The sequence below is a fragment of the Schistocerca cancellata genome, chromosome 6 (assembly GCF_023864275.1).
Source record: "Schistocerca cancellata isolate TAMUIC-IGC-003103 chromosome 6, iqSchCanc2.1, whole genome shotgun sequence".
Classification (NCBI taxonomy): domain Eukaryota; kingdom Metazoa; phylum Arthropoda; class Insecta; order Orthoptera; family Acrididae; genus Schistocerca; species Schistocerca cancellata.
The window spans coordinates 530,331,135-530,619,492 of NC_064631.1; the positions used below are offsets into that span (position 1 = coordinate 530,331,135).

Sequence of the window (288,358 nt, forward strand, 5' to 3'; positions counted from 1 at the left end):
ATTTAATCTAAATGCAGAAACTAATTAATAGATTCCTGGCCAGAATAGCATAGTGTTATGAGAGGTATTTTTGACATTTGGTAAAGGTTTAAAATTAGGCTATAGTCACAACACCAAAATTTATTTATTTGTGAGCAATTGTCCTACAGCATCCACTGTATGTTCCTGATTTAGCATCTGTAGACTTAAATCTCTTTGAGTTTATGAAAGATGGATTACACAGCCAATATTTTCCAGGCTCAGATGCTACTGTGAAAGCTGTAACACAGTGGCTAGCCTCAGCTGGTACAAGATTTTATGAGTATATCATGCAGGACTTTGTTCATATTTGGCAAAAGTGCATTACAAGCGGTGGTGGCAATGTGGAAAAAGTGAGAGTATTTTGCTTTACAAATGGTGGTTCCTACATAGAAAAAGTGACAATATTTTACATTACAAGTGTTGGTACCTATGTGGAAAAAGTGAGAGTATGTAATAGAAATATTATCTATTTAAGAATGTTACTATGCCTTTTGTATCTGTTCTAGTTTCCATGAAAATAAATTAGAGGCATTAGTTTCAGAGTGACTTCCAAAGTTTCTGCTTGCACTAAGGAGGAGAATATTTAGAAAAAGTTATAGCAAAAGATACAGATTCTGGTGGTTGTGTGAATATAATGTGGAAGTATTTAGAAAGGTGGCCTTAAAATACTTGCTAGCTACCATAAAGAGAGCATCTCACAAATCAGAGGAGAATCAAGAAAATCTTGCTGAGGAAAGCAAATTAGGTATGGCAGGAAACTTTGAGAGTGCAGATGTGTCACACATACAAGTATCAACAATATTATTAAATGGATACACTGTTACTCACCATAAACATGAGATTGAGCTGCTGTCCAGCACAGTGAAAAGACTGTTACACAGTGACCTTTTGGTCAAAGCCTTCTTCAGAAAAGAAAACACATTCACTCAAGCAAGCAAGTCTCATGGACACATGACTGCTGTCTCAGCCACTCTGGAGTGGACAGAGACAGCAGTCAAGTTTGTGTGAGGTGTTTTTATTTGCGTGAATGTTTGTACATTGTCTTTTTACTATGCTTTTCTGCAACTCAACAAGCCACCTTTATGGTGAATAGCGATCTATCCTTTTCATAATGTTGCTGATACACATACAACTAAGTCGTCAATAAGTTGAATTATATTATTTGTGCTGGAACTCCACAGAAGCTCTATTCCAGTGACCTATGAAGTGGCTGATTTATAAGTCAACAGTTCTAGTTTCCACGACTTCAGGCTTATGTGTCTATATGTGCTTTCAGAAAGGGAAATAATTGTGAACCACGATGAAATTGTACCAGCTGGTATGAGATCAGATCTTTTGTTTTCTTCATTTTATCACCATCAAAATTTTGAGATGCAGGTTGAAATATCAAATTATCCCCATATGCTATTTTTTCAGAAATGCTGTACCCTTGACCTAAATGAAATACATATGCAATAGCTCTGGCAAGTACAATACACGTTAGTTAAATTTGGGCTCCTGATCGGGTTCTTTTGCTAACAATTTTCTATTTACATCATAGTATGAATGAAGATTTCATCACCATATCATAACTGTCAGTTTGCACAAGCCTTAAAATAAGGAAATACATGAATAATATTTCTCCTCATCATTTCTTTGCTGTTAGTTACAGTCACCTACCTTAATATATTGCTTCAAGGTACAATAAGGAGTTAATGAATAAAAAATAACTCTTTTCAATTCAAATAATTTATATATTGAATAAAAATTAACATAATTTTTATTATAGTATGACTAGAATAATATCTTTGGACAAGCAGTTGTTTGAAAATTGGCATTTCTGCCAGCTTACATAGACTTTATTCACATTCTTTAGTGTAACTGGAAAAACTTCTTTAGAATAACTGAAATCAACTGTCCTATGATGCAAAATGACTATTGCCATAAGGCTAATGCTCTATTTGAAATTGCGGGAGTGATGGTTTATTTCAACTGTAGGACATCACTACAGTGTCATGATGTTTGCAAATACATATGTAAACAGAAAGGTGCAAAATATTTTGTATTATACATGACAATGAAGTATCCAAAGGATGTTCATGTTTCACTCATTCTTACATTATAATAATTAGGAATACATTTAGACTAGTTTGTTCTAAATACCACAATATTTATGTGTAATTCCACCAAAATTTCACTTTCTCATTTAAAACTTGAAGTTTATCACATTTCAAACACTTAAAGTTGTTACTGTAGTTCAACATGGTTCATAACTTTAAAACACACTGTAATTTAGCCAGTTCTTTGTGTCAAATATAAACCAAGTGTCATTGGAGGAGCACTTTCTACCTGTAGTAATAATGTTTCCTCTCTACTATTCACACATCATACTTTGTTATTTCACTCAGTGATTACAATTATGTTTAATGAACATTAACTGCATAATTTCTTTCACAGATGCCAAAATATTTTAAATTTGTAACAGCTGTTTATACTATTGCTGTAAATTCTTTTGGGAGTTAGTGACAATTCTTGTGGATTGTTAACAATTTTCTGCCTATAAACTTCATCTTTGAGTTCTCTGGAAGATTAAATGTAAAACTAGATCAATGTTTCTCTATACATGATGTGTTTTGTTTGTTCCTGGAAAAGGAAAATTAAATCATCTGCCACACAAAAACTTGACATATTTTCTTTTTGATAATGTTGAACATGTAAAGTCAGGAAACACAAGATGTACTATAACTGTGGTCACAAGATATATTTCCCATACTGTCAACTTGTTAGGGAGACATGGATGATAAAAGATATTGCTGCTTTGTCCACTCACTTCAGTAATAAAATATTTCATTGATTATATCTTCATTAATGATTTTGACAAGATAATACCTCTGGCCTCTAGCTTAATGGCTCACAAATTTAAGACTAACTTAGAAATTTTAGTCAGAGTTATCAGTAGTTCAAGTATATAATGATTTTTGTATTGGTGTAATTTTGTTTAGCTTCATTTCTGATTTAATATGTAACTTGATTGTGAGGTTTTTATTGTATTGTAATCAATTTCAGAATAGTGAGCAATAAAATGTTTAAACAGAATGTGATTAATCATGTTAGTCATGCGTCTGTATAGAAAAATATGGAATAAAGGAAACAGTGCAAAAAAGGGACATTCCGAGAAGAGGTTGTTAGGAGACAAATCTGTATACATGAGGAAAGGATGTCATCAAAGAGAATGATGTCTCTACCATGTACAACATCTGGATAATCAGAATAGAAATCAAATTTGGTGTTGTAACAGTAATATATGGTACATAGTTACTCTTAAAGGAGATGAAAAGAACTCTGTATGTTTGTATAGGTAGAAAGTCTGCAGCTAGACAAAAACTAAACTGTATGCAGAATGAAGGATGTAGGATAAACAAAGGACTGTTACAAATATACAGATGTGTTTTTCTGTAATTTTGAATTGTATTGTGTTGCTTTGCCATCAATGATGTTAGTCTATGACTTTCTTGCTGAACTTTGTCTTTTTTACATTTGTCATTAGCTAGGTAACTGTTCTGTTTTTTTGACAAAGCACTTCCTCTTCGATGGTGATAATTTCAGTTTTGTTGAGAAATATATCCATTATTCACATTCAGATTTGTTCTTTAATTTTTGGTACTAAATCAAATCCCCATGGTAGTTAACTAACTTGCTATTTTCTCTGAAATGTTTCTGTCTGCTTCTTTAACCTTCCCTGGAAGTACTCATTAGTAATCAACACCAAGACTGGAATTCATTCTAAAACCTGTCAATAAATTTAGTTTTCTGTTTAGCAGTGTTTACAAAAATTTATTTCTTGTCAGATAAGCTTTGTGTACTGGATTTGAAATGAATAGTTTTATAACACATTGTATGAACAAGCACACAACTAAAAACAGACAAACAGTGGAAATTCATGGCCTCATTTAAGGCATTTTGGGATAGAGTTGTGTGGAATAATTGTTTTAATACACTTCCAATAAAATGTCTATTGTACTATTGTGAAGAGCACCAAGAACTAAGCAAAACAAGTCAGTTGAAATGAAACTTCTTCTTACTGAAAAATATCTAAATCTTTTGATGAATAATGGAACAGTATTAGGACAAAGTCACATCAAAATTTAGAGCCATTGTTGCTATTGACACCAAAACTATGTTGTTTCGAAAAATTGTTACAACAAATATGGCATCTGATAAAGTGGAGATATGCAGTGAATTGTGTGCCAGATGTGGTATTCACGAAATTAGTTATTTGCTGCATGGTGCACCACAGCCAAAGGAAATAAATAAAAATTCTTAGTGTTCCATCCACACGAATTTTAGGGTACAGTGTCTATTATACAGAAGTGTACACCACTTTCCACAACCCAGAGATAGTAGCTGAAATATTCCTGCAATCTTAGCCCAATAGACAACTTAATGAAATTTAATAACAGTCTGTGCAGGAATCAACTGTGCAGCTTTCCACTCTCATTAGACAGTCACTAGGAAGCAGGCCGATGCCTGGCAGTAGGGTGGCGGGGTCAGTACGGCTGCGGTGCAGGTGGCCCCGGTGGACCTGGTGGGGGTGCTGATCCGACTTCGCCCAGCCAGGAGTCAGGACTCGGTGGAAAATCGGGGTATCCGTGAGTGCTGCTGCTGTTGCTGAGATCAGAGGCTGGACCGCTAGCCAGGCCAGGGTGGCCTGGTGGGAGGTGCCCCGGAGGTGGTCCTTGACCTAAAATATTAAAAAGAGAATGGATCAGATGATTGATTTAAAAGTTATACTGTACAACCACAGATCACATTAAGCTCTCTTTATGCATTACTAAGCAGTTTTTTTGCTCCCTATAATCTCAACATTCTTTGCCTAGATGCCTGTCTGATTTGTTGTCCAACCTTGTCTGCTTGTCTTTTTTGTATCACAGTTGTTGGTGTATTAATATTGCTCCAGTCTTCTTTCTGTTCATAATCTAACTTTGTCAAAGTCTTTTCTAAAGTAATGGAACAATTTATCGTTTATGTCTGTTGCCCAGAACTTACATTTTGCTCATAAGGTAAAGATATCCTCAGAATTGAATCCTTCATTTCAGATTTTAATACATCAAGTTTTCATCATTCTGGCAGAAGTCATTGTTTTCCTCTTACAAGAAACCCATTGAGTGCAAGGTCATAAAAGGCAAATGATGTTTACGGCATTCTACTCTCTACATATTGTCTATCATGCAACCACAATATTAGCTGCTAATTGCTAAGGGGGTGGAGCTGGAGGTATCCAATTTTGAGCACAGCATGAGGCTACGGAGCATAGTTGAACTCATTAGTCAATGAGTACCTAACAACAGGGGTAAAGTGCTAGTGGTGTAGGCACAAAGCAGACCAATGACAATGATAACCAAAGCTAACATTGCATTACATATACAAGAATAGTCGCCAAAGGTCGCCAGAAAGGAATCCAAAGAATTTTGCACATGGAGAAAGAAGTGGCAGGTAAAATATTAGAATTTCTGCAAGATGAGTCAGTGGAATGTGTAGTGTCATATGTGTTCAACTTGTAGATGATGTACATGAGGAGTACAATGATGACATTACATGCCTAACGAGCTAAAGTGATACTGAACATGTGTTGAGCCACATAGTTCATCATCCTTTTTACACACAGAGCTACAAATCTTGTTTCCAATGAAATGTAATAAATCATTGTTCAAGGAGCAGGAGCTAAACATAACTACACACATGGAAGATCATCCACAGCATACTCAAAAGTCTATTACTATTAGATTTTGAATAAGTCTACAGCTATGTGACTGGGGGGGGGGGGGGGGGGTGCATGAGAAAAACTACAGATATTCAAGAGGACAAGGCACACTGTTACAAAAACTAGTGTTTGCATGTTTCAAGGATGTTTGATACAATTTACATGATATGATTATACACATCAAATTGCACATGATATGGATTACAGTGATTTCAAGGGAAGCAATGGATGGCTGTATAACTCCAAACAGTGCTACAGAACTTTAAACAAAGTATCAACTTGATGATGCACAGCAAACTGCAGTATCAACCCAAAAATTAGTAGCTGAGATAAACAAACTTATCTCACTGTTCAGTAAGGAGTTTGTGTTCAGTTCCAACCAGTCATTATTTGAAGAGGAAATGCATTTGAAAAGAACTCTGGAAATTAGAGGTACCTAGAGAGTTGTATCAATATCAGCTAATATCAATTACTTAACGCATTGATATAAAATTATGTTGATTATTAATGTGGATAGTAAATCAGTTGGAAAGTTATTTATTGTGCTGCAAGAACTTGGAGGTGCTCTGCCCCAGCAATTCTTTCTTGTGTGTGTGATATTCCAAGGGCAGTATGGAATATTTAGATCACAGCAGACAAGAGTGGGGAAAAGGGGATAAGAGAACTGCACCTATGGTATGAGCACTACTTTTGGCCAATATTTGGTTAAAATAACTGGCTTTTGCTTGATCCCTGATCTGTGTATAAAAATCATACTCCATTAGAGCAAATTATCACTCTTGGAAACTGTATGACACTGCAATTCGTACCACATGGAACCATTGGAGAAATTCAGCTTTTGATGTTTGTTTTGTTCTGTGCCTGTAAAATATATTATGCCACTATCTGAAGCTAAGCCTCAGAGGGCAGCCAGTTTCACAATAAGCTGCATGACAGACTGTTTCATGTTCAGTTGCATGCCATCACATTCCATCAGTACTCATTGCCCCATTATGGCAGTACAATTCTACAAGCTTTCTTTAAGAGTGGATACCTAGCTGAATGTCCTGCATGGTTTGTAACTCACAAGAAGTTCACCTTCAGTCTTGATGGTGTGAACCTTCATGATCACTGTGGGGCACCATTTATCATTCAGTGATAATGGTGCAAGTTTTGAACATTTATTGATATTCGACACTGTCCATTATGTGACATGTAATACATACATCCCATAGAAGGTTGATCTCTGCACGTCCTGGACACTCATTTTTTTGTTGCTCTCCTGATGCACATGGTGAGTCATCAGCAGCTAATATTTTTCCTATCATAACAGTTAACACAACACTTTCAAATGAGCCTTGCTAGAGATTGAACTTGCAACCTCGCACTCAAGGGGTTCCTTCTTGGTCTTTATTGGCCATACAATCTTTGGATCAATTATTTTATGAAGGATTTTTGTGATAGGAGTTACAATGTAATCATTCTGCATCTTACAACAGCAAATGACTGTAAATTAAATACGCTGAGAAAAATAAAAAAAATAATGACAATTGTTCTTGTAAAAAATGATGGTTAGGGTTTGATTTAAAACACTGTGTGAAATGTAATCATGAACAGAAAAGAGGTGTCTTACTGCAATGTTCACAAATTTAACATCGTGTAGTTCTGAGTGAACTGATCACTTACGAGCTACATCATGACATCATCACTACCTTGGCCAATTTTTATTTATGATGTGAGAAATATAATCCCCCTTAATTCTATGTCTAAATCTTTACTCGTCAAACCTCTGTGAAGCATCTGGCACAAGACACTTCACATTTTACCATTTAGGGCTTCATCCTGTTCCATTCACATATGAAATGCAGGAAGAATGACAGTCTGAATGCCTCTGTGCACACTGTAATTAATCTAATTTTGTCCTCACAATCACTATGGGAGCAATGTATTGGGGGCTGTAGTATATCTCTGGAGTTACCATTTAAAATTGGTACTTAAAACTTCATAAGAAGGCTTTCTGGAGATAGTTTGCATCTACCTTTAAGTGTTTGTGAGTTTGCTGTATGCATATTTGTACATGTAGGTGACACTGTGTTTATATATTTTTTAGTTTGGCAGTCTCCTATTGTATGAAAGTTTGCTTTGTAAGTTTTGGTCATAATTTTGGTTCAGAACACAATACTGAGTTATTTGTATGTTCTTGTAACATTAGGTGCACGTCACTTGAAAACAGACATTTAACAAGTTCCTCATTCATGTCTTGAAGCCAAGGGATGTCAACCAGGTGCTGTGGCATTCTCTGCCGTGAGGCGTCATGCAGATGCTTGGACTAATGAGGCATGCTGAACATACACAGAGAAGGGCAGCACAAATGGTCACAGGTTTGTTTGACCCATGGGAGAATGTTACAGTGATGCTGAATAAACCAAACCAGCAGCTCTTGAAGATAGCCTACTAACAAAGTTTCAAGAATCAGCCTTAAATTATGACTCTAGGAACATACTACAGCCCCCTATGTATTAGACATATGGGGATTGTGGGGACAAGATTACAATAATTATAGCATGCACAGAGGCCTTCAACAATCATTCTTCCTGTGCTCCATATATGAATGGAATGGAAAGAAACCCTAATAACTGGTGCAGAGGGACATACCCTCTGCCATGCACTTCACAATGCTTTGCAGAGTGTGGATGGAGGAGCATATGTTCAGCACACCACTCTCCCAGCCATTGTGCTGACTTTCCAGTTCTTGGAGCCACTACTTGTCAATCAAGTAACTCCTCAATTAGCACCATGGGCTGATTACACCTCATACCAGTTCTCCCACCAAGGAAAAATTCTTGGTAGTATCTCTACATGAGAGCCATCTGTGCTGACCACTCAGCTACAGAGGATCCAAACTGACATTTTCCCCAGACCAATCATTATTTGAAATAAAATCAAATTTACTTGTTAAATCCATTAGTGATTGTCTGTAATCATGTGAGGTGTTATTCCATATTTCAGCTGCTAGATCCGAAATGGACAAATTATTACTATGGGAATCTAATTTTGTCTCGATAGCTGAAAGGTCAGTGCAAGTGGCTATCATGGATTTTTTCTTGGCACAGGGTGCACTCAGCCTTGTGATGCCAATTAAGGAGCTAACTGAGTAAGAAGTAGTGACTCCAAGATGCAGTAAGTCGACAAAATGTCTGGAAGGGCAGTATGCTGAGCACATGCCCCTCCACAGCGTGACAACATGATGCCAAATGGCATAGTATGACATGGCAGCTAGCTGACGTCCCTTGAGCCTTCATGGCCTGTAAAAGGAGATCAATTTCATTATTAATTGAAGGCTCTGTGTTTGAAAATCATAAGAAGTAGGCAAGTAACTGGAAAGTCCAGATGCGTTTTTGGAGAAGAAATAAAAGAAAAATAAATGCAAGAAGAAGAATGGAGAAGGATTTTTAAAGGTTGGGGGTGTGAATTGGTTGAGAGGGATAAGGCTAGGGGTGCATGAAGAAGAAGTGCATCTGGATGTAAAGGTATGTGACTTGTACAATGAGGCTGAATGGGGACTGCCCTGCACCCTGGCTGCTGCCTGAGGCTGGGTTCGATCCCTTGGCATCCGTATCCATATTGAGCCATTGTAACATGTGTGATCCTTCGATGGGATGGTTATTTTGGTCCAGACAGCCTTCCACTGCCATGTAAATCTGCTCGACTGCCCTAAACCATGTTGTATTTGCACGAGTGCAACAATGGGAGCAGGCCGATACTAACCGAGCGTGGTGTAGACAGCGAGACCGTCACCGGCATACGGGAAGGCAGGTCCCAGTGCTGTGGGGGAGTGGCTGGCCGACAGGTAGGGTGGTGTGCCGGGGCCAGTGCCGCCCCCATGCAGGAAGTGCCCTGCAGGCCGGCTGCTGCCTGATTGCGGGCTCGATCCCTCACCGTCCATGCCCATATTCACCACCGTGCTGTAGCTGTCGTTGCTATTCAGGTCTGCAAGTAAACACACATCTACATCAATATTCAGAAACTTTTGTTTACAGGGATCAGATGATATCTGTTTACCAAACTATTAAGTCAAACCAACTATAGTCTTCAGTTCATCTCTTACTTCTGATCAAGAGTCTAGCTTCTGCAACTTACAGTTTCTCACACTTCTCAGTTTATTTAGGCCTTTGTTTTTCAGTTAACATCACAGTGGCAGTAATAGTGATTGTTGAAAAGCAGAGGACACATTGTTCCAGTAGAGGGCTTGAAGAGTATATTGGAGTGGAGTGAGGGTAATCAGACTAAAGCAAGATACAGCAATAGACAACACAGCTTACATTAATGGTAGGAACAAGACCAATAATTGTTTTCTAGAGATAGAAGAGTGGTTACTTTCCATGCAGCTTTGGAGCAGAGCATTCTTAAGTTAGGCTTCAGATAGGGAAAGAGATTTTCAAAATATATCTTTCTTATGAAGGGGTCTATGGAGGATTTTGTTGTGTCGAAAATGAGTGTTAACTGCCATGCTTCTCATAAGCAAGTGTTGGAGTCAGAGACAAATAATACAGTCTGCTTCACTGACAAATTCAGCTGCCAAGTGCTCTCTGTGCAGTCATCCTTGAAGCACTGTTCCCATAAGAGGAAGAATTAGATACTGTGAAAACTATGTATTTAATCACAATTTACAGGATGAATAAACAAATAAATACAAGTTTCAAAGTTAAATTTTCACAAGTGACACAGATAAATAAACCACTTGTTGTTTCACCATTGCCACTTGATAGCTTAGAAACATATGGTGTTTACAAAGTGAAAATTTCACTCTGTCTATTAAAATCATTTGGCCAGAATGAAACTACAATGCTTGCCATTCACATCCCATGATCTTATTAATTGAGATACCCACAAATAATCTGCCAAATAACTTCTAATACCTCATGAACTTGACAGAATGTTTTCTGTGTATATTGCTCTGTGTATGTTTGGTTGTGAACCACACCGTTTTAAACCGCCAAAAGAATATCAAATGATGAGTGCATGTTAGAGCATAGGAATAAGACTAAGGCAGTATGGTTTGTTATTAAATTGGAGTTAAGTGTGTTAGTTAAAACCAGGAAATTTCAAAAATTTAACAAAGCAACAACACTATTGTTAATCCTGTTCAAAAATCTAAATGCATCAATAAATTACTCATAAATGTAGCAAAATCTATAGTAGATTTGATTACTTATCAAAACAGTATAAATTTCTTTGCTTTGGCATGGACCATAAACGTGACCCCATTGTGGCACTTAGTAAAGTTCCTACTGAAGCTGTAAAAAATATTATTTTGTTTTAAAATTGGTATCAAATACCCATAAAAGTAATTAAATTTATTTGTGGTAAAATGGCACACCGTCTGTCATTTAAACAAGCTGATTTCCATGATGTGCCTGAGTATGCAGAGGTAAAACCACTACACAAAAAGGCATACTTTATCACAAAACATGATGTCATTCTCAAAAACCAATATGGATTCAAAAAAGGGAAAACCACCATGAACACAATTAATGACTTCACTGAGAAAAAATCAGTCCATCACTGGATAAAGTGGTAGGTATCCTCTCTGACCTTACAAAAGCATTAAAATCAGTGAATAATACCATGCTGCTTCATTAACAAGACAAATACAGCATCAGACAAAGTATTCTCTGCAGTGGCTCAGGTCTTATCTGACTAACAGCAAAGGGTAATCATGATATCTAATACCATAAATTATGGCTCTCAGTGGGATGCAATTTCCTAAGGAGTCCCAAAAGGCTCAATCTTAGGGCCAATCTTGTTTCTCTTTTTTTAAAAAAGGATTTGCTTCTCATGTTTGCTAATTACATTGCAGTACTCATTGAAAAAGAAAATGTGAACCAAATTCCAAATGCTGTCATAAATGAACTAAACAAGCTAGATACATGGTTTCAACAAAATAGTCTTAACATCCTAAAGAGTCTGTTTGCAGAATTTAAAACCAAATAATCAAAAATGAGTGATATCAGCACCATAGTAATATAAAGCAGTCAATGTAATTCCCTTGACAGGACATAACATTTTGCATTTTCATAAAGATTATCTGCTCCTCTGAGTAGCCTAAAATTTGTCTGGAACTTGAGAATGAGTGGTACTTGTGATGTGGGAAGTGGTCTTTCCCAGTAAAACATCTTATCTGCCTTACAGGATGACCAAGAACCATTTTCCCATCTAATAGTGCAGTGAAGTGTGAGTCCATTTGCATAATGGTTGTTGATGTGTATTTCTTATGTTAGTTGCTAATCAATAACCAAACACTCATGTATAAAACAGTTTCAGATACAGTGAGGGGATAAAAATATGGAAGCACTGTGAGAGATGCATGTTTGAACACAAGTACAGAGCCTGCAGCTTCCATTGTTGTATCTGACCACAAATGGCTCCTGTGCAATGATTTCAATATATTGCAAGTATCAGTAGCAGTCAAACAGTGTTCTGTGTACTTGCGATTGAATTATGTCGGACCTAAAGAAATTCAAACATGGGCCAACTGTTGTTACTTGTGTGATGGGTACGTCCATAATCAAGGAAGCCCAAGTGTTAGGTGTTTCAAAGGCAGCATATTGAAAATGCAGGGAAAGCATCTGGTAAGTCACAAAGTGGATGGAGGTCTGTGTTGAATGATCATGACAGGCGGTCATAGGAAAGGATTATGACCGAAAACTAAGAGGACGACAAGTGAAAAACCCACTTCAGAACTGCGTGTCTCACTTGCAAACCATATCAGCACTAAGATAACACAAAGAGAGCTCCATAAGCAAGGGAAGACAGGATGAACTGGAATTCCAAAACCACTCATCAGTGATGCAAATGCCCATAACATGAAAACACAGAGCCGAAGCCATAAAAGAGGAACTATGAAGAATGGAAAAAAGTCATTTAGTTGGATGAGCCTTTTTCATACTGTTATAAATCTGCATCTATATAGATATCCTGCAAGCCACAGAACGGTGCTTGGCAGAGGGTAACCTGTACTACTACTTATTATTTCCTTCCCTGTTCCACATGGAAATAGAGCGAGGGAAAAACGACTGTCTATATGGCTCTGTAGGAGCCCTAATTTCTCGTCATCTCTTCTTCATGGTCCTTACACGCAATGTATGTTGGCGGCAGAAGACTCGTTCGGCAGTCAGCTTCAGATGCCAGTTCTCTAAATGTTCTCGATAGTGTTTCTTGAAACGAACGTCGCCTTCCCGCCAGGGATTCCTATTTGACTTCCCGAAGCATCTCTGTAACACTTACGTATTGTTCGAACCTACCGGTAACAAATCTAGCAGCCCACCTCTCAACTCTTCGATCTCTTCCTTCAGTCTGACCTGACACGGATCCCAAACATTCAAGCAGTATTCAAGATGAGGTTGCACCAGCGTCCTATATGAGCTCTCATTTACAGGTGAACCACTCTTCCCCAAAATTCTCCCAGTAAACCAAAGTTGGCCATTCGCCTTTCCTACCCCAGTTCTCACATGCTCGTTCCATCTCATATCTAAACTGAAGTCGACAATTCACCTTCCCTACCACAGTTCTCATATTCTCGTTCCGTCTCATATCGCTTCGCAATGTTACGCCCAGATACTAGCTGTCTGGTCTATGTAATAAAAAAAAAATAAAAAAATAAAAAAAAGACTGAGTGAAGGGATCAACAACAAACTTTAACGGATTTCGTGTGACGTCCCCTACAGTCCCCAGAACAAATGCAACGAACAATAACGAATAAACCGAGAAACATTACAGGTTTGATCTTCCTACTCATCCGCATTAACTTACATTTTCCCACATTTAGCGCTGGCTGCCATTCATCACATGAAATGGAAATTTTATTTAAGTTGTTTTGTATCTTCCTACAGTCATTCAACTTCTACACCTTACCGTACACCACGGCATCATCAGCAAACAACTGGAGATTGCTGCCCGCCCTGTCTGACAAATCATTTTTGTATATAGAGAACAACACCACTCCTGTCAGACTTCCATGGGGCACCCCTGACGACACGCTTGTCTCTGATGAACACTCGCCGTCGAGGACAGCAAACTGGGTTCTATTATTTAAAGTCTTCGAGCTACTAAGATATCTGTGAACTATTCCATATACTCGTACCTTCGTTAACATCCTGCAATTAGCACCGTATCAAATGGTTTCTGGAAATCTAGAAATATGGAATCTTTTCGTTGCCCTCATCCACAGTTCTCAGTGTATAATGTGAGAAAAGGGCAAGATGAGTTCCACAGACCGATGCTATATAAAATCATGCTGATTCGTGGACATAAGCTTCTCAGTCTCAAGAAAGATTATTATATTCAAACTGAGAATATGTTCAAGAATTCTGCAGAAAACAGACGTTAGTGATACTGGTTCTTTTACTCTTCTTATACATTGGAGTCATCTGCGCTTCTTTCCAGTCGCTTGGGACTGTTTCCTGCTTTGGGGTTGGTTGAAATCCCAAAAGTGAAACGTGTCGGGGGTTCAGTGATTATTTGGGCAGCCATATCGTGATATTCCATGAGCCTTCTGGTTACTCTGCGAAGTCACCTTACCGCCAACGATTGTGTGACGAATTTGGCTGACAGGCCAATCCCTTGGCAGAACGTTTGTTCCCAATGGTGTGCTGTGTTCCAAGGCGACATGGCCACCGTCCACGCAACTCACTTCGCCCACTACTGGTTCTGTGAGGACGTGGATGAACTGTCGCATCTTGCCTGGCTACGACAGTCGTCAGATCTCAGTATTACTGACCACTGTGGCCTATTTTGGAGAGAAACGTATCTGATTCTCTACTTATCTCCATCATCGTTGCCTGAACTTGACACTATTTTGTAGGAAGAATTGTATGAGATCCTTTTTCAAACCATGTGGGATCTGTATTTATCCATTCTGAGACTAGAATCTGTTACGGAATTCAAGGGGCTACCTCCACTGTATTATGCATTATAATATGTTACGTTTCCGGTGATTCCCCTTTTTTTTGTCCTACGCCTGTATCAAATGCTGAATTTTCACTGCATGAACAACGAACATTTAGAAAGTAATAAAATATTTGCCCTTCATTAGAAGGGGCGTTCAATGAGCAATGCAATACATTTTTTTTCTGAAAGTAGGTTGGTTTTTTTTTTCGGGATCCCAATAGACAATATTATTCCACACTCTTTTGGTTAAAAACCCTATTTTTCAACATAATCTCTGCTCAATGTGACGGCCTTGCGCCACCTTACTGGGAGGACCTGTATGCCCGCCCAGTACCGTTCTTTTTGTCGTCATCGGAGCCAACGCCTTGCTGCAACAGTAACCTTCCCACAATCCACTTACTGCTTACCACGGAGTGCATCCTACTCGGAGCCAGACAGACAGAAATCGTACGTTGTGAGATCTGGGCTGTAGGATGGATGAGGAAGAAGAGTCCAATGAAGTTCTGAAAGCTCCTCTCCGGTGGGCAGGCTTGTGTGAGGCCTTGCCAGAGGGATAAGTAGGAGTTCGTTTGCATTTTTGTGGCGACGAACGGGCTAAAGTGGTTTCTTCATTCCTGAGAGCAGTACAATATCGTTGCACCATCAGGGAGGACATAAAACGGAATAACCTCTTCAGAGTCCCAGAAGGCTGTCGCCATGGTTTTACGGGCTGAGAGTGCGTCTTTGAACTTTTTCTTCGCAGGAGAGACGGTGTGGAGCTACTTAGTGGATTGCCGTTTTGTCCGGTACGAAATTATGAAACCATGTTTCATAGTCTGTGGTGATGTACGATAAAAACTTGTCGCGGTCAGACTTGTAACGAGCAAGCAATGCCGGGGCACACACCTTTGAGTACCCCAGCTGGTGAACAAGTGTGTTAACACTACCAACACAGACCTCTGTTTGAGCAGAGAGGCGTTTGATTGCGATCCGTTGACCACTTAAAAATGAGAGTGTCCGCACGTTCCAACAGTGCAGGAGTCACAGCTGTGTGCGGCCGGCCGGCTCACGGGAGACCAGACGGATTAGTACGCCCTTGTTGTGATGATGATAGATGCCTTGTCCAAACGACTCACTGTGCTTTTGTTCACTGCCAGGTATCTGTAGACATTTTCCAAACGCCTACGAATATCTGCGATGCTCTGATGTTCCGCTAAGAGGAGGTCAATGACAGCTCTCTGATTGGAACGCACCTCCGTTACAGGTGCCATTTTGAAGGCTAGGTATAGTGCTGCCACCTATCAGAAATTCGTGACAGTATAGGGGATGCAGGAATATTCCACAAAAGAATGATGCAGGTGACAAGAATCTGAGTACGCTAAAGTTATATGCTCGGAGACCAGATGACGACGACAGTCATTAAATTTAAATGCAACCAGCTGCCGTTCACGAATCATGGCATGGTGACAGCTAACAAGTTAAAGTCGGAGTGTACAGTACTCTATTGCTCCCGTTTCTAGCGGCTGTAACATGACATCAAAGAGAAAGAAGGTGGTATTTTCTGTGGAGGAAACGCCAGATGCACCGCATAGGACGGATAAAGCAGAATAATTGTTGTAAAATATTTTTACTGAACAAAGAATTGGAACTCAGCGGTGTCAGATTGGAAGAATAACTGGAAAGAAATTGAATAGTTCTGTTTCGGAAGGCTGGCTCGTGATCTGCAGGCAATGACGACGGTGATAGTGGATTAGCTGACAATGTTGAGGCCCTATCTGAAGACATTATGACACGTACAGTGGCGATCTTGCTGCTGGACAAAACACTGTTTTATTTGGACCGCCAGAAGGAAACAACTTGGCGAAACTAATGCTGGTGAAACGCCTGAGTGATTGTGCTGCCAGGGCAGGTTGAGAACGTTTTGCCGCACAAGCGACTTATCATTATGCACCCCCAGTCTCCTTCCTCTTTTCGCTCGCACATTTTCACCTCTGTCAGTTTTCGTTGCTAATCGTGACACGTACTGTACACAAGTCTTGCACCTGGTCGACCCTCTCAGTGTGGCGCCCCAAGAGACGACTTGGGTCTCCCAAATCTTAAACCGGCCCTGCTTGCAGCACATAAATTACATATGAATTTTGCTCAAAAGGAACTTAACTGATAGTTTCAATATCTGGTCAAGACTTGTGTGAAAACAATGAATAATTTGTGTATTTATATGGAAAATTGGAAATTTGTGTTAAGGTCTTATGGGACCAAACTGCAGAGGTCATCGGTCCCTAAGCCTACACACTACTTAATCTAACTTAAACTAACTTACACTATGGATAACACACACACACACACACACACACACACACACACACACACACACACACACACACACACACCCATGGCCGAGGGAGCACTCGAACCTCCGTCGTGGGGAGCTCCACGGACCGTGACTAGCCGCCTTTTAAGACCGCGCGGCTACCCCGCATGTAGACCGAGCGGTTCTAGGCGCTTCAGTCTGGAACTGCGCGACCGCTATGGTTGCAGGTTCGAATCCTGCCTCGGGCATGGATGTGTGTGATGTGATGTCCTTAGGTTAGTTGGGTTTAAGTAGATCTAAGCTCTAGGGGACTGACGACCTCAGATGTTAAGTCCCATAGTGCTCAGAGCCAAAAAATGGTTCAAATGGCTCTGAGCACTATGGGACTCAACATCTTAGGTCATAAGTCCCCTAGAACTTAGAACTACTTAAACCTAACTAACCTAAGGACATCACACACACCCATGCCCGAGGCAGGATTCGAACCTGCGACCGTAGCAGTCCCGCGGTTCCGGACTGCAGCGCCAGAACCGCTAGACCACCGCGGCCGGCTGCTCAGAGCCATTTGAACCATTTGAACCCCACGCGGTTATATTTATATGTTTATACGAATTTTTCCCTGAATATCCGGAAGAAGTTCTCGTGCACAGCTGACAAGTCAGAACAACAACTATGACGTGTAAAACGTGGTGAGGGGAAACAGTCTCTCTTTTCACTCCATTCCGCCCTTAGTCTGTTTTACAGGCTGTCCGGAAAATATTGCAAACCTTGTGTTTCGTTATTCACCGTTCATGTCCTGAAATTTTCTTTTGTCTCTTATATACAGCACAGGTTTCCGCGAAGGATACCCTAACGAAACATGTATTTAGGCATCACATCCGCGTGGCAAGCGAGAAAAGGGTCACAAAATTTACCATTGACAATGTTTTTACGTAGTAATCAAACCGCATATCGTTAAGAAAAAATGCATTTCAGTAGTTGCACGCACAATATCAGCGTTCATAACTGATCTGTACAGCAGTAACTGGTACCGTGTACACTCTAATGAAGAATTTGACCGATGTTATTTCAGAAATACCAGCATGCTAAGAGGTGAGACGCGAGAATATGTTTAAGTCACGCTTACACTTTTGACGAAACTGCATTCATTAACCGGTTTTTGAACCGCACATTCTAGTCTAGTCCAGCACACATCACAGTTCAGGTCAGACATGCTGTGACATGCCCGTTGTCCAATTTTTCTCGCAAAGGAACTGTAAGAACTTAATCTCACCGATTTGATTCATACTGGCGGGGTCCGTAGGACGCGGCTAGGACTTCAAGATATGTAAACGCAACTCTCAACCGTTTCCGAGAAAACAGAGTCTGAACGTTTCAGGGGTACTTACATACTTTGCATGCTCGCAAACATCCAGGGAGCCAGCTACTGAGCCAGTAAGCGGTTAGTTTCATAAGCCTTAGGTCCATAGATCGAATGTGTTAACCGAGAACCGTTTACGAATGTAAAGCTAGCACACTGAAAAATAGTGCACATGCAAAAATTCGGCGTTCATCACACATCACACTTGGTGTACGTCGCAATAATTATTGTTTTCCATCTTTCTACGATCGCTGTCCCCCTTATTCGTGCAGTCTTTCATATTATACTTGTGACAAATGTAGATACAATAATATAAATGAAATGACTATACTGATTTGATTGAAAGTTCTCGTGTATCTTCTTTTTTTATTTCCGAACTGCTGAGGAAACAAAATATTTTTCTCCTTTTTCAGGGTAAATACTATGTAAATAATAAATGAATAATTTAATATTGATAATCTGGACAATCAAAATATAGCTTTTGTCAGAATTGTGTGGGAATGACGAAAAAGTATCGGCAGCGAGATTCAGTCCAGAGATCTCGCTCTTATAAAACTACGCTCTTGCTCGCTCGGCTGCGGACTGCTTGCATGTTTGCGCCCATGCAAAATACATAAGCCCGCCAAAATTTTTCGAAGTCGATCTTTTTTCGGAAACGGTTGGGAGTTGCGTCTTCTTGTTAGCATATGTTGAAGTCTTAATCGTGCCCTGCATACCCTGTCAATATGATACTGATGGGTGAGTGTTAAGTTGGTATGATCCCTTGTCAGCGGCCGACAGCTGTGTCAACACTTGGTGTCGGTAGTACATATATCGTATGCTACTCTCCCGGGACAGGCAGCGTATAAAACCACACATGTACCTATGTTTCTGGGAAAGCATAGGTGACATATGGAGCTAATGATGTCTTGAATGATTTTATACGATCTAATCTGATTACGAAATAATGAAATACTACCATACAGTGGACCTGTTTGCCAATTAAAATTGGAAACAAATCAACGCCGGCAGACTGCCGCTAATTACCTCGCGAGAAGTGTCCTTTAAGTACTCATTCAGGCAACGAGTGACAGCATACGTACAGTAGTTCACAGGATATCATTAAAAAAGAGGCTCGATATTAGAGAAAGTACTGTATCATGAGGCGACGTTTCAACTCAGATTACAAAAACGCCAGCGTGCTAGTATGGTCTTAGTATACAACAGTGAGCTGATAGTTCCACTACGACAGGTTACTCTGCAACTACGACATACGGTATGTCATAGAAATTTTATATTATACTTAGATTACAATTTTTAAGCTTTGTAAGAATAGGAGTAGAATCTAACTGTAATTTGTTTTGTTCTTTAATAGGTCTGAAGATGGGCGACAGTGGCCGAAACTGGTAACCCACTGATATAATAAAAGTGTATGTATGTATATGGCTCACGTCGCTCACATAGGCAGACTTTATTCATCCAATATTTGAGAATAATGGCATTTATTGACTTGCAACCAACTTCACACATAATTTCAAGCTCTTACGAGACTTTTTCTCGCTGACATTTCCCACAGAATTATGACAGGAAAAATGTTTATCGCTGACTAAATTTTCGCTGTTCACGCAGTAAAACTGCCGTATCAGCCCTGACCTCTTTTACTTCCTTACTACCAACTCCATTTGCAACACGTTTTGCAGGCAGTATCCACATATACCACTGAATGTACATGCAAAAATATATCATTCTACAACACGTAGTACAGGAGATTTGACGCCGTAAACACTGTGGTGCGTGATAAAACAGCCGCATATTGCATGGAGTTTTAATTTATTACTTCTTTACCGCTAATGATATTCATAACACATTTCACAGACGGTATTCACATATTCCGTTGAACGTACGTCCAAAATTACGTCATTGTATGACGCATAATTCAGAATATGACGTCATAAACATTGAGCTGTGTGAAAACGAAACTGCAGGTCTATATTCGCTAGAGATACAGATGAAATTAGTGTACAAATATGTGGGTTAAATACGTGTGACATGTGAGTACATGGGAAAAGATGCAGGTAAAAATCTCCTACTAAACTGTTGGATCGATTTCAACCAAATTTTGTACTCATACTAGTTACTCTCTGGAAAGAGAGGGGGTAGAGGTAAGAACCAGCAATCTCCTGTTCGAGTGAATGTGATAACGTGGAGAGAGAGGGGTTGGAGGAGATGGATAGAGAGAGGGGAAGGGGGAAATGGACAGAAAGGGAAGAAGAGGAGATGGACAGAGAGAGGGGGAGAAGGAGGAGGACTGTGGAGGGTGGGGGGGGTTGAGGTTGACATAGAGGGGGGAGGGAGAAGATAGACTTAGAAGAGGTTGGTTGGTTGATTCGGGGGAGGGAACCAAACTGCGAGGTCATCGGTCCCATCGGATTAAATAAGGATGGGGAAGGAAGTCGGCCGTGCCCTTTCAAAGGAACCATTCCGGCATTTGCCTGAAGCGATTACGGAAATCACGGAAAACGTAAATCAGGGTTTGAACCGACGTCCTCCCGAATGCGAGTCCCAGTGTGCTAACCACCTGCGCCACTTCGCTCGTTCTTAGAAGAGGGTCGAAGGGATGGACAGATGGGGAAGGAGCAGAGGGACAAAGAGGGGAGGAGCAGATTAACAGAGAAAGTAAAGAGGTGGAGGTGGTCAGAGACGGGGGGAGGAGGTAGTCGGCAGAGAGGACAAATCAATGGCGGTGTGTGTTGAATACCTGCGAGGAGACAATGTTGCTGCGATTCGACATGCATTTAGCTCTTTCCCTTCTTGGATTTATGAAGAAGTTTTATTTCAGACCACAATAAGGGTTATAACGCTACACTCCTCTTTTGAGGGGCTATCGAATGCCGTTTTCCAAAAGTACAGAGATACCTATTGAAAAAACAGATTCGTAAGATATTAGTAAACATAGCGTTAACCAATCCTCCCTTTGCGCACTATCATTTGTCAAATTTGTTTTCTGATATCGTTAATTAGTTAAGAAAAGTCTGACGGTACGGCGTAGCTGGTGATTCACCTTAGGGAAATGCGGTGATCACAGATATTTGCAAAATATCGATGTGGGGAGTTGTAACATCGAAGTTTCAAGTCCGTGAAATAGCATTTGGAAGAAAAAGACATATATCGTGTTTTGCCCACACGCTCTGTTTTGTGTTAGAAAACTTCTGTGTAAGGCTGACAAAGTGCCTGTATTGATTTCTGCTGCGAAAAAGATTGTAATGTTGTTTAAACGAAGTATAATAGCAATTGATGAGATAAGGAAGAAACTAATTCAAGAAGAATCCAGTAGGTGGAACTTAGCGTTCTATGTGGTTGAAAGATTTTTGCTGCCAGGGCACGCAAGTGTAACATCCATGCAGATAGCCAGATACTATAGATTTGACAGGGGGTTGTGACATTCAGCGGCCTATTGAAGTGCTTACTTGTGGAATGTGCGTTGAAAAGTACGTTGCAAGCCATACAGTAATTCGTATAATAGGTACGTAGAATATCAATATAAATGGCAAGTAAGCATTACAGACCATCGGAGAGAATCTGAAGAGTGACATGATAACAGAATTCAAAGAGGATTTACTACCAACTGAATATGTTAACTTATTAGCCACATCAACGTTGCTCGCTTCTTGGTTGAAAAACACATGCCTTAGCATGTTTGAAGGCAATGAAAACCATAAAGGATTTGTTGGTAGCTGTTGAAAAGACTGTCAGTGAGGTCTGGCGACTCGTTGATACATTACGGGATAACAGAGATATCAAATAATATTTATGGAGTGAACATTATAAAACAGCACAATATATATAAAACAATAATCATTAGAAGTGTGGAAACACATCATCGGTACTACCTATCCAAAGTTACAAGAAACTGCTCTTAAATATCTGAGTTGTATAGCCACATCGTAAGCGTTTGAAGAACAATTTGCAAACTGGAACAGAAGCGGATCTACCGTCACAGTTCAAATATTTTCTGAAAAATATATATAAAACAATAATCATTAGAAGTGTGGAAACACATCATCGGTACTACCTATCCAAAGTTACAAGAAACGGCTCTTAAATATCTGAGTTGTATAGCCACATCGTAAGCGTTTGAATGGCTCTTCTCAGAAGCAGGAAATACTCTCGTTCAACAACGAAATACTCTGAAAGGGACACTTCTTGCAAAATTGTTATTTTTGCTGTCTGTGGACATAAATTTGTGGGGGTATACAATGTTATTTATTGCTGTATTTAAAGGTTAATATTTACGACATTAGATGTATTTGCGTGTTGCTTTTTACGCTGTTCTATAAATTCATCATTTAAAATCGGTGTTTTGGGGTCGATTATTATCTGACTTTAAGGTTTACCCGTTTATGATGAAATCTAAACCAACGCTGATGATCTGCCAAGATCGCCCATCCCTAACTCTACGTGTATATTTCAGTAATTTGCATTACTTACACACGTATAGAAAACACTTAACGTTGCCTACATCTTTCTGGGATGGAGAATCCACATACGTCACGTCATTGGTATCAACGCCATCTTTGTGCAAGAACAGAAATTTTCACCTTCCCATTATACTGTAGATGCTTATTAGTACTTGGCGCGGGAGATACTGGGTGCGGATATAAGCGACTCCTGCTTTTTCAAGTACACTAGTATCATATGGCAAGCAACGTATAAAACGAACACGCATCCCTGTTTTTGTGACAGCAGAGCACGCGCAATCGCAACAACCGTCTGAATGATTTTAGACAGTCTAAACTGACACAAAGAGACAGGAAAATGCAAGCAGTGATAACAACAGCACAACATCAATATTAACAGTGTCACGGAACGAGAGTGAAAGTGAAGAGAGTGAATGACAGCGCATTGACTAAGATGCTGACATCACCAGTACCACACATGACATATGATTAATACAGACGCACATGCATACGCGCGCCAAGTAAAAACATGCATGGACACGTTAAAAATGTATGTAGTAGTGGACAGAATATTTCGTGCCCGGCTATTGTTGTCTAACGTACACGTAAAAAGTGTGAACTGATATAGCGTTACCATATAACGCCTCGACAATGCTGGACGCATCGTCGTATGCCGAGAGGTGGGAACACGTAATCTAGCCAGGAACACTGTAGGACGTGATCGTTCTGCTGGTCAAGTTGTTAAGGTGTGGGGAGGCGTTATGTTGCATGAGCGCACTGACTTCGAAATATTTTAATACTGTGCGCACACCGATCAACGTTAACGGCGACACTATGCATCTTTTTAGGGATGCATTCAGCCCTGACTTCATTTTTATGGATGACAATACGTGACCGCATCGAACAGTGTCGGTGAAGCAGCTCTCGGAACGAGAGGATATTCGGCGAATGAACTGACCTGCCCGTTCCTTCTACTTAAATCCCATCGAGCACGTGTGGAATGCGTTGGGGACACGTGTTGCAGCACGTCCACATGCAGTAGCGACTATACACATGTTCTCAGCCGCACTGACCGAGTAATGGAACACCATACCGTAAGGACTCCGTGCCAGCATAGGAGCACGCTATGGAGCATGCATAGGCCTCCGTGGTGTCCACACAACCATGTCCCGCCTTCTGTAACGTCAGGGGACCGCCACGATTCGCGGTGACTTCAGTGTAATTATTGTCTTTGAACGAAAGTCTTTTTTCCGTTCGTTTCACTGCGTACCGTATTTTACGGGCCATTAAGACGCAACGGACTATGAAACGCCCCTTAATTTTTAAGCAATTTTTGTTAAAAAAAATAACATGTTAATTGAATCGCCGACCGGAGTGGCCGAGCGGTTCTAGGCGCTACAGTCTGGAACCGCGCGACCGCTATGGTCGCAGGTTCGAATCCTGCCTCGGGCATGGATGTGTGTGATGTCCTTAGGTTAGTTAGGTTTAAGTAGTTCTAAGTTTTAGGGGACTGATGACCTGAGAAGTTAAGTTCCATAGTGCTCAGAGCCATTTGAACCATTTAACTGAATCTTCCGTCGGTTCTTGATAGAACAACATTATACAGGGTGTGGTAGATAAGTAATGAGACTCAGTCTAGAAAAACAAATTTATTGGTCCAATTTGTACAAAACGTTAATATTCTTCAAAGTACTCGCCTTGGGCGTCGACACAACGTTGCCAGCGCGTTTTCCAAGCTTCATAGGCCCCACTGTAGTCCGTTTGAGTTATCCCAGTTAGTGCCTTCGTGACAGCACGTTGGATGTTCGGAATATCGTCGAAACGATGACCCTTCAGGCATCTTTTGACCTTCGGAAATAGGAAGAAATCAGGAGGACTCAAGTCAGGGCTGTATGGTGGCTGTGGCAAAACTTCAACTCCAATTCGAGTCAAGTAGGAGGTCACGAGGAAAGCTGTGTGCGCCGGAGCGTTGTTGTGGTGGAGACGCCAGCGTTGAGCAAGGTCCTGTCGCTTCCGTTTGACGGCTCTGTGCAATCGCTGAACGACTTCTTTGTAGAATTCGGCATTGACAGTCTTCCCCTGAGGGACAAACTCTTTGTGAATTAACCCCCGCTTGTCGAAAAACACAATCAGCATTGTCTTAATGCGGGACTTTGACATTCTTGCTTTCTTCGGCCGCGGGGATGTCGGTGTGTGCCACTCCGAGCTCTGGGCTTTCGTCTCCGGGTCGTACTGGAATGTCCACGATTCGTCGCCTGTTACTACGTTGTCTAAAAAGTGTGGATTATTTTTCAAATCATTCAACATCTCACGGCAAACGTCCACTCGTTGTTACTTTTGTTCGGCGGTGAGCACTCGGGGAACCAATTTTGCGCAAACTTTCCTCATCATCAAATCTTGCGTAACAATTTGGTGAACCCTAAATTTATTCACGGAGACCTCATCGGCGACCATTTTGAGACTTAAACGACGGTCGGAGTCCAGGAGTTCTTTCACTTTGGCCACCGTTTCATCCACACGACTCGTTGAAGGGCGTCCAGATCGTTCCATGTCTTCAACGGATCCCTCCCGTTTTTCAATTCATTAAACCACCGGAACACTTGAGCTCTTGATAGGGAGTCTTCTTTGTAGGCCTCCGTAATCATAGCAAAAGTTTCCGAAGCAGTTTTGCCCAATTGAATGCAAAATTTGATTGCATACCGCTGTTCTATCGAGCGATCCATCTTCAGCGTTTTCACAAGTGTCACGGGCACACAAACAACGTAATACGCGAAGCTCGACCCTCACTGCACCAGAGCTCCGACGCGACTGCGAACCGGTTCTATTGTTAGCTCAGATCCCCCACCACGTGACGTGCAGGTGGAGACCGCCCTGCGAGCGACTGGGGCGCCGCGCGGCGGCCAGTCTCATTACTTATCTACCACACCCTGTAATAAACGAAAAGCACCAGTTTGCTTTTGTTCTAAAGTATTTATGGTTGTTTACATCTTTGGGCGGGTTCAGTGACAGCTCTAAACAGTCAAAGAGACTGTGTCTGTGCTACAATATCCACAGTCAACTTCTATCTTCAGGAGTTCTGGAAACCGAGGTGATGAAAAACTTTTTTTTGATGTGTGTATATAAGATGGTCTTCACAGCCATCGAGAAAGTTAGTTACGTCGCACTTCTTGAAATATTTAACAATAATATCTTCTCTCACTCTAGACCACGACTGTTTTATCCACAGACACACTTGTTTGATTGTAGGTCCCTTCGGCGTGAATTCATGTTGGATTTCATCCATCATCCAGTTGTTCCATTCCTCTCCCATACACACTTTAAATGGTTCATTTATCGAGACATAAAGAAGTTACGGTTGTGAAGTAAGTCCTTCCGGAATAGCAGCAAGCTCTGTATTTCCGTGTCTCAGTTTCTCTTTCACAGAATTTTTCAAATGACTACTAAACTGATCTGGCATAGCAAGGGAATACTTCTTCAATGAAGCACATTTCCTTTTCTCCCACACTCTGTTAATCTGTCATTTCATACCAGCATCGTCCATCCTACCCTTGTCATGTACGTGGACAACAACGCCTGGCGGCATGTAAGAAGGTGTTGGCATTGTTTTGTGCCTGAAAATGATCATTGGATTAATTTTCTTCGTGTCCACTTGTTTTTGTAGTTGCAGTTTTAGCACCTTTCAAGACAACAGTTCTGTTACTCAGCACATCAAATGTCAGAGGAGTTTCGTCCATTGTGCGGTTCTAGGCGCTTCAGTCTGGAACCGCGTGACCGCTACGGTCGCAGGTTCGAATCCTGCCTCGGGCATGGATGTGTGTGGTGTCCTTAGGTTAGTTAGGTTTAAGTAGTTCTAAGTTTTAGGGGACTGATGACCACAGATGTTAAGTCCCATAGTGCTCAGAGCCAGTTTCGTCCATATTCCCTACTTGGCTTAGTTCCACACGGGTTTCCTCACGATGTTGAATAAGAAAGCGATGGAAAGATAACATTTTCGCTTCAAACTCTTGCGGCATTTTCTGAGATATTTCGATTTTGATTCGCTTACTAAGTCCATGATACTCCATAAACCTGAACCTCCAGCCGACTCCACACTTAAAGTACATGAAGTTTCACTGCAGCGCTAGCTTACGAGCGTGTATCTGAATAATTATTGCATTAATTCCAATGCCATTTTGACGGTATCCATGAATCCACTTCAATACGTCAGCTTCTAGTTTTGGCCATTTTACATTTAGTCCTCTGTTTCTACATTTAGTGTTCCTCATTTTTTGCAGTTCTTCTTTACTAGCCCGCCAATCACAAATAGATTTTTCTGTTGGTAGAGGGACGACATGCCACTCAGTTGCTCTGTTTCCATGTTCTTCTGCATAAGTTACTACTCACAATTTATAAACTCCATCGTGTGAATACCTTTTATTTTTTCCAAAATGGCTCTGAGTACTATGGAACTTAACATCTGAGGTCATCAGTCCCTTACAACTTAGAACTACTTAAAGCTAACTAACCTAAGGACAAGACACACATCCACACACGAGGCAGGATTCTAAGCTGCGACCGTAGCGGTCGAGATGTTCCAGACTGAAGCGCCTAGAAACGCTCGGCCACACAGCCGGCTTATGTTTTCCATTACGAAACTAGCTACTAACAAACATATTGTACTGTCACTGATAATAAAAGTCACTTTCAATACAGGTTCACTGGCACCGTAGACTGCTGAGACGCATCATAGGCTGCAATGTTGTGGATTTTTTATGGCGGGGCGGGAGGGAGACAGCGTTGAAAGCTTGTGAAAGCCCACAACTCACGTTCGTCGCATGGGTGCACTGCTGCTGCCAGTTCAATCCAATGTTGCCAGATAGAGATAGGTTTCCTGTGGCATCGAATAATGGCCATTTTTAAGACTGGCGGGAATTTTACATCAAACACTGGACATTTTTATATTAATTTCGAGTATAAGACGCTCCTGAATTTAAGAGGCAACTTTTCGAATGAAAATGTGCTTCTTATACTCTCTAAAATACGGTATTTCCTTCAGTTATATTCTGCAATATACATATGGTCCAAGTTTTATAGAGATATGTTACGTGGCAGTGAAACATCATGAGGGAGTTACTTTCGTCTTTGGAGACCAGCGTACTTCCTAGATCGAGGAAGTGATGTTCTTGTTCCAAATGTGTACTGGAAATAAGGATATCTAAATCCGGAAAGACAGTTGAAGGAGCTTGCTGTGCGAGTACCTTTGTTTCTGGGATGTTGACGGTCAAAAAAATGGTTCAAATGGCTCTATGGGACTTAACAGCTGAGATCATCAGTCCCCTAGAGCTTAGAACTAATTAAACCTAACTAACCTCAGGACATCACACACATCCATGCCCGAGGCAGGATTCGAACCTGCGATCGTAGCGGTCGCGCGGTTCCAGACTGTAGCGCCTAGAACCGCTCGGTCACTCCGGCCGGCTGTTGACGGTCGGGTCAAGCCGCTTGTAATACATGATCAACAAACAAGTATTATAATCTTTATCTTTACGTCATTCAGGGACACTCATAACTCTTTCGTACGCTTTAACGCGATACCGTTCACGCACTTATTTCCACTTATTATAATCTTTACGTCATTCTTTACAGCTCAGCACCCCCTCGTTTCTGCGATCCTATTCAGGCAATTATCCTTAAGTCATTCTGGAACGCTCAGCACCCTTTCGTATGGTTTAACGCGATCCTGTTCACGCAGTTACCTACTCTTGTTGTCGAGCTCGTATCTGTTGGCGCTTAAGTACGTTATTTACGACTACTGACATGTACCGTGGATTTGGTCTTGTGGTCGTCGTCTTCTGGCGAGGTCAGGCAGTAAAAAATCGAATCAGGTCGCTACTGCCGGAGTTATGAACAGTTTATCGAGGAGGTGTGGGGGTGGGGTGCGCGCTTTAACGCCCGCCATGGATGGCTCAGTAATCAATTTACGGGCGTCGCTACCCGGCGCGCTAACTCGCTTAAAACGGGCCTCTGCGGGCGGCCGGACGGCCGTCTTAATGCGAAGCGTGCGCGCGCAGCGGGCGCCGGGGGCGGTGGGGCCGGTGGGGGCGCTCCTGTTAATAGTTAACGCCGGAGCTGCCGCTCCCACGACGCCTGCCTCCGCTAGGCCGTTGTTTTAACCCCGGCGTACATCCCGCGGTCGGCTCCGGCGTTGAGAGATGCAAATTATGGCCGCTGGAGAAGCGAAAAATAAAAATAAAAGAAGCAATGAGAGGAAGCACGCGATGTTCCCCCTGCGAGCAGTAGCAGTAGCAACGGCGGGGAGAGCCGTACGCAAAAAGCGTCCGCACTTTTATAGCAGCGCCGGTGAAGGCCTTGTGGGAGGGGGGTCTTTATAACGGAGGGCGTGGGCACCTCCTTCGCGTCCACTCGCACCATCTCTATGGCTTGTGCAACCATAAAGCCACAAGGGCGCAATTTCATCGCTGTCGTTACACAGCCGGGGCATCGTCAACTGGCTATCGACTTTACTATTTTTACACACACACGCAATCAGATATTCGTATATAAACAGGCAAAAAAATCGCAACAACAAGAAATAATTAATATAGAGTAATGAAATTTCCGGAATATATTTGTCTAATTAACGTACACTACTGGCCATTAAAATTGCAACACCAAGAAGAAATGCAGATGACAAACGGGTATTCATTGGACAAATATATTATACTAGAACAGACATGTGATTACATTTTCACGCAATTTGGCTGCATAGATCCTGAGAAATCAGTACCGAGAACAACCACCTCTGGCCGTAATAACGGCGTTGATACGCCTTGGCATTGAGTCAAACAGAGCTTGGATGGCGTGTACAGGTGCAGCTTCAACACGATACCACAGTTCATCAAGAGTAGTGACTGGCGTATTGTGACGAGCCAGTTGCTCGGCCACCATTGACCAGACGTTTTCAGTTGGTGAGAGATCTGGAGAATGTGCTGGCCACGGCAGCAGGCGAACATTCGTGCATTATCTTGCTGAAATGTAGGGTTTCGCAGGGATCGAATGAAGGATAGAGCCACGGGTTGTAACACATCTGAAATGTAACGTCCACTGTTCAAAGTGCCGTCAATGCGAACAAGAGGTGACCGAGACGCGTAACCAATGGCACCCCATACCATCACACAGAGTGATACGCCAGTATGGCAATGACGAATACACGCTTCCAATGTGCGTTCACCGCGATGTCGCCAAACACGGATGCGACCATCATGATGCTGTAAACAGAACCTTGATTCATCCGAAAAAATGACGTTTTGCCATTCGTGCACCCAGGTTCGTCGTTGAGTACACCATCGCAGGCGCTCCTGTCTGTGATGCAGCGTCAAAGGTAACCGCAGCCATGGTCTCCGAGCTGATAGTCCATGCTGCTGCAAACGTCGTCGAACTGTTCGTGCAGATGTTTGTTGTCTTGCAAACGTCCCCCTCTGTTGACTCAGGGATCGAGACGTGGCTGCACGATCCGTTACAGCCATGCGGATAAGATGCCTGTCATCTCGACTGCTAGTGATACGCGGCCGTTGGGATCCAGAACGGCGTTCCGTATTACCCTCCTGAACCCACCGATTTCACATTCTGCTAACAGTCATTGGATTCGACCAACGCGAGCAGCAATGTCGCGATACGATAAACCGCAATCGCGATAGGCTATAATCTGACCATTATCAAAGTCGGAAACGTGATGGTATGCATTTCTCCTCCTTACACGAGGCGTCACAACAACGTTTCACCAGGCAACGCTGTTCAACTGCTGTTTGTGTATGAGAAATCGGTTGGAAACTTTCCTCATGTCAGCTCTGAAAAGCTAATCATTTGCATATCTCAGCATCTTCTTTCTGTCGGTTAAATTTCGCGTCTGTAGCACGTCATCTCCGTGGTGTAGCAATTTTAATGGCCAGTAGTGTATTCATGTGATTAACATCGCAAGGTCAGAGGTTAATGTCAGCGCGAGATAAGCCATCGCAAATGTGAAATGCCGGCGCATTAATAACGAGTGTAACCGCAGGAATGTTGAACGCAAGGATGCAAACGAGCATGCATTGTGTTCTACAGTTGGCGGATGTCAGTTTGCGGGATGGGGTTCCATGCCTGTTGCACTTGGTCGGCCAATATAAGGACGGTTAATGCTTGTTGTGGATGACGCTGGAGTTAGCGTCTCGAATGGGAACAGAGCTGGTCATCGAGCCAGGTCAGGGCAACATATCGACACTCTGTAGGGCATATTGGGTTACAACAGCGGTATGCGGGCGAGCGTTATCCTGTTGGAAAACACCCACTGGAATATTATTCATGAATGGCAGCACCATAGGTCGAATCACCAGACTGACGTACAAATTTGCAGTCGGGGTGTAGGTCCAGTGTTCTGGTTGCAGGCCTTGAAATGCCCTCCTAATCAACACACGGCCATCCCTGGCACCGAGGCAGAACCAGCTTTCATCGGAAAACACAACAGACCACTACCATGCCCTCCAATGAGCTTTCGCTTGACACCACTAAAGCCGAAAATGGCGATGGTTTGGTGTCAGTGGATGAACGCTACAGACCGTCTGCCACCGAGCTGTCCTTGAAGTAACCGATTTGTAATCGTTCGTTGTGTTACTGTGGTGCCAACTGTTGCTCAAAATGCTGCTGCAGATGCAGTACGGTGAGCTAAAGTCATAAGCCAAACACTATGTTCTTCCCTCTCTGTAGTGCCATGTGGCAGTACAGAGCCCGGTCTTCATGTATAGTGTGGCTTCATTCCTGCCAAGCCTTTCTGCATTATCACGGAGGGAACATCAAGCTTCTCGTAGGCCTTATTACACAATCTTATTCAAACTCAGTGAGGTGTTGATGGTTCAAAATGGTTCAAATGGCTCTGAGCACTATGGGACTTAACATCTATGGTCATCAGTCCCCTAGAACTTAGAACTACTTAAACCTAACTAACCTAAGGACATCACACAACACCCAGTCATCACGAGGCAGCGAAAATCCCTGACCCCGCCGGGAATCGAGCCCGGGAACGCGGGCGCGGGAAGCAAGAACGCTACCGCACGACCACGAGCTGCGGACAGTGAGGTGTTGATGGCGGTGTCTTTGTCCCATTAAGGGCATTCTTAACTAACATCAACTCACCACGTCCAATTTCCAAGGTAACTAACGCCCATAACCCTTACAGCGTGTACTTAAAGGAAACCTGATTTGCACCCTCATAGTGGCGCCACTGTTATGCGATTGGAATGAAATTTGAATGGACATCATATTTTAGATGTAGAAACACGCCTACCATCTTTCGCTTATGTCGCTTCACTCCTTCTAGGTGTTGTGATTTGTTTTTCCGTCATTGTATGAGGGGCGTTCAAAAGGAAAGGGTCGAAACAACACTGAGTGTATAACTGAAGTCTTTATTTAAAAGTAATAACCTGAAAATTGAGCACAATTATAGCACTCTTTTACGAGTCGAAGGATTCCCTTTTCCCAGAATAGTTATGGCTGTGACAGGAGCCACTCCACCACTGTGACCCTCAGTTCATAGTCTGAATTGAAGGACTTCCCTTCGAGATGTTGTTTTTAGTGACCACATGGATGGTAGTCGCAGGGTGACATGTCTGGGCTGTAGGCGGATGCTCAATCTGCTTCCACTTGAACTTGACCATTACACTCTGCGTGACCTTGCAGACGCGTGGATGTGTGTTATCATTGAGCAGAACCACTCTCTCCGTGAGCAGCCCAGGCCGTTTTCTCTCGATGGACTTGGTTAGGCTACAGGTTGCCTCTCAAAACACGTTACTGTTAATGGGGCCGAGCGGTTCTAGGCGCTTCAGTTTGAAACCGCGCTCCTGCTACGGTCGCAGGTTCGAATCCTGCTTCTGGCATGGATGTGTGTGATGTCCTTAGGTTAGTTAGGTTTAAGTTGTTGTAAGTCTAGGGGACTGATGGCCTCAGATGTCAAGTCCCATAGTGCGTTGAGCCATTTGAACCATTTGAGCTGTTAATGGGTTTTCCGTGCTCGAGGAACAGGATGAGTATCGGACCTCGTACGTCTTAAAAGACGATGAGCATCATCTTCCCGGCTTCATGGGGGAGGTGACGACGCATGCCTCCATTGCGTAGATGTCTCACTATGTTATCCTAAAGCAGTCCATGCAAATATCAATCGGTTTGTTGTTACGACGATTCGAACCTTTTCATTTGGACACTGCTTACACATTAACCCTAAGCACTGCTGCCTATAACAAGTGAAACACCAGCAAGGGTACTAAATAACGAAATTTTACTTACTGTGCATATGTGTAAGAAGAATAATTATTAAATCAATAGGCGATTTGGAGGTATTCTGATTGGGAAATTTAGTAGGGGAGAGTGTTGCATCTTGGAAAACATTTCAAACTTTCGCCTGTAATCAACGGCAATATGGCAATACCACGGCCAATGGGAGCCGGTGGCGCTAAGTTTCCGTTGTTTAAAAATGGTGCATTGTCGACCTCTACAACATTAGTTAAGTCTACTGGCATCGGCTATCCAGAGTTGAAATTTCGTGGCGCAATTTTTCTCCACCCAAGGTACAATATGGTCATCTACTCAGGAACAAATATTCTGTTGAAATTTACAAGCGTCGCAGTCGAGAAAATCTAGTCACTACCGTACTTAGTCGTCTATTTGTTGCATTGTTACTCTACTACACACCAATAATCAGTAAGTGAAATCAAATGAAGCCGAAGTTGCATGAAAAACTAGTTACAAGTTGAACATATTTTGAAACTGAAGCTACTGGAAACTAACACAAATTTCCAATTTCAAGAGAGGTAAAATTGTTTGGACTTTAATGAAACTCAGTTAATTTGCAAATAAAAAAATGGTTCAAATGGCTCTGAGCACTATGGGACTCAACTGCTGAGGTCATTAGTCCCCTAGAACTTAGAACTAGTTAAACCTAACTAACCTAAGGACATCACACACATCCATGCCCGAGGCAGGATTCGAACCTGCGACCGTAGCGGTCTCGCGGTTCCAGACTGTAGCGCCTTTAACCGCTCGGCCACGTCGGCCGGCTAATTTGCAAATATCACATGTTCCATGGTAAAAGACCGTCTTCTGTTTCAAGGTACCATATCGTGCACGACCGATGAAGTATAGTTTAACTGTCCATACATTATATAATTAGTTCGCACGATAACCCTGGGTTCGGTGTGGGGCGGCGGAGGGGTGAATTGGACTGCGGGAGTCGTCGTGGGGTTACGGACCACTGCGACTGCGACGGGGACGGAGCCTCTCCCTCGTTTCTAGGTCCCCGGTTAACATAACATAAGATAACATAACGTAACATATAATTAGTTTGAAAAATATATAGAATTTTACTTGCCGTAAGAATTTGTAGCTGAAGAATTAACAATATATACCAGATAGTTTTAATATTTTATACAGCATTTAAATGTGCAGAACTCGAAATATTTACAAACGCTTCGCAATACACAACCTCATGTGTAACAAGTACAGAAACTGTAGGAACTAGTGGAAACTGCTTGTATCGGTCTTTAGTTCGCATTCCTTCAAGTGATTCTAAAATCAGTCACTAGACTGAAGTATCGACCAAAAACCATCACGTGTTTCTAGGCACACTGTCCTCCAGGTACACTCTCGTTTACACGGAACTGCCAACTCTGGTAGCAACAATGGATCTTACCTGACTGAACACCAAAGCGAAATGAGCTTGGGATTACAGAGAGAGGGCCGGCCGCGGTGGTCTCGCGGTTCTAGGCGCGCAGTCCGGAACTGTGCGACTGCTACGGTCGCAGGTTAGAATCCTGCCTCGGGCATGGATGTGTGTGATGTCCTTAGGTTAGTTAGGTTTAAGTAGTTCTAAGTTCTAGGGGACTGATGACCACAGCAGTTAAGTCCCATAGTGCTCAGAGCCATTTTCGAACAGAGAGAGGTACAAGTATCCATGCTGATACACCTCTAAACAACATATTCAACTCCTTTCTGCGTATTCCGCTCCTTTCTGAGGCAATGTCAGCTTAAATAGTGGGTAATAAAGGCCAGTAAGTAGCATTCAAGACTATAAATCATGATGTCGCCAGTTTACTTTCGCTGGCACCAAACTGCACAGACGGAAAGAAATAGCATCACCAAGGAGTTGCGCGGCGTAAACGAAAGTTGGTAAGCGTGTTTCTTCATCTGAAAGATGATGTCTGTTCAGTTTTGGGGCCGGTAGCACAAGACTGGCGTTAGTAGCGCCTCTAAGTGGGTGAAAACAAGGTTTGATTTAAATATACACTGTAACATTAGTCAGCGTTAGTTACCTTTGAGATTGGACGTGGTAAGTTGATGTTAGTCAAGAATGCCTGTAAGGTGACAAAGACGCCATTATCAACACCTCACTCAGGTGAACGAGGTCATGTAATAGGGCTACGAGAAGTTGGAAGTTCTTTTTGCGATGCTGCAGAAAGACTTGGCAGGAGTGTTGCCACAGTATGTGAATGGGGGCATCAGTGGTCACGAGAAAGTTCGATCGCAAGAAGACCGGGCTCGGGACGGCCACGTGGCACGGTCGAGAGAGAAGACCATCGTGTTCAGCGTATGGCTCTGGCGCTTCGTACTGCATCTGCAGCAGCAATTTGGAGAGCAGTTGGCACTACAGTGACACAAGGATCTATTCAAACTGGTTACTTCAAGGTCAACTCCGAGTCAGATGGGCAGGGTGGAAGTCTGTTGGGGTTTCTGATTAAAGCTGGTTCTTCCTCGGTGCCAGTGATGGCGGTGTGCTGGTTAGAAGGAGGCCAGTTGAGGGTTTGCAACCAACCTGTGTGCATGCTAGAAAAAATGTTCAAATGTATGTGAAATCTTATGGGACTTAACTGCTAAGGTCACCAGTCCTTAAGCTTACACACTACTTAACTATCCTAAGGTCGAACGCACACACACAAACATGCCCGAGGGAGGAATCGAACCTCCGCCGGGACCAGCCGCACACTCCACGTCTGCAGCGCCTAGACCGCTCTGCTAATCCCGCGCGACTGCGTGCTAGACACAATGGACCTACATTTTTTGTTATGGTCTGGGTTGAGATTTCGTATTACAGCAGGATCACTCTAGTGATTACCCCACTTACCCTAACAGCAAATTTACACGCCAATATGGTGATTTGACTTGTTGCGCTGCCATTCATGAGCAACATTCGATGGGGTGTTTTCCAACAGGATAACGCTCGCCCACATACCCAACATGCTCTACGGAGTGTTGACATGTTTCCCTGGCCTGCTCGTTGATCAGATCTCCCTCCAATCGAGCACGTATTGGATATCATCGGACAACAACCCAAGCCTCATCCGCAACCAGCATTAACCGTCGCTGTATTGGCCGACCAAGTGCAACAGACATGGAACAAACTGACATCCGCCACCTGTACAACACAATGCATGCACGTTTGCATCCTTGCATTCAATATTCTGGCGGTTACATCGGTTATTACCATACCAGCATTTCACATTTGTAATGGCTTATCTCGCTTTACATTGATCTGTGCTCTTGCAACGTTAAGCACTTAAATAGACAAATGTATTCCCGAAATTTCACTACTCTACATTAAATACTTTTTGGTGTTACATCTTCCGTTTCTGTATTTTCTTACTTTTATTTTAACTGCATTTATTCAACTGAAGTGTCAGTTAACAAATCCTGGATGATAATCTTATAATAGTTTATCTTCTACTATTCGCATGAAAATGTGAGTATCCGTAACAAATAAGTTACGTTTTCGTAAATCGGCTATTGTGGAATTGTTTTATCACGCTTTCATGGTTCAAATGGCTCTGAGCACTATGGGACTTAACATCTATGGTCATCAGTCCCCTAGAACTTAGAACTACTTAAACCTAACTAACCTAAGGACATCACACACATCCATGCCCGAGGCAGAATTCGAACCTGCGACCGTAGCAGTCGCGCGGCTCCGGACTGAGCGCATAGAACCGCTAGACCACCGCGGCCGGCATTCCTTAGCATTTCTAAACATTATTACAGTAGTATATCTTCTGGATTTTTCCGGTTTAAGTCATAGCTTCTATGTCTACAATGATCTCATCTAAAACATAATAAGCCGGGATGAAAAACAAGTACGAGTATATATAGGGTAGAGGCTACTATCTTCAACAATGAATATACAAACAGAGAACTCTGATATCGCTTCAGAACATCTAAAGCGATACAAGTGGAACCCTTTTTCCTGGTCGATTCTCATTCTTTCCGGTACGTTGTAATAAATGGGTAATGCGCTATACTACGCCACACTTGAACAAGTTGTGCAAGCGGCGGTTAATAATAAGTACTTCATAAGTTTCTTTACGGCTATTGCAACTTCTATAGCAAGCTGCGTACAACATCCTAACCTTTATCTAGCTATCAAGCAGTTGAATTTCTTACGTTCATAATTTTTAAAATAGGGTATTCATAACATCTCAGAGCCGTAAATAGTGACAGTACACACACCGCATTTGCACATCATCTCACTGAGCAAACCCACGACCTGAATGATAATGAAACTGATCTCAACGTCCCCAGAGAAAAGCATAGTGTTTACCAAGAACCTAGAATACAGGAGAAGTCCCTTATTCCCAAACACACACACACACACACACACACACATACACGCCGCAAATAAGTTTCTCCCAGAAAAGCGCCAGAAAAAGTCGCACTAAGTCTAGACTGTGCACTAGCGATTAAAAATTAGCAACACACTGGACAAAAACAAAACAATGAACAAATAAGCGGCGACAATAACGTAGCTTCTCTGGATGAACAAGGCGACAGAAGTTTTCCTTAAATATCGTCTATGTGTACGAAAACGTATGATACAAGGCGATAGTGAAATGAAGAAAGTGTGAAAAACGGTGTGTTTAATTATAACCAACAAAGATAGCTCACCGAAACTGTACAATATGATGGAAATCGTAAGTACAGATCTTGCACCATTGTTACTCTCGCAAAAAGTACTAAAAATAGTAGCTCTTTAAGCAAAGTCTTTCGATTGCTTTGCAGTTGGCGTGTTATTTTGCGCAAACGGCCTTAGTACACATGTAAACAGTGTTTTAGAACATTGATTTGTAGCAGTTTATTTAAAGGATGTTAACATTGTTAAAGGGCTTATTTTGCAAAATCTTTTGCAGTGCTACTTGAAAATGGCCCAAAGGCCACGTTGCAATTGTGAAATAAATAATGTCTACAGTCAATGGCGAACACAATATCCTTTTTTAAAAAAGAAAAAAGAAATGCGTTTTGTTTTGGTGAAGGCAGAGTTTAAAAAATTCCAAATTTTGTCTGTTCACGTCTGAAAGTACCACAAAGCCTTTAGGATTAATGAATAATCCGAATCCTAGGTTTTCAAACAGCTATGACGTTACGTTAAAAGACGCAGATAAAACGTGGTAATTAATTTATGCATCGCGCATGTGGTTGTTTAGTACTTGTGATGAAGTCGGTGTAAATATCTAACGCTAATATCCCTGGCGTATGTCGGATGATCAAGCAAACACATTCTATCTCTCGCTTGAAAAATTATGTGGATGCTTGTTTCGTATCATTTGTCCTTTCATTCTGTAAAGCGCGGTAACCAAATATTGTTGTAATGGCTACTGTATAAACTTAATTTTCTGTGTTTACTTATTTTACAGTAATTTTTTCGCTAATCAGTATACGTCATGTAATACTGCATCGTGAGCTATTCTATTTACACGTCTGATCAGTGATTACCTCCAGACCCAAATACTGTTTTGAATTGAGCGTTTACAAATGGAGAATTTGTTTGAAAATAATAACGAACTTTTTCACTGTTTAAATTTAAACTGGAACAATCGCATCGCTAGCTCAGTATGTACACAGTTCGTTGATTGCACTCGGCGGCTTATGCGAATAACTCGCACCAAATTAACGGAGATTTTAGAATGTTACTGCTGGTCACACCATTCCATATCATCGACTCTGAGTAGTGGGAAAATAATAATAATAGTAATAATAATAATAATAATAATAATAATAATAGCAATTGAGGGGTATAAACTATTATAAATGTTGAGCATATCATCGAATTTGCTACATAATACCCATTGTTACACATTGCCGTAAAAGACGTACATATTTTAATTTTTTGTTTATTTATTTGCGACGTACTTCAGTACAATATTTGAAATGTACTACATGTTTGTATTAGTGTTTGTGTTGTACGGTGATGATGATGATGAGTGAAGGGAGAAGGTGAAACCTTGTGTCGGCATACAGCCTACCCCTCGCGAATAGCACCAAGGGAACCGCCAAGTTTAACGTCACAATCAACAGTGCCACGTGCTCTCACATCATTTAAACCAGGACGTTGGCGCCAAGTCTGGTGATCAGAAACTTTCCTCCACCATCGCTCCTCCCTTGCCGGCCAAATACTGCCAATGAACATATTTTCCACCACCGGGATTCGAACCAGCTTGCCCCAGGTCGAGCACTAGCGCACAAGAGTGCCTTAGCGACTTCGGCCACTGAGGCGGGTCTGATATTCTTGTTGTCCCAGTAGCATATTAAAATAGTTCTTATGCCCCGGTTCTAACTACGGTTTCTGGGAAGTATCCCAGAAATACCGGAACTGGAAACCTGCGAATTGGCGTATCTCTGCCCCACTGCAATATTGCTGGGATTTGGCATAATAAAACCGAACTATGCACTGGGTCGGACCTCGAATAAACCGCCCTGATAAAATGGTCATGGAATCAATAACATTAAAAGAGAAACCAAGGAAATTTAAAAAGCTTCTGTTTCTAATTTTTTCATATTTTTTACTTAAAATGGGCCACAGACGGGCGACGTAAGTGGAAATGTAGTATGGACCTATGTCAACTTTGCACCAGGATAGTAATTTTAAAGGTCGATTACTTTAAATAGAGAATTGCGTAATTTATAAGAGATAATCATCCATTCGACATCTCTCGACGAATGTAGTGCCGTATGTACAGCTCCCAAAGCGCCATTCGGTGGCTTCAAAAAAATGGCTCTGAGCACTATGGGACTTAACTTCTGAGGTCATTAGTCCCCTGGAACTTAGAACTACTTAAACCTAACTAACCTAAGAACATCACACACATCCATGCCCGAGGCAGGATTCGAACCTGCGACCGTAGCAGTCGCTCGGCTCCAGACTGTAGCGCCTAGAACCGCACGGCCACTCCGGCCGGCTCGGTACCTTCTATGTGGTTCTCCGAACCTTTAATGGGAACGAAATTGAAGAAAGTGTTTTTATATGGGGTGAACCCCCGCTCCACTTACGAAATTTCGGAGGTTGTCAGACTGAACAGTTTTGGTCCCGGTGGCTTGCTACAGATTAATTGTACTTCGGTCGATTTCGTACCCTTATTGGGCTGAGAATATGTGCACGACAATGCTCATGCAGGCAGTATTGTCCGTGTGTCTTGTTTGGAAATAAACTTGTCCTATACAGTCACTGTACTTGCTGTTGACAACAGTAATGCATAATTTACTCTTCACCTATCTGCTTTCAGCACTACTTGGTTCGGTTTAGCGTGTTTGCTTTTCCCGGCAGTGTTAGCTACATTACTTGGCAACCGTAGAGCTGGCAGCAATGGTAACTAACTTAATAACACTGAAAGGGGTCTGTCCCAGCCCACTTTCATTTTTCTTATATTTTGTCTGGTAAACATGTGTATGTGCTTCACAGATGGCTTTTCTGTTTGGCCTATTGCATTGGGAAGAGAATACTTACTGTGCGACAATATTTATTTTGTGTAATGTCCAGCATCCCTTCCCTCATCCATTACATGTCCAAGAATAATCCCTGCAAGTATGCGTGTGTGGATGTGTGTGTTCAAATCTTACGGTGAGGAAAACAAACTTTTTTGTGTTTTCTCGTAGTGTAGTGCCAACCTCACTGGACTTCTCCAGAGAGGCCTAGTATAACTTTCGAGTTCGAATTGTTGGCAATGACATCACTTAAATTAAAAAAAAAATAGACATACTGGTCTTCGCGGCAGCCACCGTTGTTTGTTCCATTTGAACCGAGGGCAAAGTTGTTTCTTGCGAAGCGGAGCGTTTCCCGCTTTTCTTCTCCCCAGACCATTGGCTATAAAAAAGAAAAGGTCCTAATGCTGCAACAACGGCCACTGGCCGTAGTTTTGAAACTTCACTTTTGATCTAGTCACCAGTGGGGTAAGCATGCATTTTACTCTGTACATACGTCGGTATATTTTGTGTTTCTATTAGTGAGAGCAGATACTTTTCTTAGGAAGCTGGTTCACTGATTTCGCTACATGCCCGGGAGTGATCCTCATTTCGAACCGTGGAGATTTTTCAGTTAATTCTCTGAGTGGTTTCAATCTCAGTTCAAAATGTTCAGCCGGCCGGAGTGGCCGAGCGGTTCTAGGCGCTAGGGTCTGGAACCGCGCGACTGCTACGGTCGCAGGTTCGAATCCTGCCTCGGGCACGGATGTGTGTGATGTCCTTAGGTTAGTTAGGTTTAAGTAGTTCTAAGTTCTAGGGGACTGATGACCTCAGAAGTTAAGTCCCATAGTGCTCAGAGCCATTTGAACAAAATGTTCAAATCTGTGTCAATTCTTAAGGGACCAAATTACTGAGGTCATCGGTCCCTAGACTTACACACTACTTAAACTAACTTAAGCTAAGAACAACACACACACCCATGCCCGAAGGAGGACTCGCACCTCCGGCGGGAGGGTCCGCGCAGTCCGTGACATGGCGCCTTTTTTATTTTATTTTATTTTATTTGTGGGCAAGTGCTCTACCAACTTTTTTTATTTTTTTTGTACGTGGTAGGTAAGCAAGTTACCTTTTCTCCGCCGCTTTTTTCTATCTTGCCGACAACATTTTTTAATAAAAAATGTAAAATATAAATAAAAACGCCGTTCCTCCGCTTTATGGTCCAACAACGCGACCACAATTTTTTTCTTTTTTTTGTGGAACAGGAAGGCAGGGTAAACAATCTTTATTCGTACAGTTATGCTGTCCTTAGGGATAAGAAAAGTATCGAGACAGCAAAAACAATTTGGAAACCAGAAAATCAACGTAAAGGCCGCCCTCTTATTGTGTTTATTTATTTTAACATGAATAAAGTAAATGACAATCCTAGTCACGAGCGGGAGTGAAAATGAAGTTATCATCCGCATCTGCATCACAATCCCTGCAGCACGCGGTGTCGCATCATAAATCTGGCAGAAAGCCGTATGATCTTGACCATTTCTTCCATTGTGGGCGGCATGTATTTCTCCTGCGTCGACGATTCGAAGGACCATTATCTGAGGCGGGTTCGGTGTTTACCATCGTTGGATTTTTTTTTCACGTTAACATAATCCAGTCATAACTGGCGCCAACAGGTAGGGGCCAATTTTCTTCTCAGCATGCAATATGCCATTATATTTGAACCGCGCAGCACTGTCTCTAGTCGTTCTGCTTTAGGAGTCTTCTCATTTATGGGACACCCCAGCTGTCGGCGGATTGTGAAAAACACTTCCTAAAACATTGGAAAAGTAAGTCCTGTATTTCATATGACTCCGTATGAGCTCGTGTTGTTCTTGTAAATACATCCAATAATCCATCATGGACTTAATATTGCACCAATATAAATATTTAGTAGCATGTCCAGCGATCCATTTGACCGCATACGTCTTTTGTTTGGGAAAAAAGGTCTTGTCCGGTAGAAAAAGTACATACGATGTGATTTCTGTGTAGTTAGTGCGCCGAAGGAAGGCCAGTATTCGACGCGTCAGCATCCAGACGTCCCTCGCTGCGCCACACACTAAACCATGTTCTTCCGTTGCTAACAGTCCAAAGTTTGTGCAAAGAGGAGAATCGACCATATGCGCCTCAAACCGCGAGGCCACTCCGCGTCGCTTTCAATCTCAGTCCTCCCTTTGGTCACACCAATATGAATCACGTGCCGTCACTGCTGGTGGTTCTTAACGTGAGAACCCTCTTGCATTTATTTCAAAGCAGTGCTTTTGTCGATTTGCGAGCATAGCGGCAGTGATATAAATTGATTTCTTTGAACAATCAGACTGACGATTTCGAGGGATGACCCTCGTTCAGAAGCAAGCTTAAGTTTGCTACTGCACACTCAAAGATATCGCCTCCAGCGATTAACTCGTAGTGTTGAAGTGTGTGACCTTAATTTCGTAGCGCGGTTTGAAATTGTTCCTCTGTCACTGGCGTGGGGATCTTTGCGCTGCCCGACCTCCACGTGCACACGATGTAAAAATATTGCGTGCACAGGCTTTCCTGATGAGTAGGACTCCACGAGGAATGAACCCCAATTTGCATGGTAAATTTCCGGTGGAATGGTAATTAAGGAATTTTTTGGTGGAAAGGCTTTGACATCAACCTATGCTGCGTAGCTTCATGTCCCCCTTCTTTTCCTTTCCGATTACTATACTGCGTGCGTCAGTTCTAAAGTTAATGCAGGATTATTTTCTTCTTTGCACGGATTCCCATCTTTCATGTCTTTTGTCTCTCAAGTCATTCACGCTGGTTTTCCCCTGTAATTTTACTTAAGCCTGGCTGTCGTGAAAGTAAGGGACTGTATAAATTTTAACATCAGGTCATATGCTTCATGCAGGTTTATTGATCATTGTAATAAACGGCCAGTCTTAATCAGAGTAGCTTTTCAAATGATGATGAGGATGATTTTGGTTTGTGGTACGCTGAACGGAGTAGTTATCAGCGTCCACACAAATTCCCAATATTTTCACTATCCAGTTCCGCCATTTTCCTGAAGTGATTAGGACAACACAAATACACAGTCCCCGGGCGGAGGAAATCCCCGACTCGACTGCGAATCGAGCCCGAGACCCTGTGATCCAGAGGCAGCAACGCTAACCACTAGGCCACGAGTTGCGGGCGCTTTTCAAATGTTCATGCCCGCCGTGCACTCCCGCATTCTTTAGTTTTTTCCCCCGAAGGATGAAGAGATCGGCCAGAATTACATATAATCGTATTTTTTACGCATGGTGGGTTTCCTTTTTTCTTTTTTTAGTCATCACTCTTCTGACCTGTCTGAAGAGGCCCACCAGGAATTCCTCTCCTGCGCTAATCTCTTCATATTAGAGTAACATTTGCACCCTACGTCCTCAATTATTTGCTGGATGTAAGACAATCTCTGTCATCCCCTAGGGTTTTTGCCTTTTACGACTCCCTCTAATATCACGAAGGTTATTCCCTGGTGTCTTAACACACGTCCTTTCACCCTGTGCCTTCTTCTTGTCAGTGTTTTCCACATGTTATTTTCTTCACCGATTCTGTGGAGAAGAACATTATTATCATTATCTTATCAGTATGCCCGATTTTCAGCATTTTTCTGTAGCACCACATCTTAAAACCTTTCGATTCTCTTCTGTTCCGGTCTTCCCAGTGTTCATCATTCATTACAATACAGTGCTGTGCTTCAAAAGTTTCCTCCTCAAATTAAGGCCTATGTTTGATACTAGTAGACTTTTACTGACCAGAAATGCCCTCTTTTGCCTGTGATAGTCTGCTTTTTATGTCCTTCTTGCTTCGTGCGCCGTGGGTTATTTTACAGCATAAGTAGCAGAACTACGCAAGTTCATCTAATTCGTGATCAGTAACTTTGCTGTTAAGTTTTTCGCTATTTTCACTTCTGCTACTTCTCATTATTTTCGTCTTTCTTCGATTTACTCTCAATCTTTCTTCTGTACTCAATAGACTGTTGCGGGATAGCCGCGCCGTCAGGGGCGCCTTGCCACGGTTCGCGAGGCTCCCCCCTTCGGAGGTTCGAGTCCTGGGTATGTGTTGTCCTTAGCGTAAGTTAGTTTAAGTTAGATTAAGTAGAGTGAAATCCTAGGGACCGATGACCTCAGCTGTTTGGTCCTATAGGAACTTACCACAAATTTCCAAATACCATTAGACTGTTCATCCCATTCCACTGCTCCTGTAATTATTCTTCGCATTCACCGAGGATAGAAATCTCATACAAAACCTAATCATTGACATCCTTTCACCCTCAATTTTAATCCCACTCTTCAGCCTTTCTTTTATTTCCGTCATTGCTTCTTGGATGTACAGGCTCAGCAGTAGTGGCGAAAGACTGCATCACTGTCTTACAGTCCTTTTAATTCGAGCAGTTCGTTCCTGGTCATCCTATTTTATAATTCCCTCTTGCTTCTTGTACACATTGTATATTATTATTTCTTTATCCGTACCTTACTCCTATTTTCTCAGAATTTCGAACATCTGTATCTACGTCCCCATCTATATGGATATTCTTACAATCCCACTTAAGTGCCTGGCGGATGGTTCATCGAACCACTTTCACAGTAATTCTCTGTTATTCCAGTCCCCAACAGCGCGGAAGAAACGAACACCTATGTCTTTCCGGGTGAGCTCTGATATCCCTTATTTTATTATGATGATCGTTTCTCCCTATCTACGTCGGTTTCAACAAAACATTTTCGCATTCGGAGGAGAAAGTTGGTGACTGAAATTTTGTGAGAAGATCCCGACGAAACTGTCGATAATGCAAGACATGCAGCCCTTCTTTGAAATTTCTCGATGTACTCCGTTAACCCCAACTGATAAGAGTCCCACACCATGCAGCAGTAGTCCAAAAGCGTAGTGTAAGCAGTCTCTTTAATAGATCTGTCGCATCTTCTATGTGCTCTGCCAATAAAACGCATTCTTCAGATCTAGAGGAAAATCATATGCTGAAACAAAGAAAATTTATCCAGCGTGTTGTAAGGTTGCTACATCTACTAAAAACGTTTAGTTAAATCGAGGCAGGAGCCGCGAAGCGCAAGCTTGTATCTCTGTTTGTATTCGAATACGGCAGGAGAAATGAGATGCAAGCTTATTATTATTTCTGTAACAAGGCAATTTCGGCGTTGTGTTTGATAATGAAAGTAAGACTGAAGAAAAATCAAAACACGCTCATAGGATTTGTCGACGTGAAAAAATCGTCCGTCAGTGTAAAATGGTGCAAGACGTTCTCTTTGTTTGCACGAAGTGTCGAGTGCTATCGACAAGGGATTTCAAATTGATTCCGTATTTCTAGATTTCCAGAAGTCTTTTGACACCGTACCCCACAAGCGGTTTATGATCAAATCACGTGCTTATGGAATATCGTCTCAGTTATGCGACTGGATTCATGATTTCCTGTTATAGAGGACACAGTTCGTAGTAATTGTCGGAAAGACATCGAGTAAAACGGAAGTGATTTCTAGTGTTCCGCAAGCTAGCGTTGTAGGTCTTCTGCCGTTCCTTATATATATAAACGATTTAGAAGACAAACTGAGCAGCCGTCTGAGACTGTTTACAGATGGCGTTGTGGTTTATCGCCTAGTAATGTGATAAGCAAAAAAATTGAAAAAAGATTTACAAAAGATATCTGTATGTCGGACTTACCCACAACATTTTCTATGTGTTCTTTTCAGTTTAAGTTGTTCGTAATTGTAATACTTAGTTGAATTTACGCCCTTTAGAATTGATTGATTTATCTTATAATCAAAGTTTGACGGATTCCTTTTAGCACTCGTGTGGATGAACTCGCACTTCTCATTATTTAAGGTCAATTGACGATTTTCACAACATACTTCAGTCCGGACCCGCGCGACTGCTACGGTCGCAGGTTCGAATCCTGTCTCGGGCATGGATGTGCGTGATGTCCTTAGGTTAGTTAGGTTTAAGTAGTTCCAAGTTCTAAGGGACTGATGACCTCAGATGTTATGTCCCATAGTGCTCAGAGCCATTTTTGAGCAGACTTCGGTTTACAGGTAGAATACTAGGGAACGGCAATCAGTCTACAATGGATATTTCTTACAAATCATTCGTGCAGCGATCCTAGAATATATCTCAAGTGTGTAGGAACCATACCAGATAATGTCAAGGGGTATTGAACGTACGACGGGCGTTCAATATGTGAAGCAATAAATTCTTTTGTCGACCCATTTCGGTTGAATAATTCTTTTTTTTTTTCCGGACAACCAGAGCGTGGCAGATACAAACCTATCCTATCTCCGGCGTGCCGGCCAGCCACACACGACTGTGACTCCTGCAATGTTGGAACGTGCGGACACTCTCATTCGAGGTGATCGACAGATCACAATCAAACACCTCGATGCTCAGTTAGACGTCTCTGTTGTAGTTCTGACACAGTATCCACCAGTTGCGGTACTCAAATGTGTGTGCTCACTGGATTCACTCCATTGGACTGTTCTTCCTCATCCACCCTACTGTCCGAATCTCGAACCTTCCGATTTCCATCTGTTTGGCTCAGTGAAGGATGCACTGCGTGGGAAGCAGTACGTGGGTAATGGGGAGGTTATTGATGCATCAAGACGTTGCCGCCTACATCGACCAGTAGAGCAGTACCAGGTGAGCATACAAGCCCTCACAGTAAGGTGGGATAAGGCCGTCACACTGAAAGGAAATTATGTTGAAAAACAGCGTTTAGCAGCGAAAAGAGTGGGAAATAATATGGCTTATAGGAATGCTGAATAAAGCCAACCTGCTTTCAGAAAAAATGTCTTGTATTACTTAGAGAACGCTCCTCGTGTAAAGGGAAGCGCAGCACGAATAGTCACAAGTTTGTTGGAACCGGGAGAGTGTCACGAGACGTTGAAAGAGCTGAACTGTGTAATATTTCTGGCTCAGTCAGCCATCATATTAGTCTCCAAGAAGCTGTTCCCAGAGCAGTGGAAAAAATGGTTGAAATGGCCCTGAGCCCTATGGAACTTAACTTCTGAGGTCATCAGTCCCCTAGAACTTAGAACTACTTAAACGTAACTAACCAAAGGACATCACACACATATATGCCCGAGGCAGGATTCGAACCTGCGACCGTAGCGGTCTCGCGGTTCCAGACTGTAGCGCCTAGAACCAACCGCTCGGCCTCCCCGGCCGGCAGAGCAGTGGAGATGCAAGAAGTATATAGATGACGAAATGTGGTGTGAGGTACCTGTGACAGATGTTAGATTCGGTACCATTTCCGTGAGAAAGGCCGCCTGCATAATGCTACTGCTCTGTGATTGGCTGCTGTGTTCGGAGCAAGGGCGCCAAAACGTTAAAGTGTAGTTATTATTATTAGTTAAACTACTCGTTGAAATGACTTCACTTTTTAATATAAATATCTCTCAACAGCTGACTATCAATCAGTCATTTTAGAATTATTAAAAACAATTTAAATCAAAAACAAAAGACTGACGAAATTGCAGACGAAGCACTTCGTAAGCGTTCGGGTCACGCCTTTTCTGGTTTGGCGCGCGAAGTGTTTCGTGCTGTTTGTCACTCTGGATTAGGCAGTCGAGAAGAACAGACATGTTGTCTGTCGTAGGATGTGTTTCCAATTTTTGTTTAAGTTCCTGTTCGTCACTCTGGATTAGGCAGTCGAGATGTACAGTCATATTGTCTGTGGCAGGATGTGTTTGCCAGTATTCAGTATTAAAAGATTCATTCCGGTAGTCATGAGGCACAGACACGTGCCACAAATAGTGTAAAGATACATTTTCGTAAACATTATGTTTGATCATGTACTTTGCTATATCAGAATGTGTTGTATTAAGATCATGTAGTCTTCTCGTGTGGCTATATTAAAATACGCGAGTGGCATCCCAAAGAAGTGATACATTATTTCAGAACAGAACCTCACTAGAAGTCAGTTTCAGCATCAAGATACAGAACCTACGACTTGCGTGCTGTTTTCTGCGCTGTGGACATCAACTTGAAGACAGCAGGTTAGTGAACTATAACAGAACCTTCGTATTCCACACAGTGCAGTGGAAACAACTAGGCGCCTCACGTTGTAAGTAGGCTGTTTAGGTTTTTATGTTGGTAACGCCAAGTAGCGCTGTATATGAAAATCACTGACTGTGCTGTGTGCAGTCTGTGGCTGGTTTGCATTGTTAGAATTTGCTATTGTAGTGTTGGGCAGTTGGCTGTTAACAGCGTGTAGAGTTGCGCCAGCAGTGGTGGATGTGGGGAGTGAGGTGGCGGAGTTTTGAGAGCGGATGACCTGGACGTGTGTCCATCAGAGACAGTAAATTTGTAAGACTGGATGTCATGGACTGCTATATATATTATGACTTTTGAACACTATTAAGGTAAATATATTGTTTGTTCTCTATCAAAATCTTCTATTTGCTAACTATGCCTATCAGTAGTTAGTGCCTTCAGTAGTTAGAATCTTTTATTTAGCTGGCAGTAGTTTGAGTAACGAAGATTTTTGTGACGTAAGTGATTCATGAAAGGTATAGGTTATTGTTAGTCAGGGCCATTCTTTTGTAGGGATTTTTGAAAGTCAGATTGCGTTGCGCTAAAAAATATTGTGTGTCTGTTTAGTGTTGATCAGCTGTTTGCAAATCAAATAATGTAAGGGGTTTACCAGCACAGTAATCCAATAAATTTTCTAAGGGGACGTTTCATAACGTATACTGCATGCACAGAACAAATGTGCCCAGTGACACGTCATCTGAGGAGGTAAAGGAGGATGATCCTTATTAACACCAACAATCAATTCATTCTTCCTTTTTTGCCGTAACTGGCAGACTCTTGAAAATAGATGTAAAATATCCCGAGAAAGGTTACTTGCATGATTTCAGGAACCGGCTTCAAATGATGATTTTAGGAATATATTACAACCTCCTAACTCCTACATATCGCTCGCAAAGGGATCGTGAGGCTAATTACAGCACGTACAGAGGCATTTAAAAATCATTCTTCCCGCTCTCCATATGTGAATGGAACGGGAGTAAGCCCTAGTACTGGTACAATGGAACGTACCCTCTGCTGTGCGCTTCACAGCGGTCTGAAGAGTGTGGATGTAGATGTAGAGTTATATTGGGGAGGGGGGGAGGGCAGGGAAATAATAAATTGTGTCCGCCCCCCTACCCATAATCAAAGTTGAACCGTACCTGTCCTAGTTCTCAGGTATGTAGACGCTTTCAGCTCCGTACGTGTCCCAGTAGGACAGGATTAACAAACTGTGCCCCACCCCGCCTTCCCCATAATCGAAGTCGAACAGTGCATGTCCTAGTACGCAGGCGTATAGACGCTTTAAACTCCGTAGGTGGCACAGAGACACAGGCCTTAAACAACTGCCGGAGACGTGTCCCCTGCGTGTGACGGCGTAAGCCAGCGGGCGCGCGTAATTTCGCCGGCAGGCGCGCGGGATCTGGGCGCTCTCCACGGGTTTTACTGCCGCAGCGACCGAGCCTGCGTTGCCAGGCAACCGCCGCCGAATCCTCCTCCGCCTCCGATATTGCTCGTTCTGCCATCTTCATCCGACGCGACCGCCCGACGCCCGCGTCTGCCGAGCTCCGGCGTCGCCCCTCCACCTCCCCCACCGCCTTTCCTCCTTTTTACGATCTATTGCGCCGCATCGCTTTGCAGAGCATTTCCCTCTGCTCGCCCCTCCCCCCGACTCTTTTTATTTTTCCAGTCGCCTCCGGCATCCGCCCCCTGCGAGGGCTTTAGTGCTCGCGTCCTTTGCGCGCGGCCGCAGTTTTCAGACCGTGTACCGGCGATGTTTGCGCCCCGACGTAGTAGGACCGGGGATGGGGAACAGGGAGAGAGGAAGCAGCGAAGCGGGGGCGGGTATAAGATGGCGGCCGGCGGCGTCGCGTGTTCCGCAGCCGTGCGGCTGTGGCGTCGCCGCTACACGGCAAATCCATTTGGAGCGCGATTTTCCGGGCGCCGCCCCACGAGGCCGGCGCAACTGTACATTCGCTGCCCTCCGCCGGGGTCCGGGGCTTCTGTGACACGCACTGGCAACTTCCCCCTGCGCTGCGGGGTGGCTCTACCTGTCCCGCACGGTTTGCTTCCGAAATTCCGATAATGCCGCGTGTTATCGTCGTGTTCCTCCCACCCCGCCACACGTGTCCTTTTTTTTCCGCGCGTAGTTGTTCTCTCGAAAGCGCTCGCGGACACGCTAATTAGCGAAAGCACCGTGCTGCGTATGCTTGTTACGTTCTGCTCGGTGACAGCGGACGAGGTCAGGAGACTCCGTTTTTTACTTGGAGTTTTCAATGGAGAGCTCCATGCAGCAGAGAGTTTTGTAAGGGATACAGGATTAATTGTGTACTCAAGCAGGTCACTAATGCGTAATAACTATCGATTATTTATTTATCGTATGGCACACATTAAGAATGAGTAGCTATTCTTTTTTCAGATATTGCTGAACTACTTCGTACAACATTTCGACACAGCTATCCTGCATAATATAATACAAATGACAGTAGTTCCAGTTGAATATCAAGATCTTTTTCTTACGTTACTGTGCAAAACTTACGGACGAAAGTAACTTTCGCTTGACGTGTCATTGACAAAGAGCACAGCTTAATGATACTTCGACCATATATAGAAAGTTATATTAAATTTCAGCCTCTAGTTGCATAAGCAAAGAAACTTTACCTAGGTTTCGTCTATAATAATGTAAGAACCTTCAACATCGCAGCGCGTCAGCAATCGTTGGTTAATATATTAAAAAACTAAAAACCCGCCTCGATTGCGAAAAAAGCTCCTAGTGTTAACCCAGGTTTCGGCGTAGATAACTACACCTTCTTCAGAACAACAATAAAACCCACAAGTGCCTAAGAACAAAGGTTTTCTTAGGCACTTGTGGGTTTTATTGTTGTTCTGAAGAAGGTGTAGTTATCTACGCTGAAACCTGGGTTAACACTAGGTGCTTTTTTCGCAATCGAGGCGGGTTTTTAGTTTTTTAATATAATGATGTAGCCATCTTCAGAAATGTCACAATATAAAATTAAATTAAAACGTGCCAGATACTGGCCTTGTCGAACTTAAAATATTAGTACTACAGTAGATAGTCATAAGACTGCGTCACTTCTACTAATGTTTTGCCGATAGGTCAAACCAACGGGCCAGACAGGTGGGCTGCGGGCGCTGAGTCGTAACAAGGAGCCGCGGGTAGCGACGCAGCGAGCTCAGCTGGTCGTCGCGCGCATGCGCGTGCGGAGAAATACAACCTTAAAACCAGTACATGTTAACTGAGATTATTATGGAAAATAGCTTATTACAATAGTTCGGACTATTAATGACAATAAAACCATCAGTGACTGAAGTTACCGTTCCATAATAAGCAAAAGACGTATAAAAAGTGTATTGTACAAAAGTATGAAACATTAACTGATAACATTATTTGTTACAACAGCTAGAAATTTTACTGGAAAATAAACCATAATAAATGAAGTTACAGCTGTATGTGAAGCAAAAGACATTGTATGGCGTAAAGGAACCTTTTAATAAGAAAAGGCCATAAGTTAAGGTTAACAGTGCCTTTCAAATGGTTCAAATGGCTCTGAGCACTATGCGACTCAACTTCTGAGGTCATCAGTCGCCTAGAACTTAGAACTAATTAAACCTAACTAACCTAAGGACATCACACACATCCATGCCCGAGGCAGGATTCGAACCTGCGACCGTAGCGGTCACGCGGTTCCAGACTGAAGCGCCTTTAACCGCACGGCCACACCGGCCGGCTAACAGTGCCTGAAATGTGTGAAACTTAGCTAAGAATTAACGCCTGTGAATGATAATAAGGACAATTATCTCATACAGGTTAGCGGTTTAGTGAACGAGACTAGGTGTTATAGAAGTCAATGAACTATATTTGTTTCCTCGAAAATTTGAATTAGGTCGTTGTTGTGGCTTCCTATCGCGCGAAAGCAAAGATCCCAAGTTACAGTTGCGATCCGGCACAAGGTTTTAATCTGCCATGAAGTTTCATATCAGCGCACGCTCCGCTGCAGAGTGAAAATCTCATTCTGGAAACATCCCCAAGGCTGTGGCTAAGCCATGTCTCCGCAAGATCCTTTCTTGCAGGAGTGCTAGCTCTGCTAGGTTCGCAGGAGAGCTTCTGTGAATTTTGGAAGGTAGGAGACGAGGTACTGGCAGAATTGAAGCTGTGAGGACGGGTCGTGAGTCGTGCTTGGGTAGCTCAGTTGGTAGACCACTTGCCCGCGAAAGGCATAGGTCCCGAGTTCAAGTCGCGATCCGGCACACGGTTTTAATCTGCCAGGAAATTTCATATCAGCGCACACTCCGCTGCAGAGTGAAAATCTCATTCTGGAATACATCCATAATTTGTATCGAGCGCCAGTTATTGGTTAAGTCGTTGTGGATCCTGCGAGTGGTTAGTCGCTCGATGCTGCGGAACCTCCAGGTCATAGACAAGATTGTGTGTTTCATAGACAAGAAGAGAATGGGGTAGTGGCTGGCATATTCCCTACGCTCCGAAGTGCTTGTCTCATACGTTTTGGTGCAGAAATTGCGACAATGTCCCGTCTTACCGTTGTGTTCCTCCCACACAACCATACGTTTACTTTTTCCAAGCGTGGTCATTCCCTGAAAAACACTCACAGATCCGCTAATTAGCGAAAACACTGCGCTGCGTGTATTTCTTACGTCCTACTCGTCGACAGCGGACAACGTCCGAACGTTCCCATTTGGATTTTTTAAATAGAGAATTTATTTCAAAATAAAACTTGCACTGAAATACATCTATAGGGACGTCTTAATGTCCAATCTATACCGCAAATACAAACTTGAGATGTTGTTCTGGCACTTTACCAATGAGCCACACAGAATATGGGTACATAGATCTTGCCAGTCGTACGATTTTTATCTGTCACGTATTTCTTTCGCTTCTTAATGTGAAAAATGAAATGGTTGGGTAAATCATCTCAAACTCCGGGGAAAGGGAAAGGCATAACAACTCCATCCCGTAGAGCCCCACAAGCCGTCCACATGCGACGTTTGACGCTACTCTTGGAATCGCGGCAGTCGGAAGTGTAACTATATACTATGTAACATCGTCGCCACTCTTCGAGCCTGACTCCATATATGTAGCTCGAATGGTGGGATATCAGAGCGAGCTCCTCGGTCCAGACAACATCAATAAGGTTGTTATGCGAAGGATAAGGGATTCCATAGGAGTAGGCGCTACAGTCTGGAACCGCGCGACCGCTACGGTCGCAGGTTCGAATCCTGCCTCGGGCATGGATGTGTGATGTCCTTAGGTTAGTTAGGTTTAAGTAGTTCTAAGTTCTAGGGGACCGATGACCTCAGATGTTAAGTCCAATAGTGCTTAGAGCCATTTGAACCAATCCATCGGAAAACTTGTTGACACGGACCTATCTGGTGCAGTTGGAATCGCCTGAATGTTCTATGGATACATTTTGACTCTCTTTAACCTGTTTGTGTGTGGCCGGGTGTAACTCGGTAACAGCGGTCAGTGTGGGGTCGGGTGCGGTTACGAGAGCGGGCAGCGTGTCTGGTGAGGGCGCCTGAAACGGGACACCGACCTCAGGACGAGGAGCAGTGGCAGGCACGCGACCTCACAGCCGCCCGGCGGCAAAAAACTCCCCGCCGGAAGGTATCGGCACGACAGCTGTTCAGGGCTCCTCCCCCGAGTCAGACCTGCTGGTTTCTGTGTTACCGTACTGCAGCAGGGCCGGGCTCTGGTGGTATCGGCATAGAGGAAGGCAGGGGCTTGGTAACAATGCCCTTTTAATTCTACTTGTGACGGGTACTAGTCACAGGTTGCTTTTTTGCTGCGTTGCCTTACAAAAAAAGTGATACACCTTGAAGACACGGACGGATGTCAACGTGATTTCGGACACCGACAAACCATCTGTAGATATATAAATGACGAAAGTTGAATTCTACATCTATATATACAAAGGCACTCCGCAAGCCATCGTGCGGTGCCTGGCGGAGGGTACCCTGTACCACTACTTGTCATTACATTTCCTGTTGCAAATCGAGCGAGGGTAAAACGACTGTCTATATATCTCCGTATGAGCCCTAATCTCTCGTACACTACTGGCCATTCAAATTGCTACACCATGAAGATGACGTGCCACAGACGCGAAATTTAACCGACAGGAAGAAGATGCTGTGATATGCAAATGATTAGCATTCACACCTACAATGTGCTGACATGAGCAAAGTTTCCAACCGACTTCTCATACACAAACAGCAGTTGACCGGCGTTGCCTGGTAGAACGTTGTTGTGATGCCTTGTGTAAGGAGGAGAAATGCGTACCATCACGTTTCCAACTTTGATAAAGGTTGGATTGTAGCCTATCGCGATTTAGGTTTATCGTATCGCGACATTGCTGCTCGGGTTGGTCGAGATCCAATGACTGTTAGCAGAATATGGAATCGGTGGGTTCAGGAGGGTAATACGGAACGCCGTGATGGATCCCAACGGCATCGTATCACTAGCAGTCGAGATGACAGGCATCTTATCCGCATGGCTGTAACGGATCGTGCAGCCATGTCTCCATCCCTCAGTCAACAGATGGGGACGTTTGCAAGACAACAACCATGTGCACGAACAGTTCGACGACGTTTGCAGCAGTATGGACTATCAGCTCGGAGACCATGGCTGCGGTTACCCTTGACGCAGCATCACAGACAGGAGCGCCTGCGATGGTCTACTCAACGACGAACCTGGGTGCACGAATGGCAAAACGTCATTTTTTCGGATGAATCCAGGTTCTGTTTACAGCTTCATGATTGTCGCATCCGTGTTTGGCGACATCGTGATGAACAGACATTGGAAGCGCGTATTCGTCATCGCCATACTGGCGTATGACCCGGCGTGATGGTATGGGGTGCCATTGGTTACACGTCTCGGTCACCTCTTGTTCGCATTGACGGCACTTTTAACAGTGTACGTTACATTTCAGATGTGTAACGACCCGTGGCTCTATCCTTCATTCGATCCCTGCGAAACCCTACATTTCAGCAGGATAATGCACGATCGCATGTTGCAGGTCCTGTACGGGCCTTTCTGGATACAGAAGATGTTCGACTGCTTTCCTGGCCTGCATATTCTCCAGATATCTCACCAATTGAAAACGTCTGGTCAATGGCGGCCGAGCAACTGGCTCGTCACAATACGCCAGTCACTACTCTTGATGAACTGTGGTATCGTGTTGAAGCTGCATGGGCAGCTGTACCTGTACACGCCATCCAAGCTCTATTTGACTCAATGCCCAGGTGTATCAAGGCCGTTATTACTGCCAGAGGTGGTTTTTCTGGGTACTGATTTCCCCGGATCTATGCACCCAAATTGCGTGAAAATGTAATCACATGTCAGTTCTAGTATAACATATTTGTCTAATCTACCCGTTTGTCATCTGGATTTCTTCTTGGTGTAGCAATTTTAATGGCCAGTAGTGTATTTTGTCTTCGTGGTCCTTACTCGCATTGTATGTTGGCGGCAGTAGAATCGTTCGGCAGTCAGCTTCAAATGCTGGTTCTCAAAATGTGCTCATAGTGTTTTTTGAAAATAACGTCGCCTTCCCTCCAGGGATTCCCGAAGTATCTCCGTAAAACCTACTTATTGTTCGAACCTACCGGTGACAAATCTAGCCGCTCGCTTCTGAATTGCTTCGATGTCTAACTTCAATCCAACTTGGTACGGATCCGAAACACTCGAACGTTACTCAAGAGTAGGTAGCACCTATATGCTGTTTCCTTTCCAGGTGAACCATTCTTTCCTAAAGGGTACACAAGGGGCGCGAACAGCGGCAGTTTTTGAGTGATCACTGTGAATGACACGGAAATGCCAGCTACTCGTCTGACACAACGTCATCAACACCTGACAGAGTTTGAAAGAGACTCTACTGTGGGTCTCAATCTGGCCGTCTAGTCGGATCGTGCAATATCCAGATTTGTGGGACATTTGGATGTGACAGTGAACCCGATATTAGGCTGCACGGGAATGTAAAGGCAAGCGTAGTTATCGTGAAGGTTTCGGTAGACCACATCTGGCCACCACAAGGGAGGATCGGCGTATTGTGCACAGAGCACATCGTAACCCCTTCACATTTGCGTCTACCATCCGATAATAAGCATCGGTCTAACTGCAACATTCTGTGTCATCCTGAGCCATTGATCGGAAACCAGAAACAGACGTATTAGAGAATTATCTTCCCTCGCGTTGGCAGCCATTAACAAGACAAAACGAGCACCTGAGTTTGGGGTGACGCCGTGACGGGGAAGCATAGGCTGCTATGAATGGCGTTACACTGTGTTCAGCAGTGATTCATGGTTTTGCAGTATTCCGGACCATCATCAGTGAGCATGACGGCAACATAGGGAGAGGTCCTATTCTCCCAGTGTTTTGAAGAAGGACAGCAGTATAACTCCTGGCGATATGTGGTTGGGAGCCATAAGGTATGGTGTCCACATATGGCTGGTAGTGGCTGAGGGAACTCTGACGACACGGACATCTGGCGTCCTCATGTCTTATCTCTCATGCGGCCTTTCGTATTGCCATTTTTCAACAGGGACACGACTCGTGTGTGTACGATCTGTCTGTCGGATGTTGAGGTACTCCCATTGCCAGAAAGGTCCCCAAATAATCCACGGTGAAACTTACGTGGGGCCAGCTCGGATATCGCCTCCGTTCCAGTGTCAGTATCCCGAATATCAATGACGAGTTACTAGAGTCGTGAGTCCGCTTGCTTCAGGACAGAATACGACGGCTTTAAGACCTCTCCCAATAGAAACAGTGCGCTGATATAGCTGGAAGGACTGCAACATCAAACTGAAAAGTGGGCTTAAATTGCTAAATTCATTCTATAACGTACTCGATTTTGTAATCACTTGCCCTTTCAACCCTTGAGGTTCCATTTCGTTTCCTCCACACCTTGTGTATTCTTCACTTGATTTTGTCTGGCAGTGTATTTTATATTCCACCATCCTTTGAGTATGCATCCGGACCAACGACGTATATATGCATACATAATCCCCATATCACCACAAGGTGCATGGTGAAGGATGCCTTGTACGACTGCTAGTTATTCTCTTTCCTGTTTCACTCGCAAATGGAGCGAGAGTATACCGACTGTCAATATGCACCTATACGTACCCTGACTTCTCTCATCTTGTCTTCACAGTTCTTACACGATATCTATGTCAGTTTCTTTCTGCAGCCTGTGGCAAATTCCGGTTTCTAAACATTCTTAATAGTGTTTTGTGAAAAGTGTGTTTTCTTTCCTGCATTGAAATTCACGGAGTGTTACCGTATTACTCGAGTGTTGATCGTACTTATGTAGTGAGACGTGAAACTGAAGCGTCACCCATCCACCAGTGTCAGCCCAGTTTGCAGGTAAATATAAGTTTAATTTAGTGTTTTTATGTATTTTGTAATATTTGTAATGGTTGTGAATTATCTAAAGTTTTGTATTTATTTGTATGTTTCATGTACGGAGAGGGCGGCGCAACGAACGGAGACAGCATCTTCACTGTCGGGACCAGAGAGAAAATTGCTGGCCACTATACGTCGCGGGTCGACAGCCAAAGAGCAACAGAAGATCCTGAAACCGAGTTGTTGCGTCGTGCTTCTAAAAACTGAAAAAATAAGAATTTGTAATGTTTCTACAACAATGACGTCATAGAAAATTTAATCATGTTGTAAATGTTCAGTCCTATCTTGTCAAGGCTCAGGTTCACGTCTATATATAGTATATAGGAAGATAATAAACTAGTGTATACTACAAAAGTTTAAATACGTGTTCCGAGAATTTATTTATGAAGAATTATGTTAAGGAAGAAGTATTACTAATTTATTTGACAGGATTATTAATTTTTGACAACGTTCATCGCGAGTTTAAGTCTTGAAAGTTTATTCAACGTGGTTCTAATATTTATTAAAGCAGATAACTTGCATTAATATAATTTCAGAGAAGAAACAAACGACATCTAAATTGAAAAAGTTTGCGCAAACCAATTGGACTGAGTGACGTAATTCTGCGCATACGACTCAAATGATGATGTTTTAATTACAGTTTCGTTCAAGAACCATTCAGCGACCACTTTAAAAAGAGTTTAAATAATTTTGAAGTGTTATGTAACTGACGTTGGTGACGAAGTCTGCACATGGTCATATGTCAAAAGAAAATCATTTATACAAAACTTACGTCGTTACACTACACTTACCGGTGACAAATCTAACAGCACGCCTCTGAAACGCTTCGATGTCTTCCTGTAATCCGATTTGTTGGGGATCACAATCACTCGAGCACTACTCAGAAATGTATCACACTAGTGTTCTGTACCTGCTCTCCTTTACTAATTAGCTACACATTTCCAGAATTTTCCCAATGAACCGAAGTCGACCATTCACCTTCCGTACAACCAATCTCACGGGCTCGTTTCATTTCACGTCCGTTTGTATGGTTATGGCTGGAGATTTAATCGAAGTGACTGTGTCAAGCAGCGTGCCACTGACACTGATTCCGCACATTACACGACTGTTTTCCCCGTTAATCTGTGTTCACTTATGTTGTTCCACATTTAATACAAGAAGCCATTCATCACATCAAATATGAGTTCTATTTTAATCATACTGCGTCCTCCCCTCCTGCAGCCTGTCAGCGACGACTCTTCTCCGTACATCAAAACTTCATCAACAAAAAGTCGCAGATTGCTGCTCACCCTATCCGTCAGATCATTAATGTATATAAAAAAAACAATAACGGACCTATCACACTTCCGTGGGGCAGTCTTGACTATACCTTTGTCTCCAATGGACACACACTGAGAGAGGACAAGTTACTCTCTCAGCTATTTTCCGTATACGGAAAATTATTAAAGATTTCATTACAACCTTAGTAAAGGGACTCGCGTCCCACATTGACTACTGCGGCTCTTTTACGCAGTGCTGCTTGTCTATTAGCACTGACGCCTCTATGCAAACGCTACTGCTCTCGGTCGTTAAGTGAAGGTTGTCGGGCACTGCGTTGCTCATGGTGAGAGGCAATGCCTGAAATTTGGTATTCTCGGCAGACTCTTGACACTGTAGATCTCAGAATATTGAATTCCCTAACAGTTTCCGAAATGGAATGTCCCACGAATCTAGCTCCAGGTAGCATTCCGGGTTCAAACTCTAATTCCCGTAGTGCGGATTTAATCACAACGGAAATCTTTTGAGATGAGTCATCTGAGTACAAGTGACAGCTCCTTCAATGCACTGGCCTTTCGTACATTGTGTACGCGATACTACCGCCATCTGTACATGTACACGTCTCTATCCCATGACTTCTGTCATCTCAGTAATACTCAGTAATACCATTCACTTGGAGTACAGCGCATCTAGAGACGACCACCAACCTTATCTAACAAGAAAAATGATTCATCCGACCAGGTGACATTTCGATTGATCCACAGTTCAGTCTCAATGATTCTGTGGCCAATGCAATCGTAATTGACGATGTCGTTGGATCAACTTGGGAACACGCAGGTGTTGTCTGCTGCGGATCCATATGTTTAACGATGTTCGCTGAACGGTGTGCTCCGAAACACTTGTGTTTGCACCATCATTGTATTCTGTTGTCTAACCTGCCACAGATCGCCGTCTATCCCGCTTTACAGATCTCCACGTTCTGTCACGAGGTGTGGACGTCCAACACCTTCTCGCCGACGCGTGGTTTTAGCAACATAACGGCACAGGCGAGCCCCTGTTAATCAGACGCATTTACTGGATATCCAGCTGAAATACACTGCCGAATAACTGGCACCACACAGCCGTACCGTACACTGCATGCAAACAAGCTCCACACATCCCCCACACAGTGAGATGATCTATGGCCGATCTCCCACTACTGTATAACGATCTTGATTGTTCCAGGAAAGTAGCAGCCGCAGCAACTGGGACACATCGCCATCGCCTGTCACGGAAATGATGCATGATACCTATACTAACAAATCCAACCTTGCATGAGCTATCGCAGCTAGTAAGCTACTACTGCTCTTACTACCCATCCCACTGTCGCAGAGGTTTTTTTCCCACGGCACGAGCCATGGCACTTTTTTCCCTCTGCTCTTCAAATCGCTACCCTCACTCGCGTTTCGTCCACTATCTATCACCTGATGGACCGTGTTAATGCGTAGCCTTACCCAGACGCACGGACAACATCACAGCCCAGCATCCTGTGATCCACCTACTAGATAACTAACATGTTTGCGGAGGTGACAGTAGAACTTTTGGTTTGGTCACCACGTTGGTGCGGGCGTGGAGGGGCCCCATCTCTATTATGCGTGGTTTTAGCGTCCTCCGAGCACTATGCATTGATCCTCCCGACAGTAACACGCAGACAGCCGACCAGCTTCGCCGTTTCGGAAATGCACGCTCGCAGGCGCCGGGTCATAACGGTATGCCCTTTGTCAGAGTCCCTTATGTCAGTATGTCAGTAGATTTCCCCTATGCAGTCTGTAGCGTATTTGGAATTCTTATCATTAAAACGCTATCCCGGAACTCGGAACCCCGTTCAAGTTGCAGCGTAGAGACAACAAAACTTCTATTTTGAATATTTCACGTAATTATTGACAGAATTTAAAAATTTAAAATGGTGTCATAACATGTTCTTCAAAAGGTACTAGGGCTATTCGGAAAGTAGGTTCCGATTGATTGCGAAACGGAAACCACTGTGAAAATCAGAAACATTTTATCTGCAACAGTTAGTTGCAGCTTCCAGCCACTGTTCTACATAGTCATCACTCCGACTTAGACCTTTGTCTTAGCGTTGTACCAACTTTCCAATACCCTCGTCATAGAAAGCAGCCGCCTGTGCTTCCCGCCAATTCTCTACTCTCATCTATAGCTCGCTGTTTTTGCGAAAATGTTGTCTTCATAGCCAGTAGTTAATGTGAGCAGAGATGAAACACAGAGGGAGCCAATTACGGGCTGTAGTGCGGGTGATCAAACACTTCCCATCGAAAACGCTGCAGGAGCATTTTCATTGCCCCTGCAGATTGCGACCGAGAATTGTCACGAAACAGGAACCGTATGGCAGTTCTGTAACGTGGGCTGCATAACATCAGGCGAAATCTCTCACCAGGACCTCATACTTGGCGGGAGACACTATTTTCTACGCATCTTTATGTGCTCACCATGAGCTCAGAATTGAAAAGAGCGAAGTGATGAAACCGACAGGCATACTAGAGACACTGTCGAACACATTTTTGAAAAGCTTTATTAGATTTTCACAGTGGTTTCCATTTCTTGACCGATCGGAACTCACTTTCCGAACATCCCTCTTATAATCTTACATTTAAAGTATGACACAATAAGATAAGCATTACAGTTAGAAACTATGTGTTTGCCTTAAGGCAGTCTGCCTGACAGCGCGCATATACACGGATTTCAATAATCTAGTATTTCAGAATGAGAGCACTTAGCCGCTTCCATCAAATTTCACAAGTAATTTCATAACTTTACGAAACTTCTTCTGGCTGACACCCTCCTCACCCCCTCAAAATGATGAAAGGAAAAATGCTTATCGTTTACTACATTTTCTCTGTTCGTGGAGTAAAATTTGAGTATCAATCATGACGTTTTAATTTATTACTCCTTTACCACTAACTCTAGTCGCAACGCTCTTTTCAGACAGCATCCACATATGGCAGTGAATGTACCTGCGAAATTATGTCATTGAACGAGGACATATGTCGTCATCAACATTGAGATGGGTGAAAAACCAGCCTTTGCTTGAAATGGAGCGCAAATTTATTATATTCAACTACCGTTTCCTAATGAAATCACTTACGGACCTCCAGCAAACTTTAAGCGTAGTTCCGAATTTTTCCCAAACTTTTTCTCGCTTACATACTGAAAGGCAAATATTTAACACATGAACTCGTTTGTAAAGTAATCAAATACTTGAAGCTGTTTTATATACAGGAGCTCGAATCTTGAAGGAATTGGGGATTTACTGGTGATTCCCCATTCGCCTCTGCTGAGTCTATACAAGGCGTTTCTAAAACGAATGTAAAAACTGGGAAGACTGGTAGAGTGGGTCATAACAAACAACTTTCACTTGATAACCCTTATCCGCAACCCGTAGCGTTCAGCGCTAGGCGTCATTTAACAGCGTCGCGTGCCGCCGGAAAGGTGGGCGTACAACATGTCATCGGAGTCGACATGGTAGCAGGCCTACAGGGGAACATTTTTCAGTTTCTTTTGTGACATCAAGGTAAAAGAAAGGTGGGGCTGACGTTTCATGATCCTTATTTGCAAACGCAACGATGACTAAGTGATTGTCGCGTCCTTTCAAGCACTCCTGACAAAGTGGGGATTGCATCAGAGGCTGTCATAATTCGCGCTATCAGCTCTTCATCCGTCTTGATAGGTGTTTCGTAAACGACAGATTTCAGATGCCTCCCGACGAAAAACTTGCGGGGTGTCGAGTCGGGAAAGCGTGCAGGCCAAGCCACCGGCTACCATACGTTATACAGTTCGCACCAAAGGTCTCACCCAGATTATTTCGCACTGCATGAGTGAAGGGCGCTAATGCACCAACAGGCTGGTAACACATGCACTGTCGCACGCTGAGTGGGACATGTTCCAATAGCTATGGTACTATTCCCCTTAAGAAGATTAAGTATCTGTTTACATGCAGTGGTCTGGAGAGAACATATGGACCAATCAGAATATCGGCAATCAAACCGGCCCAGACGTTAACGGCGAAGCGCTCTTGGTGACCGTGAATAAAAGCGGTCTGAGAAATTTTTCCGTGTCCGCTTTTGTTGGGTGTGGCTGCTGCATATGTGAAAGCAGTTTTTTGCTCTAAAAGTTAGAGATGATCACGCGTGGAGGTCACGCTATCTGTTGTCAGAGTTACTAATTTCATGACCAATTTCCACTTGTACGACTGGTGTAAAGCAAGACTGACATTATGGCTGTTTTGATAAAGGGCAAATAGTCCGAAGCTGGTCATTAATAAATAAATGTTCTTCAAAATAGCTCCAAGCACTATGGGACTCAACATCTGAGGTCATCAGTCCCCTAGAACTATTTAAACCTAACTAACCTAAGGACATCACACACATCCAAGCCCGTGGCAGGATTCGAACCTGTGACCGGAGCAGCAGCGCTGTTCCGGACTGAAGCGCCTAGAACCGTTCGGCCACAGCGGCCGGCAAATGTTCTTCCTGTGCAGCTTAAGGTGGTTTTCATAACAGTTATTGGAGTCACAGAAAAGTTGCGGATCAATTCCAACCTCAGCACCCTGGAGGCACATAACAAAAATTTTGTGACCTCAGATGATAATACTTTAGATTTGTCTAGTGGTTTAAATTGTGAACTAGAAATTAAGGATCTGATGACAAAAGCAACCAGTTTAGAACATCCATCATGGTATTTTCTCTGGCAGAATTTCGCGGACACGTCTTTGGTTTGTAGTTATTGAGATGCCTTGGACAGTTGCTCGATTGATAGTGGTGTTCATTCGATGATGAGTGGACAATGAATCACTGCTTGATGAACCGAAGTAGGCATACGTTACCACTGAAAACTTTCTACTAACGCTTTCGCTGTATTCAGGCAATACTGTTTGAAAGGATCTACGCTACCACGGAATCCGCATGACAGAACCTGCACTGTAATGTCTGCGTGAAATTTAAATGTTTTTTTTTTGTCTTATTATAGAATAGTTTTTTCAGTTTTTCAACAATGTTTTAAAATCAAACTGCTTGTATTGAGTACCGAAGATTTCCCGCCGCCTGCACTGTTTTGTATTCGCTGAAATACCCAGATTTAACTTTTAGAAACTTATAAATTTAGTAATTTGAAACTGACAATGAGGCAAACGTAGTTGGTTTCACTTTACAATTACGCAATGAAACCAACTTAACAGTCCCAGCTCTATAGCGCGCCACTCTTAGTCGGACGCAGCGCATCTTAACGTTAGAAACGCTATAGTGCCTCGTGCTGAAAGATCTTGGAAAAAAAAATCAAAGGACTGTACGCTGAACGTCATGTTGAAACAAAGTAGATCATTAAACTGTATAAAACTCACATTTATAATGTTCAGTTTCAAAAATACGCAAGCCTAACAACAACAAAAACAGTCACTTCTGATGTCACTTGGAATAAAATTAATTACGATTTTAAACGCTGCTCCAATTTGCGCTGTAAATACGTAGCGAGAGCATCGCACAGCTAAGTTACTTTTACCAGTCATCACGCTTATGGTCTACTTGAAGGCAATCGTGGCTGAATCTTATGTAATGGAGCCATCTTTATCACTTTTTGGGGCATTATGTATGACATTAAAAACTTTGGTTTTCTGATTTTTTTCCTCATCTTTGGAAAATGGGCCAATGTGAATTGTCAGTTTTCGGTGCCACTGAAGATGTCAGGTTTCGTTTTGAAGATGTTTTGTGAATAGGGCACCACCTCCGGAAGCCGTTCCACAGCTGGAAATTATCCTCTCTGAAGAGGAACTTAAAAGTTTTTTAGGAGCTCATCAGTAATTTATAAAAGACATCAAATTTACGCCAGTGACTATAACACTTTCTTTATTTCACGATTGCAATTTCGGCCTCAGGCCATTATCAAGTGAAGATGTTATGGCTATTAGGCCATGTCAACCTAAAATGAGCTGACATTTGTATGTCGTTGTCATTACTATTAAATACATTGGTGACGCTGTTACGTAGTGCGAGAACACATATCCATATGTCATAAAGCAACATAGTCTGTAGACACTCATTTTCGTTGGCCCATCACTAGTCACAAAGCCGGCCGTGGTGGTCTAGCGGTTCTGGCGCTACAGTCCGGAACCGCGGGACTGCTACGGTCGCAGGTTCGAATCCTGCCTCGGGCATGGGTGTGTGTGATGTCCTTAGGTTAGTTAGGTTTAAGTAGTTCTATGTTCTAGGGGACTTATGACCTAAGATGTTGAGTCCCATAGTGCTCAGAGTCATTTTTGAACTAGTCACATATGCACTCATGACTGTCATATGCACTGCAATAGGTATTCATATTACCAGTGTAATTGTTTCGTGTTTTATAATTTCAGTAAAATATCAGTTTTTCGTGCGCGTAGAGGAAATGTTTGTAACGGTTTGTTTCTGAACGGACCACGTGTAAGTTGAAACGGTTGGGGGGGGGGGGGGAGGAGGTTCTGCCTTGCCGAATTAATTTTATTTAGTGGTGGCAAAATCATTCTGGTATTGCACCATTAAAATTTCTTACATTTGTGCTTGGTTTAATGTCTAATTTCTGATCAGTTAACTCGTAATCAAGTTTACCACGTGTTGAAGTTCGGCCGTTCGTAAGCGGCAGGCTTGGTTTCCATGTCGTATATCTACTCTACAAAACCTTGCGAATCGGATAAGCCTGTTTACAAGCTAGTGCATGAGCATAATGGAGATAGGTATATCTCTGAACTCTTTCTGTCGTGGGTATGTAGATGGAATGATTGAATTATTGTGTTCCACTTCCCTTTTGTGTGTTTTTTCCTTTTTAATTGCGGTATTCTACCATTTTTTGAGAATTATTTAGTTAAATTTTAGTATTCAGGCACCAGTCATGTGTATTCATAGGATGTGCATCAAATTCAGTCATGAAATAAATGTGCTACGTAAAAGATAAATTCTGCACCATTTATCTTTCACATTGATGCCACTTTTCAAATTAATATTCTATTCCTTGATTTTTTTAAAAAGTTAATCTGCTTGCTTGTGATGAACAAAAATGGGAGAAAAAAATCAATGTGAATGGGTTTAGTGTCTCAAAATTAAGGAATTCATATTTAATTAAACAAGCTCATTGATGTACGACACACAATGCTGTTCATCTTGTTAGTTTATTTAAAAAATTTGCATTCTTATAATTAAATTCTTAATTTAATTAAACTGATAATTTCCAGTTCGGTCTTTTCTTAATTGTCAGGCAGGGCTTGGGCTAGTGGCGACCCTGTAATTTTTAAATATAATTGTCCTTGTGAGGTGGCTTAACAAGAAATTGTGCACAAGGGTTACATCTCCATTATTCTTGGTACGTAACGTATGTCGAGCCTTGGCTAGGATCAGTTTGCAGTTCTACATACATACATCTTTACAACTAACCAATGGATAAAAACAGCACACATAAGAATTGCAGGTCCCAAATGATACACGAGAAAATTTTCAGTGAATATCTTGAAGATGGTTCTATCATTGTACCATTATGTTTTAAATTTTCATTCCTATGACTACAATCCGTAGGAGTTTGACGTATATTTGCTGATTCATTATATTTCATTTGATGCATTCCGTATCCTGTCTGCCGAAATTTAGTACTACAACCATTTTCCACACTATCGACAAATCTATGACGTATGATATTGAGTAAAGTATGCTTCCATAATATCTAACACCTTTGTACCCTTTCAAAGATAAAGGACCTTCTTTCCTAACATCTGCTATAACGTGGGAAATAAATATATTAGGCAAGTATTTTCTTATTAGCCTGTAACCTCTTAGGGAATCTATTATTTGGTTGAACCTGATATTAACAATGACTATATTTCTATCTAAGTCAAACTATTATTTCTTACCCTCCTTCATTTTTTACATGTCAGCATAGTTTGTCTACCACAAAAGGGTTGGCCTACAACAGTGCAATAAGCACAGGTATTTATATACAAGATTGTATATATTAATTGCTTTTCTCGTTGCTGTATTAAACAATGAGCTGTTCGAAGTTTCCTAGTCAACAGTCAAGCATTCTCATATGCAGAAACGAATATCGTCCAATGCTGAATAATTTAATATTTTACACTGCAGGCGAGATGGATATGAAACGCGCACATGCAAGTATACAGAGTGGTCGGAAACAGTCTGAAAAGCTGATAAGGGTGTTGTAGGGGAGGTTGTGCTATGAAATAATTGTTAAAAAAACGATACGTTGTTCCATTTCCGAGTTAACTTAGCATTGAAGTTAGCCCTTCAGGTAGCTGTGTCTGCAAATTCAAGCTGTCTGCCAGAGGCGGTGTCGACAAACTTGTTCTTCGTTTCGCTCCTCAGACCAAACAAACGTTGCTTTTACTCACTTAATTTAAATTTATCACTTCCGTAATTGTAACTGGTAATGAGCATTTCAATAAGTGGTACTTCACAGGTCCGCAGTAACTGTGCATTACCGCACTTTAATTCGTGCAAGTGCTTAAATTTGAGCGTGCAGCTACTTGATTGGCTAACTTCAATGCAAAATAACTCGGAAAAGGGGCAAGGTAACGAGTTTTTCTTTATTTCTCAGCACAACCTCCTCTGCGACACCCTTAAAAGCTTTTCAGACTGTTTCTGATCACTCTGATAATTTTATTTGTAGAGTGGGAAACGGACTTCACAGCCTAGAAATAAGCAGACACAGCACATATTCGGTGTGTCAGATAAGAGGCTGTACGCTCTGTCATAACTGTGGCCTATTTCGAATACTGAAGCTGATTTATCAAGTCGATCGACACGAGAGCGAAACGCCGGAGTCACTACCAGCCAGACAGATCCCAGTGGACTGTAACAAGGTTAGAGTGAGATTACTTTGTTGTAATTTCCCTAACGAGTTGATGCCCCCTTTACTGGCGCTTTATCTTCGCATGTGATCAGCGAGTGCCTCGACAACCGACAGTCGCTGGCCGGACTAAGATGGCGACCCAGCGGCGCGTGCCCGACATTAGCCACACCTGTCACGTGACTGCAGCAGCGCCGCGTAGCGCTGCTCCCCCGAGTCACATCTGACAAATGACCGGCGCGCCGCGCATGAAACTTGCAGCTGGGCTACTGGGGGCGCATCAATTGCGAGCTGTCCAGACGCCGCTGAGCCTCCCAAGGGCCCACCCACAATGAAGACAGCGCCCACTGATGGCGGACCAAACAACAGCGAACAAGTAAAACAGAGTGCTGAAGCTTTCCCGAGGTATTAAGTGCTAACCATTCGTCATTTCATTAGAAAAAAAGCAATAACTCAAACAAGATAGTGGATCTGTCACGCCTGCGCCAGATGTTGACGCATTAAAAATTTATCGAAACATTTGTATACGTCGCACATGTCTTTCAGCGTGCTCTCAGAGGAATTTCTGACCCATTTCTCCTCATCAGAATACCTAAGCAGTTTTTATTTATTTATTTAATTATTTTTTTATAGCAAGCTACAAGAAAGATATAGTTCTCATCAGAGAATTCAATTTGCGATATAAAATCCCTAAAATTGAATTTTTAACACAACTACTTAGTTTTTACTCACAGCAGATCTCTCCTACTGTCATGATGTAAGTACCTTACACACTACAATTGGGTCTTGAAGATACGATCCTATGTCGAAGCAGCCTTCATTCACTGGCACTTTATAAAACTTACAGAGTCAAAATTTCTCAGCAATATGAAAACTGTGTGTTGTACTGCAAGTCGAGCCCAGAACCTGTCTTTCGCATGCAGTGCTCTTACTGACGACAGTGCATTTTTTAATTAAAAAACAATTCGGAGAGAGATAGGGTGGGAGGGGGGGGGGGAAGGGGCACGGACTCCCTAAATATCTATAGCCAGTCCTTACGGTCACAAAGAAGAACATGTACAGTTTAAGTTGTAATGGGACATCCTTCTCTAGCATTATTTTTCCTCAACAGTAGGTGTCGGTACCAATATTATTTTTTGAATTTTATACAGGTCATTATTATCTCAGATGCTTTTCTGTAAAGTTTCATATAATTTTATACACAGTATGTTATATTTCAATATGAAATTTATGAAAAGGAATTACTTTATAAAATATTTTAGCCCCCTCGATAAGTACTAGTTCTGAATGTACGATTAAAATTATTTTTTTTGAGACATTTGAAATTACGAATTATTGGCACACTTAAAATTTCTATCATTAATTATGCAATCCTGTACTGTTTGTTATGTTTATTTCTGGATGCATTTATGAAGTAATACCGGTAATTGAAATTAACAATGTGACAGAAACTAGTACAAAATCATTTGTTAAGAAAAATTGTATATCCTTTGGAATATGATTATTTCCTCAGAATGTAAAACTCGTAGGCACGTCTCTGATGTGATCGGATGTATTTTTGTGCGAACAATGTAATTTCTGCTTTGTTAATGTGAAAAATCAAAATACTATATGATACATTAAAATGCGAGAAAATATATTTACGTGGAAAAAATCCCGCAACAACAATCTTAAGATGTATTTAGTTCAAACCAACCGTGAAAACCTGATGTGACATTTCCACTTTCAGGAATCAGACCTCTAGACGAGAAGAACTGCAGCCAACTCTACATGACAAGCTAAGTAAGCTAGAAAGAGTACTGTGATCTTCGCTCCTCTTAAATCTTTATAAAAGACTTTAATGTGGACAATAGATGGAAGTAGGAAGGCGGGGGGAGATTACAAAATTATGAACTTGTAATTCATTTTCCTCTTGGAATTTTGGTTCTTGCAGACTCAATCCAAATGATCACTTTTTGTAAATTGTAATGCTCCATGAAGTACATGTCTTCTGTGAAAGTAATCATTCTTGACCTTCTACATTTAATTAGAAATTCAAACTCTTTTATACATTTCCAATTTTTAGACTTATTTGCTGTTCTTGAAGTTCTGTTTCGAACTAAAATTTTGCAGTCATCTCAAATCTTTTGGTAATTTAAAAGCCTTTTGGTGAAATGAGATGTTCTGACGAAACGGGATTATCCAGCAAAATATTTTTTAAGGAAAATCTTCTGATAGCCTAACTTCTTCTATTACACTAAAATCTTTTGATAAAAGTTTTTTGTTTCACTGAATACTTCTGCTAAGGCCACAGACAACTCGTGCTCCTTAGGGTTTTATGCTGTCGAATACCTGTGGCCTTCCTTTGTGGGGTTTTATCCCATTAGGAATTAATTATGGTGCTTAGATCATTTTGAAAGATGGTTTTATGTGTATTTTTCAGATTCTGTTTGCAGTTCCCAATGTTGTTATACACGGCGATTCAAAAAGAAAGAACATATTTCATTTGTTTATTGCCGACAAACTATGAAATACAAAAACACATTGCGGATTTCACTGGATAGAGAAACGTGCTGAGTCTTACGTTCGCACACATAGAATACCATACATTCACCTGAGCACGATGCGCTGCTCGAGAAACATCGAAACGGTAGTTCAAATGGTTCAAATGGCTCTGAGCACTATGGGACTTAACACCTGAGGTCATCAGTCCCCTAGAACTTAGAACTGTTTGAACCTAACTAACCTAAGGACATCACACACGTCCATGCTCGAGGCAGGATTCGAGCCTGCGGCCGTAGCAGCAGCGCCGTTTCGGACTGAAGCGCCTACAACCGCTCGGTCACAGCGGCCGGCGAAACGGTAGTCCATTCCACTCTACACAGGAATCAACAGGACCCTGTCATTTGAAACGACAGCTTCAACAAATCAATTTTTCTTCTGTCACATTTTGTCTCTATCCTTTAGCAAAAATAATGTCCGATTAGTCAAGGTTGATGATTGTTCTGTCTGCTACCACCAGAAACACTTTCTCGTTGCAGTACGCAGTATGCAGCTGGTCTCTATTTGTTGTAGTTCCATTCTGTTTATCATAGGTTATTTACGTCTTATCCAGCTGAGTAGTTTTATTAGTTCTTTACGTAGGAATAAATCAGGAGAGCTATCACCTTGCAGATAGCGCAGAGCTCGTTCGGCGCCGTGTGCATTTTGATTTCTGCCCATGTCGTGGGAAGAAGTCTTTGTCTACGCCAAATCAATTGATCGAATGTCCGTTGTTACTTTGTAGTTCTTGTTTTTCTATATTTGAGATCAGTTGGTATTCGGATATTTGAATTTCGTAGGGTGCTAGGAACTGGTAACGCAGGTTGTCGACAATCTCACTGTTTCATCACAAATGGAACTTAATTCCACACAGAATCACCGTACAAAATATTACTCACACATTAAAAGACCAGAAAGATTGCTTTGGTGTGATGCAAATGGTGCAGAACTGGTACCAAGAGATCATCTAACCCCGAATGATGACGTAAGTCAGGGCAGGAAAGTGGTGTGCCTATGCCAGTCTGCCATATGGAATCAGGGTGGTATGAAGAGTCAATGTGGAGACGAAACAGAATGGTAGGAAACAGCTATCGTCTTTGGACGTGCCCATCGCAACACCACAGTGTACCACCGCGCACTGAACTACGTGGAACCGTGTAACACTCGCCACCATGTAATGAGGCTTAAGAGCAGTTCTCGTAAACAGAATGTAACGATAGGGACCGGAGACGACTGTCACGCTTTACCAGTGGCAGTCGGTCTCAAGTATGAAGCGCTGCCGTCAATGACTGCAGGTCCGTTTCAACTAGCCTGCTAGCGACTAATGCGAAGGAAACTGTATGCTGTGGATCTGGTATCTCACAAAAGGACATGCCTCTTCGTAGCACATAAAGCTACACGTCATCAATAGGCCAAACACAGAAACTGGAGAGTAGCTGTATGGAAGGAAACAAGGGAAAAAGAATAGTGTATATCGTCCTGTTCACAATGAGGTCACTAGAGACGGAGCGTAAGAAAGAATGAGGAAGGAAATCGGCGCTACCATTTAAAAGGAACCATCCCTCAAGAGGTCTAAACAAATCACGGAAAACATAAATCAGGATGGCCGGACAGGGATTTGAACCGCCGTCCTCCCAAATGCGAGTCCTGTGAGCTGACCATTGCTCGACTTCGCTCGGTAGCAAACCGTGTGTGTGTGTGTGTGTGTGTGTGTGTGTGTGTGTGTAGTGTGGTCCGACGAGTCGAGATTTTTCCTCTTTTCAGACGCCACAAGGTGTCAACTGCACAACCCGAACAGTCAGGCGTTTAACCAGCATTGTTCAGGCCAAGGGATTCTGTTTTGGCTTTGTTTTTCTTGGCTCGACTTGGGTCAAGTCATTCAAGTTTCTGTGAACATGAACCCGTTTGTTTATTTCAACATTCTCAGTGATCAACGGTTACCCTTTCTTCCACATTTTCATGATGAGTGTGCTCCCGTTTTCCAAGTGACAACAACAGTGTCCACAGGACGTTAGGTATACATTTCTTGGTGTGACGAACAGTCGATCAAATTATCGCACCCTCAGTGACCCGCTGAAGCGCTAGAGCTTAATACCATAGAGACTGTCCGCGACTGTTTGGTATTTCTACGGGATCTGGTCGTCAGTGAGAAGATTCAGCTGGGAAAACTTGTCGACTCTCTTCCTCCAGGAATTGAGACTATTATTAACGCCAAAAGCGGTATTGTACTGTGTTAGCCTGATTTCTCTCAGGGGTAACTAATTTTTTGTACGGTGTGCTTATAAGGGCCTGCTAACCAAACATTCTTCAATTTTTATCATTATATTCATTATGACACAGGTGTTACAGTACGTGTCATAGATATACAAGTTTTTATTTGTTTGTGGAGAACGGAATAATAGTAATAATAGTGATATCGGGCCAATTCTGTCATTTACTTTACTGTTTTGTTATGTACTGACTTTTCATTTAACTCTTTCCTGATAAAGTCATTTCGTTTCCTATACATCCCTGTGCATCCTGTAACACTCCTTACAAATCTCTTTTCTGCTGACTGTATTTTACTCAGCAGCTTTTCAGTAGGCACCCAAGCTTCGCTGCCATAAATCAGTGTAGTAAAGCCATTACTTTATATAACTTCATTTTTGTTTCCTTCCTAAGTTCATTTTTAAAAGTTCTTTGAATTGTCCCACTTACAGCTTGAAATTTGACAACTTTTTGCTCAAACCCTATCCTTCAAGTACGGGGTTGTTTAGAGTGCTTGTGTGCCTCCAACGTAAAACCAGTTACACTCGTTCCTTCAAAGTATACAGGCCTGCAGTAACTGAATATTAACTCCCAATTCTTGTGTAACTTAAGCAATTTAAGCAGCGCACGCCAAGAAAGTTTTCAGGACGCAGGACTTAGTCTGGAAACATCAACATAGTTCAGCCAATTTGCAGGAAATATTTGTGAATTGGATACACAATCATTGTGAATGAGTCTATCTATTAGTGAGTGTGTCGTGTGTGGTTTGCAGCTTACGGGCGTTCAACGGCAAAGTTATTAACGCTCTTACAAACGTTAATAGCAACGAATGTGGTTAATATGTCATAATACTATGAAGAGTAATTATTACGAACAAACACGCACTCTCTTTCATTCTCGCTCACAATCATCCGCACATTAAAACTAGCTCATATCCAGTAAGGCAGCGTAAAAGTAGGCAAGTAAAACAGAGGTAAGGTAAAAGGAAAGCTGAAATAATTACACAGGGAAATGTGAGGGGCTGATCACTTACGAGAAACAGGGATGAGCCTGCCATCCAAATAACACATTAAAAACATCTGTCTAAAATGGCAGCGAACAGTTCGGACATTTGACAGAAATTTAAAAGTCGTTTTATTCTAAGTTAAAATAGCTGGAAAACCTGTCGGTAAAGGAACTTCTGTCCTCCTGTCTTAATATGAAACGCACTCTACTAAAATGTGGCCCACCGTGATCTGTACGCCACATGCGCCACACGCTGGAAGGTCCTCTCGCTGGAACAAGAAGCCATACGTTATAGGGCTGTATCTATGCAAAGGCAAGCGAAGTGGATCTCATCCCGTCTGCGTGGCTGGAAGAAAGTGTGCCACGACCGTGTTGTTGACTCTACTAGGCGCACCTTATCGTCCTGCACCTGCAGTCATATACATACAGAAAAATATGGCGGGACTCTTTAATTTAAAATACAGTGACGAAAAAATCGCAACACCGAAAAATAATTCTTTCTTTCTTTCGCTTACGCCATAATCCCGCAGTGATCGCAGGGTCGGCGTGGTTACAACAGATTTGACAGTGTTAGTGTTAGGGATGGCCGGATGCCCTTCCTGCCGCCACGCCGTTTCCCCCAGGACGGAATCAGTGTACCCGAACTTTCTGCGTCGCGTGTAAATATTGAAATAGTGAGGACGTGTTTCAAATGTCTGCGACGCGTGTGACTTAGGCGGAAGGTGGGGACCATCCCGGTATTCACCTTGTGGGATGTGGAAAACCGCCTAAAAACCACATCAAGTCTGGCCGGCACACCGGCCATCATCGTTAATCCGCCGGGCGGATTCGATCCGGGACCGGCGCGCCTACCCGAGTCCAGGAAGCAGCGCGTTAGCACGTTCGGCTACCCTGGCGGGTAACACCGAAAAATAATTAATGTAGGATAATTTAATTTCGGGACTATATATGTCTAGGTAACATATTTGCAAACGTGCATGCATTGTGCTGCATAGGTGCCGGACTTCAGTTTGTGGGCTAGAGTTTCACACTTGTTGTACTTAGTAGGTCAATACAGAGACGGTTATCGCTGGTTGTGGATGACGCTGGAGTTGTCGTCCAATGATCTGCCATATGTGCTCGATTGGAGACAGTCTGGTGATCGAGCAGGTCAAGGCAACATGTCAACATTCGGCAGATCATTTTGCGTTGCAACAGCGTGACGAGGGCGAGCGTTATCCTGTTGGTAAACGCCTCCTGTAATGCTGTTCATGAATGGCAGCATGACAGGTCGTATCACCAGATTGACGTACAAATTTGCAGTCAGGGTGCGTGCGATAACAAAGAGAGTGCTCCTGCTTCTTAGGAAATCGCACTCCAGACCATAACTGCACGTGTAGGTCTAGTGTGTGACAGGTTGTGTGCAGGTCCTCAATGGGCCTCCTTAAGGCCATCACTGAGCACTGAAGCAGAACCATCTTTCATCCGAAAACACAACATACTTCCACTCTGCACTCCAATGAGCCCTCGCTTGACACTACTGCCGTTGCGAATGGTGGTGGTTTGGGAGTCAGTGGAATGCACATTATCGGGCGTCTGGCTTGGAGCTATCCTTGAAGTAACAGACTTATAACAGATCGTTACATCACTGTGGTGACAACTGGTGCTCAGATTTGTACAGCATACGCAGTACGATGCGACAGAGCCATACGCCGAACACGATGGTATTCCCTCTCGGTAGTGCCACGTGACCGTCCAACCGTCCAGAGTTCGGTCTTCTTGTGAACGTAGATTCTTGTGACCACTGCTGCCGGCAACCACTGACAGTGGCTACATTTCTGCCGAGTCTTTTTTCAACACCGCAGAAGGAACATCCACCTTCTCGTAGCCCTATTACATGACCTAGTTCAAACTAAGTGAGGTGTTGATAATGGCGTCTTTGTCGTCTAATGTCAACTCACCCAAAGTGTATGGGACAGGCGAAATACCCTCAGACTTCAAGAAGAATATAATAATCCCAATCCCAAAGATCTAAAACTGGTGACAGATGTGAAAATTACCGAACTATCAGTTTAATAAGCCACGGCTGCAAAATACTAACACGAATTCTTTACAGACGAATGGAAAAAATGGTAGAAGCCGACCTCGGGGATGATCAGTTTGGATTCCCGTAGAAATGTTGGAACACTCGAGGCAGTACTGACCCTACTACTTATCTTAGAAAATAGATTAAGGAAAGGCAAACCTACGTTTCTAGCATTTGTAGACTTAGAGAAAGCTTTTGACAATCTTGACTGGAATACTCTCTTTCAAATTCAGAAAGGTGGAAGGGGTAAAATACAGGGAGCGAAAGGCTATTTACAATTTGTACAGAAACCAGATGGCAGTTATGAGTCGACGGGCAGGAAAGGGAAGCAGTGATTGGGAAGGGAGTGAGACAGGGTTGTAGCCTATCCCAGACGATATTGATTCTGTATATTGAGCAAGCAGTAAAGGAAACAAAAGAAAAATTCGGATTAGGAATTAAAATCCATGGAGAAGAAATAAGAACTACGAGGTGCGCCGATGACATTGTAATTCTGTCAAAGACAGCAGAGGACCTGGAAGAGCAGCTGAACGGAATGGACAGTGTCTTGAAAGGAGGATATAAGATGAACATCAACAAAAGCAAAACGAGGATAAAGGAATGTTGTCGAATTAAATTGGGTGATACTGCGGGAATTAGGTTATGAAATGAGACGCTTAAAGTAGTAAATGATTTTTGCTATTTGGGTAGCAAAACAACTGATAATGGTCGAAGTAGAGAGGGTATAAAATATAGACTGGCAATGGTAAGGAAAGCGTTTCTGAAGAAGAGAAATTTGTTAACATAGAATGTAGATTTAAGTGTCAGGAAGTCGTTTCTGGAAGAATTTGTATGGAGTGTAGCCATGTACGGAAGTGAAACATGGGCGATAAATAGTTTGGACAAGAAGAGAATAGAAGCTTTCGAAATGTGGTGCTACAGAAGAATGCTGAAGATTAGATGGGTAGATCACATAACTAATGAGGAGGTATTGAACAGAATTGGTGAGAAGAGGAGTTTGTGGCACAACTTGACAAGAAGAAGGGACCGGTTGGTAGGACATGTTCTGAGGCATCAAGTTATCACAAATTTAGCATTGAAGGGCAGCGTGGAGGGTAAAAATCATAGAGGGAGACCAAAATATGAATACACTAAACAGATTCAGAAGGATGTAGGTTGCAGTAGGTACTGGGAGATGAAGAAGCTTGCACAGGATAGAGTAGCATGGAGACCTGCATCAAACCAGTCTCTGGACTGACGACCACAACAACAACAATCAACTCACCACGTCCAATCTCAAAGGTAACAAACGCTAACGACCGTTATAGTATGTATTTAAAGAAAACCTGATTTGCATCGTTGTCGTGGTGTTACTAGCGCTACTTTTATGCGACTGGTGAGAAATTTGGGTGGACATCATCTTTGAGATGTAGAAACACGCCTACCAACTTACATCTACGACGCAAATCTCCTTGATGCTGGAATCTTTTTCCTGTCAGTGTATGTACCGGGTGATCAAAAAGTCAGTACAAATTTGAAAACTGAATAAATCACGGAATAATGTAGATAGAGAGGTACAAATTGACACACATGCTTGGAACGACATGGGGTTTTATTGGAACCAAAAAAATACAAAAGATCAAAGAAAGTCCGACAGATGGCGCTTCACCTGATCAGAATAGCAATAATTAGCATAACAAAGTAAGACAAAGCAAAGATGATGTTCTTTACAGGAAATGCTCAATATGTCCACCATCATTCCTCAACAATAGCTGTAGTCGAGGAATAATGTTCTGAACAGCACTGTAAAGCATGTCCGGAGTTATGGTGAGGCATTGGCGTCGGATGTTGTCTTTCATCATCCCTAGAGATGTCGGGTCGATCACGATACACTTGCGACTTCAGGTAACCCCAAAGCCAATAATCGCACGGACTGAGGTCTGGCGACCTGGAAGGCCAAGCATGACGAAAGTGGTGGCTGAGCACACGATCATCACCAAACGACGCGCGCGAGAGATCTTTCACGCGTCTGATAATACAGCCCCACTAAAAGCGCCTTTTCAGGTAAGGTCAACATGCTGCGACTGCTGGCGCATCTGATTCTCATTACAGCTCCTTTTATACTCGATTGTCATGCGCAGTCACTGACGCTTTGCTGTCCAGCGCCATCTGTCGGACATTTGTGAACTTCGTGTTTTTTTTTTTTTTGTTCTAATAAAACCCCATGGCATTCCAAGCATGTGTGTCAATTTTTACCTCTTTATCTACAGTATTCCGTGGTTTATTAAGTTTTCAAATTTATACTGACTTTTTGATCACCCGGTATTGATGTTGCATGTGTCTCTGCGTTTAGAGCTGAGCAGACATCAAGAAGGGACGGGACCATGTCGCTTTATCACAGTTTGTGTGCAGTGGGTTCGAATTGTGGTGTAATCTTGCGAACGTGGAGGTAGTGCCGGTTCAGGCCACGTACAAATCTTACGCTCGCCGCCTGCAACACAGACGTGTCGGCACTGACACGCGCAGCGAATGGACAGTCGGTCACAGCTGTCGGCGGCGAGGAGGCGGCTCTGTACGGCCGTCAGAGCGCGCAGTCGGCTGATGTATGCAGGGAGCGGCCGGCGGACCTCGAAGTGCGTCATTTGCAGAGTGGGCCGGCCGCCGGTACAGGCGACACGCACCCGCGCACGCACGCACGCAACTGTTGCCGGCGAGTCATTACACACTTGATGCGGTTGTTACGCACCGTGGCGGCAGGGAGGACACGACAGCGACAGACGGGGCGCCGGCGCACCCCCGCCCTGCCTGGGGGTAAAAAGACAAAACGCGAGGTCCGCGCATTGCGAGCCGCCAGAGCGTGAAATGGCACCGGCCATTCGTTGTATTATAATGTAACAGATGGTTTAGCCGCATTACGCATTCATACGGCAGGATGCGGGCGGGGCCGCGCGGCGCCAGCTCGTCCGGAAGATCAGATTTGCCGCCGGAGGGCCGAAAAACGCCGCTGTTTGTGTGCGTGCGTCTGCGGGGCGCTTGCGCATTCCCTTGTGTGATGTCGCTGTTTATACGGAGAGCCGTGCGTGCGATACTCCCGCATATGTCGCCAGCGTCTCGTTCCCCACTTGCTACGTAATCCCCCCACCCGTCCACCTGCCTTCCCCCTCCGTCCCCCCGTCCACTTTTTGGTGGACTACTGACGTCGGGACCAATTATCGAGAGTAGTATCGATAGCAATAGTGATCGGGGATAGTTACGGGGGAAAACCCTCCCGCTCGGAGGGTGGCAGACGCGACTTCGGGGAAGGCCGGATTGCTTTCGGGTGCGGTGACGCGGATGACAACTTTTCACTCTAGCGACGTTTTAGCTCTCCCGTATCTGTGGCAGGGGGAAGAGTCTCCCGTTCCTACTGCCGAACCCTATATCTCGCACACGAGATTAATCGCGATTCCCTGTCGGTGGGGGATACGGGACTCGACGACAAGTACTAAAGATTTGTGTCTCGTGGTCATCAGCTTGAACCATTGACTCCATCTGTCGCCTCGATGTCCGTAAAACTACGACGCAGTCGTTGTAGCTATCCTTCATTACGTCAAGTACTCAGTAAGCAGCTTTTGTAACTTTCTATATATCCAACCGTAATTTTCGTAGCTGAAATTACCCGGGAATATCTGTTGGATTGATGCAGTAGTTTGTAGAAACTCCTAGCTGTATAACAGTTTTGCTTGAGAATGAGTAGCACACAGAAATTATTCGACAACATAGACCTATTATACTTTTGTTGAAATAACTGCTAATCTCCATGAATTTTAATGAAAGATGACACTTCCTGTAACAAGGCTATGAATGTAGGATATTTTCATATCTGATCACTCCGGCTATAACAGTTGGAAAATTTTTCTGAGCTTCTAATGATCACGATAATATTTGTTTATAGTTTTGTTTCTTTATTTTATTTAATGTTTCCTGTACGCCTCTTGCGCAGGCAGAGTATTTCAGAACATCGGTGGATCTTGGAAATCAGTTGCCACTGCTAACAATACGAGCTAGTGTAATTCGAAGAATATGGTTTGTGTCTACTTTGTGTACGTTTAGATTCGCTTTCGGGTTCGAGGAAGGAAGTTTTGAAATGTAACTCATTAAAGTACGATTTCATGTTGTATATTGGTCACGAAAAGTTCTAAATTATAGTTCCACACACGGTATTCTCATTTGTGTTGTTTTTATAAAACCAATTTTTTATCAAATTTCTTCTTTTAATGTACTGATGTGGCATTGCTAAAATTGTTTTAGCCATTTGAGTAGCTAATCTTTAATATTTTTCGCTCAGATCCATCAGCTTCAATTCATGCCGATTAGGACGCGGTCAGAAATTTTGTAATAAGCGACGGTAGCAGCGATTATTAGGGCGAAAGAAGAGGAAAGACAATTACACAAGGGAGAGTGCTACTAGTGACGTCGTAAACGTTTTGCCCGTTACTGCACTCTGTCTCAGATATTTACAATGAGCTTCGAACGTAGCGCCATTGGGTGTCACTCCTGCTTTGCGATTGCTCTTGAATTTTCATCGTGCCTCCAAGGGCGTTAGGTTTGCCAACTTGCAGATTAAGGCTATTAAGATCACAATGTCATTTCATTCATTTGATTTCGTACGTCCAGTTCCGTAACACAAAACTGAGGAGCGAATCAGAGGACTATCAGAAACGTCAGTAACTTAGAGAATAAAATGTACGCGAATCGTATGCAGATGACAAGTTTCTGAGTAAAAACTAGCATAAGCAACAACATAACACATGAATTTTCTTAATATTCATCCAGGAGCCCAGTCAGAATAGAAGGAGTAAGCTGTAAAGAAACTCTTCAATTTCAGCTTGAAAGTGCGTGGATTACTGCTAAGATTTTTGTAACTTGTGTGGTAGGTTACTCAAAACTGGACGCAGGAGAATACTGCACATATTTCTACACAAGCGTCAGAGAGGTTCAATACAAACGTAGATTCTATTCCTGTATTGTGTTAAATGAGTGAAAGCTGCTAATTCTGAGGAATAAGCTCTTGCTGCTAACAACAAACGATATTCAAGAAAATAAATATTGAGAGGCCAATGGCAGAATTTTCAGATCCTGAATACGGATCGACAAGAGGATTGCTCCAACTGCCCGTTTCTGAGCCAAATATACACTGGGTGTTAATAAGGTCATGGGATAGCGATAAGCATATACAGATATGGCGGTTCCATCACTTACGCAAGATATAAAAGGACAGTGCATTGGTGGAGCTGTCATTTGTACTCTACTGATTCATGTGATGAGGTTTCCGATGTTATTGTGGCTGCATGACGCGACTTAACAGACTCTGAACACGAAATGGTAGATGGAGCTAGATGCATGGGGTATTCCATTTCGAAAATCGTTAGCAAATTCAGTATTTAGAGAACCACAGTGTTAAGAGTGTGCCGAGACTACCAGATTTCATGCACTACCTCTCACCACGGGCAACGCAGTGACCGACGGCGTCACCGTTACGACCGAGAGCAGCGGCGTCTTCGTAGTGTTGTCAGTGCTTACAGACAAGTAATACTGCGTAAAATAACCACAGAAATCAATGTGGGACTTACGAGGAACGTATCCGTTAGGGCAGGGAGGTGGAAGTGTGCTTTTCCTAACAGGACGACGTTGCCTGCAGCGCCTCTCTTAGGCTCATAACCATATCAGTTGGACCCTAGACGACTGGGATACCGTGGCCTGGTCGGAGTCCAGATTTCAGTTGCTAAGAGCTGATCGCGCAGACCCCATGAAGCTGTGGACTCAGGTTGTCAACGAGGCACTGTGCAAGCTGGCTGTGGTTCCATAATGGTGTGGACTGTGTTTACACAAAATGGATTTCATCCTCTGGTCAAACTGGACCGATGATTGACTGGAAATGGTTATGTTCGGCTATGTGGATACCATCTGCAGCAATTCATGGGCTTCATGTTCCCAAACATCGATGGAATTTTTATGGAGGACAATGTGCCATGTCACTAGGCCACAATTGTTCGTGTTTAGTTTGAAGAACATTCTGGATAGTTCTAGCGAATGATTTGGCTATCCAGATCGCCCAACATTAATCACATCGAACATTTATTGGACATAATCAAGAGGTCAGTTCGTGCACAAAATCCTGCACCGGGAACACTTTCGCAATTATGGACTGCTATAGATGCAACATGGGCCAATATTTCTGCAGGGGATTTCCAACGACTTGTTGAGTCCATGCTACATCGAGCCACTGCATTACGCCGGGTAAAAGGAGGTCCGACACGATGTTAGGAGGTATCACAGGGCTTTTGTCATGTCAGTGTACAGTTTGTAAATGGGAAGAGTTGCCCTTAAATACCGTAGTGTATGTAATAAGCAAATGAATGAAAGCAAAGTAGAATAATTTTCATGTTGGACTATCATTTATTTCAGATACTGTTCTAATCGTAAATGTAGCGTCATTAATTTTTTGAACAACATCGTGGACCTGGGCTTTCCATGATAGCTTACCATGTATTTGAACACCTAGGAATTTGGGTTGTCCACACCCACTAATCGTACACCTATTCTGTGTAACCAAAATGTTAGTTTTATTTCAAATGTTTGTTAGAGAGTGTGAATAGTGAGTATGATTTAGTATCAGTTTATTTTCTACAAGCCATGAACACGTGTCATGAACTGCGGCATTTGGGACATTGCTTATATTTGATATAACATCCTTCACCACCAAGCTAGGGTCATCAGCAAACAGAATCACCTGTCATAGCAGAAAGAATACGATTTATGTATATAAGAAATAAGAATGGACCCATTTCTGACCCGTGAGGCACCTCCTCTCTACTGTGCCCCAGTCAGACTCCACGTAATAGCCTTTCTCATTACTATGGAGAATCACCTTTTGCTGTCTGTTCTTAAATTATGAGTGTAGTCATTTGTGAGCTACTCCTTTTATTGTACAAGGGTCCAACTCGTGAATTAGTTTCCAGAATGAGGAGTGTTAGTTCTGCAAGGTTCGCAGAAGAGCCTCTGTGCAGTTTGGAAGGTAGGAGACGAGGTACTGGCAGATTTGAAGCTATGAGTACGGGTCGCGAATCGTGCTAAAGTAGCTCAGTCGGTAGAGCACTTGCCCGCGAAAGGCAAAGATTCCGATTTCGAGTCTCGGTCCGGCACACAGTTTTAATCTGCCAGGAAGTTTCATTGTGAATTAGTATTTCGTGATCAACTCAATCAAACGCCTCAGCTAAATTCAATATTATTCTCTTTAATATAAGAGGCGCACAGCAACACCTTGTCATGCAGCTCATCTATGTTTTAATTCAAAACACCTGGTCCGGAAGAATAAGTTTTACTGTAACTATAAGTCACAGAAAATTGCCCAGCACGCAATATCCCTTAGAGGTTGCATTGCCAGAGGCTTTTCCAGATCTACAACACCTCGTTTCACTGAAGGAAAATGATGTATCTGAGTAGACAACAAGGGCTAGTCTGTACAGCATGCAACTCTGCCCCAGTGACAATGAAACACATTTCCTTTTTTGGTGTTTATTCAAAGATGTGTCAGGAAGGGCCAGCGTTGAAGATCTTCAGTAATTCCTGCCTCTCAACAAAACGATTACTGTTCCCAAGCCAACTTACTCTGTGGAAATCATAGCTATAAGTCTCTTTCAACTGCATCTCTGACGTTAATTCTTTGTGGACTAACGTTGTACCAATGCTGGTAGCCAGGCAGGATGGTACTAAATCCGGAACCTGTTTCACGTTATGAGATCGGGCATGTCAGAAGACAGGAATTAGTGTTTACCACTCCTTCACATCGAGCTAGCGTCTGCGCTACACGTGAGAAATGATACAGGCACTCAGTTGTCAACATAAGCGATTATTGAGACACGCACTCCCATTTTGTCTGAACTCCGAAACAAGCTAAGTGACTATTTATTTGTCTGATAAGTTTTCGTTTTTTCCTTTGACTCTGAATTACTTCCTACCGACTTCCCAACAGCCGCGACCCCACACGTGTAGAAGCAGAAGCGTCCTAGTTTGGGGGGAAGGGGTTCAAGAGGCAATCTAGTCTCATAACAACTTCATTATCGAATAAGTTTCTTCGAATACTGTTGGTAGGAGGATAGAAAGATACAGAAGATGTGGACAGACTGTCAAAGTGAGCTAATGTGCTGAATAGAGGCTTCGGCATGTCAGCGATATGGTAGATGCGTTAATCGTGTTCCAGCAAAGCTTTCTCTGTCTCCAGTTATGGACGAAAGTCGTCTGAATTGTGTTGAACAAAGAGCCTTGTTGCCGACATATCCAGTGCAGTGGTTCGAATGTCTTCAGAGCTTGTAGCGACTGTAGGCGAAACTGTCGACAACTGGATAGCATCCCGCTATCAACTATCAGGAACTGTAAGAAAGATAGATGAATCGCTTTGTAGCATTCCCAGAAATGGGCGATTAATCTCGTTACTGTTGAACTGTTCGGCACTGCGGCATCTGGATATGATCCACGAAATTTGTCTACCAAATGTGCTTGCGAACGACTGGCAAAATACTGTTCCACAATGCAGCCATTTTACTCTTTGGAAAAGATGTTTACCAGGCAATGAACTGCGCAATACTACAGGCGCCATGTGACCTGTAGCCATTACACTGACGTCTTCGTTTGTCAGCGGTAATACCTATGATGCTACCTTGTGGTGGTTGATGGTATAAATGCAACGGAACTCCAGTTTACAGACACATTTACACTATCTGATCAAAAGCATCTGGACGCCCATTAGTGGAGATGAATGTGGGGTTTTCCTTTACGATGGCTTGAACTCTGTTGTGGACACTATTATTGAGATGTATGAAGGGCTGTGGAGAAATGGCAGCTTATTCTTCCTCAAAAGCCGGAATCAGAGAAGATGGTGGTACTGGACGCTGGGGTCTAGAGCGAAGTCGATGTTCTAACTCATTACGAAGGTGTTCCACTGGGTTCAGGTTGGTGCACTGGGCAGGCCAGTCGATTTCAGGAACGTTACTGTTCACGAAGCACTGTCTCACAGGTGCTGCTTTATGATTAGGTGCTCTGTCCTATTGGTACAGACAGCCATCGTCTCCGAACTGCTCCTCTACTGTACGCCGGACTTAGTGTTGTAAAATGTGGTTACATCCTTCTGCATTTAACGTTTTTAAAGCGCAATGAAGGAACCGCACCCTATCCTCGAAAACCACTCCTATGCTGTAACACAGCCCCCTCCGTACTTTGCACTTGGCAACACACATGATGGCATCTAACGTTCTTCAGGTCTTCGCCAAACCGAAATCCTAACATAGGACTGCCACAGGGAATAGCATGAGTCATCACACCAAATCATTCGTTTAGAGACATCCACTGCCCAGTGGCGTTATACTTTATGCAGCCTCAGCCTTGCCTTATGAGAAGGTTCTCGGCCACTGTACTCTTTTAGAGTCCCCTACGCACAGTCATTTTGCTAGCTGATTGCTGGTGTCACTTTGTAGTGATTACTTCCGCTTTTTCTTTCGATTTTTGATAACCACCCCCGCAACGCTAGACTGCCTCTGCCCTTTCGGTGCAGGAGGTCTGGCTGGTCGCGGTTTACCTGTGGTTGTTCTTTCGGCTTTCTGCTTCACAGTCACATTACGAACAGTCGGCTCGTGCAGCTTTAGGAAGTTTAAAATGTCCTTGATGGATACGGTACACAGGTGGCATTCCGTTACTAGTGCACTTTCGAAGTCATTGATCTCTCCCGAGCGGTCCATTCTTCTGTTGCTACTTCTATTGACAATTGCTCCTTCCATACTGGGGTGTCCGGGTACTTTTGGTCGGACAGTGTACCGGGTGATCAAAAAGTCAGTATAAATTTGAAAACTTAATAAACCACGGAATAATGTAGATAGAGAGGTAAAAATTGACACACATGCTTGGAATGACATGGGGTGAGAGATACGCCGATATGTTACAGAATCGCATCATCCCCAGACTTGCTGATAAATGCCTGCTGGAACGTACGATGTTTATGCAGGATGGCGCTCCACCCGATATTGCTTGACGCGTGAAAGACCTCTTGCGCGTGTCGTTTGGTGATGATCGTGTGCTCAGCCGCCACTTTCGTCATGCTTGGCCCCCCAGGTCCCCAGACCTCAGTCCGTGCGATTATTGACTTTGGGGGTTACCTGAAGTCGCAAGTGTATCGTGATCGACCGACATCTCTAGGGATGCTGAAAGACAACATCCGACGCCAATGCCTCACCATAACTCCGGACATGCTTTACAGTGCTGTCCACAACATTATTTCTCGGCTACCGCTATTGTTGAGGAATGATGGTGGACATATTGAGCATTTCCTGTAAAGAACTTTGTTATGCTAATTATTCAGACGAAGCGCCATCTGTCGGACATTTTTTGAACTTTTGTATTTTTTGGTTCTAACAAAACTCCATGTCATTCCAAGCATGTGTGTCAATTTGTACCTCTCTATCTACATTATTCCGTGATTTATTCAGTTTTCAAATTTATACTGACTTTTTGATCACCCGGTATTTTCATGTCTGCGGCTTCTGGGCCGCACTGTGTTATAAGGTATCGGGCATCGACAGCGAGTGCTGGTACAGGGGTGACGTCCGCGGCCACAGCGGGTGCGCCTGAGCTGGTGGGCGTGCCGCGGGCGGCGTTGTGGCCCGCCGTGCGTGTCCCCGGCTGTCCGCAGGCGGGCAGCCACACCGCTCACACCCCAGCTGGCGTCTGCCGCTTCCTACATCCCTGCCCGCAACCTCTCGATCGCTCGTGCCAGACAAACGAAAAGGTACTTCACGAACATGAACGATTTATCAGACAGGATCAACAGCATTATACTCGTATGAATGTTCTCTGAGGGCGCTGTAGTTTACATCTACATCTACATACATACTCCGCAATCCACCATACGGTGCTGGGCGGAGGGTACCTCGTACCACAACTAGCATCTTCCTGTTCCAATCCCAAACAGAACGAGGGAAAAATGACTGCCTATATGCCTCTGTACGAGCCCTACTCTCTCTTATCTTTGTGGTCTTTCCGCGAAATGTAAGTTGGCGGCAGTAAAATTGTACTGCAGTCAGCCTCAAATGCTGGTTCTCTAAATTTCCTCAGTAGCGATTCACGAAAAGAACGCCTCCTTTTCTCTACAGACTCCCGCCCGAGTTCCTGAAGCATTTCCGTAACACTAGCGTGATGATCAAACCTACCAGTAACAAATCTAGCAGCCCGCCTCTGAATTGCTTCTATGTCCTCCCTCAATCCGACCTGACAGGGATCCCAAACGCTCCAGCAGTACTCAAGAATAGGTCGTATTAGTGTTTTATAAGTGGTCTCCTTTACAGATGAACCACATCTTCCCAAAATTCTACCAATGCACCGGAGACGACTATCCGCCTTCCCCACAACTGCCATTACATGCTTGTCCCACTTCATATCGCTCTGCAATGTTACGCCCAAATATATAATCGACGTGACTGTGTCAAGCGCTACACTACTAATGGAGTATTCAAACATTACGGGCTCCTTTTTCCTATTCATCTGCATTAATTTACATTTATCTATATTTAGAGTTAGCTGCCATTCTTTACACCAATCACAAATCCTGTTCAAGTCATCTTGTATCCTCCTACAGTGACTCAATGACGACACCTTCCCGTACACCACAGCATAATCAGCAAACAGCCGCACATTGCTATCCACCCTATCCAAAAGATCATTTATGTAGATAGAAAACAACAGCGGACCTACCACACTTCCCTGGGGCACTCCAGATGATACCCTCACCTCCGATGAACACTCACCGTCGTGGACAACGTATTGGGTTCTATTACTTAAGAAGTCTTCGAGTCACTCACATACTTGGGAACCAATCCCATATGCTCGTACCTTAGTTAGGAGTCTGCAGTGGGGCACCAAGTCAGACGCTTTCCGAAAGTCAAGAAATATGGCATCCGTCTGATACCCTTCATCCATGGTTCACAAGTTAGGAGAGTACCATCGTTAAAAGATCGTAAGGAGATACAGAAGGACTTGGACAAAATTTCCGCTTGGTGTAATGGACGGGTGTTCTGATTTAAATGTGGATAACTCCAATATAACGCCTATATCAATGAGAAAGGACATTGTAAAATCTGATTATAAGACTAGTGTGAATATCTTGTGCACGTCGCATCGTATGATTATTTAGGAGTATCTGATATTAAGATGCGATATGGAAAGGGATGACGAGTAAAATTCAGTATCAGGGAAGGCAAGTGGAAGACTTAATATTTCTTGGAAGGGAATATAATACAAGACGCGGCCGGGAGAGAAGTGTGCTGACCCCGTGACCCTCCAAATCCGCATCCAGTGACGCCTATCGGCTCAGGATGACATGGAGGACACTGGGTAACGTCGGGCATTCCGAGGCCTGTTCAGACGGACTTTAGTTTTAGTGTACTTGCAGTATTTTGAATCTTAATTCTATTTTGTCGAAAGCTGACATTTTGAGACCGTGGCTGTGTACAAAATACAGTCTGATTCTTACGGAGAAGAAATCAGCAGTCAGCGACGTTTACAATGCTGTGCATTCACATGAATAGCGCCGTTACCGGTTTCGCACCGACGGCTGTTCACGTTAAGATACAGATTTTTTGTTGTTTATATTATTTTTTTAAATTCCCCTTATGATGAAAATTCTGTGGGGTGGTCACGCCCTACGATCAAAACACGATGTGGGAAACGGCCTATTTAACTGTAACTGTACCCGATAATGATTGACAGCAATACAAATAAATCATCAAAGCAAAAAGCTTTTAGGTGGGACCGAGAATCGAACTTGGAATCTTTGTCTTTCGCTGGCAAGTGCTCTACCAACTGAGCTACCCAACCACGACTGACGATCTGTCCCCACAGCTTCAGTACTATCAGTACCTCGTCTCCTACCTTCCAAACTTCACAGAAGCTCTTCTGCGAACCGTGCAGAACTAAAACTCCTGGAAGAAAGGATATTGCCACAGTCTGGGGGACGTTTCCAGAATGAGATTTTCACTCTGCAGCGGAGTATTCGCAATATCCTTTCTTCCAGGAGTGCTAGTTCTGAAAGGTTCTCAGAAGAGCTTCTGTGAAGTTTGGATGGTAGGAACGAGGTACTGGCAGAATTGAAGCTGCGAGGAGGTGTCATGAGTCTTGGTTTGGTAGCTCAGTTGGTAGAGCACTTGCCCGCGAAGGGCAAAGGTCCCGAGTTCGAGTCTCGGTCCGGCACACAGTTTTAATCTGCTAGGAAGTTTCATATCAGCGCACACTCCGCTGCAGAGTGAAAATCTCATTCTGCCACCAAAATGTTTTGCCACATGGAAGAGAGCATACAAACATGGCAATATCTCAACTATCACAATATCAAAGAATTTCTTTCATAGAGATGTACACTGACGTGACGGTATAAAATTTAAAAAATACAAACTTTTCATTACATGCAACTTATATTCAGTGAGAACTGATTACAGTTCAGATAAAAGCATAAAGAGACTGGTTTGCCAGAAAATGTATCTGAAATGACATTAGATAAATAATAGCTGTCTCACAAATTACATCAAATGATTGCAACGTCAGCAGTTACTGCTAAAATCATTCATTCACCACAATTTTTGATCACACCTCGTATGTCACAGGAAACTCTGTCAGTTACAGCGTCATATGGGTTTGCCTGAGAAGAAGCGCCGCAAAGTGACTGAAAAACAGTAGAAAGAAAAAAATGCAGCCGCGGTTGTTTTAAGACTGTTGTCGCAATGATCAAAATAAGGTGGTGTTGATACCAAACAGAAACTTTAAAAGTTCAAGTCGATATTACTAGTCCCTATTTTCCTTTTTCAGTGCACAAACATTTACAACCGGGATGAAATACGTGGACAGTGTTGGTTACAAGGGAAGCTAGAGGGGCGGCAATGTTGACAGCGGTGTAGTGGAGGCTATTGGGAGCAGCTGAAGCACGAATCCGCGGCGGCACGAGCCACAAAGGGCAGAACAATGGCAGCCAGCCTTAAAGAGCACCAGCAGCAGCAGCGCACCACAAACAGCAGCAGCTGCACTCTGCGGGTGAACGGTCCTACCTCTGCTGCACAACTGACGACCTCGCTCTACTTGACGGCCGTGTCTAAAATATACTATAGCACTCAAGAGTCAAGAGCGAACCCAAGTGCCGGCCGGAGTGGCCGAGCGGTTCTAGGCGCTACAGTCTGGAACCGCACGGCAGCTACGGGCGCAGGTTCGAATCCTGCCTCGGGCATGGATGTGTGTAATGTCCTTAGGTTAGTTAGGTTTAAGTAGTTCTAAGTTCTAGGAGACTGATGACCTCAGAAGTTAAGTCCCATAGTGCTCAGAGCCATTTGAACCATTTTTTCGAACCCAAGTTCTGAGCTCAGGGGGGACGAAACTGATATTTGTTTCACTCTGAAGGGCGAAGTTTTAAGATTTCACGATAAATATTTCTATGTACCGGGTATCAAAAAGTCAGTATAAATTTGAAAACTGAACAAATCACGGAATAACGTAGATAGAGAGGTACAAATTGACACACATGCTTGGAATGACATGGAGTTTTATTAGAACCAAAAAATACAAAAGTTCAAAAAATGTCCGACAGATGGCGCTTCATCTGAATAATTAGCATAGCAAAGTAGGACAAAGCAAAGATGATGTTCTTTACAGGAAATGCTCCATATGTCCACCATCATTCCTCAACAATAGCGGTAGTCGAGGAATAATGTTGTGAACAGCACTGTAAAGTATGTCCGGAGTTATGGTGAGGCATTGGCGTCGGATGTTGTCTTTCAGCATCCCTAGAGATGTCGGTCGATTACGATACATTTGCGACTTCAGGTAACCCCAAAGCCAATAATCGCACGGACTGAGGTCTGGGGACCTAGGAGGCCAAGCATGACGAAAGTGTCGGTTGAGCACACGATCATCACCAAACGACGCGCGCAAGAGATCTTTCACGCGTCTAGCAATACTTTGTTGTTTTTTTTTCTTAATAAAACCCCATGTCATTCCAAGCATGTGTGTCAATTTTTACCTCTCTATCTACTTTATTCCGTGGTTTATTAAGTTTTCAAATTTTACTGACTTTTTGATCAGCTGGTATATTCGTTGCTGCTCACTATCCATTACGTGTTCCTCCTTTCCGCTAATCGACACTGAAATCATAATACCCCGCTGTGTTGCGGTGCACAGTTCTAGTTTGCTTTGAGAATTTTGTATTGGGTGGGGGTGGGATCTACGCCAATAACTGGTAGAACTGATTATGTCGCTCGGGACCAGACTTCATCAGAACCCATCATAAGATGCGATGTGCGTCAGATGAGTGTTAGAGGGCAGCTGTTCTGCGTAAATTACTCAGATGACATGACAAGCAATTTTAATTGCTCGCAGGGGTTTTCGCAGATGGAGCGTCCTCAGGGACCAAGTGAGCCTGAAGATTGACGGAAAACATTGTTTCATGCTGCAGTCCTAAATGTAAATTTATTATTTCCCTAGACTGATTCTGCGATCATCATGCATTTTCCACGAATAATACCGTTTAAATCACTTAATGCATTTTCATTTTGTAACTGCGTTTCTGCTACTATAATTATCAGATCTGTAGGTCACAACCAAACCTTCAGATGTCAGACACTCAGATTGGTACCAGACGTTGTAGGTCGATAAAGTGTCAACAAAAACATCGATTTAGTTGGTGCTATGTGCTGTCATGCGAAAAGGGTAATTAAAAGTAACACGGAACTGCATATCACAGGGCATGTGTATCTGTGAATGATAGCTTTGTATGCCTCTGGTGGGTGAGTCGATATAGCGTGGGATCGTCTTATGCGTTCAAACCCAACTGATGACTTATATTTTTATTTGTACTTTTTGCGTATGGAACTGTTATATGGGAGGACTTTTCCCTGACTTGTATAAGGAGTTTTCGGAGTTTGTAGCAATGTTTTTTTGACAGTCTGCTTTCACTTCGTTAGTTGAAAGTAGCAAACCAATAGAAAGGTTTGTATAGAGAGGAACAATTGCATCATACGTGCAGAAGCATTAGTAGTCCTATAAAACAATTTCGCGCATAATACAGTGAAAAAAATTGTCTTCATTAGGATTTTAACCCACGATCCTTAGTAGTTGATACGACGTTTTAAGACTCTACCAACTTCCCCATCGATGCTATGCATATTAATTGTTCACATTTATGCTTTTCCTGTGCTCCGTGGTTCTGACGCTACTTTTAATTAATTTTTACGCCCGGTCTGCTAGAGACGACAGCACACAGTACGAACTAATTCGGAGTTTTGGTTGTTACAACTTTTGGTACCGATCTGAGTGTCTGACATCTAGAAGTTTGGGTGTCAGCTCAGTGTAACCAAAACTTAGAACTCGTAAAACAAAATTCAGTGTCAGTAATAATAAAACCTATGTCAGTTCATTATCTTATTCCCCAACATTATGTATGAACTAACAAGAATGGAAATAAGATTTATTGCTCTAAAGGGTACGTTATTACGTTTAATCGCCATCAAGATTTAGAGTTATTAATTTATTGTACGTGCTCGACTGAATGCTGGCCTTTTTGTCTGATTATGTACACTCTCTGACAAAAGAAATGAAGCACGTGGAAGGCGTGGTCGGATACCAATGTAACTTCGTGTTCGTACGCACGATCGGCGGGTATGTAAATAATTGGGGTTGCAATTCACTTTGACGTGTAGAACGCCCACCAGAGTGCATTAGTGTCTTTCTTGTTTAGTGGCATTACCAGGCATGGTGGGGTTTATAAGGGATATGAACAGCATCAGATAGTGACTAATTACAGTCCAGGACACGGAGATGCCGCCTACTCGTCTGAGGCTGCATTATCAGCACTTGAATGTGTTTGAAAGGGGCGTCATTATGGGTCTCCATTTGGCATGCTGGTGAAATAGTGCAGTATCCAAGAGTTTTGGGGCATTCGAATGTGACAGTGGCACGATGTTGGACTGCATGGGAACGTGTGGGCAGCCATACTCGTCATGGTTCCTGTCACCCACGTTTGACCACTATAAGTGATGATCGTCGTAGTGTGCGCCAAGCTCATCGTAATCCCTTCACATCTGCGGCAGCCATCCGAGAAAAAGTAATGGACTTTCTACAGCATTCTGTCATCTCTCAACATTGGCTGGAGATTAGCAGCAGCTCCACTAGGCAACAGTCATCCCATGCGTAGGCTACCTTAACACAAAAGGACCGTGTTTGGAGTGATGACTTGACCGTGAAGCATGGGCTGATGAACGGCGTCGCGTTGTGTTCACCTTCGAACTGCGGTTCTCCACCACCCCGATCGACCACTGTCGACGAGTACGTCGGCGACCTGAAGAGAAGTCCCAGTTTTTCAATGTTTCTGAGGGTCATAGAGGTGTCAACTCTTGATATTGTGGTGTGCGGAGTCATCAGGTCACGGCTGGTAGTAACTGAATTAACTCAGACGGCACAATGGTACATCCTCGAGTGTTACCTCTCATGCGACAATGGTGCCATTTTTCAACAAGACAATGCCCGTCTTCAATGAGGGCTTTCTCTATGAACTGTCTGTACGATGTTGAGGAAATTCTGTGGCCAACAAGATCCCTAGAGCTCTCCCCGATAGGTCATGCATGGTACCAGATCAAACGTTAACTGCATCCCGGTGTCAGTATATAGGAGCCATCACATATACGTGATTACAGACTTTCTCGGCGTATTTCAATTGTGAAACCTTCTCGAGTTATTAGCGACAAGATGACGACGCCACTCGGCTGATAACTCGAGAAGATTTCTTAGAGGAACCATCCCAGTTGCTTTGTGAGCCAGTTTCCCTCAGAAGAAGATACACCAATTTTATGTCACCCTTCCCACCCTAAACAGTTTTACCCAGCTGTAAGAGTTGACTAATGTGCATCTGGAAACGGGAAAACTATGTTATCGGGTCTGGTTTGGATGGAATAAGGTATAAAAGAAATAGGCCTTCAGACGAATCTAAAACGCTTCAAACTGTCAAAATTCCGTTAACCATTCTTTTCAGTCTTAACGGTTATGCAAAATGAGTCGCCACGCATTTAACTGCCTACTGTTGGATATTAGCGTGCGAACCCGGGGTGTGAGACGTTTACACTGAAAAATTCGCTGGAATAAGGACGTATGAAATAATTATTTTTATTTCTTTTACGATTATAGGGGTGTCCGCACCATAGTATTGAAACAAAGTCATTTTCTTATCTTAAATGTTCGTGGTGGCGACCCCTGTCTGGGGGCCTCAATGCTGCAGCCTAGATAGCATGCACGTTAACAAGAGCGTGTTGCCAGTACAGATGGCTATACTGGCTTCTCAACGTTAATGGACGTCTGTGGTGCGGCCGCCAAAAGTCGTAAAATATACTACTGGTTCCCGGCGAAGCCACCCTTTCATGCCGTTTTCTACGCCCCACCGTTTGAGCTCAGGAGCACCTCTGCCTCTGAAATCGTTTGCCGTCAGATGCGAGGTGATACGAGTTCTATTATAGGAAACTGCGGCAAAGAAGGGACTGTTTCGAAGTGGAGTATCAAACAGCTGTCATAGTTTCAATCTGTGGTGAAACTCCGCTAACTGTAATGATGAACTAGTTTGGGTTCCGTGGAAATGTAGAAACACGCAAGACAATACTCACCCAATGACTTCGGTTAGAAGATAGGTTAAAGAAAGGCAGACGAAGTTTTATAACGTTTGCATACTTAGAGAAAGTTTTTGACATCAATGACTGCAATACGCTCTTCAAAATTCTGAAGGCAGCATGGGTGGAATACAGGGAGAGAAAATTATACACAGCTCGAACGGAAACCACGCTACAGTTATAAGAGTCGAATCACTTGACAGGGAAGCAATAGTTGAGAAGGGAACGAGACAGGGTTGTGTAGCTTACTGCTGATGTTAACCATGATGCATATTGCCCAGCTGTGAAGGAAACTGAGGAGACACTTGGAGAAGGAGTTAAAGTACAGGAAGACGAACTAAAAACTCTGAGGTTTGCGGATGACACTGTTAACTCTATCACTGGTGGCAAAGGAGATGTAAAAGCAATTGGCCGAAATGGATAGTGTCTTCAAATTAGGCTATAAAATAATACAGAATAAAAGTACAACAATGGTAATGGAATGTAATGGAATTAAATCAGGCGATGATGAGGGAGTTAGATTCGGAAATCGGACACTAGAAGCAGTAGATGTATTTTTTGTCACTTGAGGAGCGAAATAACTGAAATTGGCCAAAGAAGAGAGGATATAAATCGCAGACTGGCAGTAGTAAGAAAAGCATTTCTCAAAAAGAAGAAGGTCAACATGTAATATAAATTTAAATCTTACGAATTATTTTCTGAAAGTACACTAAGTGATCAAAAGTACCCGGATACCTGGCTGAAAATGACTTACAAGTTCGTGGCGCCCTCTATCGGTAATGCTGGAATTCAATATGGTGTTGGCCCATCCTTAGCCTTGATGACAGCTTCACTCTCGCAGGCATACGTTCAATCAGGTGCTGGTAGGTTTCTTGGGGAACGGCAGTTCATTCTTCACGGAATGCTGCACTGAGGAGAGATATCAATGTCGGTCGGTGAGGTCTGGCACGAAGTCGGCGTTCCAAAACATCCCAAAGGTGTTCTATAGGATTCAGGTCAGGACTCTGTGCAGGCCAGTCCATTACAGGGATGCTATTGCCGTGTAACCATCCGCCACAGTTCGTGCATCATGAACAGGTGCTCGATCGTGTTGAAAGATGCAATCGCCATCTCAGAATTGCTCTTCAACAGTTGGAAGCAAGAAAGTGCTTAAAACATCAATGTAGACCTGTGCTGTGATAGTGCCATGCAAAACAACAAGGGGTGCAAGCTCCCTCCATGAAAAACACGAACACGCCATAACGCCACCGCCCCGAATTTGACTGTTGGTACTACATACACTGGCAGATGACGTTCACCGGGCATTCGCCATACCCACACCCTGCCACCGGATCACCACATTGTGTACCGTGATTCGTCACTCCATACAACATTTTTCCACTGTTCAATTGTCCAATGTTTACGCTCCGTACACCAAGCGAGACGTCGGTTGTCGTTTACCTGCGTGATGTGTGTTTATGAACAGCCGCTCGACTATGAAATCCAAGTTTTCTCACCTCCCGCCTAACTGTCATACACTCCTGGAAATGGAAAAAAGAACACATTGACACCGGTGTGTCAGACCCACCATACTTGCTCCGGACACTGCGAGAGGGCTGTACAAGCAATGATCACACGCACGGCACAGCGGACACACCAGGAACCGCGGTGTTGGCCGTCGAATGGCGCTAGCTGCGCAGCATTTGTGCACCGCCGCCGTCAGTGTCAGCCAGTTTGCCGTGGCATACGGAGCTCCATCGCAGTCTTTAACACTGGTAGCATGCCGCGACAACGTGGACGTGAACCGTATGTGCAGTTGACGGACTTTGAGCGAGGGCGTATAGTGGGCATGCGGGAGGCCGGGTGGACGTACCGCCGAATTGCTCAACACGTGGGGCGTGAGGTCTCCACAGTACATCGATGTTGTCGCCAGTGGTCGGCGGAAGGTGCACGTGCCCGTCGACCTGGGACCGGACCGCAGCGACGCACGGATGCACGCCAAGACCGTAGGATCCTACGCAGTGCCGTAGGGGACCGCACCGCCACTTCCCAGCAAATTAGGGACACTGTTGCTCCTGGGGTATCGGCGAGGACCATTCGCAATCGTCTCCATGAAGCTGGGCTACGGTTCCGCACACCGTTAGGCCGTCTTCCGCTCACGCCCCAACATCGTGCAGCCCGCCTCCAGTGGTGTCGCGACAGGCGTGAATGGAGGGACGAATGGAGACGTCTTCAGCGATGAGAGTCGCTTCTGCCTTGGTGCCAATGATGGTCGTATGCGTGTGTGGCGCCGTGCAGGTGAGCGCCACAATCAGGACTGCATACGACCGAGGCACACAGGGGCAACACCCGGCATCATGGTGTGGGGAGCGATCTCCTACACTGGCCGTACACCACTGGTGATCGTCGAGGGGACACTGAATAGTGCACGGTACATCCAAACCGTCATCGAACCCATCGTTCTACCATTCCTAGACCGGCAAGGGAACTTGCTGTTCCAACAGGACAATGCACGTCCGCATGTATCCCGTGCCACCCAACGTGCTCTAGAAGGTGTAAGTCAACTACCCTGGCCAGCAAGATCTCCGGATCTGTCCCCCATTGAGCATCTTTGGGACTGGATGAAGCGTCGTCTCACGCGGTCTGCACGTCCAGCATGAACGCTGGTCCAACTGAGGCGCCAGGTGGAAATGGCATGGCAAGCCGTTCCACAGGACTACATCCAGCATCTCTACGATCGTCTCCATGGGAGAATAGCAGCCTGCATTGCTGCGAAAGGTGGATATACACTGTACTAGTGCCGACATTGTGCATGCTCTGTTGCCTGTGTCTATGTGCCTGTGGTTCTGTCAGTGTGATCATGTGATGTATCTGACCCCAGGAATGTGTCAATAAAGTTTCCCCTTCCTGGGACAATGAATTCACGGTGTTCTTATTTCAATTTCCAGGAGTGTAGTTCTTGCAGTGGATCCTGATGCAGTTTGGAATTCCTGTGCGATGGTCTGGATAGATGCCTGCCTATTACACATTACAACCCTCTTCAACTGTCGGCGGTCTGTGTCAGTCAACAGACGAGGTCGCGCTGTACGCTTTTGTGTCCCTTCACGTTTCCACTTCACTGTTTCGGAAACAGTAGACCTAGGGATGTTTAGGAGTGTGGAAATCTCGCGTACAGATGTATGATGCAAGTGACACCCGGTCACCTAATCACGTTCGAAGTCCGTGAGTCCCGCGGGGCGCCCCATTCTGCTCTCTTACGATATCTAATGACTACTGAGATCGCTGACATGGAGTATCATGGCAGTAGGTAGCAGCACAATGCACCGAATATGAAAAACGTGTGTTTCTGGGGGTGTCCTAATACTTTTGATCACATAGTGTATTCATTTGGGTGTAACTTTCTACGGAAGTGAACCGTGGACGATGTACACTCCTGGAAATTGAAATAAGAACACCGTGAATTCATTGTCCCAGGAAGGGGAAACTTTATTGACACATTCCTGGGGTCAGATACATCACATGAACACACTGACAGAACCACAGGCACATAGACACAGGCAACAGTGCATGCACAATGTCGGCACTAGTACAGTGTATATCCACCTTTCGCAGCAATGCAGGCTGCTATTCTCCCATGGAGACGATCGTAGAGATGCTGGATGTAGTCCTGTGGAACGGCTTGCCATGCCATTTCCACCTGGCGCCTCAGTTGGACCAGCGTTCATGCTGGACGTGCAGACCGCGTGAGACGACGCTTCATCCAGTCCCAAAGATGCTCAATGGGGGACAGATCCGGAGATCTTGCTGGCCAGGGTAGTTGACTTACACCTTCTAGAGCACGTTGGGTGGCACGGGATACATGCGGACGTGCATTGTCCTGTTGGAACAGCAAGTTCCCTTGCCGGTCTAGGAATGGTAGAACGATGGGTTCGATGACGGTTTGGATGTACCGTGCACTATTCAGTGTCCCCTCGACGATCACCAGTGGTGTACGGCCAGTGTAGGAGATCGCTCCCCACACCATGATGCCGGGTGTTGGCCCTGTGTGCCTCGGTCGTATGCAGTCCTGATTGTGGCGCTCACCTGCACGGCGCCAAACACGCATACGACCATCATTGGCACCAAGGCAGAAGCGACTCTCATCGCTGAAGACGTCTCCATTCGTCCCTCCATTCACGCCTGTCGCGACACCACTGGAGGCGGGCTGCACGATGTTGGGGCGTGAGCGGAAGACGGCCTAACGGTGTGCGGAACCGTAGCCCAGCTTCATGGAGACGATTGCGAATGGTCCTCGCCGATACCCCAGGAGCAACAGTGTCCCTAATTTGCTGGGAAGTGGCGGTGCGGTCCCCTACGGCACTGCGTAGGATCCTACGGTCTTGGCGTGCATCCGTGCGTCGCTGCGGTCCGGTCCCAGGTCGACGGGCACGTGCACCTTCCGCCGACCACTGGCGACAACATCGATGTACTGTGGAGACCTCACGCCCCACGTGTTGAGCAATTCGGCGGTACGTCCACCCGGCCTCCCGCATGCCCACTATACGCCCTCGCTCAAAGTCCGTCAACTGCACATACGGTTCACGTCCACGTTGTCGCGGCATGCTACCAGTGTTAAAGACTGCGATGGAGCTCCGTATGCCACGGCAAACTGGCTGACACTGACGGCGGCGGTGCACAAATGCTGCGCAGCTAGCGCCATTCGACGGCCAACACCGCGGTTCCTGGTGTGTCCGCTGTGCCGTGCGTGTGATCATTGCTTGTACAGCCCTCTCGCAGTGTCCGGAGCAAGTATGGTGGGTCTGACACACCGGTGTCAATGTGTTCTTTTTTCCATTTCCAGGAGTGTACAATGCAGAAAAAGAAAGAAAATTAGAGTGGTGCTACAGCAGAATGCTGAAGTTTAGATGCGTAGATAGGGTAAGAAATTAGGAGATATTGTATCAAGCTGGGAAGAAAAAATGTTTATGGCACAACTTGACTAGAATAAAGGATCGCTTGAAGTAATTACCAATTTAGTACTGGAGAGAAGTGTGTGTCTGTGCAATGCGGGGAGGGAGGGGGGGGGGACTTTTAGACGGCGACCAAGGATAAATATAGTAAGCAGCTTGATAGATGCAAGTCGCAGTAGTTATTAGGAAATGAACAGGCTTGCACAGAATGGATTGGCATGGAGAACTGCACCAGACTACTTAACGGGATGAACACACCACCACCGCAACAACAACAACATTAATAACGACGGTAAATCACGTTCCATACAAAACACTAGGGTCCCACTGACATCACTGCCTGTTTACGCTATCGGTGTGACGCTACCCTACTGAGTACGGCAGTCGGCATTCGCCGGCGGCGCCCTACCGTGCGTGTGGCTGAAGTTGGAGTCGAGGTCGAGCTTGTCGTCCTTGTCGTGCAGCTTGTCATGCCGCGGCGACGAGCCGCCCTTCATCGACCGGAAGTACTGGCTCCAGCGCGTCCGGCCCGCGTCCTTCTTCAGCCGCTTCTCCTTCGCTCTTCTGGAACAAGGATACAAAGTGTAACATGCCCACTCTGTCCTGCACAGGTATCGCCGAGATACTGCCGGCCTACAGGGTAATCAGTACAAAATACACCGAAGGAAAAACGTAGCAACACCAAGAAATAAAGAACAGTAATGAAATTTCGGGAATACATTTTTCTACGTAACATGTGTAAGTGATCACCATCGCAAGAACACAATTAATAGAAGCGGGAGATATGTGAACTGCTGGTGCATTAATAACAGGTTTAACCGCCAGAATGTTGAATGGAAGCATGCAAACGTACATGCACTGTGTCGTACAGGTGCCAGATGTCACTTTGTGAGGTGGAGTTCCACCCCTGTTGCTCTTGGTAGGTCAGTACAGGATGTTTGTGGATGGCGCTGGTGTTGTGGACCAATGACGTTCTATATGTGCTCGATTGAAGACAGATCTGGTGATTGAATAGGCCAAGGCCTATTGCCCTGTAGGGCAAGTTGGATTACAAAAGAGGCATGTGGGCGAGCGTTATACTCCCGAGACTGCTGCTCATGAGTGGCAGCACAACAGACTGAATCACTGTTGTGACAGTTGACGTTCGGGGAGAGGTAACATTTGCTTCGTTCACTGCTACTGCCTACCATCTGATTGGTTCAAATGGCTCTAAGCACTGTAGGACTTAAAATCTGAGTTCATCAGTCCCCTAGACTTAGAACTACTTAAACGTAACTAACCTAGCTCGGGCACAGCGGCCGGCTTATGAGGTCTGAAGATAGTTAAAAACTGACCGAAACCGGTAATCTTTTTTTTTTTTTTTTGCGGTTGAGACTGTTTGTGGCGCAAATGGCTCTGAGCACTACGCGACTTAACTTCTGAGGTCATCAGTCGCCTAGAATTTAGAACTAATTAAACCTAACTAACCTAAGGACATCACACACATCCATGCCCAAGGCAGGATTAGAACCTGCGACCGTAGCGGTCCGTCGACTCCAAACTGTAGCGCCTAGAACCGCACGGCCACTCAGGCCGGCTGAGACTTTGTGTTCATTTCAGGTTGCAGTTGTAGTTCTTCGTGATGGCTAGAACGGACACCAGAGTGCATTAGTGTTGTTAGAGCTTAGTAAGTGGGTTAATTACAAGGTGTGAACAGCGTCAGATGATGAATTATCACTGTAAAGGTCTTAGAGGTATCGCGTGCTCTTGTGAGACCGAGTTACCATCCCCTGACCGAGTCTGACAGGGGCCTCATTGTTGGTCTCCAGTTGGGTAGTATCCATATTTGTGGGGTATTCTGACGCGACAGTGGCTCGATGTTGGACTGCATGGGAACGTGACTCGCCGTCAAGATTTCAGTCGACCGCGACTCAACTCCACAAGGGAGAATCACCGCATCGTGCACTAAGCACATCATAACCCCTACACATCCGCACGGGCCATCCGAGAATAAGACTCCCTTCAATCCCTCACCATTGGTCAGAGGCTAGCAGCAGGGAATTATGCCCCACGCTTAGGCTGCCAGCACGGCAACACAACGGCTGCGTTAGACTGGTGCCGTGCCCGGAAGGCATGAACTATTGACGAATGGCGGCCCATTGTATTCAGCGCAGAATCGCAGTTCTGCGCTACCGTAGATCACTATCGTCGGTGACTATGGCGGCGACTTGGGGAGAGGTCCCACTCTTTCACGATCGTAGAAAGACAAAGATGCGTTACTCTTTGCGTCATGGCGTGTGGAGTTACCGAGTATATATTCTGGTGGGGGAATTATGACGACACAACGGTAAGTCACGTCCTGCGTCCTTACTTGTTACCTATCATGTGACAGTATCCTGGTGCCACTTCTCAACGAGACAGTCCTCGTTTGCACATGCCACATATTTTTATGAAATTATTGCATGACGTTAAAGCACTCCTGTGGCCAACAAGATCCCCACATCTCTCTCCAATAGAACACGTGTGGAGCCATCTCAGACAACTCTGTCCCATTACCAGTATCCAGTAGATCAAGGAAAACTTGCAACTGTTGTGAGCTACGTTGCCTGCGGCAGGGATACGCCAGCTTGATGACACCCTTCCCAACCATACTAGCACATGCGTCCAGGCCAGAAGGGGTGCAACGTCATGCTGCTACGTGAGCTCATACTGACAAGTTCTTTGTAAATCTGACTCCATTTTGCAATCACTGAAATAATGTCACATGCCTCTGATCACGGGAAGTTACATTGGCGTCTGAGTACTTCACCTTTTTGTCACTATAGTAATTGTATGTTAGTAACATGCACTGTGGGAAAACCGGAAAAGAAGAAACTCGCAGCATTGTGGTGCTACAGAAGACTGTTGAAAATTAGGTGGACTGGCAAGGTAAGGAATGGAGCCGTTCCCGCAGCATCGCTGAGGAAAGGAACATATGAAAAAGACTGATAAGAGTACCGGACAGGATTGTAGGACATCAGTTAAGACATACTTCCATCGCACTAGAAGGAGTTGTAGAGTAAAGGGATACAGTTATTGGAATACATTCAGCAAATAATCGATGACGTATGTTACAAGTGGTTCTCGGAGATGAAGAGGTTAGCACAGGAGAGGAATTCGTGGTGGGCCTCATCAAACCAGTCAGAAGACTGATGGTTCAAAAAAAAAAAAAAAAAAAAAAAAAAAAAAAAAAAAAAAAAAAAAAAAAAAAAAAAATCAGATACTATGCACGTCAGGTTAATTTTTTATAAAATCAGAATAATTAAGATGCTACCTCTCGTCACGTTTTCTCACTTTTCAGTTGTTATCAGTGTCTTATACTGCATCAATGTCTAACATTTATATTATGAATGCTTAGCAACTTCATTGCATTAATGAGTTGATCATGACAACGTTGCCCTTCTCTTAGATCGTATGCTGACTACAGTTGGATGTCTTGTTTAGTGTGGCATCCAATAATGTTGCATCTCAGCGTTAACACATTTAAAATACATGCTGGATGTCACTTTTGTCAATCTATACTGACTATAACAAACAATCACCGGCTGAGACAAGATAGCTCCATCTAAACTAGTAGACTGGCGTAGCAGCAAAGTATTGTAGTCAATTAACCTGAACATTTAAAGTTTTTTGGGTACTATACATTTTCTATTACAAAATGAAAAGCCAATGTGAGAAAATGTGAGGAAGTCGGAGGCAGGTTCTCATTGAAGAGGATGTTACCAGGAACATTTTTGGCTTTGAAACACGCGGGGAAGGTCGTCCATGAGAAAATAAAGCTTTAGTGTTTGTTAAAGTAGGACGCGTACGCTGAGGTGGTATAAGCAATCAGACACCTCCTAATGTGTAGGCGATGTCGTGCTGTTAGCAAAGGCATTCGCGTCGGTCGCCTGTGCCGTAGCCCATTAACCCCAAATTTTGCCAATCTATCCTAACGGATAAGTTCGTCGTATGTCCCACACTGATTTCTGCGGTTATTTCAGGCACTGTTTCTTGTCTGTTACCATTGACAGCTCTACGCAATCGCCGCCGTTCTCGGTCGTTAAGCGAAGACCGTCGGCCACTGCGTTGTCCGTGTTGAGAGGTAATGCCTGAAATCTGGCATTCTCTGCACACTCTTGACACTATCGTTCTCGGAATACTGAATTCCCTATCGATTTTCGGAATGGAAGTGGCTAAGTCCAACTACCATTCGGCTTTCAAAGTCTATTAATTCCCGTAGTGCCGCAGTCATCACCTAGGAAACCTTTTCACGCGAATCACCCGAGTACAAATGACAGTTCTGCCAATGCGCTGCTCTTGTATACCTTGTGCGTGCGATACTAGCGCCATTTGTATATGTGCGTATCGCTATCCCATTACCTCATTGCAATTGACTCAATGAAAGGTAGAAAATAAGTGACGCACTAACATCAAATAGTTCCTTGCTAACCCAAATAATCTCGTTTATTTTGTGCCGCTGTAGCACACATGAAATACTTTATTGTTAGTAGTGAGTGGCTTGTGAGCTAGACGTACTTCAAGAAGAGCGGTACGTTCTGAAACACTGGTCACATACACCAAACCGAAACAGTTTTTTCGGCTGTAGGTCATCGAATTTTCCCGCTTCTTGTTGTTGTGCATAACATTAATGCCTCACCATTCGTTTTTTGTGCAAATTCTTTTCTTGATCGTTTCTCATTTTTCTGTAAAAAATGCGTCCTGTATCGCGCAGAAAGCTATTCTTGGCGTAAACCGAAAACTATATGTTATTGTTATTACGAATTTGAGATACTTATTTCTGAGCAATCTCTTTCAACCTCCGGGTCTCTGTGATGTTCTTTTTCTTCTATTTTCAAAATATCGCCTTAGTAGTAAACTTACAGATGTTGCTGTCACTGACAGCATTCGATATGACTGCGTATCTGAGTGAGAGCATGCACAACTTCCGCACTGCTTAGTTGTTACGAGACAGTTGTGAATGATTTTTTTTATTAATAATGGTAAACTTAAATCTTTTTTCCACTCCATAATCGATCTAAGTTCATTATTAACTGAACACTACTATCCGAAGGATGAAAGCATGTGTATCGACTCTCCTCTATCAGATTTACCATTTTTCGCGAAGGTTTCGAATAGATATGACAATCACTTGGTTTCATACGTGATTTATGCTCGTGAGAATAGCACAGTACGGAATGAAACTCAGAATGGAAAGAAGCTCCTGTAGTTACTTTGTGCCCAAATGGGAATATCGTGATATAAAGAGAGTATCTTAACAGCAAAAACGACACAGGTAAATTTATACGAAAGTAGGAGCAAAAATATCCCAGTAAATATTGTTCCACTAACCAGCCGTTTGTGAGATACAACTACGAATCTGTGGTTACAAGCCGCCACTGATTTCAGTATGAAATATAGACCTATTGGTGCAAATGCATTTGAAATGCAGACTTTTCGATTGAGTCTCCATCTAACGGTGTCAGTTTCGCCCGTGGCCTACATGAACAAGAGTTGCAGTACTGCCTTAGCACATCACATGATGGAGTTTATTTTACACTCACACCTGTTGGTGTTCCACTTGACGTCCTCGCTTTTGGATGCAATGCTCTAGTGAGTAACTAATTCTTTAAAGCATGAGCGAATCGTCTCGCAAAGCTTGACAAGACTGTACAATTCGCTGCACCCGTTCTTCAACGGGAGTGGACTTTTGACGTGACCGTAGACAGAAACATCCATAGGACTGAGGTCAGGTGATCTTGGAGGTCAAAGTACAGCTGGCCCTCGTCGATGTATCCTTGTTGGAGAATATTGATACATTTGACGTCTCCTTATATTAGCAACCATATGTGCCGGTACGCCATTATGTTTGTGGTACATATTCCAACGTTACGCAAGGGGAAAATCTTCCATGAGTTCTGGAAGATCCCGCATAAGAAAGTGAATGTACTCTCGATCATATAGGATTTTTGGAACAAAATGTGTTGAGTGAAACGATTTCTCCTAGTACGATTCAATCAGAAATGTTGTTAGTAAGATCTGACAACATCAGATGACGGAGATAAACGATCTGAAGTACTTCTACAATTTTTTTTTAAATATATAAAATCTTTCACTTGTCTCGATCGAAATAATACATTACTTTACAACTGACTGGTGAAGGTGTGTCAACTCTGTGTACAGGTACGTTTCTGAATGAGCGTGATTCAGAATTTCACTCTAACTTTGTTCCTATAGCCAACGGTGTACTGAAAACTTGGCTCATGCGTCGCCCAAAGTGAGCGTATTCGGAGATGCACTATCAGACGATGGCATTATAGGCAACAGTGTACGTAGAGAGAGATTCTAAAGCTTGAGTGATCTGGAGATGGTTGTTTAGCAACTGTAACTAATACTCCACTGTAAAGTCATGTGTTCTTGCAGTCGAGACAGTTAAAAGATATTATATGAATTTTTCAAAAGTTAGAAAGAAACTTTGCTGATGTGGTGTTTCAACAACAGCGTTTAGGTCCACGTAAAATTTAAGACCAGTTAGTGGAAGACTGAACAGAAAAGTTTACATTTCAAATCAGTTTGTGCTAACCAGAACAATATTTCATTGACACACGTTGGCAATTACCTCGCAGATGACTCGTTTGCTGAACAGTGTTTAATATAACAGTTATTGCCTGTATTATAATATATACTTTCATCCGTGTCGGTTCTCACTATTAATTATGTTACACACTGTATAATAGTTCTGTAAATACGCCGTCCATGGCTGCTACAATTAATGTTCAAGAGGTGCAACGGGTTTCATTAATTAAAGGATTGCCGAAGTGCTATGAAGAGGAGAGATATATTGTCACAAAAATGTTCAGGTGACGTGGAGGTACTAGAGACATGTGGCCAAGAACATAAAACATAAAGGAAAGGAGGAAGGAGAAAGAAAAAGAGAAATAAAAACGGGCGCCCCGGTATCTCCGGCTACTGCTCATCCTTCTGCCGACGCCCATACATTTTTGCCCGTCATTTGTCTTCGGACTCTTTTATTCGCCACCGCCCTTCCCAGAGACTTCCCCGAGCTGTAGCCCTCCCCTCTCCTCTCCTTCCCTACCCGCAGAGCGGTTTCTTCCGTTACTTTTCTTTTCCCCTCTCCTCTTTTTTTCTTTTTGATGGAAGGGTCTTGGTTCAATTTGCTGATCATCCACTGCGCGTCGCTCCCTCTTGCTCCTCTTGCTCCTCCTCCTCCTCCTCCTGCTCGAAGACTTCTTCGCGTCCTCGCGTGGCTCTCCTTCGAGCCCGACCTCGATAGCGGTGCAGCCTTTTCTTCCAGGTCCTACTCGCGCTGCCTCCTCCCACGGCGACGACGCTCGGCGCCCGGATTTTTTCAAAAAGTCCCGGGGGAGACTGCGGAACGTGCAAAGCGCGAGGCGCCGTCAGGATGCTGCGGCAGTGGGGAGTTGGGTGGGAGGGAGGAGGGGGAGGCGCTGTGACGTATTGATAGGGAGGACCAATCAGGACGCGTGCCCGGACTTTTGTGCGGCCCGCCGTCGGAAGAAGCCATATTTCTCCCCCCCGGCGTCTTGACCGGACCGGCGACGCGGACAAAGAGCGCAGCATCCGCGGCTTCTCGAAGCCGTACGCGGCGCCGGCTGTTTGTCTCGATGCGTCACGGCAACAAGTGATGCGTGACAGCGGCGGTCCGAGCGAAGCCTTACCGCCGATAATGCGACTTATTTCTGGAACCTCCCCCCCCCTTAGCTCATACTGCTTACTGCTCGCCACTTATCACCTGCAATCTGAAAATCAATCTGCGGTATCCCCACCTCTCATCCCTTTTTCAGCCTAGGTCACTAATGAACGATAGGTTATTGGTAATCGACAAGCATGTACCTCATTTAAATTCCGGAGGAAGAAGTTGAAATAGTACAGTAGTTTCCGCTCTATAAGCAGCAGGTTTCGCTGCTCGCTCGCACCGGGAAATAGAAACAGAGGTGGCTCCGCAGCCAATTTTATTACACGACGCGGCCGCCCGCGGGTGCAACAGAACCCATGTGGACGGGTGGAAAGAAATGTGTCAGGCTTCATAATACGTATTTATATGTGCCGTGTATTATGCATTTCTTGTACGTGAATGTGAATCTGCACATGAACTTTCCTAATCCTCTTCACACCTTTCCGTAAAGCGTGGCCAAATCTTTGTTGGGAAGTAGTTCTGTAGTATAGTAGTGCCAACCTTACTCCTGGGTAGAGGATCAAAGAGACAGCACAGGCAGGTAAAAATCAAAGACTTTCCAGTGTCACAAGATTTGGGGTGGAGAGGTTGGTCACGGCCAAGTGGTACGACCACCACCTTCACCGGGGCCCAGGAAGACCTCCGGGTGTCCGCCATATTCTAGGAGGGTTACAGAAGACGGGTAAGTGAGACGTGCCCTCAGTGCGTCTGTCTCAATGTTCACGCATGGAAGAGAGGTATTTGAATATTTGTACTAATTCTTTTATTTCAGGTTCGGATTGTGTAAGGAAATGAATGATCTCGTTAATTTAGGAAATTTGACCCCTGTGTTAATGTATCTGGTCCCCAGTTTGCCCGTTATCCTCCTCACATAGTGGATGTCCTTGTAAAATATTGGGAGACTCTGGTGGTATACATTTGGCCAATGAAATTCCGTCTTACCCGTAGAAATGTGCGTGCAGATTAGTATATAATATACCTGAGCTATAAGTTGTAAAATTGTAACATCTGTAAACTGAAACAATTGCTGCAATCGCTGTAAAGTCGAGTGATAATGTTTAAAAGAAATAGGTAATCAACTGTCATCAATCTTTAACATACCTTAAAAATCACAAAGAAGTCAAGTTAAAGGAATTTATTTAAAATAAAAGCTATAGAATGCAGGGACCCACACATCAGCGTGTGAGCCCTCCAGCTCCTTGTCTAGTATCGTACAGAAAGGGCACGCTCTCTAGGTAGCGCTCTCAAGCTCCCCTCCCCAGTTATCCGTTGCACAATTTTGATTCAGGGCTTGACGACATCAACTTTCATCTGGCGTCCCTAGGTACTTTCAAAGTAACCTACAAAAACAGAAAACCTCGACCAGTTGGTATTAAACTAGAACGCTAATATACCACCAGCAATGGAGGGTGAAGCTTTGACAATGCCAGCCACTCGTGCTGGCGAAACGTCAGAAAAATCATTATATGAACGTCGGCCGAAGAACCCGAGACAGAAGCCAATAGGCAGTTTGTCAACAAGTGGCCACGAAAGCCTTAACAATTTTGTACTAAAATTTATATTCGATGTTAATAAATACTCTTTTTCAAGAACGGCTTTCTTGCCTTTGCAAGTCTACCTTTTCATATCCTGTCTACTTCGGCCATCAACAGTTATTTTGCTTCTCAAATAACAAAATTCATCTACTACTTTTAGTGTCTCACTTCATAATCTACTCCTGCAACATCTCCTGATTTAATTACACTATATTCCATTATTCTTATTTTGTTTTTGTTGATCTTGATCTTATGGCCTCTTTTTAAGACACTGTCAATCTTTTTCAACTGTTCTTCCAAGTCATTTGCTGCCTCGCAGAATTACAATGTAATTCGCAAACTTCAAACTTTTTTTCTCACCGAACGTTAATTGCTTCTCCAAATATTCCTTTGGTTTCCTTTACTGCTTACTGAATGTACAGCTTGAATAACGTATGAGGGACGGGCTACAAACCTGTCTCACTCCCTTCTCATGTCGTTTGACTCTGATAACTGCCGCTGGTTTCTGTACAAGTTGAGTATAACCTTTTGCTTCCTATATTTTACCCCTGATAACTTTAGAATTTCGAAGAGCTTGTTTCAGTCAACACTATCAAAAGCTTTCTCTGAGTCTAAAAATGCTAAAACGTAGGTCTGTCTTTCTTTAACCTATTTTCGAAGATAAGTCGTAGGGTTAGCACTGCCTGGCATGTTCCTACATTTCTTAGGAACTAAAATCGATCTTCTCATTCGACTTCTACCAGTTTTTCCATTCTTCTCTAAATAATTCGTGTTAGTAACTTGCAGTCATGCCTTATTAGACTGAATGTTCAGTAACATTGTCTGCCCCAGGTAGCTGAGTGGTCAGCGCGACGGACTGTCAATCCTAAGGGCCCTGGGTCGGAGATTTTCTCCGCTCAGGGACTGGGTGTTGTGTTGTCCTAATCATCATCATTTCATCCCCATCGACGCGCAAGTCGCCGAAGTGGCGTCAAATCGAAAGACTTGCACCAGGCGAGCGGTCTACCCGACGGGAGGCGCTAGTCACACGCAGTAACATTCATACCTATCACTTTATCCTCATGTGACCGTATGTTCAGTAGAGAGTAAAGCCACTCCTGTGGATGAAGAATGGTGCGAGAACATGATGGCTATCGAGTGTGAAAGCAAGTACCAGAAACGGACTCGAAACCAGATTTCAGCCGCGCGGAGTGACCGTGCGGTTCGATGCGCCATGCACTGATTGCGCGGCCTCTATCGTCGGAGGTTCGAGTCCTCCCTCGGGCATGAATGTGTGTGTTTTTCTTAGCATAAGTTAGTTTAAGTAGTGTGACCGATGACCTCAGCAGTCTGGTGCCTTAGGAATTCACACACATTTCATTTTTCAAACCAGATTTCCTGCTTTTTACAAGCAGTCTTCTTAACAGGATACGTAAGCATGCATCCTGGTCTGTGTCATTCTTCGAATGTCATTGATGTTTCCATCTGTGATTTCCGATAACTGCTATCAGAGGTCCTCCGACAAGATACGTGGGAATGTCCCTACAGTGGGAACAGAGTCGGTGGCGGACCTTCACTTACCGTGGCACAAGGGATATACAGTGCCAGCATAAAATCTTACCATGATTACTAAAATTTTTTCTGACGAAATATGCCAGACACAGCTACACGGGTATTTGCAAATGGTAGGTTCATTTACGAAGTTTCTGTGGATGCAATTTTACAGGTGCTCTGATAATCTCTTCTCTCATTGTCTGTGTCTTCTTTGTTACAGGCAGCGTAATTTAGGAGTGCTGCTGTCACAATGGCGCCCATGGAGAAGAGAGCGCAGTGTGTTTTGAGGTTTCATAAAACACCGCTGCCTATTACAGATCAGCGACAATTTCTAAGTGCGCCGCGCCGGTTAAATGCGCGGTTAGAGGCGCCATGCGCTGATTGCGCGGCCTCTACCGCCGGAGGTTCGAGTCCTCCCTCGGGCATGCGTGTGTGTGTTGTCCATAGCGTAAGTTAGTTTAAGTTAGATTGAGTAGTGTGTAAGCTTAGGGACCGATCACTTCAGCAGTTTGGTCCCATAGAACTTACCACAAATTTCCAATTTTTTCGAAGCGCTTAAGATACACGGTAGACCTGAAATGGGTGACAGTACTCTTGATACCGTGCGTACAGATTCCAACGCAATCTGTTAAAATCGACGCGTGGTGTCGAAGGTGAAGAGCCTATTAACGTCTTGGGTAATATTAACAGGCATAATGTCCCGATCTGGTGATCGGGGAACCTAAGTAATCGCGGAACAGCAGATAATGGGCAACCATAAAGTGAATGTATGGTGTGGCTTAATGAACACCACATTTACTGGCCCGTTCTTTTTGACTGACCCGTCCATTACGGCAACAATTTACCTGGGCAGCTTTACGTTGCACCTCAGCAACAGGAATTTCAATCATGAGTAGTGTTTCAGCAGATAATGTTCTTTTAGGAAACCTTTCTGGACAGATGGATCGGTAAAGACGGTCCAGGATCATGGCCACCACATTTCCCAGACATAAGACCTCCTGACTTTTTTGTAGGTTTTCTTTAAGAACAAAGTGTTCAGTTCATCTGCAGCCGATGTGCAAAGTCTTACAGCACGAATACGACAAGCTGTAGACGCGGCGACGGAAACGATGTTGGCAAAGACACGAACAGAAGCTATCGCGTGGCGTTCTATGAGCAATAAACGGAGCACATGTGGAGGGATATCTATAAAAAACCTTCGAGTGAAGCTACGGTTTGCAACAAATTGCAAAGCTGCAGCTAGCATAGTGCCTTATAAAAGAAATTAGTAATCAGGTACAGAATCTCTGCTCGTCCTGAATGTAAAATGAATTTTATGCACGGAAATGAATGAGTGGATGGACAGAGATGAAATCAATGAAGATACGAGGGTTGTCCAGAAAGTAAGTTCCGATCGGTCGCGAAATGGAAACCACTGAGAAAATACGGCAAAGCTTTGCACAGATGTGTTGGGCAGTGTCTCTAGTATGCCCGTCGATCGTGTCACATTGCTCTTTTCAGTTTTGAGTGAACAGTGAGCACGTAAAGGTGCGTAGAGAATAGCGTCTGCCGCCAAGCATGAGGGCCTGGTTAGAGATTTCGCCTGTGTCATGCAGCCAACATAACACAACTGTCGAGCAGTTCCTTCTTCAAGCCAATTCTCGGCCGCACACTGCACGGGCAATGAAGACGCTCCTGTAGCATTTCCGATGAGAAGTGTTTGATCACCCACAATACAGTCCGTAATTGGCTCCCCCTGAGTCTCATCTCTGCTCACTGGTTATGAAAACAACATTTTTCCACAGATAACGAGCTGCAGACCAGTGCAGATAACTGGCCGAAAGTACAGGTGGCTGCTATCTATGATGAGGATATTGGAAAGTTGATACAACACTACGACAACACTCGAAGTTGGAGCGGCGACTATGAAGAGAAGTAGGTGGAAGGTGTACCTAACTGTTGCAAATAAAACGTTTCTGGTTTTCACTGTGGTTTCCATTTCTCGACCGATCGGCACTTACTTTCTGGACAACCCTCGCATAATGGCATGAAATGCAACCGTCCCAATGTCCTGCCCCTGCAGTGTAATAAACAACCAGTGACAGTTGCAAAATTTATATCAGTCAGGGATTCTAAACCTTATTCGTTACTTATCGCGAGCAGTCGCCTTAATTAGTGAACATTTCAGTACGTCTTCAGGACTCACTCAATCTTTCATCGTCACCAATGTTACTACCTATTTACTAGCAGTGGTTTCATGTTAGTACATCTCCGTTGTCTTCATCCCCATCGATCCATTCATTTCATTTCACTTCGTTTAATTCATTTCATAAGAAATGTATTACTTCCTTCAGGATACATATTGCATAATGCGTGCTTAAAAACTGCAGAAATCTAGGTTCACTCAGAGGGCTACCCCAGCCCATCTTCCAATGTACCATTCGTGTATTAGGAAAGGGGGGGGGCGGTGGATGAATCTGGTGCAGTATTATACCAGCGCCGCGCACAATACGATAGCTTCCCGAGTACAGTTGTACAGTGTGTCCGAGAACTCCCCTTACGTCTCGTTCAAAACAATGTACTGTATATTTGGTTACTTACATATAAGAACTAGGTATACAGTGGGTACGTACTCCATCGTGCCCTAATTCGAGATCTACATCTGCATCAATAGGCCGCAAGCCACCTAATGGTGTGTGACCAAGAATACTTCTAGTGCCACAAAGTGATCCCTCCCCCTCCGCCCCTGCCCATCCCTGTTCCACTCACGAGTGGCGCGTGGGCAGTATGATTGTCGGTAAGCCACTGTATTAGTTCTAGTTTCTCGAATTTTCTCATCCTGGTCATTTCGCGAGATGCATATGGCAGAAAGTAATAAGATGTCCGACTGCTCCCGGAAAGAATTCACTTCGTGAAACACAACGCTACTGGAGGTTGTTGAGCATCTTTGTAACGTTCTAACGCCGACTCAACGATCCCGTGACGAAACGCGCCGTTCTTCGTTGGACCTTCTCTATCTCTTCTATCAGTCCTACCTAGTGTGGATCCCAGATTGAAGAACAAAATTCAGAAATCGGTCGAACAAGAGTACTTGTAAGCCATTTCTTTGGTGGATGAGTTACATTTCCTTACGATTCTTCCTATGAATCTCAAGTCTGGTACCTGTTTCTCTTCCTATTTATTTTATATAGTCATTCCACTTAGAGTCGCTCTGTGTATTTACTCCTAGACATTTTATGGTAGATACTGTTTCCAGCAGTTTGTCATCAATGGTATAGTCTTATAGTAGTGGATTAATTTTCCTATGTATGTGGAATACATTACATTTATTTATGTTCACGGTCAACTGCCACAGCCTGCATCATTTATCAATTCTTTGTTCGTCCTTTTGCAAATCGACACTGTCTTCTGTCGTTGCTACTTTCTTGTAGACAATCGCATCACCTGCGAACAGTTTTAAAGAGCTTCCGGCACTTCCTCTTAGATCATTTACATATTTTGTAAACAATAACGGTCCTATCACACTTCTTTGGGGTATTCCTGAAATTACCTTTCCGTCTGTCGATTTTGTTCCGTTAAGACCGACTTGTTGAGTTCTATTTACAAGAAAGTTTCGAACACGATCGCAAATCTGATTCCATAATCGGCAAACTCGTAGTTTTTCACTATACGGCAGTGCGGGACGGCGTCAAATGGATTCCTGAAGCTAAGAAACATGGCATCAAACTGAGCACCGTCATCTACAGCTCTGCGGATCTCATGGAGGAAGAGAGCGATCTGAGTTTCGCAAGATTTCTGTTTGTGGAATCCATGTTGATTTTTATAGAGGAAATTTTCTTTCTCCAAAAACGTCACAACTCCTGAGCATAAAACGTGCTCCATACGTCTCCATGTCCTCCTTGTCCTATTGCGAAGCATGTCAGGAGTTATGCTTCGGAAACCTTCTTCGGCGCTTCTAGTGAAATCAGTCCTGTACCGACATTGAGCCACATGGGACGTGGTTATTACCAATAATTGGTGGTCTATCGTTTTAATGTCCGGGTTTCGTGGTGGCAATATCAGTGTGCTGAACGTGATTGTAATACTATTGAGCGAGACACAGCATTTGGAAATTACGGCATTCAAATATGACAGGCTGCAACTCGCTACTCTTTGTCGTTGTTAGGTAATGCATTCATAAATGTCGGTATAATCATTTTATTTCCAAATCTTTTCTGATTTGATCACGTATTACTATTTGTAGTACTTGTAGTTCATATGCTCTTTAGTGACTGCATTTCGTTGCTTACTGCTCAGCTGATGGAGTGATGTCGGCACACGTTTCCACTCGCTTTTCCTTGCATCCACTGCACGGCCTGTTTTTGACCGTACCTTAAACAAAAACACGTTTCTTCCCGTCATTCAGAGTTACCTTACGAGTTGGAGTCTTGCCAAAGCGATCTTTAAACGCACTCATAATTTCTGTCATTGTTTGTCCCGTCTGTGAACGTTCGTGTACTCTCAACTACGCCACAAATAGCTCCTCAGCAGTATAACAGTGTCCGCTCTCATCACCCATGGCTCCAGAATTAAAACAAAGCACTATTGAAGAAAAACACGACACTGACAAAAATGGTTTTCGTCATTCCATAGTAGCGTTGGAAATAAAATATCTATTTATCTCCACAACTTTACAAAGTGAAGAGGTGTAACAAGAGTTTTAAACACCCTTTACTGTTTGGCAATGACAAAATGTTATTGATAAAGGGCCCAAACACATCCATTTTAGGAGAATAATGGGACAGGCTTACAACTTGTTCATACTCAACAGCTTAATCCTCACTAACATGAAAACTAGTGTTATGTAGTCTGAACTCTAAACAGATGAGGAAGTTTTACGAGCACCAGAAGAAGAGATCAATGGGTACCCACTGGTTGAGGCTACATGTGTGAAATACATAGGAATACAAGTGAATAATAAACTAAGGTGGCATGTGAGTAAATCAGCCAAAATGCTCCGGTCTGCCTCCTTTGCACACAGGTACCTCTCTCACTGTGTTCACCTGCAGACAGAATGAAGCCCTCATTTCTGTCCTGCTGCATCATTTCTGCGGTATTGCCGCTAAGGAGAAAAATGTATTTATTCTAACAATGCGTGAAACAAGTATATTGCGTGAATTTGATAACCAAACATCTTACAGAAGCTTGTGCAGGTAACTAGTGGTTCTTACACTTGGATGCCAATGCATTTACTCCAGAACGGTGTTTGTGAACTGGGAAACGCCGTTACGAAATAGAGTCGTGTACTGCGGGCTGCCGCCTCTCCAGGCCGCCGGCGACACGAGCGCAGGAGATGCGAGGTAAACAACACCCCTACAACAAACGTACCGTCTATGTCGTCAACCACGTCTCCCGTACACGTCACAGCAACACGTACTGCTAGCTTCACCGCTAGAGGCACGAGAGTCCCCAGTCACGTGACCACCGATCTCCGCGGCAGTTTTCTTATGTCGAGCGGCTATAAAGGAAGCAGCTTGGCCGGCCAGAGCCAGTTGGCACAGAAAAGATAGTAGCTCCGGGCCAAACCCCGACTATTCACGGTCCCTCAGTCGGAACTCCCGTCGATCCTGCCTTTTCCTCCAATCACAATCGATTCCCAGTCTTTGCTCTGATACCCAAACCTCCTGATGTCAGACACTCAGATCGGTACCAAACGTTGTGTGTCGATAGTGTATCAACCAAAATATCGATTTAGTTCGTGCTGTGTGCTGTCGTCAAGTAGAAGATGCGTAAACGGTAATTAAAGTAACAGCAGAACTGCAGAGTATAGGGAAACTGTGTCTGTGAGCTGTGTATAGGAAGATTGTTGTTGGTATGCGAGTTGATGCCAGCGTGTCCGGTCAGAGAGCTGCCTGGTCTCTGTAAAAAAAAAAAATAAAAAATAAAAAAATAAAAAAAAAATAAAAAAAAGACTGAGTGACGGGATCAACAACGAACTTCAACGGATGGTCATGTGAGGTCTGCTACAACCAAATACAACGAACAAAATAAAAAAAAAGTTGGTAGAGTATTAGATTCGTCATACTACAGGTCCCGAATTCACAACTCAATGCCGCTGATTTTTTTTTCTTAGCTGTTAACGCGTGCAACTGTTGTATGGGAGAACATTTTTCTTTTGGCAGCCTGCTTTCGCTTCTTTAGTTGAAAGTAGCAAACCTATAGCGTACATTTGTATAGATAACATCAGACCTATCTATACAAATGTATTCTATAGGTTTGATACTTTCAACTAACGAAACGAAAGCAGACTGCCGAAAGAACATTGCTACATACTCCGAAACGTCGTTTTACATGTCAGAAAAATGTTCTCCTATATAACAGTTTCACGGGTAAACTGTTAAAAAAAAATCGCCGTTAGTGAGTTTTGAACTCGGGACTTATGGTATGATGATCTGACGCTCTATCAACTTTCTTTTTTTGTTGTTGATCTCATTTTGGCGCTAAAGTCTGGAACCGCGCGACAGCTACGGTCGCAGGTTCGAATCGTGCCTCGGGCATGGATGTGTGTGATGTCCTTAGGTTAATTAGGTTTAAGTAGTTCTAAGTTCTAGGAGACTGATGACCTCAGAAGTTAAGTCCGATAGTGCTCAGAGCCATTTGAACCATTTTTGATCTCATTTTGTCCTATATTGTTCGGAGAATCTGTTCGGGGGGCGGACATCCGAAAAACCCGATTAGGTTCTTCTTTGATCCATTCACTCAGTTTCTTTTTTCCAGAGGGTAGCCTTTGGCCAAACACGCTGAGCTACCGCATCGGCCCAACTCGCCTCCCAACTATCTTACTACCCGCAGCTCACAGATACAGTTTCCCTATACTCCGTAGTTCTGGTGTTATTTTACCGTTCACGCATTTTCTACTGGACGACAGCGCACAGCACAAACTAAATCAATGTTTTGGTTGATACTCTATCGACACACAACGCTTGGTACCGATATGAATGTCTGACATCTGGAGGTTTGGGTGTGAGCCGCGTCTGAGTTCTCTATATTGGCCGCCGACGCCCAGGTTCCCAGTCGTGTCCCGAGTCTTTACTCTGCGCCTTGTCCGAGCTCTCCACGCTTGGACCGATGTCGGCAGCACCCACGACACATCTGTGTGCAACTCACAGTCGCTCACAGATCACGTTGGACGCGTGCGCGCCCCGTCTGACGGAGTTATCTCTACGCATCTGCCACGTTACCTCCGACCCGCTATGAGCTTCCGCCTCTCGGAGACCTCTCTTCTGGATAGTTCTCGAGCCCTATCGCTCTCCACCGATATGGCGGCACGACATCGCCCTCGTCAAGAGTCTTACAGTGCTATGTCAGTGACTATCGGTGGACTGGAACCAAGTAGTGTTTCACATCCGATGATAAATTTTATTGTACTTCATTTACGAGGGCACTTAAAATTAACTTATTTCTTTCTACCTCGAGCACGTTATTTAGCGTGTCTCTTTCGGTCACGGCAAAAAAATAAACAATAGCAAGATTGGCCCAGGATGAACTCAGTAATTCACTAGAAGTGAAAATAATTTCTATGTATACTACGCACCCTCTCTTTGGTCGGAATGGAGGTTTATATTCTGGTGCAGAAGTCTATAGCAGATTGGGGGTGGACACAAGGCAGGAAATTAAAAATACACAAATATCTCAGAAAAGACTAGAAGTATACTTATTAGCCACTCCTGCAATTTACCAGAATACTTGCTCTCAGGAAAGCAACTTCAACGTAACTATAATATCTGTATTATATAGAGCCAGAATTTACCAGTATATAGACTGCTGAAAGTAATTTGTAAAAGTTACACAAATGTTTGTTTTAACTGTTGGATAAAAACAGCAGCTGAGTGATCCAGGAGTAGGAGCAGCGGCTTTTTCAGAGTAGCTGTTTCTTTTCCAATTTATGAGGGGTAATCAAAAACAAAGGTTTCAAGGTCAATATTCCTGGAGATTCGTCTGTCATAGAGAAATTAGCAGCGTGACTTAATTCTGATGCTTGCGGTTGGCAACTGTGCAGAGCTATAGCCAGCCACCACGTACAGCGCTAGTTGTAGGTAAACACAAATGGCAGCTCATTTGGAAAACTGATCTCATTAAGAAATCCGATCAATTATTCGATTTCTGTGGGAGAAACACGTAATCGCGGCTGAAATTCATCGGCAGCAGGCGTAGGTGTACGTAGAGACTACAATGTCTCGTCAACAAGTCGCACAAAGGTGTCGCAAGTATGGAGCCGGTAGAGAAAACTGGGGTCCAGTGGTCGACCAGCACGGATTTGAACACAGCTCGCGTGGACGAATTGATTCCGGACAACAGGAGAGTCACGTCACAGCATATGACGGTAGAATTGTTGTCGTTCGGAAGCGTGGCCAACCAACACGAGGAGAAACCACTTGGGGGTAAGTTTGCAGCTTTTGCAATCATATAGCAAAGCAGTGTTAAAGCACTTTCGCTGGGACATCATCGATCACCCTCCCTTCAGCCTGCACATTGCTCCAAGCGACTTTCACCTTTTCTTCACTTGAGGGAGTACCGACGATTTACTTCAGACCAGGAGGAAAACATTTTGTGACACCATGGCTAAACACACAAGGCCAGGATTTTCACCAGAGGGCACATTCGAACTCATTCTACGGAGTGACAAGTTCTCGGAACTTTGCTGGGGGTATATGGCATCAGACGTCTATGCAAGCGTCACTCAATTCCTGTAAATTAGAGGACTATGGGTTGTGGGCCGGAACTGGTGCCCGATAACGTCCGTGATGTATTCCATCTGGTTCGGTTCTAGCGAATTTGGTGGGCAAAACATCAGCTTGAGTTCACTGTACGGTTCTGAGCATATGGGACTTAACATCTGATGTCATCAGTCCCCTAGAACTTAGAACTACTTAAACCTAACTGACCTAAGGACATCATACACATCTATGCCCGAGGCAGGATTAGAACCTGCGACCGTAGCGGTCACGCGGTTCCACACTGAAGCGCCTAGAACCGCACGGCCACACCGGCCCGCTGCACGGAAGGATGTAAGTGGTTCTCAAGAAGGGTCACACATTCCACAGTTGCCACGGTGGCTTCTATTTCTGCCACAGGCCCCTTGGTAGCCCACGTGAATGTCCACCATAGTATAACAGTGCCCCTTCCGGTCCGTGTCCGGAGCATGTTCTGGGCAGCCGTAGGCCTGAATGGGGGCATATACAACACGACCGTCAATCTGGCGTAATAAAAAATGTGATTCATCCGACCAGCTGACACTTTTCCATTCATCCACAGTCCATTTTCCAAGATTCTGTTCAAAATGATTTAAATGGCTCTGAGCACTATGGGACTTAACATCTGATGTCATCAGTCCCCTAGAACTTAGAACTACTTAAACCTAGCTAACCTAAGGACATCACACACATCCATGCCCGAGGCAGGATTCGAACCTGCGACCGTAGCGGTCGCGCGGTTCCAGACTGTAGCGCGTAGAACCGCTCGGCAAGATTCTGTGCCAAAGGCAGTCGCAATTGCTAGTGTCGTTGGGTCAGCATGAGCAGACGTAGGGTTTGTCTGCTCCGGAGCCCCATGTTCAACAGTGTGTGCTGGACTTTGTGTTCCGAAACACCAGCGCCGTCGGAAGAACTGACTCTGTCGGCAGACCTGCCACAGATCCCGCCTATCCTACTTTACACAGTAGGCAAGTGTGCGACGTTGACATCGTGTGACGAGGCATGGACGTCCGACATCTACTAGTGCTTTCATTATCCTTCAACAACTTTTAATAATAGATACTCAGTACAGTAGCAGGCGAACAGTCGACGAACTTCGCCGTCTGCGATATGCTCAGCCGCGGGGGCCAGGCCATATCAACGTGCCATCTGTCAAAGCCGCTTATGTCACTGGATTTCCGAATTTGGGACCCGTGTCGCGGCTAGAATGTTTTCCCATTCGCCTCTGCTCCACTTGAATACTTTCTTTACAGCGTCACGTGTCTGCAGTGTCACAAGGCGACATGCAGTCTCTTAGTAGGCAGCGGTTATAATGTTCTAGCTCATCAGTGTATAAACCGACTACCACATGGCTAGAGGCTCTCTTTTGTAATGGGATGTATGGACGACGGTGGATACATAAATGAATGAATCTTATTGTGTCATCTGTTGGAAGTGGAACGCATCCGAAAGATATGTGAGAGAATGTGGAAGTTTGAGATGAGCTAGGCTTGAGACACTCACCTGTTCTGGAACCAGACCTGGACGACGCGCATGTCGAGGCCGGTGTCCTGGCTGAGCTGCTCGCGCACGTGCCTTGCCGGTTTGGGGCTGTTGTTGTACGCCAGCTTCAGCGTCTCCAGCTGCTTCGCCGTGATCGTCGTCCGCGGCCGCTTGTTCGGCTGGTCCCCGTCCAGGCACGCACCGTCTGCAACACACACGCAAACTATCACACCATCTGGACCGTCACTGCCGAACTGGTTGCTCGTACCAACATTTTAAGGGCTGCTAGGTGGAAATGCAATTTTCCTCGGTGACTTTCGGTGACGAAATCTTCTCGGGTTATCGTGGTGCCGTACTGTCGCAGCGTTTCGACCAATTTCCTACTCGTCATCTTCAGGCGGTGTCTGAGGATGGCGAGCAGGAAATTCGTCAAAACATTGGGACAGCACGAAGCCACCACTCGTTTTATAATCCGAGAAGATCTAGGTTGTTCATAATGTTTTAATTATCATCTCGATAAAAATAAAATTACATAATTTTTCGTTAGTTTGCAGGTTGCTCTGCAGTTCTAGTACAATCCAGCTAGCGGGAACAACACTGCAGAAATCCAATCCTGAGCTGATGGAAGTGCGCAGCAGCAATGTTCCATCGTGAAAGGATATCAATGATAGAATTTGCTGATGATTTTCTTGTCCTCAGCGAAAGTGAGAAAGAATTGTAAGATTTGTTGGACGAAAACCACGAAAAACACAACACCCAGTCCCTGAGCGGAGAACATCTCCGACCCAGCCGGGAATCGAACAAGGACCCTTAGGAGTGACATTCAGTTGCGCTGACCACTCAGCTACCGGCGGCGGACAGAGGACAAGTGAAGCATCTGAGATGTCGTACTAGAGAATGCTGAAAATTAAGTGGACCGATAAGATAATAAATGAGGATGTTCTGAGTAGAATCGGAGGCGAAAGGAATCTCTGAAAAACGTAGATTACAAAAAGGGACAGCATGAGAAAACATGTCTTCAGACGCCAGGGAATACCTTTAAACATACTACAGGACAAAAACTACAGAAGACAGAGAATGAGATGTATCCAATGAACATCTGTGGATATCTGGTGTAATTCCTTTTTTGGGGACGAAGAGAAGGAGTGGAAGTTGTGGCGCGTCCTATCATCGTATCAAACAAGATATGGTAACCTCCCTCACCCCCCACCCCAAAATGTTTACTTTGAACACAATCACTGTGACTCACTTCTGCACTTAGCGTAGTGTCGAAAGTGCATCTATGTCGTGTAGATAACTGTGATGAGTGCTTGTGTGGTATAGAGCTGCGTTGGTGTTATTGCGACTGATTATGGAAATCATTTTCTTCGTGTGGGGTACCACAGTCGTATATATGTTAAAAGAAAGGTCTCCTCCTCGGCAAGTATTCTCTGTATTCTATCTCGCACGACTGGCCAATTTCAGCCTTACAGGCCATTTTCAAGGGCAGCAGGCGTCGACGTGTTGTACAATTATCTTGTTGCTAAACGGCGGATGTAGCCGCTTGCACGTTCTGTACTCACTCTCTGACCGGCTATATCCGCGTTTAGTAACAAGATAATTGCACAGCAAATCGACGCCTGCTGTCCTTGAAAATGGCCCTTAACGTTGAAATTGGTTAGTCGTACGAGATATAATAATGAGAATACTTGTCAAAAATAGCCGTGGTGGAAAACTACAAAAAGTATTTCAAGATTGTGAAAATGAAAGGATGGGAGTGGGTGAAACACAGAAGCACTAACACTATTCCTCTCAGTTTACACACCAGCCTCTAGACTCTTCTCCCTCACCATCAACAGTGGTGCCACATGGTGTTTTACAATGACATACTACCGAACGATTTCGGATCCAACTCCAGGCACTATGTGCAAAGTTTGGGTACCAATATGCATAATCTATCATTTCTCCACTTCCCAGAGAAGCGGAGGTTAAAAAAATTCTTCTGTCATCATGAATAAAACCAGCTACAGGGTATGGGGCAGCTGGCTCTAGTAATAACCGAATACACAGGAAATGGTTTACTATAGAATGATTTATTAGGTCCAGGCATATTGAGCTTTAGAGAAGCAGCTGGCACTAGTAATAACCGGATACACAGGAAATGATTTACTATAGAATGATTTATTAGGTCAAGGCATATTGAGCTTTAGAGAAGACATTGTAAATTAACAACAGTGTCAAAAGTCATCTCAAGAAACTGCCCTGAAACGCGTTGTTGACAATCGGACTCAGGATGCTGGTGGACAACTTCATCGCCTGTGACAACAATCATCTCAATCACATCCATATAATTATCGACTGGAGTCTCAGAAACAGATGATCTTTTTCCCTGGCTGACTGAACAGCTCGGTGCAAGCTTTTTTCGTTATTGACGACATTTTGGCGGCTTGTATGTCAGGTCATGTGCTCTTGTGTCGTAGTCCCATGTTGGTGAGTGCGAAATGTGTGTGTGTAAAGGTTTGTGTTTGTAGTATAGTGTATTTTTGGTTGAAACTATGTAACACATTGAAAATGTGTGCCGGACCGGTATTCGAACCTTGAACCTTGCCTTCCGCGAGAAAATGGACTTCCGTATGACCTATAAAAGCGCAACTTTACTTTCGACAGTGCTTCTCCTCTACTTTCTCAGTCAATGGAACGCTTCCTAACGAAGGACACAGATCCCAGGTTCGAACCGATCCAGCGCACAGTTTTAATCAGCCGACAAGTTTGTAATCAACTCCTCGTGAAAATTCATTCGATGTTTTTGTTGTTGATGGTGACGAGAGATACTATAAGAGAATACCCGATGCCAGCACGTAGCCTACTCCTTTCAATACCAAGGTGCTCAACATCCCCGTCCGACCCACTTAACGATCATCGACAGTGTTATATCCCCTCATTCAATGAGACGGTACGGAGAAATCTGAAATTCAGTCCAGCACATTGGCACGAGCTCTGGTAATCAGGAACCTTGCGCTGCCACCACTTTCCCGTTCGCCGGCCTATAACTAGCGATGAAAATTTCTCCTACGACGAGGATTCGAACCAGGTGCCTCTGGGTCGAGGCAACTGAAAAAGCGCCCATTAGTGACCTTGGCTACGGATGCGAGTCTGACTGCACGGGTACGGTGGATTTCGGCGCGAGCCTGGAGATCCAAAGAAGTCACGAAACCTCTATCTGCCTTTACCAATCGATGGAACTTTCCTTTGCACCCTCATATGTAAAAAGGACGCCCAAGTATCGACTTTTTCCTATAAAGTGAGGACGAGAGGAAATATCGGCGTATAGAACAACAAAGTTCTATTCTCTTTGTCAGTAGGTAGCTAAAGGGAACCAGCTTACACCAGCTGCCAATAAACACGGAATTGTCCGTTGGTCCTTTATCGCTGGTAACTGATAGACAAAGGTTATCAGACGTTGTTAGTGTTCTCGGGGAAGGAAAGAGGGCGGTGTGTTCGGAGGAAATGCTGGAAAGCGGTGGATTCAGGTGGAACCCGTGGATGAGCGGCAGTAGGATGTAGTGGCAAGACGATGATGATGCCGGTGGGATTCTGGGAAAGAAGCGTACATCTGCTGTAAGTCTCAGAGTTATAAAGAATCATCCACATATCGGCAGAAATGATTAAACTATTGAGATTATCTTGGTGGCTAAAGGTTTGGTTTAGTTAAATTATTAAATCTCAGCGAACTTGGGTGTTTCTTTTTCAGTTCTTAGTGTCATCTTATTTTCTTGTACACAATTACGCTCATTACAGCGGAGTTTGGCGCATCTTGTGGACCACACAGCCCATCAGTTATTTTGAGAAACATCTCTATCCGTTAGCTGGGCTCCTTTCGCGGCCGACTCAGCGTTTAGTCTCCACGAGAAGAAATACGGAACGATGCCACCGGGTGCTACTGGTACGCATGTGGGAAGAGAAAGGGCAAGTCTGGAGCAGCAGATAAGGCACTGAGTCACGACCGACACAAATTAGGTTCGTCACGTAATCCCACAAAGAAGCAGTTCTCTGCTGAAACGAACAGCTGCTGAACAATATTGTAGCAGGTAAGAACGAGGTTTGGCTGGGGGTTGTTGCACTGACGAGATTTTGTAACCTTTGGTTATTCAAATTTTTAGTTTTCGATTTGTGGCTATTCACTGCCTCCAGATGCTTAATAAACGTACACATGGTCCGTAGTAGGCTGTAATGGTTTGGTTATTCATTTCTGTTTGCACGGAACTGCAAATCGAACATTCCAACATGAAATTACTCAGTAACGAGACACTGACGACAATATGCTCCTTACTAAACCACTCAGCAAACTTGTCAGACGGTGCTTCCTTAGCTTGTCAGTAGTATTCATATTCACTCTGTATTACAAACAGCTAAATCTGGGGCGCTATCAGCAGTCCTCGCATTATGTGTAAGGCTCCCATCTAGAAGTGACGCCGCGGCTCCCTGACAACTTTTCATGAAAAGTCTTTTCTAGTTCGATGGAGCGTTCGCTAAATAAGATGAAACTGTTTCGACTGACTGCGTCCTCACACGGTACAAGAATAATGTGCCTGTACTTGTTTCAGGCGAACTGAAAATCTTACAAACGTATCCCAGTTTATGAAACTACCCGACTAGCTAAGGCTGTAGGAGCCTACACGCTTGGTACCTGTCTGTTGGAAGAATACAGGATGAATTGGCCATGCTGCACCCTCCCTTGTACCTAATGTTTCTGCATATTGTACATGACTGTAAATAGTGTTTGTATTGCTTTCGTTTGTGTCACTATGCAAGAATAGCTAAATGAAAGGGGCGTATCAGTCCGCTGATGGCATATGGTCTTCACCTCTCGTAAATTACATGGGGGCCACCAGACTTGCCCACTCCATTTGAGCATACTCATTTATCACACAAAAGACCAAAAAATTAATCATACTGAAATAGAACTTAACATTCAAAATGTGAAAAAGTGCCAAAAGAAAGCAAAGAACGTTACGTTAAGTATAACAGTAAGAAATCACCAGAAAATAAACAGCATTTCAATGAAATCAGGAAACAAGCGACGAAAACCATGCGACAAACCAAGACGAAATATACGAAGGAACAACTGGACTCCATCGAAGGGAATTATCGCAACTACAACACGAGAGATTTCTTTACAACTTTTGCATGAATAATCCGAGGATGTACCCTTCAAAATTTATGTTTTATAAAACAAAAACGGAAAAGTTACGTTGACCAATCAGAACTTTTGGGAACTGGCAAAATGTTCTTCCGAACTCAGCTTCTCCGAATCCTACTCAGAATTCCATAAGGAAATCACTTACACCCAGATCGAATCTCTACCTCACTCACAAAAAGAGATTCACAGGCAAATCTTCAAACTCAAAAATTTCAGAGCTTCGGGAGAAGATGATATCACTGCAAAACTACTGAAAAATGTTGGACCAAATCCTCTCAGAGAACTCGCACAATTAGGCGAAGACTAGAAATGCGTTCTGTTCACTCACTGCAGAAAAAAGGCAACAAAACGCAATTAAATAATTATCAAGGAATCTCCCCTCTGCAAGTTACGAAATTCTGTCAGCTTGCCTCCTCCGAAGAGTTCAGGATCAATTCTATTACGAAAGTGGCGAACACGAAACCGTCTTCCGCACTGTTCAAGAACGGATATTAAATTTACAAGTAAAATTAAAATACAAGGTGCTCAGGAACTACCAGATCAAACGTTCCTTTGTGGACTTAAAGAAGGCTTATGACTGCGTCTTTATCATCCTCAAAGAACAAGGACTCAACCCGAAAATCCTCAATTTAATAGATCACCAACTTAACCCCCGAAGTAAAATTCATAGATATATAAGAACTTTCTTCATCAAAACTAGTGTTCAGCAGGGCCGTTTCTTCTTACTCTTTTGAATTTAGTTTTGGATAACGTCATCCAATAGAGGGAAGAGAAACTAAAAAACTAAAACCGATGGAAATCCGTACTACTTGGAAGATCTAAAAATGACATCCAGATTCTAGTCTGACTTCTGCGGATGATCTGCGATACTAGCAGACGACGAGACGGCAGCAGTTAAACATATAAAGACTCTCAAGGACTGCTCTGAAAGAGATGGCCTCCAAATATGCTTCGTTCTGCTCATAACATCCTACTCAAACACTGATCACAAAACATGAATAAATCGAGAGAGTTCCGTACTTGAAGGCGAAATAATTGAATCTACAGGGGGAGGGGGGGGGACAAAATGGCAAAGAAAATTCGGCTGCAAAACTTGCGGCAAAATCTACAATATCTACAACAGAAACGTACGTAGTTACAGGCGAAAATCAGGCGCTACAAAAAAATTATTAAGCCTGGCGTCGTGTATGCTAGCGAAACGCTTGCACTCCACAGAAAAGGTGATCTGGAATACAACCTAAAAGAAGAACGCAAAATTCTAAGAAAAGAAGATGTGTACAGACTATAATCTCGAAGAACAATCGAGAAACTACTGCGTTTCGCAGTAGACGTAAGAAAAAGAAAAGTGAAATTTTATGGGAATATCCACAGACTCCCAACAACGATACTGACTTACAAAATTTCAACGTACGTAGAACAGATTACAATTATATCCTGGATCCAGTAGGTCAAAAATGATTTAGAAAAGGATTGTACAAGCTGATCTGATATTTCCAGCAGTAACCTATGCAAACCAAAAATATCACTGTTTGGGAAATACTGCCAGAGAATGAAGTCGCCACCAAACAATGGTCAAAGTGGACTAAAACGAATCCACGGAGAAAAGGATCCAATCTACCTCACACTCAGGTACGTCTCGGAAAAATATCTGGAATACAAAAATAAAAGAGTATGGAAGAAATAACAACTACAGTATACTGAAAGAAAGTGTCTAGCATTTTCTTGCATGCTTTCTGAATACACACCAAATGTAGAGCTAGAGCGGGAAAGGAGCATGTTTAGGGATATCTAATACTTTATATTTGTCAAAAAAAAACTACGTTCCAATTTTTTAATTAACAAAACCTGACTGCATAGAAAAAAATAAAAATGTTAAGTCTCGAGAGAAATGCATGAAGAGATATATTTAGGAAAATCGAATATAAAGGAAACCCACAATCAAAGATAGTTATATAAAGATCTGAGATTGGAACACTAGAGTATGATAGTGAAACTGAAGTCCTTATAGTTGGATGAACGTCTGGCAGTGAATTAAAAGTTTGGGAGATTAGATGATTTGGAAAGCAACCAAACACGGTAACTAGAAAAGGCAGAAGGAGAAATTCTCAGAACAAAAGTATTCAAAATGAAAGGATTCCGTGATAGACAGCACGAGAAATCTAGCGGAAAGAGGTTCAATTGCAGGAAAAGGAGCGTGACAAAATGAAAGACTAATGAAGCATAATAAGGGAAGAAAAAGGGATGAAGAATAAAAGTGGTATTGTCCTTGAAAGATGCTAAATAAAATAATAATACTAATAACACCAACACAATAACATTTTTAGAGTTTTTGCAAATGATGATAATAACATCAACAATATAACAGACAAATCTGTGTCAATAAGATGTATGAATTAATAGCACTAAAGCAGCCCACGGATCTGCCTGGTCATCCCAAAATTGCCATAGTAAGGTGAGGTAAAAGTTTCTACAGCGCTTTCAAATCCCGATTACATTTTTACTAGACATGTGTGTAAAGAGTGCCGTACCGAGAGGGTGCCGACATAGGCCCTGCCAAGGGCGCAGGCATAGGGGAGGGGGCGGTGACAGGGAACGAGGCGCAAGAAATAACCAGTAATAAAAAAAACAATAAAGGAAGGTGTAAGAATTAACCGGGATGAGTACCTGAGTTTTGCTACTGTTCGAGTTCCCATCTTCTGTCTACGAGAAGCTTTTCCCTCAGTCCCTTACTCTAAACGCACTCTGTTGTCAGGATGTCATTTCGTCCAAGCACACGACTGGCCATTAAAATTGCTACACCACGAAGATGACGTGCTACAGACGTGAAATTTAACCGACATGAAGAAGATGATGTGATATGCAAATGATTACCTTTTAAGAGCATTCACACAAGGTTGGCGCCGGTGGTGATACCTACAACGTGCTGACATGAGGAAAGTTTCCAACCGATTTCTCATACAGAAACAGCAGCTGACCGGCGTTGCCTGGTGAAACATTGTTGTGATGCCTCGTGTAAGGAGGAGAAATGCGTACCATCACGTTTCCGATTTTGATAAAGGTCGGATTGTAGTCTATCGCGATTGCGGTTTATCGTATCGCGACATTGCTGCTCGCGTTGGTTGAAATCTAATGACTGTTAGCAGAATATGGAATCGGTGGGTTCAGGAGGGTAATACGGAATGCCGAGCTGGATTCCAACGGCCTCGTATCACTAGCAGTCGAGATGACAGGCATCTTATCCGCATGGCTGTAACAGATCGTGCAGCCACGTCTCGATCCCCGAGTCAACAGATGGGGACGTTTGCAAAGACAACAACCATCTGCACGAACAGTTCGACGACGTTTGCAGCAGCATGGACTATCAGCTCGGAGACCATGGCTGCGGTTACCCTTGACGCTGCATCACAGACAAGAGCGCCTGCGATGGTGTAGCCGGCCGTAGTGGCCGAGCGGTTCTAGGCGCTACAGTCTGAAACCGCGCGGCCGCTACGGTCGCAGGTTCGAATCCTGCCTCGGGCATGGATGTGTGTGATGTCCTTAGGTTAGTTAGGTTTAAGTAGTTCTAAGTTCTAGGGGACTGATGACCTCAGATGTTAAGTCCCATCGTGCTCAGAGCCATTTGAACCATTTTTTTTCTGCGATAGTGTACTCAACGACGAACCTGGGTGCACGAATGGCAAAACGTCATTTTTTCGGATGAATCCAGGTTCTGTTTACAGCATCATGATGGTCGCATCCGTGTTTGGCGACATCGCCGTGAACGCACATTGGAAGCGTGTATTCGTCATCGCCATTCTGTCGTATCACCCATCTTGATGGTATGGGGTGCCATTGGTTACACGTCTCGGTCACCTCTTGTTCGCATTGACTGCACTTTGAACAGTGGACGTTACACTTCAGATGTGTTACGACCCGTCGCTCTACCCTTCATTCGATCCCTGAACAGTGGACGTTACACTTCAGATGTGTTACGACCCGTGACTCTACCGTTCATTCGATCCCTGCGAAACTCTACATTTCAGCATGATAATGCACGACCGAATGTTGCAGGTCCTGTACGGGCCTTTCTGGATAGAGAAAATGTTCGACTGCTGCTCTGGCCAGCACATTCTCCAGATCTCTCACCAACTGAAAACGTCTGGTCAATGGTGGGCGAGCAACTGGCTCGTCACAATACGGCAGTCACTACTCTTGATGAACTGTGGTATCGTATCGAAACTGCATGGGCAACTGTACCTGTACACGCCATCCAAGCTCTGTTTGACTCAATACCCAGGCGTATCAAGGCCGTTATTAAAGCCAGAGGTGGTGGTTCTGGGTACTGATTTCTAAGGATCTATGCACCCAAATAGCGTGAAAATGTAATCACAAGTCAGTTCTAGTATGATGTATTTGTCCAATGAATACCCGCTTATCATCTGCATTTCTTCTTGGTGCAGCAATTTTAATGGCCAGTAGTGTAGAATCCCAAAGGAACTTACACAACCCAAAGAAGAGCCTTCACCTCTACAGGGCTCCCTCATGTCCAACAGTGTAATTCTTGCTATTACGTCGTTACATTATTGTAGGACCTTAAAGGCCAGCAAGCAGCTATGCTGAAGCATCTATACGTATCACTAAATTATAAAATTCCCTGTTGCATTTTTCTTTCTGTCTGTAAAGCCAAATTTCAAGAACCGCTGAAGAGATTTTGATACTGTTTCCACCAATAGATAGATTCAGGAGGCAGGTTTATGTACAAAAAAATAAAAAAGGCTGTGTGCGAGTAACAGTCGCTCTCTGATGATTCTGTACATTCCGCCAATCGAAAATCTCGACCATTTTTCCAGTTATCGAGATTGATACTGACACGACATGGGTCCTAACGATTCCAAGACTTTCGACAATGTTCTAGTTTCAAGACCGAAGTCTGATAACAAAATATAAAGGAAATGTTTTTGTTCCTGTGATGTAATCACAGATTAACAATTTTCTGATTTTTTTTCCTTTGTTCATACCGTGAAACCTTGCTTCTTGCCAAATTTCATGATTCTAGGCCAAACGGGAAGTATTCTACAGGTTTTGATGAGTGAGTTTGCGAGTATCAAAATATGTGACATAAATAGCCTTATGTTTTGGTTGCGTTGACTTACAAACTTATATTTATTACATTTCCAAGGGACTATAGACTTTAGTGTGCGACATAAATTCCAACTTGACACGTATACCCGTTCCTGAGAAAAAGGGGTCTTAACAGATGGGCGAACACACAGAGAGTCAGATAGCAAATGACAAGACGTTTTTTGCGTGATGTTATCACGAAGTCGTAATTTTAGAACTTTTTCCTTTACTCGTCCAATGGAACCTTGTTTCTTGCCTAATTTTGTGATTCTAAGCCAATGGTAAGTACACTACATGTCTTGACGAATGAGTTTGCGAGTATCGAAATATGTGACATAAATGGCCTTATCTTTTGAATGCATTGACATACAAGCTAATGTTTATTACACTGCCAGCGTTTATTACACACCAAGTATATGACATAGATTTGAACTAAAGTCTTCTACCCGTTGCTGAGGAAAATGATTTTTACAGCCGGAGAGACTGACAGACAGCAGAGTGATCGTATAAGGGTACCGTTTTTACCGATTGAGGTACGGAACTCTAAAAAGGAAAGGGAATCCCGCGATCAAGTTCTGAAGATCATGCGCTAGTCTAAAGACCGCCGTGTCATCCTCAGTCATTCGTCATCGTATGTGCATGCAGCGGCATGGGGTGAGCACACCGCACTCCCGGCCGTTATGGACGTTCCGACCTTGGAGCCAATCAGGTAGCTCCTCAGTTGGCATCACGAGCTGCAGACCGCCACTAAGGAAAAAAAACCCTAGTAGTACTGGAAACTGAACCCGTGCCCTCCGCATGAGGGTCTGTCGCATTGACTGCTTGGTTGCAGAGGCAAACAGGTTTACAAATATACACTCCTGGAAATTGAAATAAGAACACCGTGAATTCATTGTCCCAGGAAGGGGAAACTTTATTGACACATTCCTGGGGTCAGATACATCACATGATCACACTGACAGAACCACAGGCACATAGACACAGGCAACAGAGCATGCACAATGTCGGCACTAGTACAGTGTATATCCACCTTTCGCAGCAATGCTGGCTGCTATTCTCCCATGGAGACGATCGTAGAGATGCTGGATGTAGTCCTGTGGAACGGCTTGCCATGCCATTTCCACCTGGCGCCTCAGTTGGACCAGCGTTCGTGCTGGACGTGCAGACCGCGTGAGACGACGCTTCATCCAGTCCCAAACATGCTCAATTGGGGACAGATCCGGAGATCTTGCTGGCCAGGGTAGTTGACTTACACCTTCTAGAGCACGTTGGGTGGCACGGGATACATGCGGACGTGCATTGTCCTGTTGGAACAGCAAGTTCCCTTGCCGTTCTAGGAATGGTAGAACGATGGGTTCGATGACGGTTTGGATGTACCGTGCACTATTCAGTGTCCCCTCGACGATCACCAGTGGTGTACGGCCAGTGTAGAAGATCGCTCCCCACACCATGGTGCCGGGTGTTGGCCCTGTGTGCCTCGCTCGTATGCAGTCCTGATTGTGGCGCTCACCTGCACGGCGCCAAACACGCATACGACCATCATTGGCACCAAGGAAGAAGCGACTCTCATCGCTGAAGACGACACGTCTCCATTCGTCCCTCCATTCACGCCTGTCGCGACACCACTGGAGGCGGGCTGCACGATGTTGGGGCGTGAGCGGAAGACGGCCTAACGGTGTGCGGGACCGTAGCCCAGCTTCATGGAGACGGTTGCGAATGGTCCTCGCCGATACCCCAGGAGCAACAGTGTCCCTAATTTGCTGGGAAGTGGCGGTGCGATCCCCTACGGCACTGCGTAGGATCCTACGGTCTTGGCGTGCATCCGTGCGTCGCTGCGGTCCGGTCCCAGGTCGACGGGCACGTGCACCTTCCGCCGACCACTGGCGACAACATCGATGTACTGTGGAGACCTCACGCCCCACGTGTTGAGCAGTTCGGCGGTACGTCCACCCGGCCTCCCGCATGCCCACTATACGCCCTCGCTCAAAGTCCGTCAACTGCACATACGGTTCACGTCCACGCTGTCGCGGCATGCTACCAGTGTTAAAGACTGCGATGGAGCTCCGTATGCCACGGCAAACTGGCTGACACTGACGGCGGCGGTGCACAAATGCTGCGCAGCTAGCGCCATTCGACGGCCAACACCGCGGTTCCTGGTGTGTCCGCTGTGCAGTGCGTGTGATCATTGCTTGTACAGCCCTCTCGCAGTGTCCGGAGCAAGTATGGTGGGTCTGACACACCGGTGTCAATGTGTTCTTTTTTCCATTTCCAGGAGTGTGTAATTTATAAATATTTCATGCAAATCGATTGAACACTCACGAATTAAAGTCCCGCACCGCAATTTTCTGTCTATATATGACAACTGATTTCAGAAACTACTGTAGGGGTTTTGATACGGTTTTCACCAATAGGCTGATTCGCGCGGAAGGTTTGTGTATAACTATAATCTATTACCGCAACACCAGGCAAGTCGTTCGGTTGTGGATGCATTGTGCTAGTCGGACGAAGCCGGGCGTGATCACTGATGTACACTATTTGACCGAAGTCTTCCGACTTTGGCTTATTTCTGCCGATAAGACTGGAGCGAGACGCGACGGTGGAGGAAGCAACAGAACAGTGTGGAAGCGATATATAATTTACTTTCCCTTCCCGCTATTTCTTTCGCTCTCTCAAATTTCCGTTGTTACGACCTACTGTTTAAATAAATAAAAAATTCAAGAATAAGCGTTCTGTAGCTGTTTCATAATATTGCCGGTAGGTGTTAGTCACCGTGCCTATAGCCATCTATAATCCGTTCATCCAAATTGAACGCTTGTGTAAACAAACGTACACTTTGCTATTGGTCATTGGCTCCATTACTCGAGCATCTGGTGTAGTAATACCACTGGGAGTGTTAGGAATTTTGTTGTTACTGTAGCGCGAATAATACTCCGAAACATGCTAAATTATCGAAAGTATGAAATATATTTGCTATCCACTGTGGTAAATGGCTAACCGTGTAATTGTTTAATTCTTGTATCCAATATAGCTGAGCTTTCGGGTTCGCATGTGTTTTATTTTTGATAAACCTGTTTACAAAATTATAAAACTTGCTAAATTTGCGTAGAAGAAAGGGTAGTTTTAATCTGGGGGGGGGGGGGGTCCTGTTTTGGCAGTTCTGCCAGGGGCGGACGGTTCTCTTGTTAGGGTTCTGTGTGTATACACCTCCAGTCGCTTTATCTCACACATATATTGTCAGTTATTACATTTATGCAATGATTCGATTCAGATCATTCCGGGGTTCTGTAAAGATCAGCCAGATAATATACACCCTCCTAATTGCGTTGAAGATCTACTTTAGACCGACAGCGATAGCTGTAAAGAGTAGTTACCGGTATGATTTTTTACAGGGTGGAGTAAAATATAAGGGACAATCAAGAAGTTTTCATTCGGTGGTCGCTTAGGCCAGAATTGGTATGCCAATCAGGCAATATCTCCATGAGCATTGAGGCAGTCACCCCACTGACGCACCTGGTTGAAGATACTCGTTTTGTAAAACTTGTCTACTGCCTGTAGAAGTCCGTAACTGCCTGCTGAACATCTACATCCGACGTGAATCGTCGACCATTCAAGGCCTTTTTTAAGGGACCAAAGGCGTGATAATCGCACTGGGAGAGATCAGGATTACAGGGCGAGTGCTCGACTGTCTGCTACTTGAGTTGGCGTAATTTCTGCATCATGACGTTTGCGACGTAGGACTGACAGGAGAGACAGAGAAGATCCAGCTAAGAGCAGCGCATTTTGTCACGGGATTGGCGCGAGAGCGTTGCAGAATTCTCAACAAACTCCACTGGCAGACGTTACAAGAGAGGCGTTGTGCATCACCTAGAGGTTTAGCATTGAAGTTTCGAGAGAGCAAGTTCCAGGAAGATTCGAGCAACATATTACTTCCTCTCCCACATATATCACGCAATAACCAAGACGAGAAAATTTGAGAAATTGATATTCAACACAGGGGCTTATCAACAGTCATTCTTCCCAAGCACCATTCGCAAATGCCAGCCACTGTGGCCGAGCGGTTCTAGGAGCTCCAGACCGGAACCGCGCTGATGCTACGGTCGCAGGTTCGAATCCTGCCTCGGGCACGGATGTCTGTGATCTCCTTCGGTTAGTTAGGTTTAAGTAGTTCTAAGTCTAGGGGACTGATGACCTCATATGTTAAGTCCCATAGTGCTTAGAGACATTTGAACCATTTTTTTTAACCATTCGCAAGTGGAACAGGGTGGGGGGGGGGGGAGGGACCATTTAGTGGTACCAGAAGTACCCTCCATCATTCACCATTAGGTGGCTTGCAGAGTGTAATGTAGATGTAGATTATTATGAAGCAGATGAAGTAGATTATTATGAAGCAGCAGCATCCCTTGGCGTACCATTGTACAACGGTGGTTTCCGACAGGCATGCTGCCCCATATACATTCTTCGTTCTCCGATAGATGTCTACTGGTGTTTGTAGTGTGGCAGCCAAGAAAAGAATAACAGCACATTTGTCCTATTTGGACGCAATTGGTAATAACGTCACCATAGTCGTGGCCTGTTGCATATACGCTGCAGCAGCTCCCTCAAACGGAAACTTTTCGATCACTCCTTATAAAACTGGGCCGGAAAATATTTCATGCAACGTAAGATAGGCAACGAAACGTCTATCATCAGCAACCAGGGTGGATGATGTAAGTTGGGTTGCCTATATTAAGACGCATGAAATATTTTCCGTGAGTTTTATTTTGGCCACCCTGCATGTGAACGTACTGCTACGCCCAACGTTACATCCGGAATGGCCTCTCGATGCTGCCTGCACAGTGAGTTTCACGGCTCTTAGCGCTGAACAATCGCTGACCTCCGCTGCAGTCAGCACAGCTCACAACCTGCCACCAGCCACGTCACGCTCATTCACACGGAAAGAGCAACGCCCACCACCTGTTCCACTGGCACAGTTTCCGTGATGCCCAGGCTGGCACAAACACAGCAGAGCTGCCGAATGCCGAAGCCCATAGTGTGAGCCCATAATCGTGGTCTCGCCGAATAACAGAAGATTTCGACTAAATAAATTGCCTGACAAAAAAAAAAAAAAAATGAAGTACTTATAAGGGGAGGATGAAACGAAATGAAACATCACGGGCTTAGAGGATACGTGATGTTATTTCAGTGATTACAAAATCGTGTCTCATTTACAAGAAGCTTGGCACACTTATCGACATGATAACTTAACTTTTCCAGCATGGATGCATGCACTGATTCTGTTGAAAAGGATGTTATAAAGCCATTGAATCCTCTCCTGATCCAAGCTGGCCCACAACTTCTGTAACTGATCCTTGGTATCTTGGTTATGTCATTGGGAGAAAGGTGAGGTCCGAGCTGGTCGTACAGATGTTTCATTGAGGACAGTTCTTGGGGACCTAACTGGCCACAGTAGTACCTCAGCGTCACACACAATTCGTAAACACATGTGCCATGTGTGGTCGAGCATTGTCCTGTTGAAAAATGGCACCACAATACTGACTGCTCAGATGTAACACATGAGAGCGCAGGATGTCCACGACATACAGCTACGCTGTCAGAATACCCTATCACTCACTACCACCCGCGACTGAAGTCGTATACGAATGGCTCATCACACCATGAACTCCAGCAGTAAGGCAGCTGTGCCTCTCCAAAACAATGGAAGAATTGGACCTTCCCAGGTCACCACTATAATCATCAACGATGGTCATCTGGGGTACCGCTGAATTCTGGTTCATCGCTGAACACGAAGCGACGTCATTCATCACCAGTCCATGCTTCCCAGCAATGGTGCCATTCCAAACCGATCAATGCTGTGGGACGACAATAAGAAGGTTGCACGGAGTCCGTTACTCGTTCTCGGATGCAGGTGCAGATGTGATGGAGTTACGATGTGCCTGGCCCACAGACGTGGTTAGCCGGAACCTTGACGACGAATACGTCTGCTCTCACATGCGCACGCAGTACATCTGACCACTGTCACATTCTAATGCCCGCAAAATCTGGACATTGCACTATTCGACCAGCCGACCAAATGAAGACTCACAATCGGGCTCCTTTCAAACTCTTTCAAATGCTGATGACACTGTCTCATACAAGTGCGGGGAACCTCTGTGTTCTTCACAGTAAAATGGAAAATGATCGTATGGCGTCAGTGGCCGGGAGTTCCCAGACGGGAAGTTTGGCCGCCAAGTGCAAGTCTTATTGAGTGCGACGCCACATTGGGCGACCTGCGCGTCGACAATGGGGATGAAATGATGATGATGAGGAGAACACAACATCCAGTCCCTGAGGAGAGAAAATCTCCCTCCCCAGCCGGGTATCGAATCCGGGCTCCCGGGCGTGGCAATCCAACGCGCTGACCATTCAGCTAATGGGGTGGACAGTTCTTCACAGTGATCGCTCAACATGTGGCGCAATTCATGCTCCTTGTACACGGTCGAGTCACATTAATGGGACTACCGTCTACGCTCAACGTCAAACTACAGTAAATACACGCAGACAGTACGTGGCAGCACTAGCAGTGGATGGTATATAAAGTGTGTTGAGGGGACATGGGAAAACAGTACAGCCGTTTTTGTAATGAGGAAACGCGCGAGTTATCTGACTTCACAAAGGGCATGATTACCGGATTGCTTGGCTAGGCTGCAAGCAATTCAGAAACTGCCAAGTTTGTAAACTGTTTACGTACTGCCGTTTTTAAAGTATGACGTGCATGGAAAAATGGCGCTGTCCAAATCCGGCGGCGAGGCAACTGTGGTGCACCATAGGTCAAAAATGACATAGGTGAACGACGGGTGCAGAGATGTCTACGGGCGAATAGACTTGCAACTGTTGAGCAACTAACCGTCCAGTCGAACCAAGGGGCTACCGGCAGTGTCTTCTCAACAGCCGTTCAGGTAACGTTGCAGCATATGGGCCTCCGCAGTTGGCGCCTCGGTCATGCACCCATGCTGACTGCTGTTTGATGGCTACAAAAGCTGGATTCTGCACGCCAGTATCGCAACTGGACGTCCATTGAGCAGCGACAGGCGCCATTCCCAGATGAATCACTTTTTATGCTCCATCGGACACATGGCTGTTGCCGTGGTATGGCACTGAAATAATAGTGCCGGATGAGGGAGCTTCATGTTCCTGCGGAGTGTTTTTGTGGCATCCCCTGGGTGATCTCGTCATTCTGCAAGGCACAGTGGATCAACACAAGTATACATCTTTCCTTGGGGACCATATTTCCCCTACATGCAGTTTGTTTTTTTTCCTTGGCACCACGGCATCTACCAGCAGGACAATGCAACGTATCACACAACTCACAGTGTATGTGCGTGGTTCTGAGAACACCACGATGAGTTTAACGTAATGCCCTCGCCACCAAACCCCCTGGATTTAAATCCAAACGAGAATCTGTGGGACCGCCTCGTTCGGACCTTTTCACCATGGATCCTCATCCGAGACACCTAGCGAGGTTCCGAGAACACCAGAATGAGTTTAACGTACACAACTCACAGTACTGCCCTCACCACCAAACTCCCTACATTTAAATATAAACGAGAATATGTGGGATCACCTCGATCGGGCCTGTTCACCATGGATCCTCGTCCGAGAAACCTAGCGTGGTTCTGAGAACACCAGGATGAGTATAACATAGTGCCCTCGCCATCAAACTCCCTGGATTTAAATCCAAACGAAAATATGTGGGACTACCTCGATCGGGCCTTTTCAGTATGAATCCTCATCCGAGAAAGCGTGGTTCTGAGAACACCAGGATGAGATTAAAATATTGCCCTCGCCACCAAACTCCCTGGATTTAAATCCAAACGAAAATCTATGGGACCACCTCGATCGGGTCTTTTCAGCATGGATCCTTACCCGAGAAACCTAGCGTAGCTGGCCGCGGTACTCCCTATCCCTGTCGGTACTTGCCACAACCTCACAGACTCTCTTCCTTCACGTTTTGCAGCAGTCCGCGCTGGGAGAGATGGTTATTCAGCTTTTGACAGATGGTCACATAAATGTGACTGGACCATGTATATCATACCATTTCTGGCAACAACACTTCAACACGAACAATGGAATGCACTCCTGTAATCGAACTACCTGTCACAGAGAATTGAAATTCAAAGCATTTACACACCCGCCTATGCCAATACTTCTTTCAGAGTTTGCTGATACAGTAGTCCGATACTCCGCAATCATTTACACTCGCTCGTTCCACGGTAGACCCGTGCCAAAAGACTGAAAAGTTGCACAGGTCACACCAGTTCTCAAAAAGGAAATGGGGGTAATACGATGAATTATAAACCCACATCACCGACGTCGATTTGCAGTAGGATTATCGAAAATATACAGTGTTTGAACATTATGAATTATCTTGAAAAAAAAAGCCGGCTTGTTGCAATATAGTCAAAACAAATACCGTTTTTATGAACAACAGCTAGCTCTTTATTCGTACAAAGTAATGCATACTATCGACAGGGGATCTAAACTTCGTTCCATTTTTATAGGTGTCCAGAAGGCTTTTGACAGCGTTCCTCGCAAGAGGCTTCTAATCAAGTTGCGTGGCTATGGAGTATCATTTCAGCTTTGCGACTGGATTTGTGATTTCGTGTCAGAAAGGTCACAGTACTCATAATCGGCAGAAACCATCGAGTGAAACAGAAGTGATATCCGGCGTCCCCCAAGGAAGTGTTATAGGCCCTCTGCTGTTCCTAAACCGTACCATCGATTTAGGGGACAGTCTGAGAAGCCCTCTTAGATTTTTGCAGATGATGCTGTCATTTACCGTATAATAAAATCATCAGAAGATTAAAACCAACTGCAAAATAATTTCAACGCTATCTGTAGGGGGCGAAAAACGGCAGTTGCCTCTGAGTAAGAAAAGATGTGAGCTTATCACATCAGTACAAAAAGAAATTCGTTAAATTTCGGTTACACGATAAGTGACGCAATTTTAAACGCTGCCAATTCAACTAAATACCTAGGAATTATAATTACGAACAACTTAAAATAGATTACATAGCAGCCGGCCGAAGTGGCCGTGCGGTTAAAGGCGCTGCAGTCTGGAACCGCAAGACCGCTACGGTCGCAGGTTCGAATCCTGCCTCGGGCTTGGATGTTTGTGATGTCCTTAGGTTAGTTAGGTTTAACTAGTTCTAAGTTCTAGGGGACTAATGACCTCCGCAGTTGAGTCCCATAGTGCTCAGAGCCATTTGAACCATTTTTTTGATTACATAGCGTTGTGGAGAAGGCAAACCAAATACTGCTTTTGATTGGCAGGACACCTAGAAGAAGCAATAGGTCCACTAAAGAGACTGCCTATACTACAATTATTCGTCCTCTGCTAGATTATTTCTGTGCAGAATGGAATCCTTACCATATAGGTTTAACGGAGGACACCGAAAAAGACAAAGAAGGGTAGCTCGCTTTGGAGTTTATCGTTCCGGCATGATCCTTTCACGAAATTTCTGTCTTCACCTTTCTCCTCTGAACGTGGAAAAATTTGTAATTCTCGTGGAGAAAAACAGCTTCTGGATAAGGTATTTTAAAAACGGATTACAAACATTCCAAACAAATATTTTATTACGGTCAAAACAGTTTTTAATTTATTTTTAAAGTGAAAATATTTTATTGTCATCAATCTTCATACGGAGAAATGATCATCGCAACGAAATAAGATAAATCAGAGCTCGTATAGAAAGATTTTCCCACGCGCTTTTAGCGAGTGGGAAGGTAGAGAAATAGTCTGAAGCTGTTTCGAAGAACCCTATGCCAGCCACTGAAGATGAATTGCACAGTAATCGATGTAGGGGTGGATATGGATGTTGTGTACGTATACGAAATTATGTTGATATCCGACATGTATTTTGGCTGCTTCACATTTTTGTTATGCTGTTCTTATGACGCCAAATTTTATAGACAGATGGACGATATCTAGACCGAATGTTACACTTAAATAATAAACTTCCAACGGAAGTTAGACAAAAGTTATTGAAACTGGAACCACAGCTTTCGCCATACAGTATTTGTCAAGATAGGCACTAGGTGTATTCCACTACATTATCCCGTATTATTAACGTCGATATGCAGCACGATTTTGGAACTTATGTTGTGTTCCAATATTATGAATTACCTCGAGAAGAACGGTCTATTAAGATATAGTCAACACGGATTTAGAAAATATCGTTCTTGTGCAACACAACACTGTACTCAAACAAGGAGTTGAGTGCTAACGACAAGGGATTTCAAATCCGTTCTGTATTTCTTGATTTCCAGAAGGCTCTTACACTGTATCTCACAAGCTGCCTGTAATCAGATTGAGTGCTTATGGAACATCGTCTCAGTTATGCGACTGGATACGTGATTTCTTGCCAGACGGAAAGTCATCGAGTAAATAATAAGTGATTTCTGTTGTTCCCCAAAGTAGTTTAAAGGCCCTCCGATGTTCCTTATCTATATAAACGATTTAAGAGACAATCTGAGCAGCCGCCTTAGGTTGTTTGCAGGTGATGCTGTCGTTTATCGGCTACTGTTTGGTGCGAAAATTGGTAATTGACCCTAAATAACGAAAAGTGTGAGGAGAGTTCTGCTGTGCAGTGTGGGATCCTTACCAGATAGGATTAACGGTGTACATCGAGAAAGTTCAAAGAAGAACAGCACGTTTTGTATTATCGAAAAATAGAGGAGGGAGTGTCACGGACGTGATAAAGGATTTGGGATGGACTTTATTAAAACAAAGGCGTTCCTCGTAGCGGTGGGAGCTTCTCACGAAATTTTTATCACCAACTTTCTCCTCCGAGTGAGAAAATCGACGTCAGCCTACGTAAGGAGAAATGGTCATCGTAACAGAATAATGGAAATCACAGCTCGCATGGAAATGTATAGGTGTTCGTTTTGTCCTCGGGCTGCTACATAGTGGAATAATAGAGAATTATTGTGAAGGTGATTTGATGAACTCTTTGGCAGGCACTTAAGTGTGATTTGCAGCCGGCCGTTGTGGCCGAGCGGTTCTAGGCGCTACAGTCTGGAACCGCGCGACCGCTACGGTCGCAGGTTCGAATCCTGTATCGGGCATGGATGTGTGTGATGTCCTAAGGTTAGTTAGGTTTAAGTAGTTGTACGTTCTAGGGGACTGATGGCCTCAGAAATTAAGTCCCATAGTGCTCAGAGCCATTTGAACAATTTGTGATTTGCAGAGTAGCCATGTAGTTATAGATGTAGATATTGTAGTTGGAAGTCACAACGCTTGGGTGTGCCCCTGCTGTGAACAGTTCTGGACGGTATAGTGTGAAGCACCCGATCACACATCAACGCCAGATTTTAATTATTTGTGGTTTGGGAAGAATGATAAAGGGATCCTGTGATGGAATTCCTGCACAGAAAAGCAGAATGCGACAGCAGCGCGAAATTTTAATGTATGAGAAGCTGTTGTGCACAGATAATTTCTCACAGCAACGATAAATAATAGTAAGCTGCTACTCTTTATTACTCTATTCAGAAAAGTGGCACTTCCAGCTCCAAAACAATAATTTCACTTTCGGACAGGTAGTCACATGGAAATCAACTTTTCTCAAGTTTTGTTGATGATGAGAAGTGAGCAGTTTTTTTGCTGTAGTTCAAGTTTCTTGGAATGGTGATGCTCTAAGAAGAGGTATCAGAAAAAGCAGTATTTGTTAATAGGTCTAATGACGAACTGTAGAAATATATTAGGGTGGTAAATAAACTATTTTGTATGCTGTTTACGTCAAAAATCCTGTGTCAGTTCTGTGGGACAATGAGTAATATTGTGAAGCTTAATTTCCCACGAAAAAATAAAAACGAACGACTTGTTCCCTCCACTTTTGTAACATATACTCAATGTATGGTTTCTCTGGACGGGTCCATTTACTATCACCATTTCGAGGTTAAAAAATGTTATCTCATGACGGAATAACAGTTCAGCTATTACGAGACCACTGTGTGTGTGTGTGTGTGTGTGTGTGTGTGTGTGTGTGTGATGGAAGGTGTACATCAAGCAGAGAAAGTCGCTAAATAAGCAGACGGGGTACGAGCGGAAAGTCCACTACTGCTGCACCACTTACGTCAGACCTTATTAATTCTTCCAGTACATATGTGTCCCTCTAATCATTTACAACGACTATATGGTATAATGATCATCTTTTGTAGCGTACGCCTTTACCCACTCCAGGCCACAGTATAATGCTTAAGTTTTAAATTTCATGTTCAAGAAATCGTTCACACAGCAGAGTCGTACAAACGTACCGTCATCTGACCATCGGACAGGCTCCCGTATGGACGATATACTGGTAATCACCACTGCCGTAGAGAAACAACTGGAAGATTTGAAAGCAAATAAATCACCAAGTCCGAGTGGAATCCAAGTCCGATTTTACAAAGAGTACTCTACGGCACTGGGCCCTTACGCAGCTTGCATTTATTACGAATCTCTCGCCCAACACAATGTCCCATGCGCCGGGAAAAAGGCGCAAGTGACTCCAGTATATAAGAAGAGTAAAAGAACGGATCCACAGAATTATAGACCGATATCTCTAACTACTGTCTACTGCAGAATCTTTAAACATATTCTCAGTTCGATTGTATAAGTTTTCTTGAGACTGGGAATCAGCAGGGTTTTAGAAAGCATCGCTCGTGCGAAACTCAGCTTGGTCTTTTCTCACATGATATACTGCGAACTATGGATCAAGGGCAACAGGCAGATTCCATATTTCTAGATTTCCGGAAAGCATTTGACACGGTGCCCCATTGCAGACTGTTAACGAAGATACGAGCATATGGAATAAGTTCGCTGATATGTGAGTGGCTCGAAGATTTCTTAAATAATAGAACCAAGTATGTTGTCCTTGACGGCGAGTGTTCGTCAGAGACGAGGGTATCGTCCGGAGTGCCCCAGGGAAGTGTGATAGGACCGCTGCTGTTCTCTATATACATAAATGATTTGGCGGACTGGATGGGCAGCAATCTGTGGGTGTTTGCTGATGAAGCCGTGGTGTACGGTAAGATGTCGAAGTTGTGTGGCTGTAGGAAGATACAAGGGGACTCAGACAAAGTTTCCTGTTGATGTGAAGAATGGCAACTTGGCCTAAATGTGGCAAAATATAAGTTAATGCGGATGAGTAGGAAGAACAAACCTGTAATGTTTTTTTTTTTTGTGCAGCATTAGAAAAACGTATAACTAATACAAAATCAAGTAAGATATTAATAAACAAAACGAAATTAAATATTTAGAAAGAAGGAAGGAAGAGAACTGAATAGAGAAGTTATAGGTATAATATTGCCCGTCACCTGGTTGTGGGCGGCGGCCCGGGTCTTGGAATGAACCTCAAGACGCTGGCCGTTGCTCACCATGCCTTTAACATCTACTATCCTAAAAACTACCTTAACTAGAAGAGATTAGGGTACGTTAAAGCTAGAAACTAAGACTAAGACCTCCATGTCCAGCCTACTAAACTATTTACGATATACAATAGAGAGGTAACTGATTTTGTGCTTGGCTCAAAGTTGCTAATGAAAGGGTACTCGTAGTAAAAGTAATAAGGTAATGACGCTAACGGTTTGTGTTGGGCCTACAAGGCTCCTAGTAGAGTACATCAGGCGCAAGCACCTCCCGGCCCCGCCGACAACACGACCTGAACGGTGGTTTTCCCCGATCTACCATAGGTATCCGTCGGGTTGGGCTCAAAAGAGAGGAACCACAATTAAGATCCTTCCATCCAGGACGTGCGCCGCCTCTTACCAGGGGGGCGTGGGTCCCTTGAAGAGGTGCCCAACTTTAAGCTTCAGATGAGAAGTTCTTAGTATAGTGGAGGTTGAGGTATAGGCTGTGTAGGTTAGTTGTACAAACAGTTCACACTGAGCCAATGAGACTTACAATGATACGTGGTGTGGCAGTTAGCACCTTCCGGCCCCGCCAGCAACACAGCCTGAGCGGTGGTTTTCCCCGATCTACCATAGGTATCCGTCGGGTTGGGCTCAAAAGAGAGGGACCACAATTAAGATCCTTCCATACAGACTGTGCGCTGCCTCTTAACGGAAGGCGTAGGTCCCTTGAAGAGGTACCTAGCTTTAAGCTCTTATTGAACATGGAGATGCTGTTAACTGTTTATATATACGGTGCAATCTGTTTTTAGGATTGTGTGTGACTTGTGCACCTCTTGTCGGTTGTTCCACTCTATTCTTTGAATTTAACTTGGTTGACACTATAGAACATCCGAGCTGGACGCTTCAATATCTGTGTTGGTGCCCTGGTCTGTATCTGTTTCTTCTTCATCACTCGTGGTGCTAATCATATCTGTGTCCCCCTGGGCATCGTGACGTCTGTTTGGACCGACTTGCCTTAGGTAGGGTCTGTTGCGCAAGTATTCTATTTGTTGGATCTTCGAGATTTCGTCCGTTAGTTTGTTGAGTTCAGTCCACCTTTCCGGGTCGCGTATTATGGCATGTAGTTCGTTCTGTGTGTTCAGGCGATTTATGTGTACTGTGTGTCTTATGTTCGTGCGTTGTCCGCAGAAGAAGACAGTATGTTCAGGGGAACCTTCTTCCCCGCATGTGCATCTATTAGTCTGCTGCAGACTCACGCGGTACAGGTGCGTGGGATAAGGGCCATGTCCTGTGATGAAATGTACCATACCGCGGCTGGTATCAATATGTTTTAGTTTTAGTCTTTCCCGGATGTCAGGGAAGAAGTTGTATACACGGCGGCCCTTATCGCTGTTGGCCCACTCGCTCTGCCAGGTATCCACTCGCCATGCTCTGAGTTGGCGTGTTGTCTCAATCGGTACACCAGTGATCTGCCGAACCTGGTCTATTCTCCCCATCCTAAGCCAGTACATTGCTGCGCGGTACCTGATGGTGATATCTATGGGGAAAATTCCCATGACGACACATAGTGCGTCATTTGATGTTGTGTTAAATGCCCCTGTTAGTCGAAGTAGAACACTTCTTTGGCCTCGACGTACAATGGTTCTGTTGGTTGAGAGATTTAACCTGTGGGCCCACGTACTGGCAGCAAAGCATAGTACTGACTCGAAGAGAGCGCAATGGTATGTTCGTGTCACTGACAGGGGTAGTCTGAATTGTTCCGAATTTAGCCTAGCCAGTTTGTGTAGTATCTTTTCTGCTTTGTTTGTGCATATTCGCATGTGTTCGTGGAAGTTCAATCGTTCATCAATGTATACTCCTAGATAGCGTGTGACTGCTAGTCTTTTTATGTTTGTGTCCCCGATTTTGACTATTGGGTTCCTGCGCAGGATACCCTTTAGCAATGTATAAGTTGTTTTGTTTCCTGCTATCTTTAATTTATTATCTGTGCACCATTGGGTTATTGTCCTAAGTGTTCCATTGGCTCTTTCTTCTAGCTGGGCACGGTTATTTGCTGAAACTACGACGAGTAGATCATCAGCATAAGCGACAGCTCCATCTGTCAACATATGCTCCTCTAGTAACAGTAGGAGCAGTTCTATAACTATGTCCCAGAAGATGGGGCCGCAGATCGACCCTTGTGGACAGCCTTTTGTAATTCGTTTAATCACTTTCTGGTTGTCCATTTGCCAAACGACCGTTCTGTCTCTGCAGTAGTCCATGAAACTATTATACAGAGACTCCGGTACCTGCAGGTGTCTGAGCCTCTTGAACAAGGCCGGCCACCAGAGGTTGTCGAAGGCACCTGAGATGTCTATCAAAATTGCAAGTGTGTATTTGGAGGGTGTGTCGTGTACTATTTGGAGTACTATTGCGTCGTCTATAGATTTCCCTTCCCTGAAGCCATATTGGTGTGATGTCAGTTCCCGTAGTGTTCGGTGTGCTTGTAGTCTTTTGCAGAGTAGTTTTTCTTGTACTTTACCGAGTGTATTGATAAGGCAAATTGGTCTGTATGACTTGGGGTCTGATGTGTCTTTGTCTGGAGCCTTTTTGATGATAACCGCCTTCGAGGTATTCCACACTGCAGGCACACGGCCCAGCCTTAATGCATCGTTTAACAACGTTGTGAGAAACGGGATGATCTGCGGTGCAATTTGTTTCAGTACCTCAGAGTGGATACCATCCGGTCCAGGCGCCTTTTTGTTTTTGAGTTCTGAGATCGCTGTCGCCACTTCTTCCTGCGCAAATGGACAGGTGACGGTTGGTGTGGTGTATACTGTGTCTACTTCGCGTCTCACCGCTGCGTGTTGTGGTGTGTCTGTGTCTGCGATGTCGTCGGGCAGGAGTTTGCTCAGCAGGAACTCCGCTGTGCGTCTCCAGCCCTTAGTCATCTCACCATCCTCCTGTCGCAGCGTTCCCAGAACCAGTGGGCTCTTAATTTTCTCTGTCACGATTTTGTATGGTTCCCCCCAAATGTTTAGTTGTGTTTGTGCTGCTACATGGCTGTTCCAATGGTCTTTCCTGATCTTATTCAGCTCAAGTTTATATTTATCCTTGGCAAGCCGGTAGTCGTGTAGTCGTAATTGTCTTTCTCTATCTGAAATTGCTCGTTGGTAAAGTTTACGTTTACGTTTTGAGTCTTGTTTGAGTCGTGTTAATTGTGTAGTCCAGGGAATATTTTGGTGTTTTGTCATTCTTTGTGTGGGTATGCAGGTGTTCTGTGTGTGTGTGATGATATCTGTCAGCATGTGTGCTCTGTAATCAACACTGCCGGTGATGTCTTGCGGTATGTGCTCATGTATTTTTTGTCTGACCCTGTCCCAGTCTGTTTTGTCAAATAATAGTCTTTTTGGTAGTGTTTCTGTGTTGACGTTTGGTGTGCCACTTAAGGTTAGTGTGATGATGTTGTGGTCGCTAGCAGTGATCTGGTCATGTACGGTCCAGTCTCGTACGTGGTTGATGGCGGCGTTATTAACGAGGGTGATGTCTATGCTTGAAACAGTCAAGTCGTTTAAATATCTTGGCGTAGCGCTGCAAAGCGACATGAGATGGAACGAGCATGTGAGAACTATGGTAGGGAAGCCCGGCCGGGTAGCCGTGTGGTCTAACGCACGGCTTTCCGGACTGGCACGAATCCGTCCGGCGGACTTGTGTCGAGGTCCGGTGAGCCGGCCAGTCTGTAGATGGTTTTTAGGTGAATGCGGGCTGGTTTCCCTTATTCAAAAAAAAAAAAGCTCTGAGCACTATGGGACTTAACATCTATGGTCATCAGTCCCCTAGAAGTTAGAACTACTTAAACCTAACTAACCTAAGGACAGCACCACAACACCCAGCCATCACGAGGTAGAAAAAATCCCTGACTCCGCCGGGAATCGAACCCGGGAACCCGGGCGTGGGAAGCGAGAACGCTACCGCACGACCACGAGATGCGGGCTTCCCTTATTCCACCTGAGCTACACTATGTCGGCGATTGCTGCGCAAACAAGTTCTCCACGTACGCGTACACCAGCATTACCACCACCACTACTCTACCACGCAAACATAGGGGTTACACTCGTCTGGTGTAAGACGTTCCCTGGAGGGGGGGGGGGGGGGGAGGGGGATTGCACCGGGGACCGAACCGCACAATAACCCTGAAAGAGTTGTTCGGTGTGGGGCGGCGGAGGGGTGAAGTGGACTGCGGTAGTCGTCGTGGGGTTGTGGACACTGCGGCTGCGGCAGGGACGGATCCTCTCAGTCGTTTCTAGGCCCCCGTTACCATACAATACAATACAATACAATGGTAGGGAAGCCGAATGATCGACTTGTTTATGGGGGGGGATTTTAAGAAAGAGTGGTTCACCTGTAATGGATGCCGCCTATAGTATGCTGGTGCCACTTATTCTTGAATACTGCTCGAGTGTTTGGGATTCGCACCAGGTCGGATTAAAGAAATAAATCGAAGCAATTGAGAAGCGCGCTGCTAGATTTGTTACCGGTGGGTTCGAATAACACTTAAGTGTTACGGAGATGCTTCAGGAACGTAAATGGGAATCCCTGGAGGGAATGCGACTTTGTTTTCCAGAAACTCTCTTGACAAAACTTGTAGAACCGGCATTTGGGGCTGACTGCCGAACGATTCTACAAAATACATTGCTGGTAAGGACACCAAGATAAGATACGGGAAAATAGGGCTCATATGGAGGCAAATAGACAGTCGCATTCCCCTCGCACTGTCTGCGAGTGAAACAGGAAAGGAAATGATTAGTAGTAGTACAGGGTACTCTCTGCCACGCACCATGCGGTGACTTTCGGAGTATCTCTCTAGATGTAGGTGTAGAATCCAACTGGCTATTGAAGGTTTTATTTGATGCCAACGGCAGAGGATAAGGGTCACTGTAACGAGGGAGTCTCGACTCCAGTTGAGATGAAGACAACCCGATGATGAAAATATCCCCATTTTCTAAACTTATAGAACGTGACAGTTACGAAGGAAATATAAAGTATGATGACCGGTCTGCTTTGAGGTCACCGAAGACTCAATAACCCCCTCTATTGCAGTCTCCAGTTCAGAAACAGCTTAGAAGCATATCTCCACGCTTGTCTGCTCTGTGCAGGTGTCTTCATCTCTCCTTAACCACTGCGAACTACATGCATTTCATCGTGATTTCTGTAATGTTACCTCCCTGCCGTCTACCCCTCCATCCCCCACGCACACACATTTTCTCCCATTACGAAACTGAGGATTCTTTGGTGTCTTTGATCTGTCTTGTCAACGGACATCTTCTTTCAGTCGAAGTGTGCAACAAAATTGTCTTATCTCCAATTCAGTTCATTATTTCTTCATAAGTAAACCGATCTACCCTTGCATTCTTTAGTATTCTTCTGTAGCATAACATTTCAAAAGCTTCCGTTGTGTAGTAGTCTGAAGTGCTACTGTTCACTTTCACTTCCGCACAAGGCTTCATTCCAGATAAATACCTACAGAAAAGATTTTCATATTTGGTTGGTTAGTTAATTAGTTACATGTTCCCTATACCATTTAAATGATTCTTTTTATCTAAGAGAGTCAGTTTCAGGATATGTATACATCATTAGTGGTAACATTAATGAACCCGTTACTATTTTATTCCTACTCATATAGCTATACTTAACAACAAGTATTTCTTTTGTTAAAAATTTCTCTCTTTTATTTCTTACATTTACCAGCCTGGAATTTACAATGTCCTACATGATACATTGTCGGCTATTACGCTGCTCAAATATAAAAACTCCTCCTTTTAATGTCTCATTTCCTAATGTAATTTCCTGGTTTAATTCAACTACGTTCCATTATTCTTGTTCTGCTTTTGGTGATGTTCGTATTACAGTACCTTTCCAAAATACTATGTATTCCGTTCAACTGCTCTTCAAACTCCTTTATCCTCTCTGACAGAATTACGATACCACCCACAAATCTCAAAGATTTTCTTACTTCTCCCTGAACTTAACTCAACTTTCCAGATATCTCTTTGGTCTCCTATACTGCTGCCTCAATCTACAGAGTGTGGAAGGAACACACAGAAAATGTTGTGGGGAAGGCCAACCAAAGACTGCGTTTTATTGGCAGTACACTTAGAAAATGTAACAGACCTACTAAGGAGACTGCCTGCACACTGTTGCGCAGTGTGGGATTCTTACCAGATAGAACTGACGGAGTACATCGAAAAAGTTCAAAGAAAGGCAGCGCGTTTTGTATTATCGCGAAATATGGGAGAGAGTGTCACAGAAATGATACAGGATTTGGGATGGACAACATTAAAAGAAAGGCGTTTTTCATTGCGACGGAATCTTCTCACGAAATTCCAATCACTAACTTTCTCCTCCGAATGCGAAAATATTTTGTTGATAGCGATTTACATAGGGAGCAACGATCACCAAGATAAAATAAGGGAAATCAGAGCTCGTACAGAAAGATATAGGTGCTCATTCTTCCCGCGCGCTATACGAGATTGGAATAATAGAGAATTGTGAAGGTGGTTCGATGAACCCTCTGCCAGGCACTTAAATCTGATTTGCAGAGTATCCATGTAGATTTAGATGCAGATGAAAATGCGCTACAAACCGGCATCATGGGTTTCCTTTTACATCGTTTCGTTCTTAGCAATGCAGTCTGATTTCTATACAGATTGCAGGCAACCCTTCGCTCACTATATTTTATCCCAGTCACCTCCATAATTTTAAAGAAATTATTCGAGTCAACAATTTTATAAGCTTTATCTAAGTCTAAAAATGCTATAAATGTATTTTTACCTTTCTTCGGCCTATTTTCCAAGACATGTCGTAAGGTGTCAGGTCAGTTCTGCCTAATGTGTTTCTGCATTTTCCAACAATGTTATAAGCTTTGTCCAATTCTAAAATGCTATAAACATAGTTTCGTTTTTTTCCACCCTATCTTCTAATATATCTCGTAAGGTCAGCTCTGCCTAGCGTGTTCCTACATTTGTCTATAACCCAAACTGATCTTCACCGAATTCAATTTCTACCAAATTGTGCATTCATTTTTTTGAAAAATGTCGTTATTTTGCAGCTATGATTTACTAAACTCATCGTTGGTAATATTTACAATTGATAGCACTCGTCTTCTTTTGAACTGGAATGCATTCTCATGGTATTTCTCCCGTTTCATATATCCTGTGTACCACATGGAATAGTTCTGTCATTTCCCGAGAATCTCAGTAAGTCTGTGGGATTGTCGTCTATTCAAGGTGGCTAGTTTTTGCTTACATCTTTCAATCCTCTACCTCATTTTTTCTCGCAATATCATGTCTCATCTTTTCTTTATCTACTTTCTGTTCAGTTTACATAATATTTTCCTCCAGTTCGTTTTCTCCGAACAGCATTTCCATACATTCCTCTCAGATTTAAGCCTTCCCTTCTTTGCTCACTATTGACTTGCCATCTGAGCTCGGAGTATTAAGGAGTGATTGTATCACGCAGACGAAGAGGGCTGCATATTTCTGGACTGGAAACCCAAAGAGTATGTGTGAAATCGTCCTGGACAGAATGTCCCCCCCCCCCCCCCCACTTCACAATCTTCGGAACTACAAATCTCAGTGAGAGAATAAAGTTCCGAATGTCGTTGTGCACAGGGCGCCAAGTGGATGCACACAATACATTGCTCACAGTAAAGGGCAGACTCCTCGCAAACATATGGCATGTTTGGGTTAGTAAAAATTCCATACAAAGCTGGCTTTCGTTATCAATCGAGCATTCTGTTTTCTGTTGCCATGTTTATGTTTATGGTAGGGAGTTAATGTTCTATGGGGTAAAGAAGCTCGATATATTTTACGCGTTCGAAACGGACAGCTCGTGTCCCAGTACTAATTGATAAAATACCTACGATTCTGCCTCGTAGCATTGTAGAATTTCTACATTATACTGTGTAGGGAAGTGGTACGGTACCTTTGGACTTGGCGGCCTCGTAGTCCGGCTTGCAGACGAGTTTGCGGTCCTCCATGAGGTAGAACTCGTCCCCCGTGTTGAGCTGCCGGCTGCACATGACGCAGGAGAAGCACTGTAGGTGGTACACGTGCTCCTGCGCGCGTCGCACCACCTGCGTGGGGGGGATTCCCTGCTCGCAGCCCGCGCACTTGGTCCCGTAGCGCCTGGAACATGCGGCCGCGCCTCTAAGCTAAACGTCGCTGCCGCCGTAACAAACTGACAAAGGCAACTGCAGTACACTGAATCTGTAAACAACGGAGGGGAAGGACTTCCTAGTCGCAGTCCGCGCCGTTGGTAGGTATACTGTATCGCCTGGAATACTCGGGCGCCCCTGTAATCTAATTGTTGTTGCCACCTTAACAAGCTGACGCAGGCAGCAATACACTGAAACTGTAAACAATTGAGGGAAGGATTCCCAGCTCGCAGCCGGCGCACTTGGTCCTGTAGCGCCTGAAATATTGTACATGGCTGCTCCTCTAACGTGAACGTCACTGCTGCCTTAAAAGCTGACACAGGCAGCTAGAATACACTGAAACTGTAGAGAGAGAGAGATTCCCTACTTGCTGCCGTAACAAGCTGACAGAGGAAACACCAATACTGTTTAGTGATACTGTAAACAACTGTGGAGGAGGGGGGGGGGGGTGACGATTTGCTTGACCGCATGTCGCGCACTTGGTTCTGTAGTGCCTGGAGCATGTGGCTACTCCATTAAGCTAAAAGTCACTGCCACTGAAATATGCTCGCACAGGAAATTCCAATACACTGGAACTGTAGGCAGGTGAGAGCGTGAGGGTTGGTGGGGAGAGGGATTTTGCCTGCTCACAGCCCCCACATTTGGTCCTGTAAGACATACGAGGTGCATTCAAGTTCTAAGGCCTCCGAATTTTTTTTGCCGGACTGGAAAGAGATAGAAACATGCTCATTGTTTTAAAATGAGGCCACGTTCATTGTCAATACGTCCCAGAGATGGCAGCACCGTACGGCAGATGGAATTTTACCGCCAGCGGCGAGAATGAGAACTGTATTCAATACTTAAAATGGCGACGTTTTCCTTACTTGAACAGCGTGCAATCATTCGTTTTCTGAATTTGCGTGGTGTGAAACCAATTGAAATTCATCGACAGTTGAAGGAGACATGTGGTGATGGAGTTATGGATGTGTCGAAAGTGCGTTCGTGGGTGCGACAGTTTAATGAAGGCAGAACATCGTGTGACAACAAACAACTTCGGGCTCGCACAAGCCGGTCAGACGACATGATCGAGAAAGTGGAGAGAATTGTTTTGGGGGATCGCCGAATGACTGTTGAACAGATCGCTTCCAGAGTTGGCATTTCTGTGGGTTCTGTGCACACAATCCTGCATGACGACCTGAAAATGCGAAAAGTGTCATCCAGGTGGGTGCCACGAATGCTGACGGACGACCACATGGCTGCCCGTGTGGCATGTTGCCAAGCAATGTTGACGCGCAACGACAGCATGAATGGGACTTTCTTTTCGTCGGTTGTGACAATGGATGAGACGTGGATGCCATTTTTCAATCCAGAAACAAAGCGCCAGTCAGCTCAATGGAAGCACACAGATTCACCGCCACCAAAAAATTTCGGGTAACCGCCAGTGCTGAAAAAATGATGGTGTCCATGTTCTGGGACAGCGAGGGCGTAATCTTTACCCATTGCGTTCCAAAGGGCACTACGGTAACAGGTGCATCCTACGAAAATGTTTTGAAGAACAAATTCCTTCCTGCGCTGCAATAAAAACGTCCGGGAAGAGCTGCGCGTGTGCTGTTTCACCAAGACAACGCACCCGCACATCGAGCTAACGTTACGCAACAGTTTCTTCGTGATAACAACTTTGAAATGATTCCTCATGCTCCCTACTCACCTGACCTGGCTCCTAGTGACTTTTGGCTTTTTCCAACAATGAAAGACAATCTCTGTGGCCGCACATTCACCAGCTGTGCTGCTATTGCCTCAGCGATTTTCCAGTGGTCAAAACAGACTCCTAAAGAAGCCTACGCCGCTGCCATGGAATCATGGCGTCAGCGTTGTGAAAAATGTGTACGTCTGCAGGGCGATTACGTCGAGAAGTAACGCCAGTTTCATCGATTTCGGGTGAGTAGTTAATTAGAAAAAAAAATCGGAGGCCTTAGAACTTGAATGCACCTCGTAGATCTCATGGCTGCACACCTAAGCTAAGTGTCTTTGCTGAAATAGGTATTTGCAATACAGTGAAATCGTATAAATGTGGGGGAGGGGAGGGAGGGGGGGATGAAATATCCTGTTCATAGCTCGCGCACTTTGGCTGTAGCGTCTGGAATACGTGGACGCACTTCTAAGATTAATGTTGCTTCTGTGGTAACAAACTTCAAACTGACACAGGAACCTGAAGTGCACTAAATGTAAACAAATGCCCGCAACCCGTGCAGTTGGTCCTGTAGTGCAGAAACAGATGGCTGCACCACTAACCTAAACGTTCCTGCAGCTGTAATAAACTGACACAGGCAACTGCGAGATACTGAAACTGTGGGCACAGAGCTGCCACATACCAATGTCTGTTACGGAAAAAATAATTTTTATTAGAGTTGTGGAAACATGCATGGAATTACATCAGGCGAGTTTTAAAGTGCGATGATTAAACCATATACACTACTGGCCATTAAAATTGCTACACCACGAAGATGACGTGCTACAGACGCGAAATTTAACCGACAGGAAGAAGATGCTCTGATATGCAAATGATTAGCTATTCAGAGCATTCACACAAGGTTGGCGCCGGTGGCGACACCTACAACGTGCTGACACGAGGAAAGTTTCCAACCGATTTCTCATACACAAACAGCAGTTGACCAGCGTTGCCTACTGAAACGTTGTTGTGATGCCTCGTGTAAGGAGGAGAAATGCGTACCATCGCGTTTCCTACTTTCATAAAGGTCGGATTGTAGCTTATCGCGATTGCGATTTATCGTATCGCGACATTGCTATTCGCGTTGTTCGAGATCCAGTGACTGTTAGCAGAATATGGTATCCGTGGGTTCAGGAGGGTAATACGGAACACCGTGCTGGATCCCAACGGCCTCGTATCACTAGCAGTCGAGGTGTCAGGCATCTTATGCGCATGGCTGTAACGGATCGTGCTGCCACGTCTCGATCCCTGAGCCAACAGATGGCGACGTTTGCAAGACAACAACCATCTGCACGAACAGTTCGACGACGTTTGCAGCAGCATGAACTATCAGCTCGGAGACCATGGTTGCGGTTACCGATGACGCTGCATCACAGACAGGGGCGCCTGCGATGGTGCACTCAACGACGAACCTGGGTGCACGAATGGCAAAACGTCATTTTTTTGGATGAATCCTGGTTCTGTTTACAGCATCATGATGGTCGCATCCGTGTTTGGCGACATCGCGGTGAACGCACATTGGAAGTGTGTATTCGTCATCGCCATACCTGCGTTTCACCCGGCGTGATGGTATGGCGTGCCAATGGTTACACGTCTCGGTCACCTCTTGGTCGCATTGACGGCACTTTGAACAGTGGACGTTACATTTCAGATGTGTTACGACCCGTGGCTCTACCCTTCATTCGATCCCTGCGAAACCCTACAGGATAATGCACGACCGCATGCCGCAGGTTCTGTATGGGCCTTTCTGGATACAGAAAATGTTCGACTGCTGCCCTGGCCAGCACATTCTCCAGATCTCTCACCAATAGAAAACGTCTGGTCAATGGTGGCCGAGCAACTGGCTCGTCACAATACGCCAGTCACTACTCTTGATGAACTGTGGTAACGTGTTGAAGCTGCATGGGCAGCTGTACCTGCACACGCCATCCAAGCTCTGTTTGACTCAATGCCCAGGCGTATCAAGGTCGTTATTACGGCCAGAGGTGGTTGTTCTAGGTACTGATTTCTCAGGATCTATGCACCCAATTTGCGTGAAAATATAATCACATGTCAGTTGTAGTATAATGTATTTGTCCATTGAATACCCGTTTATCATCTGCATTTGTTCTTGGTGTAGAAAATTTAATGGCCAGTAGTGTATTTGCACTTATACCCCTAACACGCTGTATGTTTATCAGCTGCTGCCCGTTATCCATTTGTAGAGGAAAATACGAAACTTAAATACGCCCCTGTCTACAGTGTTGGTGAGTGTGATGAGAGCGTGTGAAGTTCTGTTTGTCATGTGGATGACGACGAGAGAACGAAAGGAGAAGATGAAACCCGATGTCGGCATGCAGCTGCTGTTCCCCAGTAGCACAGAGGACACTGCTGAGATTAATGCCCGTAACGGTCCAGTTACATACATTTCCTTCCTCCCCTGTAAAGTCTTATTTCAGATGTAAACAAAATATGTGTTAAATCCAAACTGCGATGGGAGAACGGCGGCAAGCGAAGAAATGTCTTTTATTATCGTTGTGCAAAAAACCTGTTGCGTGTCGTCAACTAACAACTTATGAGCCACCACTCACCTTCCAGTTCCGGAGAAAGCCGCACTGGAAAGGGTGAAGAACATGCGATGGAAGCGGAGAACAATGGACAAAACAGCACGCTGGTCACAAATCGTTGTTGCAGAGCCATAAAAAAAAGCTTTAAAATGTAAATGCATTCGTCAGTCTTTATTTTGTAGCCATTTGGAACTGCCGTATTGCTGATTGCGCCAGAGTAGGACAGTTACTTCGAGTAGTAATGGCTGTAATTACCTTTAAATAATATATCAATTTATTTGTTCTTAGTAGTTCATTTCCCTTATAAACCAAATGAGATTATTCTGTTTCCTACTGAGCCAAATGCGAAGTTTTAATTAATAATCGCTGAGGGCAATTATGAAATTTATTTTTTGTGTAGTTTAACAGTTAATATTCTTTGAAGTTTAGGCACGTCCGGAAATATCCAACTTTATTCACGTTATCAGGTATGTAGTCTAGGGCCCCTCTCATGATATGTATGCTGGTTAATTAATATTTCCAGAGTCAAATTATTTAAAAGCTTTAGTATTCAAATTCTACCTCAGGTTATAAACCTTACAGTAACTTTTACTAGAAAAGGGAACCGCTGAATCCATCATCAGTACAATGTTACGTACCCTCGGTCTGTCAGACCTTATGGTAACGCTTGGATTTTAATCGAGAACAATGTCAGTGATAATTTCCTCCGCCACTGGGATTCGGAGCGTCTACCTCCGAGTCTAGCGCCGTGGCACAAGCTTGCGCTAGAGGCCTCGACTACAGAGGCCGTTGGCCTGTTGCGACTGTTACGCCGCTCACTCGCCCAGGTGCGCGTCAGTCAGGTAGGCTCAGACATCTCCGCAGCCGTGTCCTAATGCGGTGCACACGCCGTGAATCAGCTGAACACGCGAGACGCAGCCGCTGCCTCTGCCGGCTGTCAGCTGTTGCTGTGGCGATGACAACAGTGGAGCCCCCCGCCGGCGCGCCAGCTGCGCACAAACAACACCTGACGCTCGCGGCCGGCGCTTTGTGCACGCGCGCCCGCTCGCCCTCTCGCGCTGTCTCTGCTCGCTGCGCACACCACCCCAGTCCGCACGGGGGGAGCCACCGAGAGGCCGGCGCCACTCCCTTCTGCGTCCGTCAGAACTACGAGAGGCACCGGTACCCATACCTGCATTGATTACCGAGAACGCCATGTTGTTATTACTACGTTCTCCGTCTGGGAACAGTTCTTCGTTTATACAGGGTGTTCCCATTAATATAACACCAAAACAAATATATCTGTGGTTGGTTGATTGATTTGGGGGGAGGAGACCAAACAGCGAGGTCAATAGGTTCTATCGGACCAGGAAAGGATGGGGAAGTAAGTCGGCCGTGACCTTTCAAGGGAACCATCCCGAAATTTACCTGCAGTGATTTAGGGAAATCACGGATAAACTAAATCTGGACAGCCAGAAGGCAGACGCGGGTTTGAACCGTCGTCTTCCCGACTGCAAGTCCACTGCGCCACATAGCTTGGTATATACACTAAAGATTAAAAAACTACAAACCCGCCTCGATTGCGAAAAAAGCACCTAGTGTTAACCTAGGTTTCGGCGTAGATAACTACACCTTCTTCAGAACAATAAAACCCACAAGTGCCTAAGAAGACCTTTGTCAATGATTAAAAGAACACCATAGCTATACATTTAAAAACGAAAAAAAGGAAAACACAAACAGTACATATGTACAAATTCAAAACCACTACTTAACTTAATGGCGTACGCTCCACCTCGCACCGGCCTATGTTCGATAGGCTATGACCCGCCATAAACTCGGCGGTCAGAGATTAAGGCAGCAAAGTTAAAGTTCTTATACATGGAGAGCCGTATGAAAAATTAAATTGTTAATAAGTTCGTTATTTGTCACTATTGGTGGGTGATAGTGAGAGATATGTTTTTTAGTAAGTGTATGTTTCATTTAAGTGTAAGAAAGATGAAATACAAGTAGTTTGAAAAATGACGTTATCCCGGACGCGTGCTCTAGATGTCCTAGCAGCACGCGCGTCCGGTTTATAAATGTATAGCTACGGTGTTCTTTTAATCATTGACAAAGGTCTTTTTAGGCACTTGTGGGTTTTATTGTTCTGAAGAAGGTGTAGTTTACGCCGAAACCTAGGTTAACACTAGGTGCTTTTTTCGCAATCGAGGCGGGTTTCTAGTTTTTTAATATATTAACCAACGAATGCCGACGCGCTGCGATGTTCAAGGTTCTTATATACACTAAAGAGCCGAAGAAACTGGTACACCTGCCTAATATTGTGTAGGGCCCACGCGAACACGCAGAAGTACTGCAACACGACATGGCATGACCTCGACTAATGTCTGGAGTAGTGCTGGAGGGAATTGACACCATGAATCCTGCAGGGCTGCCCATAAATCCGTAAGAGTACGAGGGGGTGGATATCTCTTCTGAACAGCACGTTGCAAGGCATCCGAGATATGCTCAATAATGTTCATGTCTGGGTAGTTTGGTGTCCAGCGGAAGTGTATAAACTCAGAAAGCTTTCCTGGGGCCAATTTATAGCAATTCTGGGCGTGTGGGATGTCGCACTGTTCTGCTGGAATTGCCCTAGTCCGTCGGAATGCGCAGTGGATATGAATTGATGCAGGTGCTGAAAAAGGATGCTTACGTACATGTCACCTGTCAGAGTCGTATCTAGACATATTAGGAGTCCCAAATCACTCCAGCTGCACACGCCCCACACCATTACAGAACCTCCACCCGCTTGAACAGTTCCCTGCTGATATGCAGGGTCCCGCATCTCGTGGTCGTGCGGTAGCGTTCTCGCTTCCCACGCCCGGGTTCCCGGGTTCGATTCCCGGCGGGGTCAGGGATTTTCTCTGCCTCGTGATGGCTGGGTGTTGTGTGCTGTCCTTAGGTTAGTTAGGTTTAAGTAGTTCTAAGTTCTAGGGGACTTATGACCACAGCAGTTGAGTCCCATAGTGCTCAGAGCCATTTTGATATGCAGGGTTCATGGATTCATGAGGTAGTCTCCATATCCGTACATGCCCATCCTCTCGATACAATTTAAAACGAGACTCGGCCAGGCAACATGTTACCAGTCATCAACAGTTCAATATCGGTGTTGATGGGCCCAGGCGAGACGTAAAGCTTTGTGTCGTGCAGTTATCAAGGGTACACGAGTTTTGTTGAATGGTTAGCACGCTGACACTTGTTGGTGACCCAGCAATGAAACCTGCTGCAATTTGCGTAACTTTTGTTACGTTAAGCGATTCTCTTCAGTCATCGTTGGTCCCGTTCTTGCAGGGCCTTTCTTCCGTCCCATCGATGTCGCAGATTTGATGTTTTACCGGACTCCTCATATTCACGGCATGCTAGTGAAATAATAGCACGGGAAAATCCCTACTTCATCGCTACCTCGGAGATGCTGCGTCCCATCGCTCGTGCACCGACTATAACAACACGTTCAAACTCACTTAAATCTTGATGACCTGCCATTGCAGCAGCAGTAACAGATCTAACAATTGCGACCAGACTCTGTTACCTTATACAGGCGTTCCCAACCGCAGCCCCATAATCTGCCTACTAACATATGTCTCTATTTGAATACGCATGCCTGTACCAGTTTCTTTGGCGACTCAGTGTTTTTGTGCCTTCCAGACTTTTCCATAACCTCAATCGTATCAAATCTGAACGGTGGTCTACCTCTACTATGGAATAATTCCTGAATCGAGTGATGAAAACATATTTCGGTAAGGAACGTACGGTCTGTCAGTCGGCTTATAATGTTAGGAATATTTTTTTAGTGGCGCTGACGTAACCTTTTGTGACTGGGAATGTGTACTGGTATTCAAATAGCCATAATTAGAATGTTTGGGCGCATGTGAATCCATGAGGTACTCGACCTCGTGCTCAGCAACAGGGACTTGTTATTAATGTGTGTATTGGCATTCTCGGTGATAGGTTGATTGCACCGTACATTCTCCAATTTTGCCTCAACGGACGGAGATACGGAATATTCGTGGAATGTGTGTTGCCAGAATTGCTGGAGGATGTACCTCGGAACGTTAGACAAAGGACGCATTACCAGCACGATTGATCGCCACCCCAATTTATCAGTATTGGGAGAAAGTACCTGAGAACCACCTTCGTGAATAGATGGATCGGCCGAGGTGGTCCTCTGCCCTGGCCAGTCAGGTCACCTGACCTCATGTGTCAGGATTTCTTCCTCTGTGGGCACAGGAAACGGCTCATGTATGAAATAGTTGTGGAAACAGAAGAAGACCTCGTCGCTAGAATTACCCTTACTTGTGGTACCATTGTGCACATGTCAGGAATCTTTGAATGGGCACGACAGTCAATGGTCAGACGATGTACTGCGTGTATACAGCCCAATGGTCGCGCATTCAAGCAGTTCCTGTTAATACCATTGCTGTAATTAGCATGATAAACTACATTCTGTGTAAATCGTCCCTACCATCAGAAATTTCCATCAGGGACAATATGTGTCATAGCTATATATATTTGTTTTTATGTTTCTACCTCCTGCACTAATTAGAACGAATAGTTCTGGGACACCCTGTATACACAATGTTTCCCTGAAACTTCGAACTCTGAGGGGCTGTAGAGTATGTCTTGAGGAACAAACAGAGGACAGGAACCCATGTCCAGAAACGTCAGCCAACGACGTTAAAGAGCGTCGAACTTAAAGGCGCCAGCGCCTGCCTCTTTGCCACCCTTTGGGCAGCAAATGTGACATCGTTCGCTGACCTACCGTAGGAGGAACGTCTCGCAATGCTGTTGTTATACAGTGATCGCGACTGATTGTGCAGGCTCTAGTGTGATGGCTTGACCAGTATACTGCACGGCACCTATACCACATTTTACGGAATCGTGGCTGAACTGAGAAAATTGTATGGAGGATTGGGACTGCGAGGGCAGTTTGAAAGCTCAGGCTCCAGGAAGGAGAAGCAGAGGTTATGAAAATGGACTCGTATTATGGGGGTACGGGTTTCACATCCTAGTTCGGCCATCCACCTTAAGGTTTTCCGTAGTTTCCCAAATCAATTAACGCGAATGTCGGGATGATTTCTCTGAAAAATTCTCAGCCAGTTTTCTTCTCCAGTGCAGTCCAATCTGAATTTTTGCTCCCTCCCTCTCTAATAACTTCGTACCCAGTGAGATGTTAAGTTCTAAGCTTCCGTCCTTCCTTTACCGAAGCTCTGGGCTTCTGATCTGATACTTGTTCACTGATTCTCCAAGTTACATTTACCAAAATTGTTGCGTCACAAATGTCTTGTGTTTCAAAGGATGAATGCTTCCATTTAAATTATTAATTATTAAAATGTTAGTTTTTACAATAATAAATTATGGTCTGGTGTTAAAATCAATTGAAAACATACCAGGTTAGCCAAGGGAGCCAATGCTCTGCCTCCTGAACTCGGGTAGGCGCGCTGGCCCCGAATCGAATCCGCCTAGTGGATTAACGACGAAGGCCGGTGTGCCAGCCAGCCAGCCTGTATGTGGTTTTTAGGCGGTTTTCCACATCTCACTACTTGAATACTGGGCTGGTCCCCACATCCCACCTCATTTACATGACTCGTAGACATTTGAAAACATTCGCACTATTTCATGGCTTACACTAGTCGCAGACAGGGGGATACGAGGTGGCAACAGGAAGGGCATCCAGCCACACTCTGACAGTAATATCGCCAAATCCATAGTAACAACGCCGACCTCACATTGAAGTGGGACGAAGGCCCACAAAAATTATGATGATGTTAAAATCAATTGGATATCTTTATTATAACCATAAATGAATGCCTTTAATGATAGCCATAAATCAATTATAGACCAAGTTAACAAATAAATGTTGAATTGATTCAACTCATTAACGGAGCGCAAATCGAGCTGACATGGCTTGCAGATCGTAAACGTTTGTATGTGTTTTGTGCAGTTGATGCCCCACCAAATATTTAAGGAAAGTCGTCTTTAAACACCACCAACAGCTGCAGATGAAATAATTATTTATTCACTGCTATTTTCGAACGCCGATGATCATCAGTTAACATAAAATTACTTCGTCATATTACCAACAGCTGCAGAACCTTGTCAAGGTCAGTAAGTTACATAAGACGGCAAGATAAACAGCTACACGTTTAAAATATCTAGAAGAAATCCTCGAACTTACAGGCGAAGGGAAGATCTCATAGCAGACTCGACTGCAAAAATGAAGACAGCTTACAGCTGAACGTAAGGCATATATAATAAGAAATATAAGTCCATTCGAACAAAGACCAGACACTACAACGCAGTAATCAAGCCTGTAATACTGTATGCACATGAGACACTAAAATTCCATACTAAAAGCGACATTGAAAGTACACTGGAAGAAGAACGAAAAATCATGAGAAATATTCTCGACCCAAAGCTGACAGAAGAGGGATACAGAGAAGATGTTAGACCTAGCGGCAGATATCAGAAAGAGTAGATCAAAGTTCTATGGGCACATCAGCAGGTTACCCTAATAAGACAAGACTCACCAACAGAAATCTGACATATATGCAAGGAGTCAAGTCTACAATACCATGTACCACGCAAGTCAGACTTGGCCTAGAAAAATCACAAATCGATTCAACAGAAACTGAATACACAAAGACATACAGAGAGAAGATACACGAGTGGAATGTTAGGTCAGACGATGAAGTCCCAAAGAAACCGTGGACAAAGCGGACTGAGGATAGAAAGAGACTCAACAGAGAAAGAAATGCGAAAATTGTGGAAGATTAGAAAGAATGATCAAGTGAGGCAGAGTACTTTGCATGATCCTACAGGGTCTCGACGCAGATAAGTTTAAATTTTACTTGCTAATTCGATAATTGATTAATTCACAAAAAAGTACTATCACGACTGAAGGAAAAAAGTACGGTGAGATACTCATAATCATATGGCTCTAAGTATGAAAATTATTGTTCATAGTGAATAGCAGAGGATTGCCACAAATTCTAAAACTATTACTGTTACCAGAATAAGAGCTGTACTGGAGCACATGATGTACTGCAAGGGACATTTTCTGGTTTTCTTTTTAACGTTTATTTGTGCCCGTATTATTTTCATTCTGTCAAAAGGAACTCTTTTTCCGGTCGTCAGACCAACACATGGGTTTTTCTGCCTGGCCAGCTGCCCAATTGCGAATTTTCTCTCTAAATTTTTTTGTCTGGTATATCAAATGGTTATTCCTACTTTCTTAAGTGTTAATTATATTTATACTTAACATTAAATAATAGTTAGTAACCAGTCACTAAATTTACTGTTTCATCTACATCTACATCTGATGGTGTGTGGCGGAGGGTACCTTGAGTACCTCTGTCGGTTCTCCCTTCCATTCCAGTCCCGTGTTGTTCGTGGAAAGAAAGATTGTCGCTATGCCTCTGTGTGGACTCTAATCTCTCTGATTTTATCCTCATGGTCTCTTCGCGAGATATACGTAGGAGGGAGCAATATACTACTTGACTCATCGGTGAAGGTATGTTCTCGAAACTTCAACAAAAGCCCGTACCGAGCTACTGAGCGTCTCTCTTTCAGAGTCTTCCACTGGGGTTTATCTGTCATCTCGCGATTACTAAACGATCTCTTCTATCAACCCTATCTGGTACAGATCCCACACCGGTGAGCAGTATTCAAGCAGTGAGCGAACAAATGTACTGTAACCTACTTCCTTTGTTTTCGGAATGCATTTCCTTATGATTCTTCCAACGAATCTCAGTCTGGCATCTGCTTTGGTTCAAATGGCTCTGAGCACTATGGGACTCAACTGCTGTGGTCATAAGTCCCCTAGAACTTAGAACTACTTAAACCTAAATAACCTAAGGACATCACACACATCCATGCCCGAGGCAGGATTCGACCGTAGCGGTCGTGCGGTTCCAGACTGTAGCGCCTTTAACCGCTCGGCCACTCCGGCCGGCTGGCATCTGCTTTACCGACCATTAATTTTATATGGTCATTAAATTTTAAATCACTCCTAATGCCTACTCCCAGATAATTTATGAAATTAACTGCTTCCAGTTGCTGACCGGCTATATTGTAGCTAAATGATGAAGGATCTTTCTTTCTATGTATTCGCAGCACATTACACTTGTGTACATTGATATTCAATTGCCATTCCCTGCACCATGCATCAGTTCGTTGCAGATCCTCCTGCATTTCAGTACAATTTTCCATTGTTACAACCTCTCGATGTACTACAGCATCATCCGCAAAAAGCCTCAGTGAACTTCCGATGTTATCCACGAGGGCATTTATATATATTGTGAATAGCAACGGTCCTACAACAGTCCCCTGAGGCACACCTGAAATCACTCTTACTTCGGAAGACTTCTCTCCATTGAGAATGACATGCCGCGTTCTGTTATCTAGGAACTCTTCAATTCAATCACACAATTGGTCTGATAGTCCATATTCTCTTACTTTGTTCATTAAACGACGGTGGGGAACTGTATCAAACGCCTTGCGGAAGTCAAGAAACGCGGAATCTACCTGGGAACCCATGTCTATGGCCCTCTGAGCCTCGTGGACGAACAACGCGAGCTGGGTCTCACCCGATCGTCTTTTTCGAAACTCATGCTGATTCCTACAGAGTAGATTTCTCGTCTCCAGAAAAGTCATTTTACTCGAACATAATACGTGTTCCTAAATTCTACAACTGATAGACGTTAGAGATATAGGTCTATAGTTCTGCACATTTGTTCGACGTCCCTTCTTGAAAACGGGGATGACTTGTGCCCTTTTCCAATCTCTTCTAGAGACCTACGGTACACAGCTGCAAGAAGGGGGACAAGTTCCTTCGCGTACTCTGTGTAAAATTGAACTGGTATCCCATCATGTCCAGCGGCCTTGCCTCTTTTGAGCGATTTTAATTGTTTCCCTATCCCTCTGTCGTCTATTTCGATATCTACCATTTTGTCATCTGTGCGACAATCTAGAGAAGGAATTACAGTGCTGTCTTCCTCTGTGAAACAGCTTTGGAAAAAGACATTTGGTATTTCGGCCTTAGGCTGTCATCCTCTGTTTCAGTACCATTTTGGTCACAGAGTGTCTGGACATTTTGTTTAGATCCACCTACCGCTTTGACGTAAGACCAAAATTTCTTAGGAATATCTGCCAAGTCAGTACATAGAACTTTACTTTCGAATTCATTGAACGCCTCTCGCATAGCCCTCCTCACACTACATTTCGCTTCGCGTAATTTTTGTTTGTCTGCAAGGCTTTGGCTAGGTTTATGTTTACTGTGAAGTTCCTTTTGCTTCCGCAGCAGTTTTCTAACTCGGTTGTTGTACCACGGTGGCTCTTTCCCATCTCTTACGATCTTGCTTGGCACATACTCATCTAACGCATAATGTACGATGGGTTTGAACTGTCCACTGATCCTCAACACTATCTGTACTTGAGATAAAACTTTTGTGTTGAGCCGTCAGGTACTCTGAAATCTACGTTTTGTCACTTTTGCTAAACAGAAAAATCTTCCTACCTTCTTTAATATATCCATTTACGGCTGGAATCACCGATGCTGTAACCGCTTTATGATCGCTGATTCCCTGTTTTGTGTTAACTGTTGCAAATAGTTCTGGTCTGTTTGTCACCAGAAGGTCTAATATGTTATCGCCACGAGTCGGTTCTCTGTTTAACTGCTCGAGGTAGTTTTCAGATAAAGCACTTAAAAAAATTTCACTGGATTCTTTGTCCCTGCCACTCGTTATTAACGTTTGAGTCTCCCAGTCTATATCTGGTAAATTAAAATCTCCACCCAAAACTCTAACATGGTGGGAAAATCTACTCGAAATATTTTCCAAATTTTCCTTCAGGTGTTCTGCCACAACAACTGCTGAGCCAGGGGGCCTATAGAGACATCCAATTACCATGTTAGTGCCAGCTTTAACCGTGACCTTCACCCAAATTATTTCACATTTCGAATCTCCGTCACTTTCCTTCGATACTATTGCACTTTTTATCGCTATAAACACGCCTCCTCCTTCACTGTCCAGCCTGTCTGTGCGGTATACATTTCAACCTGAGTTATAATTTCATTACTGTTTACATCTGGTATCAGACAACTTTCCGTCCCTAGTACTATGTGGGCATTGTCACCGTTTATTAATGAGAGCAGTTCTGGGATCTTTCTATAGACGCTCCTGCAGTTTACTATTACCACATTAATATTGTCATTCCCTGTTGCGTTTTGCCTACTGCTATCTTGTCGGGTCTCAGGAGGCGTCTTGTCGGGCCTAGGGAGGGAATTCTCTAACCTAAAAGCCCCACATGTGCTCTCCACATGTGTACCGCTACCCTTGTAGCCGCTTCCTGCGTGTAGTGCACGCCTGACCTATTCAGGGGGAACCTACAGTTCTCCACCCGATAGTGGAAGTCGAGAAAATTGCATCCCAGATGTCCGCAGAATCGTCTAAGACTCTGGTTTAAGCCTTCCACTCGGCTCCAAACCAGAGGACCGCGATCGGTTCTGGGAACGACACTACAAATAGTTAGATTCAACCCCACGAGCGAGGCTTTCCGCCTTCACCAACTCCGTCAACCGGCTGTATGAACTGAGGATGGATGACCTCTGAACCCAGACGGCAGGAGTCATTGCTGCCGACACGAGCAATAATTTGCAGACGGGTGCACCCAGTGTCCTCTGTCGCCGCCGGCAGGGTCTCCTCCACATCTCGGATGAGACCCCCAGCAAGCAGACAGAGTAAACATTGGCCTTCTTCCCCGACCTTTCCGCTATTTCCCTAAGGGGCTCCATCACCCGCCTAACGTTGGAGCTCCCAATCACTAATAAATCCCTCTCTCCGTATGCCTGCTCGGACCTTGCTGAAGGAGCGGCCACATGTCCACTCACAGGCAGAGCCGGCGATGCCACACGGCCAGCCTCCACATTGACCCTCCGCCTCGTGCGACGCGAAAGCCGTAGAACCCGCCACTCCCCTTGGGGAGAGGGTGGCCCAACGTCGCCCGGTACCCGCGAAGATGTCTCGACAGCAGGGACCGTGTGCGAACAGTGACCAGCTCCTTCTGCGTCCGTACATAGCAGTCACACATGCTATCCATCCTAAGAATTCAATAATTTACTGTAGAGAGTTAAGTAATCAACTTTTAACTAGACTGCTAATTCACTAAAGACCGCTGATAGCTGACTAAACTGTGGTTACTAGAAACTTCTTGTTGGAAACAATGAAAATAAGCACTAACTGTCTCTGGACAACAAACACAAAATCTATGGAACACTATTACTAGTACTCGAAAATTAAAGCTTTCTAAAAGGAAAAACACACGGAAAAAGAAGTGACAAGTAAGAAAAACACAGTTAATACTTAAATTTACGTAGCTTTCTGCACAGGAGATGTGAAGCAGACGGCAGTTACGAAGACACTTTTTCTTGACTTTGATGAATTCCAGAAGCTTCGGTTAATTAAGCAGCATTGCCTTGGGACATACGAGGTGCATTCAAGTTCTAAGGCCTCCGATTTTTTTTCTAATTAACTACTCACCCGAAATCGATGAAACTGGCGTTACTTCTCGACGTAATCGCCCTGCAGACGTACACATTTTTCACAACGCTGACGCCATGATTCCATGGCAGCGGCGAAGGCTTCTTTAGGAGTCTGTTTTGACCACTGGAAAATCGCTGAGGTAGTAGCAGCACGGCTGGTGAATGTGCGGCCACGGAGAGTGTCTTTCATTGTTGGGAAAAGCCAAAAGTCACTAGGAGCCAGGTCAGTAGGGAGCATGAGGAATCACTTCAAAGTTGTTATCACGAAGAAACTGTTGCGTAACGTTAGCTCGATGTGCGGGTGCGTTGTCTTGGTGAAACAGCACACACGCAGCCCTTCCCGGACGTTTTTGTTGCAGTGCAGGAAGGAATTTGTTCTTCAAAACATTTTCGTAGCGCCAGTCAGCTCAACGTCGCCCTTTGGAACGCAATGGGCAAGGATTACACCCTTGCTGTCCCAGAACATGGACACCATCATTTTTTCAGCACTGGCGGTTACCCGAAATTTTTTTGGTGGCGGTGAATCTGTGTGCTTCCATTGAGCTGACTGGCGCTTTGTTTCTGGATTGAAAAATGGCATACACGTCTCATCCATTGTTACAACCGACGAAAAGAAAGTCCCATTCATGCTGTCGTTGCGCGTCAACATTGCTTGACAACATGCCACACGGGCAGCCATGTGGTCATCCGTCAGCATTCGTGGCACCCACCTGGATGACACTTTTCGCATTTTCAGGTCGTCATGCAGGATTGTGTGCACAGAACCCACAGAAATGCCAACTCTGGAGGCGATCTGTTCAACAGTCATTCGGCGATCCCCCAAAACAATTCTCTCCACTTTCTCGATCATGTCGTCAGACCGGCTTGTGCGAGCCCGAGGTTGTTTGGGTTTGTTGTCACACGATGTGCTGCCTTCATTAAACTGTCGCACCCACGAACGCACTTTCGATACATCCATTACTCCATCACCACATGTCTCCTTCAACTGTCGATAAATTTCAATTGGTTTCACACCACGCAAATTCAGAAAACGAATGACTGCACGCTGTTCAAGTAAGGAAAACGTCGCCATTTTAAGTATTTAAAACAGTTCTCATTCTCGCCGCTGGAGGTAAAATTCCATCTGCCATACGGTGCTGCCATCTCTGGGACGTATTGACAATGAACGCGGCCTCATTTTAAAACAATGCACATGTTTCTATCTCTTTCCAGTCCGAAGAAAAAAAATCGGAGGCCTTAGAACTTGAATGCACCTCATAAAAGATGTCGATAATTCAACAAACAGTTTAAATCTATATTTTTGACTGCAACCGATTTTGGACAACACAGCAATATGGCATGGATTTTAGAACTTATGTTGCATGCTTACAGGTAATTTTGATAAGCGTGTGCATGATTATTTCTTATAAGCGTTGTACTTCACATTAGCTAATAGCTATGGCCCTCTATAGACCTTATTTTCTTTACAGTCACAACTATGACTTCCTTCCCCATACGTTCTCAAATCCAGTTGTTTGTTTTCCTCTTTCGATTAGTAATACCAAACATGCATCTCCATATTGCTGTCTGAGCCACCATCAATGTTTTTGCATTAAACATTATTGCCTCAGTGATATAAGTTGGACCTGACAATACACCCAGGTTGTTAATTTTGCATTACAGACACATCGGGGTCTTCATTCTGAATAACCATCCAGTCGCCTTCTACTGACATAATTACAAAATATCAGCAGCTGACTCTGTGACTTCATCGTTAACTGCGCTATTTACTTTTCGATGTGTTGCTTGTACGCTGTTTAGGTTTTCTTATAACAGGCATTCTGGTCTGCTTTCAGCCTAGCTATACAAAACTTTTGTATTCGTTGTTGAAGTTTAGCTACAGTAGAAGGCATGCAATAGGAGAGGCGTGGACGAGATCTGCGCTTTCGGAGCACGGTCGCGTTCCGCCGCATGCAGCTGAGTCTGCTCAGCGTTCCGGCTTCCCACACCATTACGCTATTCTGGCAAGATGTGTGTGAACGAGACTGCTATATACGGGAGGCTGTACCAGCGGAAAACTTTGGAAGACGTGGTTGCATCACAGTGCGACTACTTCTAAGACGTGAATATTGCAGCATACTCCTTTAAGCTGGAATTTATCATTAGTGTTTATTGTCAACTTTTTATTTTTCTTCCAAAGCAATGACTTTATCACTTCCGTAAGTTGATTAGGTAGCACTAGTACAATGAGTAAAACAACAAAGAGTTTTTCCTACAGACGTGTAACACTAAGTTTTGTTGTTTATAAATTTATATACATTTCGGTTTTAAAATCCGTATTACTCTATATCAATAAAAATTAAATATTGTCCGTTGGTCAGTGCATCAATTGAGAACGGACTGGTTAATTTTATTTTTAAAATATTCGTAATAGCCTTTTAGGGAAAGAAAAACTGGAAAAGTGGCCTGGAAAATTGGAAAATTCTGGAAAATCTGAACGTGCTTTTTGTATGGGATTCTTGTGTGAACTCATAACCAAACCCACGATTTGAACATTGGATATATGTAATTTTTTTATTTGTTCGTTATGGTCTTGCAAAAGTTTTCAGAAAAAAATTACAAAGGAAAATCGGAGAATTCGGAGAAACTTCAAAAATAAAACGTGGTATATGTATCACTTACCGTCTGGAAGGAAGTGCTGTGGTGGTAAGAACCACCTACCTCACCTTATCAAGAAGGGGGGGGGGGGAGGGGTTGAGAAAGAAGTTTAGCCCACGACGCGCAAATACAAAAACTTTATTCATCCAGTGTTTGAGAAGTAGATCCCTTAATCATTTGCAACAAATTTGACACATAATTTCCAATCTTTACAAAACTCTTTCTCGTTGACACTCCCACAAAATCATGAAACACAAGCAGTACATCTCTTACTACATTTTCACTGTTCATGCAGTAAAACTGCAGCATTAGCAAGATGTTTTAATTTACTTCTTTTTTACTACTATATTCTCAGCTAATTTTGCAAAAAGAACTGACATATACCACTGAATGTAACTCCAAAATTATATCATTGTATGACACATAGTTCAGTGGATTACACGTCATAAACATTAAGCTGCGTTAAAACGAAACCGCAGGGTGAAATATATTAAATACAGGGTGTTCAGAAACAGTCTGAAAAGCTTCTGAGGGCGTTCAGAGTAGGTTATGCTGAGAAATAGTTGTGAAGAAACAAATTCGATACGTTGCGCCGATTCCGAGCTAATTACCATTGAAGTTATCCAAATCACGTCTTTGTGCGCGCAAATTCAATAGCGTCGCTCTCTTGCTCGTTTTTAGGAATCCAAAAGAGGAAGAACACATGTGGCGACACCGTCTGTGGCAGGCCGCTTGAAAATGCGTGAACAATGGGCTGGTTGGCTAACTGCAAAGCTAAGTAACTTGGAAACGGTGCAATTGGTTCTCAGCACAATACACCCTGCAACACTTTTAGACTACAAGCTTTTCAGGCGTCTATGGGCAATATATGTGACACGTGCCTGTAAAGGTGAAGCCGCAGGTAAAGTGCTACTCGTAAACATCTGCATCGATTTCAGACGAACTTGACAAGGTATACATGTTACTTGTTATCTGGAAAGAAATGCTGTGTGGGCAAGAACCCTCAACGTCGTACTGGGGTGGAGTGATGGACAGAGAAGGGTGGGGACGAGAACGAGAGAGAGAGAGGGGGGAAGGAAGAAATGGACGGGGGGTGGGGTGGAGAGAGATGAGGGAGGAGGAGTTGGACAGAGAGAGAGGAGAAGAGGAGATGGACAGAGAGAGGGGCAGGAGGAGACGGATGGACCGGGGGGGGACAGTGAGAGGACAGAGGAGGAGATAGTGTTATAGAAGACTGGAATAGACACATACCCTAGCAACACCGGGTGCTCAGCTAGTATTTAATATATCCGGAATTATGCTCAGTAATAAATGGTTCAAATGGCTCTGAGCGCTATGGGACTTAACGGCTGAGGTCATCAGTCCCCTAGAATTTAGAACTACTTAAACCTAACTAACCTAAGGACATCGCGCACATCAATGCCCGAGGAAGGATTCGAACATGCGACCGTAGCGGTCTCGCGCGTCCATACTGTAGCGCCTAGAACCACTCGGCCACTTCAGAGAGATTCATGGAGTCTAAAATAATGTCTTCAAAAAGTCATCACTCAATTCCCTTCAAAGCTCTACGCACTCACTGCTGCAGAAGGAAAGCGCTTTCAAAATCTTGTGTATCAGATTTTTGGTTGTCTTCTGCAGCATGTATATGATAACAAGAACCAATCACCCTATGTTATGTTGTACTAGACAGACACTTTCTAACACCTATTTTACAACACCCTGTACAACAAAATATTTAGGTACATGTTCTTTCTTTGTTTCTCGGGTAGCTGTGCATTACTTTTGGTGAAATGTAATCTCCTTGTATGACTTCTGTTTCAATTCTGAATTTCTCCTCATGTAGTCGATTAGAAACTGCACATACATACATACCCTGCGGTATATTTTCTCAGGTCGTGTCAGTGCCCTTTTGATCAGTTAGTAATAATTTTGTTGATTCTGAGTGAAGGTATTTCTCAATATCTATTAGTCCCAGAAAAAGTAGTACCTCATAGTCACTGCCCCGTTCCGAAGCATCATTAGCGGCTGCACAGTGATCCGTAATGCTACAGGCACTTGTAAAGTCAACTTGTTTCTTGATTAATTAGAATGTAATTTTTTCTATAAGTCAGGTAATAATTTAAGTTAATATTGCATAGCTTACAGAGACGATGTTTACATCTATGTAGTTGTTCTGCTTTATCTGTCTCCTTCCTTGTGAAGAAGAATAACTGAATTTGGGGAACTGCCGTCCTTCGCAGATTTCTATAAAAAATTTTGGGGGTTCCTTTTGTAGCACTTCGCTTTTAATATTTATTATTTGCCATACTCTCCGTGGGCCTTTCCTTTCTTCCTACTTCGGCTGGCATCATACACCTCAACTAGCATTAATTCCGAGAAGTCAATGTTTTCATTATATATAGTGCCCCACAAAAAAAGTGAATCACCCAGAAGACACGGTCGAACTTCAATGCAGCTTCGTACACATTTACACTATCGGCAGCTATATAAATGATTAGAGCAACAAACCTCTGTGCACGGTATAAGGCAACCTGAATGCATTAGCGTTGTTCGCGTTTAGTGTAGCTATCCGGCCTAGTAGGGTATACAGGGTGCAAGCTCTTTGCCATGCATATTCTGGGAATAGGTAGTGCAGACCAACACAAGAAAAAAATGGACAACAAACATGAGCTCTGAAGAGCTATGAGCACTTGTTCATCTTGGCAACTATGAAACACATCTCTTCTACCGAACAAGTGCTTATAGTTAAGGTATGCATTTTAGAACCCATGTTTGCTGGACAATTTCTTCTTGTTGTCTTCCTCCAAAAAATATGGAAAGCAAAGAACTTGGAGCAGAAGAGATGTTTTTCACAGTACCGAAGATCAAGAACTGCTCGTAGCTCTTCAGGATGCACTTTAGAATCCGTTTTTAGTAAACTTTCTTGCTTCGAATGGTCGTTCCTGTCATATCCATGAATACTGACCATTCCTTCTGGGACATCCTGTATAAGGGGCTTTAATAGACGATAAGTGATGACTGTGAAAAACATAGAGACGCCGCGTACACCTTTGAGACAGCGTTATCAGCACTTAACAGTGAAAGTGCTGGATGGTCGAATCGTGCAATATTCATTGGGGCATTGTGATATGACAGTGGCCCGATGATGCATGGGAACTGCATGGGAACGTGAAGGCAGGCATACTCTTTATCAAGGCTCCAGTCCGTGATGTCTGTCCACCCGAAGGGAGCATCGCCATATTGTGTACCAAGCACATCGTAACCCTTTTACATCTGCGCTTGCCATCCGAAAATAGGTAACGGATTCCCTCCAACATTCAGTCTCATCCTGCATCATTGCAGCAGCAGTAGCCGAACTAAAGAATTATCGTCCCAAGTGTAGGCTGCCTTTAACGTCACAACACAAGTTGCTGCATTTGGAACGGTCTACTGACTGGAAAGCAAGGAATGCTGATGAATGGTGTAACATTGTACTTAGCGATGAATCGCGGTTTTGCACTACCCCGGATGACCATCTTTGGTGGGTGTGGCTGCGACCTGGGGAGAGATCCCATTCTTCCAATGTTTTGGAGGGGCACAGCGGTGGTACTGCTGAGGGTGTGGTGTGGTGAGACATCGGGTATAGCTTCAGATCATAGCTGGAAATAATTGAGGGAACTCTGACGTCACAATGGAACGTCATATGCATACTGCGTCCTCATGTGTCACCTCTCTTACAACAATGTCGCAGTGCCATTTTTCTACTGGACAATAATCGTCCACATATGGCAGTTGTTTATATTAGCTGTCTGCTTGGTGATGAGGTACTCCTGTGGTCAGCAAGATCATCAGATCTGTCCACGATACAACATGACTTGGGACAGCGTGCACGCCAATTTCATCCCAGTAACAATATCCACGACATCAAGGACGGTTACAAAAGCTGCGGACCAATTTGCCTCAGGAGAGGATACAGTGGCCTTCCCGTTCGAATCGGTGCATAAATACAGGCCAGGATGTGCAATGTCACACTGAAAAGTAGGTTCATACTATCAAGTTCTTAGTAATTCTGACCCGATTTTGTGATCAAGGAAATAAGACCGCATACCCTCTCACCCTTTCACGATGCTTCACTTTTTTTCATCAGGCACTACATGTAAGATGTATAAGTGTATACTCACTCTTTGGTAAGAAATACCTTTGGAGTAAAATGTAATGGGGTTACCATTCTTGCGTCATTAATGAGTCATCATAGCTCCTAAACGTCACAGCCATCAGTGACTAAACAATAACGCAGTCACCAAACTGCTGAACGAACTACATATGTCAGTGAGCCACGTATGATGGTTACACACAACCCTTCGATGTTCTCACGTAACAACTTCCCTGTAGTTGGCATTTTTAGTTTCATCTTTCAGGCCTTCCAGTCGGGGATACGGAGAAATGTCAGTCTTTGAGACCGTGACAGGAATTCAATAGCATCTCTTCACCTATATTTGTCCAACTGAAGTGTCATGCAAGTATGATAAGTACTTAGTTTGATACTATAGTCCTACACTGTCTTACTGCAGATAGCAAATCTTTAAACAGCTTTCGAACGGGAGAAAGAACCGACGTTGAAGCATAGAGACACACACGATTTACCAAACCATATGATGGAGACACATTAACCCCGGCAGGTTCACTTCCTTATCTACACCAACATGGAAATTCAACCAAGACACATGGTATTGGTGATTTGGCATAACGTTAAGTTTGATTGCACCTCGACAGACCAAATAATTCTTCCTGTAAACTCCTCATACGCATGAACCGTGCCCTCAAACTCTACCACTACTAGCCGCTTTTGGTCCGAATCGTTCTTCTTCATAGTACTCAATAGTTTTGGAATATTCATCAGTGTACAGAATACACTGTACACTTGAACAGGTCGAGCGAGGTGGCGCAGTGGATAGCACATTGGACTCGCATTGGTGAGGAAGACGGTTCAATCCCGCGTCCGGCCATCCTGATTTAGGTTTTCCGTGATTTCCCTAAATTTCCTCCAGGCAAATGAGGGATGGTTCCTTTGAAAGGGCACGGTCGTCTTCCTTTCCCGTCCTTCCCTAATCCGATGAGACCGATGACCTCACTGTCTGGTCTCCTCCCCCAAAAACAACCCGGCACTTGAACTGCTTATCCTTCTTGCTTAGTGATTCAATAAAATTTTTGGCATCATCGCATAAGGAGTCTCACTATTCTTATTAGGAATAGGCATTTCGTGAACGGTACTTCCGGCTTCAAATTTATCCCAAATATGGACAGTTGTTTGGAATGTCGGTGAGTGAGGAGGAGGTGGGGCAGTCGCGTATCATGGATTTCGAAGAAATTTGGCACAGATGATACTCTATAACCAGTTGGCTAGTTGGATGGGTGGGCGAGTGATGGACGACATACTCCCATTTGTGAACACAGGTTTTGCCCGCATCCCAATTTTAAATAAGTTTAAAAAAAATTGGGAATCACCACGTCACTATTATAAATACGAGGGCGTGAGGAAAAGTGATACCTCCGAATTTTTTATGCGAAAAGTCTTAAAGAACTTGAGTAAAACAAACATTATTGACATTCTACACCTTTATTCTTCATGCATACGTATTTATTTCCCAGAGTAGTCACCTTGGCGCCGAATACATTTCTCCCAGCGAAAGAGCAGTTTGTTTATGTCCACTGTAGAATGTTTGACTTTGTTGGAGGAGCCACGTCGTCGCCTCTGCTTGCACCGCATCATAACTATCAAAGTGAAGCTCCCGCAGGTGTTCCTAAAGTTTGGGAACAGATGAGAATCGGATGGCCCCAAGTCGGGTCTGTATGGAGAATGGTCGATGACAGTGAACACATGGCGTCGGATTGTTGCAGACGTCACAACGTTCGTGTGTAGTGTGGCACTGCCATGCTCGAGGAGAGGATGTTCCATGTATGGACGAGCTCTTCGAATTCGAAATCGGTTGCATCACGTTGTTTCTCACGGTCCGACGTAGTTACGTTGCACACTGACATGTTGCGCCCTACAATTCGGAGTCCTCTACGGCAGGGGCTACAAATATTTAGAAATCAAGGATAACAATATAGAAAATTAATAACGTTTGTTTTATTTAAAAAGTTCTAAGAATTTGTACATAAGAAATTCGGAGGAATTACTTTTCAGTACGCCCTCGTAGTTCTCTTACAAAATACTTGCGTCCTTGGAATTTTTCTATAATGGAGCGTGCATTGGAACCTTTTCACTAGTACATGGTGTTGTACGCTGTCGGTAACTGAAAAGTGGACTTTAGATAAAGTCGGTCAGGCCTGTTTTTCGCATTCGGTACTGCATAAAAAATGCCATTGTGACTCGGTGTGGTTTATTGTCTAAAAGACATAATCTTTCTGGTATCTCCTCGACAAATTACTTCTGAACTCCTGAGAAATAAGGAGCGTACAACCAGAAATAATGTTTATGTCACGTGATAAAATAGGTTAAGCTTATTAGGACAACCACATTTTGAAAAAGAGGGAAAGATAACGGATTTACTTCCTGTCGATGATGAGGTAATTAGAGACGGAGCGCCAAGTTCTAGCTGGTGGGGGTAATAGGCTGTGTCTCTCTCAAAACAACCACTTCAGCATTTGCATTAAGCGTTTTAGGAAAACCACGGGAAACCTAAATCTGGATAGTCGATCGAGGATTCGAATCGTCGAATTCCCAAATACGAGTTCACTGCATTGCTTCTGAGACAAATCGCTGATGGAGCCCTGGAAATGCAAGCAACCGAAAAAGTGCTTCAATTGATTATTCTATTATTAGAGGAAAAGTAAGATCAGAGTTGAACGGTCTGTCGATATCGATGACATTAGTGACGGAGCTCAGGCCAGGACTGGGGAAGTAGGATCCCGTTGGAAATCTGCCGTGTTCTTTCAATGGAACCACCCCGGCATTCGCCTTAAGCCTTTTGGGAAAATCGCAGAAAACAGAAAACTGGACCTGTTCCTACAGCGTTATGCGCAGCGCTCTAGCTTGTGAGACAGGGAGTTGAACCAAATCGGGATCGAATAAGCTCGGCGGATTAACGACCGTGGGCTGGTGCACCGGAAAGCATGAATGTGCTTTTTAGGCGGTTTCCCACCTTCGTTCAGATAAATGCTGGGCTGATACCCAAATTACACCTAGCAGAATACGATACCCAAACAGTTAAAATACGATGACACACAGAACAAAGTTTACACGATTCACAGACAAATGCCGAATACGACTTCCGTCCCTTGTATCATCTTGACGACTACTGCATCACAAAGCTAAATAATGAAATAGAGTTTGCCAAATATTGAAAAGCCGGACCCCTTCTAGACGAGATGAAGGCTACCCGAAGAGTAAGAGTGGAAGACGGAAAATCTAAACATGGGTGGTCGGTCTGGTATTTCAACAGCAGCCCTCACTAATGAAAGCCCAGTTTCTTACCACGCACCACCTCCCCAGGTCTCATTAGATGGTGGTAGTGATGACAAAAAAAAAAAAAAAACAACAAATTTAGAATATTGGAGTTGTACTGAGAGTGTCTCAGATACAACAAGTTTATATGGTTACATCATGTGCACTAAGTACAAAGCGCCCACCAAAGACGCGTAATTGAAGCACTGCCCACTAAACTCACCTCATCATAAGTGTGATGCACGTCTACTCCACCATACAACCTTTGTTTTCTTTACTTATACTGGCATTTAGCAAGTGGAGTATTCCCCAACCTATGATTCACATAGTGATGAAATGCCTGCTGTCTGAACTACCATTGCAGTATGTCGATAGGCGGCTTCGCTGCTGCTAGGGTGAAGAGAAAAAAAAATGAGGTGTGAAGGGAAGCACTTGTCGTGTGAACTGATTCCCAAAATAATCTTTATGTCCCCAAGCGACAGGTTTCGATAGCTAAGAAATTACAAGGGAGAGCTGAAGAGTAACGCCTCCATACTTTTTATGCGAAAACGGTTAAAGCTTTATAAATTTAACTAACGTTATTAACATTCTCCACCTTTATTCTTCATGTCTGCAGCACTGCGCCACTACTGGGCTCCGTATAGTTGCGTGTAACATTGCGGTGCGTAACGTAGCTATGTTATGCGTGAGAGAGAGCGTGCCGTAATCCAGTTTCTAAGAGTTAGTGCGCACATGGAGCACCTTCTCCGTCAGCGGGGCAGTTCCAGGCCACACGCAAGAGCTGTGACGACTGCAGCAATTGGACGCCTTGGGTTCACTGTCATCGATCATCCTCCATACCGTACTGACTTGGCTCTATCCGATTTTCAACAGTTTCCAAAACCTGAAGAACACCTTCGAGGATTTTACTTTGATAGCGACGAAGCGGTGCAAGCAGGGGTGAGGATGAGGCTCCGTCAAGAAAGTAAAATATTCTGCACTGATGATGTAAGAAACTGGTCTCTCGTCGGGTGAAAAGTTTTCGTCGCCACGATGACATTGTTGAGAAACAGATATATAAATAGGAAGAACAAATGTCTAATGTTACTAAAGTTTGTTTCGATTGCTGCGCAAACACTATCTCCACGTATGCATACACCATAATTATTCTACCACTCAAACACTGGGGGCAGTGTCGTAGAACCGTTGCTATTCACAATATACATAAATGACCTTGTGGATAACATCGGAAGTTCACTGAGGCTTTTTGCGGATGATTCTGTAGTATCGTAGAACCGTTGCTATTCACAATATACATAAATGACCTTGTGGATAACATCGGGAGTTCACTGAGGCTTTTTGCGGATGATTCTGTAGTATATCGAGAGGTAGTAATAAAGGAAAATTCTACTGAAATGCAGGAGAATCTGCAGCGAATTGACGCATGGTGCATGGAATGGCAATTGAATCCCAATGTAGACAAGTGTAATGTGCTGCGAATACACAGAAAGAAAGATCCTTTGTAGTTTAACTACAATATAGCAGGTCAGCAACTGGAAGCAGTTAATTCCATAAATTAACTGGGAGTACGCATTAGGAGTGATTTAAAATGGAGTGACCATATAAAATTAATCATCGGTAAAGCAGATGCCAGACTGAGATTCATTGGAAGAATCCTAAGGAAATGCAATCCGAAAACAAAGGAAGTAGTTACAGTACACTTGTTCGCCCACTGCTTGAATACTGCTCACCGGTGTGGGATCCATACTAGATAGGTTTGATAGAAGAGATAGAGAAGATCCAACGGAAAGCAGCGCGCTTCGTTACAGGATCATTTAGTAATCGCGAAAGCGTTACGGAGATGATAGATAAACTCCAGTGGAAGACTCTGTAAGAGAGACGCTCAGCATCTCGGTACAAGCTTTTGTTGAAGTCTCGAGAACATAGCTTCACCGAGGAGTCAAGCAGTATATTGCTCCTTCCTACGTATATCTCGCGAAGAGACTATGAGGATAAAATCAGAGAGATTAGAGCCGACACAGAGGCAAACCGACAATCTTTCTTTCCACGAACAATACGGGACTGGAATAGAAGGGAGAACCGATAGAGGTACTCAAAGTACCCTCCGCCACACGCCGTCAGGTGGCCTGCTGAGTATGGATGTAGATGTAGAGGTAGATTGCTGCGCAAACAGTGTCTTCACGTAAGCGTACACCATAATTATTCTACTACGCAAACATTGGGGCTACAGGTTACACTCGTCTGGTATGAGACGTTCCCGGGGGATGGGGGGGGGGGGGGGTTCCACTGGGGCAGAACCGCACAATAACCCTGGGTTCGGTGTGGGGCGGCGGTGCGGTGGGTGGACTGCTGTGGCCTGTTGTGGGGCTGTGAACCACTGAGGGCTACGGCGGGACGAAGCCTCTCCGTCGTTTCTAGGTCTCCCTTTCAATACACAAAGTTTGTTTCATTTAAAAAGCCGTAAGAGTTTTCATACGAATAAATTCGGAGCAATTACTTTTCAGCACGTACTCGTACTACAAACAAGTGCTCCACTTCCCTCACTATTTTTCTCCTGTGCACTGTAGCGAAGTAGAGGGTCAGCATGCCCGCACTTTGGCTGAGCCCTCGCCTGTGGTTAATTGGGAGGTCGTTCCAAGGCGTGGCAGGCAGCGAAAGACGTCCCCGGAGGCTGATCAGAAAGCCTCCCCGGTGCATCTGACAAACAGGTTTCAGGCACTGTCTCTGGCTGAGCCAGATGCAGCTGCCTGCCCTATTTCAGAGTATGATTCTCGGCCTTCAAGGTCCGGGCAATCGCAGAGGGTGGGTTTATTGGTAGTTGGGAGCTCCAATGTTAGGCGCGTAATGGGGCACCTTAGGGATATGGCGGCTAAGGAGGGGAAGAAATCCAGTGTGCACTCCGTATGCATTCCGGGTGGAGTCATTCCTGATGTGGAAAGGGTCCTTCCGGATGCCATGAAGAGCACAGGGTGCAGCCAGCTGCAGGTGGTGGCACATGTCGGCACTAATGACATGTGTCGCTTTGGATCTGAGGAAATTCTCTCTCGATTCCAGCGGCTATCTGATTTGGTGAAGGCTGCCGGTCTTGCTTACGAGATGAAGGCAGAGCTCACCATTGCAGCATCGTTGACAGAACCGACTGCGGACCTTTGGTGCAGAGCCGGGTGGAGGGTCTGAATCAGAGGCTCAGACGGTTTTGCGACCGTGTTGGCTGCAGATCCCTTGACTTGCGCCATAGGGTGGTGGGGTTTCGGGTTCCGCTGAATAGGTCAGGAGTTCACTACACTCAGCTGGCGGCTACACGGGTAGCGCAGGCTGTGTGGCGTGGACTGGGCGGGTTTTTAGGTTAGAAGGCCTCGGGAAAGTACGGGGTGGGCTGCAGTCTCAAAGGATGCATGGCAAATACAGGACGTGCTTGGATCAAGGAACAGTCGGAATTGTAGTTGTAAATTGTTGTAGTTGTGCTGGAAAAGTCCCTGAGCTGAAATCATTATAGGTACAGAAAACTGGCTAAAGCCTGAAATAAGTTTTGCAGAAATTTTTACGAAGTCTCAGACGGTGTTCAGGAAAGATAGATTAGGCAGAAATGGTGGTGGAGTGTTTGTGTCTGTCAGTAGTGATTTATTTGTAGTGAAGTCGAAGTAGATACTCCGTGCGAATTGCTATGGGTGGAGGTTATACTTAACAGCCGAACTAAGTTAATAATTGGCTCCTACTACCGATCCCCAGACTTCGATGATATAGTCGCTGAACAGTTCAGAGAAAATTTGAGTCTCGTAACAAATAAATACCCCACTCATACGGTTATAGTTTGTGGGGACTTCAACCTTCCCTCGATGTGTTGGCAAAAATACTTGTTCAAAACCGGTGGTAGGCAGAGAACATCTTCCGAGATTGTCCTAAATTCTTTCTCCGAAAATTATTTCGAGCAGTTGGTCCACGAACCCACGCGAATTGTAAATGGTTGCGAAAACACACTTGACCTCTTAGCCACAAACAATCCAGAGCAAATAGAGAGCATCATGACTGATACAGGGATTAGTGATCACAAGGTCGCTGTAGCTAGGCTCAATACCGTTTCTTCCAAATCCACCAGAAACAAATGCAAATAATTTTATTTAAAAAAGCGGATAAAGTGTCACTAGAAGCCTTCCTAAGAGACAATCTCCATTCCTTCCGAACTGACTATGCAAATGTAGACGAGATGTGGCTCAAATTCAAAGATATAGTAGCAACAGCAATTGAGAGATTCATACCTCATAAATTGGTAAGAGATGGAACTGATCCCCCATGGTACACAAAACAGGTCCGAACGCTGTTGCAGAGGCAACGGAAAAAGCATGCGAAGTTCAGAAGAACGCGAAATCCTGAAAATTGGCTAAAATTTACAGACGCGCGAAATTTGGCACGGACTTCAATGTGAGATGCCTTTAATAGGTTCCACAACGAAAAATTGTCTCGAAATTTGGTAGAAAATCCGAAGAAATTCTGGTCGTATGTAAAGTACACAAGAGGCAAGACGCAGTCAATTCCTTCGCTGCACAGTGCCGATGGTACTGTTACCGACGACTGTGCCGCTAAAGCGGAGTTATTGAAGGCAGTTTTCCGAAATTGCTTCAGCAGGGAAGACGAGTGGAATATTCCAGAATTTGAAACACGAACAGCTGCTAGCATGAGTTTCTTAGAAGTAGATACCTTAGGGGTTGCGAAGCAACTCAAATCGCTTGATACGGGCAAGTCTTCAGGTCCAGATTGTATACCGATTAGGTTCCTTTCAGATTACGCTGATACAATAGCTCCCTACTTAGCAATCATATACAATAGCTCGCTCACCGATAGTTCTGTACCTACAGATTGGAAAATTGCGCAGGTGGCACCAGTGTTTAAGAAGGGTAGTAGCAGTAATCCATCGAACTACAGACCTATATCATTGACATCGGTTTGCAGTAGAGTTTTGGAGCATATACTGTATTCAAACATTATGAATCACCTCGAAGGGGACGATCTATTGATACGTAATCAGCATGGTTTCAGAAAACATCGCTCTTGTGCAACGCAGCTAGCTCTTTATTCGCACGAAGTAATGGCCACTATCGACAGGGGATCTCAGGTTGATTCCGTATTTCTGGATTTCCGGAAAGCTTTTGACACCGTTCCTCACAAGCGACTTCTAATCAAGCTGCGGGCCTATGGGGTATCGTCTCAGTTGTGCGACTGGATTCGTGATTTCCTGTCAGGAAGGTCGCAGTTCGCAGTAATAGACGGCAAATCATCGAGTAAAACTTAAGTGACATCAGGTGTTCCCCAGGGAACCGTCCTGGGATCTCTGCTGTTCCTGATCTATATAAATGGCCTGGGTGACAATCTGAGCAGTTCTCTTAGGTTGTTCGCAGATGATGCTGTAATTTACCGTCTATTAAGGTCATCCGAAGACCAGTATCAGTTGCAAAGCGATTTAGAAAAGATTTCTGTATGGTGTGGTAGGTGGCAGCTGACGCTAAATAACGAAACATGTGAGGTGATCCACATGAGTTCCAAAAGAAATCCGTTGGAATTCGATTACTCGATAAATAGTACAATTCTCAAGGCTGTCAATTCAACTAAGTACCTGGGTGTCAATATAACGAACAACTTCAGTTGGAAAGACCACATAGATAATATTGTGGGGAAGGCGAGCCAAAGGTTACGTTTCATTGGCAGGACACTTAGAAGATGCAACAAGTCCACTAAAGAGACAGCTTACACTACACTCGTTCGTCCTCTGTTAGAATATTGCTGCGCGGTGTGGGATCCTTACCAGGTGGGATTGACGGAGGACTTCGAAAGGGTGCAAAAAAGGGCAGCTCGTTTTGTATTATCACGTAATAGGGGAGAGAGTGTGGCAGATATGATACGCGAGTTGGGATGGAAGTCAGTAAAGCAAAGACGTTTTTCGTCGCGGCGAGATCTATTTACGAAATTTCAGTCACCAACTTTCTCTTCCGAATGCGAAAATATTTTGTTGAGCCCAACCTACATAGGTAGGAATGATCATCAAAATAAAATAAGAGAAATCAGAGCTCGAACAGAAAGGCTTAGGTGTTCGTTTTTCCCGCGCGGTATTCGGGAGTGGAATGGTAGAGGGATAGTATGACTGTGGTTCGATGAACCCTCTGCCAAGCACTTAAATGTGATTTGCAGAGTAGTCATGTAGATGTAGATGGCAGTTTACGTTGGGAGCATTTCGTCACTAGGTGTATCATTATAGTCCCAAAATACCAGGATAACCATGTAAATGATGTCAGCCGTCTAACTCCCAGCCAACCATTTATTCACCTTCCACCTAAAAAAATAGTGATTTCTGCATTAGAGCTAAAACGTGGCAGTAATTTGAATTACGTTTTGCGAGCTGCTCCCAAAAAAGACACATAACCATGCTACAAAAGTAGTATTACATGTAGCGTTTGGACAAACATATGGAAACACCAAATACACAAAACATAAGGAAGCCCATCGGCTTTCAAAACAGCTTCCTTTCGTCTTGGGATTGATAAAAGAAGATCCTGTGTGGTTTTCAAGGGAATCGTATAGCATTTTTCCTGCACATACTGCCAGGTTCAGGCAACTATGATGGAGATGGATACGATTTCGCAACTTTCTCTCCAGGCTACAAAGACTCAATGATACTGAGATTTGATTACTGTGGTGGCTAATAATGATAGCATAATTCGGTTTCATACCCACAAAAACAGTCCTGGAAGATGCAAGTTGTGTGAGCAGGGATCCTGTCCTCCTGGAACATAGCATAGCAGTTAGGGAACAAACCTTGTATCATGGGATGGACTTGATGAGCTAAACTGGTTACATAATCCTTGGCAGTATTGCGATCTTGCAGAACAGTCATGGGGCCCATGGAATACCACGATGGTGCTGCTCAAATCATCACCGAACCTCCGCCATATTTCACTCCTGGGACGTAAACGCGGCCATAAGTAGGAAACATTGTGGAACAATGCTCCATTACCCGTGTTTTACAGCTACGGCACCACATTTTCCTGTAACGGGCATTCGCACCACTATAGGTGTAGCTTTGTAATTCAATCTTGCCCTGTAGTTCGCTGCTTAAGCTCCCTTCGTGTTGTTTTGCTACTGACAGCAGTTCTGCAGTGGTTTTTGCAGCTGCCGTCCTCTTATTTTTCGTCTCAGTCTTCTTCAGTGACCGTCCGTCACGACCACTAAGCACATACTTTCGTCTGCGTTGTGATTCAGCTGATGATGTTTCCTCCGCCTTTCCAGTATGCGGTATAAAACGCCTACAAGGTGAATCTTGAAGCACCAAACACATCGGCTCCCTTGGTTACGAAGCACCAACAATTTGCCCACGTTCGGCTTCAGTCGGGTTTGACGTATTCACTCAGCACTACACAGGACACTGTTCTGACCACGACTGACACTTGCAACTTGTTGAGGACATTTCACAGATGCCGTTCGTGGTCAAATACAGCAGCGCAGAATGCAGACTTGGCTGGCTTCTGCATTTATGTTCAAGCACGCATTTCTCGCGGTCTTTCCATATTTTTGTCCAATCCCTGTAGTTCCAGCCATTATAATGGTGCGGACTTCTGTTAAAGCTTTGTTGGGAATATTTGTCTGTATGAAAGTTTTCGCTGTTTTATTGAAAGCGAATTGCTACTTATGCCTGAATAACATATTTCAAACTCCCTAGAGGGTCATATAGATTTCACCTGTATTCTTTATTTTCGCACTAATTGCCTCCAAGAAGTCTGCTCATTGCAGATTAGCATATAATAATGAAACAGCTATGACAAAGTAAAATAAATATTAGCTCGTAATGAAATAAAAATGCGAAGTTTCCTTAGTCGTTAAATGAATGAACTATTTATACAGGGTGGGGCAAATAAAAGTGGCCCGGACGAGTGGATGCGACTGGACATGGACGTAGGCATATAACCTCACCACCTAATACGCACACCACGTGTTCGCCCGCCACGTGATCCACACCGGTTCAGAGTGTAGTGCGGGCTGTCAGTGTGAGTGCAGCAGTGCAAAGCGGGCGACGGTGCTCACCATTACTGGTTAGGAACTAAACATCTATGGTCCATAGAACGCTAACACGACAGTACTGGCGAGCCCCTGCAACACAGTTACTACTGGAAACCCAGATGTGCGACCAGCCGAAAAACAGGCAACCACAGGGAAGCCGTACTGTACACAGCATGCAAACCAGCCACACACACCCCCTACACCGTCCGTGAGCCGATCTATGACCGATCGCCCACTAATCTACAACGACCTTGAACTGTTGCAGGGACGCAGCAACCGCAGCAAGCGCCGCAACAAGCTCCAGCAACGACAAAGGTAACGATGCACGATACCTCGAATTAACATAACCGCACCTTGCATGCTCTGTCGCAGCTAGCAAGCCGCTACTGCCCTTACTACCCGTCCTACTGTCGCAGAGGTTTTTTTCCCTTGGCTCTTGCCTTGGCACTTTTTTTCCTCTGCCCTTACAACCGCTACCCTTCAATCGTTTTCGACCACTTCTATCTCCTGATGGACCATGTTAATGAGTAATCTTACTCAGACGCATGGATAACATCACAGCCGCATCCTGTGACGCCTGATTCAAAAACTAACATGTTTACGGAGGTGACAGTAGAACTTTTGGTTTGGTCACCACGTTGGTGTGGGCGTGGAGGGGCCCCATCCTTTGTGCTCACAGTGGAGCAGTGACTGTTCGTTGTGGAAAGTTACGAGACAGCAAAGTCGTGGAAACGGTGTGGTCAGTTGTGTGTTGAGAAGTTTAATGGTCTCAGAGTGCTAACAAAGAGTGCCATGCAACGCTCAATCCGAAAATGGCGTCAGACGGGATCAATTTTCAAGAAGTCAAGAAGCATTCAATAACGTGCCCGCACACCGGAAAATGCTTCAGAGTCTTACCAAATCAACCCGACGCCTGCCGCAAGAGACCGGCGTATCACGTCGATAATGCGGACAAATACTCCACCTCGACCAGCGCATGCGTCCCTACCGAGTGTCTGTTCAAAAAATGGCTCCGAGCACTATCGGACTTAACTTCTGAGGTCATCAGTCCCCTAGAACTTAGAACTACTTGAACCTAACTAACCTAAGGACATCACACACACCCATGCCCGAGGCAGGATTCCAACCTGCGACCGTAGCGGTCGCGCGGTTCCAGACTGTAGCGCCTAGAACCGCTCGGCCACCCCGGCCGGCCCGAGTGTCTGTTGATCATGCTTTAAAACCAGCAGATGCTCCTCAGGGCCTCCAGTTTTGTGAGTGGCTGTTCACTGAGATAACCACGAATGGCTTGGACATGGCTCTGTTCTTTGTGTCTGACGAACCCTGGTTCCACCTGAGTGATTATTTCAACACATAGAATCACAGGTTCTGGGCAGCGGAGAATCCGCATAACTTCCACGAAACACCACTGCGTGATCAGATGGGTCGTGTTTGATGTGTAGTGTCTGCGCGCCGCATTTTGTCCCATCTTCTGTCATGAGATCCTGACTTTGACGCGTAACATTGCCAATATTTTGAAACCATATGTGGCAGCATTAACAGAGCAGGTAAAGATCTACAGTTACAACAGGATGGAGCTGGTCGAATCTTGGAGCACATTTATAAATCTTCATGCCTGGCAGAGTTGTTAGCAGAGGTCAGTCTGGTCGCGGCCCTAGCTGGCCATCCAGGTCACCTGATCTGACAGGATACGATTACTTTGTGTGGGAAGCTCTCAAGTGTAAAGTTTATTGCAACAACCCTCAGAGTCTTCGAGAACTGCAGCAGAGCATTTGGGTTGAGACTGCGGCAGTTTCAGGAGTTCAGTTTCGACCCAGCTTCAGCAACTTGCTGAGCAGTGCCCAAAAGTGCCAGGAAATGAATGGTGATCACTTTCAACACCTGCTGCTGTGTAGAAAGCTCTCAAGTATACAGTGTATTGCAACAACCCCCCTAGCCTTCGATAACTGCAACAGAACATTTGGGTTGAGACTGCAGCAATTTCAGGAGACCAGTTTCGGCCCACCTACAGCAACTTGCAGACCATGCCCATAAGTGCCAGGAAATGAATAGTGGTCACTTTCAACATCTGCTGCAGTGTGGGAAGCTCTCTAGTGTACAGTGTATTGCAACAAGCCCCGAAGTCTTCGAGAACTGCAGCAGAACATTTAGGTTGAGACTGCAGCAGTTTCAGGAGTCCAGTTTCGACCCACCTTCAGCAACTTGCTGATCAGTGCACGAAAGTGCCAGGAAATGAATGGTGGTCACTTTCAACATCTGCTGCAGTAGGTTAGCAGTGTATTTCCTTTCCTCTGCTGTATTTCTTTGTACCCTGAAACTCTGTTCTCCGGGTCACTTTTATTTGCCCATCCTGAATTATTGAATAGTGATGCTTTGATAAAAATCTGTTTTACTGCTTCGTCTTCCATTGTAAGTTATACCATCGTACGTGAAATTGTAATAGGAAAGGAAATTATTTGGATCCACAATGAATGCCACGGCCGAGATCGATTCAGATTTTTTCCTTGTGGCGGAATTAACTGTGAAGAACACGGACTACTGGCTGTGTAATTTTCTAAGGCTAGCACTGAAGTGTGCTTGCAGGGAGACGCAGGCCTCGCGGGTACTCACTTGAAGAAGTCCTCCTTGCAGAAGACCTGGCCGTTGCGCGCGAAGCACTTGTCGCTCAGCTGGCCACTGCACTCGCTGCACTTGAGGCACTTGGCGTGCCACGTGCGGTCCAGCACCTTCAGGATGAACCTGTCCAGGATGAGCTGCTGGCAGCCGCCGCACTTGGGGATGCTCGCTGCAACAGCACGACGGGGACACGTTCAGACTGGCGGGCAGCGTAATGCGTTCTACATACTGTATATAGCATTACCAGGGTTACACATCAGGTCGTAATTATCACTTACTTTTTTTTTTGTTTATAGGCACATGTTGTATAGTTTGGCTCTAGCAAAGGGAAAGGCGTCAGAGAGGCAATTCTGACGTTGCAGTTGATAGTGGAAGCCAGACTAAAGAAAAATCGAGACACGTTCAAAGGATTTGTCAACCTGGAAAAGGCGTTCAACTGTGTCAAATGGTGCAAGATGTTCAAAATTCTGAGGAAAACTAGGGGTAAGCTATAGGGAAAGAGGGTCGATATACAAAATGTACTAGAACCAAGAGGGAACAATGAAATGATGATGTTTGGTTCGTGGGGCGTTCAACTGCGCGGTTATTAGCGCCCGTACAAATTCCCAACCTCAGTCCAGTCTCGAAGCTTTCATGAGTGTTGATGAAATGATGAGAACAACACAAACACCCAGTGATCCCGAAGCAGGTGAAAATCTCTGACCCCGCCGGGAATCGAACGCGGGACTCCATGCTCGGGAAGCGAGAATGCGACCGCGAGACCACGAACTGCGGACGGGGACAATAAGAGAGGAAGACCATGAACGAAGTCCTCGGATTGAAACTGGTGTAAGACAGGGATGTAGGCTTTCGCCGCTACTGTTCAATATGTACATGAAAGAAGGAATGGTGGAAATAAAAGAAAGTTTCAGGAGTGGAATTCAAATTCAAGGTGAAAGGATATCAATGATATGATTCGCTGGTGACTAGCACTGGCAGAAAGGGCATTCATGAGCAAAAGAAGTCTGCTAGTATCAAACATGGGTATTAATTTGTAGAGGAAATTTCTGAGAATGTACGTTCGGAGCACAGCATCGTATTATAGTGAGAGATCAACTGTGGGAAAATCAGAACAAAAGGGAATCGAAGCATTTGAAACGTAGCGCTACAGAAGACTGCTGAAAATTAAGTGGACAGAGAAGATAAGGAATCAGGAGGTTCCCCGCAGAAACGGCAAGGAAAGGAATATATGGAAAACACTGATAAGAAGGAGGGACAGAATAGTAGGACATCTGGTAAAAGACATCAAGGAATAATTTACATAGTAATAGAGGGGGCTGTAGAGGGTAAAAACTGATGAGGAAAACAGAGACTAGCAAAGAACTGAGGAGAGAGATTGCAAGTGCTACTCTGAGATGAAGAGGTTGGCGCATGAGAGGAATTCGTGCTTGGCCGCATCAAACAAGTCAGAAAACCCATGATTTAAAAGAAAAGTACATGTCTGCATTGCTGCTACACATTTTAATCCTGGCGCCACTAAGTACCGTAGCGCGCAACTAGATGAAGAAAATAAAATGTCTCAGCCCTTCACTTTCTCCACGGGCTCCCATATTTTGGTCTGGTTCGTCTAGTGGCATGATACGGCACTCGGCGCCAGCATTTCAATGTGTACCTGGACTGCAGATGTGTACGGGTGGATACAATTAAAAGTGCAGCTGCCCATAGAGGTCCATTGTGGCAGCGAGTTCTGGGTAGATTATCGTAATGTGTTAATGCGGAACCGATTCACACAGGAAAAAAATTAGTTCCAATTTTGGCCACTAGGTGCAAATCTGCCACTGTGAATGTAAGAAAAAATGGTAAGTAAGCTGTTTAGGTTTCTATGTCGGTAACGCCACATAGCGCTCTGTATGAAAATCACTGACTGTGCTGTGTGCAATCTGTGGCTGTTTGGCATTGCTGGAGTTTCGCTATTGTAGTGTTGGGCAGTTGGATGTGAACAGCGTGTAGCGATGCGCAGTTGGAGGTGAGCCGCCTGCACTGGTGGATGTGGGGAGAGAGATGGCAGAGTTTTGAGAGCGGACGATCTGGACGTGTGTCCGTCAGAAAAAGGAAATTTGTAAAATTGGATGTCATGAACGTTCTCCCTCAAACTCTTTCATTTGCTAACTATGCCTATCAGTAGTTAGTGCCTTCAGTAGTTAGAATCTTTTATTTAGCTGGCAGTGTTGGCGCTCGCTGTATTGCAGTGGTTTGAGTAACGAAGATTTTTGTTAGGTAAGTGATTCATGTAAGGTATAGGTTATTGTTAGTCAGGGCCATTCTTTTGTGGGGATTATTGAAAGTCAGATTGCGTTGCGCTAAAAATATTGTGTCAGTTTAGTGATGATCAGAATAAGTAATGAGAGAGCTGTCTGAGTACGTAGAGTTTTGCTCAGCTGTTTGGAAATCAAGTAATGTAGAAGTTTACCAGCACAGTCATTTATAAATTTTTGTAAGGGGATGTTTCACAATATATAAATTTTTCTATACGTATTGGATTAGGATCGGAACGTGGGCAGAAAACGTCAAACAAGTGTGAAAGACATGACGTTGATTTTGTTATTAACTGCCGCTTACACAGTTTGTTCAATAAGAGCGCCAAAGACGTCAACGACATGCTGTACAGCGCCAGATTTGCACATAGTGGCTACAAGTGAAAGAAATTTTTTCCAGTCTAAGTCAGCTCCGCAGTACCAGATTAAGTATCGGTCCCATACTCTGTTATAACCTACACTGCCACTTACTTATAACCACCCGGTACCTACAACCAAACAAAAATTAAGAGAATTTTTTATTTTTTATTTCTTTACTCTTGAGGTGATAATTAAAACTTTATGAGTACCCTGCTCCTTGCGCGTCAGATATGTGAACAACTGTATAACTATTTTCCAAATTACTATTCTAGGCCTAATTTTCAACACAACATGGAAGTAACATTTCATAGCTGAGTTGTATAACATGTCGATGGCAGGTAATGAAAATCTCATATGTCTGTGAAAGTCCTTATTTCCAGTAACCAGTATCTCTTTTATCAAACAGAGATTAGAAAGCGCATGAATTTCTCTAATCTGACGATAACTGGCCTTCTTATACATAGTTTCAATTGTAGAAGCTTTATCTCTATCGCTTTATATAAGTTTTAAGAAACCGTCTTTGCTTCTCCTGTAAAATTCAGCAAAATGGATTACGCGGTTTTCATTCCCTGCTTATCGATGTGTCTATAGCATTATACAGTGTTTCTCATTTATGATGGGCACCGCTAGTAACTATTTGTCCAGAAGTAAAATTAAAAATGTATCAAGCAGATATTGTTCACATATCATCGGGACATTACCCAGCATAACTGCTTTCCTTCTAAAATTATTCATTACAAAGATAAGAACAGCAGTACGTTTTTTTCAAACAGCACCCTGTATAATTTATTCGGCAATCCACTTCCTCTCCTCAAGACTGAGACGGGCATATTTTAGCCCCCTTTGATGTTTATGTAACAGACTTCCCCACTAATATGATATCTCATAGGAAACATTAAGAAACTATACATATTTTTTCGTTGTTTCCTTTCTTTTAAATTTCCTTTAGTCATTTTGTGACGTTCTAAATGCGATTATGTGATATGAAATCGTTAAGTAAATTAATACCGGTTTTTTTGGTTGTAATAGTATTTTGATCGTATCTGTGTATAATGTCTATGAGTTTCTGGAAGCTTCGGTTCAAGAGGGAAAGTGGTATCCGTGTGAAAGTTTTACGAAAGCAAGAGAGATAATTTATGAGCAAATTAGTTCAAGGAGGGACTCAGCAATGTTAAAACAGGCGGTTGTGGTAAATCAAATTACTTGTAGAGAAGGCAGTTATATTTCGTTAAGAAAAATGTTTCTGAGCGGTTTTGGTCGGAAGGCGAAATTTGGAAAAAGGGAACGTGCAGACTAGAAGAAGAGGAGACCAAAGCAGGAGGGTGGAAGTGTTGAGTCGATCGGTCGCGTGCGTGATGGGAATCGGTAAAAAGTTTCGTTAAACTGTGGAGAAAAGAGTGGTTTTAGCAGTTCTTACAGAGCAAAAGGTTTGGAGGAAATCAAGGTAGAAATATTGAGACGGAGAACGTCATTATTTTTCGCGAGGAAATGCGAGTAGAACATGGAACATCCCAGAAGATGGCTGCTGCACTGGTTTTGCTACAGGTTGCAAAAACTGTAGCAGAGTAAAGAAATTTATTTTGGAGTCGACGCAGGAGAGGAAGCGCAAGAGTAGAAGGCATCGGGAGTAGAAAGAAGGAATTACAGGCAAGATCATCGCAGAAGACGACTCAGAGCGAAGAAGATACCGAAGAGGCATAAAACCTATTTATAGAATCAGCAGCAGTCAGGTTAGGAGAGTGCCACTGTGTCGTGACGTATTCCAAGCAACCAACAAAACTAATCTGCGAGTTATTGAAGGACAGACAGAGACTATGTATTTTATTGTTGTACGGATTTTCGAGTGAAATTTGACCTGTTGTGTCCTCTGCTCCGAACTGCGAATCGGGTTGTTCTTAACTGTATTTAGAAGTGAGTGAGGACCAAACTTCCGATTGCTTATTTTGAATTGAGAATAATAAAGCGACGACTTGATATTAAATTGGACAGCCAGTAAGTTTTCATTACTGAATGTGAAAATTTCGTATTCGTAATTTTAACACAACAAATCCCTTCCCGCACTTGTCGAACCAGTTTTGTTTTATTTACAATGTGTCCTGTTACGGAAAAGCACACGGAGCCACAACTTAATTTTATTTCAGTTTTTGTGATTAATTTTTATAAGTAACGAGGCAGTCATCGCCATCTTAATACAGCTCAGCGAAAATCGAGTACAGAAAAACATCGACTACAGAGAACCACGCTGCAATCTTCACGAGGTAGGCTACATCTGTGACTCGGCGATCAACATGTAGCTATTTGTGTTGCTGTGTCGTACATCACAGACCCCAACAAACATCATATTAGAGTACCCACACGTAAAGACCCGTATCAGTATTCCTTAAGACGATAATTGACCGATAGTGTATTAATTACTTTCGCAACACACGTAGATTTCTCCCACTGTCAGAACTTTACAAACAGTTAACATAAAGCACCACTTCAGTCTTCATGATTTAGACAAGTATAGTAGCAGTGCCTGTACGGAAGTGTTTACGAAGTGCTTATATTAAAGTAAAATTTAATATTGATTTGCCGGAATTTTCAATTACTAAACCGAGTCTGTTATGAGAAAGAACTTGTTCCGAAGTGTAACAGCCCATCTCCTCTCGTTGCACCCTCGCTCTGTAACTACAGAGGTGTTTTCGAAGTTATTATGAATAAGGTGGAAAATAATCTTAATTTACCGGAGCTTACAAGTTCATAACTTTGCCTGTCGTGAGAGAGAACTCATTGTGAAGTATGGCAGAACATTTTACGTGTCACATTCTACGGAAGTCCTATTAACTCTCACTGCTTTCAAGTACTAATCAGTACAATCTAACTCCAACTAGGATTCAGATAGTCGAATGCTGCTAGCCCATACAGTAATTAACATTTGGTTATTAGGATCGACCTGAGCTATGCCCACGCTGATCTGTCAATCCACGCCAGCAAACCTATTCTTTTCACTTACTCTATTTACATAAAACTTATTTGAATTTACCTACCCATACGTCTACTTTTCGTACCAAACAGCTAACATAAAGTAGCACTGTCAACTGTGTGAACTTTTTTATTAACGTAATGTTTATGTGCTTGGTATCCTGCGATACGTCATCGAACAGGTCTTGAGGACAGAAAGTGGACTACTGAAGATAAACAATGAGTGATATTTAAAAAAGACGTACTGCTGTTCATATCTTCGTAACGAACGAGGCTACAAGACAGGCAATCATGCTAGTTAGTGCCCCCCGACAGATAACCAGCATTTGCCTGATACCTCTGTTTAATTTCGCTCCTGGACAAAAAGTTATTCTGGGCGCTCGTATGGAACGAACGTAATATTAAACGTCTAATTATCTGCAATTAAGATCAGACATAGTAATAAACAAAAACCCATAAAAACAGCACAGAAAGTGATACAAGTTTTGATAAGGCAAAAATAAACAAACTGTATCTTGTAGAAGATGGAATTTCTCTCCAACATATTCGAAGAGATGACAGTAAGGCGCCGGGCACGTCGCATCGATTTAAAAGTTTGTTGGTTCAAATGTTTCTGAGCACTATGGGACTTAACATCTATGCTTATCAGTCCCCTAGAACTTAGAACTACTTAAACCTAACTAACCTAAGCACACAACACCCAGTCATCACGAGGCAGAGAAAATCCCTGACCCCGCCGGGAATCGAACCTGGGAACCCGGGCGTGGGAAGCGAGAACGCTACCGCACGACCACTAGCTGCGGACAAAAGTTTGTTGGGAAGCTATTGAAAAACAATAATAATAGGCTTTGACTTAGGTAAGGAACGTTGTCCAACATTTAAATTCACGAACCTGTCACCTTCGGGCGTTGTGGCATAACAGATCACACCCGGACGTGAATTACAAAGTGACCTTTCGGACGTGAGTTCTTGCTGTAGCTAGCAGTTAGCTTTGTAGAACCGACATGCTTGGAGAAACTCTCTCTTGGGCTGTGCACTTCGTTTTGTTTACAGAAAAAGAGAATATTCGGGCTCTCCTATGGACAAGACCAGTCTGGTAGCAAGCGGCTCATGCCCAACAGCTGGGCCTGCGGCTGGGGGACTGAGTAGAGGAAAACTACCGGGAAATCGCGTTGCGGCAGCACCACTCGCTCAGGCAAAGCATCCAAACTAGCACCCAAACGATCTGCGAGTAAATTCGAGGCTTCTATCAACAAATGGCTGAGCAGGGCGTTTCTCTGTCTTGTGGGTATTCCAGGAGTTGCGAAATAGGTGGTGAGTATGTAGAGAAAGGTCTAATGTTGCTCACAAAGAACAAATATCCCCTTCGTTCCGCCAGCGCAGCCCGCCGAAAGCCGCCTACACAGGTATGATCTTATCCTAATGTATGTGTGGACGTCATTGTGTGACGAAAAAGGTCTACAAAATGTGGCAGACATTCGTTACTGCAAACAGCAAAGAAGTGTTCATCCCTTCACCTCCCCTCCTCCACTACAACTTGCATAAGCATCCCCATCCCGCTCACTGTGTCTCAGTCGTAATCATGCATCGAAGTAGAACATCTTCAACCCTTATGACTACAGTGTGGTAAATATTTTTTTTCGGTTTAAATAAGGGGACATCCATTAATTGGGTGAGTTCAAAGTGGAGGAGGGGATCCGGATAAATCTCACCAAATCTCGTTTAAAGGGGGGTGGGGGGTGGGGGGGACGGCACTGGAAATCCTTCGTCAAGTTTTAAATTTTGAGAATATACATTATTATAACAGATAAGATTTTGTTTGTGTAATTAATGCCGATCATAGACAAAATTAAAGTGCCTACCAATAATTAAGGTCTCACTGAACTGAACTGGACGTTTTACACGCGCCGATATCCGGGATTCTCCAATTTGAAGCAAATGCCGCACAATTATTAGATTTCATTCGATTGCGTGTCAGTCAGTGAGGTAGTCGTGATATTGCAACGAATATGAAGCCGATATTTTGTGTTCAATATGAATTTGCATCAAAAATTTTGCAGGGCGTCTGTTAAGCAGAATGCCGACAAGTCGAAACGCATGTGGAAGCAAGAAGTTAATCGTTTATGGGAGGACGTTAAGCGGAAGTTCACCGACAAGAATTCTCTTAGTGATAATGTAAATCAAGAGATTGAAAAATTACTTAAAAGGAAGGCACAAACAATGTTGCCCTTTCATTTGCAAAATACTCGAAAGTAAAGGTTCAGTGACATTTTATGCATATAACTGCCAATACAAGGTTAGTTTTTTACGGATCCGTCAAAACGGTTAATACTGTTTTCGTGGAGCCTTTTTGTTCGTCTGTGTCTGTCCGTCTGAACACTATTCAGCGTTAGCATGCTTAAAATGAAATATTTTAAATTACTTGTAAAAAAAAGAAGGGTTAGTACACTTTGTAAATAAAATATGGTTTATTAAAGTGTCTTAATAAATGTGTAAAACCAATAAAAATAATTTTTACGTACTTTTATCCAACTGCGGGGTAAACCTCACAGCTGGTAAGAGAGTCTGACCAAGTCTCACGTAGGGGGGAGGTGGGATCCAGATTTTGAAGAAAACCCCTCACGTAATTAATGGACGTCCCCTAACTCAGGAGTTGCCTCTGGCAATCAGTTCCTTAAATTATTCCCTTTTGAATAACAATTCTATACAATTTCATGAGTTCTTTATTCATTAAAATAATAAAAGTAAAATAAGCTGTTTAGTGAACTCTAGTTCTATACATCTAGAAAGGCATCTGTAAAAGCATTGATATTTCAGTATGTTACAGTACTGTTTTGAAAATGCTTTATGAAGAAATGAAACGTAACGACACAAGTGTTTCGTCAGTTCTAGCTTTTGTACCACGACAATGGAGTTGTGTACCGGGCGCTCTCGTCTAGCCTTGGCGGCATTGCCCGTTTTATTTTGCCAAAGATGAAAAGCGCTTTTAATAAAAGGTATTTCACAACATCGAGGACACTAGGGCGAATAACAGCTGGTGCGTTGACGGCCAGCCGCGCGGAATTAGCCGAGCGGTCTGGGGCGCTACAGTCATGGACTCTGCGGCTGGTCCCGGCGGAGGTTCGAGTCCTCCCTCGGGCATGGGTGTGTGTGTTTGTCCTTAGGATAACATAGGTTAAGAAGTGTGTAAGCTTAGGGACTGATGACCTTAGCAGTTAGGTCCCATAAGATCTCACACACATTTGAACATTTTGAACATTTGTTGACGGCCAGTCCATACAATGAGCGCCAAATTCGCTGTGATGTTTGGAGCAGGCGACATAAAGATCTCGTATAAGGTTTGGTGCTGACCATATTTCTAAGATGGGCTCGTGACTTTTCAGTCTGTGTACACAATGACAGCATAGTTGTTTCCTGCCGTTGCTTACAGTGGGAAATATGACGTTTTGTTGCTGTTCAACTTATCATATACTTCGTTTTGGCATCTGCAAAAATCAGTTGCTACCTTCTTTAAAGCTGGCTTGCTGAGATGAGCGTGACGCGTCCGCATGTGTCACACTTTGGAAGTTCATCAATAGTCGCTCTACAAGCGGAGAAGACTTATTTGCTATCTGTAAGTGAATTACAGGATATATTTAGTGGAGAGATAGCCACGATGATTTCAAGGCATCGCTGATACACAGTGACAGAAGACGCCGTCTTGACCCCTGTAGTATCAGCGGAACACGCTCTGACTGAATCACGTCAATACAACGTGAAAAGATAGTTCTGGAACATCATGTGAAGAGGAAAAAAATCGCTTGAGATTGCTACAAGATTTAATGATCTGTTCTGGCTTTATAACCAGACTTTTACAAACGTCTAGTGTATAAACAGAGCACACGCTTAGGAAACTGTTCGGTGATTTGTTCTTCAACACTACCCTAGTACATGAACTTCGAAGACAACAGGAAAGTAAGGAGAAAGAGATCAATGGCCTTCTGTCACATTTGTATCTTGCCATTTTTTGCCGTTACAGAATGCAGTGAGGTGACAAAAGTCACGGCATACCACCCAATACCGTGTCGGACCACCTTTTAGCCTGCGTAGTGAAGCAATTGGATGTGACACGGACTCAATAGTTCGCTAGAAGACCCTTGCAGAAATATTAAGCCAAGCTCCCTCTATAGCCGTCCATAATTGCGTAATTGTTGCTGGTTCAGGACTTTGTGCACAAACTGCCCTCTCGATTATGCCCCATACATGTTCGATGGGTTTCATGTCGAACGATCTGGCTATTCGGCCGAATTGTTCAGAACGTTTTCCAAACCAGTTGTGAACAACTGTGGCTCGGTGACATTGCACATTGCCGTCCCTCAAAAATTCTATCGTTGTTTTGGAATATGGAGTCCATTAATGACTACAAATGGTCTCACAGTAACCTAGGATAACCATTTCCAGCAATGATTGGTTCATTTGGTCCAAAGGATCCAGGCCATTCCAAGTAAACACAGCCCACACCATTATGGAGGCATCGCCAGCTCGCACAGCGCCTTATTGAGAACCCGGGTTTCATGGCTTCTTGGGGTATGCACCACACTCTAACCGTACCATCAGCTCTTACCAGCTGAAATCGGGACTCATCTAACGAGACCACGGTTAGGTCACGAGCCCGGGAGAGGCGCTGCAGGCGTGGTCGTGCTGTTAGCAAAGGCACTCGCGTCGCTCGTCTGCTGCCACAGCCCGTTATAGCCAAATTCCGCCTTACTGTCCTAACGGATACGTTCGTCTCATGTCCCACAATTATTTCTGCGGTTATTTCAAGCAGGCTGCTGTGTGACTACGCAAACGCAGCTGCTCTCGGTCGTTAAGTGGAGGCCGACGGCCACTGCGTTGTCCGTGTTGAGAGGTAATGCCTGAAATTTGGTATTTTCGGCACTCTCTTGACACTGTGGATCTCTGAATAATGAATTCCCTAACGATTTCCAAAATGGAATGTCTCCTGCCTCTGCCTCCAACTATCACTCTGCCTTCAAAGTCTATTAACTGCCGTCATGCGGTCATAATGACGTCGGAGACCTCTTCACATTAACCACGTGAGTACGAAAGACAGTTACGACAATGCGCTGCCCTTTTATAACTTGTGTATCCGATACTACCGCCATCTGTATACGTGCTACCCCATGACTTTCGTCACCTTAATGCGTGTGCTGTCTGTAAACGAATGACAGAACTTATACTGCACAGTGGTGGCCATAATAATTGGAAGACATTGCCCATAAATAGCAGCGGAAGACGCCTGCCTGTCCCCTGCAGTATTACTGAAATACGCTCTGTCTTTATCATGTTAATAAAACGTGAGAACTTAATTCGGCGACATTATGGGAAGTGGAAAGAAACCACTTGCGACTGCGACAAAATTCAGTTTTATAAGCAAACTTCTACGAACGTCTGGAGTACGTGCAGAGCATACGCTTAGGAAACTGTTCCGCGACTGGTTCTTGAACACTGTTCTAGTTGTGGAGTTCCTTCGAAGCCATAAAGAAAAGAAGGGGAAAGAGATCAATGATCTCGTATTAAATTTTTACCTTCCCATTTTTTTTATCGCAGAATATAACTCACGGGTGATTAAAAACATAATAAGAACTACTATTACTACTATTCATCTCCGGCTGGTCCCGGCGGAGGTTCGAGTCCTCCCTCGGGCATAGGTGTGTGTGTTTGTCCTTAGGATAATTTAGGTTAAGTAGTGTGTAAGCTTAGGGACTGATGACCTTAGCAGTTAAGTCCCATAAGATTTCACATACATCTGAACATTTTTGAACTATTCATCTTGCTATTAAAGATCACTTTTTATCCGTGTCTGGTTCCTAACATGTAATTACGGAAACATGGTTCCTCCTTGAAGAAACACCAATTCTTGTTTAATGCCGTAACATGCTTCGGTGAATTTCCACCGTCGTCAGCTCATTCATCTACTTCCTGTCAAATAACACAAACAAAAATTCTATTGATGGTATTTGAAAAAAGCACGAAACATGTTTGTGTATTAAAAAATAATAATTTGTGTTTGCTCAAGACAGAACAGTATTCCCATAATTATATACTGCTACTGCTACACCACGCATACGCTAGTCTCAAATATTTGTTCAACGATTATGTGGCAAAAACTGTAGAAGAGAATCAACGACAGCACGGATCCCCTTAGCATATTTCCAAGAACCAGTGTTCGAGGCAATACTGACTATTGCTGCTTCCAGTAGGCCTCCCGCATAAGAATCATAAAGAGGAAGTCGAATGCTAAGTTTTCCCTGTCTAACAAATTGATTAGCATTGTAATTAAAATAATTTTGGAGGAATTGAAAAATAAGATATTTCTCACCATAGATTTAATGAGAATGAAGTAACGTTAGATTTCTTTGGGTGACTTCGCTCTAAAAGCAAAATAAGAAGCCTGAGAGAAGCTGGCAAGAATAATTCCCACTGGACATTTGAGTACGCCGCTGACTGATTTAACAGCTCTCTCCGAATCTCTCTCATCTCTACACAATGCTTGATCGGCAGCTCACACGAAATCCAAAACTTTTGCCTGCTCAACACACGAACTTCTCTTAGAGCCAGTATCCGAACTCTGCAATTAGTAGCAGACCTGTGATTTTTTTTTACTCTTCTCGCAACACATCGCGCGATCGCGCGGATATTAAGCTACGGTCTAGTATTACATTCTTAGGCCTATTATAAAATATACAAAAAAGTAAATTAACAACATGAATGTTCTAATTGGCAGAACGATGTCGGAAAGTTGTTTAAAAATTGTAAAGTACATATAACTTCAAATTGCAAATACTTTTAGTCAGAAGACCTTTTTACTAACGATAAAACTTAAGGTTTGTACAAAACACATTTCAAAAAAATACGATCTGTCCACTTCACCATTTCGCTAACGCACAATTTTTTTCTTGATGGTATTTGTCTTTCTATGGTTTCTCGTCGGTTTTTGTTACGGGACCAGAGCCGATACTATGCAACTATGTAGCCAAATGTAGGATCCTGCTTGTATTTTTCTCAAGTTACTCACAAAAATGCAAATATCTGGATGAGCCGATACGGACAAGGGGTTAAAACAAGAATGAAAACTCCCGATCGTATTTTTCGTTGTTCAAAGAATAGAGCCTGAAGAGGAAGTGGGGAATTGAGGTAGGGGTACTAGTGAACTATTTCCTGACCTTTTTTGAATTACGGACAAGATTGAAACTGCCAGCATACGCCGGATTAACTATTGTACGCTGTGGATAAAATACACCTAGAAAGTTTTATTAGGATGTATGTCTTTATTTTGACAAAAGTGTAATCGGTTAAAGAGCGCTTTTAACAGTTTAGCACTAGCTATGCCGCGCACATAATTGTATTGTATTATTAAAAGTATCCCACTGAGAGGATCGGCGACTAAGGCAATCGGATAGCTACGCCCATATAATCAAACCTCTTTTATTGTTAGATACTGCTAAATTATATATTTAACATCCCACAGCCCACATGATCACTATCAGATAATCGCACAGTGAGATTATACAGATTTAACATTGTCTAGTTATTTGACGTCTCGTGATTTCCGCTTTTCAAATGTGCAAATATCTGAATGACCTGCAGAATAATTAGCACATTGTCTCTCTTCTCATCAGCATTATCCAAGATTAAGCTCATACAAGATTTAAGAAACCGGAAAAAGGAGAGAAAATTTCTGTGTACGACAGCAGCTAGGTGTTTGCTACAGAAGTTTTATTCTGGCGTATCGACGTAGATGAAGCGCAAACCCCCCCCCCCCCCCCCCAAAAAAAAAAACACATATACAGAAACACACACACACACATCAACACCCGAAACGGAAGGAGAAAGACTTAGTGATTATTCCTTTCACACAAATTCTACCGATCACTGAGATTCGCGTAAAAATTGATCACCGATCACCAACAGTTAACTTTCCAAACTAACCTCCGCAATAATTCATATAAGCTGTATAAAATTAGTACCACGAATTGAAGAGGGATGACACTGGTTAGCACGGTCGCGCGCACACGAGAACGAACGCACCCACAGGCACATACACACACACACACACACACACACACACACACACACACACACACACAGACACACCTACATATATAATTGAATAAGTGGGAGAGAAAAGAAAATGCCTTTTAGCCACGGCGAATGAGAGGCAAAGTTGGAGAGGGACTAATATTCGAATGTGAAATGGAATTATTTATGCAATTAGGAAGGTGTGTTGAATAATTTCCTTTACGTTGAGACATAGAACCGCTGAAGACATTATCTGTTTATGAAGAATTATTTATGATGTTGTCAAACACATCAACACCACATCGGAACTTCTCTACGTATTTCCCTCAGTTCTTCTTCCATCCTTTCCTCCCTGGTCCAACTCCTTCCTCCCTCTGTACACTTGTCTGCTCCCCTCCACTTTCTCTGCCCCTCCTCCATACCCCCTCCATTTTCCTTGTCTCTCCCTGCCTCTCTCATTCGAGTCGGCGCACATGCACGGCTACCTACTGTCTACATACCAGTAAAATCCTATTCTCAAAAAAAAAAAAAAAAAAAAAAAAAAAAAACATACAATGTGCAGTGTTCACAGAACTAATAATTAGATACTTGTGTATAGTGATTAACAGAAGTCACCCTGCCTTGTAACGCACTCTCTATTTTAAAAAAATGCAACAACACAGAATAATACTAGACAAGCGGGTCTGAATAGCCTCACGTAACTATGAAATTTTATATAACATTATGCACATCATCACTACTCTTAGGTAGCCGCCCGATCTGAGGCGTAACTTATTTACACAATGGTTTAGAGAGAAACATGCACCACAATAGCGAATGTGAGTTGACCTAATGCGGTAACGCAAGTGACAGCTTATTCATATCCTACAAGAAAACTGTTTTTGATATCTGGCCACGAACATCAAACAACCGACTAAGTCTTTGTTCGTCTACGTGCAGGTCTGTGCGGAGAAAACACTGACTGTTGCCCCATAACGTCTTATGCTGCTTGTTGTGTACGCCTGCTTTTCAGTCTGGCAACGGACAAAAACTCATTTTTTGCAGATGACAGCCCAAGTAATGACGAACAAGGTGCTGCACACTTTCCCTTTCGCGACGCACTCTTCGGTCGTACTCGCCACGGGCGACTCACCTAGGAGCGAGGGCGGGAAGCGGTGGTCCACGGGCAGACTCTCGGGGCTGGAGTGCGGGGGCGTCAGCGGCTCGGGCGCCCCGCGGTACACGATCATGTCTCGCCACTGCTCGCCGGCTTCCGCGCGCCACCCCGCCTCAGCGCCGACTGCAGGCGCCACCCTCCGCCGCGCGCCGGCCACCCCCACCACCGACCGCCGCCAGTTGCAGCCCCAGCCCGCCTCCCCACCACGCGGACGCAGCCGGGGTCGCCTATTGGTCAGGGCGCCCCGGGACCCTCCCCTCATTGTTGCCGGCGGCGAACAAAAGACGCACGGGGTGCGCGATGACAGTTCGCGACTGCAGCGCCGACTGCGAGTAGTTTGCCAGTCCTCGCAGCGCACATGTCCGCTGGCTTTGTCCTGCGAAATGGCGCAAGGACGACCCTTGGCGTCTGCCTTTTTTGGTCTGGAGGTTTCTTCCTGCCTTGTAATCCACGGTAGAGATAGAGACGTTTGTACTGCACCGCCAGTTGGCTGACTAGACCGTGGAAATATTGAAACTCAACCTTCACTGAACAATTCTGCTTTATTTTTCATCATCTTCTCCATTATTTTTATTTGAGAGTCAGAACTGATAAAATAATTTACTGGAGATATCAGTTCCACAGCTACACTGTACTCATTTATGTTTATTTCTATTTTTATTTCTAAAGGTGATGTAGATTACAGGCAGTCTACAGCAAGAAGATCACTTCTAATAAAGAGGAATTTGTGAACTTCTCTGCAACTCTATGCCTATAAATTGAAGTTTCCTGCTCGCTTATGTCTGTGTATTCGGGCTAATCTCAGGAACTACTGTAGGGATTTTGATCTGGTTTCCACTAATAGATGATTGATCACGAGGAGGGTTCGTGTATATATAAATACTAGTGAACCCAGCAATGCCTCACATTGTTAAATATGTTTGGAAATTGGATGTGGATTCTAATCACCTTCTCCCCCCTCTCTCTGTCCAACTTCTCTCACCCTCTCTCAGTCCGTCTCCATCTCCTCCGCCCTCACTGTACCGTCTCAGACCCCCGTTTCTCTCCATCCTTTTCTCCCACGTCTCTTTATCCATTTTCTTCTTCCACCTGTCTATGCCCATTTCCTCCACTCTGGCCACCTCCTGTTGAGCCTTCTTTACTGCTATTGCAAATTTGTACTACTTAGTACTATTCTAATCGTAAGCCGATAAGGCATATTCACAACTTTGGTATTTTCTGCGAAACCCGACTGCGAGGAAGAACATGATATTAGGCATTGTTGCGTATACTTCATTTAAAAATATATATGATGATAAAAGAATATATATGGGAGAAAAAATTTGTCTGACTGTGAGAAATGAAACAGAACAGCACGGTTTCGCTGGAGAATACAGCGCAGGATATTCTTTATCGGAGTTGGTTTTAAAAGAAAACCTCTACATTGTTGTTTTAAAGAAAATGCAGCTCTTGTCCATCCGAATGTCTATTAGAGTATCGTGTAAAAGTTTAAAGTAAATCTGTTAAGAACTTCTGGACAATTTTTCGACAACGTTTCTCCCTTACGTGTTATGTATATATTTACTTATTTAAAAAAAGAATATAGCGTATGTCCGTTCGAATGTTCATTAGAGTATAGTGTAAAAATTCGAAGTAAATCAGTCAAGAACTACTGGTGATTTTTCGTAACAATATTTCCCCTTCATATATTACAAGTATATTTACATATTAAAACAATATATAGCCTGTGTCTGTTTGAAAGTTCAATAGAGTATCGTGTAACTGCTGGAAGTAAATCGGTCACGAACTTTCTGAGATTGTTCGTAACATTTCCGCTTTGTATATTACATAAAAGTTTGTCTGTTATATGTTTAGACCCTGCATCCGTCCGAACTATCATTAGCGTGTCGTCTAAAATTTTGAAGCAACTCGCTCAAGTACTTTTAGAGAGATTTTTGGTAACAACTTTGAATAATGACTTATATGTACACTGAAGAGCCAAAGAAACTGGTACACCTATCTAATATCGTGTAATGCCTTCGCGAGCACGCAGAAGTGCAGCAACACAACGTGGCATGGACTCCACTAATATCTGAAGTAGTGCTGGAGGGAAATAACACCGTGAATCCCGCAGGGATGTCCATAAATTCGTAAGAGGAAGAGGGGATCTCTTCTGAACAGCACATGGCAAGGCATCCCGGCTATGCTCAATAACGTTCATGTCTGGGGAGTTTGGCGGCCAGAGGAAGTGTTTAAACTCAGGAGACTGTTCCTGGAGCCACTCTGTAGCAATTCTGGACGCGTGGGATGTCGCATTGTTCTGCTGGAATTGCCCAAATAAGTCGGAATGCACAATGGACATGAATGGATGCAACTAATTGGATGCTTACGTACGTGTCACCTGTCAGAGTCGTATCTAGACGTATCAGGGAACCCATTTCACTCCAACTGCACACGCTCCACCTGTCTGAACAGTCCCATGCTGACATTCATGAGGTTTTCTCCATGACCATATCCGTCTATCTGCTCGATAAAATTTGAAACGAGACTCGTCCGACAAGGTAACATGTTTCCAGTCGTGAACAACAATATTGGAGGCGAGGCGTAAAGCTTTGTGTCATGCAGTCGGCTTCGATAGCCCATATCGATGCTGTTTCGTTGAATGGTTCGCACGCTGACTCTTGTTGATGGCCCAGCATTGAAATCTGCAGCAATTTTCGGACGGGTTGCACTTCTGTCATGTTGAACGATTCTCTTCAGTCGTCGTAAGTCCAGTTCCTGCAGGATCTTTTTCCGGCTGCAGCGATGTCGGAGATTTGATGTTTTACCGGATTCCTGATATTCACGGTACACTCGTGAAATGGTTGTGCGGTAAAATCACCACTGCGTCGCTACCTCGGAGACGCTGTGTCCCATCGCTCGTGCACGGACTATAAAACCACGTTCAAACCCGGTTAAATCTTGATAGCCTGCCAGTGTAGCAGCAGTAACCGATATAACAAGTGCGCCAGAGACTTGTCTTATACAGGCGTTGCCGACCGCTGCGCCTTGTTCTGCAGGTTTACACATCTCTGTATTTGAATACGCATGCCTATATCAGTTTCTTTGGCGCTTCAGTGCATATGTAGCCTATGTCTCTGCGAAGAGTATCGTGTAAAAATTTGTAGTAATTCACTCCGGTACTTTTCGACAGTTTCAATGTTTCCTCTTTACATACAGGGTGTTTCAAAAATGACAGGTGTATTTGAAACGGCAATAAAAACTAAACGAGCAGCGATAGAAATACACCGTTTGTTGCAATATGCTTGGGACAACAGTACATTTTCAGGCGGCCAAACTTTCGAAATTACAGTAGTTACAATTTTCAACAACAGAAGGCGCTGCAAGTGATGTGAAAGATATAGAAGACAACGCAGTCTGTGGGTGCGCCATTCTGTACGTCGTCTTTCTGCTGTAAGCGTGTGCTGTTCACAACGTGCAAGTGTGCTGTGGACAACATGATTTATTCCTTAGAACAGAGGATTTTTCTGGTGTTGGAATTCCACCGCCTAGAACACAGTGTTGTTGCAACAAGACGAAGTTTTCAACGGAGGTTTAATGTAACCAAAGGACCGAAAAGCGATACAATAAAGGATCTGTTTGAAAAATTTCAACGGACTGGGAACGTGACGGATGAACGTGCTGGAAAGGTAGGGCGACCGCGTATGGCAACCACAGAGGGCAACGCGCAGCTAGTGCAGCAGGTGATCCAACAGCGGCCTCGGGTTTCCGTTCGCCGTGTTGCAGCTGCGGACCAAATGACGCCAACGTCCACGTATCGTCTCATGCGCCAGAGTTTACACCTCTACCCATACAAAATTCAAACGCGGCAACCCCTCAGCGCCGCTACCATTGCTGCACGAGAGACATTCGCTAACGATATAGTGCACAGGATTGATGACGGCGATATGCATGTGGGCAGCATTTGGTTTACTGACGAAGCTTATTTTTACCTGGACGGCTTCGTCAATAAACAGAACTGGCGCATATGGGGAACCGAAAAGCCCCATGTTGCAGTCCCATCGTCCCTGCATCCTCAAAAAGTACTGGTCTGGGCCGCCATTTCTTCCAAAGGAATCATTGGCCCATTTTTCAGATCCGAAACGATTACTGCATCACGCTATCTGGACATTCTTTGTGAATTTGTGGCGGTACAAACTGCCTTAGACGACACTGCGAACACCTCGTGGTTTATGCAAGATGGTGCCCGGCCACATCGCACGGCCGACGTCTTTAATTTCCTGAATGAATATTTCGATGATCGTGTGATTGCTTTGGGCTATCCGAAACATACAGGAGGCGGCGTGGATTGGCCTCCGTATTCGCCAGACATGAACCCCTGTGACTTCTTTCTGTGGGGACACTTGAAAGACCAGGTGTACCGCCAGAATCCAGAAACAATTGAACAGCTGAAGCAGTACATCTCATCTGCATGTGAAGCCATTCCGCCAGATACGTTGTCAAAGGTTTCGGGTAATTTCATTCAGAGACTACGCCATATTATTGCTACGCATGGTGGATATGTGGAAAATATCGTACTATAGTGTTTCCCAGACCGCAGCGCCATCTATTGTTGACAATTGTAACTACTGTAATTTCGAAAGTTTGTCTGTCTGAAAATGTACTGTTGTCCCAAGCATATTGCAACAAACGGTGTATTTCTATCGCTGCTCGTTTAGTTTGTATTGCCGTTTCAAATATATCGGTCATTTTTGAAACACCCTGTATATGTTCACTGAGCAACCAGAACATTACGACCACCTGCCTAATAAACACAAGCTGCGACATGGTTCAGTCATAGTTGCCGATGTAGTGGTGTTAACGTTGGCACAAGCATGGGTCGTCGGCTGCGAAGGCCCATCGTTTGGAGTGTTCGGTGCAATGTGTGTTCAGGCACACTTGCACAGTGCACAGCATTAAAGTCTAATGTTAGTTCCGACACAGCTCGCTGCCTGTCCTGTATTACCAGTCTGCCCAGCCTACGACTTCGGACATCTGTAACGAGGGGTGGTAGTCCAATCCCTCCATGTCTAGACGTAGGTTCACCTAGGTTTCGCCATATGTTGAAGAAATTCACCGTAGCACTCCTCGAACACCTGACAACTCGTGCAGTTGGCCTTAGGGCCATCACAATCTGCTCTCGGTCTAACTCAGACAGATCGCACACCTTCCCCAGCGTGCACATGAAAAGCACGATCAGTGATACTACAGCCACAGTGCATGTGTCTGAGTAGCAGTCATTCCTGTGCAGGCGACGCTTTTATCTCGTCGACGGCTTTTTATCGATAGTGGGTCGGTGGTCATAATATTCTGTGTGTACAGAATATACCGTAAAAATCTAAAGTAAATCGGTCAAAAACACCCCGAGATTTTTGCTAATTTTTTTTCTTTTTTTTCCTTTATTGAATTTCGGGCTGGCAGCAGCCTAGTACGCTGATCTGCAGCCTACAGACTTTTTAAAACGTAAGAAGAAGGTAAGAAACAATAAAAGCAGGCGATAAAACGGTGACTTAAACTGTAAAACGGTGAAAAATTGTGGAAGTTAAAACAGAAAGAAAAGGGTTGGCAATGCTAATAAAATACACAGGAAGCAGACAGGTAATATATAGACAAACAATTAAAAAAACATGGCGACAGTCTGGTTTCTGTTCGCAAGAGATATAAAAATCACACCCAGCGACAGTATGATGTCCGTTCGCAACACCTCAGAAAAGACACACAACACTGAACACTAACTGTAAACACTGCACTAAAATGTCGGCACAAAGATGACACACTGTGGTGTCACCGCCAGACACCACACTTGCTAGGTGGTAGCTTTAAATCGGACGCGGTCCATTAGTACATGTCGGACCCGCGTGTCGCCACTGTCAGTAATTGCAGACGGAGCGCCACCACACGGCAGGTCTAGAGAGACGTACTTGCACTCGCCCCAGTTGTACGACGACGTTGCTAGCGACTACACTGACGAAGCCTTTCTCTCATTTGCCGAGAGACAGTTAGAATAGCCTTCAGCTAAGTCCATGGCTACGACCTAGCAAGGCGCCATTAACCGTATCTAGAGAGAGTCTCACTTGTATCATCAAGAATGCTGTATACAAATGATGGATTAAAGTTAAGTATTAAAGAAGCTACGTACTTTTCTTTATAGCATTCATTACGTATCCTGTTTCAGACCTCAGCAAGCCTGCTTGAATTTAACGCGTGCATTTCGGCTACTTCCGAGTGGCGTGGCTGACTTGATACGCCACAACACACACCAAAGCCAAGGGCAGATGAGGGGGAAAAACGAAAGGGGGGGGAATTTTTGCTAAAAAACGTCTCCCTTTTACATATTCTGTACATAGTTATTTATCGTATATATTAAAAAATGTGTAACGTGTGTCCGCCTGAAAGTTTATTAGAGTCTGATGCAAAAATCTAAAGCGAATTGGTCAAGAACTTTTCGAGGTTTGTGGTGGCAACGTTAAATTACGACTTCTCTATAATAGCGGTATAGATTTCATGGAAACTGGCTGAACTGTGATGAAGGAAACCCGCAGCCGCCGAGAAAACGATACCATTGCCATCTAACCGTGAATGGCCGAACTTGGAGGCACAGCTCTGGATGGTGTGATTCAGCTACGGCAAACTGAGTGCGCGCGACAGCTCAGCTTGCTTTGACGTACGGGCAAAGGGCGGCGCGGTCAGTGTGGATGCGAGTTACTCTAATCACAAATTATTTATTTGGACGTTTTGAAATTACGTATAAGACTGTTAAATCAATGTCACTTTCACGTGCTCATAAACATTTGTGGATTCGCGAACTTCTTCAAGAACGAAGGAGTACTTGTATTAGTTTTGCAATTACCAAAAAACAAAAACCAGCAGTACATTGCAGGTACAGCCAGGAACATCCCATCGACCACAGAGACGCGACACTGCCAGTTGCTCAACGAAGCGTTGCCTTCGTGAGCCGATAATCAATTGATCAATATACTTACATGTAAATGCGTTATGGAACCCCATCACTAATCCTTTCTAATCTTTTGAATGTCGTTTTTCTTCTACTTATTCCGTTTCACCCCAAAAGCCTTAATTTAACTTCGTATCCCTCGCTACATGTGACTGTCTCTGAAATGCGCACTCACTAATCCATCTTACCTTCGTTTGAAATGTATACCATAATAGCTGATCGGTATGAGACACACACGCCCTTGAGTTCTCAGCAGTGGAAGACAAACCAAAGAAAACATTCCCCCGTTCATATCATCTGACCCCACAATGGCCACGCTACTTGCCGCTCTGCCTCTGAGGCAAGCTGAGAACTTTGCTTAGCTCAAGTTCGCGTTCACCAACGTCTGATAAAATAAGCCCATCTTAAAAACATCCCTGTTTCTGTATTTTTGCTTGCTACTAAACAGAAAAACTGCAATCTTAAGATGCTCTTCACGTTAGTTGCCTGTTTTGGATTCGGCTCTTAGTTTGTAAATGCATATTATTATAAAACACGGCCGAGAACCGCAGGCCGCACGCGGCCCGCCGTTTGACGAGCACTGGTATAAACTCCAAGACAACTATACTGCCATGTTCATCGTCCACCAGCACGCTGTGTGGGAAGCACAACGTGCTGTGCCTACAAACAACAACACTCCTCGAAAGTCCGGTGGAGGGCAAGCGGTGACGACGGGCACCATCTTCTTGAGACCTTAAATATGTAGAATGGAATGAAACTCAGAAATTCCGTGCGGGTCTCTACAGAAAATTTCAAAACACTGCTACAGATGGTTAGGGAACGCATTTTGGAAACAATGACTGCTATTTCAGAATGCCAATTTGTATTTCATTCAGATTAGCAGCCGCAATTCGTGCTCATACCTCATTGCACGTTCTTCGAAAAACGGGCAATGACTTACTTATCTTCGATCGGAAGCAATCTTTTGAGAACGTCGTTGCGAAAAAACATGCGAATCCAAAATCTGTAGTTTTCACTCGCTTCTGTACAATAAAGCGCTTTCCGAAAAACTGTTTCAGGAAGGGATGCAACTTTCATTCGTTTACAAACAGATTTCTTTTATTCCAGCAGCGCAGCAGCCCTGTGAGCCTGGCTGTTGTCCTCCTGGAATACGGAGTCTCCACAGTATACTCATCATGAAGATGTGGAAGGAAAGCCAACACCTGCTCACCGAGAATGTAGAATGGGCCTCAGTGATGGTACGAAAAACATCGCCAAAACATCATAGAACCATTCTGACCTATACCCAAACCCCTACACACTGCTGGCTAAACGTCTCATTAGGTCGTCGCTGCACCTGAGACCATGCATAATTTACAAAGAGGCGAAATCGTGACTCGTCGTACCGTACTGAAAGGCTCCACTCAGCTTCTCGTCCTGCTCAGTTCCTAAGTCGTTTGGCTCATGAAAACGTGCAGTTTCATGTGCATCTGTGACTCACGGTCCTTTTGCCCGACTTCAAATATCAAATGGTTGCAGTTCGCATTGGTCACTCGAAAACTGGTTGAAAAGAATCTGTATTCACTGACAGCAGCAATCCCTGCAGTGTTCGAACCTGATTGTCGGTGAAAAAGTGTAGCAATCTACCGTTCTTATCGATTGCGATATTTTAATGACCGCTGTTCTTATTCCGTGTTGCGTGGCTGCTCACAGCTCGAAACACTTTTTCTCGGGAATGGATAGACGTATCACGTTGAAATTTATGTGACATGCTAAGATCTACGGTGCTTTAGCTATGTATAGAAGTGGCTGTGCATAGGGAGTTAAAAATAATGGGCTATAGTGGTCGAGCAGCTCTTCCACAAATTTCTTAGTCAGAAGTAAAGATGAGGTGAATCATTTTTACAGCATTGTGTATTGCGTATAGCCTAGGAACAGTTCGGAGACGATGAGCGTTTGCATCAGCATGACGCCCTATTATGAAGCAGCGTCTGAGAAGCTATATTTTGTAGAAAGTATCATTCCTCAAATGGATTATCCTGCCCTGAGTCCTGACCTAAGCCAAATGGAACACCTTTGGAATGAATTAAAATGTCGACTTCGTACCAGATCTCGGAGTCCAAGACGAGTGCTTCTCTGCTTTCAGCCTTTGAGGAAGACAGGTTACCTTTTCTCCACAGACATTCAGACACTTCATTGAAAGCGACCCCAGCGAGTTCAAACCGCCCTAAACGATATGTCCGATAGTAAACACCCGTAAACTTTTGACCGGATAGTGCACTACCTTGCATTTCGGACAATTGACAAATTATGGTCTCACATTCATTCTCAAGTTCTAACCACAAAAGAACAGGTCACAAAGACAGAAGGTAAATCAGAACCCTATCGACAAATTGACAGAGGAAAACAAGAAAAAAATGACAGTAAAAACGGGCTCTAAAATACACAATTTAAGAGCTATGAGAACTTGTACATGTACGATATTGTGAAATATATCTCTTCTACTGCAACCTCTTTACTTTCAGTATTTTCGGAGCAAGTAGAATGGTCCAAAACAAGAAAGAAATGTCCAGTAAACATGGGCTGTAACATACATATCTTAAGAGATGTGAGAACTTGTTCAGCAGAAGTGATGTGTTTCACAGTAGCGAAGATGGACAAGGGCATATAGCTCATATGGTATGCATTTTATAGCCAATGTTTACAACATATATTTCTCTTATTTTAGTTCGTAATACCACCCTTGAATGTTTCTCGGTGGACTTCTGTTTCAATCTGAAGGAAGTTCATGTCTGGCTTGTTAACAGACAAAAATATTTTATGTACGTAGTGTCTGTTCTTTTTGGACATGTCCAAAAGAACGGACGCCATTTTGATCCTGCTGCCGTTACGAATCAGGACACAAAGGAGTCACAGAAATTAGCTGCCCAAGGTGCTCTGATGAGGCAACTTGAAAATTTGTGCCAGATTGGGATTCAAACCCGGCTCTCATGCTTACTAGCAGATGGGCTGACCACTATACCATCCGCACATAGTGGTTACCACAACCGCGTGGAATACCATAGCACGCCTCCCGTCAGACCCAAATTCTCAACATACACCTCACACTACTGGTATAGTGCCCCTGTGCATTAGAATCATCGCTCGCTGCATCTCGCCGACTCCCGTAAAAGTTCAAGCTTGCTATGAGTCTGCACTGAAGGAATCATTAGTGGTCATCCCCTTAATTACATATGTGGTGTCTGCTCTGTTCGAACATGTCCTAAAAGAACAGCACCACATATAGGGTGATCGGAAATTCCTGTTACAAGCTTTCATGACTTGTAGCAGGGAATAAGTACATAATATTTTGAACAGGAATCAATGTCCGGAAACGTACCGTTTCCGTTTTACGACGGTTTCAGCTCTGATATGTAACGCATCCACGTATGCTGGGGGAAAGAATAAAGCATTGATTGTCCTGGTATGCAATAGCGTAGTCAGAATGACGCGGACTGCTTCTTGTGGTGTCGTTTGCAAAGTTTAATTTATGAGACTCCTGTAGTGAAAGGAAGATCTGCTGGCACGAGTTCTGTCCACTGCGCTAGAAATTTAGGAGACATCTAGTGGGATGGAGAGTGTTTATCACAACATGCTTCGTAAGTATGTCTGTAACAAAGATGGCGGCAGCGACATCGAGCCGCTGTTGTAATGCGTCCGTACTGTTCTGCACTTACCGTATGCCGGGTTCTTTTTTGTTTTGGAATAATGTAAACACGTAATGTTTAAGTGTTAATACCAACAAATGTGCTTAACTATAAACGGATGATTCGTTGTGTTTCCTTTCGGATTGTTACGTAATGATTGTACTGTGTCATACCTAATTCAGTTCCTCAAGCAGAAGTCGATGAGAGAAACAACTGATTGGAAATGTCGTAGAACCGAAACGGTGTACTTCCGGGCATGGCTTCTATTCAAAATATTATGTTCTCACTCCCCTCAACAGGTCCTAGAAGTTTTTAACAGGAATTTCCGAATACCCTGTATATATTATTAAGGCGATGACAGGTAATGATGCCTTCAGTACAGAATCACCCCAAACTCGAACTCTTACGGGAACCAGCAAGATGCTGCGAGTCATGAGGCTAATGAACAGGGGCGCTGTAGTATAAGTTGAGAATTTGGGTCTTACGGGAAGCTTGCTCGGATAGACCGTGCGGATGTGGTGATCAATTTGTCCGGATGGCGTAGTGATCAGCAGATCGGCCTACTAAGCAAGAGGTCTGGGTTCGAATCCCAGTCTAGCACAAATTTTCAAGTTTTTCCACTGATATGAATCAGTGCCCACGGGCAGTTAAATTCTTTAATTACTGAGTGTTCTAAAAATATTTTAAGTAGAGCAACCTGAAAATTTGTATTAAGGCCTATAGGTATTAGCAGCATGTCGTAATACATCTGATTTTAGCGATGGGCATGATAATTCCAAAAGCGGGAAGATACATGTGTAGGCCTCAAGTTTGAAATATAATACTTATTAAACACAGTAGTGATCACCTTTGAATTCATGTTGAATGTTTATAGACGGATATATTACCTTTCGGAGACAGCACTTGATAATAGCCTATAAGGCCTAAATTGGACAATTGTGCGGAACGTAATAAAGTAAATACTAGTTAATTAAGCAACAGATAAGGTTTGATCGTGACCTAGTCCTTCAAAAAATTCACGGCTGCGGTGCCTACATGAAGAAAATGATTTGAATGATCACCTGTTCAATGTCTAAGAGACGAACTTTGGTAACGTGAAAAAACAAAACACCGACAATAATTAACAGGACCAAAAACACTCACACAACCAGTGAGTCAGTTGCAACAGTAGACACGTGGGCCAATATCAATGAGAGCACCTGTTGCCCACACTTTAACTTTATGTACTGAGTCTTTTGATACCATATTGCGTAACTAGTTGCAGTTAATAACAAAGTTTGAGAATTGGCATGTCAGCCCGAAGCCGGTAACCATTGCACCAGAAATTGTATATCAACACAACTGAGGCATACGAAATAATAAAGAATTCCAATTTCCTCAATGCTGAACAGTTCTGTACCTACTGTTCCGTGGTATCATTTTTCGAATCAACAGTAAACTTGGCAAAAGGCAGATTATGACATTCAGATGTCAATATCATCGTTGAAAATGAAGTTAGTGTTGTGTTTGATATAAGACTGCCTGATTGCAGAAATGATCTTGAATGTGAAAAAGTGGCTTTAGTCAGTTGTCGATATTGTTCTGTTGCACTTTGCTTTGATCACCTCACTGAAATACCACACCTGCACTTCGAAGACTGACTTGCTTGTAACAAGATTAAATCAGTAGACAAAGCTTTTTGTTCAGATAGAGTAATTGCTTTAAGCATAGTTTAATGTAGCGATACCTCACGGCATTGAAATATTTGTGTTTTCGGTCCTCTTATAACGACAGTTTGTTTCTTTGCTTTACCTCACTTAGATCATTGAAATGGCTCTCGTGGGAGGAATCGCAGTTCTGCAAGCGAAGGGTTCGTACTACCGTTTTTGGGATGATCGATCTGTATTCTAAACACATTTTCATGCAGTTCGGAGCTTTTGACATCACACACTTCCCTTGTTAGTAGCAATCACGTTACAGTGTCTTCTTCTTTTAGTTCTGTATAGTGTTTAATAGTGCTTGTATTAGATTCCCTTTTTAACATAATATAATCACTACCAGTGATGGAACAATTTTCTCCTAACTTCGCCTGTAGAATATGTAGGGCAATACGATACCCTGTAAGTAACATTAAATGTTACATGTGGTAGCAGGCTATAGGACAACATCCAATTTTCTAAGGTGATCAACAGTTTAGCTCTCCTACGAGTATATAGAGCGTGCGTCATAGTTCACAGAAAAAACTAACACGGGTGAAAGTGTAGCGTATAGTTGAAACAAAAACATTCCAGTAAAAAAGGGTCAACAAACGAACCGTTCGCGAAATAAATGTTAGTGTGTGGCTGCCATCTGCCATTACCTTCAGTGTGAAATGTTGCCCTAGTTCAGAGGCGGGCAAACGTTGCACGCGGTTCATGAGCGCACAGCGCTGCACGTGTGCTGCTCGCGTGCAGGCGTCGACCGGGCCTGTGGCGACAGCCGGCAGGTTGCGGCAGTGTAGTGCCAGGCTAAGCTGCGGACGTTGATGCGAAGCGAGCACTATGTAGTGAATGTTGTATTTCAAGAAACGGAGAAGTGGAGATTTGCTATCTTTTAAAAAGTAATGGCAGAATCATTTTTTCTTTGTGCAAAAACGTGAAAATTCGAAATGTTTAATATGTGGCAGTGTTCTCGCTGGTCAACGAAAGTTTAGTATTGAAGACCATTATAATAAATTTCACAAGGACGAGTACAATTTATTGTCGGATTCTGAGCGGATGGGGAATTGACTGAGAGCGATCTGACGATACCAGATGAATCTGTCGTAGTTGGCCGGCCGGAGCGGTTCTAGGCACTACAATCTGGAACCGCGCGACCGCTATGGTCGCAGGCTCGAATCCTGCCTCGGGCATGGATGTGTGTGATGTCCTTAGGTTAGTTAGGTTTAAGTAGTTCTAAGTTCTAGGGGACTGATGACCACAGGAGTTAAGTCCCATAGTGCTCAGAGCCATTTGAATTTGTCGTAGTTGCTGTTGTCACGTGAGATCTGCGACTTTCTCTCGTCATGTCTCTCATCTAACTGATTTAACATTTTATGGAGCACTGTTTTCAAGTTTTCAGGACGACAACAATAATAGCCCAGCAGTATGTGCAAGTTATAAGACTGCGCTTAATATAACGAGAGCTGGAAAACCATTTGCTGAATTAATAAGTCTCGGTTAAGAGCAAACATCAGTGATGAAAATTTACGTAACTGTTTGTGTTTGTCTGTATGTAGAAATTTTGTTCCAGATATTAAACGTATTGTAAACTCCACCTGTGATAATTAAATAAAACGTATCGTAGGTAATAGGTACTCTTTCAAACCATGATTTCTTTCAAGCACTCCTACTAACCTTATTCATTCACTCAATAAAGCAAGCTAGGAAACAAAACGCATTACAGAGGAAGGAGCGGACAGAAGGTATGGTGGGGATGGGAGATAAGCGGGTGGCCAGCTTGCCCCTGTGTGCACGCGGAACACCTGTTAACTGCACGCGTGCAAGTGCACCGCACATGTGCAGGATTCCTGCCCGCCCCTGCCCTAGTTAGAACAAATGAACTTGAAGTGGAAACTAATAGACTAAGTCCTTATCTAATTCGGCTCCCCATGACTGGGGAATGTTCTACACTCTTGCTTCTGATGCAAGACACCATTTAAAGTATGGTCCAAGTTGGATAAGTCGAGAAGGACCTGTACCTTGAGCTTCAAGATCAGATTACCTCTAGAATATCCGATTGATAGGGTTGAAGAAGTGGAACAACAAATTGCAAAGTCTTGACGAGATTTACGAGATGATCCATGAGTGTTTGTAACTCACTGCAGAAACGCTTGGTGTCAGTACGAATGCGCCAAGTTCCACAACACGTGAGCCATACTGCGCCAGCAAGAGACACATCGGAAAAGAAATTAGTAGGGTAGCGTTACAAGCCATTTAGAAGGAACATAAAGAATTTATGCCTACCTCATATAAAGCGGAGTTGGCCAACAGTAAAATGCATGTTCTAATGGATGAACTGCATTGACTATTGCATCGACTTTGTGGATATAATGCAAGACTTTGCTGCGATTTTTTTAAAGAAAATTGAGGTGTGTGAGTACTTAACATCAAACCACGACTTCCATGTGCTGGAGGAAGACTATCAGGGATGCACTAATGTTATTCATAATACATATTATACCAATAAAACCGTATGAGATTTTTAACTTGGGCGTTACAAGTATTATTCGTAAGCTGTGCACTGTGTCTTTTTACCAAATAACCTAGCAGTATTTAAAGTACGTTCCGTGCGATAAGATTCTATTGTGGCGTAAACTGGTAGGAATCCATTTGTTTGCTAAATTGCTAATTCTATTCATAAGAAAATAAGGAGGAAAAAGTTGCTGACATGTGCTAACAAGGAGAGTCCCCAGCGGTGCGATCGACTTTTTGAAACTATCTATACGGTGATGTAGGTTAAGATCCCAGATATAATACACTGCAGCAATTCATCCTGATTGGCCCTCGTTTGGGATTAATTAACGAAATAAAAATTCGGAATTTTGTGTGACACATTCAATAGCATCTTAAAAAAGTCGCAGTGCATAGTCTAGTTGCGTGGTGTAATGGACGGGATAACAGTTACATATGCAGGAGATTCTTGGTTCGAATGTCATCAGGTACACAATACGTTTTTATTTTTACATCGTTATCGAAATTACTTCGAGCATTAGTTTTATTCAGCTAACTGGTTTAAATGTAATTTTTTAATTCCATTCCTTTGTCACATAAATTTAGTCATATTGTTAATTTCTTCATTTGCTCTCGATTTTTTTCCTATCATTCTTTCTCCGCTTGAAATCTTTGTTCACATGTTTTTAAATAATTTTATGCATTAATTTCAATTTAATTTCTTTTGTTTTATCACCCTGTTTTTCGTCCACTTCATTTTCTATCTATTTCTCATTTTGCTTGAATTTTGTTTTAGTTATAAACCTATCTTTCATTTAATTTTCATCTGTGTTATTTTGTCCATAGTGCAATAGGTATTTAGGTTATATTTTAAATGTTTGTATGACGATTACCATGAAATAAAAGAAATTGCCCATCTGGTAACAAAAATAAATTTTTCACAGCATTGCACGAATATAAATAGATCATTTCGTATTTTGTTTTTTAAGTGATAGAGCGGAATTTTCAAATAACTGAGTTCTATAATAGATAAATATAGTTGTATTCGTATTTACAAAAATTCCGATTAGAAAAAGAATGAAATAAAGAAGAAATGAAACAAATGAAAAGTTCACTCAGTGATTACATCATGTGACAAAGGAATAGAAATAAAAAATTGCATTTAAGCCAATTAACTAAATAAAAATAATGACCGAAGTTTACTTGACTTCGATTACAACAAATATTATTGCCTGTTATTTCCTAATTTGAAACCACTGATCACAATTTCAACAATTTTTTTTATTTCTCCAGCAGTATCAGTGATGGGAAATTCAGTGCTTTCAACATATAAAAACTGACTGATTTCTATATGAAATTGACCAGTTTTCAATGAGGAGGTAGTCAAAGATTTGGTCCGCATGATTTCGTTTCATATCACATCGCTATTCTGCTGGTCAGAGTGGCCACTGCTGAATCGTAAGAGCGGGCTGGCAACACTATTTAGTAGCTAGCCAACCTATCTCTCTATGTCTTATGGTTTGACTGTCCAACAATTACGATAGTGCAACAAATACACTGTTGCTACAAAGCGGAACTGGTTCAGGACTAGTTCCGTTTGAGTACAAAACATATATGTAACAAGCCCTAGGAAAGGTTATAATCTATGTCCTATCTACCAGTAGTTTCTAAATATCTGAATGTAAAGTATGTGGAAATCTAAGTTATGCGTCCACCTCCATTGCTCTGGAAATTGCATTTCAAAATCAGAAGAAGTGCAAATGCCACAGAAGACTGTAGTTCTAACGCATTATCGTTAATTTCTGGAGGGAGTACCACACATGGCGTTACTGCACTTAAAAAACATGACTGATAGACGTGTGGAAAAATCTGTGTTACACATATCTGATTCCATTGCTCTACAGAATGACTGTCTATTCATTGTAAAAAAAATTACATTTCAAATGGTTCAAATGGCTCTGAGCACTGTGGGACTTAACTTCTGAGGTCATCAGTCCCCTAGAACTTAAAAATACTTAAACCTAACTAACCTAAGGACATCACACACATCCATGCCCGAGGCAGGATTCGAACCTGCTACCGTAGCGGTCTCGCGTTTCCAGACTGAAGCGCCTAGAACCGCACGGCCACACCGGCCCGCAAATATATTTCAAAATCAGTATGGGAGACTGTAGGTTTTTTAATGGAACATTTGCTAATGGTGGGTGGCAGTACTCCATACAATAATACTAGGTGGAGAAACGTATTTTTCTCAACCTAGGACATGCTTCTCCAAAATACTGTGAAATATACAGGGTGGTCAGAAACGACTTCAAAAACTTCTAAGGATACTGCAGGGGCTGTTGTGCACAGAAATAACTGTAGAGAAAAAAATTATATACACTGCATAATTTCCAAGTTATTTAGCATTGAAGTTGGCCAATCAGGGCGTTACACAAGCAAGTTCAGAAAATTGCGCGCGCTGAAGTGTGGTGATGTAGAGACATCTGTTGGTCCTTGAGTTACCACTTCTTCAAATGCTCATTGCCAGTTAAAATGTGCATTTTTCGTAAGTGAGAAGTTTAACCTATTGAGCAGAAGCTGGTTTCTTTGTTTTGAGGCAACTAAACTGAAAACAAGTTTGGCGACACTGTCTCTGGCAATTTGCTTGAATTTGCGCACGCGATGCTCTGATTGGTTGACCTCAAATAACTCGGAAATAGAGTGACGTATTGAACTGTTTTCTTAACAGTTACTTCTCAGCACAGCCTCCCATGTAACACACTTATAAGCTTCTCAAACTGTTTCTGAGCAGCTTGTATATATCCCACGTTAGTTCATCATGGAGGACAGTATTTCACTGGATGTTGACAGTATTCTGGCCGGTCACTGTTATAACAGCTTCGATACCTCGCGTACTGGAAGACTGATCGAACACTGCTGTTAACTGCATAAGAAGAAGCGACTGAAATTGTAGGATGGTGTTCCGCTGACCGAAGTCTACATCGACACCCAGAAGTCGTACAAATTTGGTAAACCTCCGGAGAAACCTCTTGAACACACGGAAGTCAAATACACTCCTGGAAATTGAAATAAGAACACCGTGAATTCATTGTCCCAGGAAGGGAAACTTAATTGACACATTCCTGGGGTCAGATACATCACATGATCATACTGACAGAACCACAGGCACATAGACACAGGCAACAGAGCATGCACAATGTCGGCACTAGTACAGTGTATATCCACCTTTCGCAGCAATGCAGGCTGCTGTTCTCCCATGGAGACGATCATAGAGATGCTGGATGTAGTCCTGTGGAACGGCTTCCCATGCCATTTCCACCTGGCGCCTCAGTTGGACCAGCGTTCGTGTTGGACGTGCAGACCGCGTGAGACGACGCTTCATCCAGTCCCAAACATGCTCAATGGGGGACAGATCCGGAGATCTTGCTGGCCAGGGTAGTTGACATACACCTTCTAGAGCACGTTGGGTGGCACGGGATACATGCGGACGTGCATTGTCCTGTTGGAACAGCAAGTTCCCTTGCCGGTCTAGGAATGGTAGAACGATGGGTTCGATGACGGTTTGGATGTACCGTGCACTATTCAGTGCCCCCTCGACGATCACCAGTGGTGTACGGCCAGTGTAGGAGATCGATCACCACACCATGATGCTGGCTGTTGGCTCTGTGTGCCACGGTCGTATGCAGTCCTGAGTGTGGCGCTCACCTGCACGGCGCCAAACACGCATACGACCATCATTGGCACCAAGGCAGAAGCGACTCTCATCGCTGAAGACGACACGTCTCCATTCGTCCCTCCATTCACGCCTGTCGCGACACCACTGGAGGCGGGCTGCACGATGTTGGGGCGTGAGCGGAAGACGGCCTAACGGTGTGCGGGACCGTAGCCCAGCTTCATGGAGACGGTTGCGAATGGTCCTCGCCGATACCCCAGGAGCAACAGTGTCCCTAATTTGCTGGGAAGTGGCGGTGCGGTCCCCTACGGCACTGCGTAGGATCCTACGGTCTTGGCGTCCATCCGTGCGTCGCTGCGGTCCGGTCCCAGGTCGACGGGCACGTGCACCGTCCGCCGACCACTGGCGACAACATCGATGTACTGTGGAGACCTCACGCCCCACGTGTTGAGCAATTCGGCGGTACGTCCACCCGGCCTCCCGCATGCCCACTATACGCCCTCGCTCAAAGTCCGTCAACTGCACATACGGTTCACGTCCACGCTGTCGCGGCGTGCTACCAGTGTTAAAGACTGCGATGGAGCTCCGTATGCCACGGCAAACTGGCTGACACTGACGGCGGCGGTGCACAAATGCTGCGCAGCTAGCACCATTCGACGGCCAACACCGCGGTTCCTGGTGTGTCCGCTGTGCCGTGTGTGTGATCATTGCTTGTACAGCCCTCTCGCAGTGTCCGGAGCAAGTATGGTGGGTCTGACACACCGGTGTCAATGTGTTCTTTTTTCCATTTCCAGGAGTGTACGTCTAGCAGTTGGTAGTATCTTGTGCTGCATGGTGGTATTGTCAATACGGAAACGGCAGTGTCTTTTACTCCGTGTCCTTCATGCACTGACAAACTTTTGTTACCAGAAAATACTGTTAAAGCTGATGTATTATCATCTCGGATGATTTTATGAAACAGCTCTTCTCGTCACTTCTGTAAGTGCTCTTTGTTGACTTTCCCATAAGATGAGGCGACAACTACAATATTACCCGCGTGAAACAAATTTTGTTCGGCACGCGGCTCAAACGATCCGATTGGCTCTTTTTAAACAATTAACAGAAGTGGCAGCAAGTGTCTATTTGCAGATATCGTTGACATAATTGTGTAGCTATGAGTCGTGCTACAAACGGACTGCACTACTCTGACGACATCTTTTCCTCCTTTTTCCGCAAGAGTTCGACCTGACGTCATTTCTGAATTAAACCCACTCTCATCCACATCGCAAACATTCTGTTTATAGACCGCTTCCATAACAGCTCTTGAGTCGGCGACGAATTTTTTACAGGCAGTAATTATGGCTGTTTAGATATATAGCTTTTTTGTTGTTGTAATATGTGTTATCTTTCGTGACACAGTACCATATCCATCCTTGAAGGCGTAAACCCACCCAGAAAATGCCTTGAAATCATTTACGCCTACCTCCATTGAGGCTTTGAACGCCCCACTGCTATACGTTAACGCCGCGGATGGTGAACTTATCACTGTATGGTTTGTTAAATTTAAGGAAATAGGTTATATTTACTTTTGCAAGCGTTCGGCGATTCAGATCCCTTTTCTGTTTTAAAAATTTAAAGCTCTTCTTGACGGTCTTGAGAAATGCACTCTCTTTCTTTCCAAAAGGCAACGGCCCGTTGCATGTATTCCGTTGTTACGGACACGGGAATAGTGGGATTCAACGATTTTACATCGTCCTCGATTGCAGCTGCAGCCCCGTTGAAGCAAAGAAAGTGTTCCGGTAATGTGACGGTGGTAAAATGCCAGCTTTGTTGTCGTTATCATCCTCTCGTGCACATGCATTGAACGTCAACCCACTATTTTCTTCTATATCTAGCACGTCTTCATCCATGCAGTGCGTCATGTGCTTTCGTTTCCGTGCATATAAGTTCGTCCAATAACCACAAATATTGATGCTTAGTGGTCACAGCTTTCGAGAGTCATAGTTCTTTGACATTTAATCACTGCTGTTTACCTCCATCATTCCATACCCCCCCCCCCCCCCCCCCAGAGGTGTTGCACGACAGCTTGTGGATTCACCGACATCATGAAACAAACCTCTTAAACTCCGCGCACCGTACTTCGCCTTCGGCCACCGTGAACCGGTACGTGTGACAAGAAATCCGAGCGCGCGAATGTTTAAAATCTGTACGTTGAGAAAGGGCCATGACAGCGTAGTATCTGCATAATGGCCCGAATTTTCGCGTGAGGTCTATTGCTGGATTGATATCTCTACGAGGTTGAGTTGATGAAGTTCTCTTGTCAGTCTATTAACGTCGCGCGCGATGTGAAATTTAAAAATTTTCCGGTTAATTAAATGTTCGAAAAGATTTCGGGATTGCAGCCGGTCGTCGTAAACTTCACTACACGATATTTCGACTGCCCACCTGCCAGTCGTCTTCAGGTGAACCATCGAAGAATCCTCCGAATGCGAAAATATTTTGTTGACACCGACCTACATAGGGCTGAACGATCACCTCGATAAAATAAGGGAAATCAGAGCTCGTACGGAAAGATATAGGTGCTCATTCTTCCCGCGCGCTATACGAGATTGGAATAATAGAGAATTTTGAAGGTGGTTCGATGAACCCTCTGCCAGGCACTTAAATGTAATTTGCAGAGTATCCATGTAAATGTAGATGTAGAAGACTGACGAAGACGTTTTCCACTTCGCACTATATAGCGAGCTGATAGTATTGCCGCTCATCCGTCAGAGTAACGGTGACAGGTTGACCACAATGCCCGGTGCCAGCGTCCTTGCCGGCGGAACTTCGAAGAGCAGCTTCTTCGGCATTGCCGCTAGCCGCAGCCATCTCGGAAATGACGGGATTCCACGCATTATACAGCTGGTAGCCGCTGTCACGGTTCATTAGATTTTTCACGAAGCATGCATGTTTTAACGGATTCTTTGACAATGGTGTCCCAAAAACATGTTACTGAGGCCAAAATTAATGTTTTGTCAAGCTCCATCGACTGTCCGTTGGAGATACAATGTTCCACAATTGCCGACTTTCTGGGTTGCAAAAGGTGAGTGCAGCGTTTATGTTCTGCGCAGCTTTTTTACGATGTGCGTGTTCTTTGTCCTATATAGGCCATACCACACTGGGAAGGTATTTTTTAAATTCCCGCCTTTCGCAATAACAAATTATCCTTCACTGATCCCAGCAGGTCCAAAATCTTATATGGTAGGCGGAAAATCACTTTCACCTGAAAATCACTAAGGATCCTTGGTATTTTAAAGGAAATATTTGCAACGAAGGGAAGAAAAGTTAGGGAATTTGCTGGCGCGTTCTCCACTTTATCCACTTCCTGGTTCTTGATTTTAGCTGAAAATGCCATGTTAATTTTCCGCGTAGAGTATCCACAGCCTCTGAACACTGTTTTTAAATGCGCAATCTCTTTGGACAAACTATCTGCCTCCGACACTACGTGGGCTCTCTGTACAAGGGTTTTAAGCACACTCATGTTTGGGATGGGTGACGGCAACTTGACGAGTGTAAGTACAAATCACAATGAGTGGGCTTACGAGCCGGCCTGGGTGACCGAAAGGTTCTAGGCGCTACAGTCTGGAACCGCGCGACCGCTACGGTCGTAGGTTCGAATCCTGCCTCGGGAATGGATGTGTGTAATGTCCTTAGGTTAGTTAGGTTTAAGTAGTTCTACGTTCTCGGGGACTGATGACCTCAGAAGTTTAGTTCTAAGTTCTCGGGGACTGATGGCCTCAGAAGTTAAGTCCCATAGTGATCAGAGCCATTTTTGGGCTTACGATAAACAGAATGTCCCGGAGAGCCGTCACTCTTCCGTCTAACCAAAACATCCAGGAATGGGAGACAGTCATCTTTCTTTACGTCCATAGTAAATCAAATGTTCTCATAAGGAACTAAGATGATGTAAGAACTCCATGAAGTTATCTTCTCCGTGGGGCAACACCGTTGGTTTAAGAATCGCTGTGTCAAGTGCTCTTTCCTCAATATCTTCCATAAAAAAGTTAGCCACCATGGAAGACAAGGGGCTACCTATGGCAATGCCGTCAGTCTGCTCAAAATATTGTTGGTTAAACATAAAACAGGCTGAGTAGAGGCGTGCTTAGACAAAGCAGTGACACCCACCTGAAACGTTTACCAATTAGTGCCAAGGAATCAGCAAGAGGTAGCTTTGTAAAAGGAGATAACACGTCAAAATTCACTAAAAGATACGAATTACTTAGGCGGAGAGCCCCAGTCTGTTGATATAATCGGCTAGGTTTCTTATAAGATGCAGACATTTGCTAACCAACAGTCTCAGCAAGGAAGCGGGATGTTTGGCTAAATGCGATGCAGGGGCGTCAATATTAGTCACTATAGGCCGTAAAGTAAGACCACCTTTGTGCATCTTAGGAAGACCATACGATCTTCATAGTACGCTTCCATGTGGTCTCAGGCGCTTGTGGTCTCTGGAGGTGACGAGGAAAAATTTAGGAATGTTCACGTCTTCCGTTGCACACGTGCTGTAGGGCTGTGATTAGTCTTCCTGTACATTGTATCACTAAGGAGGCCATACATCATTTCCAAATACAAACTACGAGGTAACATAACAGGTGAGTTACCTTTATCAGCCTTAGGCACCACTATGTCCGCATCCTCTCTGAGATTTCGTAGTGCAGCCCTTCCTTCAGAGGTTATATCGTGCACTGAAGTTTACCACGATCGGCTGCAATTCGAAATCTCTTCAGACAACGTCATGCTCATTATACGACTCGTATCACTTGGCCTAGGTGCGCCGTGTACGATATAATAGAGCACACTTTAAGAAGTTCTGGATGTGAGTCTTGATGGTTCCGCTGCTTGTGAAGCTCTCTAGTTATGTAGAATACTGGTGCTTCCCGCAGCTGCACTTGTCTATCAGTAGTTTTGTTATAACGTATGATCGTGAGTAGGTAAGCTGTTGTACGTAGGATGACGTCAGCCGCCTACACGTCTGCCTGTTCACGTAAGCGTAGCTCGTGATATGCACCATTCCCCAACGGCCACCACATAGGACGACACGTTATGTGCAACTGCTGACCGGTGTGTGCAGAGGGACGTGAGTCTATAAATACAACGCCTGCATCATGCAACAAATTTAAGACTTTTTAACGTGGTTTATGATCTTCCATTCCTTATTTCTCATTATAGGGTAGTTTTTTTGCGTTCTACAGTAGCATACGTTATTTCTCAGGTTGCAAGTTAACTTCATAGCAAATTTCATGGAAACTGGTGCAGCAGTTTAATCATGAAAACGCAACTTACAGAGCTACTTTCGCATTTAATAATGTTACATTGGAAGTGTGGATTGCTGCTCGCATATCAGTAACGAAAGGCGCATATGACTTTATTGCTGCGAGATCCCGTTTAGGTTGTTCGACCACTTGGTGCAATTCTCCTTATCTGACGCCTGTTCGGCGACTTCTGCGTCGGCTACGGTAAAACGATGTCGAAGACAAAACACACCCAGTCCTGAGCCGAGAAAATCCGATTCACCCGGGAATCGAACACAGTACTCCGTAACTGAGGGTCAGCAGAACTAATCACAAGACGACGAGCTTGTTGACGTGCTTTTGTTACGATGAGTAATAGCGACGGTACTAAAATAAAATGTGGACCTTCTAAAATTATTAAGCGGAATAAAAACTGCGAAGCAAGAAAGAATTAATTTGTAGTTGAGTGCACCGCCCATTTTATAGTACTTGTATATCAGTAATTTCAGCTGTCGTTACTTGTCTGGCTGTTACCTGTGGCTGCGCTCAAATATTATAACCAAATGCAACCTCACTAAAAACCTCCCAGGTTATACAAGTTTGTCTTACAGCACTTAAATGGTGTCGTCATTTTCAGTTTTCAAGCATCCCAAAAGATATAAGACACACTTGACGCTCAGAGACTAAAGTGCGACAGACTTGTGATTGATATTAGTATGGAAGTATGAATTACACACCTTGAGGGGTGTACACCGAATCGTCAAAGAAACTGGTATAGGCAAGCGTACTCGAATACAGGGATATACGAGGGCAGTTCAATAAGTAATGCAACACATTTTTTTTTCTCGGCCAATTTTGGTTGAAAAAACCGGAAATTTCTTGTGGAATATTTTTAAACATTCCCGCTTCGTCTCGTATAGTTTCATTGACTTCCGACAGGTGGCAGCGCTGTACGGAGCTGTTAAAATGGCGTCTGTAACGGATGTGCGTTGCAAACAATGGGCAGTGATCGAGTTTCTTTTGGCGGAAAACCAGGGCATCTCAGATATTCATAGGCGCCTGCAGAATGTCTACGGTGATCTAGCAGTGGACAAAAGCACGGTGAGTCGTTGGGCAAAGCGTGTGTCATCATCGCCGCAAGGTCAAGCAAGACTGTCTGATCTCCCGCGTGCGGGCCGGCCGTGCACAGCTGTGACTCCTGCAATGGCGGTGCGTGCGAACACACTCGTTCGAGATGATCGACGGATCACCATCAAACAACTCAGTGCTCAACTTGACATCTCTGTTGGTAGTGCTGTCACAATTGTTCACCAGTTGGGATATTCAAAGGTTTGTTCCCGCTGGGTCCCTCGTTGTCTAACCGAACACCATAAAGAGCAAAGGAGAACCATCTGTGCGGAATTGCTTGCTCGTCATGTGGCTGAGGGTGACAATTTCTTTTCAAAGATTGTTACAGGCGATGAAACATGGGTTCATCACTTCGAACCTGAAACAAAACGGCAATCAATGGAGTGGCGCCACACCCACTCCCCTACCAAGAAAAAGTTTAAAGCCATACCCTCAGCCGGTAAAGTCATGGTTACAGTCTTCTGGGACGCTGAAGGGGTTATTCTGTTCGATGTCCTTCCCCATGGTCAAACGATCAACTCTGAAGTGTATTGTGCTACTCTTCAGAAATTGAAGAAACGACTTCAGCGTGTTCGTAGGCACAAAAATCTGAACGAACTTCTCCTTCTTCATGACAAAGCAAGACCTCACACAAGTCTTCGCACCCGAGAGGAGCTCACAAAACTTCAGTGGACTGTTCTTCCTCATGCACCCTACAGCCCCGATCTCGCACCGTCGGATTTCCATATGTTTGGCCCAATGAAGGACGCAATCCGTGGGAGGCACTACGCGGATGATGAAGAAGTTATTGATGCAGTACGACGTTGGCTCCGACATCAACCAGTGGAATGGTACCGTGCAGGCATACAGGCCCTCATTTCAAGGTGGCGTAAGGCCGTAGCATTGAATGGAAATTACGTTGAAAAATAGTGTTGTGTAGCTAAAAGATTGGGGAATAACCTGGTGTATTTCAATGCTGAATAAAACAACCCCTGTTTCAGAAAAAAAATGTGTTGCATTACTTATTGAACTGCCCTCGTATAAAAGGCAGAATATGACGCTGCAGACGGCAATGGCTACATTAGACAAGTGTCCGGCGCAGTCGTCAGATCGGTTACTGCTGCTACAATGACACGTTATCAAGACGTGAGTGAGTTTGAACGTGGTGCTATAATCGGCGCACGAGCAATAGCACACGGCATCTCCGAGGTATCGACGAAGTGGGAATTTTTCCGTACGACCATTTCACGAGCGTACCGTGAATATCAGGAATCCGGTAAAATATCAAATCTCCGACATCGTTACGGCCGGAAAAGTATCCTGCAAGAATGGGACAAACGACGACTGAAGAGATTCGTTCAAAGTGATGGAAGTGCAGCCTTTCCGTAAATTGCTGCACATTTCAATGCTGGGCCATCGTCAACAAGTGTCACCGTGCGAAACATTCAACGAAAAATCATCGATGTGGCCTTTCAGAGCCGAAGGCCCACTGGTGTACCGTTGATGACTGCACGACGCAAAGCTTTACGCCTCGCCTGGACCCGCCAACACCGACATTGGACTGTTGGCGACTGGGAAACGTGTTCCCTAGTCGCATGAGTCTCGTTTCAAATTCTATTGAGCGGATGGACGTGTGCGGATATGGAGACAACCACATGAATCCATGGACCCTGCATGTCAGCAGGGGAATATTCAAGCTCGTGGAGGCTCTGTAATGGTGTGGGGAATGTGCAGTTGGAGTGATACGGGACCCCTGATACGACTCTGACAGGTGACACATATGTAAGCATCCTGTCCGATCACGTGCATCCATTCTTGTCCATCGTGCATTCCGACGTACTTGGGTAATTTCAGCAGGACAAGGCGACACCCCACATTTCCAGAATTGGTACAGAGTGGCTCCAGGAACAGTCTTCTGAGTTTAAATACTTTCGCCGGCCACCAAACTCCCCAGACATGAACATTATTGACTATACTATATTTCGGATGTCTTGCAGCGTGCTGTTCAACAGACATCTCCACCGCCTCGTACTCTTACAGATTTATGGACAGCCCTGCAGGGTTCATAGTGTCAGTTCCCTCTATCACTACTTCAGACATTAGTCGAGGCCACGCCATGTTGTGTTGCGCCACTTCTACGCACTCGCGGGGGCCCTACGCAATGTTAGGCAGATGTACCAGTTTCTTTGGCTCTTATGTGTGTTAGAGTTTAATCGTACACTGTAGAACTTTACGAACAATAAAGCCATTTTCAGAAATATGATGATGTTTAAAAGTCAAAGAGTAAATAGTTTTTTCAGAGAGTAATTTTTTCGCGGTATATTCTTCAAATCAATAAATAACTTGTGCTAGTTACTTTCTAAAGTGGCCTATGTTTTTCCTCATCGTTCAAATTACCTCCGTACCAAATTTCATCAAAATCAGGTCGGCGGTTTAGTCATGGAAGCGTAACAGGGAGATTTAATTTCGCATTTCCAATGCTAGTATGGATGAGGTTCTCAAAACCGTGTGATTTGTGGGCTGCGACTGTATGCGGAATAGTCAAGAGTAGCTATTGTGTTCTGGACTTGGATACGGTTTTCAGGCGAGACACAGAGCGTCATACGCTGTTATGGTGTTCGCAGCAGTCCTGTTCGTGAACGTTAGTTTTCTCCCGGTCCAATTCAAGATACATTTTTTTAAATATATTTATTCTCGACAAAGAAGTAAGTGTTCTTTAGATTAAACCAGCTGGCAATGACGAGAATTGTCGGTGGCTTACAGCTAAATTTTATGAAGTCTTGGCGTAGTAGAGAAGGTACTACTTGACGTCATACTAAGTATCGCTTACTTCGGTAAATATGATGGCGTGGGAAACATTGTTCCAAATAATTCTTTCCAGTTTTTACTGGGATACTTCGCTCTGACGGGGTTTTGCGAACGCTGTGCTGTGAGTGATTTGTAGCTCTTATTGGTGCAAATTTTCTTCAGAACAAGATGAATATAATTAAATTCTATAAAATTTTTGCGAACGCGGTCTATGTCCGCATTTATATGGCAGACAGTGGAAGACGCGACTGCCGTCCGCCGTTCCTGTGCATCCATATTTCGTGATCTTATTCACCTTCCGTCTACGGATCTCCTAGAAAAAGTTATTTTCGATTTTATTCGTTTTGAAACTAATATATGATTAGTAAGGTTGGAAGAGTTGCCATAAATGTAGCCCACGCAGGGGAAGTAATATTCCTTTGTGTGTTTCTTCCAATACTCTGTTTCTGGAACACTTCCTACATTATGGTTTAACATATCGGAACAACCAATCAAACTGTTCTTTGTATCTTAATTAAAATCGCCGCTAGACCGTCACGGTCGGCACGTGTTTTGATCAAGCTTCTTTGCTCTCTAGAGATGTGGCGGCTGTACCGCTAGGTGGCAATGAGATCATTTTCACAGCAGTGGGAGACTTAAATTCATCATACTTCAGCCAATTTCCATGAAAGATTAATAAATTAAATACACAAACCTTCCTAGTAAGTCAGTCTATCTATCTGTCAAAATTGGATGAAAACGGAAACGGAACACGGAAAGCAGGGCACGGGACTTATATAATTATATATAGATAGAAGACAGACTGATTACGAAACTAGCCGGCCGTTGTGGCGGAGCGGTTCTAGATGCTACAGTCTGGAACCGCGCGACCGCTACGGTTGCAGGTTCGAATCCTGCCTCGGGCATGAATATGTGTGATGTCCTTAGGTTAGTTAGGTTAAAGTAGATATAAGTTCTAGGGGACTGATGACCTCAGCAGTTAAGTCCCATAGTGCTCCGAGCCATTTGAACCATTTGATTACGAAACTAATCCCACAAGTCAGTAGCAATAGTGGAAATGTAAACTCATGGTAAATTCAGATTTATAGTACACAGTTCTTCTGTAGTGGTCAATCCAAGGATTGGTTTGCAACAGCTACAATGGCAGCTTGTCTCCATTCTGTGCGTCTTTCAGCTTTTCTTTTCATTTCTTTATAGGTGTTACATCCCACATCTTTCACGATTTGATCCATGTACCTCAGTCGTGGTTTCCCTCGACATATCCCTCTATGATTGTGTTCAGGAGTCTTTTGTGTCTTAATAGATGGCCTGTAAATTGCACTCTTCTTTTAACAATGAAACTATAGTACACATTATTAGCACAAAATTATTGACCATCATCAGAAACAATAAAAGATTCTATTAACCATAGTATATCATGGGCCATGCACTGTATGAATGTTGCAGGTAGTTTACACGATAGATTAAATTTACTAATACTATTTTCTGCCCAGTATATGGCGTAGAGTGCGTGTTTAAACAGGACAGCTCCATCCCTCCTGAATATACAGACCAGGTGGAAGCGACTTGTTCCATAGTTAAGGCTCAGATATTGGTAGCAATGTGAATTTTTCCTTTGTCTTTTGTAGGACGCCCTGATATAACGCTATAATTACGTTTCTGGTACGCCTCCTGAAACCAGTTGCTGTTCTGTGGGATCACAATTCGTTGTAATCAGAGATAACAGCACCAGCTCACCATCACACTCGCTTTACGTTTCATAGGAGGCTAAAACTGTAACCCAGAAGCAGCATTCATCAGTATATCTTTCAGTGCTTACGTGACTAAACTTTTAGTTAGTGTTATGAGTAACTCATATGATAAGAGATCTCATATCGAGTCCGTATGCTTTGGTATCTGTTAAGAGTTTGGTGGGTTACGTTTACAGAGTATCTCCCCCAAAGCAATGTTTGCAATTCTTTTTGATTTTGTAGTTGCCATGGTAGTGCTATGAAGCGTTTGACACTGACGTCTTACTCAGATTTGCTTTGAGTCATCTCCATAAAGCATACAACTAGTCCTAAGGCCTCCATATTTTGAGCCAGGAATCGCGTACGCAATACTCAGTACAAACGGTTGAAGATTTCGAAACAAAATATTCAGCGGGTGACTGATAATACCCAAAGAGATTGAAGAGTTTGTGCCAGTAATTGATATATTTTCTGAGACACTGAATCAACTAGCAAAAGAAAAAAATGGAAAGATGTAAAAGTTTATGGCCTCACTTGTTCTGGAAAAGGTGAGCACAGTGTGAGAGGCAGTGGACCAAACAGCGAAGTCATCGGTCCCACCGGATTAGGGAAGGATGGGGAGGGATGTCGGCCGTGCCCTTTCAAAGGAACCATCCCGGCATTTGCCTGAAGCAATTTGGACAAATCATAGAAAACCTAAATCAGGATGGCCGGTCGCGGGTCTGAGTCGTCGTCCTCCCGAATGCGAGTCCAGTGTGCTAACCACTGCGACACCTCGCTCGGTACAGTGTAAAGCCGTCGGCACACGGACCGTGCTGTCGAATGTTAACGTTGAGCGTGCCAAGTTCAGCGTTCTGCTGAACGCTCAGGAACGATGCGACTTGGGCATACGGTACGTGGGCCCCAACATGGTATACGCGATCGCAACGCACTCCAGCGGCAGTTGAGGGATGTTTCTAGTTCGTAAATCGTACTGTTTACTCAATGGGCGGCGTAAAATTCGCACGTTAGCACTATTAAAATGCACATTTCCTCCATCGTCCACGAAAAGGAAAGTACGATGTCCAATCAATGAGGTCACAGGCTTGTAAAAGTTCCATTACAAACAGTGCGGTACAAATTTGGAATACCACTCTGCATAAGATAAACATTATTTCATCATTCCCACATGTTAGTAAAACCCTAAGGTCAGTCTTACTTCATCACTGTTCCTACCCGGTAGCAGAATCTCTGCATCATGTGAATTACGAAGCGTAAAAGAAAAAGGAGCAAAATATCTTTATACAAGTAGCGCAAGCTGCCCTGTAGATTAAGCCAATCGAACAAAGTCACCTCTCAAAAAAAGGTGAACTTATATTTACATAACATCAAATATTATAGCATATACTTATATTAAACTAATAATAAAGTATCACAACCTAATAAAAACGCGAATGTTAGGAAAAAAGATTTGGAAGTGTTCCGACGCGAACCACTGCCCCAACAAAAACTCATTACTGGACAGAGACGCCACTCATTACGCTTAAAAAAAAAAATCTGATTTTGTTCATTGTCGTTCGTTGTATCTGCTCGGAGCGGACGTCGAAAGACAGCCGTTTCAGTTCGTTGTTGATCCATTAACTCAGATCTCTTATTACAAAGAATAGCTAACCCTCTGACCGAACACGGTGAGCTACCTTTTTTATTTTTTATTTTTTTATACAAACGGATGAAAGGAAGGCCGTTCCTCTTCGGCTACATAAACAGAATAATAGGAACTCGTCCCGTTACGACAAAGGATACTCCATACTACAGCCCGCTGCGAATTTTTCGATGACTGTCTTCTCGTTGCTGTGTTGTTTCCGTTGTTTGTTCAATCTCATAAAAAAATGAACTGGGAAGAGGTGCTATGGTTATCTTCTCATGTCATCGATAATCCAGCTGCGAGGCGGATTATGGAATGCGCTCCAAAGAAAGTTAGAAAAATATTGCCTATATTTAGGGTTCTTGACGATCGCACAATGTCGTTCGTTGAGGTAATACCAAAAATCGGGTTCTGTCTTTTCGCCATTACCGAATAGGTAGTGAAACAGTGTGGCCGCTGATCCACGTCACAGAGTTCGTTTTTGCTCATGGGAAATAAGTCTTATCGGGGAAAAGAAGTGATCGGGTAGTTATTCTGTCGGGAGTCGTGCGTGTGAGAAAAGCCAATATCTGACGCACCAAATACCAAACGTCCTTTGCCGACTCGCATTCGAAACGATGTTCATCCGTGTCGATCACTTGGCATGTGGCACACAGGGGTGAATCGGCGAGGTGGATGTGATGTAGGCGGGACTGGCACAACTATTTCCCATTAACAGTTCCGTACCACGCAGACTGGACGTCAGTATCAAGGGTGGTGGCATTCACTGCGTGCCACACAGCGCGCCACTTTGTAGTGGGGTGTTTGCTTTCAATCACATTCGGCGTCCTGTTCATTTGCATGGCAGCATATACCGCCCTCGTCATTATCAAGTGTGTGGGTAGTAGTGTGGTGCGGATGTAGCTTAATTCAAGGAAGAATTGGCTAATGTAGAAGAAAGGTGCTGGGATGTCCGATATCATCACAGGGGGTGCGAGTGAGATTGGTCGTAAGGCTTCCAGTAAGAGACTTGTGAGGCACGTCGGACTTCGTCGCCACAGTTGCAGGTGACAGCTGACGAACAGGGCCTTCGCTCTGTTCTGAACATGACAAAGACCTAAACCTCCTCTGCTCCTCGGGAGGGTTAGGGACTCGTAACGAATCTTAAATAACATGCCCGTATTAACAAAGGATCCCAAAACCGCCAACATACAGTGAGCCAGGGTAGGTGGTATCGGGAGTATCTGTGCAAAATGGGGGATAAGTGACGCCAAATAGCATATCGTGTCCGTTGCAGAAGGTCTAGATGCCTCAGACGGTGGTCACTTATTCCTGCTCTCATCTGATTCAATAAACGCCTGTAGTTAAGGGCTGTTGAACGCTTCATGTCAGATGTGAAATCAGTGTCAAGACAGCGGATTGTGTCACTGATTCGTAGCGGTGCGACGCTCTCGTCGGGTAGGCCTATGCCTATAGACAGGGCGTGTGATTTGTGGAGATTGAGATGTCTCCCCGATGCCGCGCCGTAGGTCGCCACCCGCGCCAGTGCTGCGCGAACATCGTCATTATTGCGAAGAAGGAGTACCAGATCATCCGCATAGGCAGTGCAGCAAAAAGTGTGTCCACCATGGGACATCCCAGTCAGGCGTTGTCGGAGGCCGCAGAGGAGTGGTTCCAAGACGAGGGCGTACAATATCGCCGAAAGAGGGCAGCCTTGTCGCACCGATCGCTGGATCTGTATCAGCGGCGTAAGACGGCCATTATATAACACCTTGGACGTCGCGCCGCGTAGGAGACGCATCAGTACATTAACTATGACGTCCGGATACCCCATGTGTCGCAGTACCTCCATCAAAGATGTGTGGTCGACTCTGTCAAAGGCCTGACTAAAGTCGAGTGAGGCCAAAACTCCTGGCAGTTGGCGAGCTTTGGCTAGCGCGATCATATCTCTATATCGGCACAATGCAGTGCGATGCCTGGTCCTGCGACACAACACATCGTACTGATCGCTTTAGGCGTGCCGCCAGAAGCCGGGTGAAAATCTTCAAGTCACTGTTGAGTAAGGTCAAGGGCCGATAGTCACTGATCCTGGATCCGCCTCGTGGTTTGTGTATGGGCACAATCAGTCCTTCTAGGAAGGCCCCAGGTATCTGGGTCGTGGGAGACATAAGTTCGCGGCAAATATCAGTCCATGCTGGTGCCAGCAGTTGTTGATATGTCCGGTAAAATTCCAGAGGAAGGCCATCAGGTCCTGGGGACTTATGAGCAGCCCCAGCCTGTATTGCTTCAATGATTTCCTCTTCCGTTACATCTGCAGTCAAATCCGCCGCCGCTGTCGGAGAGATCGTGCCAGAAGTGATTTTAGAGACTTCTGCGATCACCTCTGGGGGATGTCGATGTTCCGAGTACAGCCTAGTGTAGTGAGCATGAAGGGCGTTTCCTATGTCGCGCTGGGCATCAAGGCGTCGTCCGTCTTCCGCCGTGATAGCTTGGATCAGTGTCCTGCGTCGGCGCCGTCGTTCTGCAATGACGTGGTACATGGACGGTTCCTCCAGGGCCACTCTGTCTTGAGTGCGCGCTCTGACGATCGCACCCTCAAGGTGGCAACGTGTTAATCTGATGATCTGTGCCTTGGCACGGTTCACCGTCACCTGCCGTGAAGGTGAGTACGGCAGTGCTGTACATTCCCTTAAGATGCTGTAGTAGATGTAAAAGTCCATGGTATGTCTCTTTCTTGTTCTTAATCATATTATGTTACCTCCTGCTTAAAAAAAAAACACGTTAATTTTAGATAATTATGTTACTAATTGAAACTTAATTATAACAAATTGTACCAAGAAGAATGCGTTTTGGGTGGATCTTCAGTGTGTCGCTGCCTTCAGATAGCCTACTCTCATAATACGAAAGTTACAATAAGGCAGCGTGGAGGGCAAAAATCGTAGAGGGAGACCAAGAGATGAATACACTAAGCAGATTCAGAAGGATGTAGGCTGCAGTACGTACTGGGAGATGAAGAAGCTTGCACAGGATAGAGTAGCATGGAGAGCTGCATCAAACCAGTCTCAGGACTGAAGACCACAACAACAACAATAATAATAATTGTTTTGCCACGAATATGATGTTTCTCATTATTTTATTGGAACGAATCACACAACTAACACCGGGTCTTCCAGTGATTCTCAATTTGCTGATGCTCAGAAACGGCATATATACATATAGGCTTGAAATGAATGCCAATATGGCGCCTCATAACTCTGTACTGAAGGGAGACGCCGCGCGTGTGACGTAGGTGGCGTTGTGCCATCTCATTGGTCAACGCTCAGACGCACGCTCGGAATATCTGACATGCCAGATATTGCTCTGGACGTTCGGAAAGGCTCCCGAACGTGATATTCTACGCTATGACGTCAGAAACTCGGCACGCTCAACGCTCAACGTTCGGATGCACGGTCCGTGTGCCGACGGCTTAATGTTTTTAGCTTATTTCTGGTATTCAAGAAAAGTGATGGAAGCTCCATTTTCTTTCTCTGTGTCATACTACATATCCGTATACTGAATATTTTTCAAATAGGGGTTTTCAGTATTCGATATGTTATGCAATAGAGGGTCTGAATGCAAGCAAAGTGATGTTTGATTGCCAATAGCATTACCATTGCTGTGGTATTCTACAAGAAGCTAGTGAGTGAGTCTGGTGTTGATCATGCTACTGAGTGATCTGGAAACAGCTTGCAGAAGATATACACACACATCCATGCCCGAGGCAGGATTCGAACCTGCGACCGTAGCGGTCGCGCGGTTCCAGACTGTAGCACCTAGAGCCGCTCGGCCACTCCGGCCGGCCTGTCATATGGACTGCACTTATAAGTTATGTTATAGATTCACCATTCCCTTACCGTTTCAATAATTAATTTCTAAGTGAAGTCAAATTTCAAAATAAGAGGTAATTTTTGTAAAGATGATCGTAACAGCGAAAGAACGAGCTTCACTATTCACAGTACGTGTAGTTCTTTTAAGAAGGTTATTCTCTTTTCAGTCACTCAGCTAACTTAAAATTCTACCACCGTCTCCTCATGAAAGTTTATTTTCTGATTATGTGTGTCGTCGGATTGCACTTTGTGGAACACAGTAATTCAATTATGATCTACTTAGAATAGTTACAAGTCTTTGCACTGCACTGCGCAAGGCTTTCTTTCTTATTTAGCTGGTTTCCTACTGCGCTTATGTTTAATGTTCATCGCCTCGAGGAGTACCGAGTTTACGTTGCCGCAGGTAAGCCATGAAAACTACTTGGGGCCCGTTTCACATTACAGTCAGCGTAAAATTAAATCATCTGCAGTTAGGTATTGCATTCAAAACCATCGACAGGTGTAGTTTATAGAAAGTTCATTTTTAAATTACATTTTTTATGCAGAAAGTTTTATTCTTTCCGTGCAGCATTACTCAGTGTCTGGAATTTTATTTAGTCAGTTCTTGTTCGTAATTTCACAGGGAATAGATAGAGAAACATTTTAGGTTATTTTTTCTTTAAAAATTCATTACTTAATTTTGCGTAACATCTTTGTTGTATTAATTTTGTGTGTCGAAGCTTCAAGTCACGTACTGTGACGTCACGCACTGTAGTACTGCTCACTGCACTGCACAGCACAGAACAGAACAGAATTTCACGGGTCAGTTTCTCTAGCATACAGTTCTATGATTCCTAATTTGGTAAAAGTCTATTCAAATACAGTTACACAATTTCAGGTAGTTTTGGCGACTCATTTAATCAGAAAGAGTTTCTGTAATTACACCACTCGCATTGTTCAAGACGACAATGCAGACACACGAAGTTTAAGTGGTCCACAAGAAATAAACATATTTATTCAGAAAACTTACAACAGTTATAAAGTTTATTAATCATACAATGCAAGCTTTGGAGGCTGGTACTGACAGCACTTAAAATTTCCGAGCTATTAGGCCGTGGTCGATGTACAAAACTTTCTCCTAGCGTTTTCCGGCGTTTCTTCATAGGTAAAAGGGCGAAATGCAACCAGTACTCGAGGGTGCACCGAATATACAGTCTATCACATGACGTTGGTTATGTGATTATCCCTGGTATTGCCAAAATTCTCTACTGAAAGAAGTCGATCGTCATTCTTACGTTGCAATGTTGACATCCAAATTTTGTGTAATTTAACACATTCTCTTTTCTGTCAAATGATTATGATGTTTATAAATCTCAATAGACTCTCTATATATACTCGCATGGTATTGCAATGGTTTCGATGTGACACTCGTCTCAGTGAATTTCATTTCGTGATATTCTAGGTGCCAATTTCTCTTGTGTTCAACGAGACGAGAGTTAACTCTTCTTTTTGTGGTGCCAATATAAACAAGTCCACAACATCGAGGAATTTTATTACATACACATACTGTAGCCAAAGGATGTCGTATATCTTTTGCCGATCTTAACTCTTGTTTTATCTTCCTGTTGGGTCTAAAGGTAGACTTTGTGATCATAAGTATCCGGACACCCCCCCAAAACATACGGTTCTCATATTAGGTACATTGTGCTACCACCTACTGCCAGGTACTCCATATCAGCGACCTCAGTAGTCAATAGACATCGTGAGAGAGCAGAATGGTTCGCTCCGCGGAACTCACGGACTTCGAACGTGGTCAGGCGATTAGGAGTCACTTGTGTCGTACGTCTGTACGCGACATTTCCACACTCCTAAACATCCCTATGTCTACTGTTTCCGATGCAATAGTTTAGTGGAAACGTGAAGGGATACGTACAGTACAAAAGCGTACAGGAAGGCCTCGTCTGTTGACTGACAGAGACCGGCGATAGTTGAAGAGGGTCGTAATGTGTAATAGGCAGACATTCATCCAGACCATCACACAGGAATTCCTAACTGTCTGAGGTTCCACTGCAAGTACTACGTCAGTTAGGCGGGAGGTGAGAAAACTTGGATTTCCTGGTCGAGCGGCTGTTCATACTGATGAACGGAAGGAAAACTTTCTCTTTGGGCGGGCGTCGTTCCTCATCGGTCCTGGTTCAGTCCGTAGGGCGGAGTGCTCTGTCTATCTCCTTGCTAGAATAATAATTCTTCTTGAATGTCGACCATAGATGTTCAAGCTCATCGTTTAAGTAAATCGGTTCACAAATTTTATGCGCCCTATCTACCAAAGTTTTAATCACCCCTCTTTTCTGTCTGTGGTGGTGGTTAGAATCTTCAAGCAGGTAACGGTCAGTATGCGTGGCTTCTGAAAAGTCTATGGCCCTACGTACGTTCCGCGCTCGATAACAGACACACCCAAGAAATTCAGCTGGCCGTTATTCTCCGCCTCCATGGTAAATTCTATTTTCGGATTGGTACTGTTGAGAGGTACCGGGAAGGCATCCAGTTCCTCTGCACCGTGCGTCCGTAACTACGAAAGTACTATCAACGTAGCTGTACCACCTGGCTGCAACGCCTGGCAGTCTGCAACGCCTGTTGTTCAGAGTTGTCTAAAAAGAAATTGGCAACAGCTAGACTAAGAGGACTTCCCATAGCCATCCCGTCAATCTATTCATAAGAGACATTATTGTATTGAAAATAGGTCGTGGTGAGGCAATGTCTGAGCAACTCCACAATATCTGCTGGAAAAATATCAGCCATACTTGAGATAACTTGATGATATTTAAGATCGGCAAAAGATATACGACATTCTTTGATTACCGGCTGTATGTAATAAAATTCCTTGTCGTTGTGGACTTGTTTATATTGGTGCCACAAAAAGAAGCGTTAACTCCTGTCTCGTTGAACACAAGAGAAACTTCCGCCTAGAATATCACGAAATAAAATTCACTGAGACGAGTGTCACATCGAAACCATCGGATTACCATGCGCATATGTATAGAGAGTCTACTGAGAATTATAAACACCATAATCATTTGACAAAACAGAGGAAGGTGTTAAATTATACAAAATTTGTATGTCAACATTGCAACGTAAGAATGACGATCGATTTCTTTCAACAGAGAATTTTCGCAATACCGGCGATAATCTCATAGCCCACGTCATGTGATAGACTGTGGTGCCCTCTACACTGCCTGCATATTCGGTGCTCCCACAAGTTCAGGTTGCAGTTCGCCCTTTTACCTATGAAAATGTCTCTCGCAGCCCGACAGGAAACGTTAGGAAAAAGTATTATACATCGACCACGGCCTAATAGCCCGGAAGTTTTAAGTAATGAAAATTTGCGTATATTTGCACTGAAATATTTTGCGAAGTTAGCCGTTTGCGGAACAAGAGCTCGAAGTGTCTCAGCAAAACGTGGTGTCCACCACATTACGATGGTGTGCCGTACGACTACGCTAGGCACTGTTAGCGGCACCACGTCATCTTTTCAAAGGAGTCCCGTTTCTAAGTGCAGCACCATGATGGACAACTTTGTGTGGAGGCTCTGAGGAGCACGAACGTTCTCAGATCGTCTTCATTATAGACTTATCGTAATATAGACGAAGCCCGTGTGGTGGGCTACGCGAGCTTTCCGAACGTGTTGTTCCCCATCCTTTGGTATGTGCCACAGGTACCGTGAGACTTCCTACCAAGCACTTTGGGGCAGAGGTTTTCCGACCAGATCCCCCTTCCCCCTGCCCCCCGCCTTCTCTTCCCACCTTCACCAGTGCTGACATTTACGCGTCGTTCATCAGCAGCCGATATATTGTCGTCGTCACTCAGTGCCTTCGCCGACAGCCCTCGCTCCCGTATAGCTTCGTAGGTCTACTTGAGGACTTCTCACTGTTACTAATGGAAATCATTGCAACATCAACAAGGAAGGCATGTCTTCTCAAGACTAGTGCACAGAAACTGTGAAGAGTATATAAACTTGTTGTACCTGAAGGGAACAAGTTCCGAGGCTGTTAATAACTACAAATGGCAGAATCGTCGCCGAGTAGCGTCATTCTTGCCTACCTGACGAAGCAGATGTGCAGATAAAGAAAGGAATGCATAACTGCAGGAAAATTATATGCGAAGAACAGACAGTGCCTGTTAAGAAGAAATTCAAGATTTGAAAGGTAAAGGTTTAGGTTTTATCGCAGATATGCCAAATTACGAGAATTCAAAGACTGCATTGCATACAGCAAGAAGGGAACCTAGTGGGAAGATCTAGAACGTTGAACAAGTTCTGCGATTTAACTAAGTGAAGATATCTGAAAATTAACAGAAAGCAATAATTTTTTGAATATTGACGGAGGATCTGTCGCTGACAAAAGAATCCAGGCGTTCTGTCGTGAAGAACCGGAAAATATCCTGGGAGGCAATGGAGCTGTTATTTTGGATTAGATATTTGACAGTTGTTCGAAACGATCCAGATAACTGCACACCATAAACTCTGATATCGGGAGCACAGAAGAAGAGACGAAAGTATTTGCTTTCCTCCCAGACAAAAGTCAAAATAAATATAAAAGACATTTTTATGTTTTGAAAAGTAAAACTCCTATGTGGTCACCAAAAAATTAAATGCTAGACTTCGAAAGGTATGCAATAAAAGATATGAAAACAGTGTGTCCCGAACACATCCCTCTCCGTTTGCAGTTTCACTACAATCAATGTCTGTGGAAGATAATACACAAACTTGTGACTAACGGAGGAATACAAAGATGGAAAATAAGTTCGATTGTTTTGCAGCGTGTGTCATGCAGTGGTATATCTTCCACCAAACAGTGTTGAGGAAGCGTGGATGGTAATAATGGAGGGAATGCCGAGGGGAGAAAAGGTTATGAAGTACGCAGACTATATGGCCAATCAAGGAATGGTAAATCTTAGTATACCAACTGAAACGTGGAATTTTTTTCATCAGCGGCGTAGGACCACGAATGAAGATTGACATAGAGAACTAAACGCCACCAAAATCGAAAACTTCCGTACATATAGATTCTAATAAACGAGTTGACAGAGGAACAAATAAAGGATATATCTGAAATTGGGAAAGATTGAATTTCCTCGCCCCTTCGAAAAAAAATGCACGTAGATCCTGACAAAAGATTAAAGGACACTATACGAATATAAACTGAAGAGTCACAGAAACTGATACACCTACCAAATATCTCGTAGGATCCCAGCGAGCACGCAGAAGTGGGCAGCATGACGTGGCATGGACTCGACTTCTGTCTGAAGTAGTGCTGGTGGAAATTGACACCATAAATCCTGCAGAGCTGTCCATAAATCTGTAAGAGTACGAGGGGCCGAGAACTCTTCAGAACAGCATGTCGCATGGCATCCCAGATGTGCTCAATAATGTTCATGTCTGGGGAGTTTGGTGGTCAGCGGAAGTGTTTAAATTAAGAAGAGTGTTCCTGGAGCCACTCTGTAGCAATTGTGGACGTGTGGGGTGTTGCATTGTCCTGCTGGAATTGCCCAAGTAAATCGAAATGCACAATGGACATGAATGGTTCAAATGGCTCTGAGCACTATGGGACTTAACTTCTGAGGTCATCAGTCCCCTAGAACGTATAACTACTTAAACCTAACTGACCTAAGGACATCACACACATCCATGCCTGAGGCAGGATTCGAACCTGCGACCGTAGCGGTCGCACGGTTCCAGACTGTAGCGCCTAGAACCGCTCGGCCACCCCGGCCGGCGGACATGAATGGATGCAAGTGATCAGACAGGATGCTTACGTACGTGTTACATGTTCTAGACGTATCAGAAGTCCCGTATAACTCCAACTACACACGCCCAACATAATTATAGGGCGTCCACCAGCTTGAATAGTCCACTACTAATATGCAGGGTCCATGGATTCATGAGGTTGTTTCCATACCCGTACACGTCCATCCGCTCGATACAATTAGAAAGGAGACACGATCGACGAGACAACATTTTTCCGGTGATAAACAGTCCTGTGTCAGTGTTGACGGGTTCAGGAGAGGCATAAAGCGTTCTGACGTGAAGTCTTCGAGGGTACAAGTGGGCCTTCGGCTCTGAAAGACCATATCCATGAAGTTTCGTTGAATGGTTCGCACACTGACACTTGTTGATTGCCCAGCAATGAAATCTGCAGCAATTTTCAGAAGGGTTGCACTTCTGTCACGTCGAATGATTCTCTTCAGTCGTCGTTGGTCTCGTTCTTGCAGGATGTCTTTCTGGCCCCAGTGATGTCGGAGATTTGATGTTTTACTGGATTGCTGATATTCAAGGTACAGTCGTGAAATGGTCATACTGGAAAATCATCACTTCATGGCTACATCGGAAATGCTGTGTCCCATCACTCGTTCGGCGACTATAACACCACGTTTAAACTCACTTAAATCTTAAGAACCTGCCGTTGCAGCAGCAGCAACTGATCTAACAACTGTCCCAGACGCTTGTTGTCTTGTAGAGGCATTGCCGACTGCAGCGACGTATTCTGCCTGTTTACATATCTCTGTATTTGAATACACATACCTATACCAGTTTCTCTGGCTCTTCAGTCTATAATGACTTGGGGGGTTTGAGATGTTTAAAATCTATGGCTTTCTTACAAAAAATTGAGCGAGAAATTACTATTCCTAACATAAGACAAGAAGTTTAATCATTATCTGCACTAATGTTATAGATAGAAGAAAGGTAAAAAATTAAAAAAAAAACAGTAAGGTAAAAACAAAAACTGAAAAATCATTTAAACATGCATGTATATTGTGTGCATGTCCAGTCTTAAGACTGGATAAAATGTGTGGGTATGTTCTTATTCCAACACAGTCGGCAGAGCCTTCCCCACTGTTGAGACTTCCTTTGATGATAGGCCGGCCGGAGTGGCCGTGCGGTTCTAGGCGCTACAGTCTGGAGCCGAGCGACCGCTACGGTCGCAGGTTCGAATCCTGCCTCGGGCTTGGATTTGTGTGATGTCCTTAGGTTAGTTAGGTTTAATTAGTTCTAAGTTCTAGGCGACCGATGACCTCAGAAGTTAAGTCGCATAGTGCTCAGAGCCATTTGAACAATTTTTTTGATGATCGGAAAACCCATGGCTAAAATACTTGTGGTCAGAAACAATATGTAAATTTGACAGGTCACAAAGGCTATGGTCGAAAAGCCCGTGACACCTGTCAGGTGTCACTGGGTATGTAAATCACTTCCATCTGACTAGGATTGCCTGTAATTTCAAAAGCAAGTATTATTTTTCTGACGTTTTCAGGCTGACGAATGTGTCCTATTTTCTAGGTGTGCATGATTCTATCTATCAAAAGGAATAACCAAGACCATTGATCGTGTTGTTCTGACATAGTTTGGCACAGAGGGTGTAGGATTGTATGAATGAATGGTCTCGCGGCGATATGAATTAATAAATAACTGCGCTGCTGGCTGTACCATCGCTAGTGCTCTCTTCCGCGCCCTATATGATTATGTTTTCGTCCTGGGGCCATTGCGCCTGCTTCAACCTCGCAGCGGACGAGTCCCAGGTGATGCTGCAGCCAAGGTCTGTAAAACCTTTGTGTCTTAATTAATAATGGCTGCCGGATCAGAATGGTATCTGTTCTTGTACATATCCTTGACACGATATTACGAGCTTGTTAAATGGAGGATGATTAAACAATGCATTTAAGTTGTCGGTTACGTCCGCTATTCTTTGCATTGTGTAAAGCATTTATTTGTGGCATGTTTCTGAAGATATTTTTGCATGTAATAAGCAAAAGATGGTTAGCTTACAGGTGTTTTCTTGATTTTACTTCATTCTGTCTTTCATTGCAAAGTACAATGGTAGAATTGCTTCTCAGACCTTTGTGCAACATTTCTTCAATTTTTCACATTATTCTTCATGGTTAAGCCCTAGCATGTCACCAATGTGCTTGAATGGTGTTGTGGAAGAAGTTGTATTGTGCTTCCTTATTAATAGTGTTTATGGCTGCGTGTTGTCGCCTGGGTACTTTAGGTATGTTTCTAAAGCATGAGTTCAAATTTTAAAGAAATACTGCCGTTTTCCTTGATACAAAATCATGCTATTCTTTTCATCCTCTGTCGGTCAGTGCTGCAAAGCGTAGTTAAGGTAAAATAGGCAATACAAATCGATTCCTTTTGGTTCTTCGTGGGATGACACCTAGATTTACAGAGAGATATGAAAAACCAACAAGTAAATAGTACAAAAGGTTGAAATGCTCCACTTATGCTAATATCGTGGGAAGAATTTCTTATGTTTACCGATGACCTTGTAAAAGGGCTAAAAGGTTATTGAATTTACCAAGTTCAAGAAGATGGCTTCCAAGAAGATATTTGCATTGCGTTGCATTACATTTATGAAAAGCCACCTGGAGTTAAACTACAGGATACCGCAATATAGCAGTTTCATGCTTTTGAAGACATTGACAGACATCAGGTTGATCGATTTTTCAATCAAGCCCGCGGTTTTAAATAAAGCCCTTTTCCCTGAACCAGCTGAATCATCTTCTACCACAAATATAAACCACACTGACGCTTTTTTTTTTTTTTCGAGTCATCTGTGTTCGCACTGGTTTGATGCGGCCCACCACGAATTCCTCTCCTGTGTCAACCTCTTCATTTCATTGCACTTGCAATCTACGTCCTCAATTATTTGCTGGATGTATTTCAATCTCTGTCTTCCTCTACTGTTTTTGACCTCTACAGCTCCCTCTAGTACCATGGAAGTTATTCCCTGATGTCTTAACAGATGTCCTATCTTCCTGTCCCTTCTCCTTCTCAGTGTTTTCCACATGTTCCTTTCCTCCCCAATTCTGCACAGAACCTTCTCATTATCAGTCCACCTAATTTTCAACATCCTTCTGTAGCACCACATCTCAAATGCTTCGGTTCTCTTCTGTTCTGGTTTTCCCACAGTCTATGTTTCACTGCCATACATTGTGTAATGCCACAACAAAGCATAGCCAAGGTGCAGCAGTTGAATAAGTGAACGCTCATGCCATCTGTTGGATAATTACGCAAACAAAAGCACAGGTGCTTCCGCCTGGCGGCAGTCAAATGAAATAGCACTACAAGTAAGACAGTATCTGAATAGGATAATATTACGTATAGGATAATATTACGTATAGTAAAAATATTAATTTAATATTAGTTTTATATGTATATATGTTTGCCAACGACATTGAATTCAGTCAGAGACAGCAAAGGACTTGGAAAAGCAGTTATACAGAATGGACAGTGTCTTGAAAGGAGCGTATAACATGAACATCAACAAAATCAAAACGAGTGTAATGGAATGTAGTCGAATTAAATCAGGTGATGCTGAGGGAATCAGATTAGGAAATAGGACACTTAAAGTTGTAAATGAGTTTTGCTATTTGGAAGCAAAATAACTGATGATTATCGAAGTAAGGAGGTTATAAAATATAGTCTGGAAATGGCAAGAAAAGAGTTTCTGAAGAAAATAAATTTGTTAACATCTGAAAGTATTTGTATGGAGTGTAGCCATGTATGGACGATAAATAGTTCAGACAAGAAGAGAACAGAAGCCTTTGAGACGTGTTGCTAAGAAGAATATTGAAGATTAAGTGGGCAGATCACATAACTAATGAGGATGTTTAAATACGAGCATTTTAGGTTAGGCTATACAGAGACTGGTACTGACATTAAATGAAACAATAAGTTTTCTGTTACCAGTCACTGTGGCTGGTAACAGCAAATTTATTGTTTCATTTAATAAGGAGGTATTGAACAGAACTGAGGAGAAGAGAAATTTGTGGTACAGCCTGATTAGAGGAAGGGATGGGTTGATAGGACACATTCTGAGGCATCAAGGTGTCAGAAATTTAGTATTGGAGGGCAGCGTGGGGAATAAAAATCATAGAGGGAGACCAAGAGATGAATACAGTAAGCAGATAAGAAGGATGTAGGTTGGAGTAGTTCCTCAGGGTTGAAGAGGCTTGCACAGGATAGAGTAGCATGGAGAGCTGCATCAAATCAGTCTTTGGACTGATGAACACTGTTTTGGGAAACAGCATCCTAAACGCCCTACTCCTTAAACTGATGTCTACAAGATGGTCGTGGATGAGTTCCACACATATTATTCTCACAGCACGTTTGTTAACAACGAAACTTTCTGAAAGAGGAGTTACCCTATAACATTATTCCAAAGGACGTTACTGAATGAAAATGCGCAAAATATATTCACATACTGATCTGTGTCTCTCCCAGATTTGCAATGATTAGAAATGCAAATCGAGCTGAAAGAAGTTGGGTTAGGAGTTGCAGAACATTATTTTTTTCAGTTTTAATTCTCATCAGTTTGGACACCCAATATTTTTGGAATTTCCAACTTAGTTATTAGTTACCCACAATCTATAATATTTGCCATTAGATTAGTATCCCTAGATGTCCAGAAGTGAGGATGGACTTGTGCGGAAAACCTCCGGCGCCAGTAGCTTGGTCCATTCAAGGTGTTGTCTGACAGTCGAACGTGTACAGGATGAACGAGGACTGGACTGACAATATTTGGGAGATGGTGGTATGGACTGAAAAAAGAAAAATAGTGTCCAGCAAACATAGGCTTTAAAATGCATACATTAAGAGCTATGTGAAGTTGTCCATCTTCGATACTCTGAAAGAGATCTCATCTACAGCGGCTCTTTGCTTTCCGTGTTTTGGGAGGATGTAGTGTGGACAGAAACAAGAAAAAAGTCCTAACTGCATATCTTGAGACCTAAGAGCACTTTTTATGCAGAAGAGATGTGTAACAGTAGCAAAGATGAACAGTTTCTGTTAGCTTTAAGGTGTGCACTTGAATGCCCATGTTTAGTGGATTCTTTTTCTAGCGTTCTACGTACTACCATCTCTCAAAATACGGTGACAGAGAGTTTGCAATAGAAGAGATGTACACTACTGGCCATTAAAATTACTACACCACGAAGATGACGTGCTACAGACGCGAAATTTAACCGTCAGGAAGAAGATGCTGTGATATGCAAATGATTAGCTTTTCAGAGCATTCACGCAAGGTTGACGCCGGTGGCGACACCTACAACGTGCTGACATGAGGAAAGTTTACAACCGATTTCTCATACACAAACAGCAGTTGACCGGCGTTGTCTGGTGAAACGTTGTTGTGATTCCTCGTGTAAGGAGGAGAAATGCGTGCTATCACGTTTCCGACTTTGATAAAGGTCGGATTGTAGCCTATCGCGATTGCGGTTTATCGTATCGCGACATTGTTGCTCGCGTTGGTCGAGATCCAATGACTGTTAGCAGAATATGGAATCGGTGGGTCCAGGAGGGTAATACGGAACGCCGTGCTGGATCCCAACGGCCTCGTATCACTAGCAGTCGAGGTGACAGGCATCTTATCCGCATGGCTGTAACGGATCGTTCAGCCACGTCTCGATCCCTGAATCAACAGAGGGGGACATTTGCAAGACAACAAACATCTGCACGAACAGTTCGACGACGTTTGCAGCAGCGTGGACTATTAGCTCGAAGACCATGGCTGCCGTTACCCTTGACTCTCCTTCACAGACAGGAGTGCATGCGACGGTGTACTCAACGACGAACATGGTGCACGAATGGTAAAACGTCATTTTTTCGGATGAATCCTGGTTCTGTTTACAGCATCGTGATGGTCGCATCCGTGTTTGGCGACATCGTGGTGAACGCACATTGGAAGAGTGTACTCGTCATCGCCATACTGGCGAATCACCCGGCGTGATGGTATGGGGTGCCATTGGTTACACGTCTCTTGTTCGCATTGACTGCACTTTGAACAGTGGACGTTACATTTCAGATGTGTTACGACCCGTGGCTCTACCCTTCATTCGATCCCTGCGAAACCATACATTTCAGCAGGATAATGCACGACCGCATGTTGCAGGTCATGTACGGGCCTTTCTGACTATAGAAAATGTTCGACTTCTGCCCTGGCTAGTACATTCTCCAGATCTCTCACCGATTGAAAACGTCTGGTCAGTGGTGGCCGAGCAACTGGCTCGTCACAATACGGCAGTCACTACTCTTGATGAACTGTGATATCGTGTTGAAGCTGCATGGGCAGCTGTACCTGTACACGCCATCCAAGCTCTGTTTGACTCAATTCCCAGGCTTGTCAAGGCCATTATTGCAGCCAGACATGGTTGTTCTGGGTATTGATTTCTCAGGATCTATGCACCCAATTTGCGTGAAAATGTAATCACATGTCAGTTGTAGTATAATATATTTGTCCAATGGATACCTGTTTATCATCTGCATTGTTTCTTGGTGCAGCAATTTTAATGACCAGTAGTGCATGTTGCAGTAAATAAGATGAACAAGTGCTTATAGCTCTTAAGGCATGCACTATGTCTAGTAGACTTTTTTATTTTTTCTTACTTGGTCCATACTACTACCTCTGAAAGTTAAGCGGTGGAGTTCTGCTGGTTTACCCTGTATCATGCGAGGCGTTTCCGTAAAAGATGTAAAAGTTGCAAATAATGTCTTAGACATCTGCAGACTGGTTTTTCTGTATCAAGGCAAGGCACCTTCAAGGCGGTTGTGTTATGCAGGCAAGTGACTGCGAGGAGATGACGTATCACGACGCGGCAGGTCGCAGTGCGCGAAACGGTGGCCGGCGCCAGCCATAACTCAGGTCGCGGCAGGTCCGTGCGGATAGGGGAGGGAGGGCGGGGCGCGAGATTAAAGAAGGTGGCGGCGCAACCTTATTAGGCGCTCTTCTTGCGCAAATAATGGATGGCTAATTCTAGGGGCGCGCGCCTACATTATTCATGCCACCCGGGGCGACGAGCAGCGGCGCTCGTAAGGGACGCCGGGAGGGCGCATACGATAGAAAAAAAAGAGAGGAGAAAGAATACCCGAGGGGCGAAAAAGGAGAAAATGGGCTGTGGGTTGAGGAACAGAGAAGAGAAACTAAAAAAATACAGGGAGGAGGCTAGAGAAGGCTGCCCGCGAACGGAAGCCGAGAGAGGAGAAATCGCGGTTCTAAATGAAATTTTGACGTCTCTCGGGATCATCAAGGCGGCTGTGTTTTTTGGGGGACGGCGTGGCGGGAGCGGCGTGGAAATTTACCGGCATCCGGTGCGCCCCTGGGTTAAACGCACGGTGTTTGCACCGCGACTGCCGCTGCTGAAATATGAAATTAAAGCAGGGGATGGGGTCGAAGAGGGGGCGGCGGCGCTGCCCCGGGGCGGGGGAGGGGGGGAGTAAAAAGAGAGAGAGAGAGATGGAGCGGAGGCTGGGGGCCGCGGGGGCGGAATGCCGTCTGCGGGGGCGGCCAGCGCCACCGCCTTCTTTACTTTTTTCTTCCCTCCGCAGCGACTGTTTGATTTGTTTTATTAACGCAGTCGGCCGGAGCGTTAGCAGCTCTCTCTCGCCGGCATCACACGTGCTTTGCGGCTCACTGCCTCCGCGCTCAGTTTCTCATTTTATGTATATGTACACATTTTTCTTCTTTTACCCGGCGCTGTTCCCCCTTTAGCCACTGTATAAAGACGTGGGGCCAGTCCGTAAAGGAGTGTTTCAAAAGCGCGAATTTTCATTACATATACGTTTACTTTTGCGTTTAAATCACTACGCCACACAGGGGCACTCGTACATTTTTACCCCTCTTCTTCGCTGGAGCGCCTTTCGGATCTTCGCCGCCCCGTCGCCACTACCCCTTCACAGCCGGCGCTACCGCCACTCGGTCGCCCGACGCCATTCACACAGCGTCCAGTCCCGGTGCCCGTTGCTCGAGAGTTAATTCAACTTCTAGAATAACGTCTCTCATTTTTTCTCCCCCTTCCACCCTCCCTCTTTTTCTCTCTCTTCTTTATTACTGAGCGCCGTCCAGCGCACGGACGGGTGAATGAAATTTCCGCAGGCTACTCGCTACTGAACCACTGCGGTAATTACTGAGCTCGTACGCGATTTTCTTCGCTGCGGACTTTTTATGCGCAGAGTAAACACGCAGCCAGTTTTTAGGCGCTGCGCCGCGGGGGGGAAATCCCCGCTTCGGACGCCGCCGGCGGGGCCGGAGCTCCAGTCCTGCCAACCTCGCGCCGGGCATCTCATTTGGCAGACGGCTGTTTTAATATACTGCGCTGCACCTACATTTTTCCAGCTCGCGCTCTCTTTTATTTATTTTTTTGTTGCAGACCCACTCCTAAGTGCCGTAAACGTGTATTTAATTTTTGCTTCCGCTAAAAGAGCGCCGGCCAAAGAGAGAGAAATTCACAGCGCCGAGCGCCGACGGCGTTTCGGCAGCAGGATTCGTCCGCAGGAGGCTCTTTAATTAAAATGTGCCGGCCGAGTATGCGGCTCATTAGGTTTACCACAACGGTCATAACAATGGCATTTATTTTTCAGAATCGTGTTCGTCTGCATAATGGGAAAACTATTTTTATTTTTATTTTTAATTCGGCGTCCCGGAAGCGGAAACAATCTTTGTCAGCGAGTTGATGTTGAAATGAGGCATTGTTCTAAATTTCTTTTTCCGCTCGCAGTGTATATTTACGGACGTTTGTGTAGGAAGTGTTTCTGTGGAGTTAAACGTTAATAACACTGTACCTTTACACAATTTTACGGGTAATGAATGTGAGAATTTCTCCTTTTGTTGCGCGTTTCTTGCCACAACAGACGTCTGCAGAACGCCTAATGCTTTCAAACTGCCCAGCTAATACTGAGTTCTGAAGCTCACATGCTCCATCGTGAGGAACTCTAGTAGTTCGTAAAACTATCGAATGTACCTGCCTACCCTCTCCCCTCCCCCTCCCCCAACCTCTCTGTAGCTATTAGGTACAACTTGAGTTTCGAGTCAAATTTTTATAGATCTGTGTTAGACACACTGGAATAATTTATTTCGTTTAAAACACAGTCCAGGATCAACATCTAAAGCTAACGGTAATTAATTAACTGAGCTTCACAAGTCTGACTGCGAATGGTCTCCAAATAGCCGAACAAAATCATATCCAGCCACACCACACTATTATGGAGCCACCACCAGCTCGCAAAGTCCCTCGTTGACAACTTGGGTCCATGGCCACACTCGAACCCCCCACCATTAGGTCTCACGAACTGAGGTCAGGACTCGTCCGACCAGTCCGCGGTTTTCAAGTCGCCTAGGGTCTAACCGATATAGTCACGAGCTCGGGAGAGGCGCTGTAGGCGATGTCGTGCTGTTAGCAAAGGCACTGGCGTCGCTCGTACGCTTCAATAGTCGATTAACGTCAAATTTCGCCACCCTACCCTAATGGGTACGTCCGTCGTGCGTCCCACATTGATTTCTGCCGTTATTTCAGGCAGTGCTGCTCGTCTGTTAGCACTGATAACACTACGCTAGCGCCGCTGCTCTCGGTCGTTAAATGAAGGCAGTCGGCCACTGCGTTGTCCGAGGTGAGAGGCAATGCCTGAAACTTGGTATCATCTGCACACTCTTGACAATGTGGACCTCACATTATTAAATTCCGTAGATTTCGGAAATGGAATGCTCCATGTGCCTAGCTTCAACTGCCATTCCCCGTTCAAAGTCTGTTAATTCCCGTCGTGCAGACGTAATTACGTCGGTACCCTTTTCACAAGAATCACCTGAGTACAAATTACAGCTCTGCCAATGCACCGCCCTTTTATACCTTCTTATGCGATAGTATCGCCGTCTGTGTATGTGCATATGGCTATCCCATGACTTTTGTCACCTTAGTGATATGTTTTCTTCCTGCTGATGAAGTAACAGAGTGAGACGGTGCAGTGGTTAGCACACTAGCCCCGCAATCGAATTTTCAAATTCCGTCTGGCGAAGCAGATTCATGCTTTCCGCGATTTCCGTAAATCGCGTACGGCGAATGACTGGTTTGTTCCTTTCCAAGTGCACGGCTGATTTGCTTTCGTATCCTTCCTTAATCCGAGCTCGTGCCCCGTCCCGTTGTCGACGGACGTTAAATTCTAGTCTTCCTTTTCTTCCCCTGGTGGAGAAACTTTGAACCACAGCACACAACCGCCAGTCGCCGCACGTGTCTACATCTACATTTATACTCCGCAAGCTATCCAACGGCGTGTGGCGGAGGGCACTTTAGTGCCACTGTCATTACCTCCCTTTCCTGTTCCAGTCGCGTATGGTTCGCGGGAAGAACGACTGCCGGAAAGCCTCCGTGCGCGCTCGAATCTCTCTAATTTTACATTCGTGATCTCCTCGGGAGGTATAAGCAGGGGAAGCAATATATTCGATACCTCATCCAGAAACGCACCCTCTCAAAACCTCGACAGCAAGCTACATCGCGATGCAGAGCGCCTCTCTTGCAGAGTCTGCCACTTACGTTTGCTAAACATCTCCGTAACGCTATCACGCTTACCAAATAACCCTGTCACGAAACGCGCCGCTCTTCTTTGGATCTTCTCTATCTCCTCCGTCAACCCGACCTGGTACGGATCCCACACTGATGAGCAATACTCAAGTATAGGTCGAACGAGTGTCTTGTAAGCCACCTCCTTTGTTGATGGACTACATTTTCTAAGGACTCTCCCAATGAATCTCAACCTGGCACCCGTCTTACTAACAATTAATTTTATATGATCATTCCATTTCAAATCGTTCCGCACGCATACTCCCAGATATTTTACAGAAGTAACTGCTTCCAATGTTTGTTCCGCTATCATATAATCATACAATAAAGGATCCTTCTTTCTATGTAATCTCAACACATTACATTTGTGTTTGTTAAGGGTCAGTTGCCACTCCCTGCACCAAGTGCCTATCCTCTGCAGATCTTCCTGCATTTCGCTGCAATTTTGTAATGCTGAAACTTCTCTGTATACCACAGCATCATCCGAGAAAAGACGCATGGAACATCCAACACTATCTACTAGGTCATTTATATATATTGTGAAAAGCAATGGTCCCATAACACTCCCCTGTGGCACGCCAGAGGTTACTTTAACGTCTGTAGACGTCTCTCCATTGAGAACAACATGCTGTGTTTTGTTTGCTAAAAACTCTTCAATCCAGCCACACAGCTGGTCTGATATTCCCTAGGCTCTTACTTTGTTTATCAGGCGACAGTGCGGAACTGTATCGAACGCCTTCCGGAAGTCAAGAAAAATGGCATCTACCTGGGAGTCTGTATCTAATATTTTCTGGGTCTCATGAACAAATAAAGCGAGTTTGGTCTCACACGATCGCTGTTTCCGGAATCCATGTTGATTCCTATAGAGTAGATTCTGGGTTTCCAGAAATGATATGATACGCGAGCAGAAGAACATGTTCTAAAACTCTACAACAGATCGATGTCAGAGATATAGGCCTATAGTTTTGCGCATCTGCTCGACGACCGTTCTTGAAAGCTGGAACTACCTGTGCTCTTTTAAAATCATTTGGAACCTTCCGTTCCTCTAGAGACTTGCGCTACACGGCTGTTAGAAGCTTCGCCTACCACGCGACGCTCGGCCGTCGCATCAGCATTACAGGGCCAGCGTGTTTTACTGTCGGCCGCTAAAGTCGACCGCATTATCGCAAAACAGATTGCAGCTGCGTCCGAATTGAACGCGGCGGCGCCGACAACTGCAGTCGCAAGTGCTAGCCTGAAGCCCGGGCAATGGGCGCGCCCATTCTCAATGATAAACGATCTACGGCGAGCGAATACAAAACGCGATACTGCTGGCTGTTTCGGAGTCGCCTCCCACCCCCGTCCATCCCTGTTGGCCGTACCCAGCCTGCACTGCGCGCGCGATGCGGCGGTGCGGTGGTCCGTTTCGGTCCGCGAATATGCGCGAAATTTATATATGCAGCCCGCTCGCACTGTATCTATGTCTCTTTCTCCTGCATTTCCCGTCTCTTTTATTTTTTCCCCCCTCTCCTCATCCAGTTCTCCCGCCATGCGAGACCCGACTGCTGCGCTATTGTGCGCATATATTCGCGGCATCTGTCGCAAAAGCACGCGCTCGCGCGCACATTCACTCACTCACTCGCTCTCTCTCTCTCTCTCTCTCTCTCTCTCTCTCTCTCTCACACACACACACACACACACACACACACACAACCCACATACCACGAAAATAGAGCACGCGTCTCTCCGGAGCTCGCGATTCTGTCCGCATATGTCTCGGCGCCAGCGCACATTCACGTGTTTGCTTCCGTAGCGCAGAAGAAAAAAATAATGGCAGCAGGAAGGAGAAAGAGATCGCCTTCCGCGTCGAGCAGAACCGATACGCCCTGAGGCTCTAGGGCCGTGACCGGCGCTGGGCCACCTTTCTGGAGCGTCATCCGCCGGTACCTCTCGACAAAGTGGCGACCGCGTCATTCATTGTCGCCTCGGTTCCATTGTGCCACGGCTCCGCACCTAGGCGCTACTTGGCGGTATCGGAGGCCGACGCGGGGTTTCTTGTTGCCTCTGAAGCTCGGCGCCGTGCGTCGCTGTTCTCTCCGCCGGCGTGCGACACGCAGCGAGGTCTGCTTTTGTGCTCGACGCGGGCGCGATTCGGACCGATGAATAGCGTTCGGCGCACTTCCAATGAATACATTCCCTGTGACGCCACGGTTGGTTACGTGCGTGATTTATTTCAAATGGCTTCGATTGGCAATACAGTCCTGGTAATATTGCTCCTCATTTTTCTTCCGCTTTTGATTGTACATTTTATTCACGTCACCTGGTTCAGTTAAAGCCCATATGTTCCTTTGCGGCTTTTCATTGCGGCGACTTGCTTGGAACCGCATGCAAATGTGTCGTAATAGTGTGCAGGAGACTGACCAGAGTCGATTTCTGAAGACTCGTACATCTTTTGTGCTGATATTTGTAGCAACCAACTAAAGCGAAAAATTTTCGAAAGGTGAAAGGAAACATGTCTAACACTGAACACTAAATGGAAGTTAAAAGGGAATATTACTATATCTGAGAAACGAAAGATTTGATATGAATTCACAATTTGACTTTTACAAAGCGCACACATGAAAAACAAATTAATGAACGTCAACATACATTGATACAGAAAACTTCGCATATGAAGTTTCTGTTCCATTGATCGCTAATTGGTTTTCTAGTTTCGACACGGCTAACCTGCCATCGCCGGATCCACAGAGTGCAGGTTATGAAATCACGCAGAGTGGTGCACCACACGCTTGTTTGCGCACTGCATGATTTGATAGCCTGCACTCTTGGATTTGAAGATGGTGGCTTAGTCCTGTCAAAACTAATAATCCAGTGCACCTACACCTGATCAAAGTAACAGAAACTTCATATCTGAAACTTTCTTTACATTAAATTCATTGATCGCTCTCCAGCCGACGGTGTGTCAGGTACTTATAATTCATTCACAGCTTAAGGCATGTTGTCCTCAAATGTTTTCTAAACATTTTAAGATCTCCTAATTCGGCTTTCAAACAAGTAAATTGTTAGGAGAGCCTCAGCAAAAAACAACGTATAGTCATTTGCTATAGCAATGTTAACTACACATATATCGTTCTTTTTCGAATGGAGCTATAGCATGGAGGACACAGAATAACCATCCCCGGCGTTCAGAAGAAATTGAACGAGTTGAAAAAAAAAAAAGAGAGAGTTGACAGGTCTAGATGAGGCCCAGTTCGATTTTACAGGAGTCTTCTGCATTGGTCCCATATTTTGCTTGCATTTACCGCGAAACTTTCGCCCAGCGCAAAGATCCAAGTGATTGGCTAAAAGCGCAGGTGACTACCGTGTGTAGGATGTGCAAAGGAACGGACTCGCAGAATTACAAAAAAATGGCTCTGAGCACTATGCGACTTAACTTCTGAGGTCATCAGTCGCCTAGAACTTAGAACTAATTAAACCTAATTAACCTAAGGACATCACACACATCCGTGCCCGACGCAGGATTCGAACCTGCGACCGTAGTAGTCACTCGGCTCCAGACTGTAGCGCCTAGAACCGCACGGCAACTCCGGCCGGCGCAGAATTACAAACCAGTATCCTTAACGTCGGTTTGTTGCAGAATTTTTGAGCTTTTTCTTCTTCTTTTCTCCTTCTTAACTTCTGCATAGGCTAAAGACTCTATCCTTCAGTACCCTAAGTGTATCCTGAGGATGTCACTCCATCGTTCCCTCTGACATAGTCGTTTCTTTTACAGGCTGGTGATTTATTTCTTACAATTGTGACAGTCTCATTCACCCATCCTGTTTATGTGTTAGTTGATTCATGCTTTCTCGTCTGTACCCATTTGTTAATGGAGCTCACTTTACATAATTTCCTCAAGCTTTCACTTCTCTCTCTATCTTTCAGCGTCGTCTCTACAATTCTCCGCAGAATTTTCATATCCGTGGTTTCCAAAAGTCTTATAATTTTTCATGATACAGATTTTGTCTCAGCTGTGTACGCCATAATAATTGTTTTCACTATTCGTTTGCATATTCTTTAATGTGAACCTTTTCCCATATGTTAATTTTTCAAATTGTATAATTTAAACAACATTCCATTTTGTTTCCTTTTGCTACTTGTTTTGTAACATCTTTCTCGACATTTGCACTAGTGGACAATTCAGTATCAGGGTCATTATCTGTTGAATATTTTCCATGTACTTCCAATCTGCATCTAATTGGTGCCGCTGACATGGTCATACATATGACTTTTTGTGTGGATATTACCATATTTAGGTTTTTGGTTGTCTCATTAAATACACAGGGTGTTCAAATCAAAGTGTCAAATACTTTGGGAGGTGGTAGTACTCATCGAAACAAGAAAAATAAGTCCAATACACATGGGCCCGGAAACGCACACTTTCTGCGGTATACACGTGTCTACAAGAGGTGTTCAACGTGGCGTCCATTTGTGACAATCCACTCCTCTGCCCTCCGACATAAGGAACGACGCCCCCTTTGAAGTGTATCCGGTTGTTGTTGTTCCTGCTGGCACGTATTGAAGACGCGACCCTGTAGTGTCCACACATCGTGGCATAGACAAGTATCCCCATAACCAAAAGTCTAGGAGACTGAGGTCTGGGGAATAAACAGGCCAAGATGTAAGACCGACCAATCCAGTAGTCCTGAAATGTCTGCCTCAGATGTTCGCGCACATCGTGACGAAAGTGTGCTGGTACGCTATCACGCATGAGCCATGTTTGTATTCTTTGCTGCAGTGGCACAGTCTCCAGCAGGGTATGCAATACATTAATGAGGAAGTCCAGATAATGCGACCCAGCAAACCTTTGTGGTAGTAAGTACGGCCCTATTAATCTATCACCAAATGCGCCTGCCCATACGTTGACTGACGATCGGTGTTGATGCCCTCTGTCTTGAATTGCTTGGGGATTTACATGTGACCATATTACCATACATGTTGGTTATGGAAATTTACAACACCATCTCTTGTGAACATGCCTCATCGGTAAATGAAGTCTTGGATGTGAACATTGGATCTGCTGCATACTTCTGCAACATCCACCAACAGAAACGCCGTCTGCCGTGATGACCCTGTGGCCTTAGGGCCTAGACGCGCTGTAGGTGATATGGGTACAGCAAGTGTTCATGAAGTACCCACTAGATAGTGAGACACGCCTTCTGCTGCTGCTTATCGTAGCACACTGGTCAAGGGGTTTACTCCACCGAGCGTAGCACAAGGTCCTCCATGTCACGCGTGCGGACAGTGCGGGATCTTCCACTGTCAGTCTTCTGAGGTGCAAGGATACCAGTGTCCCACAGAAGCTGGAAAAGCCTGCCGAACAGCTTATCAGAGGGCACTGTGCGCTGTGGATATTTTTCAGCTTAGAGGGTACGGCTTAGTAGGCTACGTCCATTTGCTAAAACATAGAAGAATATCATATCCGCCATTTCACTTGTCGAGTAGTAGGTTCCTATTGCTAACAAATGTTGGAAGAGAGAAAATATTAATTGCACTCTACCATTTGAACGTACAGACAGCGCGATAACAGTAAACCCAAAATTGAATACGCGTTTGGAAGAAGGTAAAACACCATATACGTACCCAAGGTTGACAGCACTGTACAATAATGCAAACAAACACGACGAAAACTAACGTAGCCAACAACACGACTCAGACATCACAACTGACTGCAGGCCACCTAATGGTAGGTAGAGTACTGTTAATAAGACGTCATTATACCGTGCCGACACATTTGACAGAGTGCAATGCAACGACTGTACTAATACGCGCAACCAACCGTCGGGCAGCCCTTCCTATAAACACGTGTTTATGTCGGAAAGTGTGCGTTTCGGGACAGTGTTTATTCGACTTATTTTTCTTGTTTCCATCATCTTCTGGACGAACTTTCAAATTTAAAACAAAAAAAACTCACCATAAATCGTAAATGGTTTTTATTATAAAGGTTCTGCTAGAATATGACTGTTAGATCGAAACTAGTTCCAGAAATTAAAAAAAAATGCTTCGTCTTTGATTAGCATACTGACGAAAACTATCTCGGCTTCGGGACGCGAAGCAGCGCATTCGCCAATGAAACCATGAGTTGTGTTGTCAGTAACCCAATAGCAATCAAACTGTGTAACATATTACCTCAAATACACTCCGTTAAATTGGTTTTTATTTAATTTATTTTTTTTGTAAGGATGTTATGTGTATAGTAAACCAAAACGCGGCTGTATTCGAAGACTTCTTATCAGGATCTTAGTTTCTGATGTTATAAGGTTATTTTGGCTCCACAGCCATTGTCAAGCATTCTGCAAACATATGGAGTCGTTAGTGAATCTGTCTACGTCTGTTCGTAACTGATAACAATTTTGTATGTATCTGCTGTAGTACTTACTTCCATAACACATCATTAACGCTGTGGCTCATACCTCTTATTGCTAAGGAATCCTTTCAGTGCGAGATCGTAAGGCCAATGATGTTTACAGCATTCGTCGCCCACATATTGCATATTGTCTAACATGCAAACACAATTTTGGCTGCTGATGACAACAGGGGGTGGGACTGTAGCTTTCCAACGATGAGCATAGCATGGCGCTACAGAGCGTAGTTGAAGTGCTTTGTCGACGAGTAACTTACAACAGTACTACAGTGCTATTGGTGTTGATACATGACGACATGCGAATAAAACACTGCACTATACCTGCAACAGCAGTTGGCGAAGTTGACACTTCGTCAGAAAGGAACCCAAGGAATTTCTCAAAGCGAGAAAGAAGTGCCAAACGAAATATTTGCGATTCTACAACATGAGTCAGTGGATTCCGTGGTGTTGCATATGCTAGACTGTGCAGGCAATGTGCGTGATGAGTACAGTGATGACGATACGTGCTTAACAAGCGACAGTGTATTGGAACTCGTGTCGACCCATGAAGTTCATCATCCTTGTCGGACAGGGAGACACAAATCACGTCTCCAGGGAAATGCAGTAAAGGACAATCGTCGACCAAGGAGCGCGTACTAAACAAAAGTACATACGTGGAAGATCATCCGCACCATAGTAAAAAACAAAAAAAATATGAACAGATTTCGAATGACTCATCAGTGTGACTGTGTAGTGCATAAGAAAAGCTGCGGATATTCATGGGAACAACAAGATGTACTTGCTACAAAAATTGGCGTTCGCGCATTTCAAGGACGCTCTGTACAATTGACAGGATGTGCATGATAGTGACCTACTACATTACGCACATGAAACTGCGCGCGACATACATTACAGAGATTTCAAGGGAAGCAGTGAATGGTTGCATACCTTCAAACCGTACTACAGAACTGGAAGACGTCAGACAACGAAATTTTAAACAAAGCATCAACTAGACGATGCACAATGAACTGTGGAATCGGACCGAAAATTTGTGGATGGGATAAACAAATTTATCCCATCATTCAGTAAGGAACTTATTTTCTGCTCCGACCAATCGGGATTTGAAGAGGAAATGCACATGAAGGAATCCTGGAAATTAAAACTACTAAGACAGTTGTAGCAAGGTCAACTAACATCAATGCCTTAACGCAATCGTATACAATTATGTCGACTGTTAATCTGGGTGGTAAACTGACTGGAAAGTTGTTTATTGTGCTGCGAGATGTTGGAGGTACTCTGGTCCTACGATTCTTTCTCGTGTGCGTGATCTTGCAAGGGCGGTAGGGAATATTTACGTCACAGCAAGCGACAGTGAGAAAATGGGCATAGGAGAACTACAGCTGTCGTATGAGCACTGCGTTTTGCCAGTAGCTGGTCAAAATAACTTACTTTTGCTTGATTCCTGGTCCGCATATAAAAATCATACTTTTTTAAGAGCAAACTATCCCTTCCGAAAAGTGTGCGACATTGTAGTTCATACTAGCTGGAACCGTTGGACAAATTCAGCCTCTGGATGTTTGTTTTTCCATGCCTATAAAACATATTATTGCACTATCTGCAGCTACGCCTTAATGGATAGCCAGCTTCACGATAAGCTCCACGACAGACTGAGTTCCACGACAGGCAGTTTCGCATTCGGTAGCATCACATCGCGTTCCATCAGCCCTCATCATCTCGTTACATCATTATGGTTCTATATGCATTCTTTAAGAGTGGATACCTAGCTGGACGTGCTATTGGTTTCTGGCTCCTAAGCAGTTCGCCATCAACCTTGATGGTGCCAACCTTTTTGATCACTGTAACGCCCCAGTTTTCATTCGGAAGTAGTGGTGCAGGTTAATGGTTTGTTTTGAACATTTCTTGAATGTCGACGATGTCCATTTTGTGAACTGTAACACATGCATCTCAGACAAGGTTGACGTTTGTACCTAGCAGACACTCGTTTTCTGTCGCCCTCCTGACGCACATGGTGTGTCATATTTTGCCTCTCATAATTGTTATCCCAACGCTTCAAATGAGCCTTACTAATGACTGAACTTGCGACCTCGCAGTCAAGGAGTTCTTAGTTACTAGAGATCCCAAACACTCGAGCGGTACTCAAGAACGGGACGCGGTCTCCTTTATGTGTGACTTACACTCCCTAGAATTCTCGCTAGTAAACCGAAATCGAACTATTCATCTTCCCTGCAACCCACCTTAAATGCTCGTTCCATTGCACGTCACTTTGCAATGTTATTCCTAGATGTTTAATCGGCGTAAGCGCATTACACAGCACAACACCAATGGTGTATTGGAACATAGCAGGCTTTCTTTTTCTTGTATATTGCCTTAACTTACAATTTTCCACAGTCAGAGGAAGCTACCACCAATTACATAAAATGAAAATTCTACCCAAGTGATCCAGTATCCTCCGATTGTCACTCTAAAGCGGCACTTTCCCACACAAGCAGACGTCATCAGAAAGAGTCGCAGACCGCTCTTTACACTATCCGTCAGATGGTTTATGTATATAGAAAACAAGAGTGGTCCTATAACACTTCCCTGGGGAAAAACTGACGATACCTTTATCTCTGTTGAAATCTCTCTTGCAGAAGAATGTACTCGGTCTTATTACCTAAAAGGCCTTCGAACCACTCAGATCCCCGGGAACCTCTGCCATACCCTCTTCCCTCCGTTAATCTGCATTGCGGCACTGTATCAACTGTCTTCCGGAAATCTAGGAATATGGAATCAACCTGTTGCCCTTCAGCCAAGTTTCCCAGGGTAGTTTCGAGGAAAGGGACACTTTCCCAAGCCGTGCTGATTTGTGAATAGAAGCTATTCCCTCTCAAGAAGCTTTTTTATACCGGAAAAACATTTATTATGTTCATGATCCAGTACTGCTAGCAAGTAGTGAAGATAGCCCGCAGAATATTTTGCATACAGTGTGTTCAAAACAAAGTGCCGAATGCTTTGAGAGTTGGTAGTACTCATCGAAACAAGCAAAATAGGTCTAATAAACACGGTTCCGAAACGCACGCTTTCCGAGATAAGCACTTTTTTATAGGAAGGGCTGCACGACGTTTGGTTACGCGTATTAGTACAGTCGTTGCATTGCACTCCGTCAGATGTGTCGGCAGGGTATAATGATGTCTTATTCACAATACTCTACCTACCGTTAGGTGGTCCGCAGTCAGTTGTGCGGACTGTCGTGTTGTTTTCGTCGTGTTTGTCTGCATTATTGTACAGTGCTATCAAACCTGGCTACGTATATGGTGTTTTACCTTCTTCCTCAACGCGACACCGAGGCTACCCCACGGTATTGGCAGTCATTAATAGAATTAAAACAAGCAAGAAATAAATGCGCAGAACTTTAGGACTCCATAATATATGTTGTGTGTGCACATGATGGCGATAGAAGGTCTCATTTAGCTCACAACATATTTTCAAGCTCGTTTGGTATTTGAAAAATGTGACAACGATTCTCTTGATTTATTTATCATTTCTTCACTCTCGCTATCAAGATCCTAGGTCCAGTCACCCATCACTGAAGGGTTTCAGTGGCCAGCCGATGTGGCCGAGCGGTTCTAGGTGCTTCAGGCTGGAACCGCACTGCTGCTACGGTCGCAGGTTCGAATCCTGCCTCGGGCATGGATATGTGTGCTGTCGTTAGGTTAGTAGGTTTAAGTAGTTGTAAGTCTAGGGGACTGATGACCTCAGATGTTAAGTCCAATAGTTCTTAGAGCCATTTGAACCATTTTCAGTTCCAGTGACCTTGATAACGGTGTCCCATCGTACGAATGAGTTGGTGGAAGCGTTCATCAAAAAAATGGTTCAAATGGCTCTATGGGACTTAACATCTGTGGTCATCAGTCCTCTAGAACTTCGAACTACTTAAACCTAACTAACCTAAGGACATCACACACATCCATGCCCCAGGCAGGATTCGAACCTGCGACCGTAGCGGTCACGCGTTTCCAGACTCAAGCGCCTAGAACCGCACGGCCACCGCCGGCGAAGCGTTCTTCGTGATCATCACTAACGGCTCCCAAATTTTTCGGAAAGAACTCGAGGTGGGAAAGTAAAAAACGAATTTTAAGTGACATTCTACATCCCATGTACTTATAATTGTCTAAGAGATCATTCACAATGGAAAAGTAGTTATCATCTCTTCTGTTGCCTAAAAACCCGTTTCGCAATTGCTCTCATAGTGGACCAAGCGCGTAATTCTATACTTGTGAGTTTGGTACCAAAGTTGGATTTTTCATCAGTTTTCTTATATGTGATCCAAAGAATATACCTTCTTTCGGCTTTGCAATTTAGGAAACTTTTCTATCAAGTGACTGAAGGCCCGACCTCTACTTTATCCATAACTTTCATGAAGTTCTCCATAAGCCCCAACTTGAAATGAAGAGGAAGCTAAATGATTTTATCAGGTTCTACCAATGAAGGGTTTTCACATTTTCCTTTCCAGATCCGTATGATTTCGTTAAAGGTATTTCTTGGTCGTATAGTCGTTCTTGGTGTCACGGCTTCCACAAATTTGCACAAATAACAGCAGCATTTGGTGACCTCGTCCTGTAAACCAGTGGCTTGCAGGATACTGACAGGAACAGGCAACCCTTCATTTCGGGGCACGGGCAAGTGCATTGAAGATACATTTAGGTACTATATTTTATTTCAGATTTAGTTGACTGGCCTTCAGTATTTGCGAGGCAAGAGTAAGAGTCTGGAAAATGGTGCTAGACTCACACCGCACCATTGTAACACGAATGGAATGGCTCGGCGTTTTCGTTTCAACCATTCGGTTAAAGTGGTAGAACAGGCAGTGCAGGCAATATGAGTTGCAAAATTTTTATCTTTGTCACCAATAGGAGAATATACGCTATATTTCTTATTCACTAAATCAGTGATCGGCTTTCTTTGAGATTTTGGGGCAAATTCCCCAAACGCATAGCAATGGTTGGAGCGGTCTGCCAGTTACTATTTTTACCGTGTGTGAGTTTTAAACACAATAACGTTCCGCTATCTGACACACGAAACATTCAATAAGGTAACAAAAATTCACATTACACAGTTGGCTGAGGTAAGTGTGATGAGAATATCACCATGCGTGTTCCAACATGTGGTAAGTCATAAAGTCTCTTTTGAACTGCAGACTATCTTGCCATGAGGAGAATAAAGTTTAGTAGCTTTATCACACATGCCATCTAGTGACGATTTGTAGACCTACTAGCACTCCTGTATCGAAGAAAAAAAATTAAAAAAAAGTAGACATCTAAACAGTAGAACATAAAGAGCGAAATACAGAAAATAACCAATAAACAATAATAATAATTAAAAACTCAAAAATCTGATGTGCTAGATCATTTTAAAGCACAGATTCGGATTCTACACACCAAAATACATACTAATTGATATATAACATCCCAGGTGAAAAATGGCTGTCAAGTGCTGAATGGAGGACATGCAAGCGCCAATTACAGGAAAATTGCCTGTATTCTGTAACGCAGGAAGAGCAAAGTACGTAAAGCAATTACTTCTTGTTCGGTAAGCATCTGAACCTCAACCCTAACAGCTCAATTTCACTCTTGTACGCTTCTTACAGTACTAATTAAACAATTTTAGCGTCACTATGTTCTGTTCCCATAGATTGTTTTGAGAAACTAGTTTACTGTTTGTTTTGCTTTATACACGTGCTATTCAGACGACGAAATTTAGGTGAAATATCATATACGACGCTTGGAAATTCTTATTATTTACACGAGATTCTATAATTTTATGCGTCACTTTTAATCACAATACTTTTGTAACAACTCCCTATCACTATCTTTTCTCCTTTATTAATAATTGCTTGTCTTGTTTATCAACATATTTTATGTGTTTTACTCTTGATCTACATTAATCTGATAGTTTATTCACAGTTCGCATTGTGTACTGTTCCATGCAACATCACTCTTCTCTGACTCAAAAACTAATTGCCTCCATCCGACTCAAACAACTGACTGATAATAAAATTGCACGCGCGCTCGAATGGTAAATCAAGCATTGTCAAGACTTCAACGCACAACGAATGCTCGTTGGGATACCAAAGTTCAGGCGTGTGTAGATACGGTACGCTTACACCTAGATACTATACAACAACTTACTCTTTGCTCTGAATATCAGTTCCCTCAGTTTACCACCGAGATATGCGAAGCGCAACTGTGCTGGGCAGTTAACCATCGATTCTCATGATGGACTCTATTTATACGAACAGAGCGTTTGGTATCACTTTTTAATAGTCTATATCCTTGCAATTCTCCTACTGACCTTAAGTTCTTTCATTCCTAGAAGACAGGTTGGAAGAAAGGCAAATTTACGTTTGTAGCATTTGCACAATTAGATAAAGCTTTCGACACCTTTGACTGGACCGACTCTTTGAAATTTTGGAAGTGTCAGAAATAAAATACAGGGAAAGGGAAGTAATTTACAACTTGTACCGAAACTAGACGGTAGTTATAAGAGTCGAAGGACTTGAAAGAGAAGCACTGGTTGAGACAGGGCTGTAGTATACCCCCAGTGTTACTTAATCTGTACATTGACCAAGCAGGAAATGAAACCAAAGAGATAGCTGGAAAAGGAATGAAGTTCAGGGAGAAGAAATAAACACAATATAATTATGTCAGAGGCTCACAATACTAGGCAAAGCAGTTCAAGGGAATGCATAGTATCTTGAAAATTGGTCATAAGAAGAACACCAAAAAATGCAAAACAAGGATTGTTGATGTAGTCGAATTAAATTAGGCACTGCTCAGGGAATTGGATTGGGAAATTGGAAACTAAAACTAGTAGATGAATTTTGCTATTTGGGCAGCAAAATAACTGATGGTGAACAATGTCTAGAGGATGTTTAAAGCTTTCCCGGCGTACTGATTGTTCCATAAAAACACGGGAGAACTGCCGGATATCAGTAACTTCCTGCCACGATATTTCGGCGCAGAGTCTTCTGGCCATCTTCAGGTGAATGCCACTGTAGTAGTACTGGCGAGTACGCGCTGAGCTCCGCTATTTAAAGCCTTCTGAGGTGACATTGCGCATGCGCTGCTCAGCGTGCGAGTTCATAACGGCTCCGTGCGCTGCGCCTCGCGCCCTCCACTGCGAAAGCCTGGCGTATCGGTGTCAGGTCGATTTCCATCTTTATGCAGATAACTACGTCGACTACGAAGTTTCTCTATAACAGGATTCCAAGCAGAGTTCAGCTGATAACCGCTATCTCGATTGATGAGAGTCTCGTTGTCAGACAATCTTATTTCCACAGATTCATTGATAATCGAGCTCCAAAAGTTTGATGTATGGACCAAAATTTTTGTGTCGTTGTAATTCATGGAATGGTCTGTGGAAATACAATGTTCGGCGATTGCGGACTTGGTGGGTTGGAGAAGGCGAGTATGCCGTTGGTGTTCCACAATGCGTTCCTGCACAGTTCGTGTTGTTTGCCCTATATATGATTTGCCGCATTCACACGGAATTTTGTAAACACCTGGTTTACGCAGGCCCAGGTCGTCTTTAACGGATCCCACCAGTGATGAAATTTTGGAAGGAGGGCGAAAGATGACTCTCACTTGATACTTTCTCAATATTCTGCCTATCTGTGAAGAAATATTCCCAATAAATGGTAGATAAACAGTCGACCTGAAGACCTCTTCCTCTTCCTTGTTCCGTCGTTTGTAGGTCTTCATCACTCTGTTCACTTGCCTAGGTGAAAAGCCATTCTTCAAAAATACTTTTTGCAGGTGTTCCAGTTCCTCTTGAAGACAGTCGGCGTCAGAGATAGTATGGGCACGGTGGACCAAGGTTTTGAGAACGCCCATTGTTTGTGCTGGATGGTGGCAACTAGTAGCTTGTAGATACAGGTCTGTATGAGTGGGCTTTCTGTACACTGGACCGTCTCCAAGAATTTTCACGTCACATGAACTCCGTACATGAAAACATAAAATTTACCATGGAGATAGAGAGAGATGGTTGTCTGCCATTTTTAGACGTCTTGGTGCGACGGAAGAGTGATGGCACACTTGGTCACTGAAGATGGCCAGAAGACTCTGCGCCGAAATATCGTGGCAGGAAGTTACTGATATCCGGCAGTTCTCCCGTGTTTTTATGGAACAATGTCTAGAGGATATAAAATGCAGACTGGCTACAGCGAAGAAATTATTTCTGAAAAAAATGTAATTTCTTAATGTCTAATATCAATTTAAGTGTTAACATGTTCTTTATGAATGTACGCCTATTTGTCTGGAGTTTAGCCTTGTACGGAAGTGAAACGTGGACGATAAGTATTTCGAACAAGAAGAGAACAGAAAATTGATGCTAAGAGAAGAATACTGAAGTTTAAATGGGTAACTCGAGTAACGAATGAGGGAGTGCTGAATCGAACGGGGGGAAAGAAACTGGTGGCACAACTTGACTCAAAAAAGGGATCGATTGATAGGATTCATCCTGAGGCGAGAAGCAATCATAAATTTGGAAACGGAGGGAAGAAGGGTGTGAGTGGGAGGGGGATAAAAATTGTGAAATTGTGGAGGGAGACCTAGACAAGAGTACAGTACTGTGTTTAAAATGAATGCAGCTTGTCGTAGTTATGCAGAGATGAAGAGACTTGTGCAGGGTGGAGTATCGTGGATAGTTACAGCAAACCAGTCTCCAGAATGTAGACCACATAACAACAACATAACTATTTCATGTTGGATTGACCTTGATGTACACTGATCTCTAACATTTCTCTCACAAAAGGCAGTTGACAGTAGTACATAAATTGATGTGATTTTAGTGTTTCCCTCACATGGAAGTCATTATGACATGGTACTAGATAAGTTGCAGCATAACTGAGGAACGAAAACAGTGGCTTGTGGAGGGAAGTATGCCAGTATTCTCATAAAATTATTTGACGAAATCGAAGTAGCTTATATCGTGTTGGTTAGGTGAGGATTGAACTCGTCTCTTCCGAAATGCTATTATATACTCGTTACATCATTTCATGTAGGACTAACCGTAGAAGATAAAGAAAAGTTGATGTTTTGTTTCCAAACGTACGTAAGACATTTACATCTCGTCGACTTGTGTACTACTCGCCAGCCTGAGACTCTTAGAGGAGGTAAAGAAGATCCAAAGAGAACTGCATGTTTCGTCCTAGATTCGATTAGCAGATGCAAGAGGGTCACGTGGGTGGCCATCCAAATCCAATGGGAGACGCTACAAGGATTGTATTGTAAAATACGGTATTACTGTTCGTTAAAATTCCGTGAGAATACCATCCAAAAGCATTCAAGCGACGTAATACTTTCTTCAGCTTTTGTCTGACATAATTTTCGTGACGGACCAATCATGAGTATTCGAGATTATACAGAGACTTTTCTCGTCTTTCTACCATTCTATTTGTAATTGGAACAAAGCAGCGAGAAATGACTGTGGTACGCGAAGTACCCTTCACCGCACACTGTAATGTGGATTGTGGAAGCAGTTACTGTAAAACCCCCTAGATTGAGGACAGCACTGTTAACTGTTACGTTTAATCCTTAAAGACTGTGGCGTGCGGGATACCAAGAGCGTTGTAGTTGCCGTTAATTGTACTTCTCCGCCACGCCTTCTGTGAGCTACCACACCTTCCCTACAATAATTTGTATTTCAGACAGTTTTTCTAGATTTATTTTATTTCCCACTCGTAAAGAGAGAAATAATTATCGTCACACACTGGCGGAAATGGAAAATGTTACACTATGATCGCCATGACTGACGACTACCAAACTCACATCCTAGTACGAGGCAATTACAATTAAAAGTGCAGCTACTCGCAGAGGTCCAGTGCAGGTTGTAATTATGGTATGGCAGCGGAAGTTGTTAGATATTCTAACGCGTTAGCGCGGAAGCAGTTTACGCTGTAAAAAAAATTAGTTCCAATTTCGGCCACCAGGTACAAATCTGGTGCTATGAATGCAAGACAGACTTACAGGAACGTTTCCATGTGTAATGGGTTAGGAACGGGACGGGGGCAGAAAAGGTCAAACAAGTGAGAAATGCGTAATGTTGAATTTGCTATTAACTGCCGCTTTTACAATTTGCTCAGTATGAGCACCTGAGACATCGAGGAGAGGTTGTACAGTTCCAGATTTGGACCTCATAGCCAAAATTGGAATTAATTTTTTCCATCTAAATCGGTTTCGCATCAACACATTAGAATATCTACCATGTTTCGCTGCCATACGATAATTACAGGCCACAATGAACCTCTCTGAGAAACTGCACTGGTATTTTAACCACTTTGTATTTTATTGAGGGGGGTTACGTTTACAGAACGTTCATTTTTCTTCTCCGACTTCCTCTTCTGCACTTCAAAGCTTAGGCAGTATGCCTGTTCTGACTTCACATAATTAACTCCAGCTCTTTTTCAGTTGCCCTGCATCTCTTCCTCCTGGCGGCTTGTGCTTATTTACTCAGCTCTGAGTAACTTTATTTTTTGAACTTTTGTTTATATTTCCAATTGAAGTAAGATGAATTTTTTTTTGTTTTCTTTTCTATGTCTTCGACTATGTCCAGACTTACGTCATTGCTTCATTAACTGAAATTGGAAATTTTCTCAAATACTTTGTTTTCGATAACAGTCTTAGGTCGAACTGTGAATTTTCTGTAGTTTCTTTCGTTTCAATAGCAGATATTTTTAGATTGTAATGTTTACTTCTCCATTCATATAACTTATACATGGTGTTGTAAGTCTACACCTCTGTATGTTGTAATACAATTACATGGTTTGCATACAGGAAAGCATTTAGGTGGTAGTTCCTTCTCAGCTACTTAGCTTCGTGGACTTCCTTCTTCCAGTTTCTTATGAAGTCTTCAGCATAGAAGTTAACAAGAGTCGGTGACATGCTGCATCCCTGTCTGATACCTCGTCTTATTATTATTTCTTTTGTTTTCGAAGTCCTGTATTTATGATTATTCTGGTAACTTCATATATGATCATGATTACTTGCGCAAGATACTTGGGTTATCCTCGATAGTCCATCATTGCTCATAGTCTATTTCTAGCAATGGAGTCAAACACTTTTTTGAAGTCAAGGAAATACCATGTGATCTGAATTGACTTCTTGTCGTATTTCTAAAATTCTCTTGATGCTAAAAATACTATCGCTGTACGAGTGTCCTTTACGAAACCCACTTTTCTCTTCACCAAATATGCATCTGTTATTACTATCGAGCGAGTGTTTATTATTTTTGGGAAAGTATTATAAACTGTATGCGTGCGACTTATACCACAGTAACTGTCACTGTCATTTATTTCGCTTTTTTTTAAAATAGAAATTACTTCGGCGATTTTCCTATTTCAATCTTCTGAAAGCTTATTTTTAGTACAGAGAAAAAGCCACTCACATAGAGGAAAATTGGCGTGATTACATAATAGTTATCATACAGGGCGATTACTTGTTGATGTTACTAACTTTCAAGGATGATGGGGGAGGGTAAATGTATCAATTTGAGGTAAGAGATCCCGATCCGAAAACGACCGAGTGGAAAGTTATCGGTTTATACCTCTGACAGTGGAGTACATGTAACGGTACTGTTATTGCTAAGATCATAGGGCAGACAATCCCGACGAGCAAATAGCTATAGAGGATGATGGAGTCCTAATTCTGTTTCAGTTCGGACTGAGAGTCCCCGAACACGTGGATCAGACGTTCCCTGAAAAGAGGATAGGCAGAGGAGGTCCGCTTCGTGTCTAGCAAGTTCGTCTTATCTCACATCATTTTATTTCTTCTTGTGGAGCTATGTGAAAATTCTTGAGTGCGACACGCTTGTCGTGGCTAAGGAGGATCTCCTGGCAAGGAGACTCGCTGCCTGCAACATTACTCAAACGACAGCGGCGGCATTGGAGCGCGTAGCCAGAACTTTGTAAGACGATGCCTGCACTGACGCAAGAGGATGACATTTTGAACAACTGTTCTAAATGAAGCAGCTGGTGAAATTTGTGCTGGTGAATAAAATTCATTATTACTATACCTTAGGATTAAGATTTTCGGTCTTTATGACATCAAGTTAAGTGTGCCGTTAGTAGTGCATCAGCGAGGGAAATTATCTGAGGGCGTTGGGGAGTATGCAGCGGGAAATCTGTACCTCATGATCAGAGTTAAGGACTTTACTTCGAGGACTGCGGGAGGCTAAGGCAAAACTCTAGTAGCTTTTCGCTTATATCTTTCGACTCGATCGTTTCCGTACTAAGATCCCTGACCTCAGATTTATGTATTTACCCTTTTCCATGATCGCTGCAATTTAGTCTTTTAACATCATCACGGAATCACCATTTATGTGTCCAATGTTATTATGAGTACGTAAAGGTAATCGCTATTTTTTGAATTTTGAGAAACGTTGAATCTTTGATATGAGAGAAATGGAAGCATCATCCCGACAGGTCACACAGTGCAATGAGTCCAAAGGAGGAAACCAGTGACAAGAAGTGTAGACACGTGTTCTTCCTGGAGAACTACGACACGAGAAGAGTGTACGACAAACGCAGACCAGTAGAAGGATGGCAACAGTTAAAATTCGGGTAAAAGGTTACAGGTAGAAAGTCACCACGAAACGTCTGAGACCGATTGCTTGTAGGTGAACTGAGATGAAGAGTTGTTAAGTGTTGTTTACCGCTGACACCATGCCATTCACAAGAGACATTTTTACATTGTAGAGCCAGAGTCACTTGGGACATTGAGTGACATTCTGTGGTGTTCATAGATGCATTTCGATTCCGTCTATCGACTGTGACATGAAGAAAAGTCAAAGGAAGAAGGGATTCTCAAGACTCATACGAGTGGCGTTCAATAAGTAATGCAACGCATTTATTTTTCTCGGCAAATTTCGGATGAAGCACCGAGCAAGGTGGGCCAGTGGTTAGCACACTCGATTCGCATTCGGGAGGACGACGGTTCAATCCCGCGTCCGGCCATCCTGATTTAGGTTTTCCGTGATTTCCCTAAATCGCTCCAGGCAAATGCCGAGATGGTTCCTTTGAAAGGGCACAGCCGACTTCCTTCCCCGTCCTTCCTTAATCCGATGAGACCGTTGACCTCGTTGTTTGGTCTCATCTCCCAAACAACGCAACCCGCAACCCCCCCCCCCCCCCCCCCTCACGGATGAAGATATGTGGAATTTGTCGTGGGACATCGTGCGATATTCCCGCTTCAGCCCCCTGTAGTTTCATCAAGTTCCAACAGGTGGCAGCGCTTACACAGCCTTCAAAATGGCGTTTGTAACGGATGTGCTTTCCAAGCAGAGAGCTGTCATTGCGTTTCTTTTGGCGGAAAACCAGAGCATCACAGATATTCAACGTAAGGCCTCCCAGAAGTCCGAGCACCCAGCCCGGATCTCGCACTTTCCGACTTTCATCTATTGAACCCAATGAAGGACTCACGGTGCGGGAAGCGCTATGTGGTTGATGCGAAGATTATTGATGTAGCAAGACGTTGGCTCCGACGTCGACCAGCAGAGTGGTATCATGCGGGCGTACCGGCTCTGGCAGTAAGGTGGCGCAAGACCGTCGAATTGAACGGAGATTATGTTAAAAATAGGGTTTTGAAGCCAAAAGACTGGGGAATAATATGATGCACTGGAATCCTGAATAAAAGAAACCTGCATTCAGAGAAAAGTGTTACATTACTTATTAAACACCTCTCTTACGGCCGGCCGAAGTGGCCGTGCGGTTAAAGGCGCTGCAGTCTGGAACCGCAAGACCGCTACGATCGCAGGTTCGAATCCTGCCTCGGTTTAACTAGTTCTAAGTTCTAGGGGACTAATGACCTCAGAAGTTGAGTCCCATAGTGCTCAGAGCCATTTGATTTGAACCTCTCCTACGTCGTCAGTTTCTGAGATCACTGAGGCAGCAACTATTGGGTATGATAACAAGACCGATTTGGTAATTGTTGAAGGGAGGCGGAATGGTCGAAGTATGTCGCAAGAATGATAAACCCTGTTCTCGTTCCCTTAATGAACAGGTTATCAAATGAAATCTTCCAACAGGCTAATGCAAGACCGCACGGTGTAGTTCGGACAAGAAATGCCTTGAGGATAGTACGGTTTCCGGTCTGGCCGACTCCCCTGCTTATCACACATAGAATCTGTTTAGGCATTCAAGAGGCGTCTGCGTCCACGCCACAACGAATACGAATTTCTTCGTGCCCGTTACGGGTCACAACTCATACGATGGACGTCAGTTTCGAATGGAATGAAAGTTCAATTAATACTTATTATGTACTGAACATATCTACATAGTTTGATAAATATCGGACTGATGCTTCATGGTGTTCCATATTACACTTTCGCCAGTGTATTAGTAATTATTTTGCGGCAATAAAGCTGTCTTAGATCTGATGGCGGCTATTCGAATTTCTAAAGCAGAGCCCTAATGGTAGCCGATTCGAATACACGAGGAAAATGTTTTGCCCCTGCATTTCAGTACCAACAGAAGGATAAAAATAAATGCAGAACATTTGCAACTGCTTCCTTTTATTATGTTCTGCCAAGCACCAACGGAAAATTCGGTTAATGTTAGAAGGAGGAATGTTTGTTGTAGTACACAAGCATATTGTTAATGGTGATGCTACACATAAAATGAGCAACTCTCTTTAATTTAAGAAATAGCGAGCCAACACAAAATCGAGACTACTAAAAGTGGTGGAAGGACATAAACGGTAGGAAGGAAGATTAGGGTTTAACATCCCGACGACATGGAGGTCATTAGAGACAGAGCACAAGCTCTGATTAGGGAAGGAGGGGGAAGGAAATCGGCTGTGTCCTTTCAAAGCAACCGTCCCGGCTCTAGCCTGGATTCATTTAAGGAAATCACAGAAAACCCAAATTATGATGGCCTGACGTGGTTTTGAACCGTCGTCTTCCCGAATGCGAGTCAAGTGAGTTAACCACTGCGCCATCTCGCTTGGTCGAAAGGACAAGATCACAGTATTTAGGTGACATGGACGAAACAACAAAGGAGTCTACATTACCTACTTTCTGAAATATAATTAGTGCTTTACATGTCGGTCTGCACAGGTTATCATCTCTTTCCCTAAGAATATTCATAAGATACTTGTTTCGTGTGATAATGCGATATTAATCTCTGATTGGAACGAGCAATTAATCAACAATCAGACCAAGGAAATTAGCGTGAAATAACGCAACGAAATTATGAGTCTCCTTTATCTACAGTATAAGAGACGCCGAGATAGACTCTTACCATTGAAAGGTTTATATTGCACTTCAGAACACTTCTAGAGCTTGCTGATTCAAACATATAATTTGAGTTCGTTGGTACAGAAATAATTTGTAGGATGTTTTAATTTTATTTCTTAATTTTGTAGAAAGCTTTACGAAACAAATTCAGTGCGAAAGAGGAGAACATTTTCCTCATATCGTACGGCAAATTGTCATTACTTCTGTGTTTTGAAAAACACGCTGTGTTTGGGGCTGGTGCGAGTACCAACAGTACTCTCATAATGAAGGCTTTGATTTTCATTAAAATCACAAGAAGCGTTCTTTGAATTAAGTAAATGTTTTGTTGTTGGTAGATATGATTTCCTAAGCGCTGTCAGATTTGTGTAACAAAGCAGCAGACGCCTGTAATTTTTAATTCGATACTGTCAAAACTCTGATTTTGTCAGTCAGTTCTATTTCACCAAGTTCAGTAGTTGTTTACAAGCTGAATAATCACTGAATACAGGATAAATTCTTTTGCGAGAACATTTTAGTTTTTCTAGTAAATTTATTATGGATTTCCAGACATGCTCAGGAGGAAAATAGATATGAAATGTTCGAACCTAGAATCCTTCATAACGCGATTCGATACTAAGTCCATTTGTGTTGCTGCCGTTGCTGTAACGTTTGGCTATAAACGTTTTTGGTATATGTAATGTAATATGATCTGCTTCTGATCTGTTTGTTTTTGATTAGGCAGTCACAATTTTAACAGTTTAGCGACAGGGTAATCTCTGTGCTGACTCAAAATTTTCCTTTAGTGATCAGCGATCTGCTGTGGGCTACATAGACATACATCATTCTCGGCCTAAATTCTTCAGCCCTCTGGTATCTTTCTTCTGTTTTGCTGGACTTCTCATTATCTTGCTGGTGCTGCAATCCTGAGACAAGGATATGGCTTAACTACAGACAGTGGGTTTCTTTCGATTTGAAAGTTTCACTGGAAAGAGGAGCGTCCGCTGTTACGAAACTGATTTAAAATGTCAGTTATTGGTTCTTTCACAATGACTCCTGATTAAAGAAGATTTAGCTTCAGATAACCGCCTTTATCACATTTGTATTTTATTTATTATGCATAATACGTTTGATAACTTGTGACTTGATCATACAGTTTGTGGATAATACGATTTTTTTTAGAAAGAATAAGTTTATTAGCTTAAAAAACTAGGTTACAGAAAAAACTGATTTAATTACTAATGATTCTTCGTACTGAACTACTATTGCGTTAGTGCATAAGTTCGTAGCGTGTTTGTTCCGCACGTTGGTATTCGGGTTTCTATGGGTTTATTTATGGACCATCATTTTGCATTTGTACTTCACTGTTGCCATTTGAATTCACATATTGTCATTTTGTCATTTGGAGTTCGAGAGTGGAGCTGTGGATGCTAGAAAATGGAGTACCAGTTGGAAAAATCGGAACTTTTCCGACATATTCTTTTATTGGAGTTCAATAGAGGGTTGACAGCAGCGGAGGCAGGAAGAAACATTTGTACCGTGTACGCGGAAAATGCCATTGGACAGAGCGCGCAAGAAAATGGTTTTCTCATTTCAAGGAGGATCATTTTGAGATTGCTAACTCTCCACGTACAGGAAGACTTTCGTGATTTGATGAAGATAGTTTAAACACATTAATCCAGAATGATCCACGTCAGTGTACTCGATAACTGTCAAATGTGATGAAATATGATAATTTCACCATCGTGCGACATTTGTATGTAATGAGGAAGGTTAAAAATCGGGTGTATAAGTACCATATGGCCTAAGACAAAACCACAAAAATGAACAGGTAGTCATATGTGATCTCTGCCTGCAGGTCATCAATTAGCTTGTGAACAACACCGAGCGTTCCTATAGTGTATCGTTACTGGTGACGAGAAATGATGTCTTTATAATAAAGTAAGGAAGAGAAAGAAATGGTTGAGCCAAAACAAAGGACCCCGCACAAAGGCTGAGTGCATCCACAAAAGACAGTGTTATGCGTCTGGTGGAACAGCGACGTTGTGGTGAACTACGGATTGCCTCCCCGAGGTGAAACCATCACTGCTGCTGACATTTATTGTCAGCAACTGAGGCGTCTTACAGGCGCAATCCAAGAACAACGACCAGGAAGACTGCGTGAAGTGATGCTACTTCATGAGAACGCCAACCCGCATTCCGCTACGGTAGTAGTTATTATTAATTGCATATGCAGACGCTGTTTAAGAGAACAGTATTCATTTGTTTTTTCGACGTACTTCTTCACTCAATGATTAGGCCTTCGGCCTGTCCTGGTTGACCGAATGCTGCCTACAAGGCAGTACGAGGAGCGATCTACACTCCTGGAAATTGAAATAAGAACACCGTGAATTCATTGTCCCAGGAAGGGGAAACTTTATTGACACATTCCTGGGGTCAGATACATCACATGACCACACTGACAGAACCACAGGCACATAGACACAGGCAACAGAGCATGCACAATGTCGGCACTAGTACAGTGTATATCCACCTTTCGCAGCAATGCAGGCTGCTATTCTCCCATGGAGACGATCGTAGAGATGCTGGATGTAGTCCTGTGGAACGGCTTGCCATGCCATTTCCACCTGGCGCCTCAGTTGGACCAGCGTTCGTGCTGGACGTGCAGACCGCGTGAGATGACGCTTCATCCAGTCCCAAACATGCTCAATGGGGGACAGATCCGGAGATCTTGCTGGCCAGGGTAGTTGACTTACACCTTCTAGAGCACGTTGGGTGGCACGGGATACATGCAGACGTGCATTGTCCTGTTGGAACAGCAAGTTCCCTTGCCGGTCTAGGAATGGTAGAACGATGGGTTCGATGACGTTTTGGATGTACCGTGCACTATTCAGTGTCCCCTCGACGATCACCAGTGGTGTACGGCCAGTGTAGGAGATCGCTCCCCACACCATGATGCCGGGTGTTGGCCCTGTGTGCCTCGGTCGTATGCAGTCCTGATTGTGGCGCTCACCTGCACGGCGCCAAACACGCATACGAGCATCATTGGCACCAAGGCAGAAGCGACTCTCATCGCTGAAGACGACACGTCTCCATTCGCCCTCCATTCACGCCTGTCGCGACACCACTGGAGGAGGGCTGCACGATGTTGGGGCGTGAGCGGAAGACGGCCTAACGGTGTGCGGGACCGTAGCCCAGCTTCATGGAGACGGTTGCGAATGGTCTTCGCCGATACCCCAGGAGCAACAGTGTCCCTAATTTGCTGGGAAGTGGCGGTGCGGTCCCCTACGGCACTGCGTAGGATCCTACGGTCTTGGCGTGCATCCGTGCGTCGCTGCGGTCCGGTCCCAGGTCGACGGGCACGTGCACCTTCCGCCGACCACTGGCGACAACATCGATGCACTGTGGAGACCTCACGCCCCACGTGTTGAGCAATTCGGCGGTACGTCCACCCGGCCTGCCGCATGCCCACTATACGCCCTCGCTCAAAGTCCGTCAACTGCACATACGGTTCACGTCCACGCTGTCGCGGCGTGCTACCAGTGTTAAAGACTGCGATGGAGCTCCGTATGCCACGGCAAAGTGGCTGACACTGACGGCGGCGGTGCACAAATGCTGCGCAGCTAGCGCCATTCGACGGCCAACACCGCGGTTCCTGGTGTGTCCGCTGTGCCGTGCGTGTGATCATTGCTTGTACAGCCCTCTCGCAGTGTCCGGAGCAAGTATGGTGGGTCTGACACACCGGTGTCAATGTGTTCTTTTTTCCATTTCCAGGAGTGTGTGATAATGCAACTTGTGATCAGTACGTCGCGTACCCCTCCAGCCTTTATTGCCAGTAGGCGAATTCTGACGATGCCGCTACTTATTTATTGAAGCAGCTCCTCGTTTGGCCTCACAAGAGTGAATGGGCTCCGTTACAGATCTCAGAAAATCCAGGGAGCTACCAGGGATAGAACGCGTGTCCTTCCGCGCCGATGACGGCGACGCTCTCCATGTGGGTCTTGAGGCAGCTCTTGGAAACTTCGGAATAACGAACATTAAAATATCTTTCAATAAAGGTAAAAAACTGCGTCATTAGCTAAAACATACAGTAAGTTCCAGCATAATTGTACCAGAGCGCAGTGGAGCTTTAAAGCGAGATTTTGCGAACATACAATCACTTTTAGACTCAACTATCACAAGCAACTTCACGTACTTCAGCAATCACATGATGAATGATATAGTGTTTCAGCTCACAGTCCTGCACGCGGAAAACAATACGAGAAACTTGGAACTGATGAAGCAATTAAATGGTTCAAATGGCTCTGAGCACTATGGGACATCACACACATCCATGCCCGATTCGAACCTGCGACCATAGCGGTCGCGTGGTTCCAGACTGTAGCGCCTAGAACCGCCCGGCCACTCCGTCCAGCAAGAAATTAAAGGTGAATCCGTGAAAAACATAGTTTACTAATAAAGATACTCGATGAACAGACAATGATATATAGCCACTACAATTACAACAGTTTCTGTGAAACTATTTTGCAAGACAAAAAAAAAAATAGGTTTAGTAATTAGGTCTTCTGAGGTCTAAAGAAATATCAGTTTTTTTCTAGGGAAAATCAAGACCTTTTAAGCTACAAATTGTAAAAATTGTACTTTAGATGTTATGTCTTTAGCTCGTATATAGTCAGTTCTGTATGGCTTTTCATACTACTGCAGGGAGTACATGTGTACTGTGTCCACTTTCGAGTGATAGTATACGTTGCATTGGATACAGTCTATGCTGTTCAGTAAACTGCACCTGAACCTCGTATCTCAAAAATTGCATTATAATGAAGAAAAAAGCCTCGTATCTCTCGTATCCTAGCTGTTAGTAAACCAGTGAGAGATAATGACGTATGTGGTTCCCCGTAATTATGACAAACGGGAACCAAGTATGTTGCTAGGCAACCACGTTAAGTGAAAAAATCACGCATAACTTACGAAATTTGTTGTACGTTTTTAATGATTTGCAGCAGTTTTCAACAGCTAAAGCACATATTTGGCATCGATAAATACGTACACTTCCGTTTACTGTCGATTTACCTTTAATTTGAGGTATTAATCAATACCCCCTACAATTTTACTTCTAAAACGCAAAAATTAGATGTGAAAATCAGATATAAAGATTAGGTCAGATAGAATGAAAACTCATAGCTAAAAATCAGTTTACTTAATAATCTGTACAATTTGTGTTTTGTGAGATACGAGGTTTTGGTTATAAGCCGATGTGTAAGCTGGTGCTATGGTCGGCGCAAGAGCGATAGGGCACAGCATCTCCGAGTTAGCGATGAAGTGGAGATTTTCCCGTACGACGATTTCACGACCGTACCGTGGACATCTTAAATCCGGTAAAACATCAAATTTCCGACATCGCTGCGGACAGAAAAAGATCCTGCAAAAACGGGAACTGCGACGATTTACAAGAGTCATTCAACATGACAGAAGCGCAACCCTTCCGCAAATTGCTGCAGATTCCAATGCTGGGCCATCAACAAGTGTCAGCGTGCAAACCATTCAACGAAACATCATGGATATGGGCTTTCGGAGCCGAAGGCCCGCTCGTGTACCCTTGATCGCTGCACGGCACAAAGCTTTACGCCAAGCCTGGGCCCGTCAACACTGAGACTGCACGGTTGATGGCTCGAAACATGTTGCCTGGATGGACAAGTCTCGTTTCAAATTGTATCGAGCGGATGGGTATGGAAACAACCACATGAGTCCATGGACCCTATGTGGCAGCAGCGGACTGTTCAAGCTGTAATGGCTCTGTAATGATGTGGGGCATGTGCAGTTGGAGTGATATGGGACACCTGATTCGTCTAGATACGACTCTGACAGGTGACATCCTATCTGACCACCATCCATTCATATCCACTGCGCATTCCGATGGACTTGAACAATTTCAGCAGGACAATGCGACATCCCACATGTCCAGAATTGTTACAGAGTGGCTTCAGGAACACTCTTCTGAGTTTAAAGACTTCAAAAATGGCTCTGAGCACTATGGGACTCAACTGCTGTGGTCATAAGTCCCCTAGAACTTAGAACTACTTAAACCTAACTAACCTAAGGACAGCACACAACACCCAGCCATCACGAGGCAGAGAAAATCCCTGACCCCGCCGGGAATCGAACCCGGGAACCCGGGCGTGGGAAGCGAGAACGCTACCGCACGACCACGAGACTTCATCTGGCCACCAAACTACCCAGACATGAACATTATTAAGCATATCCGGGAAGCTTTGCAGCATGCTTTTCAGAGGAGGTCTCTACCCCCTCGTACTCTTACGGATTTATGGATAGCCCTGGAGGATTCATGGTGTCAGTTTCCTTCAGCACTACTTCAGACATTAGTCGAGTCTATGCCAATTCATGTTGTGGCTCTTCTGTGTGCGCGCGTGGGCTCTACACGATATTAGGCAGGTATACCAGTTTCTTTGGCTCCTCACTGTATTATGCAAAGCAAGACGCAGTGGAGCAAGGGGAATATGAAGTGCACTTCAGAAAATAAAGATATGCATTTAGCAGATATAGTGTTCAAGAAGAGTATTGGAAAATTCTCTCTTCAAACAAGTAGTCTTTGTGGACTTCATAATAACGGTAGGGAAGTGCTGTTCAAATTATTGATAAAATTCAGTGTGGATGGCTATACAAATTATCGAGTAGACACTCACAGGGACCCGTTCGAAGGGCAGACTTGTGGCGGAGCACTGTAAGAAGTTTGATACTAAAACAGGGGCCAGACAGTATGATGGGCAGAGCTCGCTCGGTTAGCCGATCGGTCTAACGCACGGCTTTCTGGAGCAGGAAGGAGGCCCTGGTCCCCGGCACGAATCCGCCCGGCGGACTTGTGTCGAGGTCCGGTGAGCCGATCAGTCTGTCGACGGTTTTTAGGCGGTTTTCCACCTGCCTCGGCGAATGCGGGCTGGTTCCCATTATTCCGCCTCAGCTACACTGTGTCGGCGATTGCTGCGCAAACAAGTTCTCTACGTACACGTACACCACCATTACGCTACCACGCAAACATAGGGGTTACACTCGTCTGGTGTGAGACGTTCCCTGGGCCGGGGGGTCCTTTGGGGAACGAACCGCACAATAACCCTGGGTTCGGTGTGGGGCGGCGGAGGGATGGACTGCGGTAGTTTCCATGGGGTTGTGGACGACTGCGGCTGCGGCGGGAACAGAGCCTTTCCGTCGTTTCTAGGTCCCCGGTTAACATACAACATGATAGGCAGTCTTCATTTCTCCCTGTAGCGTAGTCACTATTTATTGGGCTTTACTGTGAAAGTAGGAGACAAGTCACAGTAATTGGAGAGTCTATAAGCAGCTGGCAAGCCCCAAGGCGTCGGCATGCCAGTTCCAGCTACAGACCTGTGAGACGTTCCGTGCGAGCACCGCAATCCATTCAATGAAGCTCTTGCAGGGGAGGCCAAGCGGTTGAAGCCACGGATCTTTTATTCCATATGTGCCTCGTCACCAGGTGTTGAATGAGTAATGCAACACATATTTTTCTCGTCCAAGCTCGGTTGAAAAAAATGCTGAATTTGTTGTGGTACATCGTGGAATGTTCCCGCTTCAGGTCCTATGATTTCATGGAGTTCCGATAGGTGGTGGCGCTATACGTAGCCTTCAAAATAGCATCTGTAACGGAGGTGCGTTCCAAGCAGAGAGCTGTCATAGAGTTTCCTTTGGCGAAAATCCAGAGCATCGCAGATATTCATGGATGCTTGCAGAATGTCTACGAAGACGTGGAACCGAGCAAAAGCACGGTGAGTGGTTGGGCGAGGCGCCTGTCATCATCGCAGCAAGGTTGCGCAGACCGGTCCGATCTCCCTCCTGCTGGCCGGCTGCACAAAGCTGTGACTCCTCCAACATTGGAAACTGCGGACACTCTCATTCGAGGTGATCGACGGATCACAATCAAACACCTCGCTGCAGAAATGCACGTTTCTATTGGTAGTGCTGACGTACTCGTCCACCAGTTGGACCCGGATCTTGCACCTTCGGACTGCCGTTTTACCCAATGGAGGATGCACTCCGTGGGAAGCAGTACGTGGATGATGGAGAGGTTAGTGATGCAGCAAGACGTTGGCTCTCATGTCGGCCAGTAGAGTGGTACCATGCAGGTATACAGCCCCCCCCCCTCCCCCCACCCCCCTGTAATGTGTCGTAAGGCCGTCGATTTTAACGGAGATTATGTTGAGAAATACTGTTCTGTAGCCAAAAGAGGGGTGTATTGGAATACTGAGTAAAAACAACCTGTTTTCAGAAAAATATTGTTTTATTGCGTACTCAACGCCCTTCCTATGTGTTAGCATATCTGGGCACAAATGCCACGGCTGGCATCCTGGGGCGTATCATGAGTCATTTACATCACGCGTTACAGGGGCGAGCGGCACTACAATTGTATTAGCACAAATCCAAATGAAATGTGTAACTTTCTGATATTGTTTTCCTGATGTACCAACGGTGTGCATCCTCAATTGGATACATGGCAAGGTGAGTGGGATGTAAGTGATAAGGGACGTAGACTGCACGACTTTCTCCCTGACATAAGGGAGCGGTTGAGAATTAGACATATCGATCCCAGCCGCGGTATGGTACATTTCTTAACCGGGCACGGACCTTATCCCACGCACTTAAACCGCGTGAGTCTGAGGCAGACACCTACATGCACATGCGGGGAAGAAGGTTCCCCAGAACACACTGTCTTTTTCTGCGGGCAATACGCGAACAATAGACATACACTACACTTAGATTACACAGATGCAGACATAGATATATACACAGCAATAAGAGACGAAGAACAATGGGCACAATTAAACGCACTGACAAAACAGTATTTCAAAAACAACACATAAAGAGTATATGCGGACACGACATCAGACATGCCTATGTGCAGCGTAACAGAAATCTCCAGAGGATGGACAGCGATACCCACAGTGACAGCGAAAATAGTGACAATGAGGAGGAACAGGAGGAGGAAGCTGAGATGTGACAGTAAATAAGCAAATTGCTGGCAATCTAGCCACGAAAACACCAAATGCTGTACATGATGCGCACCTAATGTAGTTAATACATAGGATTAGTAACAAATAGGATAAGAAACATTATTTCTCTACTAATAACCATTTGTGTGTGTGTGTGTGACTGGCGGTCAACGGCTCGTTGAAACCATTCCGAGGTATTCACCATCAGTCACACTCGGTGATGGTACTAACAAATCTCTCATCTATCCTATCTTCTTTTTATATTCTTCTTAAAAACAACAAAATTTTATTTATATTTCAACCTCAAATTGTTATTTTGAATCATTCTTTGTAAATGTTGTAGATAAAACAAAAGGAAATAAAACTGTAAAAAGATGAAAAACGAAAATTGTAGGATGTACGACCTGTTTTAAACATCAGGTAACAGGTCTATAATTTGGCAATAAATAAAATAAAAAAAAAAATAAAAATCCTCACCACGCGTACCGACACAACCCAACGCTGCAGGAAGTACTGTTTACCCCGGACCATTTTATCTTCAATTATGATTTCCGGACGTTTGTGAATTCGATCCAACTATCTCATTACTGAATAAACCCACAGGGATGTTCGCTTTGCGAGTAGTTTCTGCCTCCCGCTTATTTTTCTCCTATTTTGAATGCTCAGATTACATTATGAGAGATGTTTCATAGTGACTGTTTACATCCAAATTTATAGTCGAATGTAATTCGTTCCGATTGTGATCCTATTGGAGGTGGGTAGCAATGTGATCTTCAGCAAATGTTTTTTCTTTGTCATAGATTTTTTGTTCGGAAACCTCGATATTGCAAGTTTCACGGCAGTGTACACTGCTAACCATTAAAATCACAACACTATGTAGGCGGCATGCAACAAATGCCAATTTGGCGTCAAGCGGAACTCCATAGTTGCATAATCCTGGCAGAATAAAACTGTGTGCCGGACTGTGACTCGAACTTGGGACGTTTGCCTTTCGCGGGCATATGCTCTACCAACTGAGCTACCCAAGCACGACTCATGACCCGTCCTCACGGCTTTGCTTCTGCTAGTATCTCGTCTCCTACTTTCCAAACTTCACAGAAACTCTCCTGCGAACCTTAAGGAATTAGTAACCCTGGAAGAAGGGGTATTGCGGAGACATAGCTTAGCCACGCCAAGTGCTCACGGAACGCAAAGGTCCCGAGTTCGAGTCTCTGTCCGGCACACAGTTTTAATCCGACAGGAGGTTTCATAATAGCGCACACTCCGCTGCAGAGTGAAAATTTCATTCTAGATACATACATGCAATTAGATTTCAGCAACGGCACAAAATAGATTGGAGTGACGACACCTAAACTGCGTGTACAATGTGGCAGAGGCTTTCTCATTCAGAAATCGTATTTAATTATTGGTGTATACTCAAGTTTAGAAAAAAAAAAGAAAAAAAGAAACCAGAACGCCTTGACGTATAGAAATGGGACGTTCATATTCACCGGACATGTACATTAGTATGATCTGCAGAAAAGATTAGCATTTGAACCATGTTGGCCCGCGAGTTCAAGGACAACATCAATATCACGGCTCAACACCATACCGGTAAAATGTGCTGATTGCGATATCGACGGCATCTTCATTGACAGCACCCGGGGAATTGCACGCTGCTGACAACTACGCAACAGACGGCTCTATTGAAGGTTGACAATTTCTGAACTATATGAAATAAAAACATCATACCTTCTGAACGGTTAGGACGTTCAAACTGCACGGTTGGTCGCGGGGCATGATGGGAATTAGTATGCGCTGTATGGTTTGGTTTAGCGACGAAGCCCACTTTCATTTGGATGAGTCCATCAGTAAGCAAAATTGACGCATTTGGGGTACTGAGAAACCGGCATTTCGCGATCGAGAAGGCTCTTCACCATCAAAGGGTGAATGTGTGGTTTGCAATGTCCAGTCACGGAATAATCGGTGCGATATTCCTTCTTTGCACGGTGACTACCAAACCACACGTGAAAGTTTTGGAAGATGATTTCATCCCCATTATCCAAAGTGACTGATTTGGACAAGATGTGGCTTTTGCAAGACGGAGCTCGACCCCATCGAAGCAGGAGAGTGTTTGATACCCTGGAGGATCAGTTTGGGGGCGGCATTCTGGGGTACCCAGAGGCCACTGGCATGGGCCGCAGTTGGCCGAGATATTCTCCGCATTCGAATACATGCGACTACTTTTTGTGGGGCTATTTTAAAGACAAGGTGTACAGCAATAACCCCAAAACCATTGTTGAGCTGGAAACAGCCATTCAGGTGGCCATCGACAGCATCGATGTTCCCACACTTCAGCGGGTTTTGCGTAATTTTGCTATTTGTCTGCGCCACATCATCGCCAATGATGGCAGGCATATCGAACATGTCATAATTTAAATCCCAATATATGTAGTGAAGTTTACATGTTGAATGATGTGTGCACGCCGTAGTTTGTAACTAATTTACGTTCTCTTTCATATAGTTCAGTTATTGTTGCCCAGTAAATATCCTACCAGCACGCAAGTGGGCGAGCTCATTCTTCCATTGCTCGTGGTCTCCATTGGAGGTCGCCAAGCATACACGCCACCAGAGGACAAAGAACTGACATAACCTGCCTTGGACTCTGACTGACCGACGAGTCTTTTTAAGCAGCTGCAATTCAGAGCCTTGCCCAAAAAGCAGTGCATATACTGACTTATCAACATCAGTACATAAGCTATAGTGAGGGCAATACATCGATGTACCATGATGC

The 288,358-nt window shown here is 44.0% G+C and overlaps 1 protein-coding gene across 1 annotated transcript; it reads right to left on the reverse strand.

Annotated features, from left to right (window-relative positions):
• Positions 1-1,800: 1,800 nt before the first annotated feature.
• LOC126190991 (LIM/homeobox protein Lhx3) lies at positions 1,801-203,836 on the reverse strand. Its single transcript, XM_049931668.1, has 7 exons — positions 203,718-203,836; positions 188,901-189,075; positions 152,145-152,347; positions 120,557-120,740; positions 99,970-100,124; positions 9,509-9,730; positions 1,801-4,741 (listed from the first exon to the last, which is right to left on the reverse strand). The coding sequence occupies exons 1-7, from the start codon at positions 203,812-203,814 to the stop codon at positions 4,548-4,550; spliced, it is 1,230 nt and encodes a 409-aa protein (XP_049787625.1). The 5' UTR covers positions 203,815-203,836; the 3' UTR covers positions 1,801-4,547.
• Positions 203,837-288,358: the final 84,522 nt, after the last annotated feature.

What these genes read in the sequence shown, in the direction of transcription:
- LOC126190991 (XM_049931668.1), bottom strand. Translation starts at nt 203,814, where the DNA reads ATGATCGTGTACCGCGGGGCGCCCGAGCCGCTGACGCCCCCGCACTCC. An exon ending in CTTCCCGCCCTCGCTCCTAG is followed by an intron (nt 189,076 to 203,717) that starts GTGAGTCGCCCG and finishes GTGCTGTTGCAG; the next exon opens with CGAGCATCCCCAAGTGCGGC. An exon ending in CAACTTCAGCCACACGCACG is followed by an intron (nt 9,731 to 99,969) that starts GTAGGGCGCCGC and finishes GTTTACTTGCAG; the next exon opens with ACCTGAATAGCAACGACAGC.